Below are 288,358 nucleotides of genomic sequence, written 5' to 3' on the forward strand. Positions count from 1 at the left end.
GAGAAGGAGGAAGGTGGCTTATTCCGGCAATTTCGGGCACGGCGGCAAACGTCAACAGCGATTTTGTTCTTGGGATTCCCGTCAGAACTCCACAACCCCACTCTCGACTCACCCTGAAGCCCTCCGGTGCTCCCGGTGACCAGAATGCGGCCTTGGCCCTGAGCCTTCATGTCTGGCAGGAAAGCCTGGATGGTCTGGATGGTACCGAAGAGGTTGACCTCCAGTATCTGCCTCATTGAGTCCAAGGACTGCACCTCCAGCGGCCCCATCAAGCCCACTCCGGCATTACACACTGAGATCAGCGAGGATGAGCCCATTAACACGCGCACACACACAAAATGACACAAAGCGCACGAAACAAAATGACAACGCGCCGGCACGAGAGCATACCCAGAATGTCCACTCGCTTCTCCGCAACCCTGTCCCTCGCCTCCAGGATGGACTGCCGGACGGTCACGTCCATTTGGAGAATATCCAAGGTGTCCTTGTGCAGGCTTTTCACACACTCTAAAAGACGCTCCTTCTTGGCCAGGTTTCTCATCGTGGCATACACTAAACAGAAAGCATTTAGTGGTATGGTTTTTACTTTGACATGTTTTGCTTTTTAGACAGATCACATGCATGTTTCAGAACACTGGCAGCAGATTATGTGCTGTACAGAGTCTCCGTGGGCTTAAACGGTCTTTAACAGCAACAGTTCTTGACATAAGGACTGCAATAAAAGACAGAGATAGAAGTGCTTACCTTTGAATGTTTTGTTGGGGTCGGAGGCCAACCGGACAGCCAGGCTGAGACCGATTCCCGAGGAGCAGCCTGTGATCAGCACCACCTTCTTGTCCATGGAGCTGCCAACTGATCTGCTTCAGGAGAGAGCAGCCGGAGCACACAGGATAAGATGGAGGCATGTGAAAGCGCTTCTTCTCATTGTTTTCACATATTTCTTTATCACAAGGCCAGTTAACCCTAAACATGGTATCTGCCACCTGGAGTCCTCCATTCTTTTCACATGCCCTTGTTTGGATAGACACATGGGAAAGTGCCTTTGTGGGGGTGCTTGTGATAATACTTCCAGCGACATGAAGGCCTGAGGGGTGTCAAACATAAGGCCCCGTGGGCCGGATCCGGGCGCCAGGGGTTCCAGCTCGGCCCACCGGATAACTGTAAAAAAAAACATTAGCCTAACGAGGAATACTGTGACGGATAGGATTTCCAATCTTTCAGCAGATTTAGTTAGAAAGCATAAAGTAAAGCAATTTGTAGCATTTTCAGTTGCAATCGATGCGAGCGCTGACATTACAGATGTTGCTCAACTGGTCTTATTCATTCGTGGTGTTGATGAGATTTTGGCGGTCACCGAGGAGTTCCTTGAGTTGATACCTATGACAGACACCACTGCAGCCAATTACATCTTTAGCGCTCTCGTTGAAGCGCTGGACCGGGTGGGAGTGGACTGGACCCGCGCTGTCAGTGGGGCTACAGACGGTGATCCATCAATGATCGGGAGAAAATCAGGCGTTGTGAAAAAATTCAGGGAAAGTACAAGCTGCAAATGGGGGATAACGTTTTTGGACATTTCACTGTGTTTTTTACCACGAGGCACTGTGTTGTAAGTTGTTAAAGATGGATCACGTCATGAACGCGTCACAAACGCGCCACAAAGCGAGGGAATCTACAGAGGAGAGCCCGGGGGAATAAACAGTGGGCTGATGTCTGAATTTTTGGTCTTTATGTTTCTAGTTTATTGTAGAAAGACCTTAAAATAGGGTTTATCATCCAAAAACCTTCACCAATGATTTAAACATAGAGAAATATTGTCGTTATGCATGCGTTATTATGCTATGAATTTACTGATCTGGGCCACTTGAGATCAAAATGTGCAATATGTGGCCCCTAATGAGTTTGACACCCCTGGTGTATGTATAATAAATGTATTGGAGGTGTCGAACTTGCACCACGTATAAGCACCAGGCGGCAGCAGAGCATCACACAATGAGCATGAGAACAGCCAGAAAGGAGCTCAATGGGTTGGAGTTCAAGAGGTCGAGGAGGGAAATCGTTGAGTGCTGTTTAGATTTAGAGACCTTGCATCCTTTTTCCCAGGCGTGTGAAACAACTTGTTGTGATATGTCTCAGAGAGAGCTGTCGTTTGCTGATGCTTTCTTCAATTTGAGATGAAGTCATTTCATTTCCGACGTCATATTCTGAGCAAACGATGAAAGCTATGAATAAGCTGTGGAGCTATTTCCCTCTTACATACTGTTCCCAAGATTAGGAATTAACTTCCATGCTCAAAAATGTAAAATGGTGTTGACCTAGAGTGTTCCGAATCAGTCCCTGTTAGACATTTTATTCCAATAGGTACAGTACAGCTAGTTGCTCCTGTCAACTTCTCAGTTCAAGATTTGATTTAATCTAGACCAACAAAGCAGAAGGATCAATACACCAATTGATACACCTCATATGGATTTTTTAAATGACATATTTTACAGTTATTAATTCTTTAAGTAGTGGTCAGGCAGACCTTACGAACCTAAGGGTCAAGTGTGGATAAGCAAGCTGGTCTTTCTAATCCTTTTAGGAGGATTAGAATTCCAGAAGGAATATCATAGTATAATGTTAATGCTATGCAAATTACAGTGACTAACTGTAAAGATGTTTTAACTAAATATGTTTTGTGGTAGGTTTATTGAGCATTTTGTGTAATTTTGTGGTATAATTACAGGAAGAGGAAACAGTAATGTGTCAGAGGAAACGTGAGCCATTTCAGAACAAGACATTCTGACCAAAGCCAAGGACCAGAAGTGTCTTTTATTCAATATTAATCCAGCATGCAAGTTCTGAGCAGTAACTGGAAAATAAGTTTTGCGACAACAAGATGCCATTATATGCAGTTTTCAATAGGTGGCGCCAAATCCTCAGGGACAACGCATTCATCTTCCAGAGCTCGTGTTGAGTCTAGCAGAACCATGGACTGACTCCAACAATGCATCTGACCAAGCTGTCAAGAAAAACATGACATCGTGCTGGAGTTGGGTGCATTCTTTAGGAGAGGAAAAAAGTGCTATTTCTTCTATAGAGTGGAGATTACAAACATGAAATTTGACTTCCTTCTTCCTCTTTTGTGCCTAGTTGCCATGTTTCTGCATTTAAACTGGTTTCCGTCCCATGTGCATTCCCACGGCTCTGCTTCTATCCATTCCAAAGAACTTGCATATTTGTGCAACATTTCAGCAGCCTCATTTGAAAGAATTTCTCCTGCTGATGAGAGCAAACCAAGTAGGAATTTCCTGCCATTTTGCTGCGTTCCTCCTCTTGAGATGGCATCAGCTTGGCTGCTGTCCCAGAGTCTGTGGGACAGATAACAGCAGGGCCTTGAACCTCTCTCAAATATCTACGACTCCCAAGCATTGTTCAAACTCTTGGACCTCCTGACCTCAGACGTTTACTGAGTTTTAGCTGCATTATGGTATCTTGTGTGCACCCGTTCGTTATTTTCACTAAAAACTTGTTCAGGGTCATGCAACTTGTGCTTTTGCATGTGCGCAGGGAGTTTTTGTTACTGTTCTTGTCGAAGAAGTGATGAGGCACATTCACGTTGCTTTAACTGGGGTGGAGAAACTCATCTTCTTCACCTCCTCCATTAGTTGCCTCTGTATCCATCCCGGCTGTAAAGGATGGTGCAGCCTATGCTTCGTGGAGGGCAGCTTGCTGCTACATGTGGCCATCGTCTCGCTGTGGCCCGGTAATTACCAAGAGTAGATCGAAGGGAGGTGCACAGCGGTCTGGAAAAGCTTTTTAAAACAACTCCTGGACCAGATTGGCCCACATAACCCAAACGTAAACAGACTTCTGAAGATCTGACATCCCACATGTGCAGCTGTGTGTCATTTTTGGGAGAAAGGTAAAGTGCTTGTTGGAAGTTGTGCAAGCGTACAAGCGAATAAGGCATCTGCTCATGTGCTCACCCTGTGCGGGACCAGGTCGTGGGAGTCACATTGAGCCGTGCTATTCCCGCACAGACGCACGTAATGAGTGCATGGCTGAGGTGGGGCCGCCGAAGCAGATGTGCTCGACAGGATGTCCCGTGTGTGAGAGTGACGAGCAGAAGTGAAACAGCCGAAAACGTGTCGCGGTGGATGTGGTGAAGCTGAAATGGATCGCTGTACCTGTAATTAGGCCATTGTTTGCTGAGGGTGTTTAAGGCCGGGCGGAATAATGCCAATCTTTTCTCTCTCGCTGCCTCACTTTTCAGGTACAAGATGAAACAGTTAATTGGCCTTTTGAAGGTGATAATGTCAAACATGTTCCTTATCTAAAAAGAGGCCCGTCATTCTTGTTATCAGCCAACACAGTACCAGCCAAGGTTGGATCTACATCCGCCTGGTAAGAGAGAGGAGACAGGGTTCCCTTTTGTGAATACAGCCTCCTTTTGACTTTAGAATAGCATACATTATAGATTGCATTAATAAGAACATATAATAAAAATGTAATATACTTCACATGTGATAGCACAAACGTTCCTCTAGTAAACTCTACCTCACTGATTTAATTCTGTCGTTGCCAGGCGGTAAGTGTAATAAAATACAAACTGATTCAACAAATATTTCGCTTAACTTGCGACTAAGAGTGTGTGCAAAATAGTTATGTAGAAAATGTCAGCTAAAAGTACAAACAAATCAAACAGTTAAAATAGATACCTGAAGGTAAAACATAAACAGTTGCTTGCATTGATAAATAGCTCAAAGTAATGGTTGAAATTGTCGTCAAAAAGTTAAAATGTTAAAATGCTGCAGATAGCAATGAGGATATAGAAGACATTGGCTTGGTGTTTAATCTGGTGTCCTCATGCCATTGAGTTCGCACCACAGCGTTCACATTATCAACTTCCTTCCTCTCTACCTGTCGGAGAGGTTTTGTTTTGCTTTGTTAAAACCTCCGTTTAAGTTCTTTGTTCTTGACTTAATAGATTTTATTATTATGACTATCCGTCTGCATCTGATGAGCTCGAGTTACTGTGTCTGTGACCTTTTCTCGCCTCTCTTCTCAACACACATTAGATTAATTTAATATCCTTCTTTTCAAGTATAATACTTCATCAAACTCTGCAGCCTCTCGACTCTTTTTCGGTTTAACTGGTGTTTTGTCTGGAGACATGTTATTTTGGGGTCTCTCCAGACTTTCTTCTATTTCTCTATTGTATGTGTGCAGCTCTTTGCTGACTATGGTAAATGTCCAAAGTAAACTGTTTGAGTGAAGATATTCCTCTGTGTACGTTACAGCTGGATATAGCATTCTTATATCAGATGTTTCAGGGATATGTAGCTCTGCGAAACCTATCCAGCCTCCAGGACAGCGGAGTGAGAGATCCAAAGAATTCCCTCCTCTGAGAATTTCATTCAGGATGATAAAGACCTGAACCAAGCAGCTGTAACTTAAGGTACTTATACACCACCGCCCGGTGAGAGATGTGGCTCCGACGACGAATGGAAGCTTTACTTCAATAAAAGGCAAAGACAGAGCCTGAGAAATGCACCGAGTGTTTTTCACAAGGCAGCACAGAGGGAGTGGAATGGTAAAATCATCACGGCTGAAACCGGATCGGAGGTGTGGAAAGTATGACCACACGGACACAGGGGCAGAATCAACACACTTCAAATGTCTAATGTATAGAATAGAATTCTCTGAAACCACTTTAGTATAACAAGCAATAACCTGATCATTATTATTCCTACTTGATCATTTTAGAATTGTATTTACATGCAAGTTTTATTCTCACAGAGAGAGATGCAATCTGTCTGGATGTATTATTAATAACCAAGCTACAGGACCATCATTTATAGGGCTCCATGAAGACTGACAGAAAACAAAAACTGTATAGTCATCAATATCAATATCTCAAGTGCAAGAACATTACAATCTTGCTGTGGGCCAAACTTCCATCCCGGACCGAGGTCAAAGGTCGTGTCATGAGAGGGGATTAGAGCATCATGTTTCATACACGTGTATTTTCCCAGAGTTTGTTGATATATGGGATGCAGGGTTAACGGTTGCCTCCTGGACATGTAGCTCTACGTCAGCTCTAACCCTCAGGGCCACTGCCTGACCTGCCGGGTTTGCATTCCACAGGACCAGTTTGTGTACAAAACCCCAGCGCTCCAGGAAGTAGCGAGGATTGTGTCATGGGAAAAGGCCCCTCCGTCTTCTGTCAGCCGCTTCGAGGCATTCTTTCTCTGCGCCAGATCGGGGACATCCTGTTCCTGCTCTTTTCTCGGCCTTCGGGCACTCGATTCTGTCCGGAGCCGAGGCCTGACCTGTATTTATCCCAGAACGCTGGAGTCGTACCCACGGCTTAAGCCGGAGGTCAGCGCGGGACAGTTCCGGCAAACATGCATTCCCAATGCAGCTGCACCATTGTGGTGACTTTTGTTCGGCGCACGGGCACAAACGTATCTGAGAGACGTATCTGAGATGTGTATCGGAGGCAAGATCCAGCTGGTTTGAACAAAATACACGGAGAAAGTTCTGATTGTTAAAGTGCAGATCTCATCATCGGAGGTTGGCGGGGTCAAATCCTTGCTCTGGCTGAGAAAATAAAGTTGGAGACAGCAGACGACTCTGGTTCCACCGGGCCGCTGCAGGGGCTCAATGGTTTAATGTGAATGGACAGGGACGTGTTCTCACTCTAGACATTATCTAAAAATAAATATGAATATTGGGTGGCTGTATTATATATTCTTTTCTTGACTGTGAAATTGTCCAATCCCAAACATTCCAGTGTGTTATATATCTTTCCTGGCTCTGCGCCTCATTGCTCCAGGCGCAGCAGGATATGCCAGGCCCTCCACGCATCAGTGGCTCACCTGTGATGTGGTGAAATGAAGTGATGGGTGGTGTGTCGGGGCACGGCGAGTGACTCAGGCATGCTGGTATTTACCTGCTATCACGTAAAAACACTTCTCGGGAAGTAAATGCAGACATGTTTTACCACTCGCACAGCTCTCACGCCAAATACCCCCCTTCTTGTCTCTCCGTATCTCCACCATCACTCTCTCCTTTTTTGCCTGAATTGTTTCTAAATAACATCCTCCCATGCACCTTCTTGCCCTGGAACAGACACTGAAATCAGCGGCGCGCTCCACCCACCACCTGGTTACCAGGACACCGTCTGTTTACATCTGGGTCTGGGCACACTGTAACTAAGTGTGTAGACATAACATGAGGCATTGTGTGAGCATGCAGGACAGCAAGTGACAAGGCTTCCTCTACAGGCCTTCCCACAAACATACACATCACACTACACATTACGCATTTAAAAAAAGAAAAGAAAAACATTTTCATTTTTCAGTCCATCCTGTCTGTTTTTCTGAAGCTCTTTCCTGTGTGCTCACACAAACCCACTTCCCCTGGCTCTCAGACTAAAGTGCACTGCAGTCATGATATGCAGCTCTCAGACCTGAATAACAAAGTCTGGATCTAATATTTGTCTTCGCGCCGGCATTGTTGCTGTTTTCGTTTGTCACCTCTTTTATTATCTTGCAGGGAAGCTGCAGTGAAACCTGTCAATCGATGTCACCTCAGAAAAGAACAAGAACACGACACATTTCTCAAGTTGCATTGAACACTGCCTCTGCTTTCAGTTCCCAGGAGCGTGCAAACCCGGTGACATAACGTTTCACACCTGCGGCGTGCGAACCCGCCAGACGCCGTTCGCCGTCTCTCTCCCCAGTTTAGTCTCAACCCCGACAGTTGGGAGTTAATCCTTGTTATTACTTCAGCCCTTCTCTCACACGCCTGAATAGAAAGAAATGTCACTTGTCTTCATTTCTAACATACCTGATGGTTGTCATTGTTTAGTTTTTTTAACTACACTGTGTTGCGTTCTCATTGGTCGACACCTCGACGGTTTCTGTTTACGCTGCATAAGAAAAGAAAAAAGCGCTGCAGTGAAACAGAGATTGCCATGCCCTGCCAAAAAAACATAGGTAAAACTCCACCTTGAATGTTTTACATAAGTCACATAAGTGCTTTGAGTATCTGGGTAGCATGTGTGCTTGATTCCCATTGTAATTCCTGTTAATTTTAATTAGTCTGTAGTTAGAACAGCTTGTAAAAGAAAACTACGTTGCCAAAAGGCGAGATCTCTGACTGCATGCTTCCTCTACTTGTGCTGTACAACGTTTAAACAGAAACTCCTTTTCTCAGGAGCTGGATGATTGACATCTTGACTCCAACTCTGTAACTTTGATACAACTTCAAATTTCCATTTTGTGTTTGGTCCAGAAACTGAAATAACGTTATAAAATAATGTCATGCCACATGAAAGAGTAAGTGAATTATCATAAAAATATCAAATTAAAGAGAAGAGTAATATGCCTCTTAACATCTAAAACGCTACTTGGCTTCCTTCTCACCAGACAGAGTTTTTATTCCAAATAAACAGTGGATTATGTAAATGTGCTTTTTCTACACAACCTTCCTGAAACAAGCGGCAGACGCAGATAGAAAACATTCCAAGGGACCATCTGGGTCTTATCGCCTCTCAACATCATTTCCTTCACATAAAAGGACCAAGACCATGAGCCAAGTCCTTAAAGTGAGCTTGTGCTGGCTGTAAACGCCGCTACGTGCTAATTACACATCCTTCCCTATTTCGTCACGTCAGTGGCCCTTCATTGTATCGCTAATGTAGATCTATCTTCCTCTTCTTGTGCCAATAATCTGTCCATGCTCTGTTTCGACAGAGATAGAATGGGTGACATGCTGGCGAATTTCTCGGACACCCTTAGAATCTGTCCTGCATTTATGAGATGACGGGGCAAAGGTCGATAGAAAGCTCTGGTAAACGTGCAGCGCTGCATGATCCTCCGGGTAGCCGTCCTCCAGCAGCTTAGCAATTATTATATAAGAACGTTTTGGGCCTATAATTTGGGTTGAAGCAGACGCTCTGTGGTGGCAGCCGATAACATTCGAGGAAAGAAACCCAAACGCACGACTATTAGCTGCGGGTTACATAAGTTTTATTTCCGTGACTTCTCCGAACCAAGAACTCAAGTGGAATTCTGGGAGTGACGTGCGTGGCGATCTCCATGGCAGGCGTTAGGGGAATGCCGTGGCATCGCAGCCTCATATGGGCACTATACGGAGCCGATGGGAAAGTTTGACTCTCAATAGCATTCCAGCTCCTTTTGGTTTCTGCTCATCGAGCTGTGGGGAACTCACCTTCACATTCCTGCCTTGTTTACGGCTCATTTCAGAAAGGTGACAGGGTTAGTGTGTCTGAACACATGAGGCGTTCATGCCCTACACGCCCTTCCACTTAGAGTAAACTGAGACAGTCAAATAACACTTTTGTTTCTGGCTCGAAAGTGTCATTTGTCACTTTGAGGAGGACTGTACTGTGCAGTGTTTATAAGTTATAGCTAATGGCTTATCATCTTAATGCTTTCTTAGATAAGTAATCCATCGCAGAGGCTTGACAGTTTAACTCCTGGGTATGTGCTGCAGAGCCTCCACTGATGGAAGGAGTAGACGTGATGTAAATTGAAGTATGTAAAGGAAGTACTCGCCCTGCATAAGCAGCATTTTAATGCTGCAGCTGCTCCAGATGCAGATGTTTGCCCTACTTTAAATACAGTTTAGTGGTTCAATCCAGTGGATCCCAACCTAAAGGGGTCTGACCCCTCTAAAAGGTCACAATATACATTTGAGGTTATGTGATGAATAATGGAAAAGGAAAGACGAAAAACTGGTAGAGCTGCTAAAGACTCATAGACATCTGAAACAAAACCAGAGAGCCCAACCACAGAGCTTTTTGTTCAGGGTCGCAAGTCCCAAAGGTTAGAAATCACTGGTTTAATCTTGAACACTGTGTTGTTCAGAGATTATTATAGTTGTTATGTTAAATCTCACTTTGTAAAATATATAGTTACTACAGAGATGCAATACAAGTTTCAAAATAACCTCAAAGAGACACAAAATAGCTACAAATAAACACAAAAAGACCATAAAAAGATGGTTTTCCACATACAAAAACAACCCAAGACTTGACACTGTACCTTGTACTTCAGCTGATGGTGCCAGGATGTAATACTTGCACTGAACAACACTGTTTATTTCTGTCATAGAATCCTTTAAAGACGACAAAAAGATAAACTTAATTTGAAGACATGTGAAAATGTATTTTTCTGTTAATTTAAGCACATAATATCAACAAGGAAACACACCTCTGGGCCTCATCATTGAGAGCTTTGAATTGATTTAATTCACAAATTGGCTGTCTGAGTCTCACAGTCGACTCACATGACTGATCTGTCTCTGGGTTCTTTGATCAGTGCCTTGGATCCCGTACTGCAGTGGACATGTGCTGCTCTCCTCATTAACTTCACCATCCAGACAAAGGTGAACCGACATCAAAGGTGCTGAAAAACTCCTCCATGAGAGAGATGTCAGACTAGATTTGGGGTATTCTCCTTTGCATGGGAGTTTTTCTTGTTCCCCTTGTGTGATTGTAAAATCATTTCTGCACAACTGACTATTGTTGAGAAAATCATCAAATAATTTCGAAAAATGAACAAGAACCTTATTTAGACAGCATTTATTTTGATATAATGAAAGCATGTGACATGTCTGTAAGGCTTCTGTTCACACTACAGTTTTTTCATAAAAAAAAGGCCCGAAGGCTGGTCTTTATTTAAACAATGAAGAGATCTGTAGTCTCAAAATGATTCATCCGTCTTCATTGCTGGAGTCTGAGTCTTGTCTCGGGTTTAGCATCGATGTGGCAGCAGATTCCTCCGGCCTGGCTTTGCGTCAGCAGGGGGATTCCTCGAGATCCGGCATCTGGGTGCTGCATTCTTGCCGACCCTACACACATTGCCGTCGCAGCCCTCACGAGACGCGACAGAGCGGCTTCCTGTCCCCCAGCTGGAGTGAGGGGTGTGAGAAACATGCTCGCTGAGCTCAGGGTTGTGCGAATAATCCCATCCCACAGTGACGATGGTGCGCTCCTCAACAAACTCAACAGACGAGGACGTTGGACAAAAGAGCGATTCAGTCTCTGTTAACACAAGAAGCCCTGTCTATAATAAATACTACAATGAAGATAAAGATGTGTCGGCGTTTTGACCAAATACATGAGATCATAAACCCAACACGTATCACAAAAAAATATGAATCTCAGACAAACACTTGGAATTGATCAGGGAGAAGTTTAAACCTAACAGATGGTGGCAGCTCTTGACTTCAGTGTGGGGTTTCAGGGTTTAGAATTAGAGGAGGGCCAGTCCGGGGCGGTGTCCCATCAAAGCGGGGACACGCCCTCAGCGTGGCTATGGAGGGTGTTTTATTCCCATTCAGCCTGAGGAAAGAGCTGCAGGCCACTGGAAGCTGGACACCCTCCAGCTCTTTATCATTCAAAGATAAAGTCATTTTACTTCTCACACAGGTATCACAGGTTCAACCTCACAGGAGCAAACGGGAGCGAAACGCATTCCTTCCTGTGGAAAATTAGACCGTCGGAGTAAAGTAATGTTTGATTCATTGGCAGCTGGTCTGATTTGTGGATCAGCTGAAGAGCGGAGGGCTGTGATGAAGAGGGCCGTTTTAACAGAGAGGCCTGAAGGGACGCGTGAATAACTGTCTGTCAGCGTGAGCTATAAGTCATAGCCGTTGGGTCCTCGAGTGCCAAGCCAGTGGAAACACACACATACGAGTGCACACTTAAGTCTAGGTGTCTCCTTGGGAGGTCTCGTCAGGGTAAAAGCAAAAGAACTGAAGACAGTGGGAACAGAATGCAAAACGATGGGAGCGAATGAGCTGCCGGATCCTCGTATAAGTTCATCGTGGGGTGCTGGAGGTGGCCTCTTGATTTACGGAGGCCGAATAAGTATTTGTTTGTGTTAAAGGGAACAAAACACAGGATCACAGACGCAGGCTCCTGGGCCATCATTATTTCACCTCTCTGAGGCTTTGAAGGAAGTAGAAAATAAACAAGTCCAGTTCACCAAAGGAAATGTAGCTTTTATTGTTTGTATAACTCAAGTCCATTTTTTGTGTACTTTTTCCCTTCTGTGTTAAAGTTCTCTTTTGTCCATGGTAAATATATTTCGGAATAAGACATTTTTGGTTCTGCATGGTCCCCAGAGGATGATTCTTATATTTTGCGGACCCCCGGACCTTTTACCACCAGCGCCAGGACACAATTTCCCCATGACCAGCACTTTGGTCCAAGTCTCTATAGGTACATCAACATTTTATGGCTAGATTTTCAAGAAATATGTTCTTTATTCAGAGGGTTATTCCCAGTGATTTTGGTGACCAGCTCACATTTCCTCTCGTACCACTGAAACAGAATGCACTACTTGTACACAATACATTTCTTTATCAAATGGGCTGTGAAATGTACTCAACAAATTAATTGTTGGTGTGCTGTTCGTTCAGTCCAGCTCTGTTGTATTGTCAAATCTTATATTGCACCTATTATTTCTAGATAGTGAACCACCTTCAAGGAAGTTTTTTAAAGATCTCTAAACAGATAATATTCTGAGTGAAGGCCTTTGCACACCAGGGGCATGTCAAATAAATGACACGAAAATGCAAAATACTGGGCTACAAAGAACTCACATCAAAACTGTTCATCGCTGCAGCTATGCAAATTTGCAACACCCTTTTTACATATATTCATATTTTTTAAATCAGGATCCTATTGACCCAGAGCAGCTTCTGGCAGTCTGGAAACAAGGGGAAACAGCAGGATGCCAAATAGTCACCCATACTTCCTCATAATGACAATTATAAGTTTTATGTCCTCTACATCTTGGCCCTGAGCAGATGGCAGGCTGTGTCCAGCATTTGTGCTAAGCTAAGCTAACCGGCTTCTGGCTCTAGCGGACAGATGTAAGAGTGGAACAATCTTCTTATCTAACTCTCGGCCAGAAAAGCGTATTTTCCTAAAATGTCAAACTATTCTTTGAAGCACAAAGACAAAAGGCATTATTACGCGGTGCACCTGTTCACAGCATGAATAAAAGAGTGACCACGAAGTGTGACAGTTGCAGCAAAAAAGAGAAGGTTATCCCCTCTGTCTGACCTTTGACCCTCACCTCCCGTCACCTCATTCCTCATGCGAGTCACAAAGGGCCACACGGTGACAGAGCAAGCTGCCCGCTGATTCTGAACACAAAACACCAACGCAAACATACACAGGAACCGTCAAACGCCAATCACACACATGCAGAAGCACACTCTGCCATTAAACTCCGGCTCCAGAGTGAACTGGTACAATTAGCATCGATGAATACACAGTGGGATGTCTCATGCCAGCCTGTAGACCTTTCAGCTCATGAGAACTGTACTGCACCTTGTGTGCAGTTTGTGCCTCACAAAATCTTGACCGTTCCTGTATTTCTTTATGAGGCCTGTCCGGATATTTCACCTCATTTTAAGTTGAGACCTTCCCTTAAACCCAAAACCACAAAGCTCTCCCCGGTGGCCTTGTGGTGGGGCAGATAAAAGGCCAAGGCTCTTTAAAGATCCTCTTGGCTATGGTCTCAAGCGAACTCGTCCTCCCACGCACACATCATCCTCGAGGAAAGGCAAATCTTCATAGGATTTGACGTCATTAAGTGATTGTGGATTTTATATAGTTTCATATTAAATACCGTACTTATTTCTGAGCTCATGGCCGGTTGACGATAAAGCTGGCATGGGTTGATAACGCAGCTTGTTGCACTGTCACCACGGCGACGCAAACAAACCGAAGCGGCACGCTTCAGCAGGTAATCATTAGCAGTGAGCCGACCTTTGACCCCCGCCTCAGATGACATATGGTCACGTCTACCTGCTGTTGCTGGAGTCGCTGGGCTGTGTTACCCGGTGTGATGCAAATGCAGCGACCGCGCATTAACAGAAGGTGCAGGTTTAAGAGCTAAACAGTATTTTATTCAAGTAGCAGGAGCACAGCTTACTTATAATGTGTCAACATTTGGTTCCCCAGAGGTATCGTGTGTCTGTGTGGGTGAAGATTTCCTTTCATGAAACAAACCCACTTTTAAAAGATAATCAGGGAATTCCCTTGGCGAGAGCCCGCCACAACAAACAGCGTGAAATGAGAGTCAGGCATTCATCTTGTGTGTGCTTGTTTTTCTCTTTATTCTTCTTTTCAACTTGTAGAGCTTTCTTGACACGTTCTTTTCTCACTGGTGTATCTGTCTGCCGGACTAACGCGACCCCGTTTCTTAATTCTTACCATTCCACCTCCTCCTACCGCCCGCACTCAGCTGCCAATTAAAATATTTTTTTTTCCATTTCTCTCCTGAGTCAGACATTCCAAATGGATTTCTCTGCTTCCCCATTTCCTCTGTTTCATTCTCTCGTCCTCCTTCTACCCACTGGCATGTCGTCGTCTTCTGTTACCCTCCTTCCCATGTGTGCCATCAACAGTATATTCTTCCATCCCAGGCTAGTTTAGGTTTATCTGACCATCTCAGAAAGGAGCGAAAAGCAAACACCCCACATCATTTGTATCAGGGATTACTGGGAAATCATGTTTATTACCGTCAGGCCGCAATTGCTATGTTTTACAGCTTTATTTTCCCATGTCATTAAGCGCCAACTGAGACAACAACTAATTTGTTTTGGCAACCGACCCACACAGATAAGCTTTTGATGGATGGCCACGGGTGCAGGACACGTATTGGCCGGTACTTTTTCCATCTGTTCCAAGACGGTGTGTCAGCTTTTTTTTTAATTCCCCAAATTGCATTTAATCCCGTCTGATATGATCTGAATAATGCTGGTATTGTGTCACCATGAAGCACGTACAGTGAATTGAGCTGTGAAAGGCTTCATGTTGTCTGTTGTTGGGATTAATGAGACAATGATGTGGCTGTGATGGGGGATGGAGACCGGAGACGGAGGCAACAGCTGAGAAAGCCCTTTCAGTTTTCTAAGTTGGTCTGCCTGCCTGTGGTTAAGCCTGGCTGCATCTGTTAATGCCCACACCCCAATGGCATTTAGGGTGGTGCAGTATCTAAATCTGCATGCAGCTATTTTGACCAATCTAGACACGCTTTGATGAGTTACTCAGAGAGTTCTTGCACGTGGAGTCATCGAGACGAAGCTCAACGACGTGCCGCGTCTATTCTCTACTTTGTGGAGACAGATGAAAAGATGATCTCATACTTTTTTTTTATCCCGTGTGAACATACAGCGCCGCATGGCTGCAGCAGAACTCGCACAAGCCTTACTAAAATTCATTCAGATGCGTTGGACATGTTCATTTGGTTGTTGTTGTTTGTTTGTTTTTCGCCTGGAGAAAATAAGCACTTATTACCACAGTCACTCTGCCCTCACATGCAACGCGTGTAGCAGACGTGTGAATGCTCCGTTGTAGTTTGTGCATTCCTCTGGTCTGGGCTGCCAAAAAAAAGAGGCAGGATGTGGCAACGCGTCTCCTCGGCTGCCTCTACCTGAGAGCTGCAGCTTTCATCGCTTCTCACTTCCTGTGCTGCTGCTCTGCAGCAACACACACAGTGTGAGCTTGAAGAAAACAAATCAGTTGCTACAACCAGAGCCGGAAAAAGAAGAGAAAAAAACTGGTAAAAAAGAAAAGCCAATTTCATATTTGTGGGCAAAAGAAAAGATGTGCAAGTTCACACTCAATATTTCCACTGCAATCAGCATGGTTTGTGCTCCCAACTCGTGTTGCTTTCCCGTGCATTTATCTGGAACGCCGTGTCATTTTTTCCCCCGTTGGGTTTTCTGGTCAGGAGCGATGAACCAAAACCAGCCGTTCAAATTTGATTAACACCCAGACTGGCCGACCCCTCTCCCATTGCTGATCGTTGCACCCGTGGTGTAAAACGTGGCTGTTGGTTTTAGACGATTTGTTACACATCGTGCAGTCAGAGGTGTACATCATGCATGTATGTATGTATGTATGTTGACCTGGAGGGAGACGTTTGACAAATGAGGAGATGAAAAACATGTTCGCTCGCTCAATTTGTCATGATCTACTCTGAGGTTATGTATTCTTTGTTTCGTTTGAAATACTCCTTTCATTTCATCCTCCTTTGCTTCCTGTTCCTGTGTGTTTGCCGCTTGTGTGATTGTCCTGATGAGTTTCACCTGTTGCTCATCAGACCCCTGTCACCTGTCCCTCGTTATCACCCTCCTCTCCCAATCCCAATCCACACTCAGACTTTGAGACACGCTCCCACAAAGTCCATGAGGGTTTAGTTCTGTCCCACTGTCAAATCATCGAGTGTTTGAGGGCTCTCTGGCAGACATTTTGAGCCCTTTATGAACCCTTTCTATAAATCAGCATTATATGCAGACTTTGCCCAAGGGAATTACCCACAACTCATTGCAATATGCTGTTAAACACGGGGCAACCATGCATGGAGACATAAAAAAAAAGGGAAACAAAGAGGATGGCACATTGTACTCAGAAACATTAATGATTACAGGTGGGACACAAAAGCACATGAAATCAGAGGAATGCAAGCAGAGACTTTATTACACAAATGTATTCATCAACTTGTATTTTGTTATTGAAGCTGCTTTGACAAAAACAAGTAGGTAGATTATTTTAAATGACCTCATCTCGTGAGGAAAGAGCCTGGAAGACGGTCAAAAAGTATCAGTATCACAGCCTCTCACTCTCAACCACTGAACAGATGACGTCAGTAAGTCCCTGAGGGTTCAGGGTTTAAGGCCTTAGGGGGGACACTGGGATTGCACTCATGTGCTCCCTGTGTCTTTGGTCAGTTTGCATTGTTGCTGCTCGGCTACCTTCTTGCCATCTGGTCTCTCTTTCCTTAAGCTTCTTTTTTTCATATGACCCACAGTTGAGTTACTCGAGCTGAAATTACAATAGAAAAAAGACTAACACCACTTGTTTGATCTTATCTTTATTCAAACATCAAAAATAACCATCAACTAAACATCATGTGGGGACTGTTCTATCAGAAGCTCTGACTAAAGCCAACTTCACATAAAAAAAATACTGCGACAACTGAAATCCAAATTGAGGATTCCCAACGAGGCCACACACCGCTTTCCCTCTCCCGGCCTGTTTGCCAAGTGTTGTCTTCAGATTACAAACAAGGCAATGAGATCTCGAGCCCACTCTGATGTCTTATTTTTATCCCTCCTTCAGTGTTTTTCTCAGTTGCTAGAAGGATTAGGGAACTTATCCTTAAATACCGCTCGAGCGTCAGCCCTGCACGTCATCCTGAGGTGAATGACTTCCAGCTCCAGCGTTTTGGGAGCCCCCTGATCCATCAGGCCACAGAGGAGATGTTTGTCCTTTTTGTCTCCACCACATCAGTTGATGCGGCCGAAATGCCAGCAGCAGCGTAGAGGCGAGAGAAAGGGCTAAGACGTGGGTGGGTGTGTTTAGCATTTAAATCAACCGGAGCTATTGGGTTGTTTAGTTTTATGAGGTGCCAGACCTTTGCCGCTCCATTCAGGCTGCTTTACACTGAGGTCACCGCAAACAGATTAAAGATCACACCAGTGTGTGACCTGGGCTCGCCACCATTACGCCACTGCACCAATGATTTATGGAGATAATGAAAGCATGACATCATGTATTACATCGGCTGACTGTCAGCCTTCCCTAACCCCGTAAGTGGCAACATACACGCTATCTGCGCAAGCAAATTAGGGTCTGCCGGTGCAGAGACATGGATCTTTCTTTTTTTGCCAAAGCATCAGTTGCTTGTTAATTACAAATTGCACAACCAAAGAAGACAGGGAACACTTATCGACTGAGGTGAGATTACCAAGTAGCCCGCTGAGTCTGAACCCATTCATTACGTGGAATCCTCTTTCTGCATAAACAATCGTTTACAACTAAGAACCGTAAACAGAGAATTTAGACAGTTTGCAATCATGCTCTGTAAAGGGTTCAGCATTTTGCAATGGTGCAGATGTCGTCTTGTTAACAAGGCGAATTTCCTAAGAAAGGTTGATGGCTTTTTCCTTCTCACGAAGCGTTGCTCTGTTTGCTGAACGCTGCCTACCGTCAGCAGGCTCTCTTTCAGAGACGGGGCGAGAGAAACCTAGGAAAGGGACTCAAAAACATTTCATCGGGGAGCGCTGTTTCCCCTCAAAACATCACAGAACAGGGACACAACTCATCAGTCAGACGCTTGCTGGTGCCGGATGATGGCATGCTTCCTCAATCATACGTCCTCTATGCTCTAAGTGAGGGGTGGAAACAGGTCATTGTGGTCCTTCAAGCAGAAAGGAACAGTCTGGGATGTTATCAGAGTAGGACATCTTAACATAACTGCACGGGCCTCCAGGCAGACTCATAAAGGACCAGCAGCTCATTTAACAGCACACTGTCACAAAGTCAAGGAAGAAAAAACACTTACATAATGAGACCCCCACCCCTTCTCTTTCCCTCTCTCTCTCTCTCTCTCTCTTTACACACCCAAGGGCGACAAGGAAAGAAAGAAATCTTTGAAAATGTGGACAAAAGACTGTCTGTCTCTCGCACACATTTACCTCAGGGAGTCGTAAGAGAGCTTAATAGTGTACATTCACCCCGGTCTCTTCTTTATCACCGAGAGCATACGAACGTCTCTGCACTTCCTAATCATAAATACAAACTCAGCCGGACATTAACGCACACCCCTGCACCCTAGTTAAAGCCACCGAAACCCCTCTTTCACATCAATCAGATCCATATCTTGGACACTTTTTTGGACCGGACCCAGGGAGAGCCGTGTTTTCTGACCGAGTCATGACAAGACCTATTTGTTCCAGTGGCTCGGTGTGTTTGCGTTCCCCAGGTCACGGCTGAACTTCTCATATTTATGTTAGCCTAACTGCCGGCTGGCAGGCTAATTCGCTGGTATGTGTTTTCATTAGGTCTCTGGGGCCGAGTAGAGCTCCCTCACTAACGTGGCTCCTCTGAACTCTGACCCCGGCTTTAATGGGAAGGCTGGCAGAGGAAGAGGGTCAAGGCCTCGTAGTGGGCTCACTGAAACTTAAGGTAACAATTTGAGGAGGCGAAACAGGTTATGTAACCTTGTCGCTGGACACAAATGTGGGACACACCTGAGGAATGCCCCCCTCTCAATAGGTCTCTTTTACATCAGTTGCTGTTTGTGGCAACACAATTAGCTTTGGTATGGTAAGATTGGACAAATCCTGCTCTGTGTGCAAGATGATGGCTATGTAGGGCATGTGATACACTACTTGCAATGTGATCAGCATGGGCCATAAAAGCAGTACAGAGGGACCTGTCATCCCTACTTGTTCTTCACTCCTTCCCTTCCCTCGAGGCAGCACACACACTCATGTCACACACTCATGTCCTCATTTAGAAACATGAAGAGTACAGGTTGGTATGAGCCTCTCCCTCCTTCAGGAAAAGCATGTGGCCAAGATGGCAAGAGTGCTGAAACAATGAGTTGACCCTGGACAAAGCTTTTTAAATAGCCGATGGAAATTCAGGAAGTCATCTTATTGTGTTTATTCTAAATCATAATCAGCAATGAAAACAACTGAGAGCTGTCGACCTAGACGGCAACGGCTGATGTCCAGCATGAGTCTGGCAGTCTGGCTTATTTACCCACTGCCAACGGGTTACAACAATGCTTTCAAAGGAGGCGAAGGTCGCACGCTGACTGACATGGTCTCCTTCACGCCAGGCCTAATCTGAGGCAGAGACCCACAGCTTCCGCCAGCAGGTCCTTTCTCGGCCGGTGTGTTTGTGTGTGTGTGTGTTTGTGTGTGTGTGTGTGTGTGTGTGTGTGTGTGTGGGGCGCTCTGTTTCGCTCGGAGTCAGCCCCGGGCCTCGTCTCTCTAACAGCTTCACAGTTTCACAGCTTCAGCATCGGCAAGCCTCTGGAGCTTAGGTGACACATTTCTAATGGAGTCCAGGTCAGCGGCAACTCCGCGGGCCATAAATACCAATCCCTGCTCCTCACTCTTTATGTTCTCTGTCCTGCCTACAGAGTGACTTGTGATGGAGACTTTTCTGTTTCTGATGTGAATCGAATGTGAAATTTAATTAAAGAAAAAGGAACCACCCCTCTGAGTCACCTGCAGATGATCATCACCGTACTCTCCCTTCCTATCTGTATAAGTGCCACAAATGCTGATGAACTGTCTAATGAGATGTTTTGAATTTTTCTTTAATGAAGCGCATGTTCAATGAGCCGATCAACAACCCTCCCACAGGCTTTGCAGAGCGCTCCCATAGCCCCAGGGCAGCATCACACTCCTTCACAACAAGCAGGACTGAGTGTGAGAAAAAGTCTCACCTGTAGTGCAGCCAAGCCCAGATACAAGCGGCACGGAAACACAATGCCAACGATGACAAACATGTTTAAAATGTGTGCTCGTGTTTGTGTTTGATTATGAACAGGGTTTTCTTTTGCCTTTGCGTTCCTTTTAGGAGTACATTTTGGCTACAATAAGGAGTTAGAAGTAAAGACAGAAAAGGGGTTAATTTATATAAATTATTAATAGGACCTTGCAATAAACTGTGAACTACTTGTCTTCCTGTAAGGCTCACACATCTAAAGTGAGACATCATAACTATTATACTGCAGTGAACTATAAAGGGGATAAAGTAGTTTGACCTCCTTCATGTTGACATTAATGTTTGTGCGTGTGTTTCCGTGTGTGTCTGTGTGTGTCATGTTTAATGATTGCCATAATTGTATTAGTTTAAGTCAACATGAAAACCATTCGACTGAAACTAATGATAAAAGTCTTTGTTTATGTTTGTGTGCCTGCGCCGATAAGCTCCTGTCACTTGAACGCACCACTTGCCAGCTGACTTGCGCCTCCTCTTCAGCGCATTCATTGGCTCTCCACTGCGCCGCGTCATCGCGAGGGGGGCCGGCCCCGACGAGCAGTTTATTGTCAGGAATGTGTAGTAGCACTCAAACTAATTTACCGCACCGACTGTGCCGCACTCCCCGCAGGGCATCATCCTCTTGTTTTGGGGCACCGCGCGCACTGGATTATCTCTTTGACTGCTGTTGGCTCTACAAGCCACTTTTACCATGACAGTTCTTACTTGAAGGAACCCCGTTATTGTTGTGTCATATTTGGTGGATGAAGCTTGTTTCACATCAATTCAGCGCGACTTCAATGCCAGATTCAGCAAAGATGAGCAAGAAGGGAATGCTGACACAGATCCGCACGAGGATACGAGCGGACCCGTTCACAGCCAATTACGAGCTGGTGGGCAGAGAGCTGGGCAGGTGAGCGTGTTTGTTGTTCCCATCGTTCACTGATGAAACGCTGGTCCGCGTGCTGACTTTGCTCGTGCGCTCCTGGAATGTGCTACACTATCTTAATGCGCTTGTGCAAAGCTGGTAATCACATTAGATTTGCTCCCTGTACGGGTTAATGGGAAGTGTGTTAATTGGACATTTCCAATCCCGCATTCCATCCCGGGTAAAAAAAGCGCATGAAGCCGATACGCTTTGGCACGCGCAACGGTAATGCGTCCTGTGTGTAAAGTGTTCGTACTTTGTGATAATTTAGATTGAAATAATAAACGGGGCATAATGAGCAGATGCTGCAGCCCAACGAGTCCTGTTAGACGAGTTGAAGACACTGTTCTTTCATGTCAAGCAATCCTGCGCTATTGTTTAGATTAGAATCTCTGGGGAAACTCATTTGTCATACAGTCATACAGACGACAACAACAGACAACGTTCACAGTGCACGACAGACAAGCAACACGTTAACAAACAACACCAGACAATGCCAAATGAAATGTCTGTCGATGCCCACTTGTGTAATCTAGTATATAGTTTATAGTGTATGTGGTGGGTAAAATGTAAACTTCCTCAAATGCCTTGAGCTGAACTTCGGTATCAATTTGGAGTCATATCACAGTAGAGGTCGCAAGGGTAAAGTGGCAAGACCTACAGTACAACAAGGCCCGTTAAGGAATGGTGTCTGAAAACACAAGACATTGTATGCATTTTTAGTGTAAATCAGAACTTGTGTTTATAGACCTGCCCTTCTATAGCTTTTTTTTTTCTTCCCCCAACCTGAAATATACCATTTTCTCCTGTCTCTCTTCAGCCAAATGCATGATGTGTGTGGATCCCAGTAACAGTGCACATTCTAGCCGTATTTAAGTGGGGAATCCCCCAATGCCAGATAATAATGACTTTCCTCAGAAAGCATTATGAATTCTTGGGTTTGAATGCCGTTTGGGCCAATTCTGCATCTGTCTCCATAAGTCAAATTTTCACTGTAAGTTCGCTGCTCTGCAGAGTGATGGGACATCTAGATAAAGAATCAGTTGGTAGTAGCCAGTTTCCCTTGTCCGACACCCTGGGACATCCTGGGACAGCAGCCAGGACCTATGGGGGGGTTGACTTGAAGCTGCAGCCTCTAAACGCCCCCTCTTCCTCCTCTCACCCCTTCATCCTCCTCTTCCCATGAGTCCGACCCAACAACATCCTGGGATCAGGTCTCATAATCGCATTAAGTGCAGGAATGTATGCGGGCAGATCAGTCTGTACATTCGGAGGGTGTTGCCCATATTAGAGCAGCTCGTAGGTGACGCAGTTGAATTCCTTCTTTAGCAATAAGACTCATTTGGTCTGCATTTCCAAAACCTTTTCATCATCGCGCTCTGCATTGTGACTTGTGGTCCCCTGCAGAACAGTGTGCAAAACCTGTTGCGGCTAACTGCAAAGCAGAAAGAGGAAGTCATGTTGCGTGTCAGTCTGTCTGTGAAACCGGCAAACGAGAGCTGCAAGGGCTGTCGTTTCTCATCGCGCTTCAGACATGAGTCAATGGCCCGCTGAGGGAGACGAAACGCAGACTCCGCAGGAAACCAACTTCTCAATCAAACTATCACCATCTCCAGTGGCGGCGGGGAGTTAGTTAAATGTGGCCCAGTAAAGTTGATGATTGACGACAGACTGGTTTCCGACTTTTACCGAGGACAACCCTGCAAATGAGCTGTTTGAACGGCTGTGGAGGCAGACGGGGTGTTTGAGAACACAGCTAACTGTGTGAACAACAAAAAAGCAAGCTCGATGTGTAGGATAATACATGAAAGCACTGTGACGTTATGATTCAGTGACTCTGCCCAGTGACGTGGCGGAGTGTGAACGTCGCCGGCTGGAAGATGGCCGTGTTCAGTAACCTCTGACCTTTTGTCAGCCTTTTAAAAAAAGGCCTCCTGTTGCTCCTTTTCGTGGCCAGCGATCATTCCTTTTCACTCCATATGTAGTTCCCAGCCCACCGAGAGCTGCTCTGAACTTGGCTAATTAAGGATGAAAAGCCTCTGACGAGTTTTGCCTTTTCACTCCGAACAATGAGTCGTTGCCATTCTGCAAGACTGTGGTGGGGGGAGGAGGAACGGGCCTCACAGCAGCCAGGGCGGTAGCCAAAACCCAACCAGGCTCTGGCTAGAACAGTTGCTGTTTTTGGTCGGCAGCGGCACAGTAGGCTTGGAGTCCCGCTGTGTGGGAAAATGTCCGGCACCATGCTGACCTGGCCACTTCATTGAGATTCCCTTCACAGTCATCTTTTCCTCAGCCCCCGGCAGCGTATTTGTAACGTGCGGCCCACTTTTAACACTGAGATGTTCGTTGGACATAGTCGTTGAGGTTCCGGTGTCCATTTTAGCCTGCTGCCGAGGCTCCAGCCTGACTGTAGCAGCAGTGACCCCCTGCCTGGCCAACCCAGCACCGGTCTGGTGGGTGGTCCTGGGGGGGGGGGGGCTGCTGCTGTATCAGCCGACTGGTCAGCTTTTGTGCGATTGTCAAAGGAGTAGCAGGCTCTGGCCGAGGGTCTGGGCGGAGGTGTCAACACAATCCCATTTGTCCCTGCTGCTGTCAGCTGTGAAGAAAGGGAAGTGGACGAGGCCTCATTATCAGCCTGGGAGGGACGGCTGGCGATTGTGGTCGGCTTGACACGACGAGGCAATTCTGCACACATCGGACATCCTGCCCACACCCACGGCTGACCCCTTTATACCTCCGATGCATCCATCAATGTATATGCGTGTATATGTATACGTCCAGCAACCGAGCCGTTTGATCTCTTATGCTTTTGCTTGACCCGAGCCTTATCACGGCCCTGCCCGCTAGTCGGTGGCCTTATCTGCCTCCTGTCAGCCCCGCCTGAAGGCTGGAGGAAGAGGAGGAGAAACGTGAAAATCTCTAACGACGCATCCACAGCTGAGCATATCAGTGCTCCGTAGCACGATTTCAAATGATGCCTGCGGACCTTCTTATCTGTGTACTGGTCTTTTAACCTCGCCTACAGTGTTGCACTCGTGGCCGGCGGGCGGGCTTTTCCTCAATGTAATCTAGGTTCCACCTCACTGCAGTTTAACTGTCATGAGTATGTGCAGTAATTTTAGCCCTTCATGCGCTGCAGTTTCAATGACCTACATTTAATCCAGCGTTCCCGTTGGCTACTTGGGAAGGGATAAGAACAGAATCTCCAAACCAAATATATTTGAAAAGCCAGTAAAGTGGTTGCGATTATTCCGCCTCTCGACTGACTCTCTCGCTCTCTCTCCCCTCTTTCTTCTCCCAGGGGAAAGTTTGCGGTGGTAAAAAAGTGCATTGAGAAGGCAACGGGGAAGCAGTGCGCTGCCAAGTTCCTCCGAAAGCGACGGAAGGGCGAGGACTGCCGCCTGGACATCTTGAACGAGATCGCCGTGCTGGAGTCGGCCATGGCGAACCCCTATGTGGTGGCGCTGTACGAGGTCTACGAAACCAACGCCGAAATCATCCTCGTTCTGGAGTGGTAAGACATTATATGGTCAACACAAACATTCACTATGAAAAAAAAACATTTGAGCAGCTGTCACTCCAAAGTTTGTTCAAACTCTTGAGCGCCACCCATTTGAAGGGCCTTTTAAACTTTCCTCACTTAAAACAGGGGATAGAACCATGAAAGTATTTTAAAATCATCCTCCTTTCCCCATACAACATGCCTGAGCGATTTCCAAACTGGCTTCTCGAAAACTCCCAAATATATCTGTTCATTTCTACTGAACAGGCGTGACGAGAATGTCACTGCGTTGGTGTTTTCATATGAATTGTCAGCTTTTATCTCAATCTGTCTGCTCTGTGAGAAAGAAGAAAAAAAACCTCTCTCGCTTTGAGTTATGTGCTGGTTGCTGAGGGCACAGCTGCAAATCATTCTCACCTCAAAGAAAAGAAAAAACTGAAAACCCACACACACACACACGCACGTGTGTGAAATGCATAGCGCTTTTGTGACATGACTCTAGCCTTAAATGGAAATTCTCTCTCTCTCTCTCTCTCTCTCTCTCTCTCTCTCTCTCTCTCTCTCTCTCTCTCTCTCTCTCTCTCTCTCTGCGGTGAGTTGCTCGTCCTACCGTAGCCTCAGCATCTCGGTTTCTTGTTATGCAAAATGGCTGTCAGGAACCGTCGCTTTAAATACCAAATGTGGCAGAACTGCGCCGAAAAAAAGAAACTGAGCTCAAACTACCGAGCTACAAATGAGTCGGGTACAGCCCTCAGACGCACTGCTCGGCACTCTAGACTCAAAAAGCAGGTGAAGTTCAGTGACGGTTCAGTGATCCGGCAAGGTCATCCGGCTGTCTGGCTCTGGGCTGTTGTGGTCGGGTGTTAACTGACGTGATGCATATCCAGTAAGTGTTCTCTGGCCACTCTAATGACGGCCTCTAATTAGGATTTGGAGAGGCCACTTAGCATCTTAATTACCTCGCTCGCCTCATTACAGGGAGATAACGCAGGGCAATTACGCCTGCACCACGTCCTCATGACCCCGCTCCTGAACTGCTCGCCGCTCGGGCAGGAAGCCCTCCCCTCCCCTCCCCTCCCCGGTCCTCGGTAGTCATCCCAATCCCAGACATGGAATGCCTCCTCAGAACAAAGGTCTCTCTGTGGGGGGGGGGGATGTGTTTGACCTCTGACTGAAGTGTGAAAGGGGAAGTAGCACCACAGTTCACCCCTGCATGCCTGCAGTGAAAACACAGCAGGAGCTCAGTCGGCACCGGGCCACAGTTCCTCTCTTGCTTCCAAGTGAAGCTGCTCTCTTTGAGCATTTCAGATTAAGCAGCTCGCACATGCACAATATTTTAAAACTTAAAGACCGACGTTTTTTTTTTTAACGCCAGCTAATGCTTTTTTTTTTCTCTATATAAAAGCTGCAGTGACACTACAGCGAGACCATTGGCCTCAAAAAAGCTGCATCTTCAAACTGTCTAACCTCAACATGAGTTTCAAGAATTGCAAACCATTTTCCATTTTCTTGTGGCTACCAAAAGTAGCACACACCACCGCTCGAGTATATAGTGTTGTTTTGCACACACGCATACACGCGCACTCTTCTTGTAGCCGCAACCACATCCTTGGTATAATGTCAGAGAAATGGAAGCTAGAAGTTGAATTCTAATCATCTTGAGAGCTCCAGTGTGCGTCAGTACCAGAGAAAACCCCAGCATAATGACTAGTTTGAGAGATGGTCACTTTGATGAAAAAATGAAGGTGCATCACAATTTTTCTTTTTTGTGTGCACGGTAGCTTTTCTGGAGAATTCATCACTAGTGGCCGTGATCCATAAAGCACAGTCTTTTGTTTCCTGCTTTTAAAGGAAAGTGTACTGCACAAATGTCAGCCAAGAAGGGGTTTTGACTTAGTTCACTGTTTTGAAATGGAGAAAAGCTTCATATGTTCCCAGGTCGAGCCTTCAAATGGTTGTTCAGCTCCTCCGTGTGCAGGGCAGGCCGTCTCCCTCTATCTCCACTGAAGCAGTGTGTACATTACCTCTCTTGGAAGGAGAGCGGAGACAGTATTCAGACTTCAGGGGAAGTATCCGATCATTCCTAAGTGCTTGCCCAGAATGTGTGCAGTCTGTTGAATTACAACAAGATGGCCTTTATCGAGATTTTAAATCCTCTTGGGCGCTCTGTTGACAGCTTAACGAAGAATTAAAGAACTTTGTCATGTCAAGCAATTAATTGGTCGGACGGGTACGGCGATAGTTCAATGTTCAGGTTAAGTTGACAGATGCAAGTTCAAGTGCAATATAACACCAAGAGACAGGGTTGTTTTTACTTCCTCATTTCCTCTCCTAAATGAAAACACTTACCAGACTTGCTTGCATTTCATTTACATGTGTCTGTCTCCTCTGCTCTCATGTTTGCAGCAGGTCAAGTAATCTGTGCTGGGAGCAACAACAACAAAAAAAGAGAGAGATTATATGGACCAATGACGGATATCCTTAAAATCCCCCAAAACATGAGTGCTATTTTCACAGCTGAGGATATAGTAGTAGAGGGGCTGGTTATGTAACAGTCGTGCCCAGGGCCCGGTCACAAAAAATTTCCTCTGAAGATAAAAAGCATGTGTGCCATCTAAATCCCCCACACATGGTCCGAGTTGTTGAGGGTGCGCTGTCAGCTTCAGGCATTGATCTGACTGATGGAGCATCCAACGTAAGTCCAGCATGTCTCCACTTTACTTAACTTTGTTACACAAGCGCGGCAAGACCAGGCAGGACTATGCCTTCCACAGAAATCTGAGAAGTTACCATTGGGTTGTCTACACACACGCACACACCAAAAAAAAAAACTGTGATAACTATGCAGGCTGACACAGTATCTAGTTACCAGCTTGACACAACTCCTCTGCCAGCTTCTGTGGATAATTTATAGCTTTATAGCTCCTTTCCACTTTTTAAGAAAATGTTTTGTTCAGTTATCCAGTGTTTGCTTCTGTTTCCCCTGGTTTGATTTAGTGAGTTAACCTGAAGTTGTTCAGGCTGTGTAGGCTTATCTGCAGCAGCTGTAAGCTGATATGACCATTCTTATCTCCAGGAACATTCCTGCTAATGGAAAGTTACATGTAGGAACTGTGAAATTGATATTGATTCACGTTGGACTCTCATGCAATATGTGGATGGACTTGGATCCTCCAAGCCAAAGTACACTAATGAGGAGACGGGGTGTTGCGTAATTTTAAAGAAACTGGAAATGACTTTGGGTTTGTTTACAAAAATATACCAATGGGACGAGTTGGAATTTGCTATTTTGAGCTTGTGTGACTCAAACTGAGAGGAAGGGTGTGTATCTACAGTTTAAGGTGCAATTTATTATAACAAGATCAAGTGAAGAATCAAAAATGAAAGTAAGCCAAACTAAACTCTACTGGGGGGCTGCATATCTCCTTTTTCTTCCCATCCTCTCCTTGTTTAGTTTTCTCAGTTTTCCCTTCCTGTGCTTTCCTTCCAGCGCCGCCGGTGGCGAAATCTTTAACCAATGTGTCGCCGACAACGACGAGGCCTTCACGGAGAATGATGTGATCCGGCTGGCCAAGCAGATCCTGGCGGGAGTGGCCTTCCTGCATCGGAACAATGTGGTGCATCTGGATCTGAAAGTGAGTACGCTGAAATATCATCTGACAATATAGGGCAGTCTGTTCCCCTCGGGTGGCAGCCGGGCGGAGATGTGATTTCTGTTACGCAACCACAACTCGTCCACTGTGTCACGACCCCGTTCCCACGAGGAATCAGTCGGTAAAGGAACCTGACGGAGCTATCGTGTTTTCCTTTAAAGCCCCCTGGGGTACGAGGCAGCCGTCATTGAGGTTTTCTTTCTACATCGCATCTCGCAAATTAACCAAGTATCTGGTTTCTCAAAACATGTCATACAACTCCTTTTTCAAAGCCAGTTCTGACCCAGAATTTAAAAACAGTCGCACGTATACACTCCAGTACTCTCACAAACCATTGAGCCATGCCAGTGTCTGGCACTGGTATCCTACCTGTTCCTCATCTCATCTAATTGGCTTAGAGGATGATCTCAGAGGAGCAGACTGACGAGCCCCAAAAACCCCAAATCCTCTTGGAACCACTTGCCTCAACTGCGTTGACTCATTTGCACTGCCATGTAGTTAATGACCTCAGACGTCATTATGTAACGTACCTCTGTCTAAACTGGTGTGTGTGCGTCCTCCAGCCTCAGAACATCTTGCTGACCAGTGCCAGGCCTCTGGGGGACATTCGCATTGTGGACTTTGGCTTGTCCAGACGCATGGACAACATCACAGAGGTCAGGGAGATCCTGGGTACCCCCGAGTATGTTGGTGAGTCCTGCTCTCAGACCTTAAAATACCCAGCATCCCCTGTGTCTTTTTTTTTTTTTACGTGAGCGCCATTTATCAAGACTAATTGGGGCCATGTGTTTCTCTTGCAGCACCAGAGATCCTGAACTATGAACCCATTAGCACTGCGACAGACATGTGGTAAGTGTGCTACTGTAGTTAATGTGACTATTTCCACTCATTTACACCACTTTAGTCAGTTTTGCGTCTGAGAATAAAGACTTAAAGACGTTGACATCACCTCCCGAATGTGCAATAGACAAGTCAAGACCTTTGACCACAAGATCCTCTTTGCTTCCTTCTACATGGCAGATGGTTAATGACTGACCGCAGCACAGTGGGAAGACAGACAAATGAGTCCCAACCGATTCAGTCACCATCATTATGACAAACTGCCTCATAACTTCCTTCCTTTGCTTCCTCCCCATCTGCCAGGAGTATCGGGGTCCTGACCTACGTCATGCTGACGGGCGAGTCGCCCTTCCTGGGTGACGACAAGCAGGAGACATTCCTAAACATCTCCCAAGTCAACGTCGACTACTCGCAGGACACGTTCGAGGGGATCTCATCCCTGGCTGTTGACTTCATCACTGCCTTGTTGGTGAAAAACCCCAGGTGAGCCGCTTTACTGTGAACTTGAAGATATGATCAGACGATCTGATTATAGCTAAAACTCAAAAGTTTCCGTCAGCATCACTTTGAGCTGATCTAATCACCTAGGATGTGAGTCAGGTTCACACCGGCACGGAAGTACATCCGAATGCGTCAAAATTAGTGTATGTGGTAACAAGATTTGCGTCACTTGGTTTCCTTTTTTGCAGACAGTGGTTGTAAACTCACCTCATTTAAAAAAAAAAAAAGACTTTTTAGGCCACTGACATTGAGTCAACATGTTGATGAAAGAATAGTTAAACTCGGGTGATTTTTCAAGGGAAGCCTTGTCACCATACTTCTGAATAACTCAGCTCTCACCCTAATTCTGATTGAGGGCTGCGACACTGAGTCCGTTGTCGCCACAATTTGTTGATGAAAAGTAGCAGCAGCCTCTGTCTCGCATCCAGAGCCATAATCTCCAGTCGGTATCGTTTAATTGCAGTAGATTACTGGGTGGCGTTGGAAAAAGTAGAAGATTCCTCAGTGATTGAGTAACCGGTGGGAGATGGAGGGGGAAAAAACTTGAGCGCAAAAAGTGGTTTTCTTTGTGGTTTTCCAAGCCAAATGTTGAAAAGTAATATGGCCGACGTCTGCGAGAGAGCAGATTGAGTGAATCGGAACATCCAGGCGATCCGTCGGTTATGTAAACTCTTCGGGAATTTCCGACTCATCCGCAGTGTTATTGTGTTTGTGTGTACAGGAAGAGAGCCACGGCGGAAGAATGCCTCAACCACCCCTGGCTGAACTCGCTCGCCCATCCCCACTCCCACCCGCACCTCCACACCAGGTCGGCCTCCTCCGTGGACGAGCCGGAGACGAGCCAGTCGGAGTCGGAACCCGAGAGCCCGGCTCCCTCCCCCGAGCTGGACCCGATCGGGTCGTACCTGGCGTGCCCGGGCCAGGGCGGGCTGAAGACGGGCCGCGACGCCTTCTCCTTCAGCGAGCCGCCCTTCCCCACGCGGCCGGAGATAAAGCAGGAGCTGATCTGCTGAACGGCGTTTCGCAGGTGGAGAGAGAGAGAGAGAGAGAGAGAGAGAACGAGCGAAGTCCAACTTCGCCGGAGCGGACGCTGAAAACCAGTGAGCCTGCCGCAGCTTCTTGGTCTGTCTCAGGGCCGCGCTATATGGATGCTGTGCGCCTGTTACCGGCTGCTTCTACTGCTGTGATGTCTGTGAGCTGGGCTCTGTGTGTCGTCTTAATACCTCCGCATGTGTTTTGAATCGTACTCGCTTCTCCGTGCTGATTTATGATCGTACGGCATGAATGTGAGAGGAATAAAGATGCAGGAGGAAACGGGTGAGAGAAAAGACGCAGGACTGCACTGCTGCCTTTAAGGTGACGGGGCTCGGCTCAACACTGTGGCGAGTTCACCCCTGCACGCACACTGGTTTCTCTTTTTACCCAATTAGCCTCCTGAACTGGGTTCCAGCGAGGAGGCGGCCTTGGGAAATGACTTCACTCACTGTGTGCTCTCATCAAAACACGTTATGCTTCGACTGGCCCAGACATACCTTCTGGGATGAGTTTTGTTGAAGGATTTAAAGGGTTTTAACACATGGTTGTACTTAACTAAAGAATTAAAGCAACGGACTGCTCCACTGTTTTACATGTTTATTTATGTGTGTTTGTCATGCCACTTCACCCCCTTTTAAAAAAGACACAAAGCCACATCAATGTCTGAGTTTGGAAAGAGTAGCATTCTTTTTTTTTTCTTCTTTTTTTAAGGACAATCTGCAGCACTTTTTATTTTGTTATTGGATATGTTATAGTAAGAAACCAAAGGCTATTCAAGCACCGTCAGCTGTCACACAATGTACTGTACATATGAATCATTTTCCACAATCTACTGTTTTTGTCACATTACCTTCATTCACAAAGTGCCACTTCTTTTTTTTTCCACCTCACTTCTGTGTTAATATTACAGTTTTGCATTTGTATTGTTTTGTTGGCTATTGCACAAGTTGCACTTTTTTTTTCTTTTCTTACTTAACTGCAAGGTTGCCACAAGATTTCAAGCTCTTCATGTTGTTAAAACATCAGTCTTGGAAAGAGGATGCAGGGGTTGAAATTGTGACTGTGGTCAACTGAAGATTTGTATAAATATGTGACGTTTGCCTTCAAATGCTCGGGAGCAGAGAAATCGGAAAGGAATTTCTCAAAAGTACTGAAATGTATATTGTGGGTTAGTATTAAGATGAATCTGTAAAATAATTGATGTTTTTTTTTTTACATATGAATGTTAACATCATTATATCATTTCTGATTTTGTATGTAAACTTTTACTTATTCCTGTTTTCAGGCAGGTTTGCACTTGTCCTTGTGGACGCTATGTCAAAATGAACAAATGTACATGTGAATAACAATACAGGTGCATTTGGTATCAAACTCTGATGCTTGTGTGTGTGTGATTGTTTTCATTATTATTATAGCAAACATTACATTTACAACTAGCAGCATTACTTTATTTTCCAACCAGTTAACTTAGCTCAATATTTTCTGATTGAATTTAAGGGATCAATTACAGTAACATCCAAACTACAAAAGTGAAAAAATTATGATTTTAGATTTGGAAAACAACATCAACTTTGGCTTGAGGGATGACAGTCTACCATTTAGCCTAAAATATATTAACAACTGCTGGATGGATTGCCATGACATTTTCCTACCCAGAGGATGTCTCAGGATGTCTCATCTTTTCCTCTTGTCCTTCTAAATATCTTCAAAACGTCTGACACCCGCATCAAATCCACCAAACTAAGCAGTCAGCTGTGCCTCAGAACAGTTTCAAAGCTGCTAGCTAGCGTTGTTGTTGAGGTCATGCAGATATAAGAATCGTTGTGTTGCTGTTACCTTATGCCGTGTTCACACCAAAACAGTTGCGAATTTTCGCAACGCCACTTCGCCTATATCGCGCCGCAGGTGAAAAATTCGCTCTGTGTGGTTAATCCGTTTTTTCGCAACCATCGCTGGGGAAAGGGGGCGGGGCTTATCTCTGTGTCTTGAAAACATTTACTATTTCCTTCATCCACCAGGTAAATAACCACTAGTTCTGCTTTATACTTGTTGAGGAAGTCCCACACACGTCGGAACATCAACCACCCCCGTGTCTGGGTTCATAACATTATCCGTAGTCACACACAGCTCCGACTCCTCCAGGACGAGTGTCTGAATGAAGCCGCTTCCAGCGCTCCTTCAGCGGACCAGCAGTTTCATTCAGTAACGGCGGTGATGCCGGGCGGAGCTTCTCAACGCTGATTGGCTTTCGCAACTCCGCGTCATGCGAATAATTCGCTGGAGTTGAAATATTTGAACGCCAGCGAAAAAGCGGCGTTACGACGCCGTTTCGCTTCTATCGCGACGCCCGGCGAAAAATTCACTTTTCCGCAACCTAACGCGGCTGTGCATTGACTTAACATGCAATCTGGACGCGCGAATATTTCGCAACTGTTTTGGTGTGAACACGGCATTAGAATGAGCCGTTAATATCTTCACATGGACAGAATCCTCTTTACAGAGCTGGCTGCCATGTTTCTACAGCAGAAGGGACAAACTAAACACTGGCCATTCCCATTTTCAGTGTTTTTTACCATCCACTGTACTTCTCCTACACGCTGGGTACATGTGAGAAGTTTCAGTTGCAATCTGCAACGTCTCCACTAGATGCTGACGAATCCTACACATTGCACCTTTTAAATGGCCGACCGTCTGATTTGACAGGACGGCCCTGAACCCTCGAGGACTTATTGGGAACGCGCCATAAAGTCTGTGAGTGAGGACATTGGGATTGTTTAGTTCATTCTTGCTAACAAAAGGAATACAGCAAAATCCTTCCACGCTTTACGGATGGAAAATAGTGAATTAAAGAGATTAGGAATTGCCTTCCAATATGTTTTCATACAGAGTTTCATGCAAACTCAAAGGAATATTTTCAACAATATCTTTTTTTTTCATAAACCCAAATGATAAAGATATACATGTTAGATAACATTGTCCTCGTGCAGCCAATTCTGATTAGTTTTGCATTAGCAGGTCTACATTATCAGTGGATGTCTGATGGATTGCAGTATTCATGTGCAGTATGTACTTTAATTGTACTCTCTGGTATTTAACAATGCAAACAAACCTGAGTTTCCTTAGGTTCACAAGTTTGTTTTAATCTTTAAAAGTGTCTTCTTTAAACCTCCCATCCCACGTTGCAAATATGAAAGTAAGCATAAGTAATTTGACCAAATATCAATATCCCATGCTTGGATTGTTTCAGTTGAATAATTTCTAGAGGCTAGTACTAGTTATAACTTGGTATAACTCTAGTATTATTTTTATAATAATATATATAACTAGTATTTCATGATAAAAATCCAGAAATTAGAAAAATCGTGTGACCCTTCATATTTTGCATTATCTTTTTTGTAATCTTTTGTATCAACTCATCACATGTTGTCAGTGTTTCTGTCAGTGTTGATAGTTCACCTGCTTATCTTGTAAGAAAAAGCAGATCTCACACCAAAACACTTTACCCACGTGTGGACCAGATGACATGAAGCGCCTGCTTTTCCCCTCAGTGAGTCTATTTAGAGAAACAGAGCATCATAAAGAAAATAGTCCTTCTCTCAGCCCAGTCCTCCATAAATATCCAGCAGACCCTCTGAACAGGAAATGCCAGCATCCTGTGAAGAGGAACACAAGAGTAAAGCTTTCCACTGTAGTTAAGTCTCTTTCTCTCTCATGCGCGCACGCTAACGCTTGTTTACCCGGGTCAGGTTAAACAACATCCCTGCCCGCCAATATCCTGAATTCTTGCTTTAATGTGCTCTTTCTCTCTGAGCCAGGTCAGCTCTGCTGTGGCCAAAGAGGAGAAGGTTACTCTTGGACCGACTACTTCCCCTAAAGAAAGTCCCGCTGCCGCATGGAGCTGAGGAATGCCAAAAATGTTCACAACTGGCCTCCTTCCTTTTTCAGACCTCGTCCTTTATGCCTCTCTTCCCTTCTTATGGGGTTTGTTTTCTCAGAGGTAGGTGGTATTGTTCCCAGCAAACAAACACACACACACACACACACACACACACACACACACACACACACACACACACACACAAAGTTATTGAAGTGGTTGAAGTGCCTGTTTCTCAGAAGGACTCTCAGGTTCACTCGATGTGACTTTGATATTCAAGGTGACCATTAGAGGATGATTTGAGACAGATGTGCTGTAAAAGAGCACTTGGCTCCTACAGATCCAAATAAATACAAAGAGTAGTCAAAAAGCTGACTGTGACATCCAGATAACCTGCTGTCAACAATCTCCGAGGATTGAAGCTAAGAGGCCGCTTAATGGTTTCTGAGGGTTATCGGGCAACCGATCCTGCTTTTAAACAACCCAGTGAGGCACATGACTTTGTCAGATCCATTTGTCTCCCTTGAGTCTGTGTAACAACAGTCAAAACAGATAACATTTCCGTGCACTATAGGAAACCTGGATGTCTGAAGTCTGCTGTAAGATGTTTTTGCTGTAGGCACTCAGCAGGCGTTTCATCCCACAGGCCGGTCTGTCAGCGCCTCCGGCCATGACGCATTCATCCCCGGAGGTTTGTGAAAATCCAGAGCTGGGATTTCAAAATGTCAACCTCTTGGGAAGCTGGAAGGGCTACATTCAACACTGTATTGGTCAAAACCATCCGTTATATAACCAAAGATTGTTTGACAGCAGCGTGACATTTTCCCCTGTGGCTTTTCCCATCTATGTGCCACCGACAGCCGAGGAACACGCTACGGAAAACGGTACTGTGACTGGAATCCCACATTTGTTTATGGAAAGCACTTTTCTTCATCATACTCAAATATTTGTTTTGCTATATCTGACTGGACGAAGAGAACATGTCACTTTATGACAAATGGCAATCAGTCCGACCCTTTCATGACACCTGAACTGGAACCCATCTGTCTTTTTTCTAACTTGTTTAGAACATTTGATTAGATTAGATGCAGAGACACTGGCAGCCCATCCTCATTTCCTAGGGCCCGTCACGAGAACCTAAATGAAGTCTTCCCAGCTCCTCGTAGCGTTCCTCTCTCTCCATCCGCCTGACCTCCTGCTCTGCTCGTCTCTCTCTGCCTCCCCAGTCTTGTTTTTCTCTCTCCGTGTCTCTCTCAATCTCGCTACCCCTAGATCTCTCTCAGAAGGTTTGTCAGAAGTAGTTCCCCTCGCACCTTACACGATGGGGAAATTCCTTTACGCTCATGTTCCTGATTATACTGCGGAGAGAGAGTACACTGATGTCAGACAACTCAAAAAAGTGTGTGTGTGTGTGTGTGTGTAGTCTGAGCAAATGTTTCACTGTAGCCAGATCTCGATGGCACAATGTATCGCCAATAAAATCTTTTTCACTCCTGCTACATTCCAGCGTTGACCTTTAAGACCTTTAAGATCCGCATAAATCCCGCAATAAGTGCAAGAGCTTCGGCCTCTTGATGCTGATGGATATCAGCGGCTGGCTCGTAGAAATGGATCCTCACAGTTACCTGAGAGTCTGTCTCTAATTAGCACGGCGCTACGGCAATGGGACGACCAACCATGACGAATCAAAGGCCGTGGCTGAAAATGTGCGCTGACTCGATGTTGACCGGGACAAACAATGGAGATTTCTTTCTTTCACGTGTCCCAGCAAAGTGAAAAACAGAAAGAGAGGGGAGAGAATTTCCAGAAACACTGGAAACCGCTGGTAATATGTTTCTCATAGTAGTGCATTCATAGCAGCGAGGGAGGCAAATGCCTTTGGTTAAGCGCTGCTATTTATTCTGTCCCTGGAAACAACAAAAGCTTTCTCAACAAAGAGCAGCACGACCTGATGCTGCTGCTGCTGCCTGTTTTCCTCCGTCTGCGGCGGCTGCATGCTCCCTCGACGTGGGGGCCACTACTGGCACACACATCGCACTCAACAAGCCACACAATAGGCGCACTCAGCTCGGAGAGAACTTTTCAACCCGACCGACCGAAACAAGGGACGCTGCTAAGTTTATCCTAGAAAAGGTTCAATTTCAATGTGGGTAGGCTCATGGAAAGAAACAAAAACACTGCTGGTTCTGTTTGGATTTGCAGGACGCGGTGTACACGAATGCGCACTCGCGTACTTAAACTGTAGTTCAGAGGACCCACGGTGAACTCTGTCCGCTGACTGGTTACAAGCTTGGGAGGGAGTCCAGGTTTTGTCTTTGACTGACGGGGAACAGATTCTGGTGGTCTGGATCTTCTCGAGCGCTTGATTATCAACCCACAGCGCTCTGCTTGTTTACTATGGTACTGGATTAGGGAGTTATTTGGAGCATGCACGCACACACGCACACACGTGCACACACACGCACACACACACACACGCACATGCACACGCGCGCGCAGGTACCTCCATTCAGAATTTTTAGATGATACTCTTTCACACATGCCAGGTCGGCTTTCTTATAATATTTGTTAGTGTTCAGCAAAGAATACAAATGTTTTGTAACTCGTGACGTCTGCCACGTTTTCCCTGTCTGAACACAGAAGAGAGGGTCAAGACTTTAGATCAAGATCTTCACTTTGTAAAATCATGGAATCAAAAGAATTGTTTCCAGTTGCGAGCAAAGGGGAAACGGCATCCATCCATTCGAGCTGGGCAACATGGAGAAGCCGAGGGGAAACGTCACTCTGAAGTTTCTAAAAATCTAAAGCGTGTGGTTTCCTTGCAATTTGTCCAAAGATCGGAACTCGATCCTTTGGTGGCACTTTGGTGAGCTAAACAGACAATAAAATCTGCTGACAATAGTGGCACATGTACACACATACACATTTCAGTTCCCACCTCACCGGCGATGTGGGGTACCAGCCTCACTCAGATATACTCGCTGGCTGTGCAGACACGCGCTGGGTAGTTGCCTCTCAGGTCTTTGAGAAATAAACCTGGAATGGGCCCTCAGTCTGACGGGTGAAGTCCTGCAGCTGCTTTGGGGTCAGGGAGGACTGCACCGCCGTGTTGTGGTCCCTCGGGTGAGATGAAGAGTTGATTGACAGCATTATGCCTAAAAGAGGACTGGGCTTGTAGTTTGGCAAAGGGCAGATGTCTCGAGCGACAGAGGCCAGGTGCCTCAGCGGGCCGGTGCACGTTCCCCATCTCGGTGTGAACTTGTGAGTTGATGGAGATTTCACGAAGAACAATCTCTATGACAGAGATTCAACTAGACAGCAGCGCCTGTGTGTCTGACAGGCAGTCCCTGGACATCATTCCTAAAGTCAGTGTCATTGTGACGTTGAGTCTGTAATTCATTATTATTTAGCTGCGTCCTCCAATATGTCTGTCTTTCTCTTGATATGTTCCTCATTTTGCCAAAACATTTGACCAACTGGCTGAAAGTTGCAAAAAACAAACTTCCAACAGAAACGTATGAGAGATTAAAGCGTGCAAATAGTAATGGTATAATTCATGCATGTTTAAAATGTGTGCTTATACAAGAAGACAATGTCAGCCATACACATATATATGAGGTACAATAGTCTAGTATAGAGATGATCCACAATTTGATTACTTTAATTATTTCATTAAATCATTAAATGTATGTATTTTATGTATTGTATTACTTTGCCACAGCAGGTGATCTAGACAACAACACTGAGGTCTTTGATTGTTTGTCACAGTCTGAGTGCGGTGCCGTGTGCACAACTTCCCCATGTGATCAGATGGGAGAGAGCAGAGGTTCAGCAACTGTATGCACAACCTTGTTGTTTTAAAAAAACGCTGACCCAACAGTGACAGAGGGCAAGAGATCGAGCCAGGCAAACATCCTGACAGTTTACTTTTAGTGTGACCACATGAGCAAATGACTGGGAGGTGCATAACAGACTCATGAACAGGCAAAGCAGCAAGCCTGGCTCCAGAGCGCTCTTACAACAGAAATGTGAAAACAACCATTTGTGGTTTTACACTCAACTACATGTTGGCTAAACGATTTCTTGATGAAGAACAGCCTTTTTTTTTATCCGCCATGAATTATTGTGCAGCTTCTGTTTCTGTATTTTAGTGATTGACACCGCTGCTGGCTTGCATGGCTCAGCTCATACAGCCCTGATAAATGGATGGCTTATTGAAGGCTGAAGGGTCTTTTTTTTGTCTTCTTTTTCCAAGAGGGGGCAGCAAATGTGTGGACATTATCTGGTTTTAACCAAGTGGAATAAAGATGAAAGTGGTGACTGACTGCAAAAGGCTGTCTTGTAGTATTACCTATTTTGCAAATATACTGTTTAAGATACCTTCACCCCTGCAGGCTGCTTGTCACCAGGCTGGTGTTTATGCACCCATTTTAATTTAATTAACAATGGCCAAAATGTGTACTGGTTATACCAGTTTGTGTTGTGTTGTTGCAAGTTATACGTTGCATTTAGTGTTAAGCAACGGTATAACAACCTCTTTGTGTCTTATCAGCATGACAATTTACATTTGACTAAAAACAATAATTTCAATTTTGACAGGTAATTCTGCTGTTTTGAAAAAAGGTGTAGGGTATAATACAATAGTGATTCCCAAACTGTGGTCCAACTACCACTGGTGATACACAAAAGCCTTGTTACTAAAACACCTAACAAGTGCTTTACAATGGCCCTAAACTTAAAACCAAAATGTATTAATTACAAAAATCACAACGTAGACCTGAAACTGATGTGTAATTTTGGAAGTATTTGGTCATAAATCAAAGTAGGCCAAATTACATTTTTATTTAATGAAGGCGTTAGATGAAAAGTTATTTGAATCAAGTAAATGAAGAGAGGATATTTCTATTATAACAGATATGTGGAGGTGGTTGACAATTCTTCTGAGACAGGTAAACTGATGAGCCGGACAGTTCAGGTGCTGCTGTACTTTTGTATGGACGTGACCAGTTGATGAGAACAGCTATTATCATGACTGAGCGGTCCAAACACAGGGGTGAGAGGAGTGAATGGCAGGATGTATGAGAAATAAACTTCAGGCCCATGCATGGAAAAGCACAATCTTCCTCAATAAACGCACGCTAAAGCTCCAACACAACTCATAGTGTGATGGAACACAAATGTGTGTCCAATATTTCATGGCAATCCATTCAATATTTCACAGAAATCCTCATGGTGGTGCTAGAGGAAAAGCTGGCCGATCCCCAAAGTCAGTATAGGATTTATCCTCTGGGGACCATGAATATCTTTGAAACTTTTCATTAGAGCCCATCCAACAGCTGTTGAAATACTTCAGTCTGTCACCTGTCTTTTTAAGGATTCTTTTCTTAGTTTTTCTTTTGGCAGTGCTAGCTGCCACGTGTTGATTTGTCAGTATTATGAGCTCTGTCAGAGTGATGGAAGATTTTGGAACAAAGAGGAAAGTAAGCATGTCCTTTTCAGTGGAATTTGCCTCCATGAATATTTCTAGTTTTCTTGGTGCCTGGAAAAATTAATTAGTGAAAAGGTCAGCTGTCACATATTTTTATGGGATTGTCACTTGATTTTTTTTCCTCTCTCTCCTTGTTTTCCCTTTCTCCTTCTCTTTTTGTGTTGTGCAATGCTCTTCCACAGAGTTATGGAGATGTGTGCTTTTTTTGTGTGTGTGTGTGTGTGTGTGTGTGTGTGTGTGTGTGTGTGTGTGTGTGTGTGTGTGTGTGTGTGTGTGTGTGTGTACAACATTGTCATAGCTGTCAAATTGTTCATATTGTCTGAAGCTTCCTGATGTAATCGGCCAAATCGGAGTGTGAAAAAAAAAAGCCTGGAAACAATAGCCAGAGGTCAGACCGGTCGTGGAAAACTGTTGAACTGAACAATAGTTTAATCTGGAGATTTGGTAGTATAATCCCACGGGTGTAGAAAGGCCCTTTGCTTCCGCTCTCCCAGACTCACCTGGGCCGTCTATTAGCCGGATGGACCTGCTTGTCTGTCACGTCTGCTTGAACAACTTTACCTTCCGTGTCTGTCAGCAACAATAATTCCTGATGTGACGGCTCTTTATTTTCAAGAGGGTGAGAAATATCTTTGTGGACCGATTGTCTCAGTACTTTGAACACTGGAAATCAAACAAGCTGCACACCTTCCATATAGCCTCACCGCTAGGTTGGCTGGTCCACCACTTTGGTCCACCACAGACTAATATATTCCCAAAAACTAGTGAGATGAAAGTTGGCCCAGACATGCATGGTGCCCGGAGGATAATGGATAATGGCAATGAGGATCACTTGACTTTTCCTCTATCATCCGGACAATGTTTACATTTGTACATGTTTAGCGCTAATTAGCAAATGTTAGCATTCTAATAAAAAGCTAAAAGATGGAGAAAAATAGTTTTTGAACATTGGCATGTATGCACTGTCATTGTTAGCATGTTAGCATGCTGATGTTTGCATGTAGCTCAAGGCTGTGCCAAAGTACAGGTTTACAGGGCTGCTAGCATATCTTATACTATTAGTAGTCGTCTTGTGTGTGTGTGTGTGTGTGTGTGTGTGTGTGTGTGTGTGTGTGTGTGTGTGTGTGTGTGTGTGTGTGTGTGTGTATGTAACACACTGGGCTAACTGTGGAAAGCCATTTAAAACTGGACTAGGATGGGGAAAGTTGACCTTTCTTTGAAAAACTTTTCCATATTCTTGTGAATGCTTCCAGGTGATATATATTCATTCTTTGTGATTATTAACTCTTGAAGGAGGACTTTATGTCACACAATATTAATGATGTCTTCCATAACAGGAGTACTGTGGGACAAGATGCAAAAATGCCATCATCTGTTTGTCTGGAAGTCTAACACTTTTCATGAAAATATATGTGGGTAGAAAACAGAAGAGAAGAGAACATCAATCTTATGCACAGTGCCTTAGAAAGAGGGGGAAATCATTTTCATAAGTCCATTATCACACAGAGATGTGTGTGTCATGAGGCGAATCACGATTTCCTGCAGATTGATGAAACGCACGATAGTTTGTGTTCTTCAGACTTCAGAGACTCTAAAACCCACAGCATTGTTGGTTCACACACAATAAGGTGTGGGTTGTTCTTTGCAGTATTTCTGTCCATAAAAACATCACAGTGATATTTCTGAATAATATGCGGTTTCTAACGTGGTAACATCCCAAACCCATGTTGTTCAGTGCCGGGACCAAGAGGACACTGAGGCCTGTTGCACTAGAACAGCTGCAAAAGCATCTCTGTTTTCCCTAAGAAAAAAAATCTACTTTAACATTACGAGAAACACAACATTCTTTGGGACAGTTTTCTGCCAAACTAAAGTGCACTTAATGTTTGCCTTCGATAAAGGAGCAAAAATAATAAGGTCAGTCTCATTGGGGTCTAGGCTTTGAAACTGCAGAGTAAAAGTCCCAGGAAGAGTAAACACAACAGGATTTCTCGGGCTGTTATGAAAGCTTGCTCTCACCCCTGGTTATACATGACATGCTGAGAAATATCAAATTAAATGTGCTTGTCCCAAAAAAAAGAGTTAGATAAATAAAGAGCTATATTATTACTTTGGGCTGTATGTAGCTAATAGCCGCCGACCCCCTCAAACGAAATGCCGTATAGAGAACATGATGTTCCTCATCCCAGAGTGGCTCAAGGTTTTAATAGTGAGGTCTCCCAAAGTGCCTTTAGAGACGCTGATTTAGACCTCAAGAAAACATTCTCTCATATGTGACACTTTAGTTTGTTCATAGGGGAAATCACAAGGGTAGATAGAGTGCTGCTACTTTAAATATGAGACTAATATATTTACCACTGCATTTTTTTGTGCCATATTTTAGGTGATGGCTTTAGTTACTTTGCAGATTCAAAATACAGAATATAATAAACACATACATGATTATATATTAAAACAGGTTAAGATAATACTTATATAGATATTACTTTATACGCTGGGCCAAGCTACCCAGAATATAAAGCCATGACAAGTAGCTCCACCTTTATTAGCCACAACACTAGAGTGACCATTACTAATTATAATCCTATAATATATATATATATATGTATATATATATATATATATATATATATATATATATATATATATATATATATATATATATATATAAATATTGTATGTTAACTTTTGGTACTTTGACTGGGTGTTTATTTTGATGCAAGTTGTTTTGTACTTATACTTGTATTAGAGTATTTCTGCACTGTGGTATTGCACCTCTTACTGAGATCTGAGTACTTCTTTCACCACAACTAAATATAAATATGTAAAATATTTTTTAAGCTGAAAGCTGTGAAGTTTCCTGCTGCTTTAGACAAGACTGAGAAAGTCGAACCCTTTGAACATGGGTGGAGACACAAGTGGATACTTCTGTTTGCACTCATTAGAACAGGGTTGCCTGCAGACGGCTAGACTGAACCAATCCCGTCGATAGAACAATGATAAGCGACATGTTAAAAGGCCCATTGTGCACAAAATACATAACTATAAATCTTCTTACAAGTGCCCTTATGGGTCATTTCCTTTTCTCCTGCCAAATAAATGGCCAGGATCGTATTTCAGGGACAAAGTTCAGCAGGTAATCAAGATATATTCATCCGCCATGGACAATTGTAGGTGTTTTTATTACAACTTCTAACGTACACAGGGAAAAACACAACAATCAGTTCTCATGGGCCACTGCGATGCCAGAGCCTGCTCAATAGCGCCACCAAGAGGAGGGATGGCACATTTAAATCCTACTGTCCCTGAAGCAACCATGTAGGGAGACTGGGTACAATATTGAGGTACTACTTTTTTCGTCACTTCTTGTATCCATCTGCACACACACACACATATATACATATATATATATATATATATATATATATATATATATATATATATACATACATATATATATATATATATATATATATATATATATATATATATATATATACATACATACATATATATATATATATATATATATATATATATATTTATTCTGAAGTCATTTCCTGTGTAATTACTACTTTGCTCAAGCAAAGGCTTTGAATACCACTGTTGCAGATTGATCAGATAAAGGACATAAGGGTAAAAATAAAACCACAACTCAATCAAGCTCTTTCCAATTTATTGACACAGAGATGCACAATGAATGCAAGTGGGAAATGATTTCAGAGGATTGAGGTTTATTTCAACGTGCCTGTTCTATGCTGTTCTTACTCAAATCTAAGTGTGACGATTGCATTTAAAACGTTAATGTACAAGTGAAAATCAGCACACTGTTGCTACAGAACGTCCTCCTACAGACCCCCTTTCATTCTCTCTGCGAAAGATTTACAGAGAACACATCACCTAACACAAAGGGCATTTATGGCAATGTTAGCGCGCTGCGCAGGATTAAATATCAGTTCTTCTCCACCGTTAAAATACTGACTGACATCCTGATGTATGTTTAATTGTATTCCCTTTGGACCTTTATAGCTCAGTGTGTGAGTTGAGGAAAGAGAGAGAGCGACAACGTGGATCGGACCGACAGGAAAGCTGTAAACACTAAAGTGTCACTTTACTCTGAATAAGCGTCAATCAACATAATCAGTCAAGACACTTGCACAAAACACCACATTTATGATGGAAATGCAACACTGCCACAAAGGAAAGAAAGAAAGAAAAAAAAAGATTTTATAAAGGAAAGATTTGCATAAATAATATTAAACTACATAAAACACAGGTGAAAACAAAATTACTTCACGAAGACAAGACACATAACAGATTACAGACAGCGCTAGTTTTCTGAGGAATGAATGGTAATTTGTGAGTAGATAAATAAATGGCAGTCTGACAGATGATCTTGTGGAGTGTCACTCATGGAAACTGCATTTCACAAAAACACAAATCTCTATTCAACACCACGCAGATTCTCAAGAGATGAGTGACATCAATTAAAGAAGAGGAGTGGTCCCATCTCATTCCTCGAAACTTCCATCCAGGATGCTTTCGAAGGTAAAGGGGAGGAACTTGAAGCCCTGGCCCACGTAAAACTTGCTTTGGAACTCCACCCTGTAGAGAAGAAAGAAGAAATAAAAAAAGTCCAATCAAAGCAACACAATGACCAGGAAGCCTCTCATGCGATAACAAAGGCACATAATGGTGATGGCGGTCCGGTTGGGTGATTAAAATATTCTGACTGATGTTGTTCAGTCTATTAGCTTCGCTGCATTCAAAACTGCACCTTCTCGTCTCGTAAGGCCGTTCAGTGAAAGCTGAGTCACGCAGCATTCCTGTGCAAAGGGTAATTATAGAGAAGAGTGGCCGTAACACCGGCACGCTCTGGAAATGTGCGAGCGGATTATAAAGCCAGCGTGACATCCGGCAAAAGCCGAATAAAGATATTACTGAGGGGACAACAAAGGCGCATCTGTGCCCGAGCAAGGAGTCACAGGCGGTTTGGCTGCCACATACGCAGCAAGACATGTGAAGCATAACACGGGTCAGAGCCAGGCATGTTCCAAGCCACAGGCCGGGAAGGACAGCGGGACACGGGAAACAATTTGCAAACTTTGAATTGGGACACGCCTTTGTTGACTGGCGGTCACACTGCGGCACTGATGGGTACCGGTAGAGCACTAGAGGTTAAAACACCAAGCTAGTCTGGTTACAAGTCTGCATAGTTTTTGTAAATGTGTCTAAAGTAAACATGGGGGCATCCTGTATGGATACTCTGATGCTGGTGTTTAGTTTATCATTTCTGATATTTATATTTTCCGTGTAGTATGTCTGATAATGTTGGTCAACTAAGCAGGTTCTACTTCTTTGGCTGAACAAACTGAAGCAGTGGCCTCGCATCCGTTTCCGTTCACCTGCAGATGGCGCTCTCGAGCTGTAGTTTACGGTGCTCACGGTCATTAGGCATGAGTAAAGTCCTCTTAAAATACCAAATCCAGGACGCAGGAACTTGGTATCAGATCAATGCTCATTTGAACAAAATGAATAAAAAAAAAATTAAAAAAAAAAAAAAAAAAAAAAAAACTCAACTTACCAGTGCAGTCGCAGCGCATGCAAGAAGGCGGACAAGCCCTCCATTATGAGAAGAATGGCAACTGTGAGAACAGCGAAGAAGAAAAAGACGATGGCCACGACGAAGAAACCTGCGAAGCCGCCGGTCGAAAGGCCGATGTGCATCACCATGGTCCACAGCACTTCTGACAACTCTGTGGGACAGACAGCACAGATGTCTGTGATTGGGACAGCATGCCTTGCTGAACAAACGTGCATTTATATATTCAAACTTTGACACAGAAGGGAGGGAGGATGTGCCTTACGTGCATGAGCCAGACTGAGGGCCCACAGCCTCAGATAGGAGGCCGTGTTGGAGATGCAGCCCAGGCAGTACTCTATGGTGTGGATCGCCTGATGAACCGCCACATCCCCAAAGTTAAACTGCGGGATAGACAGGGAACGTTAAAACCAATCTCGAGAGAACGACATCTCAACAACAGGTCCTGAGGGCCACACAGGAGGAGTCTGCTTCATTGTGTGTGCGCGTGTGATCGTTCAGGTAAATGATAGGAAAGCCGTTAGTCACTGTCGATAAGCAAAGCCTCTTAAATTAGAAGAGACACCGTCGTCTTAAGACCCTCTGGACCCAAAGTGTCAGCTGCCCCTGCTGACCCCTCATGCATATCACCGGGACTAGAAGGAAACACTTTGGGGAATCCCTGCAACCCACGTTTCAACAAGTGACTCCTGGAACACACCGACTAAACACCTGCATACACGCAGCTAAGAGCAGCAGGCGATGGTCGACAGCATACGTGGACAACGAAGCGCAGGGCGGAAAGAGACAGAACTGCTAGACATGCACTTTGACGGGGAGGGGATAGGGTTGCAGGGTGGAAGTGCGGATGAGCTCCTGTCCTACCTCTTCCTCCTCGCGGGCCTTGGCAGCAGTTGACAAAAGGCAACGCTTGGTTATTGACAGCACACAAGATAGATTGGCGGACAGACAGACAGACATCAGTGCAACAGGAAAAAAAGTAACAGAAGAATTCGGTTACTCACTTAAAAAGAAAAAAAGAGGGTGAACTTTTCAGGATGACAACACATGTGCAGCTGGAGCATTTTAGAATGAAACCAGAGGGGTCCACAGAAACACAACACACAATTCAGCACAACTGTTTGCTGGTGGCGTTAAAACGCTTCAGGATTTACAACGTGCAACCTAACTAATCGGATTTTCACAAAAAGTGTACTTAGCCTGACTATTCTAAAAGCAACTGAACACAAAAGTGGCTGAAATAAAAGAAAATGATGTAATCTCTCAATAGCATTGCTTCATCCATAATTGATTTTGTTCATTGCCACATTGCAAGTGGAAACATGAGGCGTCGGTTTCCAACTGTGGCTTAGCGACTGAATTATTCAAAAGGTGTGAGGAGATCCGTAACCTGAGCACCACCGCCCCTCTCACCAAACTGCTGGGCTGCCGTTTCTCCAGTTTTGTGAGAAAGAGGAAGTAAATGCCATCAGGTGGAAGACAGTGTTACCTCAGACTCTTCCTCAGAGTTCTGTGACAGCTGGTCATGCTGGATGATTTCAGCCTCATCCTCAGTGGGCCCGTTGCCCACCCTGATCCCTCCAAAGTTAGAGGTACCCTGACACAGAAGACGGGGAGAGAAAACTAGACTTAAAAAAGGGATTAGAATTGAGGTGAAGGTGTTATTTCAGGTCAAACCACTGATCCCCTTACCAGGTTTTTCCGCCACAAATGCTGTCGGCGTAGAATCAGAGTTTTCACTATTAACATACAAGGAACACAAGCCAAGGCGATTACCACCAAGATTGATTGTACGGCCATCTACATGGAGAGGAGAGAAAGAAAAGCAGGACACGGGGACAATTGATTTCCCGTGGTTCATTTTCCGGACAAAAGGATGGATGGGTGCGACTAATAAGTGTGTCCGACCTGTCCTCTGTAGAGCGGTTGGTTAGTGGGGTCGTTGTACTTGAAGAGGAACATGTTAATAAAGGCAATGAGGAGACTGGGAGCGTCCTTGGATATGGCCGCGTCGTACGAGAGCCACTTGTAGAAGATCATAATGACGAGGTAGCCAAACAGACTAGCCATGAAGACGATCTCTGGGATGAATCCCAAGTAGATATTCAGCGGCTTCTTGAAATACCTGCGGACAACCACAAAGAATCACATGTTTTGCATAATTGCCAAAGGCGACAAAGAAATACACGAATTCTAAAGCATTAATGTTGGGACGAAAAGACTCACAGGTGGTTGAAGAGCCCGAGAGAGATTCCAAACAGCATGTGGATGACTCCGATGATGACGGACATCTTCATCTTGAAGGAGTTCAGGAACGTCAGCTTGTTGGTGGCAATGTTCCATATCTGACAGAGAATATGGTCAAAGATTGCGAGTGGCTTTCTCCTTTAAACAAAATCCATTGACGTTAAACAGGTCAATGTTAGTGCCCCCATTATTTGTTGTAGATGTTGGCAAAAGGCCATTATCGATGATTTACTTCCTAATGGATATATAATCATTTGCCAAGACATGGCTTGAAAGCATGTAATGAAACAACAACCAACAGATTACAAAAGAAAACTATTCACCGGGTCGATGCCGATGGGGTACGGCCCTTTGAACACTCCCTCTATAGTCGGGTCCAACTGCAAAACCTTGTTGCCTTGCAGTGTTGCAAACCTGACCAGGATGAGAGCACAGATCACTTTTGAGTCTTGGATTTCAGCGCACCAACAGCAGCCACTGGTTTACAGCTCCGAGTCAGCGATTTGCCAACGACACTTACGTCCAGTTGGCCCCCAGCTTAGCGTCGAACATGGGCCTGACGCTCCAGCCAGAGCCAAACACGTTGAGGGACTTGGAGAAGCAGTCGTTGTAAATGAGCCCAGTGTAGACGGAGAAGATTCCCATCAGCAGGATGATGTAGCGCCCCGCAAACACCATGCTGAACATCTGCCACAAAAACAATCAACGAGAGAGAGAGAAGTGGGTTTTCCAAAAATGAAAAAAGGCTGCATCCCTGCAATTATGAACACAAATCCACAGGAGCTCGGTACAGATGTGTGCGTGTGGGGCTGATGGGATGGTCATGGTGGGGTCCATACCTCATTGTCGTTCTTCTGGGCCATCAGCCTGCTCTCTCTCAACACAAGGTACAGGGCCGCACAGGTCATGAGCACCCCGTGGCCCACGTCACCAAACATGACCGCAAATAGGAAGGGGAAGGTGATGATGGTGTATGGCGCTGGAGACAAGGAGGTAGTCACATGAGGGGAGGGCAGTGCGGCAGGTGAAACAACACAACAAACAGCATGTGATGACGGGTGAGGAGGCATGCCTTTCAGTTATGTTTAATACCTCAGGCAGCTGGGTGAACAGGCTTTTAAATACAAAAGGTTCAACCGCCTGAACAGATGCATGACGACACTGGAATGTAATGACAGACAGAGGTCCAAGGTTTAGGGACGCACAGAGAAAGGTGTGACACACTCTTACCTGGGTTAATCTCACGGTAGCTGCCGATTCCATAGGCGTCCACGATGTTCTGGAAGCCTGAGGTGAATTTGTTGGTCTTGTTAAAGGTAGGTGGGGTCTGCTTAGTCTGCATCCGATTGAGGATGGAAGGCACAGTGGAGCCGCTCTTCTCCTAAAGCGCAGACCACATTAAGACCATATTAAAACACGCTCGTTTTACTTTCAAAGACCTGAACTACAAGAACATTGCAACCATCCAGGCACATCGTGGAGATATTGTACAAAATCCTATTTATCTTTTCAAGAATGGATGATGTGCAGAGAATGCTAGCTTTTTTGATACAGTACACCACGGCCTCATGTTTCAAGACGAGCAGAACAGACAGCCGAGAGGCAAGTTGAGTGTAGACACGTAGCCAGGCCTGACATGTGCACAACTAAAAAGACAAACTACCGTCTTTTCTTCATGCCACACATTCCCGATCCTTCTCAAAACCTGGTGCCTATATTACCTATGTGTCATGCTCGGCGTGGCTAATGTAGCCTCGAGCGGCGATGAGGAGCGTGCTACAGTTGGTGGTGAACTCCACAACCCCAGATTCTTATCATTTTCAGCACAATGCGTTGAGCATGACGGCCAATAGCGTAACTGCCCAGCAGAGAAAAGGACACGCTTGCAACCAAAAAACAAGTGCAGCATTTGACTTTTATCACTGCAGTCATTTGTTTTGTTGTTGGAACCGTTTTGCACGGCCTCATTCAACACCTCCTTGTCACCATGATTTGTTTATTGCAACGGGCATCACTTAAAGAGTTTTTTGAACCATTTACTTCTTGTTTTGCGGAATGAGGTAATGTAAGGTCTGAACTAACCCTCCTACATGGAGAATATTTTCCTTGAACATAGACTGCCCGGCGCTGTTACTTACCGTCCCCCTGCGCAGAGCAAACTGGATGGAGTCCATGTCAGAGACGGGACACCACACCTCAGCGATCAGACACTTCTGAGTGACGTCGATGTTGCAGAGGTTGAGGGTGTGGTAGATGGCCTTCATCTTCCTCACCTTGATGAACCACACTCTGACTGTCTTGGCGGCGGCTTGCAGGACCCTCTGCCTGTGATCCTCGGTCTGGTTCAGCACCTTCAGATGGAGACGAGAGTAGCGGTGATCATTTTGTTTGTCTGTTGCTCCTCATCTTGGCCATTTCAAAACAGATTTGAAATCTCATTGGGGCTTTTCTGGTTAATAACAAAATAAATCTCTGATAGATATTGCTAATTGTAGAAAGATTGACAATCTGTACAGTTCAGTTGGTGCCAAAAATGTCCACTGCGAGAGCCAGAAACACCTTTTCCTGCTATTTTGGTGAAGCCTGTGCTTTTCTATGAACTACAAGCGGATCAGAGGACATCAAATGGCATCAAAAGACATTCCTCATCTGTAAATCCATCCATACGAAGTCACAGCTGTGTGAATTATAATGTCAGTTGGAAAAGGGTGCTAAAATTAGCAGCGTTGAATCACATATTCCTTGTTATTCATAGACAAGGTTTACATGTACGGGTGTGATTAGTGAGCAGAAAGTCATATGTTAAAAGAGCAACAGGCTGTCTAATCCATTAGGTTTTCCCGAAAGAGATATAGGATATTCTCAAGTATGCGGCTGTATGACTCACATTTAAAGCAGAGTCCCATGATCAGCAAATAGCAGGACATCTAAGCTCTGCCCCACCTGCCTACAGGCACAGTCTTGCCTGCTGTCGACAGGCCTAATGGCCAACCCATAGCCGATTGCTGTCCGAATACCTACATATTCCTCATCATTCATGCCAGTCTGGCATTCAGCCCTCATGCTCACGTAGCGACCAGCAAAACAAAGCAAGTATCTGTTTCATGCAAGCAGTTTCTGGGTCAGTGATTCTACAGTAGCAGAGTACCTGACCCAACTGTCTGCAACAGGCAAGAGATTTACTTCTCACACACTGCAGCCCAGAGAGTTCAACAAATGTGATCTCTGGGATGTGCGTGTCATGATGTAAAACACCCATATCATCATCATCATCATCATCATCATCATCATCATCATCATCATCGCGTGACAAATATACAAGAGGGTTCAATTTGCAAAGCTAAAGGGAGTGGGGAGCCCATGGGGGTTTACCTTGCTCGAGATAACAAGTCACTGAGGATTCTAATTAACAATGCAGGCACGACAACAACAGTGTGTTGTATTCTGCCTGCTGGAGGACATTTCTCTGGGCTGAAGCAGACATTTCACCAGCATATAAGCAATGTAAAACATGTTTTGTCGTGAGAATGTGATGATTTCTAAAGCCATGCCTGTATTCAAAATAAGCAGATTTGCAGTACATAGTATCTGTCCAAAGTGACAAGAGAAGTTCTGGATGCCTTCCACTTTCTCTGGCATGATTTACATCAGTGGCTGGTGAACACACTTGTAGGCCCGCATCTTATTGTGTACATGAAGTCTGTGAGCCGTCACTTGTGCAACGCTAATGAAAATGTAAGTCTTATAAACTGGATTAAAACCAAGAAAAGAAGCCGCGTCTGTGTGTTAGATGCCTTGTGAAATTTCCTCAACTGACACTTTCCAGTGAATTTCTGATGAAATATTTTGCTGATGAGGCAGAAAAAAAAAAGATATTCATGAGTCATCCTTGTGCAGCTGTTTTTCCCTGCCATTGTTTTTACCATTTGCAGATCCTCAATACGTGCGTTCACCCCCGCTAGCATCTCTTTCCTCTCCTGGGGAGTTTCTGGACACGGGTACAAGGTCGCTCTGAACCTGAAGGCGGATGAAGAAGAAGCACCTTGAAGGATCTGCTGGCCAACAACACTTCCTAAAGATTGTACTGAATGTTAGCGAGTCACTTACCCCTCACAGATCTTCTTGACTCGATTCTTGAGCTGGTCTCCCTGGAAGAAGATGATGAAGACAGACTTGTGGACCTGGTCGCTCTGTGGAAACAACATGCCGTTAGGACTTAATAAAAACACTGAAACCGGCATCAACATCTGACCAACACGAGACATCGGTCCTCAGACAGTACTGACTGTAGCCGGGTCCTCCAGAGGATCTTCGATGTCTGCCTGCCTCAGGAACACATTTCCCCTGCAAACTCTCCACAGCATCCTCTCAAATGTGGGAATACGTTCCCTGCCAATGACTCCGGCCACAAATCTGTAACAGACATAAAACCTCTGTCACCGTTGTTGTTAGTTATCTGGGCTGGTGTGAATAAAACGTTGTGAGCAAGTACTTTTGCAAAAAGAAGCTAAAAGTGAATTACAGAAAAGTTTCTAACTGCTATGTCTCCCATTGTATAGCCTCAACAACAACAATTATGTCATATACCGTACACAGATCATTTCACTTTTTTTTTTAAACCTGGGCCATTGCTTCTGCTTGAACATCTGGAATGGGCCTTATGTGAATCATAAGCACCCTTAATCGCTTGCTCAACAAAATATAAAATGGAAGACTGAAAACCTGCCACAAATGTCTTTCAGTGAGAGAAGACTGTCTAGAACAGCGACATGTAGTTTTCCCCAGAACAGGAAACCGGTCGGCCATGCAGCGTGCGTCTATTCTTCGGCTCCGTCTTAAGAACAGCTGATCACAGTGACAGCACAGACTCAAATGTCTACACTTACAAACATTACATTTGTGAATGAGCACTGCGAGTAGATTTAAGTGCCCTATGTGGCCTGACTAAGCCGAGACGCCTGAGCTGGTGTGTGGGAGGTGATTAGCTTGTTGTTTTAATACACAGATGGCAGAAGAGCAGAGAATAGAAATCGTAATCCTTTTGAATGAGGGAAAACCACAAAAGCAGACTCACCCGAGTCGGAGAGCCATTCGGTTGGGCTCGTTGGGGTCCAACAGGGTGTTTCCCTCGTCCAGTAAACTGGGATCCTCCATCTGCACGAGAGTCAGTTAATCGTTAGCTCGTATCCCATTCCCATAAATACATACTGCTGGGAGAAAACGTCTCAGACAGTCTTTTTACATGAACGTTGAGATTTGGACAGGAGAACGACAAAAAGCCAGGGCCTGTGTTTGTGACTTTCTCCAGTTAATGAATAAACAAACATGTTGCTATATTTTTCTGCTCAATCATTCACCTCAATTAAAGCCCAAAACAAACTTGTCAAACATGACTTCCCGTTGTGTGTCAACAGTTTTGCATGTGAAGGCAATGAAGCGGAATTGATGCTGGGCAAAGGTGGGCAGGCGAGGCTTTACCTCCGCAAATGATTTATTATTTTTTTTTTTTTTTAAATCAGTGTCAAGCATTATACAACAGTGGAATCACAGCGTATTAACTAATGAGACCATGTGAGCCACTATAAACAATCACGAGTGAAACAGCTTAGGCCAGATAGAGCAGCAATAAATGCTCCTGTGTGTGTGTGTGTGTGTGTGTGTGTGTGTGTGTGTGTGTGTGTGTGTGTGTGTGTGTGTGTGTGTGTGTGTGTGTGTGTGTGTGTGTGTGTGTGTGTGTGTCAGAGCAGACAGCTTTTCAGCAAAATCTGAACTAGACCAATGCAAACCAGAAATGGCTGCCTTTAGTTGTGGTTTTCTATTAAATAGTACATTTTGCATCCAAAGATGTACTTGGAGGTTTTAACCATAGCGAGTAACAATTATAAAAGTCTAACTTCTCTTTACGGCCACCATAATGTTAGTAAAGTGAAAAAGACCTGAGCACATTGTTTTGCAAGTCAAGCTGACCTCATCAAAAAACTGTTGCGTGCGACGCAGGATGTGCTTGAGCTCGGTCAGCTCCAGGAAGTTCTTCTTTAGGGCTTCTTGGTTGGTGTTTATTTCCTTCAGCTCATTCTCAAGCTTCTCAAATGTGGCCTGTGTTGAGACATACAGAGAGGTCAGCAGAAGGTCGCAGAGGGAGTTCCCTGTTTATCTTGAGGAGAGAGAAAGAGAGAGCAGTCACCTCCAGGTCGATCATGTCCCTTGGGAAAGGGACTTCAGGGTTCTCTCCTGTGTCAACTATTGGGATGCTGGCCTTCTTTATTTCTTTCTCCACAAATCCTGCGAGAAAGCAGTAAAAAGGATAAAAAGAAGCGTTAACATTAAACTTGTGTTTAAGGCAGTACTTTGGCATGATATTTGTGAGCTCACTTACTCAGTTTGCGATCCATCTCCTCACATCGTCGCACTTCATTGACAAACTTCCGTTGGAACACATTCACGTCAGGATTTAGCTGCAAAATCACCCCACCCAAAAAAAAGCATAAGTGAGGGTCAAGCACCAGCACATCGATACAAAGACTTGACTTGAAAAAACAAAACAGTGCAAAACTAAGAACACACACACACACACACACACACACACACACACACACACACACATCAATTATTGAATGATGTGCTCAAATCCTGCATCCTTTGACGACCGTATCAATAATATAGTCTCTTTTTTTAAAGAGTGTAAAACTCCTTTTCTACATCATTTGAAAATGTTATCGTTTCCACTGGCGGAGGATGCATAAACCGATAAAATGATTAAGATGCCATTGTTGGTTCACAGGCCTCCTCTGTTACAGCCCGTCCCATACACCAGCACAAAGCCTCCTCTCGGGGCTCGTCAGCAATGGGCTCTCATGTGTGGAATAATGGGGTCAGCCGTGAGCACATGATGAACACGACGCTGTTGGCATGCACTTGCACAGCAATACTACTGATGACTTGGGCATGAAAATGGCAGACAGACGACGAGGCAAAAATCATGATTCAGAGGACAACAGTTGACTTACATCACGAAACTGCACCATCCCAATCTCTCCCAGTTCACTGACGCAGCAGTAGGCGGCTTCTGACTGGAGGAAGAGCTGAGCCAGCGTCATCTCTTCACTTCTGAAGAGTTCCCCCATGTTGCTGAAGGACGGGAGTGGTCCGCACCCTCAGAGTCGAACGGAACCTCTGGAAACTGAAGTCGACAAGGGACGATTAGTCACGCTCACAAGACCCGAGAAGTTCGACATTCAACACGTTTCTCTGCATGGCACGCTGGCGTCGAGAACCACTAATGACGGAGGCCTCTGTCGGTTGTGTGTTAGTTTAGCACAAGTGTGAGAAGCATGTGACAAAAAGAGAAAATAATAAATCGGCTTGCCCTCGTGCTCATCTCATGAGAGGTGAAGGAACGTTGTTCTCCCTGCACCATAGCAATTAAGGAGGGCTTTGAAGTGACATATCATTTGATAATCATTCCCATTGTGAATGCAAGTTGAAGATTAACAGTCAATCTAGTTAGGATGTTGTTTTCTGTAACATTTGTCTTTTAACACCTAAAAAAGGAGATTGATTGAACAGCAGAGCTCCACCCTGTCAAGCGACCACTCGGCTTATCTGTGGATTACAAGGCAGCATGTGACCAGTCGCTCTAGTAAGCCTCCGGACTCTCTCTGCCCCAACGCACAGCACACCAACTGGTTTAGAGTTCACACAGAGAACACCAGGAAATCTGAGATATAAAAACTAACAATCTGAAAACAAGTATCTGACCTTTTAACAATAATAAGTAGCTTCGTAGTTCCCCGACCAACGTCGCCGCAGCCTCGCCTGTCAAAGCCGACGTCAGGTAGCGATGTAGTTAATGGATAAACCGAATGAACGTGACGCTGTCCCGGAGAGCAGGGCGTCGATCCAACAACATATCGCATAGTACAGTAACGCAGCGTTAGCGTAGCCACACGATCACGTTAGTTACGTTAATTAGCGCGAGCGTGGATGTGATGTCACGTTAGCGACAACAAGTTGACGTGCTAGTCAGATTAGCGAGCGTTAGTTAAAGGAGCAACTTTATTGTTACGACACTCTGACATTACACAAAACAGAAGTAAGATTAATATCTACTTATTCTGACGTCATGTTGTTAGGTAACGTTACCTCACTTACGTTACAGTTAATAACCTCCTAACTAGTTTAGAGAGTGTGTGATGCGAAGGAGAGAGCTAACGCTAACTTAGCGCACCTGTTGCTCAGTATTAGACTGAGCGCACAATAATGACAAAAGTAATTCATCTGCCGTATAATTAAACAAAAGTGGCCTTACTGTTAAAGTGGAGCTCCAGGCTCTTTCCTTTCCGATTTCCTTACTGGTTTCCTCACTGGTTTCCTTCCTGGTTTCCTTCCTGGTTCCCTGTGCTGTTTGTTGTGGACTGGTGGTCGCTTCTTCACAGCTGACAGCTCCTCCTCTTCTTCTACTTCATCTTTGAGGTTTCACAGCCGTTGACACGCTACTGCCTCCTAGTGGTGATAGCAAGTATGGAGGATACTTTATGAATAGAAAATCATAATGTCCCTACACTTCTATAATAATCAGACCATAATTAAACATGAAAAGAAAAAGAAAAAAATAGTATTTAAAATTTGAATGATGAAATTGAAAATAGGAATATACATATGAAAAGAAACAAATGAGAAAAACAATTACTTAATAGTAATTAAATACGTAATTATTTAGGTACTTTATATATGTATATGTGTATGTACATTATTTTTTGCATTGCACTTTTTGCATTTGACATTTCAAATTCTGTCTTGGCATTATTTGCTATTTGGCTGCAGCTAGGGCGCAGAGGAAACTAATGGACAGCAGGGGGCGCTGGCTCTGCCATAGAGCCCGCGGAGCCATGGTTTGCCAGCAAGTGTAGAAACCATGAAAAACCTTTCGAGTTATCAGCAGCTGTTTTTCAAACGTAGTTGGGAAAATTTGGCAACATTAAGCATAATGCAGGCTGTCCTTTTCAGAATTATTTGTAATAACACTGGAGAATATAAACCACGCCTCACTCAAACAGCTCTAAGAAGTGGTTGTTGTGGTGGAAGCAGATGACAGTGAGTGTGTTGAAGATGCGTTCCTCATTGACTCGTGAATGTAGCAGGTTGCTAACGTATTAGATAAATAGTCACAGTGGGCAATTTCAATCGGCATGTTTAAATTGAAGATAATTTGTTATTTAACACAACAACTTTTCAAAAACTTGACAAACTAATGTTAGCAATAGAAATATGTGGTTCAACGCTTTTCTGGATAAGGCCTTCCCATCCTTGTGAAGCTGTTGTGAAGCCACTCTTGCAGCTCAGTATATTTAAACATGTTTAGATAAAGCTGTGTGTGTGTGTAAGGAGCCAAGCTCCATTACACCGTTCACTGAAACTGAATTGTATGTTAATTAGACCAGTAGAACAGCAACATTGACCATAGTTTCTCTTAGAGAAGTAAAACAATTCACTATATGTATTAATTCCATCTTAGTACGCGTGCTTTGGTTTTGTTTTGTTTTTGCTAATTTGCATGTGGCTGTATTGAAGCTTAACGGCTTTGTAATGAGTGCAGGAACCTGATTCATCCACCAGATGGAGACATAGATCGTGTTTTTACATGGAAAGCTGAAGACGGACCGGACGTTAGATGCTGGTGGAAGGTGGAAGTGCTCCTCTGATGCAGATGATAACAGACGACTGGAATTAACTCAGGCATGAGCCAGAGACTTTGATGTAGCCATTAGCAGTGTTGACATGCCCAGGAACACAAGTTGTAATCACCAAGTTAATTTTTTTTCTCATCTTCCGCTGCTAGTTCAGTGAGTTTTGGTTGTAACGTGATGGCACTTATATCGTTGCAATCTGTGGAGTCTCAGCTTTTATAGTTATTGTGACAAACACCACTTCGAGCACAAGCGCCTCTGTGCACGCTCGCAGCTAGTGAGCCATCTACGGAGGCCTGCGCCGCGGTGTCTCGCGCGGGTATAAACAAACCTTACGAGGTGGAGTCTGGTAGAGATGTGATTCCCTGAGCTTGGGGACAAATTGGGTGGAGCCCCGGCAGCAGGGGGAGCTGGGGGCGGGGGCCGGGTAGAAGAAGGGAAAACTTTTGACTGGGTGGTTACACAGGGAGCAGAGGCATTTGAGTCAGGGCACACATGCCTCAGCTGTGAGAGGCCCTACTTCCCTTTGGCTGGCTGGCATCCCAGAGCAGAGGCAGAGAGAGACTGAGAAGGCTGAGAGTGTGAGACTGAGGGTGAAGAGAAAGTTTAAACGTAAAGTATAGGAAGAGGAAAAGAAGTGGTTGAGAAAGTTGTCTGACAGAAACAAAAAAAAGAATCAGGGACTGAGTGCTGTGCAGCGTGGCTCCTGCGAGTTGTCTTTCATTCGTGTATTTTTAACTGTAGTGAGTGAGCAGGCAGTTTGTATTTAGAGCCGACAGCCATGGCAGATACAGGTGTCCAGAAGGAGCAGCCAGCCTTAGAAGAAGTGTCTTTTGATGATGACGAGGTCGCTCTGGTGGGTGCTGCCACGGAGCCGGCAGTAGATGACAACCACCCTGCTCAGGAGGTGGACCAGGTGCTGGTCACTGGCCCCGGAGGCAAGAGCGAAGCGCAGATGAACGGGGCCATGGTCCTCGCTCTGCTCGACAAGATCATCGGGGTGGTCGACCAGATCCAGCACACCCAGAATGGGCTCGAGGCCCGGCAGGAGGCCATGGAGAAGTCAGTGTCAACCATCCAAGGGGAGCTGACTAAGTTGTCTAAGAACCACGTCGGCACGGCCAACACGGTCAACAAGATGCTGGACAAGGTGCGCAAGGTCAGCGTCAACGTCAAGACGGTGCGCAGCAACCTGGAGAAGCAGGCGGGCCAGATCAAGAAGCTGGAGAGCAACGAGAACGAGCTGCTCAAGAGACGCAACTTCAAAGTCCTCATCTACCAGGTGAACACTGAGAACGGCATGGTGTGTGTGTGTGCGTGAGTGAGAGAGCTTGTTCTTTTACTATTTTCATCACAGGGTGGACTAAGTTATAGCAAACAATCTTTGTTTGAGAATGTCACGGCTTTGCGTTACATGTGGATGCCAAGCTCACACTCCCAGTGCATGTTAACAGGGGGTGTGTTGCATTCCCCACACCGCAAAGGAAAGTTGTGAGGGGACGGAGTGTGAAAATGCACCTGAAAATCTATCAAAACAACCTTCTCACACCATCTCACCAGAGAGAGAGAGAAAGAGTCACACTGTGGCTTGAGTTGACCTTCCGTAGTGGAAATGTTCTGTAGTTTCTCAGGATGGAGGATGCTGGCCAAAAGCTCTAGCTTCCGTGACGTAAATGTCTGAATCACTTTTTCCCTCAAACTTAAATGAGCTGTAATGTTTACGAAGAATCGGACACTATTTAGAAGCTTCAGAAGCGTTGTGTGGTTTGTGTTTACGCTCAGCGAGAGGCGGATTCCTTCTCTCACCTGTCAGGGAATTCTAGCTTCCATGGAAAAACAAAAAGGCAGATTATGAGCTCTCACTCCAGGACTTTATGATTACCCAAAGAAACTATAAAAAGACAAGTGGGTGTGAATGAAAAGGCCTATAAACACTGGCATGAAGGGCTACTTGAGAGTGAACTCATCTGAGTGCTGGCATGTAAGATGAAGATGTAGTTTTTATTACTAAGATTTCTCCGAAGTGGGACACTGACATGCGAGCACAAACCATCACTTTAATATCTGAATTTGGGACCATGAATGTCTTGAAAAAAATGAAGTAAAAAAAAAACAATATGAATGAAGGATACCATTGTATGCATTTGAGACAAGGTTGTTGTTTTTTGCCGTCACGGCTGTTAAACTGTGTAATTTGCACACTGGAAAAGGGGTGAATGCATTATTTAAAAGCATTAGTAGCAGCGTATCTGAGAGTTGCAAGCCTCCCGTGAGTAGAGCTTACTTCAGGATCCGTATTGGCAGGCCAACATTTTCACCTCCCCCTCCTGGGATGCCCACTATGGGAGCAGGTTACACTATTGGTATGCTGTAGAAATCCAATCATAGACACTAGTCCTTAATAAATTACACTGCAAAGCAGGTGCCTCCTGCTGTGAGTGACACTGCATTGGCTTCTGCAAGCCCCTTTAACTGCACGGCTGTGTGCAATTGTGGGTTTCAGTTCACTGTGCATAAAAGGTTTGCAGATGTGGAATTCGTAGAGCCAGCACTATTTTCGTAAAGCTCAGGCATTGACTGTTTTTATTCTCGAATACGTTTTGATTGTGTTTCAAATCGAGTCATTTCCTGTTGGCGTTATCGAAACCGTAATGCTCTTATCACTGTCTAAACTGGTCACAGTCGTGTCTCAGAGCTGCTGCAGGATCTGTAACTTCCATGTTGCAGTAGCTGCCGAGATCTATTTTTTGCCAAACGATGGCTGCACCGTGTCCAGTTTATATAACCGACATTGGCGGGTCAGATATTATTGGCAGCATTGCAAATCAACGCTGGCTCTCCGTCAGGTTTCACCGCTTTCCACTGTCTGTTTGTGTGTTAATGTGTAAGAATGGGCTTAGTGTCAGGCGTGGAGAGGTTAAACTCGAGGTCACGGGGAACGTCTGTGGCCGTAAAGTAAGCAAGCGCAGTGTCCTCACAAGTACCGCAATACCAAGGTGTGTGGGGCCCATTCCTCACCAATATTGCATTTCACTTGCAGTGTCAGTGTCAAGTGAAGCTAGCATGTGAGTGAGACAAGTGTATCACTTTCAGAGCATCACCTTTGCTGAGAGGAGCCGTTATACTCTTTGCTTTGTGAAACAGATACCAGCCTTAACTGTAACTGCAGTATTATTACGGGGTGTCTGTGGCTCAGTGGTAGAGCAGGGACTTCCTCCCATCAGAGGATCAGTGGTTCAAACCCCGGCTCTGCTAGTCAATGTGTCCTTGGGCAAGACACTTAACCCCAAGCTGCTCCTGTAGCCTCCGGTGTTTTAATGGGTATGAATGGGTGATAGATGACATGTAGCTTTGAGGTGTTTTGAGTAGTCAGAAGACTAGAAAAGTGCTCCACAAGTACAGTCCATTTACCATTATTCTGTCTCTGCACTCTGAGAATAGCCACATGCTTCAGGATGTTTAGCCTGGAAAGACTTTGACACTGATGCTTTATAATTAAACCGGCATTGATGATGGCACGCAGGATCCCCTGGCAACGGCAGGGTGTGGTCCTGGTGACCTTTATACCAAATGTACATTGCATATCAGCAGAAGTATTCTAATCGTTTACTTCAGTAAAAGTCTGAACTCAAATTCATGCATTCAGAATTTTACTACTTAACTGGTTATGAACTGTCATTTTATTACCGATGACTTTATATTAACTAGATAAGTAAACGAGACCATCAGCGAGAAGATGAGTTATTTGTTAATGGTTGTCAACGCCACGCTGCTGGAGGCCCTGCTGGAGCAGGAGGACCAGAACCCGGACTGAGCGGAGTCAGGCCATGCTGCAGTAAAATGAGACGTTTTCTGAAGGGATTCTGAGTACCAGAATCCCTACCACCTTTGTCCACAGGGACCGCCAAAATCAACACAAAATTAAAGTTTGTTGTAATAGCTTTAAGTAAAAGTAAAGAAATACTACCATCAAAATATACTTAAAACAACAAAAGTAAAAGTAGCCATTTTGCAGATTGGCCCATTTCAAGAGAGATAGATATAGATATATATAGAACGAACAGTATTGCGATTGGGAAGCGGCACATTTCCTTCCTCATTAGGCAGCTTCTTTGTGGCGTTTTAAAATAACAAACCCCTTATTGCAAGTGACCTTGCAGCAGCTGAGGGTCTTGCTACTGCACAAGGCATAAGCAGCCTGTCATCAGAGCTCTGTGGTTCACAGCTGGTCAGTGATCTAATGAGGCCCTCTTTCACCAACCCTGTTTCACTGCTCTGACTGTATTGCATCAAATATTGGTACCAATTATCTCTCCATTTCTACACAATTCCAAGTGGATTTCCTGTTCCACTCATATCGTCTGGCATTTTGACTTTGTTACTTCAGCCTCAGAGTGTAATATCCTGTTGTGCTTTAGCAATTTCCTTTTCGCATTAACTGTCAGGAAATGAACCTAGAAACAAGCTGTTCAGAGATAATATTGAGATTCTGTAGAAACGCTATTAAATAGTTTTTCACCACAATGACATATTCCAGCAATAATAAAGTTGTCCTTGTCCAAAAGCTGTTCGCCTGCATTACACACTTTATGAAAAATGACCAAAACAAGGAATGAATTATGGAAAAGTTGTAGTTAGTCATCATTTTCCAGTTTCTCAGCTGCTTGATGGTAGGAGAAACCAGACAGCTGCCGTAGTGGTAAAGCCCTGCCCCAATAGTTAAGCCTCCTGCTCATCCTCAGACCAAACACATCTATGTCCAGCAAATGTCTCTTGGCTTCAGCCAACTGTTTAAAAACCATGTGTCGCAGTATGGGAGACATGTCCTGCTGTGTGACAGTAGCCCCACCACACTCTACAAATATGACAACAGAGCATTCAATACTCTCCTAGTGTCACCGATCCATAGGGTGATGGTGACAGGCTGCATGCTGATTCTCTTCATGCAAACATGAAGCTCATTAAGGACAGAGCAGACGTGAGCTTGTTTTGCATTAGCGCTCATTTGAGATGGTTCTGTTAGAATACTCAAAGTGAACCAGTCCATAAGAGATGAAGCATGACCAGAGACAAACTTTTGTCATCAAGGAATTGAGTCAGTTCCACGTACGCTTCCGCGTTCTTCGCCGCATCCTCAGCCAGTGCGTTTTCTTCTGCGCCATCGGCGGGCTGATTTAAGATGATGTCCTTCAGTTTCTGCAACCGCAGATGTCCCAAAAACTTTGTCTCCCACAGTTTATAGTTATTTTCGTCCCCATTAAAAACAAGACCAACGTGAACTCGTATGTTCGCTCATGGTGCTGGCACTCCAATTCGTGAGATACACACAAAAGCAAATGTCTCTCAGTGACGACTCACGCCGGATATCTCTTCGCACAAACGTCTAACGCATCTGGGCCCATAACCTGTTAAACAGAGCTTGACTGCCAGATATACCGACTCAACACAAGTTCTGAGAAAGCACCCAAAAAAAAAAAAAAACTTGTTTTGCCCAGGTGCATCAGCTTATATAGACGACAGTCACATGACACTCGCACCTGAAATGCATTGGCAATAATTGGGCGCAAAATCAGTTGCTTCAATTAAATCACTGGAAACCAGTGCTATTGTTACGGGGTGGGGTACGGAAAAGGACCCAAACGCCAAAGCAACAGTTACAAAATAATATTTATTTACAAAAAACTAATGACGAGCCTCCAACAGGCCGAGAGGGGGAAAAAAAGGAGCAAGAAACAAAAACAGGAATCAAAAAACTCCGGAATCCGACGGGACAAACACAGTCTTGTCACACTCAAACACGCAGTACAATCCGACACTGGGCACAAGACAAACAGGGTTTAAATACACAAGGGAGGTGATTAGACACAGCAGGAAACAATTAGCAGACAAGGCAGACAATCAGACAATCAGAGAGGCAGGAAGTGCAGGGGAACAGAGGACACAAGAGGAAAGGACCTTCAAAATAAAACACACCACACCATAACAGCTATGCCGTCAGTGGAGTCAGCAAATTCATTTAAAAGTAAAAGAAGTAATATAAAAGTTGTGTAGCTTCGAGCCGCTAGCCTCAGGCAGAGATATCGAGCTACACCCCCAGACTTTTTTTCCCTTTTCAAAGTTGTAGTCTTCAGCCCCAACTGAAGCCAACTCAAGTACATTTGGGAGATTTCATGCCGCTCCCTCCGCTTGTTACAACGTATCTCACATATGCAGATTTTCCAAACCCTGGAAACAGACTTTGATGTGTAAAATTGACGGAGTTCCCCCTTAAATGTCATGATCTATGGATAACAACATGGTTTCCATGTGATGCAAGTCCTGTTATGTGATCTTTTTAGATCATTTGATGAGGGCGAATATGTGCTTTTATTAGATACTTGGCCTATCAGATCTGGGGGCAGGCCTGTGTGCTTCTTAATGCACATTATTATGCTTAAGTGGATTAAAACCAGTGTATGCAATGCGATATGTCCATCAAGAGTGTGAGACAGTACAGTTGTGCGTCTGGAATCAGGGTGTGTTTGGCTGCAGCTCAAAGACAGCGATAGCCATGTGGTCGCCTCTATCATGGAGATGTAAGACCTCTCAGTTACAGTGAGCTCAGCTTGCAGCCAACCCGGCCCACGCTGTGTAATATCTCTATTCCACTTACTCCAGACAAAGTGATCCAGCCAAGGCTTTTTTTGGCCCTTTCATATTTCTGAATATTTGTTTCCAGGCATAAATTGGATCTCATGACATAGAGGGTTGTTATGAAGCACTTGGCAACCCCTGGGAGGCCGGAGCAACAACTCGACCAAAAAGCACTTGACCAGCAGCTCTTAAGTTAGGGTTGTGATTCATCCCGCTGGCATCTCCGTGCCTCTCCTGCCAACATTCCCACTTGTTCCCCTCCCTCTTTCTCAGTTTCTCTCCCACTATCATCTTAGCCCGTCTACTCGATGTCTAATCCAGCACCAAGCTCATTCAGTAATTACGGCAGCACACTATGTCTCTCCTCTCTGTCCCTTTCTCCCGCTGCCCTCCTCTTCGCCGGGCGAGTGGAAAGATATCTGGCAGGCTCCACATTTCACTATTGCATGTCAGCTACCGAGTCGAGCCAGTTTAGAGTTCCAGTGCGCGGTGGCGTGTGAGCCCGGGTTCAGATTGAACACTAATGAGATACAGTAGAGTCTCCGCGTGACTTAGATCCTGAGGACACCTATCCTGAAGATCTTATCAAGAGAGCATTCTAGAATTTGTTCTCATAGTTCGACATTTTTGTAGAAACCACTTCCATGTCTGTGCGCTAAATATGAGGACGCAGCTTATTTGCACAAACACTAGAACTGGTGAGCCAGGCTCCGTCCAAAAGTACCAAAGTCTGCCTCTAACCTCTAATCAACACGTAATGTCCTGTTTGTCTCATCCGCACAAAAAGTGACTTGATGCCAGACTATTTATTTGCCAGTCGTCACGTAAGGAAGTCAATGCACCCATTTTATTCGAAATAACCCCCGTAACATAGCAAATGTATGTTTTTACACTCTTTTTGTTCAGATTAAACCAATAAGATATGGAGCGTTAAACTAAGCTCAGAGAGAAAATAGCATAGTTACCTAAATGTCCAAATATGTCTTTAAAGTCAAGCTTTTAATACCCCTGCTTATCTCTTATCTTCTTCTCAACCGCTTTGTTTTAGCAGCGACCAATAACATCTTACAGCCAGAGCTATGTTTCTCTTGGCATGTTTGGCCAAATGTTATCTCTCTCTCTCTCTCTCTCTCTCTCTCTCTCTCTCTCTCTCTCTCTCTCGCTCCTTTTATATTTTGTGAAGTTCAAAACCATCAAATGATGTCTTTGTTGTCCCTCATTAGAAATTAATGTGTTCTGAAAACAGGAGTCACCGGCCAGCATCCCCTGCTATTGTTCACCGTATCTGCTGTTTTCTCTGTTCACGTAAAGACGGATTTCCAAGCTGATTTGTCATTTTAAAGAATGTAAAGATTTATGTAGAGGCCGACCATTTGACTTATGACTCAGTGAGGACTAATGGTTGATGTGGCATAATTGGCCAGGTTTAATTTTATCTACTCACAAGTACATTTGCTCTCTGCTTCATCAGATCGCGTGTACAACACGCGTGTGTGTGTCAGTTATAAAGGAGGTGAATGTAGCCTTTCCTCTGACCCCATCATTAGGATATACTGTACAGTTGGTGCAGCAGAAAGAGGATCCCTGCTATTCCAACCCATGTCTACATGTTGTGGTTGAGTTATTTAGGGACACAAATGGATGATACAACCCAAAAACTATTTCAAAATCAATCCCAAGGCGCTCGTGTGTACACATTTGCATACTTCTACATGTGTGAAGCACCTTTCCAGTTTAAATCAGTCCAGATGTGTTTGTGAGCCCGTTTCTCCGTGTGCACAAGAGGACAGCGACCTATCTCAGGCCCCAGCTGCCTCTCTGTCTCACACAACATCCCCGTCCCAGGGCAGCAGACAGATTCCAGCAGCTGGGAGACCAATCAGGTCGCCCCTCCGCTTGAACAGTTGTAGGCAGCGGTCTTGGCCGCCTCACAGAAATGTGTCCTCATACCGTATCACAACTCGGTGGAAGCTGCTGATTTATTCCAAGATGTGTAGGCGCACCCTTCACCTACAAGGCCACAGCCAAAATAAAGCGTTGGCCAAATTGTCTGAGTTGGTTTATTAATAAAGGAAAGCGCTTCAGTATGTTGCTGTTTATTATAGATGAACCTGCAGCAATGCAATGGAAAGGTGTCGGGTCTCTTGTTCCATCAAGTTGATCTGAAGTTAGCAATCAGCAGCACCAGCTGATTGATTTATTGATTTATCAGTTAGAACATACTGTATATGTGTATGGTTGGGCCTAATTTAATTTCAGACACATATGTATGTGTGTGTTTGACCATGTATTTGCAGGCTTCATACTTTACTTTAAATACTTTATAATAACAGTTGCGTATTTGTGTTATTGTACCATTTATTGAATATATTTCCCACAATAAATAGCAGAACTCGTGGAGAATACCTAAAACAAATGAAACTACCTGCGAATCAAAGTACCGCTAGAGATGTCTTTTTAAAGTATTTCTTCATCGCAGTAATATAAAAAGTTGCTGTTGAAGCAGCATCCATAAATTCACTATTAATATACCTGCTATTGCTGTAACATAAGAGGTTGCGTGTGAAGGCTGGTGTGCTCAGGGTGGTGTATTTCCCACTGCTGCTGTGCAAGCGGCTCGCCGTTCTTGTCACTGGTATGTGAATTACAGGCCGTCACTGAGCGCGTGCCAGGTTTTGGGTACCCTTGGGATTAGATTTTGTATGCACGTGGATGTTTAGGATGATTCATCTATAAATAATGGAATCACAATACGATATCAGTTTGAAAGGCAAACTATGAAGGTGAAACATTGCAGTATTTCCTTGTTTCCTGAAAATACACTATTTTGTTTCACACATTCTTTCAGAGAAGGAAAGTGTTCAATGCAATATTTGATCAATTCTACATTCTAGTGAAACAACAGGGGCTCAGACAGCTCAGACAGCTCAGTGGCTCATGTTAGATTAAAAAACGGTGCACAGTACTGATCAACAAAGACTGAATCATTTTCTCCAATGTTATTCGGTATCACACTACCAACAGCTCAACAGGACAAAGCAGAGCATTGTGGGTGATTGGCTGGTTGCCTTCCCTCTCGCACCCCCAGGTGTTATTTTCCAGGAGGTATTTGTCATTATTCGTCATATTGGCCTCATGTAATTCAGCAGTTATAGTTTCCTATAGCTGGGCCCAGCACTGTATTCATGTTGGCAGCTTGTGCATGCCCTCATTTGATCCACACGTCACATTATCCTGGAAAGTGCAAAGTGTAGGACCGTATTTCTCTCAAAGGTGCTAAATACCAAATTCAGAGAAAAATAATTAAAAACCAAAACAAATTCATTTATATTCCCGAAACTGGCTCCAATCTCCAAAGCATGAAGAATGAAGGGAGAATTTGAGAGATGAAACATTTGGCTGACTAATCCTTTATTGTCGATGTGGATGGCGCTATTACAGAAAAAGGGATTCGTTATTTAATATATTCCAGCACTGTAGCAGTCAGTTTGCAGAGAGACGTTAATGGAAAGGTACATTTCCATCTTGGCATGCACTAACCCTGTTATTCCAGTGGTCTCAGAGTCGTGGACGTTGGAAGGCCGAGCTATGGAAAAGGGCTTCCCCCTGTGTGTGTAATCACAAATCACCATGGCAGAGAAACCAAGGAACTCCCTTCCTGTGGTCTGCACTGCAGCATGACATCGCCATGTTGGCTTCGTGGTATACAGAGAGCCCTCTCTTTTCCAAAAACAGAGTGGGATCGGTTGTTCATATTTCCATTACCCACAGGACTGCGTTGCTCTAAGAGGAATAAGAGCGCCTCATGAAACATTGCATTGTGCCCTCAGTCATAGGAGTCACCCCCAGAATGCCTGGGGTAGCAGGCAGCTGGACCAGTCCTCTGTGAATTGTATGAGCCTCATTTAGGAGAGTGCGGGAGGCATCAATATTAATGACCGGAGTACATTAGCGTCCTTATTTTAGCCGCAGAGCGCTCTTTAGGGATCAAAGCGTTGCGATTCAGGCCTCTGCAGGGCTCTCACACACAAACCACCACCTCTGTTTCAGGTCAATCTCTCGGTTTGGCCTTCTCCCATCCTGGAGGGGCAAACGGGTCAGTGGTATCACTCATTGTGAAAGCTGAGTGCACAGCTGCAAGGACTGGACACGCTCTGACAGCTGCTCCATGTGACTCACCGGAGAGGCCTTTCATCACACTCCCGCAAAAGGAATGGCGTGTGTGTGTTTATCTAGAAGAGAGCAGGTTGCTAAGAGTCTGTGTGCATGTAATCAGGATTGTGAATGTGAACAAAAGTCAATCTTGCTGCTTCACTCACAAGGAAATATTTGTAGAAAAAAAAAAAATATATATATATATATATATATATATACTCTTGATTTAAAAAACAGTAATGTATGCATTTTCCTTGTTTGGATTTCTTTGGATAAATGCTAATCATGTCACAAATCTCTATTGTATTAAATACAGAATATATTTGAGATTTTAGACTATGAAGTTATATTTTGAAATATAATGCATTATTACAAACATGTATAACACGTATTTTAAACGTAACTGAACCCCACACAGCCAATTTACAATTAATAGCATGGATGTTTGATTGCTTTTCTGTTTTTAAACTGGCAGTCCGGTTTGTGATAATCCTTCACAAATGACACAGCCTTTTGATTCTTGTATTAGTGCAGAAGGTGACAACATATTAAAATAACTAAGCAGGAATATGGGACCAGGTGGATTAGTGTCGGTCTTTTAACAGCACTAGAGACAAGAGTGATGGAGAAAAGTAGACGCCAGCAGCGTTAGTCAGAGCTGCTGTGGTCTTTGTGTCGGCTGATTGAAAACCCTGTTTGCTCTGTCGTCAATGGTAACAGTCTGTGGTTAAATTATCCCCCGAGCCCCGGTGTGAGTCAGACAGAGAACATTTTGCTGATGATATTTAAACAATGAAAAAGCGTTGCAGTTCTTACATGGACACCTTGAATACAAATATCTCATTTTAGGATAACATCATTTTCCCCACAGAATGAGAACATTGTGGTCTAATCTTTGCACCAAAGCAGGAGGCGCCGCTGACCACCCACAGGTCTTCTGGGCCCGTTTCAACATTTCTGTCTCACTTGTTTCTTTCTCCTCAATAGGTTATAGTCTGGGCTGTTTACCAAAATCCTTCCCCTCAGTCTAGTGGGACGTTTTAATTGCATCTTCTGTGTTGTGCCTCCTTCTGAGAGACGGATCAGACAGTTGATGGCTTGTCTGAGCAAATCAAACACTCACACACACATACACACACACACACACACACACACACACACACACACACACACACACACACAGAGAGAGAGAGAGAGAGTTCCCTTTCTAGCCAACTTTTCCATGAGGTATGATTCAAGCCACTCTTTGGAGGAAAGAGACATTACCAACAGACCTCCTTCTTATTGAGGAGAGCACACACACGCTCAGTCTCACCATCCCCCTACCTGTCAGTAAACACACACACACACACACACACGCACCACACACCACACACACACACCGACTTTTCCATTGCTGCTAAGAGGGAGGAGAGTGGAAGGTAGACACACTAATGGACCTACCATCCTCTTTCTCAAGCCGCTCCTTGTAATCAGGCAGGGAAACCCAAACAGGGTTTGCTGATGTTATCACAATTTCCACTGATACAGATACAGAGGCTGAGTCAAGCTTTAAGAATGTTAACAACAAAATGCTCCAACATGCAACGTCTCTGTTTATCCATATGGGTTCCCACAAGCCTTAGAAGTCTAATAAAAGATGTATTTTTTTTAACAAATGTCTAAACATCTAAAAATGTGACTAAAATATAACTAGTAGAGCTGGACCAGAGCTAGACCAATACATAGTCTGATATCAGCGTACTGCCGACACATCTATATCAGTGTGTATTAACAAAAAATCACAAGATTACATCTTGACAGGTTCATCAATGGAAAGTACAGCGTGTACTCAATGACGATCCGCCACAATATGCTTTATTATTTTGTTATCTGCTTTGTTTCCCATCGGTTTCAAGGTTCAATCCAGATAAAAAGCGGGCTATGTTTGTCAGTGATGGCCTTGATGAAGAGGCAGTGTAGCTTTAGTAATGTATGATGCTCATGCGGTCCTGGATCATGTTGCAGTTTCTCTGTTCTGTATGAGTTCAGCTGTTCAAAGGAGGCCTTTGTTTGATATCACAGAACTGTCAACTGGTAACACTTGAACTCAGTGGAGTGGGCGGACCCAGAGGTCTGGACCCAGAGGTCTGGACCCAAAGGTCTGGACCCAAAGGTCTGGACCCAGAGGTCTGGACCCAAAGGTCTGGACCCAGAGGTCTGGACCCAGAGGTCTGGACCCAGGCTAAGGATGCATTGCGCTGCTGTTTTTCCATTGGCTGTTGAAGCTTCCTGTTCAGGCGGCAGAACTTCTTATGAAAAGTGTTCACAGTTTGGCTTCATGGAAAAAAAGAAAGTGTGTCTGCCTTTCTCTGTGTGAGGGAGGGTGTGCACGTGTCATCATGAGTACTCATATTCATGCATATGTATTTATATGTGTATTTATACACAGAGGTTGTCTTACCTAAGGGCTATTTACTCCAGGAACACAAGAGATGCACATATATGCATATATGTATGCATATATTTTGGCTGGTAGGCTAAAACATATATATATATATATATATATATATATATATATATATATATATATATATATATATATATATAACCAACCCAACTTTCCACAGTGAACAACTTCTCCCAGGGACGTGTGAGGTCACCTGAACAGCTATTCAATGTTTTAGTACACATGTTTACTGTGTGTGGGTTTATCTTAACATCTTCAATAAGTTCTGGTCACGTTTCAGAACGTTGCATGTTTTTGTTATGTGCTCATGCATTGAGAAATGTCTCTCATTAATGTTATTATTAATGCAGCTCAGCCTCACTCTACTCTTTGTGCACGTCTGCAAAGCAGGTGCAGTTTATATTTTAGTTTAATTGTAGTCCACTCATGTTGGTATACTGCGGTCGAGATGTCAGCTGTTTTTCAGCTAAACTTCACCACCCACCAGAGACAACATGAGCAGGTGGTTGCCATGGTCACAGAGCGCCGTGTTTATCTGTTGCCGTGCAGGAGAGGAGATTGTTGTGTGTGTGTGTGTGTGTGTGTGTGTAGGGCGGGTTGTCGGTAGGACGCTGCAGTGGCCGGCAGCCAGAGAACGGTAGATTGAATCCAGAGAGAGGCAAAGGCCAGCCCAAAATAACCCCATACAGAGCAGGCCGAGCCCACACCATACACGGCACCAGATGAGCATGAAGGCAATGGCCATTTTATGATGGGATCATATGGCAATATTTAAACTGCCCAGGGAGATGTGACGACCACATGATCTGACAGGTGTTTGTCTTTCAGAGGTTGTACATTAATGTCAATTATAGATATTGAAAGTTACTATAGTGCATATAGAAAACCCATCGTATCAAGTTGTTTGTTCAGGTATGGCTTTTCAAACCTTTAGTCTACTTGAAAACACTCATACTGACAGTGACAAATCAAGACGTGTCCCGATATACCTCTCCACACGCCCCAGTATCTCTCAAACATGCCACCTCCTCGTGTGTTGCTCCCTGCTGTTTCTGCGAGAGATTCAGTCTAAATGTGGCAACAGGCTGACAATAACCACATTTTTTGACCTCATCTCACCACCGGGTCAGTATTGGACAAAACTGAGCGGGGGGCATATTTAATATTTCTCAAAATCAGCACGAACACGTCACAACACAAGAGATGCAGTGAGGTGGCACTGAGGGGAAGCCGGGTGAGATCTACAGGAGCCACTGACATGCTGTCAGGGGTTAGCATTGTGAGCATACTCTGCTGCTGCTTGTGTGGATATCTGCTCCCACACTGACGGTGTCCTGCAACGCAGCATGGAGATACTGTCTCTGCAGCACTGATTGATTGGCAGCTGTCAGCAGTTGCCCTCTGGACACTGCGTGGTAAAGTAGAAGGAAAGGAAGTGGAAGGGGACACCTGTGCAATTTGGATTTACAATTTGGGAAACAGTGCTATATTGTATGGCCCTACTTCTGGGTGTGAAACTGCTACACTGCTGTGCTGTGTACATTTTACGGCTAAACTGAAACTGTGCAAACCACCAAGTCTTTCCAGTGAAGCGAAAGCAGCATCATACATTATAGAACATACATAGATATAGGACATCTATCATGTATGGATGATCCATAACTTTTGTTTTAATATAAAATATATTTGCTGTTAAATTTGATGGAAAATTAAGCTGTTATGTCTCAACATTGAAAGTGTGTGAGTTTAGTATTTGTAGAGAAATGATAGCAGAGCAGCAGGAAATACTCCTGTGGTTATAGATGCAACAGCTTTAGTTTCAATATCACTGTGGAGTTGCAGATTATTTATTTCAATACGCATCGTTGTGTTGTTATATTTCAGGGATGTGGTGTGCAGTACATGGGACAACACCAGACTATGTTATTACATTAAAACTTAGAAGTATAAAATCACTGGATGCAGCATGTTGGCACTTGATTGTTGGCATATGATGGACGCCACTAGATGGCGCTCTACACAAGCTACAAGCAGCCAAATGTGTGCAGTGAATGTGAAGATGACTCATGAATCTGTGAAGCATCACTCTCATATTTACAATTTCATTTCTCACCCAAAGGCCATTAACTTCACTTTCTCAAGCTGATAATTTGATGTCAATGGAATATTAAATGAAATGCCATAATTTACATGAATCATACAATGCAATCAGTGTTGCACCATGTCTGACAATATTGTATTAAATGTCAAATTGAAAATCATTCAATTCACACACTGTGTTTTTCTTAATATAATGCTTCTGTGGCTAAATAGTCTTCTGTTTTTCTACTATTTTTCTCACCCAGGACAAAGAGAAGCCCAAGAAGACGTCCAAGGTAGCAGAGCCAGTAGTGGAAGGCCAAGCCGTGGAGGGCCTTGAGCAGATACCTGAGGGACAAGAGGGAGTCCCAGACCATCTCAATTCAGATGAGGAGGTGGAGATCGAGGAGATTATCGAGGAGTCTCGTACCAAGCGCCTCCAGCGCACCACCAAGCAGCAGGTGGACAACATAAAGAAAGCCTTCTCCAAAGAGCAAATGGAGAAGAACAAATTAAAGACGAAGGAGAACTTGGAGAAGACCCGGCAGAAAACCCGCGACAACCTGGAAAAGACGCGACAGAGAACCCGCGACAACCTGGAGAAAACCAAGCACAGCCTGGGGAAGAAGATGGGCAAACTCGGGACCCGCATGACCCCCAACACGGAGCGCAGGGCAAAGATGAAGAGCACCAAGGAGAAGGCGACAAAGTCCCTCACTCCCGACCACACCGTCTACGCTCGCTCCAAGACCAGCGTGTACCGCGTGCCGCCCTTCACCTTCTACGTGAAGAAGATCCGAGATGGCGAGGAGGAGGTGCTGCCGAACACGGAGATGGAGGAGGTGACCGAGGACGAGGGCCAGCCGGGCGGAGAGGAGAACGGGCTGGGGGTCGGCGTGGAGGTGGAAGAAGGGGAGCTGGTGAGGGTAGACAGCCCGGAGATGGAGGCTCTGTTGGAGGTGACTGAGGACTGTCAGCTGGTGAGGATGGAGGCCGACCACCTAAAGAAGGCCCAGAGCGAGTAGAGTCCCAGCTCTGCGGGGCCGGGAGGCCGAGATGAGACGGCAACGGAGTCGAGTCAGAAGGACACAATATTAGTCGTCGGGAACTTTCTAGACGTGATCACAATCCATGACGTCACATTTGTTTTCTGTTCTCTTTTTACTGAACCCAACATGGGATGACTTTCATATTTGCTTCTCTTTAGCGCACGAATAAGAAAAAGAAAAACAAAGCTAGCTTTTGAAACATGCTGCACGCTGTTATGTTAAGGCTGTTTGCCGTTTGTTGTTGGTTTGAAAAATTGAGAGGCTATAAGAATTTTAAAAAAAGGTATAAATAGTCTTTGCTATTGAGGATGTAATGTATAATCTAATATTTGCCATGTATGATATGCACATTAGTAGGTATGGTGACGGCAAATTGTTGGCTGGATGGTTTTAGAAATGTAATATGCTCGAGTGAAACAAAGAAAATTAACAAGTAAGTGGTCGGCCTATCGAAGAAATACATATAGGCATAAAGGTTATTTACTGCCAATCACTCAGCCATATGTATCAATATAATAATGTAAATGACTGAAAATAGAAGCGTACTGTCTGATAAATTATGTTGGGAACATCAAAACACTGACAAATTAAAAATATTTAAGCGCTCACAGATAGCATAGCAATAAACAGCTAACGCTAATGTTGTGAACAATCCTTTTAATTAAGATGTCATGTTTTACCTTTTTCATGACATGGCTGCAAGTCATATCCTTTATGTTCATGTTGTGTGCTTTGATTAAAAGATGAAGGATTGTGATACCTCTGCTCTATTCTGGATCACTCATTAACATATCAGCTATATTATAATGAAATACTCAAAGCTGATGTCGATGAGATTTAGAATGTAGCCTTTTGTATCTTTTACAATGCATGCATGACAAACATGCTTGATCCTAATTTACTGTATTGTTTTGATGTGTACTCGCCATGCTTTATTTGTTGCATCTGGACATCCTGTACTCGTCAACTTCCACAGAGAGAAGGAAAATCAACCCTGTCACCATGGTCACAGCTCATCATGGTACATTAGCACATCCCTATTCATTCTTCACAAGGTAATGGCAGACGGAAAAACGATGGTTTGAAGAGCAAGTCGAGAGTTTAATGGCTGACTACTACAACACGAGGAAATGCAAATGTCATCCTGAATGCATTCTTTGTAAGACAACAGAGTCACGTATTCGGAATGACTAGCCCTTTAATAAATGTCAGAACATCATACTGTATAGTCCCAAAACTTTGGAGAGGTGCCATCTTGTGTATAGAAGGAATGTCCACACTGATGAAAAGAGCTGTCTGACCATCGTTGTAAGCAAGAGAACAAGGCAATTGTGGAGAATTGGAGGAAGCTACAATAATTAGATTGTAATTATTCTAATCCTAAAGTAAACCGGCAATGCAGTGTTCAATAATTGCCACCTTTGGTCAGGAAAGCACAAATGGTTCAAGAAAAAGGATGTGGCTTTCATTTTTGTCCTCAGAGACTGTGTGTGTGCTTGATGTGGTGCAGGCACGCAGAAGTCCACAGTGGAGCATGGAGGACCATTAAAATAATCAATGGGCGGGGGAATGCAATTAAGGAGAGTGCTTTCTCAGAGCACAGGGCGGGATAGAGAACAGGGAGAAGAACAGAGAAAAGGCGTGTGTGTCGTAGTGAAGAGTATATGTGTATATCATGTAACCACACTTATATCTACAAGTTATGTCAGCATCCCATGCAAATTTCCAAGTGGTAAATAAAACAAATACAGGCCTGTAACATCACATAATTATAACAATATGATGTAGTAAATCATTATATTCTTTAGGTATTTTTTGATAAAAACATGTGCATTGTTTTGCACATTGAACATCATAACACTTGAAAGATATTGGTCCCTTTAAAAAAAAAGAAAGAAGTGTGTTTGCCATCATGTGTATTTTGCCTTGTCTGCTATAAGCTGAGGTAGTCTTTATACAGAGACATTGTCATTTACAAAGAATGTTGCAACACAGTGTGAGAAATAATGACTGGTGTTATTGATTCCTGAAGCTTGCCTTTTATTGTGTGTTTGAGGCCTCTTTTGCCACTTCAATATTAATAAAAGCTTACTGATAATATTTATATATTATATATATTGCCTATTATTTTATTTTCTCGAATTTTATAAACATCTTCTATACCTGAATGCACTGTCTGTGTGTTTCTGTGTGTGTTTTATTCTATTAGTCCACTTTAGACGGCTAAATCATACCCTGAATTAAGACCAGGAGAGGTCAATACCAATACAAACCAGTACTGGCGATATTAAACTCTTGATGACGTCAACACTGCCAGTAACTCAGATGACTTCCAGGCTGGCTGCTCTGTCGAACCACACGTCCTCCCTCCGCAGCAAATGCGCGCGCTGGCCTCCTCTATGGCCCATCCGCCGGGAGGGTTTGCTGACGGGAACAGCGCAGTTGCGACAGCAGTAAACATGGCGTTCTCAACCTACCTCACCATGAAGTCCCGCCTCTCCAACATTCTGATTGGCTACGATAAAATTACCGCCTCCTATTGGCTGGGAGCACTGCAGCAGCCGATGGGTTCGGCGAAAAGGTCCTTACGTGTGTTGGAGGAGTGTTTCCCGTGTTGGCGAGAAAACCCAGACACTTACGATCTTTTTCTGTGTGTTGTTTCTCGCTTTTGTGTGTTCAATTTTGACGAAAGTCGTCACTGACTGTTATTGTCAGTGTTTTTGAGTCGAAAGTGCGAGACTTTTTTTTTTACGGAGAAACTTTACAAAGGAGTAACAACGAGCTAAGTAAGCGACTTCTGCTTTTGGCATGTTTCTTATTACTGAGTTACTTATGAATGTGTTGTTACTGGCAGACCACATTCATGCATTGCTCGGCCTATTCGACACAACGCGGCTATACGTCACTGGCCTATGTTATGCGCTAACGTTATTAATGCCTGGAAGGCCATTATGTGTCCACGATGTTGGCGTTACATAAGTTATTAAAGTGGCTCGTGCGTGTTACCTGCTAATAACGCGTCTCGTTCCCGCGAGCTCTTCGCCTTATGGGTCTCTAGTGCATAGACTAGGTCTTGCCTGGTTGTCACATGTTGTTTTAATGTTGAATGTTTATGTTTATTGTTTATGTTTATTGTTGTGTGTTTGCCTTCACTTGGCACGCCCATCTCCCTGCAGGCCAACATGCCTTGCACCTTGCACTGGCATCCACTTCTTCCATTATTCACGTTCTGATGTTGAAGATGATCTGTACACATCTTCACAGAATCTTTATTTTGAGATGTATGTCAAGAGTTTGATTATTCATTTTTGGAATCTTTTGTTCTGCCAGTGCAGCTGTGGAGTCATAGTGACACAGTGTGTCAGAGAGGCTACTACCCTATTGGCTGTAATCAATGTTTTTAAAGTCAACGCATGCCTGTCATGAAATACTGCATTACTTTGCTTAGTCACATGACTTTGCACAATAGTAGTTTTGTTGTCACCTGTGTTCACAGAAGCCGTAAAATGGATGCTGTCATGGTTACTGATTCCTTTGTTTGTTCAAGGAAGTATTTCCTGGAATCACAGTGACATGATAATAAATAATCACATCATACTTTGCTTTGCAGGTAGTGCCACGTGTCTACTTAGCATTGGAAAGGGGACACCACACATCTGGCTGGCCTGGCACATTTCTGGCAAAGTCTACTCGCATACACGTGAGGCTGAAATTAAAAATACAGACGAACAGGTTAAAGATATGGTGTTAATTGTGTGGCATTTTGGTCAATATTTGTGGGGAAAAAATGTTCACAAAGGTCCCCAAGGTTCTCATTTATAATCTGTGTGTAACCCAAACAAAATGTCACCAATATGGACCCATTGAGACCGTACCGCTCAAATGAACTGTTTCTTCTCATTATTTGGTATATACTGGTTGTTAGCCAGTAGCCAGTGGCATTACCTCTATTCCAAACATTGTTTGAAATAGTTGTTTATAATATAAGAAACAGTATTGTGCCACATCTAAGACTTCATGGATAATCCTGCAGAGATCTCACAGAGGAACTCTACCATATGTAAGAGGAGTCAGGACCCTTTATTTAGGTGAAGAGTTTATTGGAAACTCTGTAGCCTGAGAGACCGTTTGTAATTTCAACCCAAATTCACCGACAATAGAAAGCAGGACATTCTAATTCAGGTGATGAAAAATGAAACTAATCATCTCACATTAGTCAATAATGTGAGTTGGCTCAGCTGCTCTTTGATGTGATCCTCTTTGTGGCTTCACATGTCAGAGAAACGTTGGTCATAAAAAACCTTTCACATTCAATGGACAATTTTGGTTCTGTCCCATACATGCTAAAAAAAGGCTTTACCCATATGATGTCGAGAATAATTGTCATAACTGAATTATTGTGGCTCCCCTGGTGCATTGACACGGTTGAGGTGAGATTTAGTTTTTGCTTCGTATTGCCCGAAAAAAACAATACACTGGATCATTGAACCTCACTATTGCCAGTTCATTAGATAAACCTGTAGAATAGTAGTTGTTGAGGCTGTAGTTAGTGGTTTTATACTGGGTTATACAATACTTTCTAACTATCTTTCCCCTCAAAATATTAAGCCTTCAGACTAATTACCATCGGGCACCATCAAGTACAGGGTGAGGAATGCAGAAACATGGACATATATTGAATGCTGGTTTCAACTTCACAGCCACTATCTTTCTATCAGCAAGAGCAATATCCTAGCTCCTGGAAACTGAAAGCAGAATCTAGTTTCTTACCGAGAACATGTCTTAGTCATCAGATAACGACGGCTAAATTAAACTTGTGTTTTTGGATCTTATTTCAGCCGTGTATTGTATACTAACCACAGATCAGATAGACTTTGGATGGAGCCCGAATGCAACAGTATTTAAAAAGGCTTAAACAAAGGCTGCAGTTGGTCATTTAAAATGGAGGCTAGAGGAGACAACTGTCAGTTGGATTGTGTCTGGTTATTGTTAGTGCAGTCTAGAGCCCTCCGGGGGAAAGTGTAGCCGGCTGTTGGTAAGATGTGAAGGCTAGTTTGGATCTGATGGATAATGGTTGTCTGCAAGCAAGCAGCTGTGTGTCAAAGAATATGTTTCTCTGGTTTCAAATCCATACAGTAGCTCATCAATAGCTAAGAAAATGCAGAGTGGTTTTCACTGTGTAGGGCAAAAGTAATGTATTCCTATCTGCGTAGGGAGTTGACAGATGTTCATGTTGGCCAATACTTCTTGGTGGAGGCAGAGTTTTCAACTGAACAGGAAGTGACAGTTCTAAATAGGAGGCCTCTCATATAATTTTTAGAGGAAACCAGACGTTTAGCTATTTCTCTGTCGTCAGAGTGAGAATAACTCTGATACTACATGTGACACTTCAATAAATACACACTTTGTTTAATTTATGTTGTTACCACCATGTTTTTTTGTGTAGGTTGTAGGAGGTGTATGTCAGGATGGCCCAGTGGAACCAGTTGCAGCAGCTGGAGACCAGGTATCTGGAGCAGCTCTACCACCTGTACAGTGACAGCTTCCCCATGGAGCTGCGGCAGTTCCTTGCCCCATGGATCGAGAGTCAGGACTGGTGAGACACAACTGAATCCCTGGGCTCTGTCATGAAAGCACGTTTTGTTTCTTATGTCTGCGAACAGAAGGTGGCATTGAATTACTTTTCAGTTGGCAGTCGGCCATTCGGCCTGATAGCTTTCCACGTAGAAAGCTATTGTGTTTTAGCATTATTTGTTACGCTCTTCCTCGTCATGCCTTTTTCTTCCGCATGCATGTTATGTATCACCGAGTAATTTAGCTTTTCTCTAAGATCTTTCTCTTTTTTTAAAGGCCAAATTTAAATGGTAGCACCTGAAATAAAATTGTAGCACCTGCAAAAGTGTTTTTCCTGTCCAATTTGTATTTAAACTATCATAAGAAAATAGATATAGCATATTTTCCCTTAGTAGTCCTCCCTCATGTGGGGTACAGGATATTTAGAGGACATTAAAAAAGCATTTGTGAAGGTGACGTGAGTTGTTGTTATATCGTTTACCGGCTCTTAGAAGGAACTAGAAATCCTGATTATGCTATCCTCTCCTTTATAAGGGCTTACGCTGCCAATAAGGAGTCACACGCCACACTGGTGTTCCACAACCTCCTGGGAGAAATAGACCAGCAGTATAGCCGTTTCCTGCAGGAGAACAACGTACTCTACCAGCATAACCTGCGCAGAATTAAGCAGCATCTGCAGAGCAAGTACTTGGAGAAGCCGATGGACATTGCTCGCATTGTTGCCCGCTGTCTGTGGGAGGAGCAACGGCTGCTGCAGACCGCCACCACTGCTGTACAGGTAGAGAAGAGCGACACTAACCTAGCATTCATATAACATCACAGAGCTACAGTCCGTGGATTTCAGCTGTGTTTGTTTTATGCTCTTGCAGGATGGACAGGCAGCACATCCCACAGGGACAGTAGTGACAGAGAAGCAGCAGATTCTGGAGCACAACCTCCAAGACATCAGGAAGCGGGTGCAGGTCAGTTCCCATCAAGGACTCGCTGATTAAGTATTTGAATGCAGTACAAAAGAACACCTCAACACAAAATTAGTCTGTGTCTTCTCAGAAATATATATAACCTATTTTTCTTTCTTTAGGATATGGAACAGAAGATGAAAATGCTTGAGAACTTGCAGGATGACTTTGACTTCAATTACAAGACATTGAAAAGCCAAGGAGGTATATTTTAATGAATACATATTTTCTCAGCTTTAACGGTGATATTGATTGACGTTTTAACTCGGTCTCAGATGAGCATTTATTAAAAATCTAACCTTTTTGGTATAGATTCAATGCATTGGATTTGTTTGCTGACCTGTGTCCACCTTCTTTGCAGAGTTGTCCCAGGACCTAAATGGGAATAGCCAAGCAGCTGCTACCAGACAGAAGATGGCTCAGCTCGAGCAGATGCTGAGCGCCCTGGACCAGCTGAGGAGGGTGGGTGTCTCTGCTTTACCATAAATATGAATTTGGTTTAAAGAAGAAGAAAAAAAAACACCACCTCTAATTTCATGGTGATGTGACTTCAGGGTCATACCCAGCTTGAGGTGGTCCGTTATCCCCAAGGAGTTATCTGCCGCCATGAAACTAGACGTCGTCCATGCTGCATTTTACATGCTAAGCCACCAGTTTGGACTTTATGTGAAATTTTATGGATTTGCTTAATGGAGCAAAACTGGAATAGGGTTCTTAGTGTGACACCGAGAATATCTTGAAAGAGGAGTTGTGTTTTAGAGACAGTGTGTTTTATGGGAAATAAAGCTACCAGTGATATTGAACATTATTAATATATTTGTTTATAACTCGTTATCCTTAATTAATGCTGTGTTTGTTTTTTTGTAGCAAATTGTGACAGAGATGGGAGGCTTGTTGACCGCCATGGATTATGTACAGAAGAACCTGACTGATGAGGAACTAGCAGACTGGAAGAGAAGGCAACAAATTGCTTGTATTGGAGGTCCACCTAACATCTGCCTGGACCGCCTCGAGACATGGTAACCATGCAAATTTTAAACTGATCGCCAGTCACGTTAATGATCAATTCATATTTAAAATGATATAAAAATGAAATGTTAGTGTTTATTGATGATAGCTTTATTTGAACTAGCTTATGTGGGTAATTATTGTATAACTCTGGTTAATTAGGTATTGGAATCATACATTAAATAAAATATATATTAATTATTTTAATCCAATTGAATAAACAAACTGCTATCCACATTGCTGCCTGTCCATCATCTTTCCTGCATTGTTAAATTTGTTTAAAAGTCTATTTCGATGAATGCCGGTCTATGGCCTACATTGAAATCCATGATTCAATTAAAAATGTATTTTGACAGACTCTGGACTCTGGTCTATGTTTGACAAGTCAGTTTGACAACTAGAGGCGTGTTTCATTGAGTAGTCTAACTTGAACCGGTCTGATTTCCTCACCAGGATCACATCCCTGGCTGAGTCTCAGCTCCAGATTCGTCAGCAGATCAAGAAGCTGGAGGAGCTTCAGCAGAAGGTGTCCTACAAAGGAGACCCCATCATCCAGCACCGGCCCGCCCTGGAGGAGAAGATTGTGGACTTGTTCAGAAACCTGATGAAGAGGTACTGCGTGCGACAAATATTTACTGTACATCTGTCCAGGCTATTTTCTATATTTATAGTTATTATTATCACATGAAGGCTGATTGCTGACCTAAAGGAACAATCTGTGTGGAGAGAGTTTGAGCTCCCGCTTACTAACGATACAGAGCTTTCAGTCGCATCTCGCGGTCTTCGCTTGATAAATGAGATGACATCCGAGCCATCTCCTTTCTCAGGAGTCAGGAAGACTGTGAGCTGCACCTAAAAGCTGCAAATCATTAGGAAAGGAACCTTAGACCTTGGATTCTCTTCACCATATGCTGGTGTGATGTTTGCTGGACCTTTATTCTCTGAAACATGATCCACTCTGTCTTCTAGTTCCTTTGTGGTTGAAAGACAGCCATGTATGCCCATGCATCCAGACAGACCTCTGGTCATAAAAACAGGAGTGCAGTTCACAAATAAAGTGAGGTAAGATGAAGGCTTGCAGAAACAACATTCACATTTTTATGCATTGTAGTCCTGTGGGGCTGAGAGTGCAACATTTGATATGTTAATCCTTTTCTCTCTCTCATTTCCCAGGTTACTGGTAAAGTTTCCTGAACTCAATTACCAGCTGAAAATTAAAGTTTGCATTGACAAGTGAGTTTTTTTTTAATCTGGAGGTTCTAACGTTTACATTAAGTCACTAAAACACAGATTTGACAGAAGACCGTATGAAAAACTGCTTCACTGATTTGAACTGTTTCTTTTTTAGGGAATCTGGGGATGTGGCTGCAATTCGAGGGTACGACTTTAAGACCACTTTTATATTCCAAGCCTGAGCATTTACTGGATGTTATTTTCAAAAAAAAGAGTCTCAATTCATGCCGTTCCTTCTTTTTCTTAGGTCACGGAAGTTCAACATCCTTGGTACAAACACAAAGGTTATGAACATGGAAGAATCCAACAATGGCAGCCTGTCAGCAGAGTTTAAACACTTGGTGAGTTATAGAGCGTACAGAGCAAAGTTATTTGATAAACACCTGCTGTGGAGCACTAACTTCCTGTTTATTACAGACCCTGAGAGAACAGAGGTGTGGTAATGGTGGCCGGACCAACAGCGACGTAAGTACTGTTTGTGACACTTGTAAAATAGAATCATCTGAAGAGGCAATCTTAAAGATTTCATGTCCGGTTGATTTGGTGACACCCTATTTACTGATACTAAAGGTGCCAGAATTCTGGGAGCAGCAAAACGCTGTCACTTTAATAAAGAACTCTGGCAATAATATACTTTTTTTCCCTTCCTTTTGTGAGGACATATTTTTTGTCTGCACACGGCAAAGTGAAAGTAGTTGGTTGCCTCACTGAGAAGCTGACGGTGTGCAGCTTGTATGCAACAGCTCACTGTGGCTGCTCCTTGTTCCATCTCTCCACGCAATATTTCAAACCCATCCGCTGTCAATAAATGACTAAAATGACCGTCTTATTTAGGGGATAGATGGTGACTCAACAGACATTTATTTGAATGAATTTCTTTGAGATTGCCTCTGTAGCAGTGTTGTTGACCTTTGATACACGTCAGCACATGCAGTATGTGTTTTCTACTGTGGAGGTTTGAACAATCTGTCTTCTCTAGGCCTCTCTGATTGTCACAGAGGAGCTCCATCTCATCACTTTTGAGACTGAAGTCTATCATCAAGGCCTGAAGATCGATCTGGAGGTCAGTATCAGTATCAGTCAGCATCTCTGTGAACTTGGAGACATTTCCGTATACACCAGAAGTCAACAAAACTCTAAACGCCTAACGTATACGACTACAACTGCATTGCTCTTTGACGTACAAAGTAAAGTCAGTAGAGAAATGAGTCATTCACAAAGTCTACCACCTTCAGAGAATGTCACCAGCTCTGCTTCTCAATGAGCTGTTACTCAAAGTCAAACCTCCTCCATCAACCCACATGTGTTGACCGGGTGAGAAAAGCTCCTCCTTCAGAGTGTAAGAGTAGTATAATTGAGAGGACCACCTGAAGAAGTAATAATAATAATAATAATAATAATAACGGTATGTTATATAGTACTGTGTAATATATCTGTTTCATTTGTGCACAGACTCATTCCCTGCCTGTGGTAGTCATTTCAAACATCTGCCAGATGCCCAACGCCTGGGCTTCCATCCTGTGGTACAACATGCTCACTAACCACCCAAAGGTGAGACAGCACCCTCTGGTGGAAAGGGGCTGAACTCTGCTGGGGGAGAAGGTTTACGCCTCACAGTTGTATATCTGTTCGTAGTGTAAATATATGCTTTAATCCACGTTGGCTGGGTGTCTCCGTACAGAATGTGAACTTCTTCACCAAGCCTCCAGTGGGGACGTGGGACCAGGTGGCCGAGGTTCTAAGCTGGCAATTCTCCTCCACCACCAAGCGAGGCCTGACCATTGAGCAGCTCACCACACTGGCTGAGAAATTACTAGGTGGGGTGTCATGCCTTAAAGTCTCCAAAAAGCATTCAACCCAACACTGTGTAATTTATTAATGTGTGATGCTATTCTGTTATTGTCCTTCCAGGGCCGTGTGTCAACTACTCTGGCTGTCAGATCACTTGGGCCAAGTTCTGTAAGGTACTGACCTTTAAAAACAACCTCATGGTTCAATCTGCCATCTGCCATTGTATTGCTTCAGTGTGAGTTATTTTTCTTCTTCCTTTCCAGGAAAACATGGCTGGTAAAGGCTTCTCCTTCTGGGTGTGGCTGGACAACATCATTGACCTGGTGAAGAAGTATATCCTGGCCCTGTGGAATGAAGGGTGAGAGGTCGTCCTTTGTTTACAAGTCCCTGGGATTGCCTGTTCCATATTGTAGGAAGTGTTTGCATTAGTCAACATTTTTAAAAATAGTATCTAATTGTATGACTTCCTGTGGCTTTTCTTGCAGGTATATCATGGGCTTCATCAGTAAAGAGAGGGAGAGGGCGTGTCTTAGTCCAAAACCTCCCGGCACCTTTCTGCTGCGCTTCAGTGAGAGCAGCAAGGAGGGCGGCATCACATTTACATGGGTAGAGAAAGACATAAGTGGTGAGTTTGTTATTTTATTTTTATTTTATGTTTACAGGATTTACTTTATTATCTGTTTTGGCACTGAGCATCCTTGTTTGTTTGTAGGGAAGACCCAGATGCAGTCAGTGGAGCCCTACACCAAGCAGCAGCTCAACAGCATGTCTTTCGCCGACATCATCATGGGATACAAGATCATGGACGCCACCAACATCCTGGTTTCACCTCTCGTGTACCTCTACCCTGACATCCCCAAAGATGAAGCTTTTGGGAAATACTGCAGGCCAGAAGCAGCGCCTGAGCCGGAGATGGGAGGAGACTCTTCGGGTAGTAAGTCGCTGTCTTGTTCTCTTTGCTTCCCTTAATGCAATACTTCACCCACAAATGGATCACTTGTATATCAATTACTCACCCTGTGCCTTGAATCTGGAAGAAAACACTGTTGTTTACATAACTCATCCAGTACAAGCCTCAAACTTTACTGAAACCACCTACAACTAAAACCCAATTATTTGAGTACACTCCCACAAGTGTTTTAAATTGTAATGTTTTAGTGAAAATGCATGTTTGGGAAGTACTGGATAAATGAGACTAGGATCATACTGCACAGTTTGTTTATGTGATAGTTTGTAAGCAGATGTTTTGATCAGATATAGCTTCTGTTAAACGTGGCCCAAATTCACTTCAATTCAACGTTACGTGCATTGAGTAATTGACATACAAATGGTTCCTTTAAGAGAAGCAACACATTACTCATCATGCATTTTTTTATTGTGCTCAGTATTTTTGTTGAAATGCTAACATGTTTTTCTCCCCAACAGCTATTCAGCCATACCTGAAGACAAAGTTCATCTGCGTTACGCCGTAAGTATCTGCCACTTCCCTCTTTTTTTTGAATCATTATTATTTATGGGAATATCTCGTGCCACCCGTGTCACTGATGTTCCAGATCATGATCGGAACTTCTTTTTTTTTTTTCTGTTTTTACTCTCTATGTGAGTCATCACTGTCATTGGAGGAACTATCACCCTGTTCTCAGGCCGAGTACATTAAGTTTAGACAGACTGCAGTTGCCTCCTGGTGTCAGGTCTTAACTGTGCGTTTCTGATGGGAATTCATTCCTCTGCTTAATAGTGATAGTGTGAGGGCTGTGCTTTTCGTTGGCCGTGGGTTTGAGGGCTGTGCTGGTGGGTTGTGAGGTCTGCTCAGTGAGATCCTGACCTGTCTCCGTAGGTGTCCCTCCCTGTTCATGGACTTGCCGGACAGTGATCTGCTTGGGAACGGATTCCCAGGGTAGGAGCTCGGGGGGGGCGGGGCCAGTGGCATGTAGGGAGGGCTCTGTGTGTGCTTGTCACTTTTGTTTGTGTGTTTGATGGGTGGGATTCACGGATTTCAGTGCAGTGTCCCCACCGACATAACTCCAGTTTATTGTTTTCAACTCACCGCCACTTGTCCTGTGTCCTAATACAAGAGCATCTCCCTGCCATTCATCAGCTTCTCACTCTGTTCGAGTCAAACTCTGTTTCCCGTTTGTGTCACAATTCCTCAACCAAATCCACTTGTACGAGTTCAACAGTCCAAAGTATTTTTTTATATGATTGCATGAGATGCATTGATCAGAAATCCAAGATAATAGTGGTATTATTGTAATAAGACAAAAGACACGTCAGTCTGAGTAATCACGTAAATAACAAATGCATGTACAAAGTAATGTGCTTAGCCTGAGTAATGGCATGTTTGAGCCACCAGTCTGCTAACCAATAACTGTTATGACATTATGACCGTCGCTGTTATTAACATCAGCTCAGTGTTAAACATGTTAGTGTGCTTAGCACTGCCTGAATTAGAAGCAGGAAACCGTGTGTAACATGCTCAACATGCTTCCTGGTATTTTGATATTTATATCTCAATATTTGTCAGTATTTGACCATTGACCCACCCCAATTTTCATCTACTCTCCTACTCTTTTGGGCAAATTGACATGGATGCTGAAATGATTGGTCGATGATGAGCCTGTTGGAGTAAACCTCAAGTTTGAACTAAATTGTGGCTGCATTTATAGTGTACGATCTATTGTTTTGATAATAGACAACAATTGAGTAGATGTATATCTTGCATTTATTCGTTATATTTAGCTTTACAACGTTTTAAAGCAATGTTCAAGTCGAGCCGCATCTTGCCTTACACATCAAAGAACGATCCCCGTCTCTTCCTCACAGCGAGGCGACAGCTTATTAGTATTAATTAAACACGGCTGTCAGATCGGTTCTCGGTATCTGCCGATACCCAAAGCCTGGGTATCGGTATCGGGACTGAAAACGTCTCATGGAGCAATGCAGCTGAATCAGAGCTCTTTGACTCGTCAGTGAGATGAGGACGAACACTGACATGCACAAGTCATCAGGTGGCTGTCAGCTAGTCACTTGTGGACAAAGATGTTATGCATTGAAAGTATTTGGGACTAACACAAACCATATGGCAGGAATCCACGTGCAAGTGTGTATGTGTGATTGTGTGTGTGTGAGAGAAAGGCCATCAGTGGGCATTTCAGTTTGTAATACACAATTTGTCCTCTTGTTTTTTGTTTGTTTTTCTCACAGCACCAACTCTGGAAACACCAGTGACCTGTTCCCCATGTCGCCGCGCACCCTCGACTCCCTGATGCACAACGAAGCTGAGGCTCATTCAGCACATTTGGGTGAGTCAGTTACACACATGGCGTACACACAAACACACACACACACACACATACTTGATTCATGGCTAATATTAATCGCTTGTACTTGTATTGCTTCTACAGAGTCTCTTACGTTGGACATGGATGTAGCGTCACCGATATGAAGAGATTTGTTAAGTTTCTTTATTTTCTTTGATGGGATTCGATATTGGGATTCGTGATGGAGGACGTTATGATGATTTTATTTTTCACCCTCTGTTCACATAATCGCCTGTACAGTTCCTGTGTAAAAAATGAATCCCTTTCACACTGAATGATTTGGAAAGACGTTGTTTTAAAAGAGCACTTCCCCTCGTTTAGGCTCCGACTGTTGATTGATAACGACCTCTTGTCTTTTAAGACCTGCTCCCATTCAGTACTTCCACGTCTGCATATATGTCTCAAGTACCTTTTTAATTATCTGGAATTATATTTTTGAGAACAAACTTTTTAAAAATGTTCATGATGTCACATGTTTTTTCTTTGAATAAGAAATATAACAAGAATAATTGTTGCATAAACTATGGCGCTTTGTAATTGTACAATCTTCATGCTTTTTTTTTGCATTTCTAACCCCAGTTAAAATCTTTGGTCACCGGTGTCCCACAATGCCTTGGTTTCATCTAAAATAGTTTCTGTTTCGTAATAGCGGCCACTCAAAATTGTTAAAACACTGTAGAGAGAGGAAAAGACAAGGAATTTAAGATTTCCCTGTACGATTTCTTTTCCCCCTTTTTATAGTGGGATCAAACCTGAAAAAGTGGTGTCCGGACAGTGACTTTATCACTGCCACTTAAATACTGTCATTCATGATCATGTCAATTGCACTTACGTTTTGAAATGAGCAGTTTTTAATACTTTTGTTGTGCATGAATTCACCTGTAAACCGTTCTTTGAACATTTTCACTTTCAGAGAAGACTTGTTAAGATAAGCGTCCATGCTTCAGAGAGATATGTCAGGACCGGAGTGAACACGCTGAGTTGTGTCGCACTTGATCTTTCACCGCTCGCAACGTTGAGCAAAACCCATCAAGCCACGTGTCGGTCCGTCGTGCCATGAAAGGGGCGAGAGGATTTCTGTAAAATACGCTGTAATTATTCTTTATTTGGCAATAAAAACAAGTATTCAAGTCATCTGTTTGGTGCTATTATTGTGTGGTCATTGAGTGTTTTTATTTATTTAGAAACATTTTATGTTTGAACACAAATTTAAACATTTCAACTGTGTGTTTATTGGAGGAAAAATGTGGACAGACACATTAATAACTTATAAAAGAGGCCGTTTAAAGCGACAGGCTTGGCGCCACTTTATGGTTCTGCTCCATTGGCGTGAGAAGGGCATATTAGGCGTCAACATGATGGAGGAAAGTGAAGCGTGTCACAGAAAGAAACCATGATCTGAAGACCTGAATCCATTGAACTGCTTTAGTTTTGTGGTGCTGATATTGCACTTGTTGGCTCACTGTCAAGCTTCCTTACAGACCGATGGAGCCTATTGTTAATGTTATTAGTGAGATGAAATGCCGCACTGAAGGGACTTTTAATACTCAGTCATCACATGTTTCAGACTTATGGATGTAATAATCTGCCCGGGGACCACAGATGAAAAGGAGCTAATTGAGGCTCATTCCACACTGAGGTGAAACATTAAACGTTGGTTTCTGTGCAGTGTCCCATGGTACTTCAATAAATAAAAGTTTCCAGATATAAAGCCAATATGTGTAAAGATTTATATACGAGGATATCTCTGATTCTGAGAACTGGACGAGAAGGGGCAAGCTAGAGTTTTTGAAGTCAGTTCTCACACCATGAACAGAGCAGACATGAGATCACTCTTCTGATCAAGCTGGAGGAAGTCTAAATCAGGTTGTATTGGCGTGAACTTCGTTCTGAAGGCAGAGGAAGGGCAGATAACGTGATGTTACAGGAACTGGCTGAGGATCAAAGAGCTCGTGATTGGAAATGTACTGAAATGCAGCAATGTGGATGGGAAAGTAGGCGATTAACCAAGAGGAAGACCGAGCAATAAAGCCATTCGCGATAAATAATGACGCAAGCAATAAACAGTTCATTTTTACGAGGCCCCTGTTGGTCCGCCTGCTGCAGAGGATAGAGCCCAGGTGTAATGTAGGACACGTTTATTATTTTATTTTATTTTTACAGCCAGAATATTGAGTTCACATGATCATCAGCAGGGCTCTTTTTTTTTAAAAGTTTTTAAGACAGGTAAGAGTGACAAATCCTCCTCCCCCACCATATTATTATTATTAGCTTTATTTTCATTGGTTGCTGGATTATATTTCACCCAGATACAACAGATACGTTTTTCTGATTGGCTATTCGTGTAGCCCATTTCTTTTTTTTATTGGCAGGGGATTCGGGGGAGACGTGCTTGATTCCTCCATGGTGAGGGCAGCGCGACCAGGTCATGTTTGTGCGCTGCGGCACATTAAATAGCCTAGAGTTTTTTTTCTGCGTGAGAAATACGATGTGTGGCGGGAGGGCGTGACTTAAGACCGAAATGCGTGACAGTCACGCTCAATGCGTGACACTTGAGAGCCCTGCATCAGGGACATTTTTATACTGAAACTGTGGAATTAGTGCATGTGAGGCTCCTTTCATGTGCAAAGAGCAAAACAACCGCACAATCAACAGCATGTTCTTTTTCATTTACTGGTATTTCTAAAATGAAAAATGAAAAAGAAACTAAAGACTTTCAAATGTGATGGCAAAGAGCGGTAAACTTAGGGGAAACAACAGATCTTCTGTGAAACCAACACCAGGAGGTGAAACACCAGGGGGAGGTATCATAGTGCTGCTTTGATTTGGAATAATCAAAGCAGGTGTCGTTCCTTTTTCTTTCTTTTTTTACAGTAAATGCTGGGATTCGAATGTTAGGCTACTATTTATAAATAAGATGTGACCGCATTGCACTTCCTTTTTCTTTGATCGTGGCGCTGATGTGACTGCCGGGATTCCCGTGAGAGCTTTGGAGAGTGACAGCTGAGAGAAGGCGGCGAGACTAACTCTCTCTCTCTCTCTCTCTCTCTCTCTCTCTCTCTCTCTCTCTCTCTCTCTCTCTCTCTCTCTCTCTCTCTCTTTCTCTCTCTCTCTCTCTCTCTCTCACAGGCTGGTCTGAGGAGCATGTGTGTGTGTGTGGAGATGTGCAGCTATTACTGTCAGACAGCTGCTGACTCAGCTGTCTGAGGAAGCAACTGTCACCCTTCAGTTCTGGCCCGCAGCCAATCAATCTGGTGGATTGATGAGGCGTCAACAGGCTGCAGTCTGGTGATTGGCTTGTGCGGTGGCGTGTGTGTGTGTGTGTGTGTGTGTGTGTGTGTGTGTGTGTGTGTGTGTGTCTGTGTGTGTGTGTGTGCGTGTGTGTGCGTGTGCGTGTGTATGTGTATGTGTGTGTGTGTGTGTGCGCGAGAGAGACTTCTAATATGATAACTTTTTAACATGGATGTGAGGAAATGAAGCCACAGTATTTCTGCAGCATGACAGGGGATTTTCAGACTAGTTACAGTCAGCCAAAATGTCAGCAAGGAATTTTTATACTGAGTTTATGTATTGAGTTTGTGGAGCAGTCCATGAGGATGAGTCCACCACTGCTGGTATCTCAAGTAATATGCCATGGCTACAACTTTGAGGCACTCATACTTATATGTATGTATATTAGCTGACAGATTACTTACTTTGTGTAACATTGTTATAAACATGATAAATACAGTCTATTCCGGTTTCAGCATCATTATGAATGTGCCTTTAGAATGAAATAAGAACAACTTTATTCTATTTGTATGTATTATTACATTTGATAATGTAATAACACATTATTCTATAAATTTCATCAATCAAACAATAAATTAATCAATCCCAGGTCCACATGGTGGCTGTTTACTTTACCTTCATATTTTGTTTTGTCTCAGGCAGCAATATGCTTTTGCACAATGTTCTCTAATTCATTTTGGCAGGTTTATCTTTGGTCCCTGCCACCTCTCTCTCTCTCTCTCTCTCTCTGTGTGCGTGTGAGAGAGAGAGATAATTAAGAGAAGTTTACGTGCAGCTACAAACGGTGGATAAACCCTATGAAACAAACTCAATTCCCTGATTCTGTGTGTTTTTTATTATAATATATTTTTTACAGAACCCTAAACGTATTGCAGTTCAACTAAAACCAGTTTTGTACCAGAAGGCGTCGCTATTCTCCAGACTGAGGCCGACAGATTTGGGTGTACTGTACAGTAGATTAGACTTAATCTAATCCACCGGTCTGCTCATAGCTGTGTGCAGCAGCTCACGGTTTTGATCACGGAGAGAAAAGTGAGTTCAAGTTTAGTGACCTGCGGCAATGACGGGAGCAACTGTCTCTCAACTCTTTTACCAGCAATGAATTAGTGCATGACTATATTATTATTGTTGTTGTTGGGATTTCACTTTATTCTTTATTTTTTAATGAATTTATCTATGAATGTTAGTAGTTGGTCATTTGTATTGTTTTGCACAAAATAGTCCTTAAACATACAAACATTGTGCATAATGTATTTGGGATAAGACAATGTGCACAGAAATAAAAATACAATAATAATAATCAGATAAACACATTATGAAATATAATACAGTAATACGCAGACAACAACACATCCTGAGGGATCTGCGTCTATTGTTGTTCGGCCTGTCCCTCGTCCTTCAGCCTGAAAATCAATCATCAGCGGGACAGAAACCAACAGAAACGGTTTGCCACTCAGAGACGTTCAAGAACCGCCGGAAGTGGGCGGTTTGACAGAGAGAGAGAGAGAGAGAGAGAGAGAGAGAGAGAGGGAGAGAGAGAGAGAGAGAGAGAAGTGTCAGGCTGAACTGTTGGAAACTACGCGGCTGACTGACGGACTGAGAGACTCCGGCTGAAGGTTGTTCACGTCGCCGCGTCCTCCTCCCGGTTCATGAGCACGGACAGCGCGTCTCCCCGCCGCTCCACAGAGGTGAGTGGGACACTTTCGCGTCTTTGGGTGGACGTGTGTCTTCCGAGGGGGCTCTAGCGTCCCCGTCTCGGTCCGCGGACCCCCTCCTCCCCCTCCCCGGGTTGCGAAACAATATTGTGACAGCGCTTTGTAAACAAACCGAGGGGCGGCGGGCAGCGCGCGCACATGAGCTCGAGCCCGTCCAGGTGGACGTAGGAGCATATTCCTCTTCTTCTTCTTCTTCTTCTACTTCTTCTTCTTCTTCTTCTTCTTCTTCTTCTTCTTCTTCTTCTTCTTCTACTTCTTCTTCTTCTTCTTCTTCTTCTTCTTCTTCTACTTCTTCTTCTTCTTGTTCTTCTTCTTCTTCTTCTTCTTCTTCTTCTTCTTCTTCTTCTTCTTCTTCTTCTACTTCTTCTTGTTTTATTAGCGCTGCTGAATCAACAGGCAGGTCCTCCGTTATGTTTCTACCAGGCGGGCTGACACCGCTACGTCGCCGCGGTGCATTGTGGACTGTTTTAAATAGCGCTGCAGGGACGGACTCACGTTTCTAGAATGGAGTAGTTTGTGTTTCTTTTAGGGGCGAGCATCCAACGGGACCTATGCGGACAAGTAAAACAAAAAGTTAGAGACGGCGTTGAGTGCTCTCGCCTCAACGCTGTCTCGTTAAACATAAAAATAAACGTGGATTAACAACTAAAGTGCACTCTCAGTCTCAAGTACGGTTTAAACCGGGTTAAACACGTGGTTATCCAACAACAACAACAACACAATAAAACAGTACAACTTTTGTTTAGGCAACAAAACTGGATTAATTAATTAAAAAAAGAATAAGAAAAAAACAACAACACCACGGTTTGGTTCTTTAACATGACTGCAAAATTAAACTAAAGAAAAACGCAACATAAGTATGTGGTCCGGTCAGGTTTGAGGCAACGAGACCACTGGCTTGTTGGCAACGTTGAAGGCAACACAACCAGTAAGGAAGGCCTGTGTGTCTCTGGTCCAGCCACCACCCAGCTCCCGTGTCCCTACGCGCACTTCCGCGGACTCATTTAAAAGTTATATGTCACACGACAAGACCTCTAATTCACATTTCTCCGTTTCGTTGTGTGTGTATGTGTGTGTGTGTGTGTGTGTGTGTGTGTGTGTGTGTGTGTGTGTGTGTGTGTGTGTGTGTGTGTGTTTTATGCGGCGGTGCTGCGCCGAGATGAAATAGGACCTAAAGATAACCTGCGGCAGCACACCCACAGGTTTAAATATATGTGTTTTTTACAGGCTCTGGCTGTAACAGCGCTCAGGAGCGTAATGGGCATGCTTCAGAAGTTTGACAGGCTGACGGAGAGCTTTTGTTCCGTCTCTCTGGTCCTGTCACTATGCTCAGCGCTCACTGAACACATTGCTGCTGCGTTCAGGCGCAGCTCAGACTTTCTGTAATTGAGAGTTTCCATTTGGTTGCAATTACTTCTCCTTCATATTTCAGACATAAATCTTGCACTCCATGACACTTGTGTGACTGATTTCTTCGTGCATATCTGGACTTTGGACTGACGTCATAAAAAAGAAGACTGCAACACAGTTACTCACAGTATTGGATACCGTAAACACACAGAGATTTACAAAAAGAAAGGTCACGATTATCACTCCTAGGGCCACTCACTCACACGCACACACACACACACACACACACACACACACACACACACACACACACACACACACACACACACACACACACACACACATAAACAAGTCGTTATACTGTAGTTATATTACACTCCATCAAAATGGCTTGAGAAGAATACTTTTTTTTCTTCTTTTTTTTCCTGGAGTGCTATATACTGCTGTGTTCATGTGCACATTGTCATGAAAGTTGAATCCTAAACGCGGTCTTTGCGATCCGGTCCAACGTAGCGGTCCCGACTGAGCGTGGCTGTGGAACAGAGGACGCCTTGTGGCGGTGCGTTGGCTTTCTGTTGACATGTGGTCTAGAAAAAAAGCCTGAAATGATGCTTCATGAAGGTAAACCCAAAGCTGGAAAGCTCGGCCCCTGAATCGATACCCTGGTGTTTGTGCATGCTGTTGCTTCCAAACTGAATGGAAACGTCTCTGATGCTTTCATATCTCTGTCTTTGTGTTTTTAAAATGTGTCCTGATATGCACCCCCTTTTCATTATGTTGCTTGCTGAATACTGAATCCTCTTGGACAAACCGGCAACATTTCTTTCAGAAACCATCCAGTCTAGCTGGCACTGGCTCGATCCCCTGTGGCTCCTGATTGAGAATTATGGGAGTGATAATGCCCTCTCTTCTGCCCACTGTGATAATGTCCCCCATGGAGGTTGCTGTGTGAAAACTTTGGATGAGCACAGCAATAGAAATGGTTAGTTTGGCCTCGGGGTGTGTGTGCGGAAATAAGTCAATTAATCGTAAACCAACGCCGATTTTAAATTCTCAATTTTGTCATTTTGAAATTGCTGCATTTTTTTCAGTTTTATATCTTTGGAAATGTAATGACTTATAAATCAATTTCAAGTAGGGCTGAACAGTTTAAAAAAAAGAAAAGGTAATTGGCTGATATTGCAACTGTGATATTGGTTGCAGTATTTGAGGGAATAGTAATTGTTATTCTTGCATTCTCATTTTTATTGATCAAACATATTAAAATGAATACAGTGTGATTTTTTTTTTGCGGGGATCTGTACCAAACAAAGATGTTTCCCCAAGTCTGTAGGATATGATGTGTAGGCCAGGGCATCTCAGCAGCACGACAATTTTGCATTTCAAATTGTATTTCCCTATTGCCTTTACAAGCATCGTGCCTGCTATTTAAGTACAGTAGGCCATGTTGCAATTTCCCCAATTTTTTCCTCAATGAATTGTCCTTCCCTAACTTCAAGACATGCATGAATCAAGACTCATCCTGTGTCACTTCTCATGTTGTCTTCCCTTTTGCTCTTTTCTGAACGTCCGCTTTCTCAATCCATCAAATATTTCGGTCCAGCTGTGACAGAATGTCAGCGGCGTTTACCATTTAACCACGTCGGCCTGCGTTGCCGCGCTGCACGGAAATGCAGCGTTTTCCCAGGTTAAAAAGCAGGGTGTTTTGGGGTTGGCATGGGAACACGGCATGCTGGGCAGGCACACTGTGTCCCTGACGGAAAGACCCAGATGCTGGAGGGGGAGGAGACACGGGAGCCCAGCGTTTTATTCCATGTGTCCCCTCTGCATGGCATGTGTCTGTGCGTGCTGCTCACTTTTTCACTGGAGGGTTCAGCTGATGCTGATGCCCACTGTGGAAAGGGGTGAGTCGATTGGGAAGCGACCGCACAGTGACATCAGCATTGACATCACGAGGAGCTGGAAGTGAGCCGATTAGAGCAGCGGTTTTGATCTGAGTCCAAGGTGTCAGAATCACTTATACCCTAACGAATGTGCTTAGCATGGGGCCTTTCCTCAGTCTGAGAGCGGAGGAGGAGAGGATGGACGGATGAAAGAATGGAAGATAACCGGAATCATTTCCTTTCGCTTGTGATCCATTCCTTTGGTGAAAAGAAAAAAATGATCATGAGAAAACCAAAAGATGAAAGACAAAACAGAGCGATGGGGGATAGTGAAAGAGAAAGGGAAACACAGTCAAAAGGGAAGTGATCAGGAAGCATGCAATGACATGCACCCTAACCTCCTCCCCCTTTCAGTTGGGCTAACGCTAATCCACTGGTCACGTGACCGTGAGCTCTTAGCCTGGTCTGGGCCAGGAGCGCTCTGATCCATCTGTCGAATAGCGTAGCTGATTGTTGGCATCCACAGCGTAAGCGCCTGTCCCATGACCACTGCCTGCAACAAACACACACGACTCAAATTTGATTTCCATCAGCGAGCGACCTCTGCAGGGTTTGATCAGCAGCTTCTCTCTTTATCGCTTGTCTTTCCTATGATCCCCTATCCTCCATCCATCCACCTCTCTCTCTGTCCTTGTCCAGCTTTCATTGGGTTCCTCTTTTCTGTGCAGTGAGTAAGAGGGAGGGTGACAGTCGACCCTTCCAGACACCGAGAAGCGTGATAAGGCCCCGGGTCATTATCTCAGTGACACGACAAGAACAGCTAGAAGCGCGCTCAAAGGCACGTTTGCGCCGAGCCATATGGAGACCGTCACAAATGGGGGGAAAAGAAAGCGTTCACGCTTGAATTCCCAGGGATTGTGTAAGGAGACGTCGGGGTCAACCCAGAATAGACTTAGAATGGATAAACGTGGTCTGGATTAATCAATTTCTCATTTTTAGACAATGTCTAAGCCCTAAACCCACAGCAGAAAAAATGCTTTTGCAACTCTGTGGCCTGGCCCATAAGGCTGGAAATACCACGCGGTCGTTCATGGCGAGCGTCTACATGCATGCATCTCGTTGCCTCAACAACTACATTCGGACACTGACTTTGCAATTTTAGCAAAGGATGGTACAAGTCGTCCGTGGTGTCTTCCGTCCTTTGGATTGACCCATGTTGTTTTTGTCACACCCAGTTGAGCAATGATACTCGGAGGTCAGCCAAAGCCAGCTGGTGAGCGACTGGCAAGTTGCCCTTTTTTTGACTTTGGATGCCTCAGAGCAGTTTGGGAAATCTGAGTGAGAGAACAGAAGTCGCTTTACTCTAAAACTACGACCAGTGTGCTCTCAGCAAGAATGCTCCTGCCAGAGCAGCTCAGTCACCAACAGAACACTGTTGTTAGTGTGTCTGTGCCGTGAAGAGCTGAAATATGAACGTCATGACAAATCTTCACGGTTTTGCTGCACATGTGTTCGGGTGAAATCGTTCCATTTAATGATAGTTTGATAACATTACATTTCATTTAGCTGACACTTTTATCCAAAGCGACTTACAATAAGTGCATTCAACCATGAGTACAAACTCAGAACAACAAGAATCAAGAAAGTATGATTTCTTCAAGAAAGTTAAACTACGAAGTGCTATTTAAGTGCTACTAAAGTGCTACTACGGTGCTACTTTCTTTATTCAAGGTATAGTCGAAAAAGTTGGTTGATAAAAGGATGGTTTACTGTAGAGAGTAAGGCATGGAGACAATTTAATATCAGCAGATTTTTTACAAATAATCATAAATAATGTGAAGACAATGAAAAAGTTGAAAAGGGCATTATTATGAGACAATATCTAGTATCATATTACATTATTGATTTTATATTAATATATTGCCCAGCCCTACTGTACAGAAACCTACTGTATAACAAAACATGTTTTCCATAAATTGGTTACTCAAAGAACCATTTGAAAAGGCTTCTTTATTTAAACTTTTTTTCTTTAGGTTATTCAAAGAACCAGAAATGGTGACTTAAAGAAAACATTTGTTAAGGTTCTTTGAGGCACCTTTATAGGTTCTTTGAAGAACTATTTAAATAAATGGTTCTTTAAAGAACCCTGGTTTGAAAGGTTCTTTGTGGAACCAGAAATGGTTCTTCTATGGCATCACTCTAAAGAACCATTTTCGGTTCCAGATGGAACCTTAATTTTTCTGTGTGTAGGGTATTAGATGTGTGAACTTATTGATCTCTGACTTTTTTCAAAATGAGACGTTAACGATTTAGATAACAAAGCTTGTTATCTCGGTTAACGACATAATTCATTTTCAAGATAAATATACATTTTTTTTTCATGATATCTGTTTAAGGCTTCCGTAGTTTAGTGCAGAACATGTGCAAGACATATTGTGAGTGAGTGTTCACGTCTAGTGTGAGTTACAAAGCAGGTATCAGTATGCAACAAGGTCAACACTGTTTAATAAGACAGTTATGTGGAATGCACAAATATAAGTGCCTGTTGACATAAGCACAAATCCTTTTTCGTATTTATGCTTCAGGTATAGTTATACCTCTCTCTGTGGCACCAAAGTTCTTTTATTAAAACTCTGTTTGCAAAGTGTGGGCAGTTTATTTTCTCTTTTCACACCCGCAGGATTCCCGCAGTGGGTCGTGACCTCATATAGCCAGACCTGCTGGCCTACTTCTGTATTTTATCACCTATAGAGTGACCAAGGAAGCCGTATTAAGCGCCCTGCCATCTGACGGTGTGTGTCAAATTTGAGAGGGGCGTCTACAGTAACACTGCCGCGATGAAAATACTCGCGTTTAAAGCGTCTTCTTGGACCATATTGTACATTAACAGCCATAAAGAAAGTTTCCCGAGTGCAGCTCCGGCTTAGTGACGGGAAAAGAACCGTCACAATAAGCTCTTGAATTGGATTAAGATTGTGATACTGTTAATTCAATTTTACTTGACGTAACACCACTGAAAACTCCTTTTACATTACCAAGTTTAGAGAGCGCTGCTATTTTAAGCAGAGGCATTACTGCCTATTATGAAGTCACACGAACATGATGTGCACAGTGCCAACTATGTAATTGGTTCTGCACTGTTATGAACCGCCGTGACCGTTCGCCTGTTGGATCTCGTGCGGACGGTGTCAGGTCCTTTAGAAGCCGGTGGTGGTATAAAGGCGCTTGTGTGAGGCGGTGTGTGTGTGTGTGTACTCCTCCTGGCCCTGTTTGGGTCATGTTCACACCCCGACACTTGTCCTTTTAATGAGACTGCCAATCTCGATGGAACCTGCGGGTCGAGATCACTGTTTCTGCTGGTGTCAAGGAAGCAGACGGGAAAGAGCCAACACTTTTTTTTTAACGCATTCTACAAAATATTATTACATATTCTAGCAATAATACACAACAAAGTTGTGTGTGTGTGTCAATTATAAAGCGTTATGATAACGTTTATGAGTCTTCATAAAATTGTTATGTTTATTGTTGTAAATCTTTATGACTTTTTACGAGCACTTACAACCATAAACATACAGTGGTAAAAGCAGATAATAGTGCATTAAAAGTATGTTTATAATGCATCATAGACACTGGTGTCCCCTCAAGAGCCAGAATGGACCTCCGATGCAGATACCCATATTGATTTTGGGAAATTCCCAGAAAGTCTGATAACGATACATCAGCACACAGAGCACATAATACGAACAAACAGCTCTAAACGAGATAAGTTAAAGTTCGTTATCAAAGAATGGTAACCACAGTATGTGCTTTTTACCCTTGAAAGATAAACTTGTTAGTTATGGTTGACACATTTAATTGTAAGCTATATGATTTTTAAGTTAATTTGACTTCATGAATTCAATTAAATGACCTTTTAACATGTATTTCCCCTTTCAGTACTGCATCTTCTTGTCGATTAGTGGCTGGCATATACTCATAAATCTATGTTGATAAGTGAAACTGGGCAGATAATATCAGCGGCGCTGATGTGACGTATCGGTCAGGTTGTAATTTCCTCAAATACAACCTTATTTCGTCTGTATTTCTCTGAGGCATTTGGACGATTGCTTGAGTGAGAGGCTCGAGAGGAAGACGATGATGATGATAATAATGCAGGCCTCATCATGGAAATTACAAACAACAAATCATCAGGTTTACAAAGTAATCATGACTCATAGGAATCTTTTTTTTTTGTTATTTCAACATGAGGAAAGACATGGTGAGGCTTTAACATACTGGATGTAGACCTAAATTCAGTGATCGCTTGTGCTGTTTTTGTCTGTTGCAGTGAAACTGTTTTGTCGCCGTGGGGTCTGCACACACACACACACACACACACACACACACACACACACACACACACACACACACACACACACACACACTTGTGTCTTAATTGAGCAGGATGAGAGGTTGCGCTGCTGCCACTCACATGTTCCAGCCTATTCCAGGTTTACAGATCGGGAGACCAACGGATAGCTTGTAGACAAATAAACACCTATATTTGCAGGGGAAAGGAGGCGGATAAAAGCAGGCTGAGATAAAAATAAAGGGAACCGTGGTGTCGGTAAATTAAATAGTGTCACCTCATGTATCTACAGAAGTAGCACATGGGAGGGACAACATAAACATTTCAGCTCAGTTGTTTGTGCTGCGGTTATTTGTGACCCTTGTTAGAATGTGTGTGTGTGTGTGTGTGAGTGTGTGACACGTCTGCATGTCAACTAGATTTAGGTCATGGATGCTCCCTTGTGTGTGGGGGAAGAGCTAACATCTGTGTAAGATTACTATAAGGAGCATTTGATAAAACAATGTTTATGATGACAGACAATGGGGGGGGGGGGGGGGGGGGGGACTAAATTATTGATGCTTGTGTGTGTCATTTGTATGTGGTTGTATTTTGGATTAAAATGTTCTGAAACAGAGTGGAAATAGAGCTGAATGGCTGTACATGGACACTGTCTGCTACAAGCTGATCCCTTATTCCTCTCTGCATTGTTATTATTAGTGTCTTTAACTTTTGCTGCATTTCCTTTTCCATTATCCCCCACATAATTTTGCAGCGATGATCTTTTACAAACCGACACCATAGGGTCGTAAACACTCTCTATCTGTCTCTTCCTTGCTTGTAGTGGCACTGGCGCAATATAACGCAAAGTCAGTGTTTGGATTTGTGGACTCGTTCTCTCTATTGATTCTGTGAGCTCATCGGTGCCGGCGGCGGCGTCTGGCTAACAAGGCTCTCCGATGAGCTGTGCACCGCGACTCCCGCAGCACAGGCACAACACTATCTTCATCTGCTTTCTGTAAAAATGGAATAAGTATCCGTTTAGCATATCATATGATGGATTGTAGATGGATCGCAGCCGTGCTGATGCCAGATGTTTAATTTGCCTGTTAATTTGCCTCTCTGGTGGAGGAAATTTGGGCTTTTGAAATGAGTTGTGAAAACCATAACAAGCTCTCATTGTATGGTCAAAAATATAGATTAAAGTACCTAACATCTTTGCTTATGGGGATATACAGTATGAAGCTGTGTGTGTTTATAATGCGTTTCTTGCTGCACATCTCATGGTTTCAACTGGTTTCTGGGTTTGCGTGTTGTCGCATGCTTATCATCACCATGGCTCATCAAACCTCATTAGACACATTTTCCATTCTCACTGCTATCCCGGCTCTTTGTTTGGCACCGAGCGAAGCCATGAGGCACCGTGTGTATATACCAGGTGGATTATAAATAGAGCACGGGAGTGTATGTATTGTTCTCTTTTCACTCACAGAAAAGAGTGCACTGTAAGATTTTTTTTCCCCCATGGTACTTAATTAAACATCACTGAAAAGGCTTCTTTTGAAATGCAAGATTTCAATTGCCCTTGATGTATGTGTTTCTTTATACAACCATCAATGCCCATCTCTTGGCTGCAGATGATTGAGTTCCCTCCCTTCCAATCTGTTTCTTTATTATATTCTGTTGCCTGCGTTCACCAATTTGAGTGCTCACTCAAATTTCGGGCTGAGCATTGGTGACCATGCGAGCATTCGGGAAGGATGCATCGAGGAGGTCGGCAAGTTGAGGAGCAAATTCGTGCCGGGGTTCCCCGGCTTTAAACTGCCGTAGCAAAGCAGAGGTTTCACATGAATGTGCCGTGATTCAGGGAATCATCTCATGCAGGGAAAGCTGGGGAATGAGGGTGAGAGAGGGGAGCGGGGGCTGTGTCACTCTGTGTCTCTTCAGTGTGCATGCTCAGCTTATCCAGATTATCCCTGTGCCACTACCATAATCACCCAGACACTACCATGCATACAGCACCATACGGCTGGTGCCTTTGTTTTTAATGTGGCAGAGATGAGAGCTCTGTCTTGTTTTTCTCTCCGTCCTCCTGACATAAGCAACTCCGCCTCACCCCACACTAGCAACGGCCACGCTGCAAAAGTGTGACATTTTGGATTTTTAGTTGATGAGGACACTGTGTCGGAAAAAGAAAACAAAGTAATGTGTGATCTTGAGTGAGTCTATTAAATGGGGACACCATGGCTATGTTGAGATATGTGATAATAAGTGATGGACTGTGAGCGTGGCCTCTGGGATTAGTATTTGAGATCTCACACTTTCACCTGAGACGCTGCCCTTAAAGCAGCAGGACTCACTGACTACCACCAAGACGCTGTTGAAACACGTCTGCACCGAGAGGAGATTGCACTGGCAATTCAAGGACAACCACAGTGGGGGCAGTGAGCATTTTGCAGTCCCGCGAGCCCGAACCCTTCGCTCAAACCTGTTCTCGTCTCATGCATAGCCGTGTGAAGCTGCAAGCAGCGCCTCCTTCTGCTCTCCCGTTGGTCAGGAGAGCTCGCAGCTTCAGCCATTGGTTCGCCGGAGGGCGTGCTCCCAAGAGCCTAGGCGCGAGGTTACGGTCAATATTTCAGTTAAGATCAAGATGAATAAAAGCAAGCTTTGTGAGCCCTGAGGATCCACTCAGTTTTCCCCCCACACCTTGGCACAATGAAGTTGGTTGAAGCAATGAAGTTGCAGTCCAGAAGCCTCTGTATTGCCTGAAAAGTGAATGAAAACTCAATCATGTGGTAACAGCAGCCTTGAGTGTCTGTGTTTTGATTGAAGAGGAAGTAACTGCTTGAGTGATGTTTACCGGCAAGCCAGTGAACGAGTCGTGGGCATGTTCTTCAGGCCTTGATTGTCTTTTTGAATCCTTTTTTTTTACTCTGAAGCCACTGGTGATCATTCTGGTCATGCCATATATTGTAGCTGGTTGTCTGTGTGTTTTGGAAATGAAATGGTTGGGACATCAGCTACATAGGTGGTCTCATTTCAGCTCTAATTGAACAAAATACGTAACGAGATATATATTTTTTACATAAATTGAACTTAATTCCCCTACTGAAAGCTAATGAAACAATACATTTTTGCAATTTTCCAGATATGCTTCCTTTTTAAAGTATTGGTTGGGCTCTCGGGGTGTCAGCACTCAGCTGTGGATCCCGTTTGGGGCTTGAACTGGAGGTGCTGGTGCTGTCGTCACTGTGAGCCACAGAGTTCTGTGCGGGGAAACGGTGGAGTTGACCTTTTAATAAAAGCACTGAGCTTGAAGGGAGGGGAGACACGGTAAGGAGAGCAACAGCGCAGAGAGAGAGAGGGGGGGTCCAGAGCTCTGGTGACTGGTGTGAGAAAATGCAGCTATCTGACCTCTGACACACGACAAGCCGGGAAGATCAAAGGGCGGAGCTCTCAAAAGCTGCCTGTATTGGTGTTTACAGGACCGCTGACGGAGGAGGCAGAGGAGAAGAACACCACGGGGAAAGGGGAGAACGGTAAAGACGGCTCCTTTTTAAATATAACGCAACAGTGGGGAACAAAACTAAAACTAGAACGGTGCAGATCTCTGGCGAGTGTGTATCTGCAGTATTGTGCAATTGAATGAAAATATACAACCCACAATTGGCTAAACCTCCGTCTTGTCACCAATAAGATGTCGTGAAACACACTTCATTCAAACTCACAAACTGGCGGTGATGAATGCGGGTTCATTAAGTTGTTGGGTCAGACAGAATGATGGCGATGCTCTTAACTGTGTCATCACTAGCGTAGTGGCCCCCACCAGCCGGAGGACGGTTCAGTGTACTGAGTGTAGGAGTCAGAACGCAGTCAATGGTAGTATAGAGCAAGCAATACAAGGGGTTTTGAGAAAGTGCGAGTCACCGCAACCACAAGAGGCTCTGGAGCATGCAGCCAGAACTCTCAGACCTCACGAATGCACGCCAGCCGCGGATCACATGAGCCTCCTGGCAAGGATAATACAAAAAAATATCCAATAAAATCTTTTTTTGAAGGTTGAATTCTTTTAATTTTATAACAGTATAACTGTCGCAGACCAGTTTCAAGAGGCTGAAGCAACGCACGCTTAACCCACATTTGCCTGACCACCCTCCCTACCTCTGCCACACACACACACGCACGCACGTGCACGCACACACACACACACGCACGCACGCACACCGTCTCCTTGATTCTTACAGCATGACGTGCATCGCAGTGCGAGCCTACAGGTCCCGAAGATTGAGGCTGCATGACGTTTAATAGAGTTAGAGCACTCAAACACAAATTCATTAGGTGTAACTTTGAATAGAGTTTCTCAAGCTAATTTAGTTAAAGGCTGACTTATCTAATCACATGTAAATGTCAAGTTATTGGCTCTGGTAAACTGATTTAGCAGCACACCCTTTAATCCAGCTGATGAAAAGCATTGATTTGGATGCGAGCTCATGCGGCGCGCGGACGTCTCCTCCCAACTCCTCTCGCAGCGGGGAGGCCAGGTCCACGCCGGCCAGGGGTTTGCAGCTGTACATCTGGCAGTTAGTCGTGTCGGAGTGGAGCAAGAAAGGATAGAAAGGGCCTTTTGAGATGAAGTATTGGAGATAATGATCAGGCAGGCAGTTGACCCCGTGATAAGCAATGAGTCACTGGAAATACAGGGAGAATCCAGCTATTGGACTCAGAGTTCATTCAGCAGCAACGCGTTGAGCAGCTGTGATAGCAAGACGCCGACACAACGCTGTTGATTTGATCCCTTCAGGAGCGTCTTGTTTTGGAAGGCGGGGCCTTGGACTCCAGCTTTTTAGCTTTGGCCTGTCTTTACAAATGTTTCCGGTCATAGACGTGTTAACCTGCACATATGCTGCACATAGTCATCCAGTCCATGCATTCATGCAATAGTTATTTATTTGCACTATTTATATTGTTTACAACTAACAGCAACAACAACTAACACTTGACTTGTGTAGGTGGTTATTGTTATTTTGTTATTGGTCTTTTGTGCTTTTTAAATGTATTTAAATATTATTTTTGTTTATGAACACAACAGTCCTGTCTTTACCTTTTATTGTTTAGCTTTTTTATCCTTGTTCTTAGCTTTTGAGATGAAAGCAAAAAAAAGAAAAACCTGCACACTCGGCTTAAACAAAATCTAATATGTTCACGTGATGAACATGTATGCAGTAAAGAGTCTCATCCCTGAATGTTCCTGCTTACTTTCAATCCTGGGCCAGTAATGGTAAAATATCTTTTTATGAGTTTGACCTCAGAGTTGAAACAGTAGCTTGAGAATCCGTTCTGCATTCTGTAGGTCCGCAAATCCACCTTCTGTAAGTCCGGGGGCTTTAAGGCGGGGCCTCCTCATGGGCCCTACAGCAGAAATATGTAAACACCCTCATCTGGGACCCCATCACAACTCCTCATTGACTGTCGCCAGAGTCCTGTCTGGGCATTTCCGGCCCCCAGTTGGACATGGAGGGCCCCTATGTTTATTCACTTGTCAGATGGCATTTAACGCACTGTTTGGGATGACAACAAGGCCGGTCTGAGAAGAAGGGGGTCAACGGACTGAGAGCAGGGAGGTCTGACAGGGAGGAAGACCGTTCTCAAAATGCATGAAACCGTGTACTCCATCATGTAATCCAGAAGAAAGGACACGTGACTTTGTTTTAGTATTTACAAAAGTTGTAGGTAAACAAACATAAATGGTCTAATCTACTAAAATGATTTAAATTAGTTGAGAATGAATCCAAAACTATGGCTACTTTAAAAAGTCAGAAACACTTTATAGCAACATTCCTTATCTCCTTTTTAAAAATAACTATTTTAGATTGAATACCAAATTAAAGATTCTGCTGTGATTGAAAATTTGTTTTTACAATAAATGTGTGTTGTTTAAATGAGTTTATTAGGTAGACTTTTGCATATTGTGCTCTGGTCTTTGAAAAGTGGTTCTGCACATTATGCACATTGAACACTGTAGACAATGCTACTATATATATATATAAATATAAATATAAATATAAATATATATATATATATATATATATATATATATATATATATATATATATATATATATATATATTCTGTATATATTCAACAACTATTAAGCTAAACATATTTCCCACGGATAATAATAAATTCATATATGGGCTATTTTCCATTGTTAGTTATCATCCAGATGAATAAAAGGGTAATATTGGGCATTATATCAGCCAACAAGTAGATTGTCTAACCATGGTTTTCACATGCCTCAGAGACATAAAGCAGAGCGTGCAGAAGCATCCAGTCATTGCATGCATGTTGAAATGACACAGCAGTTGGGGTTTAAAACCACGACGTTGCCGAAGGTCTGTGTCGGCAGATTAGCGCTCCCACCGCGTGTTCGGTTCAGAGGAGAACGGGGACGAGACCTTGTGACGATGATGCCAGATGACCTCAGCGGACACACGGGCCAGAGATCTCGTTCAACTGGATCCGTTGCATGTTCTTTGTTTCCAATTCATGCCGTATGTAGGTTAAGCTTCTTGTCAGGTGATTATTTTTCGGAAAGCGTTTTTTCTTTCTTACCAGTCCGCCTAAAGCCTCCTGTTGTCATCCCAGAGTGAGCTATCCAGATAGAGGAGCCTCCCTGTTGCTATTGTGTTATACTGTATGTCAAAAGTTGTTTGTCAACAGCTTGTTTTTATTAGTTTTTATGAGTTGGTGACGTGTGGGGAATGTTGCAACGTGGATTTCTTCAAAAACAAACTTTTAAGATGAAGTTAAGTGAGAGGTTGGGCAGAACAGTTTGTTTTTCTCGTTTTTTTAGTTTTTCTCGTTTGTCCCGTTTTCAAACTGCCAAAAGGACTGACGTGACCGTTGATTCAGGTGTCAGGAGATTTCGGGTGAAGAAGAGCTGCAACGGTTCATCCATCAGTCTGTTTTGATAATCGATAAATCGTTTGACAAAAACACCATTCTGTGTTCACTATTTTATTCCAGTGTTGGAAACGTTGAGAGGTTTCCGAGGCTGTTCCGACCATCGGGCATGCACTTCTGAAGCACGGTGGAAGCTTAGAGGGGTTGCAGGTCGGGCTTAGAACCAAAGTCTGTTTTCACAGGTGGACTGGTGCTGCGTCGGTGTGTCGTTACAGCAGAGACCACCGGCTCGCTGGTGGTCTCTGCTGTCCGGGTCTGCTCAGGGTCTTCTGGCTCTAAAAGTGCCTCCGCTCCAGCAAGCTGGCATTCCTGCCGCCACGGACTTGAGCTGCAGGCCATGTCCACATTTGACACTCCCTCTGGGGCTCCGAAAATATAATGTCACCCACTGGCTCTTTACTCATACGTGCAGACGAATAAATACACACCGAGACGTCTACTGTAAGTCCTCCGTACGTGCAGAAATGCAGAAATGTAAAATTCAACATCCAGAAGTAAGAAGCGGAGCTCAGTGGTGTTGTCAGTGTTGAGACAAGGCAGATAAGAAAGAAGGAACTGCTTTAAATACTGTAACGCATGATACTACAGCATAATATAGTATATATGATTCTGGTCTTACAGTGTCTGTGAGGTGTGCAGAGTGACCTTCAACGGTCTGTGTGACATTTGAGAATAATGACGGATAATTTCCTGCAGCTTTTTATGTCTGTAATTGGGGGAAAAACAGGAAGCAGAAAGTCAAACCGCTGAGGGACAGAGTCCTGTGAATTTTTATACTATTGGCAGCTACTTTTTAAAGCAAACCATTAAATTGGCAGCGATTCGTTCTTCATTCATGCTAATGACAAAGATCGAACATTAACATGTTGGGGATACTGTTATCTGCGACTTTGAACAAGTGCTTTTTTGCCGGATTAAAACATCTTCATGAGGCATTTCCAATAATAATATAAAACCCCTTTTTGTGGTGCATTCAAGGACACTCTTTTTTTAATATAAAAGGCTTTAAAACTCTGCAAATTGATATGATATCAGGTGACTACGATGGGTTTCTGGAAGACAGGAAATCATCACTGAGGATTTATAAAATGGTCAGCAGTATTTTATCTCGAAACTATCTTTAGTTCCTTGGGCAAAACACAAAATGAATACATCTGGGTGATGCATGCGACGCACAGCCGCCCTGATAGAAATCACCGCGGTGGATTGACTCGACTGCAGAGGGAGGCGACATCACAACGGAGCTCAGCTGTTAGCTCGTGTCACCAGTTTGTTGCTTTACGCACACAAGCAAACACAGTAAGCGGTTGCTGTTTCACCTCTGTGTGCTCTGCGTTTATTTCAGTACCTTAACAGATATATATTTATAGTGTACTGTACACAGAATGCAAAGCCATGCAGGTTACAAATAGGGCAGCCCCCTCTCAGTAGATTGGTTGACTAATCGGCCGTTTTGGTCTTCGTAGACTACGATTTCTTGAGTTGATTTGCCATTTTTTTATGTAACGTATCGATTTGTGGACTAATTATTATGAGGGTGAGTTGACTGCGAGTAGGAAAGCCCTGGTAAGAAGGTTCATACATTGCATATTAGACATGGAGGTGGATTGCAATGTTGCAGTTTCGTCAAAGGTTCTGCAGCCGGCTTTCATTCTCACAGATAAATATTGTTGTGCTTTGTGCCAGTTTATTTTGGCCACAGCACAGGTGATCTGCTTTGCACCAAACTGTCCAATATGAAGACTGCGCTGCACTTGAACCAACAACAGATCCAGTCTCGCACGTGAAATAACTTCAAAGCTGGAGCACGGTTTCCTTTTTCACATACAGGCTACCGCTGCCTTTCTCACCTCAAATACCTTGACTTGCTCGCAGGCGTTTTAGTCCAGATGGTTGGAGAGCGTGAGCCGGGCAAACAAAGCAGATCATTGGCTGCTCGAGCTCTGGGTGGAGTGGAAGGGGTTTAGGGCGGGGGTGTCTGAGGCTAGCAGGCCAGCTGAGCACAATGAGGTCACGCTGACGGGGAGGAGAGAGAACACCAATAAAGATCTGTAAGAGCCACTCAATCCCTCCTGATGAAGCACCGCGTGACACCACGTGGTGTGTGTGCATCTTGCTATGTTCAGCATCTACGTGCAACTCATTGAGGGATACTTGCTATTAAATGTCGCTATTCATATTATACAGTTTCAAGCAAAGGAGAACTGTTGAATGCAAGTGTAAAAAGTGATTTATTCCATAATATTCTCTGAACATTTGCAGTTATCTTTATGTTATCTCCATGTTATGTTTGTGCCCTTAGGGCTCTTAAACTGATGATCGCAATAAAGTTTAAAAGATATTGCAGCCTTTTCTGTACCAAGCCAGCTCCTTTAAATAGTCTGCCGCTCCACAAGGTTGCAAAAGGCCACCATTGCAACATGTCATCACTGATGAAGCAAGGCGGCCGTGTTACCAAAAAAAGGCTCGGCGAGCGCTACTTCTGCATTAAGTTGCACAAAGAGACTCTTCACCTGCTACATTCCGGGGAGTCGTATCCGAGGCAGCCATGCGCCGGTTTGCCTGTCGCTGCATGGCAATAATGTCACATTATTCCACGCTGGAGGCCGTCACCTGCAGTATATTATGACTCCTCGACTGATCCCATTTCTCACTGACTGCCACAGCTCCAGCCAGGCACACAGAAATAATAGATTGCTGGTGTTTTACGAGAGCGAAGCAGGGGACGTGCACGAAAGAGCAAACCCACAGTGGAGACAGCTGGCTATATATATACATGAAGTCTCTTCAGTCCAACTTTTCTTCATTCCCCAGACCCTTTCTGTAGTTGACATATTCTAGCTATACCTGTTTGTTGCTAAAGTTTACAAATGCACCTTTTGTGCTCACTGTGACGTACCTGTGAGGTAACAACACAAACAAATATACAGAAGAGCATACATTGCTGCACAAGACGCGCTACTAATTGACGAATAGCGGCATCGATTGTACAACTGCATCCCATTAGCAATGGTCGCTTGACTCTCCTCTGACAGCCAGAGTTTAGAAGGTTAATGGGCCATGAAGTGAGAGTTTGTCTGTGGTCTTCGGTCAGTGGGGAGAACATTCCTCTTAAAGTGGAAGGCGGTTTCAAACCAGTATTGGGCCACATGCACGCTCCAAAAAGAGGATCCAGGAATAATAAAAAACATAACTCAGTTCCATTATATTCACCATAATGTATTTGGTCTTGGCTCCTCAGTCACTTTTTGGCCAATTCACATTTGAAAAATATGAATATCCGAAATGTGATTTTCCTTTCCTGCTAAAAGGATTAATTAAGTCCTGACATTGTGTTTCTCACATGCAGTGACATGCAGATGCTGAGTCTCCTTTTTGTCTCGTCGTTTCCATTTATTGTTGCATAAAAGATTCAGTTCAGTGTTCCTCTCCTTGCCTTGTCTGTCTGCCCCCCCAGAGGGTTTTTAGCAATCACACCATAATAAAGTATAAGTCTCACATCCCCAGAGGGCACGACTGTGAGCTTGTGAGTAATAACTTTATTTTCTCTCAGGAACAGCCTGCTAGCTTCGGAAAGATGTATTTGTGCAGTCAGTGAGAATATGCTAACGTATATGTGTGTGTGTGTGTGTGTGTGTGTGTGTGTGTGTGTGTGTGTGTGTGTGTGTGTGTGTGTGTGTGTGTGTGTGTGTGTGTACGGTAAACTGTAATTACTGAATTGTTGCACATGGTCATGTTAGAGGCTTTCATACCGTGGGGAGAACAAGACCACAAAGACATGAATTTAATAAATCAAAAATGTAATAAATCAAGAATTTAATCAATCAAGAATTTAATAAATTTCATTTAAATTTCATTTAGTAGTTCAGAATTTACCCGAGAATCATCATCATTTTGAGTTTTCTGAACTATGCCTGTGTGCAGTCGACATGTTGTTGTTGTTGATATTTTCCGATTGTGCATCCTTATATCTCAGGAATGACTGGAGGGAACGTCCACTTGGACTCACAGATTAGTGGTCAAAGGTCACCGTGACCTCACACACATTTCTGTCTCAAGTCTCAAGTTGTAGCCATAGCTAACTAACTGAATCCATGTCAACATTGCACTTCCTGTTTGCATCCCCCAATAAAGATGGTGGACAGGGGGATGTTGGAGGTTGCATGCATCAGAATCCCTCCGAGCAAATAACCCAGACCACTTTCTGTAAAAGCTAACCTTTTAAACGTACTACACACACCATGTGTTTGTTCTGCGAGGTACACTGTAGGATCTCTGTAGTTCCACTGTTTGGCCACAATGTAAAATGATCTTTAAAGCCCGACTCAGTGCAGCTCTACTTCTTCATCCTCTGGACTGAGGGCAGGCCGGACGCTACAGCGACTCACTCTTATTTCAGTAGATCATTTCAGTAGATATCCCGTTAACACAATAGACATAACGTCATTTGAATGTTTAAATAAAAAACTCTGGCCAGATCATGCACAGTGCACCTTTTTACAGGAAGTACTCAGAGGTTGGCGAGTGTGTTGAGACTTACAGATGTCTGTCACAGTGTTGACAATCAACACAATAACCACCCCCGGCCATTGACCACCTGTGTGAAAGCCTTTTCACAGTCTATCTTCTCCTTTCATTCATGGTGGCTCATCATCGCAGCCAGAGCATCCTCCGCTGCAGCGCTGTGGGTACCGGACTACCGGGGGCATGTGTAGGCTTGTCTTTTCCTCGCTACACAATTACAGTCGGTCTGAATGAGTTTGTGTGTCTGGGAGCACAACACAAAAGGCCGAATCTCAGCTGTGGAGAACAAAAGGGCTTCTTGCTTCTGTTTCGTCCAAACTGACTGACGCTTGCCGTTCAGTCGGATGCATCGAGCAATCAGTGGTTATTTTTTACATCGATTACATTGATTTCTTCATATAAAAAAAGAGATTGTGTTCATTGTTGATGATGTTGAGATGTGTTTCACAAAATCAATCTTATTTATAATTAATTTATATTTTAGTCGCTTATGAATTTGGTTGCTACCAATATTAGTTTATCGCATTGGTATTCACACTTAATTAACAATAAGACAAAAAGCTCTAACAAATTATACTAATGCTGCAGGCAGATGTTCTATTGCCTTAAAAGACCCTTTTATGTGGTTCATTTTTGTTTAACCACACCACTAGCAGTGCAATTTAGTCCCCCATGTTATTTTCTAATTTATGTGTGTGTGTGTGTCTGTGTACACGTACAATTTTTCAAACTAGTCTCTGAAGAGACTTCTTCCAGCTTTACCCAGACTCCTAAACCTGTTGATTTGACTTCTTACATGCCATTTCTTTTTTTAATTAAAGGAACTTTGTTTATAAAATGTATAAAACATTTATCATCCTCAAATTCCGAAATCATTCAGCATCCTGATCGAACCTCCCGGAAAGTTCTGCATGGAACAATATCTGTTATCTGGTGGATTTGTCCTTTAGAGAATGACTGAATCACGTTTGTCACGCAGCTTCTTTTAAGAGCGGAGAGAGTCCAAAGCACCGTAACTCCGTTAGCTAACAACATGAGCACCAACGGGCCTCCGACTGCTTCTGACTGTCGGTGGACGTCAGCAGCACCGTCTATTGGTCCCGTCCACTTTGACCTTTATGCCGCTGACCGCTAAAAAATGAGCGCATCTTGCTAATGTGAAACTTGTGACAATGACGGCCACATTCCTCGTTTATAGCCTGTTGCGTGGACGAACAACAACGGAGCGCTAGCGCCGTGGCTGATGGGAAAAGCCTGCTTGATCAGAGACGTCTCGCAAACGACTCGCAATTTGATTTACCCATCAAGTTTAGTCTTGTGAGCCATAATTCATTAAAGTGTTATAATACACAAACCGTGTGTCACCACCTGCGCACTCCAACGCGCGCATGTGACCGCACTTACGCACACACACTTGACCGCGCTAATGAGCGAGCTCCCTCATGTTGACAGCGTGATGGGATGTGGGTGGGAGCGCAGCAACAGGACCTCGGGGCAGGTCGGATTGCACAAAGACCCTTTTATAGCGGTCTGTCCTTTGTGCTCCTGGTCATGTGCTCCTCTGTCACAACAAGTCTCCTGTGTCTTCTTCTTCTTTCATTCTTTGATTGTTGTTTTTTGTTTTTTTTGCCTTCAACTTGAATCCCCAGTCGCACTTGTTTGACCTTCAGTCGATGGTTGTCGCCAGTTTTATATACGTTTGATGCATTTTCTGATGAACGCACCAGCATGGGTTCAATGTCCACAGATTAGGAGGAGGTGCAGGTCAGTCACAAAACTCTCGATCAGGATTAGGATCAGGATCTCCCCGATCAGGGTTTTTGTGCCGCCGATACCAATTGCCAATCGTTGATGATCCATATTGGTTCATACAGATCCATTTTGTTGTTGTTTTGTTCTGAATAGCAGCTGGTATACAAGGCTCCACACCCTTTTCTTTTTTCACTACTGTTCCCAAAAAATCGATTCAACATTTTAATCAAGTGTAAACTAGACCTGGTTTATTGCCACGGATTTCCAGAATCAATTTAATTCGATTGGGGATAGTTACAGTTACAATACAATGTTCAATGCAACGTTTACACTACGAAATTAGTCCAAAGCAGTTGTGTGTGTGTACTGATATGTGTGTGTGAGTAGGTGTGAAGAGTTGGGATATATCTTCCAACTCTTCACACAAACACACACACAGTTTACGCTTATAAAACATTTTGTCACTCCCGCAGTGCTACTGTGTGAAAATGGCCACGGCTGGGTCTAAGTGCAATCCCCATGTTCACATATTACACTTGGACTTGTTGGTATAAAAGGAGCGTGATGTGTTGTAGCAGCGGGTGAGTTGAGATCTATTTTATATTGCTGTGAAAACATCTGTAATTTATTCAAATGTATTGAAATAAAGATAACACGTGAACATATCATGATACCGCTATAATTATACCTTCGCCCAATACACATTTTTACTTTATTTTTACTTGAAGATGTGACTTAGACAGCCTGATAGTTTGACCAGCCTCTAGATCTTTGTCTCTTATTTTTATATATATATATATATATATATATATATATATATATATATATATATCCATCCATCCATTATCAGCCGCTTATCCGGGGTCGGGTCGCGGTGGCAGCAGGCTCAGCAGGCCGACGCAGGCTTCCCTCTCACCCGCAACACTTTCCAGCTCATTCTGGGGGATCCAAAGGCGTTCCAAGGCCAACCGGAAGATATAATCCCTCCCGCGTGTTCTTGGTCTTCCCCGGGGTCTCCTCCCAGTTGGACGTGTCTGGAAAACCTCTAATGGGTGGCATCCAGGAGGCATCCTGACTAGCTGCCCGAACCACCTCAGCTGACTCCTTTCGACACGGAAGGAGCAGCGGCTCGACTCCAAGCTCCCTCCTGATGTCCGAGCTCCTTACCCTATCTCTAAGGCTGAGCCCGGCCACCCTACGCCTGTTTTACTGCAGCAGCTGCACCGATGCGCCTGTCGATCTCCCACTCCACCTTACCCTCACTCGTGAACAAGACCCCGAGATACTTGAACTCCTTCACTTGGGGTAGGCATTTTGTCCCCACCTGGAGGGAGCAATCCACCGGTTTCCGGCAGAGCACCATGGCCTCAGATTTGGAGGTGCTAACTCTCATCCCCGCCGCTTCACACTCGGCTGCAAAACGCCCCAGTGAATGCTGGAGGTCACAGTCTGAGGAGGCAAACAGGACCACATCATCCGCGAACAGCAGAGAGAAGCGATCCCGAGACTCCCGAACCGGATCTTCTCCGCCCCCTGGCTGCGTGAAGGTCACAAACAGGACCGGTGATAAAGGGCAGCCCTGGCGGAGGCCAACACCCACCGGGAACGTGTCTGACAGAGACCGGATGGCCCGTGCCAATGGGTCCGGCACCCCATACTCCTGCAGCACCCTCCCACTAAAACCCCCGAGGGACCCGGTCGAAAGCCATCTCCAAGTCTACAAAGCACATGTAGACTGGTTGGGCAAACTCCCAGGACCCCTCCAGTAGTCTTGCAAGGGTAAAGAGCTGGTCCACTGTTCCACGACCGGGACGGAATCCGCACTGCTCGTCTTGAATCTGAGGTTCGACAAGCGGTCGGAGCCTTTCCAGCACCCTGGCATAAGCTTTTCCCGGGAGGCTGAGCAGTGTGATACCACGATAGTTTGAGCACACTCTCTGGTCCCCCTTCTTGAAGATGGGAACCACCATCCCGGTCTGCCAGTCCATGGGCACTGTTCCCGACCCCCATGCGACACTGAAAAGGCGTGTCAGCCAAGACAGCCCAACAGTGTCCAGTGCTTTCAGCATCTCAGGGCGGATCTCATCCACCCCTGGCACCTTGCCACCAAGGAGCTTTTTGACTACCATAGCGACCTCTGCCAGGGATATGGGTGCAACCACCCCAAAGTCATGATTTTTCTGTGATTAACAGTGATTAATTGCATTATGCGCAAAATTCAATAATGAATGAAAAACTAGTGTATTGCACGCTTTTATTTTAAAGTAGTGTTACTGTGCAGAGGACTTTTTAGTCTGTAAAGCCTACTCCTTCTTTTGTCCATGTTCAATTTGTTGCTGTTCTAATTCAGCAGTACTTGCTGGACTGTGTTTGAAGGCCCACAACGTTTCTGCATGTGGCCAAGACATTGTCAAACGCACTGTTCTGCAGAGACACTGTGACAGAGCACTGGAGAGTGCGTTCCAACGGCAGATGTCTCACAGCAGCATCATATTTCTTGCACTATCCGTGCTAAGTGTGCTGACTTTATTGGAAACGTTCCACTGTTGTGCAACATGAATAAAACGCCTTCACTTGTGTAGTTCGCTCAGTTTCATACAACTTGTGTATTCTCCTCACGACGGTGCGTCTTGAGGGAGGCTTATATGCGCCGTCATTCGTTGCGATTCTAAGGACGCTGGTTGGCTGCTTCAATGCTGTGTAAGGCCTTCAAGGTACTTCAGGCTCGTAGTACTCCGGTGATAAGACAATTACAGTTTGCAGTGGTTACAATAGCTTTGCTTTCATCAACTATGCCGTCTAGTAGAGATTTAAAATGACCATTTAAATGTGCAGTATTGTTAAGCCCCTTCCAATGCTAAAAAAAACCCCATGATGTTATGTTAACGCATGATAAAATCATTGTGGGCGTTAATGTATTGCTACGTTAACGCATTATAAACGCGTTAATGCGCTCAGACCTCATATATATGTATATATAGTACCAGTCAAGTTTGGACACACCTGGTATGTTGATGTTTTTTCTTTCCTTCAATGATGACTATTTTAGAGACAAGAAGAGTATAATTTACATTTGTAATAGTTTTAGCCCCAAAGCAAGAAGAAGAATTACTTGAATAATACTTGTGTTTCATCAAAGACTCCACAGTGTTACATGTCAGCAGAGAATACTGTTGCAACTATATTTCCCTCCGAAGACCCTTTGTTTTTGAATTTGCATAAATGACCCGAGCTCATTCTTGAAACACAACGGTGCATTTGGGCTCTACATATTGTGGGCCCTTTGCAGTCGACTCAGTGGTGGGATTGAATAGTTTTACAATGTGATTTGTTTGTCCATATGCTATTCATTGATCATATTCCAATACTGCTAACCTTCTATTTCTATTGTGACGTTTTAAGAATAGCTGTTGATATTAACACACTTGTTAATATTCAATCTTTTTACAGGCATGTTTGTGCACTTGAAACCGGAACGTATTCCTTTTTAAATCTGCACATTTTGATGCTAAGCTTCCAGTTCATTTGACCAATGAATGGTGATTCCTTCTATTCTTATTCAACTGTTGCTCAGAGGATCTTTTTCTCTTTCTGCTCTTTCACTTGTCAGTCTGGTCTAACCGTTGTACAGCGTTTTATTCTGTATGTACAAAACACAACTTTTTTTACAAACACTCTCATAAAAAATAGCATATTTGTGAAGAGGACTTTCTACAACCGAAAAGCATGACAAATACAGAAGAAAATACAGAGCAGTCGTCCTGTAGTATCTGAGAGTGGAACGAGATTTAGTGGCGGACCGGTAGTGTGTGTTTGTATACATATATATATATATATGGACTTAATTTACACTCTGCAGTTCAACACTGAGATGTTACTTATAAACACTGGCCCGGGGTGATAATGCACAGCTTCTGTCACGAAGCCGCTGGGCTGTGGAAGAGAGGGGGGCAGAGCAGGGAGCAGACAAGGGAGCCGCTTGTTTATTTTAGGACTCATTTACTAGACAAATAGAGTTCTGTGATTATCAGCAAAGTTTTGCCCCGCTGCTGTCCCAACTCTCCTCGGAGGGTCAAATGTGTGTTTTGTTTAATCTTTTCCTTTCTCTGCAAACTGCTTTCCAAAATGCATCGTTCATACGAGGACAACACATTCTCAACGAGTTTTATTTGGCTTCCAGATAAACAAACAAGCGCCAGTAACATAATAAAGTCACTCATGCAGACTTTATCTTCATATTGATTTATTTATTTTTACCAACCAGATGATGCAGATGTAGCTGCTCTTTGTCTTGTTTAAAAACACATGTTTACTGTGTATGGCATGTAATTGCCAGTTTTATGTTTTATCATGTATGAATTGTTGCATTTGTACTGACACCACTACAGTTATTATTAGTAAACAGCTTACTGACACCCTCCACACATCAACTTATTTCACAAGTGAGTAGATACAGATATGTATCAGTTCATGGAAAAGTGTGGGGGGGAAAAGACCGATCGGGGTGAAATGTTGAATGGAGCGATGTGGCCGAGGACAGTAAACTCTGGAGGTCGGTGAACTTCTGCTGATGAAACCTGAGTAAACTGGATTATGAAGTAATACTCTTAAAATCATGCCACACTGGACTATTTATTTACCTCCGATTGCCGCTTTCTTGATATTTGATATTGGCATTTCCAGTCATGCAATTTTAGGACGAACGACAGTCATATAACGACAGCAGGTCGATCAATTGTGAAACGCCACACACTGTATCATTTTATCTCTTGACTGTCAACAGCAACTGGCCCAGACTAGAATAGACTCCCAGCAGGTCCAATAAGTTGTAGTGTCCCAAATAAAAACTAATAATAACTTATGTAACGACTAAATAATAGATACTATGCCAAATAACCCCACTGTGCCCCTCACCCTTTAGATATGTCCCACTGGCTTCACTTAATGTCAGTACAGTATGGAGTACAACTTGTACAGACTTGAGATCCACGTTTGTTAAAAGCCCCGATTCTTCCAGCGGAAGTGAAGAATCACAATCTACTGTCATGTGTAAGTGTGTTTGTGACAAATTAAACCCCGAACCATTACGTGAACATGAATCATGTGAGCTTGGTGGATCCTCGGAGGGGTTGCCGTGAGGCAGCTGATTCAAGTCTTTATTGGAGTTTCCCATCAATGCATCCATCAAGATGACGGCCTGAACTTTCAAATGACGCACAGTAAATACTTTGATAATGAGACAGCAAAAACGCATGTGATGGATTGTCTATTTCCAGTACTAAAGCATTCCTTCATTAATAGGATTTAAATCAAAGGATTTAAACCTTGCAGATTAATTTTTTGGGGGGATTATTCTGAAGGGCTTTTTTGCCTTTATAAGATACAGCCTGAGATAGACAGGAAAGAGAGATTGGACCACATGCAGCAAAAGACTCATTTTAGTACATGCAAATCAAATTGATTGGATAATTATTTATTTTTTAAGCTAGACTAAACTTGGTTTGTATCAGAAATGTAGGAGTAAAACAAGCTACTGTTTTTGATATGTTTGATCCTGCTTTTTAACAAATCGGTATTTCATAGTCTTCAAATATATGTAAATGTCGCATACCTGTTAACCATACAGTAAAAACACTTTGGCATACAATTAACTATGAATCATACAAAAGAAAAATCCATCAGCCCAAAAGGCTGCATTGGCAAATAGTCAGTAGGAATTCAAAAGACATGCAAAAGACCCCAGGGTGGTCCATTTTAACACCCACCGGCCGCCATGCATCATGGTATGCATCATGGTATGCATCATGGTATGCAGCATGGCGGCCTGTGTGTGCCCTTTCTGTTCCTGTGCTCACGGAGCTTTGGTGTAAAGGAGAGCGGTGAGGTGGCTTTGAATGGTGGGTGGCACTTCAGTTTCCTAACAGGAAGCGCTTACGCTGATGAATGGCACTTCTTCCTCAGAGGAAAGAGTGGGTGGCACGAGTTTGTGTTTCATTTTGCTTTGTTCACGTCGGAGCCGGCTAAACGAACATGCAGACATGTTTAAAAAAACACAGACAGCAACTCATCACACGCTGGGATTGTTGCGAGCTAATTGAATGAAACAAAGATGAGGATGATGAGGATTCAGGGCCACAAGAGGTGGTGGTGTTGCTGTCGCCTGGATGGAGTTGTAATGTAATGCAGATGAGAGACATATCGGGAGGAGGAGGATGTCTGCTACTTAGATTGTTTGGTCTCTCCTCACACTCACCCAGAACCTCTCCTTGTTTTGAAGCTCATGGTGTCCCAAATACTCTTTGGCAGAACAAACCGGCGAGGGCTTGGCTGAAAAAGCACATTTCTCTTTGTTGACTTCTCTTCACGTAGAGCGAGAGGGACTTTTCTTTATTTTCCATTGATTGGCTCATGGAAAAGCTTGAGGAAATATAATTTATTTCTATTTTCTATTCCATTCCCTGCTGGCACGGATGACATACAAACAATTGTTTGTTAGTTTTTTTGTGTGACTGGCCTGTAGAATCTGGGTAGAGCTGGAGCTAATTTGAGTTATGCTTGTTGTTATCAATTTAGGCGATGGAAATGTGTAATTTCATCACACTACTTTCCCATAAAAAGGACGATAAATTGTCATATTGAATTATGGTCCAGCCCCATGTAGAGTTAGTCATTTAAAACAATTCCCTCAATCTGAATTTGTCAGGTTTTCAGGGACAACAACGTCAGCGAGTTACCAACTCAAGGTGGAAGCTGAGTTTCTTAATGTGGTTGCACATCCTAAGAGGCTCAGCTCGTCACCACCAACGTGCACACATTGTTACAAGTATGCTGCATTTTTGAGGCTATAAATTACTTTTGTTGACTGATAACACAAGTCCTGAATTATTATTATAAAGTATTGAACTTATTGGTTGGTGTGAATTTTAGTGGCAGAATATACAAGTTGAATGAAATAGCATTCACCTTCATTTAAGCCCCTTTTTAACCATAGTTTTGCTAAGTATATAAATACTCAGAAGGAGTGAAAATAAAGCAGTCCTCTCTGGCTTTATGGAGAAGCCATTACAGCCGGGGTAGGAAAGGTTTTGATTTGTTTGTTTTTAGCAGTTGTGTAATGCTCGCTGGAACCCATCCTCCTGATTTCTCATCCAGCCATTCTCAACTCATAAATATGCCACGATTTCTGCACAGTGGGTGAAAAAGAAAACCGCTGTAGTCGTTCCTTACCTCCCGGCCTCTTTGCCAATGTTGTGTGAAGGGACCGAGGGAGAAGACAGATGTTCCTTTAACTTGATGTAGAGCTGCGCGTGTTGATTGGTGTCCGAGAGAGCAAAGAAAATCATGGCTCCCAAAAGAAAACAGAATGTATGTTTACGCTGTTCGACAGGTGAGGCTGAAATGAAAATGAAATATGAAACACTAACTTTGACAAGTTAAACTCTGTTGTTTTAAATTTCAAAGAGCTTTATGACCTCTCACAATTAATAATACTCCTACTGATAGAAGAACGGATGTTATCTCTCTGCCCAATATATATCAATATGCCCCACACACACACACACACACACACACATACATTAGAAAATAACATGGGGGACTAAATTGCACTGCCAGTGGTGTGGAAAACAAAAATGAACCTTAACATCTGCCTGCAGCAACAATTTGGTGAATTGTAATACAATACCAATCTTAATGTATTGTTTACTTTTGTATTTTGATGCCCTCAAAACATTTCCGTGCCGGCGGTAGAGCATAAGTTTATGGAGCGATGAGGAGAGGAAAATCTGCTGGCAGTAAATTCAAAATGGACAACGAAAAGCTTGCGTGAGTTGCAGAACGGCTTTGGCGATGGAGCCATGCGCTTTCTCCCTCTGTTGGAAAATAATGCCAATAAAGATAAAAGAGAGCAACAAACCATAATCTTTGAAGAGTGAGCCAATGTAAAAGTGTGTGTGTGTGTGTGTGTGTGTGTGTGTGTGTGTGTGTGTGTGTGTGTGTGTGTGTGTGCGTGCGTGCGTGTGTGTCTCTGTGTGCTCATAAACACAGGGAGTGAAAAACACCTTCCACGATGTGTTGTAATCAAATTATTAGACCTCAAACTAAGGTCTGAGAAAATACAGGGCTGTATTGTTTATTTGAGATAGAGTGAAGATGTGTGAGTTGACCAGCAGACACAATAGCCTACTGTGTCGCTCAAGTAGCATCACTGTTTCCAGAAAACGCCAACAGTGCTTCATAGTTTACTGTTATGGGAGGAGGGACACACTGGCCACAAAGCCCGACGATACACATCTGTGATAATCGCTCCTGTGATCCTCTCCAATGAGCATGAATCTGCACTTTTGGCTATTCGGTGGCATTCGTGTGTGTGTGTGTGTGTGTGTGTGTGTGTGTGTGTGTCTGGGTAATTTATAGATGTTTACTATCACTGCTGGCATCGACACACACGATTTATCGATCGCTGGTCAAAGGGGGATACTAAAACGTGGCGGCTCAGTGTGAGCAGAGCGTGCAGATCTGCTGAAGAGGTCGTAGGCCAGGCCATTACATTACCCATCATTCTCCACTGGAAGATCATTTTATTAGGTACTGAGAGGGTTAAATCCAATAAACTAGCTGGATGGCAGAGGAGCCTAGGAGCATCGAGCCAAGGTCGATGGATCCAGACAGAAATATACAGATACTTGCATATTTGTCTGGAGACTGGAGGCAGCATGTGGGCTCCTGCTGTCCTCCGTCTTCAGGGTTCAGCCAGGAATGAGCGCTGTCTGGATCTCGGTAAGCCCGTCTTCAGAGGCTCTGGCTTTGTGTGCTGCATGATGACAGAGCCATGGCCGTCTGTCAGACTGTAATTCAGAGCGTAATGCTGCTGCCATGAGATGTTCTAGCCTTATAATGAGTTATTTTCTCAGATTAATTCATGAGAAAGGGACAAAAGCAGCGCTGTGACTTGTCTCCAGCTGACTTCTCTTGGTTGTGTTCATCGGTGATATTTCACAATGTGATGACACAAATGTCCACTCTGGAAAAGCTCAGTTTCCGGGTGAGGAAAAATGCAGAGGGCTGAGAGAAAAGGATACGGTTTTAAATTGAACCTCCCTAATGTGGACACACTGTTTGACCTCTTTGACCTCCGACAAAAAAACTGTACAGCTGCTGTAGTTGCACACTCTTCTGCACTGTGAGGGGTTAGTAAAGACACTTAGTCATGTTTTTTCCAAATAAAGAAGAAGCTGCTCTGGCCATTCTGTCGGCTATGTGATGGTCAACCTCTTGTTTATTTTTGCTCCTGTAATCTTCAATGTTCATGAGCACAGCAAATTATTTGGTGAGAACTATGTTAATATAGCCGCCAGACTCAAATCAACAATAGCATTTTTTGTAGTTGGTAGTTACATAGGGTTTGGATAATATCTGCTCATGCAATCCAATTTTAAAATGCTTTCTGGCCACCGCTAACATCTCTGTGGCTGTTTGAGTTTTAATTGGAGTATCTCTGAGATCCCTATTCAGCATCATGAAGAGAGCCTTTTCGGCATTGGGAAGTTTCATAAATGACGCTATTTTGTTGTTGCACTACGGTGCAATAAAGATAAATCTGCGGACTTTCCCTTTCATCCTTTCAGCCCTCTCTCAACCTCTCATGCTTTTTTGTTAAAGCTCTAGTCCTTGTAAAAAAAAGATAGCTTCCTCAGAAGCACCCAAGGTTGACTCACTTCCTCCTTTTGCTTTCTCTCTCTTTCTCTCTCTCTCTCTTACTGTCTCTCCCTCTCTCTGTCTGTTTAAGGTTTGTGGTGCTCCTCGTTCGAATTTCCTGCTGTTACATGGTAACACGGAGCTGAAGGCAAGAGGTAAGCTGTATTTTCTTCTTTTTTTTGTTGATAAAGTCTGCAGTGAAGTTAGTGGTAAAATGTGTAACGGGACACCATTGTGCGTTTCTCGTAAAGAGAGGACAGCGGCGGAGAAAGAGACGTTTCAGTTCTCACAGCATATCTCGGGTTCATGCCCGGGCATTTGGATGTAGTCAGAGTGAAGCGGCGGCTGGGAAGCATCTCTGTCTCCTGTTGGATGCGCTGATGCTGGGCAAACAGCGTCCGCCTTAAAGAGCTGTTAAAGGGACAGACAGACCAGTAAACACCTGTTTGTCTCACTGTGTGTCTTTTTTTTTTAAAGCACCGCAAACACAGTTTAAAGCTTTAGCTCCCAGCATGCCATGCTGTTTGTGTAATACAGGGTGTCACAGAAAGTTTCACGCTCTTCCTGTTCGGTTCCTCCTCCAATCAGCTGATAGTGCTGATGCTCGCTGGCAGATAAAAAGCATGTGCGTGTTTCTCATTTAAAAAGCCTCCCACTGTCTTTTTAAACTGCACGTACGCACACACACACACACACACACACACACACACACACACACACACACACACACACACACACACACACACAATATGCACGTTTAAACCCGAACAAAGATAATGCAGCATTTATTGTTGTTTGTAACATATGCACCTAATCAACATGTAATGAGAGAACAGAGAGCATCTCCACCCACCTGTCCCTTACCACTTATATAAATATGATAACCATCAATTATTTCAATCAAAACATCACAAATCTCCGCTTTAAATCGATGATGTTCTGAAGTTATCATGCAAACCTTTTGTCTAAGAGTCTGAACCAAGTTGTTTGTCCGTTTTATTTGATAGAGGCCAGCAAAGTTTCTCTGTACTGTGGCTGTTGTGATTTCAGCTCAATTTTTATGGATTTATGGATCAAAGCTTTGGCTCCACAGAGAGGTGAGCCGCTCACACAGCTACTAACACTCCTCTAGAGCAGCAGCATGAATGTGCCTTCTTTCTGAAGTCTGTGCTCTGACGTCTCCGGTGAATAAGGACAAGCTGGAAGGTCAAAGGTCAGGACACATTCAATGCGATATGAGAGCAGGAGCATTATCATAGGCTTACAGGATTATTGTCTACCGTAAGGAGTGGAATTATCTTTCTGAGCTCCGCTCACCACGACTCACGTATAGTGAACCTGCGCTGACCTGAGCGCCGCTATGAGGAGCGATCAGAGGCTTCGACACGCATACACACACACACACACACACGCACACACACGCACGCGACTAGCCTGGTGATCAGATGAGATGACCGTGACAAGGTTTTTTAGTTTTTCATTCAAATCGATTGCTTATCCAGTCATGGCCTCATCAGATGAATGAAGGTCATTTGTGCATGTCATGAGATATATTTTTTTTGCTTGGAAGTTTTATTTTTAATGCGATGTGCAAAATTACTGTGAACTTCAATTTTGACTAGTTTTAACAGCTAAGGAAACCTAGCAACAGCATGGAGAGTGCATTGGGGATATTGGAAACTAAAGATAATATGTGGAGGTATATTTGTTTCAGTTCAGTGATACACTAATGATGCACACACTGTTAAGCAGAACCACCGACGCCACAAGAACTTACAAATACACACACACACACACACATACGTGCACCACAAACTTCCCGCATACTCATATCACTCAGTCTTTTACTGACAGTGACTGTGCCACTTTTGAGAAAGGTGAGTGGGTGTGTTGACTGGAAACAAGTAGCAGTGACCCAACTCAAAGTCCTCTAGGCCAAGACACGTTGACTCCCCCGAGGAGACTGTTTGAGTCCTAAACATGACACAGAACACAGGAAAGACACACGACCTCCTCAACCACAAAGGTTTGGAGCCTTAGGCGGGGAACCAGAAACATCTGTGAGCTGTAGGTTTGTTTCCCCAGAGCTCTGTGAGCTCAGGGAGTTTGGTTAATTTCCTTGTGGAGTTAGTCAATTATCTTAAAGGTTCTTTTTTTGTGTGTGACATTTCTACAAGCCACTGACAATTGCCTGTTTTTCTAATTGCCGCTCCATTGTCAAGCTTTTCCGTTATTGCTCTTAGGTTCATAATGATAAAGACGGCAAACCACTTGTAATTCGTATTTTTTTCAGACAATGGGTCTTTGATTTCACACAGAGGTGGACTGAACTAGTCTTTCTAGCTGGCAAGCGTTGATTCTGACGGCTGACATGTCAAATGTTGCTGGCAGATTATATCAGCCATAGCCCAGTGAATAATTAAGCTAGACCCAACTTCATGGTTTTTTTGTGTGTTTCCAGCTGACTCGTTTCAAAATGCGACATCAGACTTATTTCTTTGTAACTTAAACTTGTTTGTCTGTATTTTCAAACTGTGTATTCACTTGTAACATACTAACAAGAGAAGAGGGTGAGGTGTGAGGACTAACCAATGTGGTTCTGGTGCCATGCCATTGTTAACCAATTATTCGGAAACTGCCTAGAAAGATCACAAAAGGACCCCAGGAAGACGTCATGGCGTCAGCTGGTGGGGATCCTAATGAACTAAACTAAACAGATGCACATGAGTAATTATTGTGCAGAATGATGTCATCATACCTTTCCAGTCATAATATTTATTTTTCTACTATGGCAAGGCATGGCCCGCCCTACTCTGCCTATGATTGGCTTGTACTCGTTGCCTTCGTTGGTTAGGTTTAGGCAGGAGGGGTGATATTAGTTGGGTTCGGGTAGGAATATCAGATTCAGCCAATCAGAAGTCCGATGATGTCATTTTGCCTAATAATTAGCCATGTGCTTCTGTGTGTTGCATAGAGTGTGAGTTTTGGGAGCAATGGCTCTCTACAACAGTGGCTGTTTGTTTTTCGGGGTAACAGGCTGTCTGACGAATGGGCTTTCGGTCCAATTGGACATTTTTCAGATTATTGGGTTTTTGGAATAACGGGCTGTCAGAACAATGGGCCCATTGTTTGTAAGGTGTCTGTAAAGGTGCACAATCTTGGCTATAACATTGACTGGGGTTGCTGAAATCTAAACCTACCCCAATCTCATAAAAATCAGGACAGCCAACGTTGCCCTAAACTCGGATAACAGCCAAGTCTGGCCTCCCGGTTTACACCGCATATCCCACAAACTAATGTAGTCAGTTAACTGTGTCCTTCATGGCCTCATAATCGTTGCTTATTTTAGGCCACACAAACACTTTTAAACCATTCCTCATGCCTTTGCTTGATTTTTTTTTTTTAAAAAGATTAAACAAAAGACAAACTCATTAGATACCAAGTATCACTCCTACTACATCCCCATGCACATCATAATATGATCTGAGATGATTTATTTTTCACATCACCTTGTCTTTTTTTTAAACTGTGTTCCCTGCTGCTCTCTCATTGATGACAACCCCCCTTTTTTTTCGACTTCAGGGCGTTGAAGATGGCAGTGTGGATCCAGGCCCAGCAGCTCCAGGGAGATGCTCTGCACCAGATGCAGTCTCTGTACGGTCAGCATTTCCCCATTGAGGTGCGACATTATTTGTCCCAGTGGATAGAGGGCCAGCTCTGGTGAGTTGATCACATGTATGCTTGCACAAATGTTTGCGCTGAAAGAACATTATGAAAGAACATTATGACAGTTGCTCTTTGTTTACTATATGCAGCATCTTAGAGTTAATGTATTAGCCATGTGCGTTTGTTTATGCACATGTCCATTTGTCTTGTATGTGTCTTGTGTGCGGTGTGTGCGTGTGTGTGTGTGTGTGTGTGTGTGTGTGTGTGTGTGTGTGTGTGTGTGTGTGTGTGTTGTTAGGGATGCCATAGACCTAGAGAACCCACAGGAGGAGTTCAAGGCCAAACGGCTGCTGGACAGTCTGATCCAGGAGCTGCAGAATAAGGCCGAGCACCAGGTGGGAGAGGATGGCTTTCTACTGAAAATCAAACTGGGACACTACGCCAGCCAGCTCAAGGTAAGTCTTTTGGAAATATGCCTCACCAATCACAAGAACAGCGCTGCATACCCAGGAACATACGGCACCGTACCGGTTTACTTTCCTGTCCGATTGAGAGCCTTGGGGGTCAGAGGGTCAGGGGGTCAGGCAGAGCCAAAGTTTGAGAACTCACAAATACCAAAACAAGTACGTGTGTATTAACTCTGGCTTGTCAGATTTATCAATGATTTTCTTTGTCTTATAATTTACTTTTACTACAGCTAAAAAGCCTGGGAAACAAAAAACTCATAAACTCAGCATAAAGGGCCAATCACCCAATCAAATAGGACTAAAACAACACCTGAGGAATATTGAAATTATACTATCGTAAGACTCTCGCCTTTCAGAGGAGAAGAAGCTAAGCAAGTGACTGGAAGATCTATCTGTTTGCTTGTATCCTTGCACACAGTGGACAATATGTTTTTAAGAACAGGTTATATCTATCACGAGGAAAGCAAGAGGACAACCCAAGTGAGGGCCTTGGTAGCCAGCCAGCGCTGCTATTTATGATCGAGCTCCCTGCTCACAGATCCGTCCTTCTGTTTGTCCTCTCCCCTCCCTGAAACCAGGCAGAGAAACAGGCTAAAGGGGGCTGGCTGTGCAACATCAAACTGCATTCCCAAATTCCTACTTCTCTGTTTCCCCCTCGGCGATCGTGAGCGTACATGTACCGATGTGGCTGAGTGTAAAATACAAAATGTGTCCTGTCTGGGAATAACAATAATTTAGTGTGGTCTGTGTCCTCGTAAACTCAGCCTCATTTTGCGATTCAAACTTTTAATGCATTGTCACTCCCCGACTTGAAGCCGGAAACGACAAGAATATCACCGACTGACTCCCATCAGTGTCTTTAAGACAGAAAGTGAAACTGCTAATTTTTTACACAATTCATCAGAGGTATACAAAAAATAATTCTTGTGACACATGTACCAGCAGAGTGTGCGTGACAATGTGTGTGAATGCTAATGAATCATATATGAAGTGCTCCATGCCGAGATGGGCCTCATTAGGCTCGTCTAATGGATTTTAGTGTGTCTGCCGCGTCGCCTCCAGAACTTAGCAAGCTTCTAAATTAGTGAGTCCTGTGTGAGGCGGACGCTCCGCTCGTCAGGGGCTAATAGGCCTTAACACGGCACATGTGCTCCTTCTCTTTCAGAGCACGTATGACCGCTGTCCGCTGGAGCTGGTCCGATGCATCAAACACATCCTCTACACGGAGCAGAGGCTCGTCCGAGAAGCCACCAATGTGAGTCGGGTGCAGGTGAAATATACATATGGGAGCTGACATCTGCATGCACACTGCAGACAGCCCCACCTAAATGTAAACATGTTGCGACAAACACCTGTGGCTTGATCATGCATTATTCATCACACAGTCTGTACAAACCCTGCAAGCACAAACAAGCTCAACCACTTTATGGTGTCAGATTCAGAGGCTGGGTAATTGCGTAACTACTCTCGGTTTCCTCCATTTATCCCCCGCCAAGGTCTGCAGATTCCTTTGCATTATTATAAAAACAATACCTTCTCGATCATGCTGTGAAGTGGACTTTGTAAAAGTAAACTTTGTGTTGTTTCTCCACTGCAACACTGCGAATGGAGGGAAGTCAAAAATGGAAATCAAATATTTCACGTTTTATAAAAAGCACTGAGTTATAAAACCCGAAAGCCAGCAGTGCATAAAACATGTGACTCTCAGCAACTCCTGCAGTGAATTGATTTCCAGTCACAACAAGCCTTTTTTATTAGTGAAATGCATATTTGGACTGATTGAATCTCACCGTATTTTGGTCTGTGCCTTTAGGTACCATAGTGCTCTCGCTCATGCAGCCTGCCTGAGTACAATGAGCTTTCTTCTATTTGCAGTTTTCCCATCAGGCTTGTGGTCACTGAGGATTTTACTGTCACTTTTACTGTGCATCAAGCCCAGCTGGGTTTTTATATTCCTGCTCCATCCTCCACAAATATCCCAAGTCTCTCCGCTCACCAGCTATTTCCCCTAACAGCTATCATAAACAACCCAATGACAGACAACACACAGGACATGACACTTTACCAATCACCATTTCCACAGCCGCCATTTTCCCTCCGTCTCTCTCTGCGCCTGTCGCTCAATCACACTTTGTATTTGACAGTCGAGCTCTCCAGTGGGAGGGATGATGGACAGCATGTCTCAGAAATACCAACAGATCAACCAAGCTTTCGAGGAGCTTCGCCTGCTGACGCAGGACACGGAGAATGATCTGCGCAAGCTCCAGCACAACCAGGAGTACTTCATCATCCAGTACCAGGAGAGCCTCCGTATCCAGGGTGAGACGAGAGGGCCCGCTTCTCGTTATTTTTCTTTCATTCTAAATATAATACATGGAACATTTTTGGACTATAAGTTGGAGAAAACCTATTTACTATTTCACTATAAGTCTTGTGAACTCTGATTGTGAAGTCGCAGTGCTGGCTTTAGGTTTTTGAGAAGGTGTGAAATTGTCTAATAAAGATCATTCCACATCCTCACATACTGAAAGCTGTCTGAAACACTGTAGATCAGCAATGGAAAACAAACACCTGGAGCTTCCATAAGAGGCAACCTTTGCATTTCTGTTGCATCATTCACAAAACAGCACCGAGCCGTTATGACGTCTGTGTTATGCTAGAGGAGGTTCTCCTGAGTAAATCATTACCCCCTCTCTGGTGTGCATGCATGTATACTGTGTATGGGCAGGTTAAAGATTTTCACCTCTCCTCTCTTGTCCTCCCGTCCTCTCCCACTCAACTACCCTCCTCCTCCTCAGCTCAGCTGACCAGCCTGTCCACGCTGCCCCCTGCTGACCGACAGCTACGGGAGCCCGCCCTTCTCAACAAGAGAGCCACTGTGGAGGCATGGCTGACCAGAGAGGCCAACACACTACAGAAATACAGACTGGTAAGACGTGAACACGCACTCTCAAGGAAAACACACTGTGCATGAGTGCTCGTGTTTTTATCGCATGTCAAACCTCCTCTTTCTTCTGTTTATGCGCAGGACTTGGCAGAGAAGCACCAGAAAACATTGCAGCTGTTGAGGAAGCAGCAGACCATCATTCTGGATGACGAGCTGATCCAGTGGAAGAGACGGCAGCAGCTGGCAGGCAACGGGGGCCCGCCAGAGGGAGGCCTGGACATCCTGCAGTCCTGGTGAGCCTTCCTCCACCTCCCACCAAGATCACAGCCGCTAGGCTTCCTCTCAAAGCAAAGGGTCACAAGTTTACAAGCTTTCTATTGACTACCGCTGGGTTCATTTCCAAAGTTTGTTGCCTCTTAATAACATAGAGACATAGCAGACTAGTCTGACACGTGTATTTTTTAGACTGTTAATCCCTCATTTTTCGACTGGCTGTGTTTTCTTTGCCTTGTTGGGTGAATCCAGTCAAAGGTTTCATAGTTGTTTCAGTTTGTATTGCTAATGTCCTGCTCGAGGGAAATCTTCTGCTGTACAGGCATACATTCTTACGTGTGTGTGTTTTCGTGCGTGTGTGTCAGGTGTGAGAAGCTCGCAGAAACTATCTGGCAAAACAGGCAGCAGATTCGGAGGGCAGAGCACCTCAGACAACAGCTGCCCATCCCCGGACCCATTGAAGAGCTCCTCAACGAACTCAGCAGTACGATCACAGATATCATCTCAGCATTGGTCACCAGGTGTGTGTTGTCGTTTAGGCTTATCAAAACTTTTAAACTCATCCTAGAGCATGAATGTCTGTCAGTATAGTGTCAATACAAGTATAGCAGCTCCAGTGTATGTAGCTGGGCGTGTGTGTATGTACATTGAGGCGCCGCGGGGGGCCTTTATGCAAACAAGGCCTACTTGCACAACCTTAGTTGCTTTGGTCAACAAAGTAAGAGATATCATCTTTTACTCAAATTAAATGAATCTGGCCTTAAGTTTATGCACATCATGATTCACGCCGCATGAGTGACACTACTTTAAACTACAGTGTTGTAGTACTCAAGATCGGTCTTGGTCTCAACACCAGTCCCAAGACCCCTTTCTGAAGGTCTCATCTCAGACCACAACTGCAGGAATATATCGGTAAACTGCCTGTACATTGATTCTCAACGCAGCAACTCAGCATCACACAAATTTTTCGGCTGAGTTGGAAAATGTAAACTCGCGCGAATTCGGCCGCCATGCTTATGTCCACAAATTAATTTAGTTGATTTAATCAACAGATTAAAACTGAGTTTCTCAGAGAAAAGAAGAAGCTTGATAATCATGCAAAAGCACCACTTAAAATATTGTGTTTAACAGTTAAATTAGTTTCTTGGAAATAAGTTATTCTGCACGAAAAAGCATGAAGACAAACGAAATCTCTTAGTCGATTTAATCGGTCATTTTAATCGGTAAAGAAGTTGCAGCCCTTGAAACTGGACGATCTGTTTTCTGTGCAGCCAACGAAACTCATGTTCTTTTGATAAAGAAGTTCGTCAGGGATAATTTCTACTGCGAGATCGCAGATGTGCCCAGAGGCAAAGGATGGAAGTATCTACATAGAGCTGTAGAGACAAGAAAATACAATTTTCAAGAGATTGAAGGCAACCGTTTGCAGTTCATACTTTTTTGGACGTAAAGGCACATCTGCCAGGGTCTTTTAGCCCGCCAGCATCTCCGAACAGGAAGTCATCTGAAGAGTTTGACAGTATCCTCTCCCACGTTTCTTGTAGATTTTCCCTGCAGGGACCCATAGCACATTGAAAGGCCATGTCTGTGTCACAGCGATTTCTGATTGGCCACAAAACAAAGTGCTGCTGTTACGCACAGTACAGACACAGGTTATGTTTCCTCAACAACATCCTTTCTATATTCCCCTGAAGCCCCTGGAGGTTTCAGGCTGAGAATAGGAGAGTGTTGTTTTCACATCACCACTTCAGTCAGCTCCAGACCAGCGGGCTTGAAGGCTCATAACAACAGTATGTATTTGTTTCCAAGCTGGACCTGTGGGCTTAATGATCAGGCTGCTGGTGTGGTCTCACTTCTTGCTCTCGGTTTGTGTTAATGTGGATATCAGAAAACAGCTAGACAGAAAAGTACACCTTACTTCCATTACCTTAAATACCTTCCATTAGTTTCACTATGACAAGTGTTCTCAAATATGCAGGTCAGAAGAGAAATAGGGTAAATAATGTTCAGCAAAGCAAAAAGGGACATATTGCACTGAGCCACCTGATCAACAGGTTATTTTTCTGTCATTCATTCAGTCTAATTCCCTTTTTGTTTCCACAGCACCTTCATCATTGAGAAACAGCCGCCACAGGTGTTAAAAACCCAAACCAAGTTTGCCGCTACAGTGCGCCTCCTAGTGGGTGGGAAGTTGAACGTGCACATGAACCCTCCGCAGGTGAAAGCCACCATCATTAGTGAACAGCAAGCCAAGGCCCTGCTGAAGAACGAGAACACAAGGAAGTAAGTCCAGAGCCCCAATCGTATCACTGTGGATTTAAAAACGTAAAACCCTCGAAGCGATTACAAATAGGACGTTGGGTTCAGGCTTGAAGTAGCATCCAGTGGTGAGGTTGCAGATTGCATTCAACTGAATACCCCTCCGCTCACCTCTCTCTTTCCAAGCATGTCGGAGAACTACGGTGGGCTTTAAATAGAAAAATAGAGGCAGTGTTTGGTTTGTCCATTCTGGGCTCCTGTAGAAACATGACGGTGCAACATGGAGGACTCACTGAAGAGGGCCCCTTCCCTATGTCAATACGACTAAGACTTACTTTAATAATAAGACTTACTTTAATCTAAAGAAAACACATGGATTCTTAGCAAATCCGCCTAAATCCCACACACTGCTACTTAATACGGTTTATTTCTAACTAATATAATAATATATAAACTATTTTTTTAATCCGTGCTTTCACGCTGGAGCAGAAACACATCGTCCTGCTCTTCCCTCTTCTTTGCACGCACACATTTTAGTATTCAATAAGATAAGGATTCTTAGTTTTCTAACAGGGACCACTGGATCCCAGGATGAACTCTGGCCTAATGTGTGTCCATACCTCACCACAGAGACATGGCTGCAACGTGAACAATGCCACAGTGGAATCTATGGTGTGGATGCAGAATCCACATTTAGCCTGTTCTACATTCCTCCTGACAAACAGGAACCTTCCAAGACTGTAGGTCAGCCAGTGGTTATATAGATGAGCAATTCAACAGCTCAGCATCTGCTGTTTCTCATCCAAGCCAGTCGGTATGGCACCCAATCTGCAGCCCAGAGACATCTGCTTGCTGTGTTCTCAAGTAGAAAAGATGGAGGTCGTTAAATCATCCAATTACATGAGCACGAACATCATTCCTACAGCCTGCATGTGTTTCACTCGGCTCCTATCGTCCAAACGACAATCATTTAGTTTTAAACTGTTCTGGGAATAATATAATTCTCAGCACACGAGCCACAGCAGACGTTTCAGCTAACTGACTCAACTCTTGATTGTCTCTCTCCTTTAGTGATAGCAGTGGAGAAATTCTCAACAATAACTGCGTGATGGAGTACCACCAGACGACAGGCACTCTCAGCGCCCACTTCAGGAACATGGTGAGTGTTCCTCAAGTGAAGTAACTCCACTGAGTTGAACATCTTAAATAAATAAGGGTCTGTAGTAGAGTGCATCTCAGCCGGAAGCCAGAAGTACATTTGTATGGGGGTTTATTGCAAAAGTCGTTCTATGTTAACTATGCTTAACTGTAAATATATTTCATTTGGGTGAAAGAGCTTCACTTTATTATCATTAATGTAGTTCCATTAGTTTTTGGAATTCTAGAATAAATTGAGTATATTAAAATAACATTTCGAGCTGCACGGAAGCATCCATTTGTCTAGTGACTGTGCAGTGTGAGCATCACAGTACAGTGTGTACTGCACACAACTCAGCAATGCTTTGCAAGGTCAGTGTGCAGCAAACAACCCTCAGAGACGTCCGTGGATTACATACACGGACGTCTCAAAGTGAATTATGCATGCATGTGCTGTGCATGTGCTGTGTGCATTGTCAGCCTCACTGTACCGTGTACCCAGTATTGCTCATTCTTACACGAGTCGTCTCTTATTTAGTCTTTGAAGAGGATCAAGCGGTCGGACAGGCGAGGAGCGGAATCTGTCACGGAGGAGAAGTTCACCATTCTGTTCGAGTCGCAGTTTAGCGTTGGAGGCAACGAGCTTGTCTTTCAAGTGAAGGTAAGGGGGCGCAGACTGGTACAAGAAAAGACTGTCATAGCTTAGATACCCGCCATTGTTACTTCTGCAACCTGTTCATTCTCCAAAGCTTCACAAAACCTTGAACATTCGCTCCGACACATTGCACCTCATCTGTCTTCTTCACAGTGCTTTTATTGTGTTTATTAAAACACTTTTTCATTTCCCAATAGAAACACAGAAAGACTATGATGATGTTGCAGTATTTCTTGGGACAGAATTCTTAAACTGATGGTCTTCCCTCTTTCTTTGAACAGACGTTATCACTTCCTGTAGTGGTGATAGTTCACGGTAGCCAAGACAATAACGCCACAGCAACTGTGTTGTGGGACAACGCTTTTGCAGAGCCGGTGAGTGAATGTTTTTGATGTGTTCAAAATGACATTTAGAGATGATTAAACCTTCAAAAACACCGAAACTTAGAAGCTGTATGTATCAAATGTACCTTTTTTATTCATCACATTTTCAGCCGACTTTTTCCCAGTCAAAAACGCACCAAAACACGGTCAATAAAGGCCGCATGTCTTTGAACACATAGAAAATGTGTTCATCTCCACAAAATAATTAACAATTCTGCAAACCAAATTCAAATGTCAAACACTTGTAGATTCAAATTTGAAAAGTGCTCTGATTCATAGCCTCCGCACGGCTCTCAACGTGGTGACGCCTGAGCCGACTTCTCGCAGCTAACTGTGCGACAGCACTGACGGAGCTAACGGTGTTTACCTTGGGGGAAGTGGAGGGGGGCTGTTGGTCGGTATAGCGCCGTGCAGAGGGCGGCCATAACTAACCGCATGCTGGGCCAGCCTGTGTCATCAAAGCACAGAGAAGCTCGGCTTACAATTTCACATTTAGCACATTTAATCAATTGGGAGGAGATGCTGCAGGGACCCAGGATGGGCATTTGATCTGGTGTTCATATCAATATGAATGCATTATTGAGCTGGATCAATGAATGAAAAGATATAATCCTTTTATGCAATATAAAAATTCCACTACTATTTTGTTATGTGCTCACATTTGCACATTAATGCATTCTGCTGCTCGTGTGAATCCTCTGCTGTCTCCACGGCCTCTTCAGGGACGGGTGCCTTTCCTCGTGCCAGACAAGGTGCTTTGGCCTCAGCTGTGTGATGCCATCAACATGAAATACAAGGCTGAGGTGCAGAGTAACCGAGGCCTGTCGGAGGAGAACCTGGTCTTCCTGGCTCAAAAGGCCTTCAGCAGCTCCAGCAACAACCCTGAAGACTACCGCAACATGACCATGACTTGGTCCCAGTTTAACAGGGTCAGCGCTCTGCACTCTCTCCCTCTCCAGGACATGCTAATTCTCCGTTAGCTTTAGTTGCCGTTTTAGCTTGAATAGGGTTTTTAACATACTTGGAGAGGGTTTCCTCCTCTTTGCATTTTTAAAATGCCCCGCAGGCCAGTTTCAGTAAGCCATCTTAGCGGCATGCTAGCTCTCCATGGAGTCATTTACTTTTGGTTATTCATACACAGAAATATTTCATGCTCCATTTGCACTGCTCCTGCAGCCCTATTCTGTAGTCGAGAGAGAGAGAGAGAGAGAGAGAGAGAGAGAGAGAGAGAGAGAGAGAGAGAGAGAGTGTGCCTCATTGGTGGCTAGGTCCTCATCTTAATGGGCCTGTTTGTCCACACAGTGAAAGGCTGGAGGCCTCATGTTCTGGCTCAACGCAGCTGGCGATGGCAGAAAATGCACTCACATTCACCACACACCATCAGTCTCATTAGATTACAGGAACATCAAGTTTCCAGACCTGTGTATAAGCTGCACACATACACTCTTGCTCCGCTCTGTCCTCGCTTAACATGTACACAAACCACTGCACACTGAAATCGTAAACACGAGTGGGACGAGGACATGTTGTTCTCTATATTTATGGAATAAATGGACGGACATGAGGGAATGTGATTTTTTTTTTTTTTTAAAGATGAACATATCCTGTGTGCATATTAAAATGGATTTTCTCTTTTTTCCCCAATAAAAAAAACCTTTTGTTCACAGGAAAGCTTGCCAGGGAGGAACTTCACATTCTGGCAGTGGTTTGACGGCGTGATGGAACTCACAAAAAAGCATCTCAAACCACACTGGAATGACGGGTAAGGCAATTTAGTGTGTTTGTCAGTTCCAATCTTTCCAATGTGGCTGAATGGGAAAACAAAAGCATCTTCTGTGAAAGAAAATGATTTTATGTCCACATTTTTGCACTCTCTCAACTCGGGCAATAGTTCACATTCATGATTACATTAGAATATTAATCTCTCTCTCTCTCTCTCTCTCTCTCTCTCTCTCTCTCGCTCAGAGCCATTCTGGGCTTTGTGAACAAACAGCAGGCTCAGGACATGCTGATGTCCAAACCCAACGGTACTTTCCTTCTGCGCTTTAGTGACTCTGAGATCGGAGGAATTACAATTGCCTGGGTGGCGGAAAATCCCAACAAAGCAGGTACGACGAGTCGATGTATGTTTCTGTCGCATCACAGATGGTATCGGTAAACTCTTCTGATATTATGTCAAGGGGATTTAATCACAGCTGAGCCTTGTGGATGGACCAGCTGATAAGTAGCTGCAACTAATGCTGAATGCTTTGATCCTGGAGACAGAATGCAGGCCTCATGTGAACTCACTTTCCCTGGTTGTTGTTCCCCTGCGACATCGCTCAGCCGCCTTGGTGGTGTGAGCTCGGGCCTGCCGAACTCAAGGTTGCTTACCGTGAGATTTTATTGAGATTGATAAATAGACTGAAACTAAACCTTCAGACAGGCTCATATTAGGTAAGACCTTCTTGAAGCTCGGTGACCAATCAAACGACTTTTCACAGAGACGACCTTTTAAAAAATCAGCGTGAACCGGTGCAGGAAAGACAGATCAATGGCTTCTGTCACGCGTCACTGTTGTGATCACAACTCACAACTGCCTGTAATTGAATGGCCAATAAAAATAATTTATTGCAGGTTCAAAGCAGTTAGATTGGGATTTTGGATAACATAATTGCCTGGGATGTATTTTTTTTTGATTATTCAAGTTAAAAACAACACTAAATCTACTGAAATGAATATACTAATATTGCTGCTACTGTGTGTCTCCAGGTGAGAGGATGGTCTGGAACCTCATGCCCTACACAACCAAAGACTTCTCTATCCGCTCTCTGGCGGACCGCATCAGCGATCTCAATCACCTCCTGTTCCTCTACCCCGACAGACCCAAGGATGAGGTTTTCTCCAAATATTACACCCCGCCCCTGTGTAAGCAACCGCCTGTTTGCACAGGCTGCTGTTGCTTTCAAAATTGAACACCACAGCTTCAAAGCCTGTGCAGTGAACGAATGTATTGATCGCTGCCTGACGACTGCACTAAGCTGTCACTCTCTCTCTCTCTCTCTCTCTCTCTCTCTCTCTCTCTCCCTCTGTGCTCGTTTGTCTTAAAGCCAAAGCAGTGGACGGCTACGTGAAGCCGCAAATCAAACAAGTGGTGCCTGAGTAAGTATGTCGCTTCCTGTTTGCCTCTCCTCCCGTCCCTCTATTCCTGCTCGGTCTTCTTTCCCTGCCGTCCACCCACCGTTTTTTTCCCCTCTGTGCCAACATTTAGAGTTAATCACGAAATATTGAACCCTGAATTCAGATCAGCTATTAGTCAGCTGTTACAGTTGAAGGAGGCCAATTAAGGACGGCCCGGGTTCCTGAGCGAGCTTGTCTTCCGCTCATCATTAGAGTTAGGCTTGTTAGTTAGCGAGCCGCGCTCCCTGCCTGCCTGCGCGGTCGCTTCAACGTACGGCGAATGGCCGTAATGATGCAGCGAGGCCTGGAAAACACGCCGAGGGTTGCTTAGGCAACTGCTGAACATAGACTCATCGGCTTTAATCTTGTGTGTGCGTGTGCGTGTGTGTTTGTACAGGTTTACTACAGCCAATCCAGACCCAGCAAGCGGAAACCCAACCTATATGGATCACGGCGCCTCCCCAGCACCCGTCAGTCACCCTCACACCTACGGCATATTCCCACCTATGTGAGTCAACAAGTCCTTTGAACATTTGAGCTGCTCTGTCTCAGTGTGCATGTGTATTTTGTATAGAATAAAGAGTGTCTTGTTGCTCCTGCTGGGTCTTTTTTTTTTTTTCTTCTTTTTTTTCGGGGATGTGCTGCCAGCTTGTCTGAGTGTGGTTTGGCTCCACTCTGTGTCCTGTGGCAGGAGTGACTCTATGTTGGACGCGGACGGAGACTTCGACCTGGACGACACCATGGACGTGGCGAGGCATGTAGAGGAGCTCCTTCGGCGGCCTGTAGACAGCCAGTGGGGCGGCCAACAGTCCTGACCCTTGACCTTTTAACCCGTGACAACACCAAACAAACCCTGCTTCCCAACTTGCCCCACCCGCATTGACATTTCTCATGGTTTAATTCCATTCTTTTATCTATTTTTTTCAGATAGCTATAATGTGAAATGTTAATAATGGTTGTGATTTTTTTTTTCTTCTGTTCAGCATGAGAGCATGCATGTCGGTGACTTCTCCTCTTTTTATTTGTGTCCATAAGTGTTTGTAAAACAGTCTAGGTATAAATCAAAACCCGCAATGTTACATTATAGTGAAGAAGAAAAGGAAAGGTAATGTCCATTCACATCGTGCACGCATTTTCCACTGGATTTTCAAAAGATTCAAAAGAAAATATGCTCCTGTATGAAGTCATTTTAACATTCTTTGACATATTTTCTGCTTTGTAAATGGGTCATCAGTATTTTAAAAGTGGCGTTGCCCTTTGACAAAGAGAAGAACTTTCACGAAGAGTTTTACTTTAGCTCTTCATAACATAATCGGAGTCATTGCTCTGCAGTCATTTTTTTAATCCACATACACTAACCTAGAGGCCGAGAGACTCGCTTGGCTCTCTGCAACTGACAACACGTGCATCAGCACACGGTACACGCGCTGAAGTGTACGACGCATTTGTTCACCAGCTGAAACCCATGAGGGTTGGGTTCGTTCATGCCCCTCCCCCGCTCTCACAAGGCCGTGATCTGTGAGGACACAGAAATGCAAAATGTAAGCGTTTCCCCATCGCTGCCTGCCGATCCTCTCAGGTCCCTCTGCTCCCCTCGTCAATGCTACCTCGCATTATCCTACTGACGGCCTTCGTTACCATTACTTCCCACCACGCTCACACCGATCGACACGGCTGTTTGGTTCGGTCCTCGTGTTTTGTGTTACATTATGTGAAGAAGATCTCCTCTCTGTTGCCTGTTTGGCGCTTGAAAGCCAACTCACCTGATGAAGTCCAGAATATTCGGCTCCCTTCGGACTTTTCCGCCCATGCGTCCACTTGTACTGTGACATCACGACCGGGCGCCAGCAGCTGAAGTTGCAACGCACACAGTAGATTGATAGACGCGCAGGCTTTGGATGCTGACGCAGACTCGCCGGCCGCTGGGCCGCATTGCAGAGACTCAAGGATGTAGCGTCACGGCACCTTCTTTGTCTTGGCTTCTGTTTTTGGTCAAGATTAGTTTTTCAGTGTCTGGCCCCTTTTTGCGACACTTAAAAGATAACGAATCGACTAGAAAAGGTTGAGACTCTTTACCTCTCTTCTAGCACACACACACGCACACACTCACACACACACAATGCTGAATAGAAAACGTGTCAACGGCCTTGCACCTCAGGAATGAATCGCTTTGCTTCGCTTATGTACAAGCCAAATAGAAAATGATCAATGTCGACAGAATATATGAATTTATTTTCTCTATCATAATTCTATTTTATTATTGTTTCTCTGGCACTCCCCCTATTGAATGTAACCCCTTTGCATGAGCCTGTCGAGGATATTTGTACAAAAGCCTCCTCAGTCTGAGCAGAAGTTTCAAGACTTGTATCACCAGAAGTACCAGTTGAAAATGGACACCAACTGGAAATCAGAGATGAAGATGAATTTATGATGTGCTTTTGTGTTTGTCGGACAGACATTAATATTTAAGATATTCCTTCGTCATTTTCTCCTTCAAATGTTTCTTTTTTTGTACTTCCGCTAATTTTGAAATCCCAAGCTAGATGAGCTGTCTTGTGATATATCCTTCATTACCCGTCTCCTCGTCCTTTTCTCATCAAAGCTTTGTTCCACAGTAGACTGTTTCTTTTGTGTGTTTGTTGTTGTTTTTTATGATGATGATGATGATGATGATGATGATGTAGATGGCGCTGTGTGCTGTTCGATGTATGTACCATGTTTGTGGTTTGGGTTTAAGAGAAACAGCTGTTGAGTTGAAAAGAAGAAAATAAAGTTTTATAAATAATTTTAACTATTATGTAATTTATAGCAGCATTTAAACATTTTACATAATTTTAAGATTTTGATGTCACTACAAAATAAATGCTATTTTTTGGTTTGTTATGTGTGCAGTCAACACCATCAATTCAATCCCCGAGCAGAGGTCGTGTTGTGTGTCGCGAGGCCGTTCTTGAATGGGAACTAATATTTAGGTACAACTGGCAAAGAGTCGCTGCTGTGTTATTAAGGAGTGTCTCTACCGGTGTTTGACATGAGGAAGTCCTGCATTTTGTAGAGAATTCCTTCATCTCATTCCCTGAAGACACCCCCAATTAAACTTGACAGGAAATTGGTATGTTAATAGGTTTACCTCAAAGGAACATACTTCATCGCTTCATATTTTCTGAAGCATGCCATTATTGAGATTTCTCTCCAGCGCTGGCAGCCACTTGTTTCATACAATTTCTGGACAATATCAACTGCAGGTAGTTGGTTCTCAACCTTTTTTCAGTGAAATATTTAACAGCCAAGTATACCCGAGTCAGTGCAAAGCATTTTTGGATAAACAAAAATATGTAATACACAACGATGTGCCATCTGTGTCTAATATAGTATAGAATATATACAATTAAGTTTATGAACTTACACTTATATTTTATTGAATATGTATTAAATAACTATTTTTAAAGGATTTTTAAATGGATGCTAATTTTAAATATATTTAAAATAAATCTCTTGTAGACGATGATTGATCCACCAAAAAAAACATACAAAGTTAGTCTGTTTTGAATCTCTATACAGTGTATATACTGTATACATCACATGAATGCCTGTGAAGCTTTTGAATGCTAAGACTCTCCGCTGCTCATGCTGCACTCAACTGTGACCTGATGGTTGTGCCACGATGGTGTTAGAACTGTGTAAATGTTAACAGCGATGCGTCGTAAATGGTACATGAGCTAAACATTCAAAAATGTATTGTCCATTTAAATGTAGCAACTCAAAATCTCGGCATAGGAGATAGGGTACAGGAAGACAGATGGAGATTATAATACAGTTTGATTATTTACATGCTCTTTGCCACTTTATTGAATCCACTGTTCTATGACCCTCAACTCATTCTTGACTTGATCACAAATGCTCTGAATCAGCTCAATTCTGCCATCTGGTGGACAAAAGAAACGCACACAATATTTTCCCCGTGTGTGCATTTGAGCTGAAGCTTAAACATGAATTGCCTGCCCGGAGTCATGCCTGGGAAAGATGATAAGGAAATCTAATTTGCATGGAATTCAATAAAATGTGATCAATTATTGCTTGAGTGGTTTTCATGATCAGGTTATCATACCTTTAGTTGGCGACTCGCTGCTTCTGGAAGAGAAACAACACACATTGTAATGGTCGATCATGCATGGCTGATGTTTTTTAACTATTTATACATTGTGTACAGGCCGCCATGTCAAAGGCTTCAGGCCTGTGGTTGTAATCCAGAGGAACGGGCTCCGAGAGGTCAGGGGTTGTTGTTGCTCGGACACTAAACCTGCGTCCGCTGTCAGAGAGCATGAGCTCTGTGGTTTGCACCTCACGTGATAAGAGGCTTGTCTTTTCCTGCAGCACTAAACTAATTTACTTTGTAGAGTGGATTCATCAGTGTCTGTTTATATCAATATGGCATTACTTAAGTGTTAAAAAAGTACAGGGATGCCAGAGGAGAGTGTACAGGCAGGTTTAACAATGTAAGTAAAATCATTTAGAGTTAAGAGGAACGACAAATGGTTTGCACTTAAATATATACAAATACAATAATGAATGACAAACATATATTAATAATCTATAAGGATGTATATGTAAGGGAAAGATATTTCAACAATTATATATCATTTTAATTGGTAAAGCCATTAAAGAAAAGAGTGTTTGTGTTGTTCCTTTAGGTACACTTTCAGAATGAATATCACTTCTATTTATACATATGTCTACATGTTCCCATTCAAAGAAAACCATAACTCATTGGTCTCTGTGGAAACCTCGTGCCTGTGTTGAATGCTGATGCGTGTCGGTTGAGTGCGAAGTGCCACAGTTCATCCACCAGATGGAGACATGCATCACGTCACGTGAAGGCTGAGGAAAGGCCGATCGATGCCAGAGGCAGAGAGCAATAACATCTCCATGCCATGCAAATGATTACACATGATGGATGTAAAAAGAGAAGTAATGATGTTGCTCAGCTGCGCATGAAGCGAAACAGTTTGGCTTCTGAGTATAAATTAAGATCAAATCAATGTAAGTTCATTGATGAAAAAAAAATTTAAAAAGATACTTCGCATCCAAAAAGTGGAAAAAGACTCTTTGGGCCTAATGGTGTCACGTGATGGACCCATACATTCTAAATCCATGGTGATAACAATAATGATAGTGACTATGTCACTACTGATACTGGTTTCATACAAGTGTCTGTACATAATATTTTATGGTCAAATGGAACCTTTTACAATCTTCCACCAACCCGTAGAATAACTCTAGCAGACAAATTGACGTGGTCCACCGAGCATGACAAACCTGTCAAGTTAATATGCTGAAAACATGATCTCTCCACCTGAGCATTTAGTTCTTTATTCTTGCTCGTCTAAAGCTTGCCACCACCAGGTGTCAGTAATGGATCAGACAGAGACACGTACTGACCGGGCAGACGTGGATGTCCTTTGGTTTAGATCATGTGTTCAGATAGCATTTAAAGACGAGCTATAAATGTAGAATTAAATTGCAAAAAAACGCCATGAGAAGCCGCTGTGAGAAATAATTCATGCAAAGTTCTCGTTGCACTGATGATCGCATGGGCAGGCACAGGAAGTGTGGTGGCCGAGCTCAAGAAAACACACCCTCGGCTCCCCGGCTGTGAGCAGCACGACCTTCCTCTATAGACATCATCATTCATTCAAATGTACACGGCACACACTACATGTATCTGTGAGAAGTAGATCCGTGTTTGTGTGGTTTGTTATTATCCCAGTGCCCGAGCAAACATCCCCGTGTGGGCCCACTGTGTGTAGGTGTGGATTTACTGTGGGCAGCGAGGGCCGGGGCGAACCCACACTAATTCCATCTGGGCGCCCTGTGGATTGACCCATGTGGGAGCACCAGGACCATGAAATCTCTGACTGATTTGTGTTTCCCCTCTCAAGTGTTGGAGCTGAGGGATTGTGGGTCAGGCCTGGTCCCTCAGAGCTTTCTGCAGGCTGCTTTGGGGCTGGAGCGTCAGAGCTAGTGGCAAATATGTGAGGGTGAGGGAGCCTGGGGTCTCGCCCGGGGAGCATACTGAAGGCTCCCAAGGCTGTCCTGGGGCTGTAGAGTTATAGGGCGAGGGGTTAAGGGTCAGAGCTGGGCCTCCACGGATCAACAAGTGTCAGCACAAAGCACCAGGACCAAGAAGTGAGCGACTGGAGAGAGTAGAGAAGGTGTTGAAGCGCAACCTTTTCTAATGTCTTCCAAATTCAGTCTGATACAAAAACTATTCATCAGCCATTTCTGCTCTTTCTCTTTTTTCATTGTGTATGGTGTGAAGAGACCACACAATCTTTGGCTGATTAGCGGCTTTTAAAATTGATAGTGTTTGCAACAGTGTTTCTACTGGTAACCATTTATTTACCTCTGCCACAGAAGGTATCTCCCTTTTAAGATATAGGAAAAGGGAACCGTAACGGATGCTGTAGGAACTGTAAGTGTGAAATGAAGGTGTTAGGAAACAAGGTGACACATGGCTTTCTACAAAAACCGTATGTGGTAATAAATCCTGAACATTTGACCAGATGACCCTCACTTCTATTCCCCCTGTAGCCAGCTGGGATTAGGCGTCTTGATCAATAGCCAGCTGTCATCGATAAGATGACCTGGCTCCTGTTGATGGGCCCCAGAGGGAGGAGGGGGCCATTAGAGGACTGAAGGTGATAGAGATCCGTTGGTCTGAACCAACAGCTCCTGCAGCAGGAGGGAGCGGAGCCCAAACTGTACAGAGGCATGGCTGACATCCTGCCACAGGAAACTAAAGCAAACCTCAATGGAAAACAACACGGGTGTTCTTTAGACTGACATTTCTGATGCAGTCGGCTCTGTCTTTCACGTTTCTCTTTTTAGCCCGAGACAAACTAAAAACATGTTTTGCTTCATCTGCCAGTCGTGATCCGTGATGTTTTCACTACTTCACAGCGCACTGCACATACAGTATGTGTGGGTGGATCACTGGGAGGTCCCCTTTCAAAAGGTTGATTGTGGTCACATCTTGTGGACTCACGTGAACTACTATGACCCCACGCGGTTTAAATCCACGCGGAGCTGATGTTTAAGTTTGGAGACTCCATCAGACTTCTCACATTAAAGTGAGACAGCTGGGCCAGGCGGGGAGGCTTTTAAAAGCAGAACTTTTGCTAAATAATTTCTGAGAATACATAATACATGACCCTGGGAGATCACGAGGGAAAAGGGGTAGAGAGGGAGTGAGGAAAAGAAAGAGGCGAGAGATCTCTCCGGTCCCCTCTGCCTCGACATGTACTGCCTCGGTCCGTCCCTTCATCCCTTTTTCCCTCTCCCCTTCTGTCACATCATTCATTCACAGATTCCCTCACTTCTCCCTCCCACTGTCCTGTCTGTCCTTGAGAAGTAGCCAGGCTCCACCAGGACTCATATTTCCCTAAGTCGCTCTCCATCGTAGAACTGGATGTGATTAAGGAGGCCGTGTTTTGGCTGCAGATTAAGCCACTTATCGCCACCAAGGTCTGTGAGAAGATCCATGGAGCAACACCCTTGAATAAGACCCGCAACTTCCTTAGACTGTCTCGCCCTCTGACAAAACATCTGATGATTACAAGCCGTGGACAGTAATCCGCTGTGAGTCATGCGGGCGTTGCTATTGACCAGAAAGAATTCCCCTATTGTTGTTGCATTATATACAAATCTCAACAAGATCAAGTCTGTCTGTGATGCAACAACATCGCTGTGATTAGCTTTTAGTCATATTTGACAATTATGAACCGACGGCGAGCTCACGCTCTCTTGCTGCACTTCTTTGATACAAATTGGCCGTGATTTGATTCGCCTCCTCAGTGGGTTACAAATGAGGATGCATTATCCCAGCTTACTGCCCGCGTCTCGTCTGATGATGCGTGTGTTGGCCCTGATGTTGAATGTTACGCCATTGTTGTAGTTTATTTCGCCCGGGCCTCAGAGGCGTGAGCAGATGCTCAGTTGTGTGCGATGTGAAACAGGGGTGTCAAGGTCAGACTGCGTGCGATGATGTTGCACAACTGCAGTCTCTCCGAGCTACTCTGAGTTCAATCGTGAACGAGGGGTGCTAACGTGTCCTGTCTCCACTCTGTTGTTTGTCTTCAAATTGATTCCTTGGAAGAAGGGAGGCGGGGTGAAGGAAGAGCATCTCTGTATCTTTGATGAAGAGTGATACTGTGAAATTATAGAGGAGTGTCAACACAAGTGTTCCGCGTGAGCCGTTACTATTCCCCTTCGCACGTTTGCTGGGTGAAAACAGTGTTTGAGGCGTATTGTGAGCAGGGTTCACATCTTTGAAGCTGCAACAGCAGTTGAAAAAGGAAACATATAAAACATATCTGGTAAAGTCCTGCATTGTAGCACATTTCCTTGGAAACAAGGACACACTGTGTCATTGAAGTAACATACCTGAAGCCAGGCTCCTGACCAGTCAGTTGCATTTATGTAGCTCAGTATCACAAATCACAAACTGTACAGCAGAGGACACTCTGTGCTTAGACCCTCCAGTCAGAGAAAGAAGAACTCCCCCAGAAAACAAAGGAGGGATCCACATCTCTGACAATGCAATAGATGTGTCGTGTACAGAATAGACCAACGTTGCAAAGACAAAAGCAGAGACAATCTGGATGACACAATTATTAATTGATTGTTAACAAATATGAAGAATGGATCCAGGTCCATACCTGGAAAGAGGACAGAATACACAGACTCTATATAAGAGAAAGGAAACAAACACAGAGAGAGGGGGCGAGAGACAAGGACAACGTGCACACAAGGGAGAGAGAGAGGCACTCAGCGTGGACCCTTGTGTATCTGTGGGACAAGCAACAAACAGATGCAGTGGTTTTCAGAAAGTTAACAGAATTCTCTTCAGAGGGCAGTGGGCTTAATCTCCTCTATTGGCTCAGCCGGTATCATCCAGTTACAGAGCCGCCACACTGGCTCTGTAGAACCTGCAATTATGGACCTGATTGTTCTAGTCCAACCTGCTATAGCCAAGGAAAATAACAGCTGACTCTTACAACTTAATTTGTTTCATATGGCTGTTGTTCGCGGTTCAAGGGGAAAATAGAGGGGAGCAGCATATATATATATATATATCCTAACTATAAACAACACACCGTGAATTATTTCACAGTGTGTTGTTTATTGATACAACAGTCAACCTCTTCTCAAGACAATTAGCTTGTTTGAATGATGTCCTTATACGTCTTAACGTTGGGGGTCCTTGATGTTTAGAGACTGAAATGAATACTACACTAATTAACATATCTTTAAAAACTGTTTATTTATTTTTAATAAAAAAAATGATTATAATCATGTTTTAACCAATATTGTATGGCAATATAAATGTATGGTGGTTGGTTTTCTGTTTCCAAAAGGACAGAGTATCGTAAGTCTGCTCCCACTGAGATAAGTACAGCTCAGAAAGGGTTTCACTAATATACAAATAAAAATTAGATTTTCATATAAATGTATTATAGACTTTTTTTTAAATCCAGTTTTCAATCATTTTTAAATAGTGAGGCTCCCTAGCGCCCTCCTGGGTTTAATTGCACACGCGCGCGCACATGTGTGCCTGCGTTTCTTGGGTCTCATTGCGATTGTGCTCTCGCAGTCTTGAATTTGTCCCGCGGATGCGTGAGAGAGAGAGAGAGAGAGAGAGAGAGAGAGAGAGAGAGAGAGAGAGAGAGAGAGAGAGAGAGAGAGAGAGAAACGAAGCTCTGCAAAAGTGAGCAGGACTCGAGGCGACGCACCGCGCGCAGAGTCCACGCGAGCGGACATGGTGAGCGGAGCAGCTTTCAGAGGACAAGGACCCGAAAGTGTGAGCTGAAAACAGAAACGGACTGACAAAAACAACAACCTCTTAAGTTATCCCTCCCGTGTTTCTGAGGGGTACGCCGTCTCTGCTCCTGCTCCGACCGGGACGGCGGTCTTGAACCACCCGCCAACCGCGCGTGCGCCCCGATGATGGACCGCCGGTGAACCCGGAGAAAGAAAGACGAGCCCGCTCTGGACGTCCACAAGTCAACCCGCGCTTTGAGAAACATGGGCTGTGTTCGCGTCGAGGAGGGTCGGGCATTGCTGTAACGCCGGCGCATCATGGCAGGGGTCCACGCTTCAGACGTGCTGTCGGGACATTTTCTGGATCCCAGCATCGGCGTCCCCGCGCCGGCCCAGGGCGCGACCAACACAGCGGGGATCACCGGAGACGTCTCCGCGCTGACTCTCACCGGAGCCCGGGCGTACTTGGAGGTGTCGGCCGCTGCCCAGGGCTACGGAGACGAAGGAGTTTACGCCAACGGACGGCACAGGGAGCACGGCAGCCCGCGGATCGGTAGCCGCGATCCTTCCGCCGAGAGGAGTCAGGGAGCTGGAAACGCACCTTGTGGCATCATGAAGGTTGGTTGATTAAAAGCAATATTACGTTCTGCTCCTCAATGATTGTCAAGGTGACACAAGGGGGTTTGCTAAGTGGCTGTGACACATTTATAGCTTTTAGAACAACATCATAGAAGGTTGTGTACAGATGTGTGGGAAGCCTTCGGTTATCGAGGTCCAGACTCGGCCAGGGGTTCCACTGGGTACCCCAGAAACAAGGAAGTTCTGCATGAAGGGATTACCCGAGTTAGTCTGTAAACCACCACAGAGAACACAATAGACTCAATCAAGAATAACACATCTTACCCCAACACAGGGTTCTTACGGTCATGGAAAACCTGGAAAAGACCTTGAAAAAAATAAAATCCCAAAAGTTTTGGAAAAGTCATGGAAATGTGTTATATTTATATGTTCATGACGTTCATGTACGCTGAGGTTGAAATAGTTAATATGCTTTTAAAAGAAAGAAATAATATAAGCAGGCATTCATACAGGCGTCTATATAAATGTTTATTATTTTAATCAAACTATTGTCTCTCATTCATTTGTGTCATTTAAGGTATACTGTATGCTTTGTCATGCTCATTGTTAGTTTAAATACTAAATGTTCTCACTTTTTCATGTATACACCGAGATTTCACAAAATGTTTGGTCATGGAAATTTGGTTTAAAGTCATGGAAATCCATTGGTCAAAATATGTATGAACCCTGCCAACATCTCCAGTATTTGGGGTCCTGGGCTGCATGCTGTGTGTCCAACTCACAGAGGAAAGAAAAGCGTTGACATGAAGAAGCCTCAAGCCCTCACATATGTGCAGGTTGCATCTTTAATGTCAGTTCAAGCACCACCTAAAGGACCCTCATTATTCTTGAAACAGCTGTAGTTTCCTTGTTGTTGCTACAACACAGCTGCACGCACACACAGGACGGTACAGTAACACACCACCGTGTATTGGTGATGCTTTTATGTTCATATTTAGGTAACACTCCTAGTATTCTGCTGTGGTATCTGTGTTGGACTGTACAATAATAATGAAGTTTTTAGTGCAGTTGCAGTACACCCGGGGTTAATGTTTTAGCACTTGACAATGTAGAAGTAATAGCAGGTTTATGTGAAACAGATGGCGCACAGAATTTGGTGTGCTTTGGAACTTTGGTGTCATGTAAACCTGATTTGTGGGCCACTTCTCTTTATCGCTCCCTCAGTAATGGATGGTGTGATGTTAATATCTTTAATGGTAGCCCGACCCCTGTGGCTCCCATTACTGGAGGTTAATTAACCGGTCTTCCTCACACACCGACACAGACCGGTTTCCTCATGGGATTTATATAATACTACCCCATGTAGTATGTGTGTTTTTTGTGTGTGCACAAGACCGCATTGTGTTTACAGCACAGAGCCCATCATGGGGTCCTTGGTGGAGATTCGAGTATTGCGTAGGTGGGACACACTGGAGAGTTGCATTCTGTCATATCAGACCTCGTTTGCTTAGCAACTGACACAAAACACTGGCTAATTCTTCGTTGCCCCCATTACTGAATTCCCTTTTGGATGTCGGCAAACACAGTGCACCCTCTCACAGACAACATGTGAACGCAGACGCCGTCAAGGCTTGATTGTTGCCAAACACAATGAGCTTTAAACACATGTACAATTCCTCACTGTGTTCACCCTGAGCCTCGCCGCTTGTGTTTACAGTGAACACATTTGTTCTTCATAACAAAAAAAGTATCACGTGTCTCCAAAGCCTTGAACCCCGCACACACACACACACACACACACACACACACACACACCCACACAAAACAATGAGTCCACCTCGTGATCCTGCTGAGCTACGCCAGCGTAGTGTGATGAAGGACAGCAGATTCTCCTCATGTGTTGTCTCCTAAAATAACCACGGACAGCTCTTCAAATTAGCTCATCAGGGGCGTTGAACAAGAAAAAAAGACTCATTCAGTGTCGATGTGGAGTTTCCATTGCAGAACTGCAAGGAAACAATATGTGTGATATTTTTGGAATCGGCATATTGGAGGCGTTTGAGTGTCTTCAATGTTGGTGGACTCTTGTCACGAGTGTGACTCAAGATGCATTTAATGGCCGCTGTGATCCTTTGCACTCTCTCAGAGAAGTGCACTTACACTTCCAGAGCTCTTCTTCCTCTTGTGTGAAAGAATGAATTTCAGGCCGTTAAATTATGCACAGCTGCTGGAACTCTCTTCCGTTGTCTTTCAGCTGCACTTTAAACCATAAACGGTGTATAAGAAGCAGACTCATCCATTTGTTTGTGGGATGCCGTTTTGAAGCCTCGCGTTTGGCGATTTTGTAACCGCCATATTGGATTACGGCCGTCGCCATAACCAACGAACATAAATTATCATATTTGGAATGTGGAGGAGTGACGTGGAGACGTCTCTGGTAGCGGCAGCAACGTGTCAATCACAGTAAAGCATACTCCGCTTAATGGTCTATCTGACTATAAAATGGACCATAATTTACTAAATTAACATCATGTTGTATTTAAGAAGACTTTAAACTAGCGATTGAGATCATAAACTCATGTTTACAATGTTTACTGAGGTAATACATCAACAGAGAAGTAGATGTATTTTCTCATAGACTTCTATACAACCTGACTTTTTTTGCAACCACAGGAGTCGCCCCCTGATGGTCAGTAGAGAGAATGCAGGTTTTATGACACGTCCCCATCTTCAAACCGGAGGTTTGCCGCCTGGTTGAAACACTTCTTCAGATATCAAACTATTATCATTATTATTAAACTACTTCTTTTTGATATAATTTCAATGGATTTCAATGCACAGTTTTCCAAACACGTCCCCAGTCCAACGTCTTTTCGACTCGACTCAGCTGTTGTTTCAGTTACTCTTGCCATGTGTTGATCACATGACGGCCTCGTCAAACAGGTTTTGAGCATTCAACGTGCATATATCCAAGGTGAAACACTCTCCTCTCACAGAGCCTGAAATATGTCTTGAACCATTTGATTCGGTCTCATGTTCAGCAGGAGCACCTCCAGAAAGACGCACCGTCGGCACGAAACGATACGCGGTGGGAAAACTGGGTCAGCCGCGCTTCATGTATAGCTCGAGCCCAGCCGCCCGCACTTGAGCCGCACTTTTCTGCGTGTGTGTTTGAGTGGAGGTTTAAAAGGTGAAGGGGCCACGGGTCCATGGGAATAGGGACGCAAATGAGCAATTACCGCACTGCATTACCTCATTAACTTGACCCTCAGCAGGCGAATCTTAGAAGAGACGAGAGCTTGTGTGTCTGTCCCTGAAGCGGGCATGCAACTTTGTCCCCGTGCCATTTCCTCAGCGGGGTGACAGTGTCATGGTGGAGAGGCTGCAAAGTGGCTCGAGGGGGGTTTGTGATGCAGCCTTGTTATGTAACGCCGGACTGTGGACAGCTGCAAGGCCGGCTCCAGCCTGGCTGCTGGGTGGAGGCAACTGACAGCTAGCACAAGTGAGGAAGGAGCAGGATTTGATCAAGAATTTAAGAATGACGCATCTTCTTCTTATTGCATCTCTCCCAAGCGTTGCTGAATCTTTCCTTTCGTCTTTTTCCACCCTCTCCCTCATGCCTGCACTCTGTAGAGTCCTTAACCTTAGCAGCAGATTAAAGGTCAAACGTTTATTTTCAGAGCACTGCAAGAAAAAAGAAAAAAAAGAGTTTAAGGTTGGGTTAAAAGAAGGAAAGACATCAATGATGTAACACTGTTATCATGAATTCATCTCATATAATAGATATGAGCCATTATGACAGTGTGCTTAATAAGCGACAGTCCTGATTGGCTGATGAAGGGGTCAAACCTGTCGACTGAGATGAGTGCAAAAGGAAACACCCGAGAGGAGGAGGGGATAATTAATCAGTCTCAGAGATGACAGATTCAACTAAAATTGGTATCCTTAGTTTGGAGGGGAGACAGTACAAGCCGTGTTTTCGTTTCTCAAAGGACAAAACAGTTGCGTTAAAAACAGGAAACTTGAGGTGTAATTTTGTCACAGTTGCATCTCCAAACCTGCATCTGGTGAAGTGATGCACACCACGTAGAAACAGTACATGCAGGTGATATTAAATAACCGCGTGCACTTAAATGCTCCTTCCACCCTCAAAGTCACCCTCCTCCACTCATTGGCCATTTAAATCGACAGAGCGGTCCACTGCCGTGTTTGACCACCTCTGGCCTTGATTGCAGCTCCCACACGCCGTGACTCAACGGAGGTGCTGGTGTTAAAGATGACCGTGCAGACATAAGTGCCTTTCATAACTGCTCAAGGTTGATGGGAGGATGGTCCTTTTTTTATGGTGCTTTCGAGTTCATCCCACAGGGTTTCAGCGAGATTGGTACCCGGGATGGTCGCCTGGTCGTTTTATCTGAATGCTCCTAGAATCTGGAGGATTTCTTCACTGTGACAAGGTACATTATCGTATTGAAGATATGTGTCGCCTTTGGGGTTCATACTAGTGGAACCTTTGACGTGAAGCTGTACTGGGATCAAGGCATTGCTTTTGCAGGTATTAATAGAACCTGTGAAAAGAACCGGTCCCTGAACCCTGCACACATTTTTAACATTTCTGTTATTTTACACTTTTTCCACAAATTTTCAGTTAAAGCCTCTCGTCCAAATGTGTGGAAATAGATCTGTCGTAGCGCACGTATGTTCGTGACGTGTAGAGCAATGCAAATGCAAAAGGGTGGGCCCACTTCTTCTGCACAGCAGGACGTTTGCACTGGAATGCAGATTCCAACTCTCCGACGTCAGCTCCCCAATACCAGATCGCTCATTTTGTAACCAAATAAAGATGATGTATCCTCAATATACCCAAAAGTGTTTTAAACTCAGCCAAATTGTAAATTGAAAAAAACTTAGGAGCAGTGGTGTACTGAAAAGCGGCTGTGAAGCAACCCGGCGTTCAGTGTCTTGCTCAAGGACATGCGGACAGGAGGAGCTAGGAATCAAGCCGCCGACCTTTAAAGGACGACCGAGTCAATAAAGAACATATACTGTATTTGTCAATGATTGAATGCTGTATGCTCAGCAAGATCAGCTTCACAGATTGTTCAGTAGTTGCATTAAGTGACTGCCGATGTTCTGTATCTTGAAGCATCCGAAACAATTTGATTCGTATCAAAATGATTAGCAGGCAGGAATTGTCTTATAAGGACAGTAGTGCCAGCTGACCAAAACCCTGTGCACAATAGGCATTGATTTTTTTAAAATTTGTATTTGGCTACAGCATATTATATTTTCAGAGAGCCTCTCGGTGAAAGTAATTCACAGTGTCTCTCTTTGTGACATTTGAAGTGTTAACTTCCAACCTGTACGGACACGTCGCTGTAGGGGATCTGTCAGACTCCAGATGAATCCAACTGTCAGGCGGCCTCTGCTCCTGGCTGTTGTTTAGCTAATGTGAGATTTGGCTGATCCCCCGGAGGACTGAGGACACCTCAGTACGAGCCTGAACTTATCACACTGATTACATTTAGTGGGATCATCTGAGATGATGATGATGATGATCGTGATGATGATGAGAATTGGAATAGGAGCGTGTCCACGCCTCATTGCTCATTTCACAGGCTTTACGTAGAATTGTAGATTAAGAGCTCCCTTCAAAAAATTCATTCAAAGTAATGGAATATAGACAGCGATCCAGAAAGTTGGAATGAAATGCTCATCTCTTTTGAAGGTAATTTTTAAAGTGGTTCCCATGTGTCCTGCCGCAGCAACCCGAAGTGAACGCTCAGATATTTTTGGAAAACAGAGATCTGCGCCGCGTCGTAAAGGAGGAAGCAAAAGATGTGAAGTGGTGATTACAGACGTCTGGGGCTGCTGAGTCATCGCTTGCTCTCTTGGCTGCTTCTCTCAAAGCGGCAATCGGCAAAAATACAAACAGCTCAAATCGGCCTCTTTGTGTCTGAATACACAGCTTGGGATCAAGCAGGGAGCAAAACACAGTTTTATAAAGGTCACTCACCCACACAGAGATACTGAGCTCGAGAACATGCGTCGATCAAGAGTGAACTTAAACAAGGAGGAGCTGTTAATGTGGTTGTCTTTAGCTTGTTTCTTCAAGGTTATTCCACCACCTTGTAGTTTCCCTTGCCTCTCCAAAATATCACACACCATCACTTGAAGCTGATCCGATCATGACAGACAGAAGACTCTAGAAAGAGGGAAAAATCTAATCGAGACGTGATATGGAGGGTCTATATCTGAGTTTTGGAAGCTTAGTTTCAAGGCTTTTAAAGGATTTTACAACACCAATTGGTGTCAGACTTTGAAAACCCCTGGCATGGAGAAATGTGTCACCTCTTCAACTTCAATTAGGGTTGCGAAACCTTTATTTTACCGGACCCTTTATTTACCGTTGGCTACCGTTTCAAAGCACTAATGCTAATTGCACTAAAAACACTAGACCAGACTAACCGCTATAACACCCCTGATGAGGACTTGGTGAATTGAACTTCCCCTTCTTGAGAGACCACACACAACAATAGAGTTCTTTTTGTCCTGGTGGCCATCCGTCTCTTGTTTCGTGGGGGTGGGGTTATCCAAAGTTGCCTCCTAATCCTACCTCCTTCTTTAGTTCCTTAAGGGATAAGGACTTGAGCTGGAACCTTAATTACCCATGCGTCAAACAGGGCCCCAGACAAAGACCCCTCTCTCAAACAAAAACAACTGATTTGATTGGACACCGTGTTTCGGGGGGGGGGGGATGCCTTATCTTGATGATCCTTATGGGACATGTGCAACGGGGATGACGCAACATCGGGGGTTTGATATGTGTGGTCCTCGTGACAAGAGAGAGAAAGATCTCCGGGCAGGACATTGGTTTGACCAGGAGATGATGCCAGATGGGTCTCCTAGGATAGCGTTGTCAGTTCAAGCACATAAGTAAGGATGAGTCATATTCAGATTTGTCAGTCTGGATGTTCCCCTGGTTCATCTTGGTCTGATGGATGGATAGGACAGTATGTCTATGGGAGCTGCTGCACCTGGCTTTGCTCTGACACGTTTTTTACTGCCTGTAGAACATATGGCACAGCCTCTCAATCTCATTTGTTCCTCTTGTTCAAGTGCAGCAAGACGAGAAGAGAATGTAACAGTACACACAGACGAGCACTGTGTGACGGAGGCTGATGAAACAGTTTGCAACGATCAGTGCGCCAAAAATAACGGATGTTCATTTTTTAACTTTCCGTTTGAAAGCAAATTTAAATCTGTAATGACCCAAAGATCCGCTGTGGGATCGGGAAGCCATTGTTTAACATTCCAGGCTATTCGCGAGAGTCCAGTTGTATGCTTTGCTACTCTTTTTATCCTTTTCTTTTTTTTCTGTCACAACATGAAGCCCCCGCGCCTCATGTTGTGCATCTTGTTGTGTTGCAGACTTAAGTGTGAATCCCATGTTTCCCCGAGATAATCCCACTGATTAGGAAGGAAACACAGGAGATGGCTCTGTTTCTTCGAGTTTCCTTCCCCGTGCTACTTAATTAATACGAAGAGGAAACAGGTAAGACCAGCGGCGACTCCTCACCGACCTCGCTTTATTTACCCAGACAGTCAATCTGTTAGTGTCGGCCCGCCGGAGGGAGCGCACTGTCGTCACGTCTGCACCGTTTCATTCTTCTGTTCCTCCTCCGGTGCAGCTATCTCTGCGCCGGAGACGAGAACACGGAGAGAATAATTCGTAGAAGGAGCGGTGTGTGTGATGGATGAATTGGGAGGCGCGTGTGTGTAATGTGAGCCTTTCTGCACGTAGGTGGTCATTTTCACTCGCCCCGATATTGGAAGTGACAGCGGTGAATCCTAATGGTGGACGGACGTTGCAGCATTCTTGCACAGCTTCGTGTCATTGAAACGGAAGGAAATTCCCCACAGACAGTGAAGACTAAACCCTTCTGTCCTGCTTCCTGAGAGAGAAAACAATAAGATGAGGGGAAACTAATAATGTTAGATAAGACCAGAGAATTGCAGGAAAGGAGGGAAGTGATGCAACTTGACCTGATGACCTTGTGGGAGGATCTGCATTAAGGCATGCCAGAGTGGGTGAGATGAGAGGACATCACATCAGAGATTTGATTACGTGTTACCGTATACTGCAGCTATTTGACACATGAGTGTGTGTGTGTGTGTGTGTGTGTGTGTGTGTGTGTGTGTGTGTGTGTGTGTGTGTGTGTGTGTGTGTGTGTGTGTAGACACGCAGGCCATCATCAGTGTGTTCCAGGCTGGATCCCGGCCAACAAAAGTTCCCCTGCAGGAAAAATAAATCAAAATTATTGATCGCTAGCCACAGTTATCTCTCCTTTAACCGAGAGCACATACTGCTTCACTTTTTTTCGCCAGAGGTCAAATACAGCGGTTATGCAAGAGTGTAAGGTTGTGTGTGGAGGTTTGAACTTCCATAGGTTTGAGTAGAGACTTCTCTTGTTGAACGACTGAAAAAAAACAAAATACCTCTGGCTTCCTCCTGCTCTCTGGCTCCTACGTGTGCCTTCCTTTGGCAGTGTGTTGTTGCCGAGTTCTTGCGTCTGCTCCGCTTTGCTTTCATCTTTTCTTCATTGCATTCTGACCTCGCACCATGTCATGACCCAGCTAAGGACCTCAGCGTATTCATAGACTTTCATAATGATAGGCTAGATCTTCTCAAGGTGAACAACACAAAGTGCTTTCTGATCTGAGTTCCACAAAACAGCCTGCTGTGTTTTTTTTGTTTTGTGTTGTTCATAGGCATCATGGTGAGGTTATCTTGGGATCAGTTTGCAGCTTTCAGTCACGTATCTAGCAGTGGTGTCAAACCTCAATACTTATTTGGTGGTACTGACATGTGTAACGTAGGTCATCAAATACTGAAAGCAGACATTGAGTGTCTCTTTCGATTTATAGTCGAGTTTTCTTATTATTTCAAATTCAATATTTCCTTCAATAGACTTTATTCATTGTTTTGGTCTTGAATCCACAATTGTAGAGTGGGCCTTGATGCAAAGTGCACAAGGCATTATGCATCAAATAGAAAACAACTCACAGAAATCCTTCTTTAAACCTCATGTGATCAGGTTCCTTTATACAGTCGCAGTAGTGACACCGTTATGAAAATAAACTTTACCTTTAGTATTCAATAGCATCATCTGTCTTTCAGGCTTCATGGTGAGTTGTGATGCTCATGAACACCGTGTGTACGGAGACGCTTGTGGTATGGAGACGTCTTTTGATGATACCCACTGGTACACAGGCCGTGCCAGGGATTCACAGATGGTGTCATTTTTTTCTCTCTGCCCTGACACAGATGGCGTAAGACGAGGACATTTTGGGCTTCCTAGCCGCAGAAGCTGAGTGTGTGTGTGATCGGAAGGGACAACTTTAGTGTCTCGTTTGATTCGATGATTGACGCTTTTTGGAATTTTGTGTTGGTGGAAATCGACCTCAACGTGTTGGTCAGAATTCGCCTCGAAAAATAAAAGGAAACAGGATTCATTGAGGTTGAGCTCTTTGCGATTTGGTGTTTTGTTTCACCTTCTTTCTAATTTACCGGTTGTGGCGTGCCGCCCGCACAGTTAAAGAAATCTCTTGCGCCTTTTTATTGATGAGCCATCCTTAAACTGCAACACCTACACAAGCTCAAGAAGGGATGGAACCGAATCTACCTCAAATCTCTCACGTTAGACTTTCCTCTTCCACAGGAGGCATTTCTGTTTTTTTTTTGTAATTACTGTTCACCAAGTTATGCAGAGATGTTCCTGCCAGGTTTGTTTTATAGACGTAAAACTGGCTGCTTCTCGTGCTCTAGGGACACACACTGTGCCTTAGTGTCTCTCCGCAGGTTACACTGCAAGCATGGGCAAGTCGCTCACACATTCCACCGACGCAACTCGCATTTCCTTTGCGGCATCGGGTTGTTTTTCTGCGGCTTAAACAGATCATACATTATTTACAATATATTCGTCGGGGCTTCAGTCAATCACTTCTTTTCACATTCTACAAGTGTGTTTTCAGCTCAGCGAGGAGAGCTCTGTGTCTGTGTTTTCATCGGTTCTGTACACGGCATGTGCCGAGATGATTTATTTATGTTTGCCGCACTGTGTAATGGTAGTTACTGACAGAGGAGGCCTCGGCTCATCCCGGAGAATATAAGATATGCGAGCGGCGATTGGAGACCGAGGTGCATGCAGGGGTCTCATGCAATCCCTACTTCCTTTCTTCTCTGGCCCCCTGGTCCACCGGACCCCAGTGTTCTGCCTATCAGCTTGTAAATGTTTTCTCTGAGCTTTGCGGTTACTTTGGATTCGGGGATTCTATGTTTTTTTTTTTTACATTTGTCTTTAAAGAAATGTATCCAAACGTTACAGTCTGATATGATACTGCGCAGTGAGCTGGAGAGATGAGAGAGGGAGCAAAGCAAGAGGCCGCGACGGAGAGGAGGTCCGTTGATGTTGCGTGTGGAAATAAGAGGACATCTCTCTAAAAATACGGGGAAGATTTGCAGTGTGGTACATGTGTATCAAAGTAAAGCAAAAAAACAAGTGTGGGACTCAACCACAACCTGCCGCTGCAATCATAAGTGCAAGACAGTGTGACAGTCGACGCTGTCTGGATGCTAAACTGGAATGAATATTATTTCCACCACCTCCTATTTATTCCTGCTTCTCCGGCTGCTGCAGCTCCAGCTGGGCCTCTTAGCGAGGAGGAAACAGCGTTTTCCCCTCACAGCGAGAGGAAAAATGAGTCAGAGAAGGGTCGATACAAGTCACAGAGCAATGTCAAAAAATAGTGGTGAAAATGCTTTTAGAACAACAGTTGAATCCCTGTGGTTCACCCCATCCCCCTCATATTCATCATTCCACCAAAGAACACAACAACCTCTTCCATATTTGAGCCCTGACTGCACTGAACCTGGTAATAGTTGTAACATTCAATATTGTGACACCACTGATTTTGTGCATTTTTTTATGTTTTTATATTGTATTGCTTACCTGTATGTATAAATCTATCTATCTATCTATCTATCTATCTATCTATCTATCTATCTATCTATCTATCTATCTATCCATCCATCCATCCATCCACTGATCTAGATATCCATTCTGTAGTACAGCGAAGGAAAACAAACTGCTCCCATAAAGCAAATTAATCTAAACACTGAAATGCAATTTGTAGTTAATTGTCAAAAACATGCCAAATTAGCAGCACGTAACTGTAATAAGTTCCTCGTGCCAAGGCGTCCTCTTTACGAGGGCCCCGTGCACAATGTCAGATTCTAATTAGACTGAAGAGAGCGGGTCAGTCAGGGTAAGTGGGTACAAGCACTCAGCACAGGGTGACCTGTTTGTCAACAGCCTTACAACGTGTGTGAGAGGAGCACTCGTTATGGGCTTTTTTTCTTCTTATCGAAGCATGTGGTGTGTGTGTGTGTGTGTGTGTGTGTGTGTGTGTGTGTGTGTGTGTGTGTGTGTGGATGTACACACATGAGCAAAGTGGAACTTTGCATGATTGTGTGAAAAGGTCAGTCATCAGGCAACAGGGAAGTCTGTTTGCTAATCATGGAGAATTAAGGTCAATGTGTAGCTCTGATTGTCAGCGGGTTGGCGGGCAGCGAGAGGTGTGGGTGACACACAGCATGCGCCAGAAATAAACATAAGAATCTGAATCTAACTAATTAAGAGATCACCATTGATCCTGCCAACGGGAGCAGTCGTTTTTATAGCATTGCATCTGATGCATTTATAGCTGCTGTAGTCGGATAGGGTTATATAATGACAATAATCAACTTCATGCTCGTCATAGTTGGTTTCAGAGCGAGGTTCTCAATTTAGTTTTTTTAGCTATTTGAATGTAACCAAATCTTTTCAAACAAAGGTCATAGTTCTGTCTCCTGCTGCAAGATGATGCTGTTCACCACGGTTTACAGTAAACGGTTCTCAATCAAGTCTACCATTGATTATTCTGAAGGTTATTCCCTTTAGTGGACGAGAAGACTTTAAAATACCTTTCAAAGAACAAAAGTAAACAAAAGACATTAAGTATGGGGTATAGGAATAGTTCAACTTTTTGGGAAATGCCCTTCAAGAATTCCACTCAAGAATTCCAAGCTAAAAGCCTGCAGTTGGTTAGCTCAGCACAGCATACGGAGCTGGAAACACAAGGAAACCTGTTGCGGGCGCTGTGAAGGAATAACATGCAGATCAAAGGACAGACTTCTCTGTTGAATACTGCTCACCAATGGAGAGAAAGGAGGAGGAGGAGGAAGAGGAGGAGGAGGAGGAGGAGGAGGAGAAGGAGGAGAGTCTGGCAAAGACATGGAGGTAATAAAAGGCAGAAGGATGGGAGTGGAGAAAGGGCACTGCCTGTCCTCCAGCTAGAGGCCATTAGCACCTTTCGGTTGGCTGTAATCCTGAACAGCGAGGACTGCAGTCTTTTCCCGTCAGCCCAGCCACGAAGCTGGAGGCTGCGGAGGGAGACGGGGAGTGAGGCACAGATGAAGGGAGGGAGTGAAGGTGCGAAGCCATGCATTTTGGATGTGCACGCTTCAGTGAAGCCCCACGGCTCCTGTGTTCCCGTCCCCGTCTAACCTGAGTATAGTGCAGGCCTTGTCTCTCATGAGAGGTTCGGAAAGACAAAGGAGGCTTTCTCACCACTTGTTTCAAACAGAAACATGCGGTCTGTGTGTGGAGCGCTGGGCGGACCCCGTTTGCCTCCAGAGACTCTCACAAATGTGTTGGTTCTGTGAGGCGCCATTTTGAAATGAAGGGAAATAACTGGTTTGTCAGACAAAACTAAACCGTGTAAATGTGCTTCCAGCAGATTCTGATTATGTCTTATAGTTCCTCTGTTCTGAAGGACATGATCCATAGTTTGTGCATTTTGCCTTCTTTATTGAGCGATAACCGTCACTAAGTATTAGTTGCACAATGGGTTTTGTGTTGACGAAATAATCGGTGATTATTTTTCTCAATAATTTTTCCCCACCACAAGTTCCAAGATGAAGTTGCCTAATTGCTTCTTTTTTTTAGCCACTTTGAAAACAACTAAAATAGAAGAAATCTTCCCATTTAAGAAACTCAAAGTCGACAATATTTTACTTTTTTGCTTGGAAAAAACGACAGGAAACAATGATTTGATTATGATTTGATGATCAAAATAGTTGCTGATTATTTTCTTGTTATCAGTAAACCAATGAACTGTTTTTTTAAAATCAAACATATTCGACATCAAAGCTATAAAGCAATAACAGTTTTCTTTTTCTTCTTAGTATTTTGTAGTTTCATATCTGAAGGACTGATGAAGGGCCCGGGCGGCGGTTAACTGGCTGCTTATGCTTTTAGAAACCTTGTTTCTCTGCCAAATTTCACTTCCCTTTTTTCTCTAATTACATTTTCACAGTTTTATTCAAGTCACACGCTTTACGCTAATTGTTTACCCAACATGCAGAGTGAATATTCTCCACAACCAATTAGGATCCACATCAGCAGGAAACCCTTTATCTCAGCGGACACAGAGTAGAGCTACACCTCCGTTTATCGTCTCTCTCAATGCAAGGCAATCAAAGTGCACGGCAAATTAAGGAGTTCATTTTGTAGTTTCTCTACATGAAAATAAAGCTTTTACTCGTGGCCAGACAGGCAAGGAAGGCAAGGCAAACTCATCGAGTTAGGAATCAAGGAAAGGAGCAAAAAGCACGCAGGTATCCGGCTGGGCACATAAGAGGCTCTGGCTGAGAATGGATGGGAATGAGCCGGCGCGTACATACCGCTGCAAGGCTAATGGAGAAAAGAGAACGGGTGTGCTGGTGGGCGAGGGAGGGTCAGGTGACAGGGGGTTAGCTGCAGGTCAGGAGGGAGGGGCACATAGGAAACGTAGCGACTGGATCTAGTGAACGAGAAAACCCATGCAGACATGTAATTCATGTCAGTCATCTCTCTCACCTCAGTTAATTAGCATTCACACTGTATTCACAGACGCCTCATGCTGCGACTGATACATCTCCCTCAGGTCTCCCATATGTGTGTGTGTGTTTAAGTGTGGGGAACAGGTGTGCGTTTCCTCATTTGTTTACATCGCTTGTGGCAGTAAGGAGGATGCAGTGTGTGTGTGTGTGTGTGTGTGTGTGTGTGTGTGTGTGTGTGTGTGTGTGTGACAACTCACACGACAGCCCCTGTGGTGCAGCCTCTCTCCTACCTGCCACTTACAGTGCTGACTCCAGAGACCTAGACCCATATTGTGTGTGTGTGTGTTTGTGTCGCAGCCGCTGAGGGACGGGAGGAAAAGAGAGGAGATGAAAGGATGAGAAAAGGAGGTCTGGCGAGGGATGCAGGGAAGTCGTGAGGGAAAGAAAAGCAGTGGTGATTGGTTGAATTTCCACATTCTAGAAATGATGATATCAAAAGCTTGATAGAGGAGGGATGAGAGAGACAAATACAGGTACAACCGAAAATAGAAAGCGAATTGGCACCATTATGGAGAGGTCAAGGTGAAAGCTGGAAGGTGTCAGGGGTGTTTACAGTTTGGATAGCAGAGGACGAAAATAGGAAGGAGGACTTCAGGGTGGAGCAGGAGGGTTGACGGTCATCTAAATCTTGAGGCCGACCAGGTGCCATTAGATTAGCAGATAACTGCTCAGAGATCCGATTATCAATCAGCGATGTTAGGAGCACTGGAGTGGAACACAGGTGAAGGCCAAACTGCATATGCCACGGCGACTTCAGGCTACGAGCACAAGCGTACATATAACCACACACACACACACACACACACACACACACACACACACACACACACACACACACACACACGTGTACTGTTTGCTAATGTTGTTAAATGCTTTCCTGTCCGCCCAGGAGTTTGTCCTTGTAAGAGGATGTGCTACTCCTCCCCACTCTCCCGTCAGCCACTCCCTCCCATGTCCCAAGTCACTGCCAGACAAGATAGAGATAGAGGTGGGGAGGAGGGAGGATCACATTTCCCAGAGTCAACGCTGCATCGGTGATATAGGAACCTCGCGGCCAGCTATCAGTCTTGAGCATCTTCCAGCCTGGCTCACGCCAAGCACCTTCCCGATCTCCTCCCCCCACTTCAAGTATTGATTGCAGGCTGACGGGAGTTGTGATCGACAGCGTAGATGTGGCAGCGTGTTTGCCTGCCCGTATGTTTTGGCTGTCATGTATGTCGGGCCATTAGTGCGCTTGTCGTTTCAGGTCAATTGCTACATCCCTTATTGATGGAGCTCTTGACTGGATGAATTGAAAAAGAGGCCCGCACTGTGGAAATGTGTTATTGACGTGCTGTAAAGTAAAGAAGTATTCCTGCAGGGGCCCTAAAGGGCCACGCATGCCGACAGGGCCCCGGCTTTCAGCAATACGATTGTATTGTATGATGTATTTTTAAGAGCCAAATTATATACATATATTGTAAATCTTTCAAATAAACATACACAATAAGAACACAACTATATATATCTATATTTAGATATAAAGATCTCTCTCTCTCTCTCTCTTTCTCTCTCTCTCTCTCTCTCTCTCTCTCTCTATATATATATATATATATATATATAAATATATAAATATATATATATATATATATATATATATATATCAGTGCATCAATGTTTTGTTGTGACCCGAAGCTTTCAGACACAGTTCCTGCAGCAGAAGAAGAAGAAGAAGAAGAAGAAGAAGAAGAAGAAGAAGAAGAAGAAGAAGAAGAAGAAGAAGAAGAAGAAGAAGAAGAAGAAATAATTATAATCTGCAAAGGGCTTCCCGCGGCTTTCTCACATGGCACATTCTGCAGTTTACAATGATAACGGCAGCAGACTACAGTATCTTTGTAGTCATCTCTGTGTCCTTGATTTCAGACTGAGGGAGACAAAAGAGGGCTCTTCATTTCTAGCCCACAACTGTTGGTTTTGCAGCTGAAATTGCAACTTGTTGTGGTGCAGATTCGATTAACATCTTGCTAATTTAGCTCACATGAGGGACATGCGTTCGTTAAAAGTAGTTTGGGTTAGCCCCTGCACAGACCCCTGTTCGCTTGTTTATTCAAAGTTGATCCCACATTGAACGTGTCCACATTACAGTACTGCGTGTCCTTGGGTCCCCAGCAATCCATCAGCCACGTGTGAAGATGGGTTGCACGGCTCTGGAGATATGCGACGGGCATGCATAGACACACACAGACAGAGCCAGAGATTCCTTTCTTTACAGTGAGATTGCTGGCTGCGGTTGTTTCCAGCTGTCTCGTTTTAAAATGAGAATCTTGTAAAAAGGGTCTTGTGTAATAATGGTGTGAAAGCAGGTGGACAAATTGCGTATGCACAGGTCTGGATTTTATTTTTTATTTTTTACATAGCCTTGTCTGCTCTCTGAGAGTGCACATCAAGCGATATAGCACATATCAATGAGAAATCTCTCATAAACTCGCTCACGGCAGGAGACGTACATTTTCACGCCTCTCGTCAAGCAGCCATTGTGTGTCAAGGTTCTCATCAAACTCCCCCGAAAATGTTCCTTGACAGAAGACTGGCAGCGCCACCTGACTGGCTTAACCAGTGATTTCCCACTTTAGTCATCCATCAAAATAAATTCTGCACCAAGCCAGCTGTGGTTGTATTATCACTGAGGTGGGGAAAAACCAGTCGGTAACGTTACCCGTGAGCCTCGCCGAGCCACAGCCGGTCATGTGAGCAAGAACAACTCCTCCATGCTCTTCATGACCTTTGAGCAGGCCCTTCCATTAAATATAGCATTATGGTGTCAGGTAGAGCAAACTAAGGTGATCATGCCTACATAACATGGAGTCATCCATGACTAAATGTAACTTTTCACATTGGTTTCGTGATGTGAGAGCTTGTTTTTTATTTCATGCAGGTCTAGTTCCAGCTTTGTCTGGTTTAGGAGCATGACAGAAAGTGAAAGAGGATGTGCCGCTGGAAATTGTTTTCTCTTCACTTAAAAAAAGCAGAAGCTGAAAGCTGAACAATCAGCCGGAAAAAAGTGGCGAGTCGGCTGTATTTGCGTGTGCATGTTTGTGTGTGCGAGAGAGAGAGAGAGAGAGAGAGAGAGAGAGAAAGGGCAGACAGACATCTGTGAGGTAATGCCTCATAAGGTTTTTTGTGTGTGTCTGGCTTTGTTTTGGAAGGACGTTGTGAGGGGGTGGAGGGCGGGGTCTGCTGGGGAAGAGACAACCGAAACAGCTGGAGCTGGGTCCAAAAATGACAAACAGGGACCCAAAAGGCAAAGGAGGTGAAAAATGTGCGTGCTCCTCTGAAGCTGGTGATGGATATTGTTTCACCAACTGATATTGTGCAGGCTCGGGTGAATCTCGCATCATGCTGACTCAGCACTCGAAGGGAAAGAAACACACACAGAGTGTTAGAGAGTCTATAAGTGCACTAATGCCCTTGCTGCTGTTGAACTCCTCTAAAGACAGCTTTCCATCACCACTTCCACCTACCGTCCTCCGTGATCCAACGCAATGTGAAAGAACAGAGTGCGTGCAAACTGCAATAAATCCTGACAGATTGATGAGAACATCCCTTCTGGAGTGAGGCAAAAAAAAGTGTGATTTCATATTTTTTTCTCCCCCGTTTGGCCTATGTCTTTGCTTCTCTGCATCCGGTCTATGCCCCCTATTGCTGTTTGCAGTAGTCTGTCCTTTGACACCGTCAGGATGATCCACGGTGCCGGATAACGCACAAACAGACCCCCACTGCGTCACTCCTTCTCTCACACTTTCCATCAACCGGTGTATTGATCCCCCCCCTCTGCATTTGCACACTTTGGACAGAGTTAAAACAGGATGACTCATTTCGCCGTGTCCATTGTTTTCCTCGTGCACCGGTGGTATACACTTAGATTGGTGTCCTTGAGACCTCCTCTGCTCAGCTCAGGGACTGAATGTACTCCTCCCCCCCACCCTAGGCTTCTGGCTGTCTCATAACACATCTTTTTTTCCCCTGGTTGATTCTCATCATCCACCGCTATGTCCCCATAGAATACTTTTCATTTCCATGTTGAATCAGGGGATGCATATAAACTATAAACATAATCCTCATGGAGAATGTGGAGCCAATATTAAATGCTGAATGAAGCGACCTGAAGAGATTGTATTCACAATGATACTTTAACCGTAGGGTGAAATGAAGGTTACATATTTAAATATATATTTGAACATGGGTTCAAAGAGATATACGATTAAGTACAAAGAGTTCATCAAAGGTTGAGGCAGGGAATGCTTCTTTCTTTTTTATGTTTCAACATTTCCCAACGTTCCTTTTTCTGTTGGCTCGTGAGTCGCTGACCTTCTTTGAGTGTAAATTAACACATGAAAGGCATTGCTGAGTTGCTACGCAACCAGGTCACTCTATTAACCTCTTTTGTACATTTCTCTCCACATGTCAAATTAATGAATATTGGAAGCAATGCCGGATGAACACAAGCAAATTGCGGTATGGTCAGTCTAATAGCACATGATCAGAGCATTTATTTCACATGATAGAATTGAACCGCAACTCTAAAGGGACCTTAAGTCTGGCCACAGTATGCATGTCGGACATGAGATATGATAAATAACAGTCGGACCAAAGGTACCGTAGAAATATATTTGTACAGTAACAAGGTATCACAAAAGTAGAGTCCAGGTTTCAGATTAATTCATTAGTCAGGAAGAAACAAAATATCATCAATGAAAGATCAACCTTTATATTTACTGGTGAGTTTGCAGGTTTTTCCTTCAACGTCACTGAGTAGGAGTAGTTTGACATTTTGGGAAATAAACATGTTTTGTTTTTTGTTTTTTTTTAGATGAGAAACTACATACCGGTCTCATAATCTCCATAAACACATATCTGTATACAAAAGCAGAATCTGTATGCAACAGGTAAAACCTTTGGTATCGGTACCGTCCTGGTTTCCATTTGTATTCTGTTTGAAGTCTTATCGGCCAATCACGTTGAGCGAAACACGCAATCTCAGAACCCGTCGGCTGTCTGGTCGTAGACATTTGTCCTTGTGTGACATCAGTGTTTTTAGTTATTCTCAGCAGATTATTTAGATTGAGGATTGTTCGGCAGCAAAGTACATTACAGGTTCTTCCTTCCTCGGCTTCAGCCGAGGAGCAACTTGATTGCCTCGACATTTGTCACTTATCTTCAGCAGCATTGATTTTGTGGTGACTGCTTGCTGCGCTGAATATAATATATAGCAGATTGTATTTTCACTTTGCAGAGCCATTACTAATGTTATTACTCATGAATGTTAAAAGTTACACCAGTAAAACAAAACATCTGCCGTGAGGAAAGTGTTAGGACTTCTACATTTAGCTTAATTTAGGCTAACAGCCCATCCTTGTTGTGATGCCTCTGACAGAAACAGGTGAAAAAAAGGTATTGACTCCAGTTTGACAACATTTTGGGAAGATATGGGTAGGCATGCAGGCTTCTTAGTCTGCATAAATACATGTTAGCGTTTAATCTAGTTGTATAAATGTCAATAGGCTGAGCTTCTTCAAGAATGAAACAACACAACACTTTATCTCCAAAGGCTTCTCTGTTCTGGTGACAGAGGAAAGCAGAGCAGGCTACTTTAGCGCTCTATTAACGTCATTATTTAATCTTGAAAATGTACTTCTGTACAAAGTACAGTTTCAAAAAGGTTCACGACAGATTCCCATGTATCTTGTATTAGCCCTTGTGATGCCTGCATCTGGGCTTTGATGGGTTGAGCAGGATGGAGGGATTTCCCAAATCGAGGTTCCTCTCTGTTTACCTGACCGTGTAATTTGAGAAGGACCGGAACCGCAGCAGCTGCCGCCAGAGGAAATGCACCCGTACACAGCAGATTCGATTAAGTTTCCCTTTCTTGCAAAAAAGTGGCTTTAAAATGCTCTCATTTGACATTTCACTTTGCATTTAGATGTAAATCATTCAAGAACTCTGCCTGCCGAAGAAACGTGTTGCTATGTGGAACGAAGCTTGTTCATTCATCACCTCATGAGTTCTGCTGCTCCGCTTCTGAACTCCATTAGCCGGGAAAATCATATCAGAATCAACCCATGAATTATCATTTAATTAACAATATCTAAAAACAAATAAAAATAGTATCTAGTTTTTGTCTTGTTTCCCTTTTCTGCTCATCATTTCACTGTTATCTGTCAAAGACAGGTTTGTGATTAACATAAAAACTCTGCCTAGTTTCCTTGAAAAAAGGTCACCGCTGATGAATTTCAATTACTCGTACACCAGAAATTGTCAGTTGATCGTAATCTCGGTTCGAACTGTAGTGTTTTTTAAGCTTAGTTTGTCACATGTGGACTTGCACATCTATGTAAAATGAGTTGTTTATGTGTAGATTACAATGCATGAAATATGATAATTAATAAGGGATATTATTATGAGGGATTTGTAATTGAATGCATAAGAAGGTCACTTAATTACTGTATAATGATGTCCATGTGTACATTGCAATGCTTAAAATAGATTATTGTTTATCAGGTCACAGAGCCACTAGTATGCTGAGGGTCACATGGTAATTTACACACAGACAATGGTTGAGGGTTTTACAAAGGAGCATTTGGTCTTAAGGAACAAAGAGAATGGACCACATGTGGTTCGTCCTGTGGTTTATGACACGAGATAAGGAACTGGTGGGGGATTTGAGTTGCATGTCAGCCAGCCGAGAAGAAAGGTTTCTGTGGAAGGATGACTAAAAGCTGTAGTTTCATCAGTTGTAACATATAGAACTGAATAAGAATTCCTGCTAGGTCAAATATTGCGTTAGCAAACACAGGAGGGCGGAGTGAGGACTTCAGGTACCGGAAAACATGAATGTTATGGAGCCATCTTCAAAACCTGTGCCAAGAGAGACTCCGCCCCTGTAGGACTTTTAGCCAATCGCATGCCGTAGAACTGACCAATGAGTGGCCTTAAGCTCTGTGAATGAGACCTATAACTAACACGTGAGCAAGAAGAGCGGCCCTTTTAAATCCCCACGTGACTGGACAAGACCTGCGTTGAAGGAGGGGCCCCGATCGGGTTTGCATAAGCTGTTCTGTCATCATTCTTTTATTAAATAATTATTAGTATAACTCTTTTTGGACTCCGGACCTTATTCCCCACACCACCTCCCAGGATCTGAACATATAATTTACAGAACGTACAGTCAACTGCATTTTGATTGACAACACTGCGCACTGCGTCGCTCATGAGAACACAATGTGTGTGTGAGGGACGGCATTCAGATGACGCTGATGTGCTCAGGAAATGTGAAATCAATGGAAGTGTTTTGTGAGCAGCTACTCTCTGGCAGAGAAACTATATGAAACGTATTTATATATGTATGTACGTGGTGTTCCCTTCGTCGAGCAAAACTTTGTCCCAGAAGAAGCGACGAGCGACACATTATGTTTGCCCGCTGATGACAATCCTATAGGATTATGCAGTGGGATGTTTTTTTTTTTTTTTACATTTCCTTTATGTTTGATTTGATTATCTGCTGAGAATTTGCATTATGTTGTGTGTGCATGTATGCATGTGTGTGTGTGTGTGTGTGTGTGTGTGTGTGTGTGTGTGTGTGTGTGTGTGTGTGTGTGTGTGAGACCTCTTGTCCTTCAGGTGCCCTCACAATGCAAACAGAGATCTAAAGGGAAGTTATTAACATGTATGCATAGAACATAACTGGAGATAAAAGCCCTCACATGCCTCTTCCCAACATCCACTGCAACCTTGTGGTAAAACGTTCAGTGTTCTCATTATCACCTCGCTGCAGTCTTACACTACTGTTCAATCCCTCCTGCACACGGAGCCTGTACAGTGGAGCAGTGCAGAGCTGCTGCTGCTGCTGTGGTCCTTAATGAGTGTAGTAAATCAGTCAGGATGCTCACAGATGCTGCATGTTAAATCACAATAGGCTCTTTGTACAGGAAGTGACAAAGGGGCTTCCACTTGGTGATTGAACAACTTCTGGGGAACATCGCAGGCGGAGGAAAGTCACAAAGACGCCACACAAATGATGCTCATGTTTAGCTGTGGTGAGGACTGGGAGTCCTGCAGATGAGTCTGTTTAGACCTGGAAAAGAGATGCCCAAAGGAGGGAGGGAGGGGTCTGTGCGAACAGCAGATGGATGAGGAGAGGAGGGCCCTGTAGGATCCCAACAGCATGTGACTGTTCGGTGGACCGGCCTCAAATGCTGCGTTCACTAAACTAGAGAATTCAATTCAGTTTATTTTGTATAGCCCAACATCACAAATACAAGTTTGCCTCGGAGGGCTTTACAATCTGTACACATGACAACCCTGTCCCGGGACCTCACATCGGATCAGGAAAAACTCCCCCAATAAAGATAGTAAAAACCCTTTCACAGGGAAAAAAGGGGAAGAAACCTGAGGGAGAGCAACAGAGGAGGATCCCTCTCCCCGGATGGACAGAAGCAATAGATGTTATGTGGCCAGAATGAATAACGTAGTTTATCCAGAAGGAGAGAAAGAAGAGGTGAAGAGGAGGAGAGGAGGAGCGAAAGAGGAAGAGAAGGAAAGGAGGAGCTCAGTGTATCCTAAGATGTCCCCCAACAGTCTAGGCCTATAGCAGCATATCTAGGGGCCGGACCAGGGCAAACCTGAGCCAGCCATAACTATACGCTTGTTTAAAGAGGGTGGGGGGGATTCTGACGGAATCAGGCTGAATCACGGGATGGGTGTCCTCGTGAATCGCGAGGGGAGTTGTCTGACTCTCCCTCTCCTGACGGAGTCAGCTCTAAGTATAAGCGCTATCAAAGAGGAAAGTCTTAAGTCTACTCTTAAATGAGGTGACTGTGCCTGCCCCCCGAACTGAAAGTGGATGCTGATTCCACAGAAGAGGAGCCCGATAACTGAAAGCTCTAGCCCCCAACCTACTTTTTAACACTCTGGGAACCACAAGTAACCCTGCATTCAGTGAGCGTAATGCTCTCGTGAAGAAGATCTTTCATGTCACAGAGAAACAGAATCGGCTACAAAACCATCTGCCCCTTAAGAGTGATGTTTTTTAAGCGCACATAGAAGACTTCTTCACTACTTGAGCTGGATGTGTAACTGCAGGGGGGCAGTGTTTATCCCCCCCTCCCACCCAACCATCCCAAAGCCTTCAACAGTTGTTCTGACCCTGGTTCTTCCTCCATGCCCTTGTAACACCCACACACTCCAGCCTGGTATGTCAAAGCAGCCACTCCGCAGTGGGATTTGTATTTTCCCCTTTTGAAGGGCATTGAGTACCACACTCTGCACTTTCCTCCTCTCTCTCTCTCTCTCTCTCTCTCTCTCTCTCTCTCTCTCTCTCTCTCTCTCTCTCTCTCCATAATTAAGCAAATGTCCAACAAAAGCCTGTTTTGTCCTTGGAGAGATATGAGTAATGCTGTGACTTTGGGCATAGTGTGTACCATTGAAATAAGGCCACCGTTGATGTGCGCTGATTCAGGATTTAATGTACCATCTCTAAAGAATGATAAAAGTCCCATTTTGTGGGAAGTGTGATTTTCATATCTTTTTTATTACAAAACAGGTCTTGTGATATAGAAATACTGTGGAAGCCTCTATACACTCAATCCCTGGAGAAATACACAGCCTGTACTCAGAATCTGTGCCTTTATACAATCCATCAGTACGGACTGTCTCCGGTATTTCTGAATTGCAAATATACTGCGTTAAGTAATATCTTTTATGTAGTAATCCTAAATAGATTCAGTGTTATGGCCTATAAGGCAATTCCAATGAGTCACTTCCTGTTTTGCTGTTGGGTTTGTTCTTTTTGGTTGAAGAGCCTGGGTAATTGTACTTCAGGGGTTGTTTAAGTTGGTGAAGTACGTTTTGTTTTGAAAGGTTAATGCCGTCAGCAGAACCCCAGTTGGACTTGTGGCAATTGTCTTTTATTCTCATCGCAAAGGTAACATTATAGACACAATGATAATGTGCCTGTAGTTTGCAATTTGTGATTGTAAGCTCTACCTCAGGGTGCAGAAACACAAATCTCTTTTCTCCAACTGGATTACTTTACCTGATTTTTTTTTTTGTATTTGCTTTACTGAAAGGAAAATTGTGTAAAGGCATGTGATGTAAGCTGGCAACAAGTGACGTTAATATATGATGACTGATTGCAGGACTTTTAACACAAATGTTGTTTAGAGAATGGGAGAAGGGAGCAGTGAAGCTGGGAAGTGTTCACCACCTCGGTCTCGGCGGTGTGTCTTCCGGGCACCATGTCTTCAAGAACCAGGCCCGGCTCCCCGCAGAGAGGGGTAATGACAGGGGCTGTGGGTCCTGGATGCTCCTCCCTTTGACACTGATGTGGTTCTGCTGCCAGAACCACTGCTCCTGTAAGCAGCTGCTTGAGAGCTGACAGGGTTTTTTGTGCTCTACAGGGAGCTGTAAAGGCGACCACATGAAGAGATAGCACAGCAGAGGACCAAAATAACTTAACTTCACTCACTTATCAAACTCATTTTGGTGCTTCCTCCATTTGATACGCCGTCTCTCTGAAGCTCCGTGGGAGTGTGTGTGCAGTTGGGATCAAAGTCGATCTACATAGGCTATTGCAGTCGCGCTAAGACGGTCTGTTTAAGGCTGCATTACAGAATTCATACAAACACAAAGAGGTTACACATCCTCTCAAAGTGAATTTGACTCCATTTTGGCCAGCAAAAAGACCAATGACAAAAGGACACACTCTTCCAGTGTATCCTTTTTTTGTATAATGTAGTATAAAGTTCCACATCACCTCAATACGGGGACAGCATGAGAAATGACGCCGGTCGTGGTGACACTATCCTCTCCATCACTCTCACATGACCTTCAGCAACAAGAGCATGTCCTTGCCAGAAGGGATAAGTTCAGTTTAATGTGGCGGCCAGGGCTTTTTTAGTGAAACTGGGTCAGCTTGCATCGAGGCCTGGATATCAGCGTGGCTTTCTTACGCATCCTCGTCACATTCACCTCCCCTCCTGCTGTTCAGTTCTCTCCCAGGGAATCCTAACTCCCCCTCTTCCCAGTGGAAGAGTGAGGTCAGACCTAAAAATAGGAACCGTTGTTCTCCCTGCCCTTCCCTTGCATGTCAACCGCATGCTTCCTTCCTGAGGAGTCACCCAGTATGCACCCATGTCTGTATCTTCCACCTCTTGTATCAATCCATCACACCCCAGTCCGTTCATGATGGCCGTGAGTTTCCTCTTGTAAGTCAAACACAAAGATCTCCTTCACCCCGAGCTCTTCTGCAAAGTCAGCTCATTGAACCTCCACCCTCCCTCCACTGTGCATTTACTCAATCACACCCACTTCCTCCCATGTCCTACTTTCGTCTCCACTACTGGGAGAAAACCTGTTGTTCATCGAGATCCCCTCCCAGCTCGTACCAGTTATTACCAGTCTGCCTTAACCAGTGGTGGAACCAGTATCTTTTACTCAAGCAAATGTAGCAATTACACATCACAGTGATACATTATTATAATCACATGACTCATTGTGCAGAATGTCCCTGGGCAGCGTTAACTGTATTATTTTATAATACAACATTGGATTATTATTACTGATGTGGTTATGTGTAAGCAGTATTCTAGTGTGGTGGGTTGAGGTGGAGCTACTATTAATTATTTAATATTGTTGGATATCGTGTTTTAAGAGTAAATGCACTCAGTTACCTTCCTTCAACTGGTTTGATAACATTTTAGAGTTGAAGCACAGTCCAAGTATTCTTAACCAATTTAGTGCAAAGCAGAATGATTATCTAATAGAGAACCACAGGGAAGGAGCTGCAGAAGAAGGCTCATCCTCCTGCAGATCAAAGAGAAGCGGGGTGCAAATACCAAACCGGAGTTGTTTTTCCCCCACTGGAACCGTCCGTGAGCCGGTTTGCCAGCCTCTTGACGAGACAGAAGGAGCCCAGCCAAGGATCAGGCTCACGGGGATTATTTATAGAGTTGAGTGGGCTTCAGGGACGCAGGCGTCGAATGTGTCAGAGAGAAAATGCATCATTGATCAAAGCTTGCTCAGAGATGTAGTCTTATTTTTGCCAAACACTGAGCAGAGACGGGGGTTTTTAAGAAAACAATAGCCTTTACCAAAGAATCCATGTGTGCTGTGCTATAGTAAGCTCGCCTGCTCCTCTGCCCACACGGAGTCCTCTGCACCCACACAGGTGACTGGACTTCACTGAACACTTGCCAATTTTAGCCTCCCTCATCTCTTTCTCTCCACCAGCATCTAAATAGCTTCTCAGCTCTGGAGGTTTAAAATGCACTAGTGGTGGGCGTTCGGAGAGTGAGTGTACTGCACCTGGAGGCAGGTGTGTGGGTTTTACAATGATGCAGCAGTGTGTGTGTGTGTGTGTGGGGGTGTGTGTGTGTGTGTGTGTGTGTGTGTGTGTGTGTGTGTACATGAGGAGGTGTAGATGGGAAAACAGAACTTCTTTTAGAATTTCGTCAGAAGAATTGGAGGCGTCAATTACAGATCTCGTTTTTTTTTTCTTTGTGAATCTCTCTTTGATGTGTACCTCAAAAGTGATGAAGACAAACACAAAACTGCTATCAAGGACAGCCTGTGGTAGTGGTTGTCGTCTGTGTGTGTGTGTGTGTGTATATATATATATTTTTATAAATATATATATAAGTTTGTGCGGCGATCCATGAACAGCACAATGCACATCTGTCAGCGGACAGTGCAGGATGCTTCTCCCCTTTATCTCCCCCACTCTTTGGTCCCGCTCAGGGAGTAGATGAGAGGGGAGTGGAGCGAGATGAGACGTGGGGAGGCTGGAGGAGGAGGCTGGAGGAGGAGGAGGGTGGAGGAGGGGGGAGGAGTGGAGCAGAGGTGTCCTGTACTGCAGCAGCAGCAGCCGCACAGCTCTCTGGTGGCAGGCGGGGGCACTTCTCTCTCCTAGCCATTCGCTGCATTGCAGACGGCAGTCAAGGTTATGCCTGTGCGGCCGCCTTGTCAGACTGGAGTATTGAGGATGCCCGGGCACGGAGAGCGAGAGACAACGATTGAGCTCCAGGAAACTTGTGGCCCCGTTGTCTTGTAATGGTTTTATTTATAGCCATGGAACCTTCATGTTCAGGCTTGCAAATCCAATATCGACGCCTTCAATAGCACTTGATGTTCGTGGGGCTTTAAAAAAACAAACACATTTTGCATCTTTTTACTGCACAGATAACATCTCTTATTTTCCTCTTTCTTGCATAGTTGACTTTAATCTTTTGGCAGGCTGTCATTTCATACGAGCATTGTGTCTGAGGTGGAGGGTAAATGCTGCGTAGATGTGTGGCACATGGACTGGCAGGGTGACATTTGTTGTTAATCAGCCTCCTGCTCATCTTCAGCTCCCACTGTCTGGCTGTGATAAACATGTCATTCTCAGCCACGCCGCAACACTGAGGACCGCAGGCTGTATATAGTCCCGAGCAAAGTTTCATTGGAAGTGGATCAGAGGAAGGCCACATCTGGTAGCGTTGCACACAAGAGGCGCTGCAACATTCTCACTTCCTGTTCAAAGTGAGCTGTAGTCTTACGAAGACACAGAGAAGAAACAGAGGAGAATCTGCACATTGTTCACATCCTGTGTGTGTGTGTGTGTGTGTGTGTGTGTGTGTGTGTGTGTGTGTGTGTGTGTGTGTGTGTGTGTGTGTGTGCAAATGCACCCATAAGAGTTCCTCTGGCTTCCCCTTTTGTTCTGCCCAAAGCTCAGGCAGACGTTTCAATGTGAGCGGGTTCAAAACAGCTGCCTCTGTCTGTCTGTCAGATGTTGTTTAGCAAGTGATAGATCATTTCCCACAGGTTAGAAACATTTAGCAAGTCTGACCTAGTCTGGATATATATATATATATACATATATACTGATGACGAGAGCTCCTGTGTTAACTACTGTCCTGTCCTCGCTCATCATCGGGTGTTGGGCAAACACTTTAATGTCACACTCCACACACTCCACATCTTTGGCGAACATGACCAAAGACCCGGTGGGGAAATGAGAAAAACACTGTGGTAATGAGAGGAATGCTTTGAGATCAGACAACACAGTTTAATCAAAGCAATGCACACCACGAGGGAGTATTAAACATAGTTATATCTGATAGGAGTCGATGAGTGCCTCCAGTAGCTGTGAGAGACTTGGCACACAGCTAGACTGTTGTCAGCTAAAAATCCTGCATCTCTAATTTTTCGACTCTTGTGATTGTATTTGTGTTGGAGGGATACAGAGTTGTGAGTTGCACGGTGGTGTGGTGGCTAGCACTGTTACCTCACCCGGGTTCGATCCCCGATCGAACCCTAACCTGGACTCCCTCACCCAAAGATGAGAGCATACCTTCCTTTTTTATGCCTTTATTTTAAGTATGCATTATAAGGTTTTTTTCTTCTCATGGCCGATACAATGAGGTAACTGATACTTTTGCATGTTTGTGTTTAAAAAAGATTATGCACTAAGATGTAGTGAGCAAAGATGATTCTTCTTCTTCTATCACTCTGCTATTATCGTCCAACATTGGCTCAACTTGTTACCCTGGATTAAATCAAAAAGTTTTAATAGTTTTTATGCACAGGAAGTAACTAATGCATGGCTCAAAACTAAAAAAGATTAATGTATTCCTATACAGAAGCTAGTGAATACTCACCAGACCTCTCTTGGCACTTTTCTTCCTTCTGTATTCAAAGATTAAAGCTATTTCAAAATATTCAAATTTCTTTTCATAACTGTCACTCTCACCCAGAGTGCAGCTTTAAGTATAGCGAAAACCTTTTGATGCTTTAAGAGTTAAAGATTTTCATCTAACACCACTAGTGTGCCATTTTATGAGCAGTTGTATCCAAAGTTCCTCACCGTGCCATGGGTGCATGAATTTGTAGGTGTATGGGTGGCTCCGGTGAGAATTGAACCCTGTAATCTCGGCAGATTCTGTTCCGGGACACTCTTGTTAGCTGAATGGAGGCACAAAGCTTGTAGAGAGTTTGCATAGTCAATGGAGGAGGTTTTGAGATATAAATCAGTAATATGAGCTGATACAACAACCTTCAAACAGGAGGGTACATTCAGCCGGAGATTTGAAAGGGAATCCTGGGACAAAAAGCCCCTTCCTGTGCCCAACCCCCCCAGGGATTATTTTGTTATTATTGAACACAGCTTCTACAGAATTACCGACATGACCTGACAGACACACAATCGCTTAAAAGGACTGGGAGCTGAGATTAACTGCGGACACCTTGCCTACAGAAGAGGATGACCACAGACTGACAAGACAGGAAGTTGATGTGACTTGACCCTATAAAAGAAATGAGTCTCTCTCTTCTCTGTCTCTCTCTCTCTCTGTCTCTCTCTCTCTCTCTCTCTGTGTCTGCCTCTCTTCTTCGTGCTTAGCAACAAGCATGCCCACATGAACACGCTCAAGCTCACCTGAACTGAGCTTATGAAATAGGCTGTGTGGGAAATAATTGGCCCCATTGGGGATGACAGGCGATGGAAAGCATGAGCAAAGCAGCTGGGGAGAACGAGTTTGGCGTGATGGAGGAGCCACAAGAGAGCTTCAACATTGGTGTGCGTTCAAATGTGCGATGAACTCGAAAGGTGCACTATGATTTAGGACAAATCCTGTAGACGTGTCATGCTAAATGTATTGAGTGGTCTCATGACAAATGCTGTTTGACTGTGTTATCAGCCGGACTGCAGCTTTTTTTCTGTGGTTCCACAGCTCGATAGCTTTGACTTCCACTCTCTCTGTGGGCCGGTAATTAGTGAGATTCTTGGTGCTCTTTGGCTTGTTCAGAGGTTCTTTTTGGGGAATTATTACACTTATTATCCGAGCACGGAAAGAACCTGGGCTTTAAATTCAAGGTAACAGTGTGCATAATGGACCACGTGGATGAAAATGTGTATCTGGGACCAATGCAAGGGATTCTCACATCTCCTCTCAGACATTCGATTATCTGGCCTATTCACACATTATGTTCGTGTTCTGCGAAAATTGCACAAAGATGGTGCGATGAGTTGCATGATGTGCGGCTGAGGGTACCGCTGTGAGAATTAAAGCAGTCGCCCACATGAGATTACAGTGACAAACGGTGACAGGCCCCACTTCGCTCTCCCCCTGACTCTCTTTCCCTCATCTGTCTCTCTTTATTCTCTCCATCCCTCCCTCGCCTCTCCTATTTCCAAAATCTGTATTTAATTCAGAGTCGCTTTATGAGCATGACAGAAAACAATGACGTGTATGCCGGGGCAAAATATTCTGCATCCCTCTTCTTCTCTCTCTTTTCCCTTAATGAGAATTTAGTTTTCCAATTTGATTTAATTTGCTTTATTGGCATTGAGGTTGCACAGCATCGCAAAAACATCTCAACAAATTAAGTTAGCATTAAGCTCATTAAAGTTTCTCTCAATTTATGTCAATTGCTCCTTCTATCTCTCTTTCTTGCACACACAATCTTAGCTCACATCCTCTTCCGCTCTCTCTCTATCCTTCTCCCTCTATGGATGACTCTTTCCTCTCAGATTTAGGGAGTAGAGTCTGTTAGAGGCTGAATTATGTCGGCCCTGAGCTGTGGCAGGATTCAGATGTCAGTTTGTGTAACCATCTTGGATGTTGAAAGTGTGGTGCCTTGGGGTAGTGGTGGGCAGCCCAGACTTGAGGGAGAGGGGGGGTCGGGGGGTGATGATGGTGATGACCTCCCACCTTCCTCATCTAAGCACACTGGGCTTTACTGAGCCATGAAATCATTCCAGCCAAAAGGCCAAACTCTTCTCCTGCATGGAACGGTGTTGGGTTTGTTCCAAAAAAATTGAAAATGCACATAATTTTCACTTGTAAATTTAGTTTGTGCTGTAATTCATTCCTCATTCATCACTTGTTGCATTGTCTCTTTTGCTGCATGAAAATTGTTGGAAAGCCAAAATGTTTGAGCTAAGCATCCCAGCATCAAGGAATTATTACATTGGAAAACATTGGAGACATTTTTGCTTCATTTTTCATACAGACAGGCAACACTTACGAGATTGACAGCTACTTTAATCTGATAATTACGGGAGAAAATATTTTTTCCTTGACTGTAATATCAAGAATTGGAAAAGTAATTAGTTACACAAATGAACACTGGGCTCCTTGACGGTAACGCCTTACCATCAAAACACAGTGAGCGAGTGTGTTTGTGGTGTCTCTGTGTATGTTTGATTTCTTAGTGTTTGACTGGTTTATCTCTGCATGTGATGTGTAATGTGGCATAGCTGTGACTATTTGTCTGTCAGGGTGTTCTATATGTGTATAGACATTGATCCTATGATCCCCCGGCACACATGCAGCCAAACACAACAGACATACTGTGACTCACATCTTGGAGCGCACGTCATCAAGAGGGCTCTGCTTTGCATCCTCTGTCTCCATTCTCTATTACCCACGCTCTCCTTTTGCCTTATTCACTGATTCACATTGCACACACACACGACATACTAGCTCTGTGGGCGAGAGGAACTGAGCCATGTCTGACTGCTTTCCGTAGACCCCTTTTTGGAGATGAGATAGGATATGATAGGAGCCGGACTAGCGAGTGGCAGGCAGCCAGCCCAGCCGTGACGACGAGGTGGGATGGTTTGAGGTTTGGTGGGATGGGGAGGAAGTGGGCCAGTGGGTAGGGGAAGAGGCAGTATGTCTAGGGTCTCACAGGAAGACCTTTAGTGGATAAATCAATCCTCCATGTGTTCTAAAACAAGCAGCTCAGTAGGATATTGTATTTTTCAGTCTGAGCAGGAGAACTGAGGAGTTAGTTGTTCCTGTGCTTTCTGACACAACAAGAGACCAGGCAGCAGAGGAAGCGCTTGGGGGTATTTGTTGGGGTGCTTGTGTTGTACACACACACACACACACACACACACACACACACACACACACACACACACACACACACACACACACACACACACACACACACACACACACACACATACATACCCTCCAGGGATGAAGCAGGCATTAGTTTGGATAGTGCTGCATTCCAGGACACACAGCAGGCTGGGGACTACAGGGGAGCCAACCATATGTTTATTGGTTTTAGATGATGGCATGCTGTAAACATAACATTGGGAAGATAATGATTCTAGAATTATACAAAGACAGGATTTTTTTGGAAATATCTTGTCGATTGTGCCCTACTGTTTTATTTTAAAGTGTTATTATTTTGGTATACCCCACTCAGTGGGACACTGCCATGTAACAGGCAACCTGAGAGCTCATGTTGCATTAATTGCCTCCCTGGTCCGTAACCTATTTTTAAATAACGGAGTACAACCTTATTTTTAAAATTACAGTGGGCCTCCTGCTAACGACAGCTTATAACCGACTAGGATGTAGCACATCCATTTATAGTCTCTCAAACTTTGAGATGCTCACAAGATGCCGAGCATCAGGGTGAGACAAAAGTGACTGGAGGTAAAGCGAGTGTGACAGACCACTGCCCTTCAGTTGATGTTGGAGGGCTCGTCTCACAGCCGGCCCCACGCCCAGCCATCAGGGAGTGTTTGACCCAGCCCGGGGCGACCGGCGTCACCGCAGAAGAGGGGATGGGGGAGGTGTGGAGGCCTACCGAAATACCCACACATCACTGCAGCAACAGGCAACCAAGCCCGAAGCACTTGAACACACACACACACACACACACACACACACACACACACACACACACACACACACACACACACACACACACACACACACACATCTTTACCAGGAAAGACCTCAGGGGCTGTGAATGGTGAGAAAGTGCAACAGAAGTGCATCTAATCAAGGGGAAAAAAGATGGCTGCATGTAGGAAAATACAGAGGCAGAACTACAAGAGTTGTTAGAAGGTAATTCAAAAGTAATTTACATATAGATCACCAGCCATATGATTTAGCATTTAAAAAAATTCCCTAAATATAATGCATCGTCATTTGCGTGTAAAATGACCCTTGACAGAGACATTTTGCCTACTTGGTTTTGATTGAGAGGCTGGAGCCGAGCAGTATGTCATCCTACGTCGCTGTCCAGCCAATTGTAACGGCATGTTAATGAGACACAAGATTACCCGTGCACTCTTTGACCTTCTGTGGCGACAGCACTTCCCTAAAGAAGGCCTGGAAACAATCAAGAATGAACAGATCTCCCCCTCTTTCCACTTGCTCAGTCTGCTTTCTGTCTCACAGAGCTCTCTTCACACATCCCCAATTCCCCAGTCAATGTAGTAGTCCATGTGACTGATTTTTGCAAACCAGATGAGCGATCAACTGTGTTTTGGAACTGCTTTAAAAAGACTAGAGTTGTTAACTTGTAGTTTTCTTTCTCGTGAGGCGAAAAAAGCTGGCTAGTGAAATAAAACAGCATGACATTTAGGTTGAAATGTGATCTCTTGATTACGGCCTACAGATTTATCTTCCTCGACCAGCCCTATGATGTGTTGAGCGGATGATTTATTGGAAGAATCAAGAGCATGACAAAATGAGACAAAGATAGGATTAGCATCAATGTGGTGGTCTGTCTGCCTCTCATGATAATTGGTTGACAAGTTCTTTACACTCCAAGGTTACCCTCTAGGAAAGAGTTGGAATTTTATTATCCTACAGCTGAACCAACAATTCCCTTCCTTACCTTCACAGTCTTGGCAATGGCACATGCAATACCATGTGCTGGGCGTCTTGGCATAGGCTCTCACAACAATACCATGCAAATACTTTATTGAGAGAGAGAGAAACATTAATGCCTGAATAAATGTATTTTAAAATAATAATAAACCTTAAGACCTGGGTGGTCCCAGCATCATCGGCACCATCTGGTGTCAGACCAGCGGTGCCACTGACTAGATTGTCCAAAAGGTATTCGCATCCACATTAAATAATGATTCAGGAATCTCTTTTACAGATTACAGATTTGTAAAATATGATATTGAGTACTTAAGCGTAGGGTAAAGAGCTGGAGGTCGTAAAACAAGAGCGATGATCATGTCATATCTTCGGCTTTGCATCAAGTGGTGCTCATTAATCGCTATGAGGTGCCGGGTGTCATCTGGCTCGGACCCTCAGGTGGAAGATTGATGGTCCTGAGGGGATTTCACTGCGACTAGAGTTGAACCATGCTCAAGGGAGATCCATCAGTCACTGTCCTGCAGGGAAGACACACCCACTCCTCGGTAGCTCTGGGGTTCTCTGCACTTTCTAGCTTGTCTTTCTTCAAACTAAAAGCAAACAATCGCCATGTAACAAGGAGAAAAACTATGATTGGGTGACCCAAAGTTCTTTTGAAAGAAAAGGGATCCTCCTTTTGAGTTTCAATCAGGACAGTCTCAAAGGCTTTGTTCCTAGAATTTTTAATATGTAACAGTAATTTGTGGATTGGTTTAGTTTTGTATTTTGATGTACTGTACTGTTATATCTATTTGGTATGCATTATTCAACAAGCCTATTTTCCAAGCCCTTAACCAGGCCATCTGCATTCGGGCTGTCTAGCTAACCACAGCCTTGTGTCGAAATAGGGCAATGCTGTCTGTCTGCTTTCTGCCAGCTAGACTCACAACCTAAAAGCTGCAACGGTTCAGCCATGCCTTGGCAGGTGGTGTGTGGTGCATCTGTTTTAGTTCTTTCACAAGTTTGGCTTTTGCCTTTATTGTCAAGCTTCCAAAGACATTTCACATTTCAATGTCGATGGAATTGGCTGGCAAGCAATGTATTTATGAGAGGTTGCCCACAGGATGAATAATTAACCACATTACATTTGCAGTTATAATGTAACTTGAAACGGGTTTGAAAGCCCTTACATCTGTTTGAGAGATGAAACCATTCTGACTTGAGCCAAGCCGAAATGTTTTTTTGTGCAGTTTTGTACCCTATCATTACAGCAAGCAGCCCTGTTTTAAAAAGAAAATGACCTCATGACTTACAGTATATTACGATTTGTCTCAAGGGAAAACCCCAGAAGTTACTCTGCCTTCACATGAAGTTATGCAATTTAAAAGATGAGCTCAATAATCATACAAAGAGATGTGTATTTTAAATTAGCATATAATTATCAATTGGCTATTGGTCATTAATGTATTATAACAAGTACTGTTTTTTTCCATTGGGATGTCAAATGTCAAAGAAGACCCCTCATCATGCCCATCCTCCACTGTGTCTCATCTCCATAAAGCATGTTAGCTCAGTGCTGGGAAGAAAAAAAATAACTGAGAACTGGGTGTTTAATGGCAACCCATTAATATAATCTATCATATTTATGCATTCAGCAGCTCAATACAATTGACTTATTCCCATAAGTCAATTGTATTGAGCTGCTGAACGCATTAATGTATATTATGTCCCTGAACATTTTAGCATCATAACTTCTTGTGTTTAGATTTAGGAATTTTATTTTAGGATTAAATGTGTATATATCTACCTAGGTGTAGAGACTAGCTAGCTCAGTCTCCTTTCTCCTCTTCTATATATTATAATCTCACTGTAGTGTTCACTACAGTTCAGATACATGATACAAAGATGCAGATCAATGTGTAACCAATACATCCTTCTCTACCCCAACCCAACCCTCTCCACCCCTTTTCTTTTCCCAGGATTGTTCCAAACAGAGGCAGGTGAGGAAGAAAACGGTTTCCTTCAGCTCAATGCCAAGTGACCGCAAGATCAATAGCACAGCTGCTTGCATGGCCTTCATGATGGAGGGTTGTGAGATGAAGAAGGTGCGCTCCAACTCACGCATGTACAATCGTTACTTCCTGCTCGATCCAGACATGCACTGGCTCCGTTGGGAGCCATCCAAGAAAGATTCAGAGAAGGCGAAACTGGAGATCAAGAGCATTAAGGAGGTCCGTTTGGGAAAGAAAACCCCAGTTCTGCGCAGCAATGGACTCTCAGATCAGTTCCCTGATGAATGCGCCTTCTCAATCATCTATGGGGATAACTATGAGTCCTTAGATTTGGTAGCCAGTACAGCAGATGTTGTCAGCACCTGGGTGATGGGCTTGAGGTATCTGGTGTCTTATGGCCGGCATACCGTGGACATGGTGGAACCCTGCCAACCGAGTCTTCGAACATCTTGGATTGGCTCAGTGTTTGAGCTTGCAAATATGGAAAAAGACGGACACATAGACCTGTTCAGGGCCACCCAGATAATCAAGGGGCTCAACCCTGGAATGAAAGAGTCAAGGATAGAGCTGAAGTTCAAGGAACTCCAAAAAGCTAAAGACCAATACGGTGAGGCAATTAACATGGACACCTTTGTGGAGGCCTACTGTGAGCTCTGCACCCGCCCAGAGATCTTCTTCCTACTGGTACAGTTCTCCAGTAACAAGGAGTATCTGGACAGTAAAGATCTGATGCTCTTTGTGGATGTGGAGCAAGGTGTGGAAAGTGTAACAGAGGACATGTGCAGGGATATTGTTCAGAAATTTGAGCCATCCGCTGAAGGTAGGGAGAGGGCCTACCTCACCATTGATGGCTTTACACACTACCTCCTCTCCTCCGAATGCCACATCTTTGACCCCCAGCACAAACGTGTGTGCCAGGATATGACCCAGCCTCTGTCCCACTACTACATCAACTCGTCCCATAATGCCTCTCTTCTGGAAGATCATTTTTGGGGTTCGTCAGACATCAGCAGCTACATCCGAGCTCTAAGAATGGGCTGTCGCAGCATTGAGGTCATTGTATGGGACGGCCCTGATAATGAACCAGTGGTGTATGTGGGTAGTTCTGTAGCTTCACATCTTGCGTTTTCTAAAGTCCTGGATATCATAAACCAGTATGCTTTTGAGAGCTCTGAGTATCCCCTGATTCTCTGCTTAGTGACCCACTGCTGCACCCCCCAGCAAAGGGTCATGGCACAGCATATGAAGAAGATTTTTGGAGACAAGCTGTTCAATGAACCCCCCAACAAGGAGGACAACTACCTACCCTCCCCTGAGAAACTCAAAGGTAAAATCCTCATTAAGGGCAAGAGACTTCCGCCCAACTGTACGGATGCTGAGGGTGATGTGACAGATGAGGAAGAGGGTCTGGAAATGTCTCGAAGAGTGGGAGCTGATGAGAAGGACCAGCTGAATGGCTTAGGTTACAGAAGACTCAGACTGTGCAGGGAGCTCTCTGATCTTGTATCTCTCTGCAAGTCAGTCCAGTTTCGGGACTTTGAGATCACAAAGAAAGACCAAAAATACTGGGAGATTTGCTCCTTCAATGAAGTAGATGCAAATAGGTTTGCCAATGAGTTCCCAGAGGAATTTGTCTGTTATAACAAGCGCTTTCTCTCTAGGGTATATCCCACACCTATGAGAATTGATGCCAGCAACATGAATCCCCAGGATTTCTGGAAGTGTGGCTGCCAGATTGTGGCTATGAACTACCAGACACCAGGCCTTATGATGGATCTCAACCTGGGCTGGTTCAGGCAGAATGGCAACTGCGGGTATGTTATGCGGCCAGCCATCATGAGGGAGGAGGTGTCCTACTTCAGTGCCAATGCTCGGGACTCGCTGCCAGGGGTGTCGGCTCAGCTTCTTCACATCAAGATCATTAGTGGGCAGAATCTACCAAAGCCTCGTGGCTCTGCAGCTAAGGGTGATGTGGTGGAGCCCTACATATATGTGGAGATCCACGGCATCCCAGCTGACTGTGCTGAGCAAAGAACCAAGACGGTGTCCCAGAATGGTGACAACCCAATTTTTGATGAGAGTTTTGAATTCCAGATCAATTTACCAGAACTTGCAGTCCTGCGCTTTGTGGTGCTGGATGACGATTACATTGGAGATGAGTTCATTGGCCAGTACACCATCCCATTTGAGTGCCTACAGCCAGGCTATAGACATGTCCCGCTACAATCTCTGACTGGAGAGTTCCTACCCAACACCACTCTGTTTGTCCACGTAGCCATCACCAACAGACGGGGAGGAGGAAAGGCACACAAGAGGGGTCTTTCTGTCATGAAGGGTAGGAAGGCCCGAGAGTACACAACCACCAAGACCACAGGGATCAAAGTAGTGGACGAGCTCTTCAGAGCTTCTACCCAGCCCCTGAGGGAGGCTACCGACCTCAGAGAAAATGTGCAGGTAAGAAACTACATACTTAAGGTATTTATGGAACATAATCACAAAACCATTATCAATATTATGTGTGACACTATGGCTTGTGTAGAAAAAGGGTTGAAGTGTGTATGATGGTGATCACTTAGATATAATACAATAGATGCAAAAACAAAAAAGGTTTCTTAGAGCTACACTGTTTTAAGACTCAGTTCTTGATCTAGGTAGATTTGCTACAAGGCATAATAATGGCTTAGTTATGGCACTATTGCAGATCTGCTCTTGGGGAAATATGTGACAATATGTTTTAAAGGAAAAGCATCTTCAATTGCTTCGACTTTGCTGGAGACACTCCCAACTCTATTTCAAACATATCCAAGTTGCTGCACATACAAGTCAATAAGTCAGTTTTTAGTATCATTGGCAGGATCATCAAAATAATTCATGTTTATGCTCTGCAGACCCTGAATATGCTTAGAAATTAATATGGTATTCTGAACATTATATGTTATGTTACAGGATATTCACTAACTTTTATAATTATCTGCATATTAAGTGAAGATATGATAGGACAGACAAGTATTTTCCACCTAAATAAGCAGGTTCAAACTGGTGTAAGACTTTCTGGTTGGATCCATTTAATTTGCAGTTGTGGGTAGAGGCCTGTCACTAATTATGTTCTATTGATGTTGTAGAACAGGACGGTAATAAATTGACATTGCTGTCCCATTATGAGGTTTATGACTAGTGTGATCATTAATGAGGAACAAGCTGCTGGGCTTGGTGCAATTCTGTAAAACTCTTCTAGATGATCAAATGAAGATTAGTAACATGATGCATATCTGGCTGATGACCAGTAGCAGAAGCCTTCCAGTCTATCTGCCAGTTTGTTTGTAATGACTGAAGGGTGTAATATGAAATGTGTTTATTTTGAGGGCCAACAACAATAAAATGCTGGACACGTTTAACTGTTGTCACGACTATTACAATGTGTAATAGTTGATTTGACAATCAAATAACCAAACAAGATTATTTTAATAAAATACAGAAGGGAGCAAAACAAACCCAACCTGTCTCACTAAACAAACCCAACCTGTCTCACTTTAAAGATATAGTGGTTTAGGCAAATCTGACCACTGATTGTTGATTGATGTTTCTGTATAAGGAGACATCTCGTTAGACGGGCTTGCGTGTATTCCTCCAGAAGCTAATGTAGCACACAACTTTTTATTTATCAGGTCATAAATACCAGGGTCGGTCCATCTGTCTTCAGTAAGCAGTAACCTCAGTCTAATGGCACAGCAAACAAAAGACCCGACCAAACTAAATAAGCAGAGATGTGATTAGAGATCCTGTGGCATGCTGTCATACATTTTTCAGTTGTGGAAGTAGGCAATCATCTGAAAGAGGACGTTATTTTCCACTCCAAGACTCTAATACAGAGAGTTTGGTTTCTGTTTCGGAGGGAAAATTGATCCTGTAATTTTAGAGGCAGTAACAATTGAGCCGGAACGAGATAATAATTTCAGGAAGGTAATTTTAGGAAAAACATTTGAAATAGAATCCTTACCAAAGTGTTTTCTCACGAGGTAAAATATTATAATATTTTATATCCAAGTGTTGCTTGTTTGAATAATCTGCATCCGTGACACGTCCTTTGTTTTCTCCCAGGTGTGAGTCAGCATGGTAACATGTAATGAATAAGACATTACTTTGGCTCACTGTGTAGACAGACCCTAATACAGGCTTTTCAAACATGTATTCACTTTTGTAAAACTACAATCAAATAATGTATAGTACATGTTTAATATTTGATCAAAGGCATGTTACATTTCATAACTGGCACTGACTCTGTCCTGTAGCTCTGAATTATCGGTCATAACATATGGCTTTGGAAAGGAATCTGAAGGCATATAAAAAAAATGTCAGTTCATGATTGGATGTGAACCGGTGTCTTTTAACCTGATCAAACGTTTGAAATGTAAATTTTTGTTTTTTAAATGCGGAGATAGAAGTTGATGAAATGAATGAGGGGAAATTGAGAGGAAGGCTTGAAAGAGGATACATGAAGAACAAGGCATTTGCCTTTTAAATGTAAAACAAATGGACAGTTGTAAAAGCTTTGCCGAGGCCAGCTGTGTGGAGCCCGATGCTTTTAATCTGAAGGGATCTGGAGGGCCGACGTGGGGCCAACGACCCACAAGGCAACAACCAGGCCAGTTTTGGAAGTATCCCCACCTCTGACTTGAAGCCAAGATTATACGTTACCCTAAGAAAGAAATACCTTTGGAACTCACAACCGTGGCCATGAAAACACACACACACACACACACACACACACACACACACACACACACACACACACAGTCAAAAGTTTTATGTCACCTCAGCTCTTTTAAGACTCCTTTCATCCCATAACAGCTAAGCTTCCCGGTGGTCTGCTTTGAATAATGACCAAAAGTGTGTTTGACAATTAAAATGACTGAGAAGATTCATGAACATTGACCAGTGGGCAGATAGGTTTTCTATGTGGATCTATGCAGAAAATCAATTATTTCCGTGGGTGACTTGAATTAAGTCTTTTCCGTCGTGCTGCTGCCCATAAACCTTAAGTGTTGGTGGAGGTGGAGGAGAGCTGCCAGCCTGGAGCTTCTTTTTATTTGCTGAACAGTGTGTGTGTGTGTGTGTGTGTGTGTGTGTGTGTGCGTGCGTGCGTGCGTGTGTGTGTGTGTGTGTGTGTGTGTGTGTGTGTGTGCGTGTGTGTGTGTGTGTGCGTGCGTGCGTGTGTGTGTGTGTGTGTGTGTGTGTGTGTGTGTGTGTGCAATCAGTGGCACAATGACTACCACTCAATTCTGTGGAGTGGAGACACACCTTAAATCAGAGAGAGAGAGGGAGAGGGAGAGAGAGATTGAGAGAGAGAGAGAGAGAGAGAAAGAGAGACAGAGAGAGAGAGAGAGACAGAGAGAGAGAGAAAGAGAGACAGAGAGAGAGAGAGAGAGAGAGAGAGAGAGAGAGAGAGAGAGAGGGGGGTGCAAACAGAAACAACAGCAGTGTTGTAACCGGACATAGAAGCTCTCGTTTGGGGAATGTTAGAAGGGGAGTAAATTGGGGGAAGGGAGTAATTAAAAAACAAGCCTCTCATTAGTGTATTTTTTGCACCATGGCTTGGAAACAGTATAGCTTTTATTGCGCAACAATTATCGAGGAAAACATTCACGCACGTGGTCCCGTGCAGACATGCGTGGAATAGTGCAAAGCATAATGAATGCTCATAACTCTGACTCTGACCACACTGAAACATAAACACATGCAGTCACACACATGCGTGTAGTTCTCACACACCCCAGGTTTATTTAATCTAGCACCCCAGAGCTGTCCCGCTTTCACCATTGTGCTTCTTCCCATGGCTGTGCTCAATGGCCCAAGAGGTGTTAACTGAGGCCGAGGCACAGCATACAGATTTCAACTGCGTCCCCTGGGTGCCCTCTCCGTCCACAGAAAGGCCCCACAGTGACAGCACATCCTCTGGGGTGGGGATGGGTGGGAGGGGGGGTTCCTGGAGGTCTAGCTCAGGGAGACAGCTGGTTCCCACACTGCAGTGTGCCGAGTGTGTCGACGGACTCCCAAGTACCAACACTGGCGCTCTTATTCTCTCTCACGCTCACCTGCCTTGTGTTTTTCAACGATTCTCAGAATTTTTTTAATCTTTATTTTACAAGGACTACTACCCATTGAGATTCAGAATCTCTTTTATATTTGTCGAGGGAGTTCTGGCCAAGACGGAAGCATGACAAGTTTCACATAAAAGAAAAAGATCATCATTTTTCATCACCCCTCACTCTTTGCAGTCGGAGATTCGGTTCTGTGAGACTGCTCTTTTGAACTCCTTCTCTTTCAATGTCCCTTTCTCATCTCTCAGCTCGCTCTGTCACACTCGCCCTTTTGGCCGTGTTAAAACCAAGTTAACGAACGGGGTGCCGTGTGAAAAACAGTGGGCCTGGTTTGGTTGCTCGGATTCCCATGCTGGCAGAAGAATGATATGCTGTTAGATGCAGTTGCCCGACTGCTGGTGCTGCAAAGCCTTTGAACCCAGACGTGCGGAAACTCTGGTTTCTGTGGACTGGAGAGCAGGCTGGCTGCTCACATTGTTTTGCATAGGCTCTATTGTGAGAGTTGTGCAGGTTGAGCAAATTATCCAATTGGACAAAAAAACAAATGACAATGTTTTCAACCAATTTCATGGCTGTTTAGAAATCTTACTAGACGCTTAATCAAAAAACTAATTATGTTTTGTGTTTGGAGATCACTAAAGGTGTACGAGCCGAGGTCTTCTGAATGGTTTGACACGTGATATCAGCTCACAGTGCTCGCATATTTTGTCATTTTCCTTCGTGACGCATTCCATTTTTTGGTAGATGCATCCCAAGGACACATGTGGAGAGGAGGAGCTTGAGGATCAAATCATTAACTTTGTGATTGATGGCAGAACTAACTAACTGGTAGCTAACTGAGCTACAGCTGCCCCTGATAAAAAACAAGATTTGCCGTCAGTGCTCGATTAAATAAACAGAACATGTTTAGATGGATTTCTTTAATTATCAAGCAGCAGAGAGCTAAAATAGTCAGTGGTCCATGTAGAAAACAGGAGGATACGGAGAAGAATGCTTTGGTAATTACTACATTTTTTATATAGATATTTGTAGTGGGAGAAGAAAGATAAACACAGAAGATATGTGAAGAAAAGAGGAGGAGGAATGTAGAAAGAGAAGGACGAGTGACTGCATGTCCGTTTCCTTCACGCTGGTCAGAAGTTTGGCTCCTGAGCCTCCGGGCTGCTGAATAAGTGGACTGACGTTATGGGAACCTGATAGTTTTACGAACACCAAGACAAACACTCTGCTATCTTATCTCGTTTCTGGCCTGAGGGGAGTGTCACAATCCCCCTCATTAAATATCTCCACTCAAGGTCATATGCATAAAGTCATTGCAATATTTGGCATTCCATCGGGATTACGATCACCTCGTTTGCCAAGCACAATAACTCTACATGAATTTGTCTCCGTTGCTTTGTTTACTTTGGTGCTGTGGGGACAGCTACGAGGTTCATCACACAAGCACACACAGAATATGTATGTCTTATTTATGTATCTAGTTATGCTGGTGACGTTAACACTTACTTTTAATTAATGCTGCTTCCCAGAGCAACTGGGAATGAGTGAACAGTGATGCAGCACACAGAGTTGATTTTTTTTCACTTATGCCTTTTCATGGGTTCACACCCAAATCCTTCATTGTTTTCTCCCCCCAGAATGCCTTGGTGTCCTTCAAGGAGCTCTGTGGCCTGACCCCGGCAGCCAACATGAAGCAGTGTATTCTGACTGTTTCCACCTGGCTGATGAACAGCGAGCGGGCGCTGAGGGTGACCGTGGACCTGAGCGAGACTTACCCCACCATGGAGGCTCAGGGTCCTGTGCCGGAGCTGCTGCGCAAAGTGTTCACTGCCTATGACATGGTAAGAACAGTGGACAACAGAAATGCTTATACGGAACGACTTAGTATGGTGCTACACATTCAAATCAGAAATGATTGTAAAAATAAATAAATATTAAGTTGCGAATTTAGTACGTGCGCATATTTAGCTCCTACATTGTTCATGTGAGACAATAACCCTCTTTTTACAGTGTGTAACCTCTGTTTAAATATGTACGTCAGTATCCTCACAGCTGGATGTGTTTTACAAGGCCTCTAAACAGATAAAACCACCTATTTAGCCAGTCAGGTTGTCAAGATACTCTTTGTATAATTTCACGTGTCCCTCTCCATCCCTTCTCCTCTCTTACAAGAACACTGCATTTTTCACCACTTGACATTGGCACGGCCCAAGAGGGGTGGTTGGAAGACTGTCTGTAATTAGTTATCACCCGCTGCTTCCTCTTCCCTCCTGCGAGGCCTGGTGGGGAGCTGGTGAAGTGGGTCATGAGCGAGGAACAAGGCTGTTGCGTCCACGCTGCTCAGGTCGCCCGCGCTCACCTACAGCAGCGCACTGACATCAGGAGCGACGCGCCGAGCGGCTCCAAATAGAATCTGCTTGCACTTTTATGAGGCCTCGCACCACGCGGGAGGTTTGAGCCCCGTCAGCAGCTCTCACGCTCCAGTCCATAAAAAATAACTTCCAGGGGACAAGCAGAACAGCGGAACCATAATCCATATTTCAGAGTTCAGAGAACTTTTATTCCCAGGCCTAACAATAAAACATTTTGTCATCAATTAATAATGACATGTCACTTTCTGAACCATTTAGGGGTTCTATAGCTTTACCCCATAGGATAACCTTTTCGGTAAGGTTCCAAGTCCTACCTAGAACCCAACCATATGTGAAAGGTTTAACCCAGAACCCTGTAGAGAAGTGGAAATTAGTCCGATTTAAAATACAGAAATTATAATGTTATAAATAACAGGCTCACAATGCATTTTGTTTTATTCATGCAGGAGGCCCTTAAGAGTTTTATGCATATTTTGATGATCATTAGTGATCATGAATCGCAATTACTTTGGCAAGGATAATCGTCACATGAAATGTTCATATCGTCCCATGCCTGCTCATGATGCTCCTAAAGGGCTGTGGCTGATCACTTGAAAAACACTTTTTTTTTACGGAAGTAAATGGTTCTGGGAAAAACCTTTAGGCCTTCAGGAAGAACCCTTTTGAAACCCTTATCTCTAAGATTGCAACAGTGGTTAGCAGTGTTCACGTGTGATTATTGCCTGAGGAGCTAATATAATGTTGCACGTACGCATATTAAACTATGATCTGGTCAACTGAGGGCTTGAGTTTACTACTCAGAGGTTGGCCTGTTGCCACACTCCATGCTGAAAAACAGAGGTGTGTGTGTGTGTGTGTGTGTGTGTGTGTGTGTGTGTGTGTGTGTGTGTGTGTGTGTGTGTGTGTGTGTGTGTGTGTGTTGTGTGTGTGTGTGTGTGTGTGTGTGTGTGTGTGTGTGTGTGTGTAATTGCATGGGACTTCATGGCTGCCAAAACCCGGCCATTAACTGTAGGATATCAGTGTACGATGCATGTCCACAGTCACCCTCATGTGGGCGGCTGCCAGCCAGCTTTGTAACCCTCCGCTGAACAAAAGCATCATACACACCCACAACTGTACGCTTATTCATTGACTACACTCACCATTAAGAGAGAAATGACCCAAGATGTTTGAGCACAACACAGGCATTGTGTACTAATATTCATTCTGTGTCCATACTGTTACTGATTGTATGTTTTTATTATTTTTCTGCCTGTGCGCCGCCGTATTGTGTTCATGCGTTGTCTGTCCGGTTCATTCTCGTATCTCATTACCGCCTGGAAAATTTGGTTTAACTATTTGGATTCAAGGTTGAACTGAAAACTGAATACTTTTGTGGTCGAAGGTCATTCTTGCCTCACAAAACATGTTTTTGGCAATAACTCAAGAATTGAGTGCAAATTCTGACCATTCCACAAAAATGTCAAATAGGATGAAATGATTTTACATTTTTCGACAGATACGGATGTAAACTGGCAAAGGCATACAACCACTCGGTGGTAATTATAGTTTGTGGGTAAATGGCCAATTGTGAACAATGCAACATTGTGTTGATCCATTTGGAGTGCAGAAGAAATTGTGACTCACTTTGTTGTGTAGCAACTCTTGACAGTCAAGCAGAAATTAATACACAACAGTAGATTCCGAGGTGCTACTTTCAAGACCAGAATGCAGTGCAGCTTCACGACACGTTGCATTCAGGACGCTGTTGGAAAGATTTGCTCTCTGTCTTACTTTCGCTACAATTCTCACCTACACACACATCTCACACTACTCACAGACTTATGGGGGTTTCCACAGATTTTCCTTTAGTTTCTTGTCTTAAAACCATCCCCTGAATGAAGGGACTGTCCAAAATGAGCTCATTTTATAAAAACAGTTTGCACTCATGCCAATTCTCATAAGAATAGCAAAACAAGGAGAGGCATGAACATGCACTCACAGTCTGAGAGTCCACTTCCTGTCTCCCTGCTGACAAGGAGTGTGAAACTTCATTAGCTCACTCCTCGCTGCTGCAGGGCTGGTCCAGCTGCTCCTCCTCCGCCTGTGGGATGATGTTTATGGCGCATCTGAACAACGCTAGTTGCAAAAGTAGAGGTGATAATAGGCAGTTCCATCTCTGTCACTCTTGGTATCATATTCATAGACAGAATCAACTATGTTGACATGCATTGCAGAAGGAATTTGAATCGGAGTAGCTCTAAATGTATCTTTCTTTTGATGGACTTAGCAATTAATCAACTAATGAATGAAGTTACTCTCCATGAGGTGGTTTTAGAGTATACATTCATATAAGCCACTGTATTAGGTAAGCGGCTACAGCAGAGGGTTGTTTGGAAAGCAAATCTTTAAGCCCTCTTGCTTTTTGCAAGCTTTTATTCACAGTTAAACACGGCTGTAATACCAAACAGACTGCTTATAGCTTAGATTTTCACATTAATCGTATCTAGCTTACGGAAAAGACTTAATTCACACCAAGTGTGTTTCTCTTTTTAGGCTTTTTAGGTTTGTTCCCATATGATGCTGAGATGTGATGCAAATGAAGTGCATGTCTTCTTTGTCTTATAGATGATCCAAACCAGCAGAACACTGATCGAGTCGGCCGACGTCGTCCACTCCAAGCTCACACAAGCACAACGGGCAGGTACGCTGCATTATGGGAGGAGTTTGCCATTCCAGTTCATCCTCTCCCTCTTCTACACTGCAGAGCATGTTGCGCACAACTGGATGTGTAATCCAAGCTGTTAATGGACACAAATGAAATGACCTCTCTGTGCATGTTTCTTTAAATTGAATAAGAAAAATACGACACAGAGCAACACTACGTCCATTTGAGGAGATGAATGTTTTCAGTCCAGATGAATCGTGCATCTGCAGCCTCCAAATGCATTGTGTGTTGTGTCCTCCCGCCTAATAACACGAGCGTAGTGTATCCGGCTGCTACAGCATCTCCGTCAACATCAACAGCAGTGGCCGCTGTCGATAGAACAGGCCATCATCAGTGAGTCAGCACCGAGTAGTTATCATGTCAGTGGGCAGGTGAAAACAATCAGCCGGCCGCACAAACAAAAGGCTCCAGCAGAAAGAGGACAGAGCACAAAAACATCAGTTGCGAGCAGGAGAGCGTTAGCGATGTCAGGTTAGAGGGACTGCAAAACAGATGGAATTGAAGCGTTTCGGCAGTGCACCGTTTTTTGAAAAGGGTGCTCAATGTAAGAGGTCTGACCTTTTTAGGAGTGAGGACTAAATTCAGCCGAATAAGAGTGAGCAGAGAATCTGCTTCAAATAAAGAAATCCCGTGGCTTGTCTTCTCCATTCAACACTAATTGTTCCTCATTTGCTTTGCTTCTCTGCTACGCAGCAGTGCCTCTGCTGAAGAGCTCCTCAAATGGGAGCACGTAGTTTGAATGCTGACGTCTTAATTTCGCATGTTTATACCTCCCATTCTTTCTGTAGGCGACGGAAGACGTAGCTGAGACTAATGTGAAACCTCCTGATTCGGGCTTATTATAGTTTCGTAATTGCTGGTGTCAACCATGTGTTGTTTGTGTGTTGTTGTGTACGACGAACACACAGTAGAAAGGGAATGCTAACTCACTTGCTAATGCCAACCCAATATCCTGAGGCTGATAAGCCAATTTAAGCCCGCTATGCCCAGCATTACTCCCTGGTGTCACACAGAGGCAGCCGTATGCTTCACTCACCCCCACCACAACATGCCAAGATGATATTCGTGTTGTGCAATTACCCAGGGATGTAGGTTGAACGCCGGGGCTTCAATCGCAGAGTTGTCCCCCCAGCTCTGAAGGTTCTCCAGCCCAGAGCTGGAAGCATCTTCAAAGACGATGACTGCAGAGTTAAGCAGATCTTAAACCCCACACAGCCACAGCCACTCTCACAGCAGTCGTGCGGTAGCTGGATACAGGAGGCTGATGCTCAGCTTACTGCTGTGGTTTTTGGTGGGAAAAAAATGACACATTTTCAGGAGCCACTGTAAGAAAAGCAGCCTTGTTTTGTGCCTCGCGAAGCATGATTGTTTAAAGTAATTCATTTTTCGAAAGGTCCGCAAAAGCCCAGGGGTTGAAGCATTTTCTCAAAGAGCATGTATAATCCTGACAATCCAATTGGAGTGAAAACATGGCAATTGCTAAATTTTGAGTTACAAGGTTGTTTAATGTAAGTGCAGCATCAAGTGATACAATGAGGCAGGGGGCTGGAGCGACAGCCCTGAGGGGCCTCAGCTGCATGCCGAACAGCTCTGAATAACTCTTTCCCCATCGCTCCCAGGCACACACGCCTCCCACCAAACCGCCGGCAATCTTAAATGTACATAACTGCCATTTCTGTTCATCCGTGTTTACGGACATTCGTTGTAGTTGCTGTAGTTTTCATGCGTGAAGCTGAAAGATGAACGTAATAATGTAGCAGCTCTTTTCAGACATACTGTGGTTTTCCAACAGGCTGCCAGAGAAACAGATGCCCCTGCACGGTTTCCCAGAATCCAATTACTGAGCGTCTTATGTGTTAAAAAAATACATAAAAATACATAATGTAACCTATTGCCACAAATCAAACTTGGGAAATAACAATTCTAAACTTTTAATGAAATTCAAACCGTGTTGCCCTACGGAAATGTAAAGTAAGGTCGTTCAGAATACAGAGATGAATGAATCTGACTGCAGTACATATTGTACATTCATAATTACAGAAGCAAATATAAATGTGTGTCAGCAATGAACTGAATATCAATTAAGTGGATTTCAAGATAAGAAAAATGCGTGATGGGGAAATCATGACGCTTCATACTGTCTCCAAAAGGCCACATTTTTAGATCTGCTTTAATAATCTCCCTGCTCGTTAATAAAGTAATTACTTTCCGATATTAATGCAGTCACTTCTGTCCCGCTCCTCCTCTGAGCGTGCTCTTTATCCCCTCCATCTGCTTCCTGTCTCATCAGGTCCCTCTCGTCTGTGTATCGGATGCTGCTTTTTGGTGGCAAATATGCAGAATTCTTACATAATGGGGCATCGAGTTTGAAGTCTGGTTCTAACTGTATGATTTAGTGCAAATGGTAAATTAAATAGATCTGTAGCCATATTATTACAGGAACATTAGCCGAGAGATTGTGCACTGTATTAACTGCTTTAAAGTGTGCTTGAACGTGCTGAATATGTGACAAATTGAGAGGGTTGAGCTGCTTCACTCTATTCTTACGATCGGTGGATCTAATGAAATGCTTTACAGACTCACCTGTCTCTGAGCGTGAAGGCAACAACAAAAACCCATTCTCCCTCTTTCTGTCATCTTTGTCTTGTTTAGCATGTGTCGCAGTTCATTATAAGCATTTTATATGAGAGAGAGAGAGAGAGAGAGAGAGAGAGAGAGAGAGAGAGAGAGAGAGAGAGCAGAAGAACCACGGAGGACATTTGGATGCACCAACAAAATGCTTCATCTGCATTGTAATGGCTGCCAGAGCATGAATTTACCTCTTTTGATAGACTGACAAGCACTGAATGCACCCTTCAGAAGCCATCTCATAAGCCATATGATTATGTAGAGACTGAGCATGGCAATGGCAACAGCTTGAAAACAGAGAATCGGAGAGTGGGAATGGGGCATTTGCATGGAATTGATGGTTTTGTCCCTTTGATCGATCCGGAAGCCAAAGGCATAATTTTGGTGTAACGGCTGTGTGCGAAGTGGAAAAACAGGACAGGCTGTGAGCATAGGGGAGAGTGTGTGTGTGTGTGTGTGTGTGTGTGTGTGTGTGTGTGTGTGTGTGTGTGTGTGTGTGTGTGTGTGTTTGTGTGCGTGCGTGCGTGTGTGTGTGTGTGTGTGTGTGTGTGTGTGTGTGTGTGTGTGTGTGTGTGCTGTACCTAAAAATAATTAGAGGCTTTTGATTGGACCTGACACGTTTGCCCCCAGCCATTAAAAGTGTGCTCTGCTCATCAACAAATCACTTCTGCGACAAAGCCACAGTCCACAATGCCGGCTGCGGCCTGAAGCGAGCGACCTGGACTAACCTCTTACCTTCTAAATTGCCTTTTTTTATTTTTTTATTAAAGCAACGGGGAATGAGTGTTCCCCACTCATACAGTAGGCGATGAGAAACGGCGATGCGGGGACAGTTTTGGGTTACTATGGCTCTTACTTCGCTCCCTCCTCTCCTCTTTCCTTCCTGTGTTCAGTTTATGCCCAGTCATTATTGCAGATAATCAGTTTAATTTGGGCCGTGAAACTGACGTGTTGATGAGGATGGAGAGGCGCTGGATGATCCCCCCCGGGTACTATTGATGGCTCGCCATCTCACACACCCCGCTAATGGGGTACCAGATAGACAGCTGGGACGCACACTCTGGCACCTTCACTGTGTGTGTACACTGGTTTATGTGTCGTCTGCACGCACGTCTAATCTGTTTGTTATGGAGAGAACAACTCACACCCCTTCGCCTATAGCCTTTGCACCACAGCTTCCAGAAGGATTTTCTCACGAATTTCAGCAGACTCTCTGACAAATTTCCAACTAAAGAAGGTCACGATTGATAAGAGCACCGCAATCCTTTTATTTGTAATGATGGATATAGCTCACGTACCGGATTCTCTGCCCATGTGATTTGATCAGTTTGGATGACTAGCACAGCTCCAGTCTGCAGTCCGAGAGCACAGCACTCTGAGAGGAGAGACAGACAGGCCGAGCGTATGCAGCCTTGCAGCAAGAGCACACAGGGAGCAAGATGCCTGAATATTTCATATCGCTTTTGAATTTGATTTCATCACAATTCGATCGGTTAAATTTAGAGTACCTTTATAGGAGTCGCCGATAAAGCGATATATATACCAATGAATATCGCCCTGCATCCCGCCATGAACAGGTGCAAACTCACAGTATGAGTTTGGAAGCTGCTGCCGTCCTGCAAGCCCGACTGTGCATATTTATTGACGCCCCCTTTCCACGCAAAGACTATTTTCTCTCTCTGAGAACTGCAATTTTGTTGGTATAGTTTGACTCCATGGAAATTCAAGGGATAAAGACATCTATTTCCCTTCATCATCCCTAGCTTTGTACTGTCATTGTTTTCCTTTCTCTATTTGCAATGATAGTATTCTGACAGGCCTCTGCAGTGTGTATGACTTGATAAAATAATGAAACCCTGATCTGACTGTATTTATCTCCTACTAACCTCCTTTTCCATCTTTGTTTTCATCATTCTGTTTGATTTTATTATCTCTGCCTGTAGCTGTCTCCTGTCCTGTGTGTGTGTATGTGGAGCATAAGAGCTGCTGCTGCAGTACCCATTACAAAGGCAAAAAAAACCATTCGGTTCTATGCAGACTGGAAGCCACTACCGAGCTGTGTGTTTTTGTGTATGTGTCTACCCAGAGAAGACACGTTGTTGTCCCCTCGGTCCTCCTGTCTGTCGAAGCCCCGATCTCTCTCTCTCTCTCTCTCTCTCTCTCTCTCTCTCTCTCTCTCTCTCTCTCTCTCTCTCTCTCTCTCTCTCTCTCTCTCTTTCTCTTTCCAGGAGAGAAGCAAAGCATAAGATCCCGTCTCGTCAGAGTGTGCCATGGGGCCACATTTTGTTTATTATTGTTACTTTAAGTGACAGTAAGGAACATCCACTGTGTGGCTGCTGGGGCAAGGAAAAGCGTAATAATTGGGATATTAAATGCTTGAAGAGGCTGTGTTGCGACGAGCCGCCTCCAGCTAATTTCATCTCTTATTCGGCTCCCTGTCTGCTTTTCTCACCAAGTCCTGCGATCTCCTTGACTCAGCTCTTCACCAGCAGCAGCCCATTAACTACACCAGATTAGAAGATCAAATCAGCCCTAAACCCTGTTAACACAACTTTCAAGCTCTGAAAGAGATATTCTGCAAGGGCTCTACATCACCAATTATATGGAAATGAAAGATCAACAGGGGTTCAAGGTTGAGTCTGATGTGCACTGAAGGCCAGAGATCATGTTTTCTGTTTCTACTTCTTGACGTCTTTTAAGTGTGATGCAGATTATTTTGGACAATGCTGTTGTATATGTGTCAAACATATCATTATGTCAAGTTGCTGGAATGACATTTGCATACGTTTGGTGTGGTAAAAAACACAAATACTTGTTTATCGAGGCTTACAGTTGAGATGATGTGAGTAACGTGAGTTGTAACCTAAAAGAAGAGGAGTTTGGTAAAATAGAGATTTGTTGCACCTTTACATGACGCTGACCTTGGTGTTTTGAATCAGATGAGGAGGGTTGTATATATGTGTGTACATGTCCACACATGTTTGGAGCATGGGTTGGTAGAGGTAACTAAAACTGAAACGAAATATTGTTAGTAAACTGAAACTAAATGAAAGAATATCCTTTGAGAAAAGCTAAACTGAAACGATATTGCATGGTTAAAAAATGTATACAAATGTTTTTTTGCTATAACATACTATATAATATAGCATGACGAAAAAAAAGCGAGATTGCATTAATTCCTGTCAACTTTAGTGACATTGAACCGCAGAAAAAGCAAAGAGATGGCGCTGTGCCTCAATTGTTTCAAATTGGACACCTGGCCCGAACAAAAAGAAATCTGTAAAATCTAAAACTTAACTATAATAAAATTGAAAAGTAAAAACAATTTTTGGCCATGATGCATTAATCAGGATGCTTTTCTAGTGCATATTGTACCGGAACATTTATTAGTAAAACCAATTCAACCAGGAGAGACTTGTGTGTTTGACAACAACAATGTGATTAAAGGAAACTATGCAGAATCTGATTGGTTAATTTAAAGTGCACTCCCCCAATCAGCTGATGGAGTAATGCAGGGAGAATTAGAGACTGAGATTATGAATGAACAGGAGAGTAGACAGTTTCTTCCTGACTGAACTTCCGCTTGAGCTTCATTTAATGTTGTTGTTCTATATTTTATGTTTATCTTTTCCCTTGGTAAAAGGATGTCTGAAGTTATTTTCATGGAACAAGTCAGAGTCTGCCACTGGGCTGAGCTGAGGTAAACCTCCTGCCCTTCAACGAAAAAACAATTTAGGTCAAGACTTCTCTTGCCAGCAGTCGAGGTGTCAGATCTGCCTACGAGTCACTAAGGGAGCAGAGAACTAAAGAATGAATGACTTGGGGTGATGGGCTTTTTTATTTTTTATTATTATAGCATATTATGTGTCTTCAATGTCTTATCCGTGAATCAAAGCCGGAGTGGCAGAAGGCCATTGGCTGAGACACAGCTCTGGGAGGAGTTTGCTCCTAAAGCCCAGAGGATTAGTAATGGTCTGCGTGGGCTGAATGAAGCCGGACCTGCTGATAGACTAATTAAAGGTTAGGCTGCGCTGCGCTACCTCAATTTTACCCCTATTAGGAATGCAGCGCTTTGTATGGCGGACTGCTATTGTAGCCATTCATGTGCTGACTTTTGTTCCGCAGGTGTTGTGTTGTACATGCTGCAATACAGTGAACAACAATACATGAACAAAAGAACAAGCAAAAAAGGATACTTTGATGTTTGTATCTTCTAAATCTGGAGAATGGCCACTCTTGTTGGAGGTATGCGCTCTCTATATAACTCCTACACTTAAATAGTGTTGTGCTCTGGTTACCTCCTCATGATACACAGTAGAAGTGCAAACAGGTACACACATATTTGTACACATGCATATCGATGCACCCCTTCGCATAAGTATACGTAGAGATATGCATGTTTATATTAGGTACACAGACGTGCACACACGTCATACGTGCACATGCACACTTAAACGTACATATTAGGCATGGGGAAAACAATATAAATGAACTAGAGATAATACATATCGGGAAGACGACCTAACGGCCGATCCCTGCCAGGCCGAACCGGCTGGTGGTCGTAGGGTTTTTATTTTTCAGCATTGGGCCAGTCAGACTTGGCCTCTCCAATAATTTCAACAATTGAGAATTTGAAATGATCCTCCTTTTTGTAGACGGCTCAGTCGTTTCGATTGTGCTCCAGCTCTCCTCGGCATGTCGGTCCATCTCATTTTGCAAAACATCCTTCAGTGTCTTGAAGGTCTTCAGCATCATCAGATTCTCTTCATACCACAAAAACTGTGGCAAAAAAAAAACGTGTTCGGCTGGCGCACTCCGGTCAGTCGCATAAGAGGCCTCTCCATCTCAGAGTCCCAGGCTGAATTTCAGTCCCAGTATGTCCCTGCGGACAAACATGATACAAAAATCTCAATGGGACGAGACAAATTCAGCCAAATTCTATAATAATATAATAATAATAATAATGTACACTTTTATTTTATATTATTATCCACATGTCATGTGTGTGTGTGTGTGTGTGTCTGTGTGCAGGCCTGGACTTCCATGAGGACCTGCATCGCATCGGAGTAAAGGAAGGTCTGAAAGGACGCAAACTCCAGAAGGCCATGGAGAGCTACGCGTGGAACATCACTGTCCTCAAGGTGAGATGGATTGAGCACAACAAATACCTTATAATGGTACTTTATATATATATATATATATATATATATATGTATATCTCCAGTTTGAGTCAAGTACTGGTTAATACCTTTGATTGATGTCAACATGTGAGATTATTTTGGAGGCTATAATAAGCTGGATAAGCAATCCCAGATTCTGTTGCTGAGATTAAACTACATGGTGTCTTAAGAAAGCCCTCTGGGATAATTGTATTTGCCTCCTCTCTAATCCTTTCTAATCTCTTAATTAATTGCTCTTGATTCCAAACACTGTTTTATTTATTTGCTCATGCAACTATCTTGACAAGACGTGATAGGATTGTTTACACTTGTGTGTAGAAACACACACGCACACACACACAAACACGCACACACACGCACACACCGCACTAGTGTTCCTCATAAGCGTACATTGGCTCCCTCGGACATGCCCTGAAGATGATGCTCAGCAAAATGAATTCATGGCACGGGGAGATAAGGTTGCCCAACGCCCTCGTCTCATGGCTTCTATATGAGGCTGTGAGGATAAAACACCACATGCTGCTCAGACGGTGCTACGCACAGAGGGCCTGTTTTGCTATGAAAAGGACAGAGCGGCCAGGATATTTTTATCTCATCTCATCACCCTGAAATCATTTAGTATTGAGTGAAGAAGCTCCCTTGGCTGAGCTTTTTGCTTGAGTGTCAGGTCAGGTCGATGCTTGATTGCGTGATTCTTCTTCGCCTTTTCATGTCTGCCTTCTCAGATCGGAAGATAGCAATGATTAGGGTTGTAACTAACTATTAGTTTGATTAAATATCAATTGTTTATCAATTAACTGATTCTTAGTTTTGTTTATAAAACGGCAGAAAATAGTGAAGAATTACAAGTACTCAGAAATAAATGTGACAGCTTTATATCGTTTGTTTTGACTGACTAACAATCTTTATAGATTTAATTTACGAAAGTATACAATGGTTATTAATGAAAGCAGCAAAACCTCAAATTTAGGACACTTGAAACAACAAGGGTGATAAATAACCTCAATGATCAATTCATTATCAAAACTGTTCCTGCTATACTTTGACCGACTAAGCATTTCAGTGTGAGTGAAGGTAATGGATACAGCAGTAATAAACCCGGGCTCAATGTGTTTGTGTTCTTGTTTTTTGTTTTTTCGCGCTCTAATACAGCAGCCACATGTGCAACAGCTAGATTAATCTTAATCAAGCTTCATGGCACATGGAATTTGGAAACTCGTGTGCTTAAATAGCATAACAGGTTGACACCCAAACATAATCCCTTTGTCACCCGCACACCCTCCATCAACCCTAAAACCCTCTCATCCCTGCCTCGTCTCTCCGAACACACACTTCTCTCTGTCGTCCTTCCCTAGTCCTCTCATTTCTTTCATGAGCCTCATTCTCAATGTGAAGGCATCTTGGCGTGCACACATACTCCTCCTCCTCCTCTTCCTTCTCCCATTCTTCAGTTGTAAGCTGCGTCTCATACTGAACATTTGGTAAGAGCCTGGTGCATGTTTTCCAAGGCTGGCAGCCATTCGAGTTATTTCACCTGTCATCCTCTCCAGATGCTCAGCAGCAGTGGTTGGTATGATAATCTTGGTAATGCAATGCAAATATACCATAGATATGTCACATGGAACCACAACAGAGTGAGAGAGAGAGGGGAGACGCTGCGACCAATGTATCACCAATAGCAGTGATGACATAATTCCAGCCAAACAATGTCATCTAAAACCACACAATGAAGATGTGATGACACATCTCACCATAGCAACAGAAAGGACCACCAAAGGACAATGTTAAGGATCTCTCAACATCAAATAGCCGATTCGTGACCAGCGACGGACGGTGCATTTGTCATCTGTTGAGCAACCTCATCCTCGTAAACATTGCACATGCAATCCCAAAGTTAGTTTTACATAATTGCTGAATGCCCTTAAAATAGGGTTGAGCGTAGCAATGGTTACTTAGCCGGGAGTTTCACTCACTCAAGTCTTTAAATGGACTTGCTGTCCAGACAATTTCTTCTCTTAAAAGAAGACATGGAAAGCAGAACAGTGCCACATTTTCTTTTTTAACCACGTAGTCATTGAATTATTGAGATAGGATTAAGTCCTCTGGTCAATGTGGTTCCAAACGTTTTAGTTTTAGTTTTTGCTCCAGGGTTAAAGTGCTAAATCGTACTGTAGTTAAATAATCCACACCAGTCATCGCTACTCGTGAGCTCTGGAGCTACATGCAGCACGCCAAGCAGCATCAGGCACAAAGACACATTTAAAAACAAAGCAGAATGTTTCTAGAGAGGAGATTTCATTTAGAATATGATGAAAAATGTCACTAATTTTATGAAGTTGACAACGTAGAGTTCGCCACTAAATGTGTCTGAATTAGAGAAAAGTCTCTAACTTCTTCTGTACGACAACGCCCCCTGCTGGGGCCGAGCCCCACGGGCCCCTTGTGCTGTGAGAGGAAGAGTCGTGCTCTCTCTGTTTCTCAAACTGGCTCATCCACATGACTTTGGTTGTCAGATCAGAGCGTTTTTCTACCAGGGAGAACACCCTGTCACTCGTCGTACCTCGCTGCCGCAAGAAAAGCAAAGACAGAGAGACATAAAGAGGCATATTGGAGTTACTTTTTTTTTAAGATAAGCATGCTCCAAAAACATGTGGATTCTGGTTGCCTACCAAATCACTCACCATTGTAGTTTCTAATGTAATTAACTATTGTTTGAGGTATTGTATTACATAACTAATCAAGCCTCTGTTAAAGTCTTCCATCAAAACTCTGGCCCTCTTTTGTCTTGCCAGCACTCGTTTTATGTAGCTCGAGATTTATTTTGTTCTCTAGATGACAGTTCAAGTGAACTTACAGAGTCCATAGATGACAGCTCAAGTGGAGATGCTCTCAATCCTGCTCGTGCTCCGCTGTCACAGCACTCTCTAGCTAGGTCAACAACCCTATGATAATATCATCATAATAATAGTAATACATTGTATTTGTATAGCACTTTAAAAGGTACTCAAAGGCACTTTACATGGTAAGAACAGAAACAATGAAAGCAATAACACTATAAAAAAGCCAGAGAGATGATATAATAACAAACAAAAAAAAGCACATACATAACTAGCATCACAGGTTGAAAGCAGATTTAAATAGGTGAGTATTAAGTGCAGTTTTGAGAGTGGCGAGTGACGGAGAATGTCGGAGGTGCTGGAGGAGAGAGTTCCCAAGGGAGGGGCCGGCATTAGAGAATAAACAGTAAAGGCTGGTTATTGAGTGTCCAATTTCTAGCAAGGGGATGGACTGATGTTGATAAACAAGTATGAGATTAGGAGAGAATGTAATGAGGATATAGTGGTGGGATTTGGTGGCTGCCCTTTTTCGGCCATAGCCCCCCGTGAATAGCTTCAGGCCAGCTGGTGAATGTACCCGAATACGAGTGCCGTCGTGATTTAGCTCTGGCAGCACAGAGCAGTCTTCTCGCTGTCTTATTTTATGCCTGGTGAGTCATGACTTACATAATTCCCGAATTTTTTCTTTTCCTCCATTTTTTTCTTTTTTCAAACATATGACTTATTCATGCCCGGGTTTTGCGTGCGGCAGTGGCTCAGGTAAAAGGACACTTGCAGCGTATTAACATCACCTGGGAGCGAAGCGTTGGGTATCATGAGCAGGGCAGCACCCTTACTCATCCCTTTGACATTTTACAGTACACTCTAGACTGGTGCAGAAGGGGTCATTCTGTGCATCTTCAAAGGGATGTTAAGTTAATGAGCTGTCACATCGAGTCAGACGCGTCCAGACCGAAGTTCAGCGGGAGGGAGGCAGAGAGGGAAAATAGACAGATTCACCGATGAGAACTGCTTTCAACTTGTTTGTGAACAGATGTTGGAGGGAAGGTGGAGTAAAGAAAGCGTCGGACCGGACACTGAAAGACACAGGGGCGTGCAAGACTGCAAGGCCTGAGGGGAAGAAATACTCTAGATGTGGAGAGAGTTCTTAAAAAAGCACGTGGTCAGATTTCCTATCTTTTTCTTGGCCAGTTCTAATACTATAAGCACCTCTAACTCACAGCCTGTGGAAGAGGCTCCACCACATTTCCACATGGCAGAGATGACTAACTTAAGGTGGCAGGCAGCCCTGGCAGTGGCCCCGGATTGACTTGACAGTGCTTGCAGGATGCCTGCCCTGACCACTTCCTCCACATATGGCAGGGATTTGTCTCTGGGGTGCTCCCAGATCTTTAAAGAGCAGCAATGTAGTATCGCATTATCCCCTTATGCCAACACTATTCACCATCTCAGAGAAACAGTGTGACTGGCTGGCAACCAGCTGATGGTTTTATACTGCCCCCCTTTGCATGTTTTATGTCAGTGCACTAAGGAAACAGGATTCCTATACAACCCTTTATCTAATTGTCCTCCCTTATTTAATGTCATTTAAATTCCATTATAACTGCTTATCGTATTTAGGGTCGTGGGCCGCTGGAGCCGATCCCAGCTGACATTGGGCAGAGCAGGGTTTACCCGGCTACAGGTCATCAGTTCGCAGGGCACATATATATTCTCCTATTTTTGTCACCAAGTGTTGTTAACAAAGTGGCCTCCCTCTCTCTCTCTCTCTCTCTCTCTCTCTCTCTCTCTCAGGGCCAGGCAGACCTGCTGAAGCACGCTAAGAGCGAGGCCCTGGACACTCTGCGTCAGATCCACTGTGCCGCTCAGTCCTGTGGTCTCAGTAAGAACGGAGCAGCTTCCCCTCAGCACCATTCTCACCCCCAGCCGCAGCCGGTCCAGATGCAGCAACAGCCTCAGGCCAAGACCCACCCACAGCCTCCGCCACTGCACCCGTCCCAAACCCAGCCCCAACCACAGACAGCACCTCAGGCTTATCCCCACCCGCTTCACCAGCAGCATCCCCAGCTACCAGCTCTCCCTCTGGTTCAAACTGTTTCAAAACCCCCGGCCTACACTCAACCCCCAGCCCTGACCCCGCTCCAGTTTCAGTTCCAGAGCCAGCAGCAGAGGGCGGCAGGGCCTCTGGGCGCCATCACCGAGAAAGGGATGGTCAGCGACGATCCTGCCGGATCCTGCTGACCCACAGCCTGTGCCCACAGAGAATCCTACCCAAAGAGAGACGGAGAGAGCGAGTTAGAGATACAGAAGCAGAAGGCCAGTAACGCAAGGGAGTTGGAGGAATTGGCTGAGAGGATTAAAGAAATGATGATGTTGAGGAAGACCCGCCGCGTTAGAAGTGAGACACAAGTCTGAGACGAGGTTTGAGTTGACCAGAGGGCTGGAGGAGAAAAGAGAGAGAGACCTAACACTTTAATCACACACTTCTAAACGAGATGGAAAACTGGAAAGCCAATGTTCACTTTTCTCCGTCGTGCATTTTAAAGATAATCTTCCATCTGAGCCAGGAAGTGTAGGTCTCTTCTGTCTTCTCTCTTGTGAAAAAACAAAAGGGTACAGCTGGTAACAAACCTCTGGTGTGTGTCTCGGCATAGGGAAAGCGTGACGCAGTTGGATCCGTTAGATATCCCTGTCTCTCTCTGGGAAGTGCTAGTTACACGCCCCTCCATTACGTACTCTAGCTCTGTGGGTACAGGCTTTACCTCACCTTGGCATTTTCTGCCACAAATTTGCCTTTTCATTTCCAGAAAATCCTCAGCATGTCTTTGACTTTTAATTTTGTCCTGCTCGCACTCTTCCATCTTCGACGTAAAGCTTAGCGCAAACCCTCACTCCTTTTGACGAAGAGGCTGCCGTCTTCATCTTGAGTGCACAACGTAGAGCGGCTTGACTAGGCTGAGCTCTAATTCAGCACAAACCAGGAAGCTTTCGAGCCAAAATAGAAAAACGAACTAGCAGCTGTTGATGTGGTCAGTCACATTGATGCTCTTCTTCTTGCAACGCTTGCCGGTGCCGACCTCCATCGAGCCTCGCACATCTCCAGTGTCATTCCACAGGATTTAAGTTCTTCGGCGTTCATGGACTCTCCCCACGGGGTCTCCTTGTCTCCCCCCCAGGGGCTGTGTGTGTGTGTGTGACGTTACGTGAATCGGTGTTTTGGTCCCCAGGGTGGAGCTGGCCCAGGTCAGTTAGTGGTGGAGCTCACCAACCAGTCACAACTGGAAATATTTGACCCTGCCTGTTGAGAGGTCAAAGGTCAACAGGAACATGGTACTGCTGTCAATAAAAACACAAATTAAAGTGAATATAGATGTAAAGTGTATGTAAAATGTACGAAGGGAACATATATTGATATAATAATTCTTCAGACACAGATTAATGATTGGTATTATAGTAATTGTTGTTAGTTCTATTGATATTCTGATTCCTTTTTTTAGCATTACTTCCACATATACAGTGATTTGACACCTGTTGAACTGTGGTGCAGATCAGGACAACCAGTGCATGTGGGACTGGGACGATTACTGGTAAGCGCCACAACACGAGGGTCAAACAATAACCCATGTGTTTCACTGCAAAGTGAGTGTGGATTCTGTAAGAGCTCCTTTAAGTGGCCCATTAAACTGGCTTCATTGTTTATCCTGTCTCCTCTTGTTCATTTATCCGTCATGACTTTCAAATAGGGATACGTGAAAATGTAATTTACAAGGATGAACTGACCTGTTTTTCGGCCTCTGCTCCAAAATTGCATACCCAAACTAAAAAGGGTGCATTTCTGCAACCACTAGGGCTATTTGAATAATTGGGGCATTATAACAAAAGGTTACACATGTGAGATGTTGTCCAGATGTGCAAATATCAGTCTGTGTGTTACTGGTTAAGAGTAAATGAAGATGACACACAGCAAAAAAGGAAAATGTTTCAGGTCCGCCTAGACAAAAAGCACTTTCAGGATGATTATTTCTTTGGAATGATGCAGCTGTAAGGTCCTACTCTAACCCAAATCATAGCACACTATGTGAACATTCTCTCTGCAAAGATTGACTGTGATAAAGTGAAGCAGAACAAAGTTAGAGAGGGTTTAGTACAAAATTCAGGCGAGGTCTCATTTGGGGCCCATTTGGGCTATTTGAATGCTATTTGATGTACCAAACCATATATTTCACCTGTATGTTGTTTATGGTGTTCAATACATCCAAATACAGCAGTTTTGGGCTTTTATTTTTAAGAATTAATAAAACAACCTATGATTTACAGTTTTATACAACAATCGCTCAGTTTCCCCCCTAGGGGGGGATTGGTTTCTGTGTTATTTGACATGGATTTCAGCAATGTATCAATCAGGGCCTGGACTGATATTTTACTGAAAAGGATTTCTGAGAAGTGACTGAGAGTGCGTATTCAAACTGACATCAGTAATGCTTTAGAGCATTTTGAAAGCAGCTTTCACAGTAAATCTACAGCAATCAATAATGCTTTTGGAAGGCTTTATTGATCGCTGTTGATGCACTTTGATGCACTCTTGATTCTCTTGATCTAAAATTCTTCTCTTATCAATAAACGAGAAGGACGCCATCTATTTCCTCACAAATGGGTTTGTCTATAGCAATGCTTCCTGTTGTCCATAAGATGGCAACAGATATTAAGTAAATGAGGACGTGAGAATGAAAACAATCTAAAAGTCAATAATTGCTTTCTTGTGATTGTGTTATCCTATTATGGTTACTTATGAGTGTTCTACAGTCCATAAAGCATCATTTGGGAGCAGCGTCGTGTGCTCTTTTCCAATTGAAATAATCCTCCTTGATGTTTTTAGCTTTGGGCTCACAGATTCATCAACCCATACATAAACCCTGTTCCTCCTACGAGTAATACCTCCGTGAAGGAACAAGCCAAAACTGATTGATGTGTGAGTATGGCGCCTATTGTACGAGAGAATAAAGCCCATTGAACCTAATTAGCATGCCTTTTGAATTAGCGTTCCATTAGCACTAAGGAAGGGCGTCTGGGCTTTTTCCATATTTCAATTTTAGAACTCGTTGGACACATTAGCTAATTGACTTCCGGCCCTCACCCGTCATCTTAATTGTATGTTTTCATAAACCTTTGGCATGCGGCAACAAAGAAATACCTGTAGATCATCAAAGGTCCAGAGTAGAGCCTTGGAGATGATCTGCCACAGGATACTAATGAATGGCAGCGAGCGCGACACCAACCATTCAAATGAGCAAAGAGCAGAATTAGTGGTATCGGGTCATTTCTGTGGTTGGACAAATGACGTCCATCGGGGTGGGCCTCAGGAAACAATATAAAAGACACTATCTTTCCCCCGGGGAGATCAGAAGATCAGATGACTCCCCTTCACACAAGCCAGAAGATGCCGTGGTTCCCCACCAACTTCCAGAAAGCTGCTGGGATGGACACGTCTAACAAGGTAAAGCAGCCTCTTCCTTTTTATGTAAAGATTAGTGAGCGATTTGTCGGCCATTATACATTCATGGTATTTCAAGTTGCTATACGGTTGGCTTCTTGGAGCTTTTAGTCTTTCTACATTTGTGTTCATATCCTCACCAAGACCGAAGCAGCTGACTTACTTTTTTTTATTTTTAAATTTGCCGTATTTAATTTTTATAAAATTATTAAGTTGTTGAATTTGTTCAAAATACTTAAAATTGGGCATTTTATTTTCATCATGTCACTGGTATCTTGTGAAGTTACAAGTTCACAAGGTGATTAGGCATTTAGTTATGTGATCAGTGTTATAGTTTCACTTAGTTCATTATAATTCATATTTTCTATGTATTGTTTGTGCTTTGTATCATATCTAAGGACATGTTTTGTATTTTAAATGAGCCGAGGCTACATGTTCTTCTTTGTTCTTGTGTGTCTGTTTCTATAACACTAGACTTCTCTAAGATTTAGGCAAATTGCTAAGGCACGACTATGCCCATATAATTAATAGGGTTGTACAGTATTGATGATCTGAACTTAACAAGAAAAACAACATTACGTTAGATTGGTATGATTTAATTTATGTAATATCACTTTGACTAAAGATGTTTTAGCATGCATATGTGGAATAAATGTCAGTATGATATTATTGGAGGTTCACTGATTCATATCCTTTATGCAGAGATGAATAATTGTGCACAGTTCTGGTTTTATTTTGCATATAAAATAAAAAATATCAGCATCATCTTATTGGAGATTTGGTGATTCACATTCAGTATACATATAGTTGTCTATGTCTATCCATCCAATAATATCTAACCAGCAACATTAAGATCATGGTGGAATAAACACTTTATAAGGAATGATGAAGAATTCTTAAATCATTCTTTCTGTGACTTTTTACGTCTGCAGATCACGTTCTTGCATAAGTTTATTTGGTATAACATATAATATGTATAACATGTATTTGTAACGCATCTCTTTCTCCCAGCAGAAGGTCCTGGTGCTGGTTCTGATGCTGCTGCTGTCTCAACTGGCCTGCGACGCTCACGGCGTGTCTGAATGCTGCAGACAACCAGCTCGCTCCTGTCGCCTCTCTGCGTTTCTGTGTCGCTCCGGCAGCCAGACCTTTGCTGCCGGAGCGTTCCCAGGAGACGCCGCCGCCGGCATCCTCACCCTGGGCAAACGAAATGAAGACGAGCATAACTTGCAGAGCCGACTCCACCAGCTCCTTCAAGGCTCCCGGAGTCAAGCAGCAGGGATCCTGACGATGGGGAAGAGGATCGCAGAGAGGGCCGGAGAGCAGTACATGGACTGGATGGCTCAGTCAGGGTCAACCATCACATTGCCACTACCTGATTCAAGCTAAATCCCTCATGGTATCAGTAGCCTATGAGACTCTGTTCAAATCCAGGTACGAAACTCCACCTATTTGGTGAGTGTCATGACACTAAATCTGTATGTAAGTAAAGATTTTGTGATTTTCTTTGAACTGTGCCTTTTTGCTGTGCACTGGGCTGTCAGATAACTTTTGGAAGATGTGTAATATTGTACATATATGGAAAGAAGGCTGCGGGGTGTAATAAAAAAATATAAAGCTGACAACATGTCTTTAAAAAAAGTGCTTCAATTCAGTCTAAAAGTCAAATGCAGGCATGATTCTATCATGTGTCGCATTAAACCAGAAAATAATAATGTTGTGTCGGGAAAATCTGATGTTGTGTTGTGTAGATATTTAAAAAAGACTGTAATCCAAACAAAACAAACAAAACACGGTTAGATTATTTCAATTATTCAAACAACATGAGAGAGCGTGCAATTAATGTATTCTTTTTGCTGAAGGCAAAGGTGTCTGATTGTTTTGAGAGACCAGGGGAGTATATATTCTTGTCACATATTTATATTGAATTTCATTATTGTAAGATTTACTGAAAAAAAAAGATGTTGTTACATCAAAATGGTTCCTCCCCCCGATCCACTCCAATCATGTTTGTCCAACCCTTCGCTCTGAATCAAAGCCCAGCATCTCTGCTCAATCTTGTATTTTGATTTCGTACAGCGTCCCAGTACAGTGTGGGAATAAAGGGGAACACAAGAGGGTGCTGATATGATAAAAGCGTGACAGGCGTACTGATACAGATGATATCCAATAGGATGCCTTATGCATGCTTTGTAAAGATAAAAGATGAATTGTTTTACCATCAATTCTGTTTGCTCTGATCTATGAGTGGTGCTCTGTGGCACAAATCTATCAGCACAGCTGTGTACTCATTTACACTCGCTGAATGATTTTTTTTGTTCAAGCCTTACATGCATGAGCCTGGAGGGGTTCAACACGTTGCTCTTTTTAATGCAAGAATGCTGCAATATGAATATCACCATTCATACTGTAGGTATTCCTATAATAGCATGTTTACCACACGCCCTCTCTCCATGAAACTCTTCCTCTATTTAGTTTTTATCCAATCTATAAAAGCAAAGTGTGTACTACTATTCATTTCACATGTGAAACATTACACCTCTGTCTTAACTCTGGCTTTAAATTTGATAATATTGGATATAATCAGATCTCTTTTTACCTTTTGCTTTGCACTGAGATCCAAAGTTCTGCCCCTCTGGAGCCTCAGCTTGGGCTCAGTGGGTTTTTCTTAGAAAGGAGCTTTATGGGGCTGAAAGACCATTTCTACTCCACCTTTTTGACGGAGGAGAAGCGATCGAGAAGCTGTTGAGGAAATGTTCTCGAACTGAGTAATCTGTGCAGACTGAGCTGATGTTATTGCTTTCCCAACTACTTCATTGTGACTCTTATAGCTCCGCTATATCACACATTTAGGCCACAATAGGGACAGATCACAGGAGGAGTGCTGCTCAGCAACACGTTCCTGCATATAGTTTGCTTCAAGATGTTGGTTTTAAAAAATCTCACATAAACGACTCTTGTATGGATCAGAATGACATTTCATGGCTAAGTGCAGAAATTGTAATAACATATGCGTTAATGAAATGTCAGGTCTTAGTGGGTGTGTGATTGTGTGACTGTGTGATTGTGCACAACAGCGTTACACTTGAAAGCTAGGACAGCGCTAATTGGCTCGGATGCAAGACAAAGAACAGGTGCTGTTGTTATTTAGAAATGCAATCAGTGAGAGTGTCTGTGTGTGTGTGTGTGTGTGTGTGTGTGTGTGTGTGTGTGTGTGTGTGTGTGTGTGTGTGTGTGTGTGAGTGTGTGTGTGGGTGTATACTCTGTGTGTTACAGCGACTGTGTGTGTGTGGGGTGGTGTTTGTTTGTGTACAGTACAGGTAGTGAAGAAAATGTAGATATGGTGATACTAGCAGCATGCTGCTGACAGACATCCTGCTTGGCAGCAGATGGATTGTTGTGTCATTGAGCCAGACAGTGAATCATCATCGAGTGCTGCTTTTCTGTCAACCTGACCTCTGATCACCACATGTCCATAGAATATATATAGACACTCCTTCTGTACCACAGATTAATGATTTTGAAGCGAGCAGCCGGAGCAACGGAAACGTTTCTCGTAAGTGATAATAACTTCTCCGGGGAGCGATAAGTACATGTAGGAGGACACAAGTTTTGCATGGGAACGGGAGAGAATACGAGAGAACTAACACATTCACTGTGTGTGTAAAGGGGGATGGTTCAGGCTTTTGTACGAGAGACAGAGGGCGGGGGAGAGAAAGAGAGAGAGAGAGATAGGGAGAGAGAGAGAGAGGCAGGGGACTCAGAGATGTCAGGAACATGGTGAGTGGAGTTAGACTGACTAAAGAGAAGCTGAGGCTTCACTGTGATACTGGAGTGGTGCTGAGAGCCAAGGGATGCACAACTAACAAACCTGAACGCTCCTGACTCAAGACCGAGAGAGAAACACTTCCTCGCTCTTTTCCGCAGAAGTCAGTAGTTTCACCTTGACAACATTCAGAACCGAAACATCTTGCACATTAGGGAAGAGTCAGAAGCGAGCCCAAGGAGAGGCGGCGTGGTTTTCTTTCAGGTCCTCCTTGAGGGAATGTTGACGAGCTACTGGAAACCGCTGTCTGAGAGTCTGCAGCCTTCTCCTAATCGAGAACAAGATGCCTGTGATGAAGGGCCTCCTTGCTCCTCAGAACACCTTCTTGGACACCATTGCAAAGCACTTTGATGGCACTCGTAAGTACATTTTGTAGAAAAGATCTCACTAATACTCTACAGTTGTCCCTGCAAAACCTCATGTAAATATGAATTACTTTATGACTGCACCAATGGGCATATTTGTCATTTGTGGTACACGCAAGACATTCAGTAGATCCGTTGTGTACATCTTTGTTCTTTTGGGCTGTGTGTATCACCACTATTCACGTCAATACTGCAGTCAATGTGTTTCAAACTTTTTTTTCATATGATCAAATTAAAATTGTGATGCCAGCAAATAGATTCCTCTCAGTTTTGACGCTCCACCTCTACCAGTTAGGCTTTTAGGAGTTTTGCCTTCGGCATTTTTGTAACCTAGTTTAGGATTGGGACTGGCCCTGAAAAACGCTGCAGTCGACAAATGTGTCCAACGGTAGTGAGATCCAATTATGAGTCTGTAAGTGGTGACAGGAAAGCAGGGCTGGAAATGGAGACGGACAGTGCCATCCAGAAAGATGTATTGGAGCTGAAGAGCCACTTGTTGAGCCGCAGAGAGGCTTATTAGGATGTTTCATAATCCACACATTTTTCAGGAAGGACTTTTCTTGAAGAGAAAAAAAGAAATGTTAAATGAATCCGTCAACAGCATTATTAAAGGCTGTAGAGCTTTTGCTCATCATGTGATATGACCAAATAAATAATATCCTCGTAATGTCTTCAAGTTCTCTGTTATTTTTCAACATTAAACTTTCAAACATTTAAGGCTATATTTTCGATTGGTATCTTGTGATCCTGGTATTGGCTTTGCACATCCTTTTTGTGACTGTTGTGCCATGCGTCGGGTACATGTCGTCAGGGTAGCAGGTTAGGCACAGCAAAAATGGAGGGTCCACACAAATGAGGGAAAGAGAAAATAGATCAGGTCCAGATCTGTTTCAGCACAGTGTCGCTTGTTTAATTGTACAGAAATTATTAAAACAATTACACTAAATGCTATAACTGAAAACTTAATTAAACATTACAAACTACCACAATACATTTTAGAACTGAAGAAGCAAAACTTTTACAAAAATGTACTTACATTTTTTGCTTTTGCTTTTCTTATTTTATTTTTTAACATTGTTTTTGCAGTTATTGTGTTAAAATATTCAAGATGATGCATCAAAAACTTGACATGACGGGAGTTTTAATACCTCCACAAATGTAAAATTTGACTATACCTGCGAATTGCTCTTGTGTTGCCACTCAGACAGCAATATTAGTTCCTTATTTGGAAAAGCCCAGCTCCTTGTTTTATAGTGTTTATTCCACACAACATGTTTGTTCATATCTCAACAATTAGACAGTGGTTGTTTATTTTCCTGCTTCGACAGTAAAGATTCATTCATTTTGACCCTCGTTTTGTAGTTTTATGTGTGTTTCTGTCCTGCCCTCCCAGTTTAAGTCTGTTAGTCATCGACAGGCACTTCTCAGCTCTTTCCAGAACACGATGAAAGGTGTGACAGAGCGTGTTCGGGTCAGACTGTTCATGTCCTTTACGACTTCACAAATTCAGTGCGATGACACTATCTCTGTCACACACTCAAAAACCATCCATCCCTTCTTCACATTGTCTCGCCCCGGCTTTCACACACACACACACACACACACACACACACACACACACACACACACACACACACACACACACACACACACACACACATATACCTGCATTTACGCACATTAGCGCTGCAGAGACTTTCTCAGTACCTCTGTTTCAGATGTGCAAAGGGGGCGGATTGACCAAGTAGCTGAGTGGGAGGTGAAAGGGCCAACTGACAAAACATGGCTTCAAAGCAGAGCACTATTAAATCTGAAGAACTGCCTTGAATCTGTCTCAGTTTAAATGAAAGTCTTTCTGTCTGATGATAACGCTTTGGAGACAAGGGGCCAACTATTTCAACTCGTATATCTCCGTGCTGAAGAAATAATGAAAATATTCTCAGTGTGAATGTGAATTGAGACTGGGTTCAGGGAAATGGAGGTGGTGTTCACGTGGCCCTGATATTTACAGGGAGATTAATTAAAAGGAATTATGCCGCCGCTAAGAGCCAATTGAATACCATTTGGCCTTGCTCAGTCAACCTCTTTGAAAGCAGAAAAAAATACTTAATATATAGCAGTTTAAATGGACACTTGTGATAATGTATCTTACAAGTTTCAATAATATAATAGTACAATACCAACCATAAGAAGCTGTATAGCTTTTTTTTCTTCTTCCCTCCTAGTCTCTTCTGCTAATCGCCTGAAGTAGGTGTTGTAATGACATACTTCTCCTCCCTATAAGTGCCGTCCTGGATAATTAGCAGTAAGAATCCTTGTGTTTGAGTGAATGCACTTCAGCTGTAAAGAAGTTAATGTATTAGATTAATGCCAAGTGGAGGTGAAGATCTAGCAATGAAATACAATTTATTTTGTGTTATAAGGTTTCACAACATGCACTGATGATCTAAACAAGAGAAAAATGGGTAGCACTTTATAATAAGTACACACTTTTTAGCATTAGTAAAGCATGAATAAACAATGAATTCATCATTTATAAAGCATTATTCCAACATGAATACTCATTAGTAACTCATTCATAAACACAGTTATAAATGTTTCATTCTTGATTAATAGTCTATGGTTTCATACTTTATAAATGTTGAATTCCCCATTTGTAAATGAAGCATTCATGACTTATAGATGATTAATAAGATCATTTGTAAAGTGTTAGTAAATGATAACAAAAAATGCTGCAATTCATGATGAAATCAAGTTACTACTCATTAATTCAGTTGTTAGATCAATAATATGTAGATATGTACCAACAAACTATGGAACACTCGTGCCACTGACGGGCATGGCCCTCTAGCACCATCATATTAATGTTCTTTATCACTTTGTGTTGTGTCTATTTCCGTTTTCTGTTGAGAAGATAACTGAGAATTAACTTACAGAACATACTTAACTAACCAGTAGTAACTACTGAATTAACCATGACATTTTATAATGCTTTGTAAGGCATAAATAGTCTACACTTTAGTAGTAACTACCTGATTTCATCATGAATTGCAGCATTTTTATCATTTACTAACACTTTCCAAATTATCTTATTAATCATCTAAAAGTCATGAATACTTCATTTACAAATGGGGAATTCATCATTTAAAAAGTATGAAACCATAACTTATTAATCAAGAATGAAACATGTATAACTGTGTTTATGAATGAGTTACTAATGAGTATCCATGTTGGAATAATGCTTTATTAATGATGAATTCATTGTTTATTCATGCTTTACTAATGCTAAAAAGTGTGTACTTATTATAAAGTGCTACCGAAAAATGTAAGTTTCACAGATAAACTATTATTTTTCCATTCAGCCTGACAACTGGCTGTAAGGGATCCGACTAAGATGCAGCTTTGCTTGGGAAGATTACAGTTGAGACAGAAATCTATTGATAATGAGGTAATTGAAAGAGTTTTATATCATTATTATTTTTATATCTTAGTAAATCCTCACTCGTTCTTGTTGTATAAGCACTTCAGCAATTATCCGTTAAATATGTTGAGTATGAATCAGAACGAGGCCAATGTTTCAGATCTTTTTTTGGCTCCATCTGTGTTTCGGAGGGCACCGTCTCGGTAACCCCGTCGATGCAAATTGCAGCATTGCCATATGTTTTATTTTTCTCCAGACAGGTTGCTATGGCAACATGAGCTTGGAAAGATCCTAATTTATTTATTTATTTCTTGTGAGATGTCCACGCACCACTAAATGCATGTCTTTAAACACTTAACACCTCCTCAATTATATTTGGTTTTACAAATTATTATCTGTATTTGTTTAGTTTCCTAACTTTAGGGAGCACTGGAAATATGATTCTCTTTAAAAGTGGCTGAGGTGGCCTACAGGTGTTCAGTCTTGTCTCTGCAGCTATATCATAACTATAATGTTTTGCAGCATAGTCCAACAAAGATGTTTGAATTTGAATCAGCTTGCATTCAGAGAACAACTGAACAAATAAATGAAGGAAGACACCATTCAGTGGACTCGCTCCATCTGTCTCAATACTGAAGTGATATTCAGGGTTATATGCAGACGAGTGGAAGCAGACATGCATTAGTCAATGAATGGTTGCGAGATTTTGCTTTTTTTCTCGTACAATGAACCTTGCAGAGCATTACCCCATATAATGTATTTCTTCAAATCATTCTGTAGTTTATAAAGAGTGTATTCAATTAGCTGGGCTACTTTATTCCCAAAGTCTGAATCATTTTCTTAGCAGATAATAGCTCGTCAAGTAGGAGATTACTCATACACCGTTCCCCAAAAAGCTATCTTTTATCTCTTGTCCATGGACAGAGACTCAATGTTTGTACCTTCATAGTTCTTATAAAACATTAACTATGGCATCGTGCTTGACCTTCTGATTTCTATCCACCTGTCACAGCCCTCCTAATAGATTAATGTGAAGAAACTATTTGGTATGGACCTGTTCTGTGAGACATACAGCATCTTGCAGAGTAAATTCAGTGACTTGTGCGTTTCATTATAGTTTTCTTCAGCTTCACCACCTACTCCCTGCTCTAAAAGGACTTCAATGTTCCAACAGTTAGCAACAATATGTTTTCAGACAAGGCTTTCATTTTCAAGTATCTCTCTGAACTGTAGACTGCATTGTCTGAATTGAAAAGCTTGTCTTCTCAACCATTATTGCTCAGGCATAAAAGCATCTCTTCGACACACAAGTATTCTCTCTCTTGTGATGTACTGTTATGTAATAACTGAATATTTAAATTGTAGTTGAAATGTGCTTCTCAGCAGAGTTAGAACGTTTCTAATGTTCAATTTCAGTTTTACCGGTTTTAGAGAGGTGTTGATTCAACTTTATGGCCATTTTGGAGGATGGGGCTGAAGCGTTACGGTTATTTAGCCCGTGCTCATCGATATAAATGGACAAAATGATTAAAACAACCAATACAATTCAACAGCACCACAAACTGTAGTTGAGCCAACGCACTAAAACAGTGTGGGAGTGAATCGCTGAATGAACAAGACACTGTCAGGATGCTGCCGGCGTTCGGCTTCATTTGGAGTTTTTCGGGTCACGTCCAACTGGCCGGAGACCTCAGAGTCGCCCCAGATCGAGCTGCAGAAATGAGCTAATATATCTGGAAAACGTTGAGGGACATATCTCGCTTCACCTGCTGCCACCGTGACAAGGCCCCAGATAAGCGTCAGAAAATAGATGGATGGATCTTTTAAAAGATAGTGTGTTTACATGTCTGTGTGTGTGTGTGTGTGTGTGTGTGTTTTTGTAAAATACATTGCACAACCAGTTGCTGGATGAAAACACGCTCTGCATGCTAATTAGGGTCCAAAGCCTCACTGAGGCACTCGTCCCCATGGATCCAGCTGGAGCCCTGCATATACAGACTGAATACACACCACTAGCTTACTTCAAAGCTCTCTCTGATATACACTCCACTCTATCGGGGCTCTGAGCTGAAGGCAGACAGGATGACTCAGAAAAAGAAAGAAAAAAAAGTTGTTTTTTCGCTGGTGCAACAACAAACAGGACAAATCTGGAGAGCAGTATGGGGAGGAAGTTATGAACGAGAATGTTGTGCAGTTAGAAAAGTACAACATATTGACTGTTGCTCAGTCTTTAAAAAAATGTTTTATTCATCAAGGTCACACAGTATCGTTACCTCCAACCTTTATTTCCCCTCGCAGACAGTAACTTCCTACTGGGAAATGCTCAGGGTCGCCACGGCTACCCCATTGTGTACTGCTCTGATGGATTTTGCGAGCTGACCGGCTTCGTACGGACTGAAGTGATGCAAAAAACTTGCACATGCAGCTTCCTCCACGGAGCCGAGACCAACGAGAGTGTTATCCAGCAGGCGGACAAGGCTCTGGAGGGCCAGCAGGAGTACCAGGGAGAAGTCTGCTTCTATCGCAAGAATGGTGAGGATGCTTATGCAGAGGTTCATGCACAAGTTGAGCTGACATGTTTTAATATTGTTTTTACAACAGACCTAAAATGTATTTGTACAACGTTGAGTATTTGTGATAACGTCCTGAATTTAACTCATTGCCTGAGCTGAGGTGATTGTTATTCCATTGTATACAATATAAATCTATTATTGTAGAGTGGTCTTGCGATATTGTTGGTTAATCTCAGTGTGATAAACCTATTTTATATCCTCAGGAAATCCATTTTGGTGCCTCCTGAATATTGTGCCAATTAAAAATGAGAAAGGTGAGGTGGTGCTGTTCCTCTTGTCCTTTAAAGACGTGAGTGAATCGTATGGGAAAAGCCCTCTCATCAGCCCAGCAGAGGGTGAGGCCTGGTTCTTTTAACTTCATTTCATCTTCAAAATATCATGCTGTCACCTTCATTTATACAATTTAAATACAAAGTGGGACACGGCATTGGCATTCATTCTGTGAATGTCTGGATTTTGTGTGTCAGAGGCCGCTCACCAGAGCAGGAAAACCAATCGTTCGCACTTCTCCCAAGCTCGAGAGAGGGGCAGGACTATCGTGCACCACCTGACCAACCTGTTCACCAAGCGGGGCAACAGGAAACTGACCGATGTGAGTGCAAACCCCTGGATCATTAAGATCATCTCTCACACACACACACACACACACACACACACACACACACACACACACACACACACACACACACACACACACTATATAAATGCATTGTGAGTCTCAATATTTCATCATTCGTTATGAGTGATGTTTGGCTATTTTCCTTTAGAATACAAGCATGTGCTCTCTTTAAACCACCTTTAAACCAACCAAGTCTATTCAAAATTTTGTGGAGATGATGAAGGAGATGGATGATGATGATAGGCAGGAGTGCTTCATGCTGAGCTAATTAATGCCAGCGCTGCCTGACCAGGCGCTGAAGAAAAGGCACATCATTATTTGTATTGTTTCCTTTCCAAGTTTGGTTTCATTGATCCAAAAAATTCATTGCACATCAGGGTTGAAGATGGATGCAAATATAAGACAAGATTTGAAGAAATTGAAGTTACTTCCTCTCCAACTGTGTCGACTCTCTGCACCAGGAGGAAAAATCTCAGGATTGTTGTTGTTGTTGTTGTTGTTGTTGTTTATGTCACCTGTCTTTCAGAGTGTGTTTCCGAAGCCGTCTCTGCCCGAATACAAGGTGGCAGCTGTGAAGAAGTCCCGTTTCATCCTGCTTCACTACAGCATCTCCAAGGCCTTGTGGGACTGGCTGATTCTCCTGGCGACCTTCTACGTGGCGGTCGCCGTGCCTTACGACATCTGCTTCGTCAGCCACGACCAGGGCGGAGACTACCACTCGCTCGTCAGCCGCAGCACCATGGGCAGCGACATCGTGGTGGAGATGCTCTTCATCCTCGGTACGATGTATTCATTTCATTAAAACGTTCTTGTTCTCGTTTGTTTGCGGTCATGGCGATCAACTCTTTCTCCAGATAGGAGGCGAAGTCTATATTTAGTGTATAATTAGCAGCTTGTAGCAAACTATTTTAAATAGCGTCACACCAGCTGACCTTTCTGTTGTGGAGAATCACAAAGAGACCACAATGTTCAGTTTGGATTATTAAGAGCAACCATATTTCTCAGTGCAGCTGCAGTGGTTTCCCTGGCGATGGCGAACACATACGACTCCGGCGCCTACCTTTCCTCGCCCACTCACGCCGTCTCTGTTGCCCCAGGTTACGAATCATAATTAGATTTCTCTCACTTCATTCCACTTTTCCTCCAAACGAAGTGTGATAGCACATCTGTCATGATACTCTGTGACTTGCAATCTCTCAACAAGTTTGTCTGGGAACAAAATTAGCTCACCTGGTGTCACATGCTGTTGTTCAGTTTTTACTTTTAGTGAAAGTAAATGTATTATTTATTCGTATTGAATTATAATCAATCAACTTTTAAATACACTTGCCACTTTCACATTACACTTGTCTAAAGTACTGTTATCTGTTTGTCTGTGCACTTTATTTGAATTTTATATTATATTATATTGTAAATTGTAAATGTCATGCTCCTATTTCTTTTTGCACTGTGTTTATTGTGTATTGTTTAATATTGTGCACTACCTGCCAAGACAAATTCCTTACGTGAAAACATAAATGGTTCTGATTTTGATTTTGAACTTGCATTATGTTCTATGTGCCTTAGCTTTAGTCCCAAACTGTCAATCTGAGACCAAAATGAATTCACGTTTTTTAAGTTGTATTTATGTGTTTGTGAAACATTTCCTTTGCTTCTCTCCTTTTCAGATATCATCTTGAATTTCCGCACCACGTACGTGAGTCAGTCAGGTCAGGTGGTGTACGACGCCCGCTCCATCTACCTCCATTACTGCACCACTTGGTTCTTTGTGGATCTGATCGCAGCGCTGCCCTTTGATCTTCTCTACGCGTTCAACATCACAGTGGTAAGATCGCTTTCCATATCTCGAAGTACAGTATGCCCCAAGGTTTTATACTTCCCTGTCTCTTTAAGTGCACTAACTTCAGGACAATGGCCACCAATGTTTTAGGAGTGTCGTCCCCTCAGAGCACTAGACTGGAGATGATTATCCCTCACCATTCAACCACTTCACTGAGCATTGTCGTTTGTCTGCTCGCCTCTGTTTCATCCGGCAGATAAACACTAGTACTTCTCATGCATTAGTTTTACTTTGCTGCGGGCCTCAGCTGACTCACAAAGACATCTCTCTATCGGACTTCTGCATTTTAGAAAGATACACTTTTAATCTTCTTAATGTATTTTAATCTTCCATTTTATTTGATTTATATCCTTTCAAAATCCTGTTTATGTGTGTCTTTGTATGTTGTCCTTGTGTTTCTTCCATATCATTTCTTCATGCCTTTCTGTCTCATGTAAAGGTTTTATACAAGTAAACTTGCCTTGCCTCTAACTACAGCCTGGGTTTTGTTGAAATTGACTCTGGATAACAACTTTCCTGCTCATTGTAGCATTAAATTCAGAGCAAGTGTTTGACAAAAGGGACTACTGAATAAAGGTTAGAGGTGAAAAGAGGATAGGTCACAGGTTATACTTGCAAATATATAATGGAACAAAGGGCGGACAAAAGTGTAGAAACGTGTAGAAATAAGTATTAATGGGAATAAATTGCAAGCTTTTAAGTAGATGTCCTATCTGTGCTGATGGTAAATGTAGTCCACTCAGGAAATACATGATCCTGTGTGTGCTATATTGACCTGCTGTGCCTATGAACCAGGACGCATTGTGCGCAAGTGTTCTTTCATGCATAGTGACAAACACATTGTTCATTTTTTCACGGTTCTCGTCAGTGACTAAACTGCCCGCGCTGATATTAGAGGGTCCCTGCCATCTACGGTATATCCTTCCCACTGCAGCTGCAACCTCCAGCAGCCTCTCTGTCCTCTGCACACACACATTTAAGGATGGCATTTTTGCATTTGGAAACATAATATAGTTTGCAATACAAGCGAAGAGAGCAAGGAAGTTTTCTCTTGTGGGACTTCTGGTTGCAAAAATCCAAGATAGGGAAGGCCAAAATGGCAAAAATGTGAGGCTTTAAAAATGTAGTCCTCAAACCAAAAGGTGATGTCATGGTGACTTTGTAAACGTTGTGTATCTATGCTGCTAAAGCTGATGTAGCACTGTGTAGTTCTTACTTGCTTCCAACGACGTCACTGTCATGGAAACAGAAAGAAGACCTTTTTCCCACCATATCCCAAACTCTGATTTAAAGAAGTGATACAACAGAGGAAAGTGATACAAAATGATCCAGCTTGCATGTTTTGCTCTCTCCTCTCTCTTCCCTCAGACCTCGCTGGTGCACTTGTTGAAGACCGTTCGTCTGCTGCGTCTGCTGCGCCTGTTACAGAAACTGGATCGCTACTCCCAGTACAGCGCTGTGGTCCTGACCCTGCTCATGTCTGTGTTTGCTCTGCTGGCTCACTGGATGGCTTGTGTCTGGTACGTCATCGGACGCAAGGAGATAGAAAGCAGTGACCCCGTTACCTGGGACATAGGTGAGCACATTGTGGGGGTGTGACAGGTCCGACACCACTAAATCAAGAGCATCATATTCTTCCTTGCTCATTAAGATCTGCTGAGCACATCTCTAGTCATGCTTGAATGCCCGAAGGCCTCAGCATCATTTCAACCTCTTGTCTCCTCTCAGCACGGAGGAAGTTTATGTCACAGACTAATTCTATTATATCACCAGTAATGTGTTATATCATTTTATTATATCACCCATTGTACCTACTCAAAGGAGAAAGGATCCTCCATTGAAGCGATTAATCTTACACAACCATCATCTGACCTCTTCCACCAGGCTGGCTTCAGGAGCTGGGAAAGCGTCTGGACACCCCATACATCAACCGCACCATGGGTGGCCCCTCCATCCCCAGCGCCTACATCGCCTCTCTCTACTTCACCCTCAGTAGCCTCACCAGCGTCGGCTTTGGCAACGTGTGTGCCAATACGGATGCCGAGAAAGTCTTCTCCATCTGCATTATGCTCATGGGCGGTGAGTTTTCTTGTGATCACAGAAAATGAAAGAATTAGGAATGAATGCTGTGAGAATATCACAATGTTGCGTATACCGCCTCCAGCCCTGATGCACGCGGTGGTCTTCGGCAACGTGACGGCCATCATCCAGCGCATGTACTCACGGCGCTCTCTCTACCACACCCGAATGAAGGATCTCAAGGACTTCATCCGTGTGCATCGGCTGCCTCAGCTGCTGAAGCAGAGGATGTTGGAGTACTTTCAGGCCACCTGGTCTGTTAACAATGGCATCAACGCCAATGAGGTGGGTGAAGAATCACAAGTAAGCAACCGTTTGCCTGTGATATCTTCAAATATTTTAGCCCCTAATAAATACGATTTTTTTCTGTGAAAGTTACTGTGAGGAACTGTTATGATACAGTCTCATAATACTGTAACATCGATATGATCTACATAAGTAAACGAGACCATCAGTGAGAGGATCAGCTTTTTCTACAATGTCATTCTTAATGATTGTCATCGGTGCCACCGGGTGAAATCAGTCGAAAGTTCAACAGATATTCCCTCAGCGCAGACAGACAAAGATCTGTCTTCCTTGTCGCGACCTCCACTACTGCTTTTGTCCACAGGGACCGCCAAAATCCACACGAAATAAGAGAAAAATCCACACGAATTCCTAGTAGCTTTAAAGTGCGTAAACTCAGCAGTATGTGAGCTGTTGAATGTGTGGGTTGCAGAAACGTCTTTTTCATGAAGAGAAATTACATTTTGTTTGGGTGCTGGATTCTAGATTTAGAAACGTCATCCTTAACATGTGGGTCACCCTCAAATTCTCTGGTGTCTCATTCCATTTCCTTAATATACAACATTTTGTTGCAAATAGAACTTCAGTAACGATGCCAGAACCGATCGAGGAGCAGTTCCCTGTAATTATAGGAATCGTGGTTGAAATAGAGAGAATACTCATTAACACCCTCACAGCCACCATCTGTACATAATTAATTCACTGTTGAAGGTAACAGACAGAGCCACTGAGAACATGCTGGCTTCAATACTTCGTGTCTGTTTTTACTGAGCAGCTTGGCACGTCATGTGAGTGGCATCAGGTAGTGTAATAGGCTATACGTGCTATCTAATACAGAATACTTGAACAGATCTGAGGACCCTAGCTGCTGCTGTCTTAGAGCACCACGGGCCACGGAGGTATGACTTTTCCAAGACCTTACTCGCGCCATCACAACTCAGCTATCGCCTCATCCAACCGACACAAAGTCAAACCTGTTTAGTTTTTTTCTCCCTGTGAATGTTATTCCCTCAGCCCTCGTGGGCCCTGTACCGTCGTCGTGCCCCTGTGATGGCTGTTATCTTGCTGACGTGCTGCTTTCGCTATAGTGGCCAGTGTAGACAAGACGTTAGTGTGTTTGAGTCAGCTAGTGACACATTTAATGGAGTAATTTGATTCAGCGTTAAAATAAAGGGTTTCCCCAATAGAGCTACAGAGCCTTATATTGTTTCAAAACACAACCAAATAAAACACATTTTTAAAAGATACTACACAGTGTGTTGCTTTTACGAGTTTCTGAAGTGCTGATTTTCATTCTTTTCATGAAAGTGTGTGATAGTTTTGCGTAAAAGCCTGCATTGTAGGGAAGCACATCAATATATAAAGAGAAGAGGTGACGGTATTTTGTAAGTCCTGAAGAAATAGTCTAGTAGTAGATGGATTCCAGAAATGTCCTGTTCTCTTTCTTAGCTGCTGCATGACTTCCCAGATGAACTGCGGGCTGACATCGCCATGCACCTGAACAAAGACATCCTGCAGCTGCCCGTGTTCGAGCAAGCCAGCAGAGGGTGTCTGCGCTCCCTCTCGCTGCACATCAAGACCTCTTTCTGTGCTCCTGGGGAATACCTCATACGCCACGGAGATGCACTACAAGCCAACTACTTTGTCTGCTCGGGCTCCCTGGAGGTTCTGAAAGATGGCGTGGTCCTGGCCATCCTGGGTCAGTGCGCCCCTAGTGTCAAACATGTCCTCTCTTATTTCCTCTGCACCTTTCAGATTGTTTCAATTGACAATCCCTACAGGCAAAGGTGACCTTATTGGAGCTGATCTCCCGGAACGTGACCAAGTGATCAAGACCAATGCCGACGTGAAGGCGCTGACCTACTGCGACTTGCAGTACATCAGTGTTCGGGCTTTGAGGGAGGTCCTCGGGCTGTACCCGGAGTACGGCAGCCGCTTCAGCTCTGACATCCATCACAACCTCACCTACAACCTGAGAGAGGGCAGTGAATCTGACGTAAGGCCTTTGCTATCACATTTAAAGAGCAGGGAACACGACAGAGACAGACAGAAACTCCAGTGATTAATTCCTCTGCTCCTGCTCATTAACAACAACATACTTTGCCACCAAATATAGAATGTGTGTGTAATACCTTGTTCATTTTGACTTGGATATCTCCAGGGAGGAACAAAGTTTCCATGGTCTTCCAGGCTGCCTCAGGTATGTGTGCCTCACTGAGGTAATTACTTCAGCCTTCATCTGCTTGATAAATCTGGAAATCCGTTACAGATACATACGGACAATCTGTGTTGATGATGTGTACATCATACATACATGAATGTGCACACTAACTGAATGTATATACATAGCTGGGATAAAGATGGATGCTGTTCAGTATAGTGATGGAAACAGCTCATGGACTACATGGATGAGACCAATTAATCAAGAGGTATAAGCTTTAAGCTAAAATGAATTGTACATGTTAAGGATTCTGCAAGAGGAGCCTAAAATAAGCCTTTATGACACTGTAAGAATACATAAGACAACACTTTTAAATTAATAAGAGGCAATGAAGGCTTTGTTACATTTGTCAATCTAAGTTTGTGTGCACACAATGTATTTTTTGCCTCCAAAAGACAGAAACTTAAACTTGCATGCTGACAAAAAGTTCACTAAAGTTCACTGACAATGCAAATATTTTGTCTATGCATATATGTGTAATTTTACCATATTTGAAACCAGAAATTAAATTGGCCTCATGATGGGATTTCTTACATTAACGGGGATGCTACTGTTTAATCCCACTGATATGATGGGTATATTATTAAAGCAAATAAACAAACAAAAGCACAATGTTAAAGACTCTTGCAGCTTCAATTCATTACCACAAATCAGAGAAAACGTCTAATTCCCATCCATCGTCTCCTCAGGGTCGTGCTGCTATGGACCATAAACTACATTATATCGTTGAGGCGGATGAAGATGCCGCACGTGGAGAAGACATGAGACACTCCCAGCAGAGGAGAGTGCCTCTGTTACAAGGAATAGGCAGCCCTGTTCATCAGCCCTGCCTCAGCACCCTGTTAGGAGACGAGCTCCGCCACATCAACGCGCTCCACATCTGTCGGTCACCTGTTCAGGGCTGTCGAGGCCACGCCCCTCAGACGTTCCCCAATCAGGAGCTCTCACCTTCTCCTTTGTCCAGTCTCACCAGTGACCCAGACTTCACCCACCGGCCTGCCAATCTACTCATGCCATCCTTGTCTTGTGTTAGTCCATTGGACCTTAGCCCCAGGTATCCAGTTCATCCTGCTTCACCCAAACATGACTCGATCATCAGTTTGCACCTGCTCACAGTGAAGTAACGCTGATTTGTGTCTCTGCTAGGGTCGTGGATGGAATTGAGGACAATGGTCACACATTTCAATTTAATGTAGAGCAGAGCGAGACGAAGACAAATGTAACAGGTAAAGTCTCTCAGGCTGCACAGTGGGTGAAATATGAAATATATGGGATTGGGGCAGCAAACATATTAATTAAAAACACTTCAGGATCAAATCTTTTACTTTACATTTTGTATGATCAAATGCATATCGAGAAATGTCAGATGTGAACACTTTGTGACACTTTGTCTATATTCAAGCAGCGACTATAATCCTACTCATTTGGGGTTATAATATGACATGTATTATATAATGCTTATAGAGGGCTATCACACATCAGCTGTATTGTACTAATCTTTTTTTCATCCCTTTTCAGACCGGTTCCAGGTGAGTGCTCACCTGCTTCTGGAGACAGAGGAAGTGAGACAGAACATCAGCAAACTGAACAAAGAGGTATAGAAGAATATGAGACTCAACGCATTGATATGAAAATGGGAGATACAAATTATATCAAAGCATTCATTTTTGGTATACAAAATAGTGTTAGGTATACTATAAGATGTTTTAACTGCTACAAACAAATGTACTGACTGTTTTTTGTCGCTTAGGAGTTACATAAAATGCTTAATAGACATATCCCAACAGTCAACTTTGATTTTTTTCGTCACAGGTGAGCAATTTAAACCAAGAACTATCCAACCTGGCCAAGGAGCTCCACGACATAATGCATTTCCTACAATCTCATATGACCATGCTCCATACCCCTCCCGTCCCCTCACACTCCTATGGCGTAAATATGATTCCTAGTCCTAGTGTGTCTACTTCCAGCAACTGGCAGCCCAATGTCCCTTTAAATATTGCCACGGGTCTGCACCTCCATCATGAAGCAATCAGCCATCCTGCCAGAAATGTGTGGGGCTGCAGTGGGATGCCCAACCAGGGCAGAAGTCCCACCTTGCTGCACTCTTCAAGCCCTGCATCGTCCTGTTTACACCTGTGCTGCTCTGACCGAGAAGGGGCCGCAGCCCATAGGTTACAGAGCCAGTGTGGCCCCTTTCAAACCTCAAGAACAACTCCAAACTCTCCCTACATGACCCACTCGCATGCTCGGGGAGGTGCATCCCTCCTGGGCCTCGGTTCTGCCTTCAGCAGCTTCCCAGGGATTTGTCAAGCCCCACATGTGCCGTACAATGCCTCTATTCCCACCCTGAGCAACTCGCACCCTCTGTGTTCCCCGGTAAATTCTGGCTGCTCTCATCCATCTCTGACTGTTCAAAACAACTCTGATCCCACACATAATCAGACCAGCTCCCAGACACCCATCCATTCCTCCATCACCTACTCTGGCCAGCCGCAGTATCACACCACCTTCAGCCCCCTCACCCCTTCAGCAGTCCACACTTCAACACGCATGGGACACCACCAGAGCCAACAGGGCTCTATCAATGCCTCCAGGCCAAATGACCCCGTAGGATCCAGCCCTATCCACACACAGGACCGTGCATGTTCACTGCTGAGCCAGGTGACAGATCAAGACTGTAGAGCTTCTCTGTATCAAGAGAGGACAGACAGTCTTGAATCTCAGGATACGGGCAGCAGCACTCCCACTGTCGAAGTTCAATCACCTCACTTGGATGTGGAGGGAATGCAAAGCCCAAACTGAAGACTTCAGTATCTTGTTGCAAAACGATAAAGGTATAATGCATAGCGGGCCGGTCATTATTGTGAATTAAACCAAGACAGGCTGAGCAGGTCAAGCGAATCACCCGCTCACTGTATATTAACCTGCTCATTACACAGAAATCAATCCTTTGAAACAACATATTGATTTAAAAGAAATAACAGACCATCTAGTCCAGTAACTTATTAGAATCAAGTAGGCTATTTAACAAAGCTGTGTAATAATGTTTGATAATGATGACCTAATTGTAGCTTCACAGTCTGTTAAGTCACTATCCATAGCTGAAGGAAGTAACATATTGGTGATGGGGCCTATGACCCATGGAAGTATTGCAATTTTCATATATTTGCAGTTCATTAAAAACGGTGCCTGTGGCAACATTCCTGGGGAAAAAATCTGTATTGCAGTTTTTCTCCACACCCACAAAAAAATGCACTCAATTCGGAAAACTTGAAGCTTATTTATCAGCAAAGACTAAACTCTAAGCACAATTTCATAGTTTTCACTCAAATAGAATATTTAAATCACCTAAGACTGAAATCTGCGACTTTAAAGACTTCCATTGAGTAATGCTCCCTACCCAAATGCCCAAAACAACTGCTGAAACTTTACTGCCACAACAGAATAAAGCATTTTGTAAATTATTTTGTATTCCTGTTTTATATATGACAAGGCATGCACTGCTCTCTCTTTCTCCCTTTAACATTCAACACAGGATTATTTGGATATTTATGAAAGCAAGTTATCATGTACACAAGAATTAGCACAAGAGAGATTTCCTGCAGACATTTACACTGCTGGTTGAGTCCATGAGTCCGCTTTGCTCGCTTGTCACCGTGGTTGCCCATCTCCCGAAGAGGGAGAGAAGCCAAAAACAAGCTGGAGACAAGCGTACTCAGGGCTCTCAAGTTTTTAAGACAGGTAAGAGTGACATATGCTCCTCCTCCTCCCCCTCCCCCCCCGGGCGCGCCTCCGGGGGGGGGGAGGGGTGGCGGCGGCCTTATCTTCATTACATTTCACCCAGATACAACAGATACGTTTTTCTGATTGGCTATTCGTGTAGCCCATTTCTTTTTTTTGATTGGCTGATGAGTGGCACCTCGCGGCAGAGCTCCAGAGGATTCGGGGGAGACGTGCTTGATTCCTCCATGGTGAGGGCAGCGCGACCAGGTCATGTTTGTGCGCTGCGGCACATTAAATAGCCTATAGTTTTTTTTTCTGCGTGAGAAATACGATGTGTGGCGGGAGGGCGTGAGTTAAGACCGAAATGCGTGACACTTGAGAGCCCTGGTACTGTAGGCTTGCAGTGATGAAAGAAGGTACAGTACTGCTGAATTGTGAATCAAGACAATGTGATGTGTGGTCATATGTGATAGACAGTTTCGTTGTAATTTCAATCGTTTATTTAATTGCTAGCTTGCAAAAGTCGGTAGCATACAGTAGCTAGCTCGCTATACAGCTTGCTTGTCCTTGCTAGCCTTGAAGTTGCCACTGTTAGCTTAGCTAACCAACGTCTTACAACGTCTTACAACGTCTTTAGTACAGTATGGTGGACTGACAGAAAATGTTATAGCAGTTTTTTCTGAGTTTTTATTTTCCTTACGTATGTAACCTATCTGTTAAGCTATTCCGAAATCAGATTTTATACCACTATACCACTAACTTAACCGTTTTCTCACAAAAAGTTTTTTTCTGGCTGTTTTTAAAGGTACTCCGTCATGTAGCCTACAGTAAACTCAGTAACAGTAAAAAGTGTGCGTTCTTTTGTCCACCTTATCTTTCGCTAGCTAGTTAGTCTAGCTTTGGTATAAATTATTTTGTATGTGATAACCTAATACATACAAACATACAATATATTACATTTCTAATTACCTTAGTGTCACTGATTAGGAGCTCAAAGCAGAACGTTATCATTTGTTTTCCATCTAAAATTAACCTTCACAATTACGGGCTTCCCATTACTAATTATTATCCCTCATCGTTATTACTGAATGCTGGCTTTTAACTGCAAATACAGAGATGATATAATCTTTATGTCAGTTGCACGTCCTAAAATGATTGAATTTTCACCTCTACATTCAGATGCCAGATTTAGAGTCCACGCACTCGGTGGTTTTTAATGTACATTGACGTGTACATTAATGTCTAGCGCGGTAGTCTCATGGTTAGTGCATGGGTCTGTCACACCGAAGTCCCGGGTTCAAATCCGGCGCTGGTACGCTTGAGTCGCGTTGTAGGCTTCCCCTTAGACTAGCGTCCCCAGGGACTAAAGGAAGCCTCCCCTCAAGCGGCCGCCCAAACGTCTGACGTAGGAAGAGCAATCTTCCGAATGACTGTATGAGACCTTGGGTCTTCTGTGAGAAGACCACTAATCCAGGCATCGCGTTAGACATTTTTTTTTTTATTTATAAATATGAATATATATATATATATATATATATATATATATATATATATATATATATATATATATATATATATTTAAAAAAAAAATCTAAATGAAATCTAAATGTGCATGCGCAAATAGACTGAATTTGCACCTCTGCATTTATAAAGCAATATAATGGTGGCAATGTTTTTCAGGCTTTTCCCCTCAAGCTTATTTTAGCTTTTAATTCCCTCAACATGTCCTACCAGGAATACACAGAATCAAAAGGTCAATCAGAAAGGTTTAATACAATTGTGATCAATTTTCTTTTTGTGTTTGGCTGTCTAAGCGAGCCAAACAACCCAAACTATCTATTTTTCCTCAACACGTTTCAACAGTGTCAACTTTTGAGTTGTTTACTTGTTTTATTATGAGCAAAAGGGAATACGATTTTGATCAACATTTACATCTATTTTGTTGTCAGTTTTCACAAACCAGTGATATTTTATGCTCATTTTGACACTATCACTGAGATAAAAATGAACTAGTTCAGTGGCAAATATACCATTTAATGGGGAAAAAATATGAACAAAAACACACATTTCAAGTACATCTTGATTATCGAATGATAAACATTGTATGATGGGCTGAAATGGAAGGAACCCAATGCAAACTAGGATTGCAATGTACAGAGAAAAACACTATAGGACTAGATCCAGGTTAGCATTAGAGGCAGATAAAGAAAATACACAAAAATAGCTAGCTTAGTGTTAACATAGCCCACTACAGTATTCCCTTTCATTTGTCTCAAGTAAACGAAATGTAAGCAGGTAACAATCGTTAACAACTACAGATAGCCACATTCTGTAACTACCTGCACTTACATTGCCTCTGTGCATCATTTACTTTGAGCTAAACTCCTTGGTATAATCCTACAGTCGTTGAGAGAGACGTTACTGCAGAGTGAGAAATAAAAAATACGTTGTTTTTTTTAAAGGCAAATTATTTGGGGGGGCTGAAGAACAACACGACTGGTGTCACTGATAAGCTCACTTCAATAGCTGTAAGGATTAATTTAAAGAGATATATTTCTCTGTGTGATTCAATGCAGGTCGATATTAGAAACACAGCTGTCTCTTTTAATTGTTTTTACTGAAAATATTAGCGTACGTCTGACGCTACGTGGAGTCAACGCTGCCCTGAGACTACAGCGAGTGTTCACTGCACTCTAGTGGTCACAGTGGAGAACTGCAATACTAAATCATTGTAAATATCTATAAGTGCAACTCATTGGTTGAGTGATTTCTACAATGACAACATGGACACTCGTACTGCTGGTCGCTGCATTAGTAGAGACTTTTTAATAACAGTTTTAACTTTTCCTTTGTGGTGTCGTCATCACATCTGGGCTGCACAGCGCCTCTCTGCTCTTCCATGGACTGCAGCTGCACCGATGCTCTCTGCGGTCCGGTGCTAATTGGATGACTTAAATGAGTTAAAAGCAAGAAAACGTCTCAATCGCAGCGGAGACAAACGGAATACGTCTCCTGTATTTTGCAGTCTACAGTGCGGTCCAAGCAGTGGATCGGGGCGGTGCCTCTTGGCCTGGTGATGGGAGGAGACCCGCCGCCATGTCCTGATGGTGAGGAAGAGGAGAAGAGCTTGACTGCCAGACCGAAGTGGCCCCATCGCATACAGGCACAGAGAGCCATTGCAGGTACAATGATGATGTGTGTGTAGAGAAGCCCGTATCGAATTATATTCTAGTACCACTTTCAGGATTGAGACAGCCAAGGAAATACATTACAAGGTTATAATTGTAGTTACATAACACATACAGTACGAGCAGTTAGCACGTTTCAACATATTCATCGACATGGTTCCCTTCTGGGTTTATTTTTACATGTTGTGGCGCATCACATGGAGAGACTGTATACAAAAAATAAAATAATGTATAAGATATACTATGTTCAAGTGAGATAAAGCTGCTTTAATAACAAAGTTAATGTTGATGTTTAGTTTGTATAATGTTTAATGTATCTTGTTTAATATTTAGCATGTTAGCTGCAATATTCATACGTTTTAGTTTGGCGTGTTAGCTGCAATATGAATTTCTGTATTTTGCTTCAGACTGAATGCTGCTGTAATTTTCTTTTTGTCTCCCCATTTCCCTTCCAGAGTCTGTAGTCGGTGGGACTCCATCAAACGTCGTGCCTGCTAGTATCGCCGCTCCATCAGGAATCATGGTTGTCCCTGAAGAGGCCACGCTGTTAATGGAGGGTGTCGCGAAGGGAGGATACCCTGTAGACATCGGCCAATCAACTGTCGACTTGACAAGCCTTGGCCAGTCAGATTTAGGATGTGCCAACGCTTTAATCGAATCTGGACTAGAGCCTGGTGCTGTTGCACAGTTCGAAGTGGGGTATACAGTTCTGGAAACACAGGAGTCCTACAGTGAAGAACAGGACTTTTCTTCGAGCATCACCGAGGTAATCCGGCCGATGGAGATGGCAGAGTTGGTGGACATCTTGCCTACTCTCAGTCTTATTGAGGAGGAGGCCCCCAGTGTCCACACCGTCAGTACTGGATATGCTGGAGAGCTTTGGACTGGGGATCGGCGAAAGCAACACCTTCTTTGACTTTGAGAATTCAGCCGGTGGTTTGTCACAGCCCAGTAGTGTTACAGAGACTCACTGTGAAAGCACAGACATGTCTGCCTCCCAGGCCACAGTGGATGGCACAGGGAATGGCACAGGCGGTGACGTGCCTGTTTTGAGCTGGGATTTCAATCCAGGGGATACAGAACCGCTGCAGGTTCCACACAAGGGAGCGAGCTTTCCATCGAGAAGCCAGGTGGAGTGGGACACACCAGCTGACACTTCATCCTGATATCAACTCAAGCGCCAGCCTTTCTTCGACCTCGTATCAATTAAAAAACAAATCAGTGGGCTGCAGCACCGTTCATTTACGGACAGAGAATCTTAGTTCGAAATGGCATTTTTAATATGTGTCCAACTGGCCGGTTAACATTAACTGTCGCGGAGAAAAATTCAAGTGACATCTATATTTGACTTCATCTTTCACACGATTTATGATATTTACACATTTCTGGCACTGTGGTTTGTCTTTTCTAATGTCCATCAGATCTTATTGTGTGGAAAAACTAAGCTAAAGTAGTAAACTCCATCCCTCACTACAGCATGAAGCAGCATTGCTGTTTGATGGAGCTCATAAATAAACTCATCGCATACAATTCAGTACAATGGAAGTGCCGTCTATAACAAGCTGTTATGCTGAATATGTCGTTAAATTGTTTCTTTTTGGTTTACCTGTGTGCACTTTTGGCATTACGAAACAGTAGCAAGATTTATAGTTCTGTAGATTTTACATGAACTGCTAGTTTGCCAGTTCGGATATCTAGATCGATACCTAGTGAGAGAAAACATGCAATTCAGACAAGGAAGGGAAGCCGGAGCCAAAATGCGGGTGCTGCAAGAATACTCAAGATGTCAACTTTCAGTTGTGAGAAGGACGTAGAAGAGGATTTCTTCTTACATTTCGTCAGATTTTATTTTTTACACAAATGGTCCTTCACTACAAAGGCGTATTCACAGGTTTTCAAAAGTACTCATTCATTTCTGTTATTTGCCTTCTATGTAGCATAGCATGCACATTGTTTTCTGGCTCTCAGTTAGTCAGGGAAAATGCAAAACATTCAAATTCACACATTCATGTCAGATCTTTTTTTTTTTTTGCCTTGGAGGAGATTTGGCCTTACAATGTTTGCATTTTTATTTATTGTATCTTTACCTCCTCCTGCATGGCATCCAGTCAACCAGAGATTGAGCTACAGCCAAGGAAACATGCAGACTGAACAAATGTGTTGGAAAGATTGGGAATAGAAGAATAGAGCAGGAGAGCTCAGTGCCTTTTAAACTAAAGTCCATAAATTGCTTCTTTTTTTTTAATTAGGAGGCATTATCTTTGGTAGGAATGAGATAAATACACAAAGAATGTCCATATAGGTGTTAGACTGTTAAGTGGGCTGAAACAGCCCAAACTGTTGTTAAAAATCCTATTAAACAATGCCTGTGATCACATACTGCTTCAGCATTCCATGTTTAATTTCCTAAACTTCTTCTATTTCCTGCGTAATCACCACGTTTCAAAGCCCTGCTGCACTTCAACAGGTGTTCTCACTTGTCCTGCCTAATTAGCGCGCTTCTTCCTGTGGGCGTGTCCATAATGTGATTGACGTCAAATCAAACACCAGTTGCGCTCGTTCAGACCTTTACATGATAAGGCAATACGATATATTACATTTCTAATTACCTTAGTGTCACTGATTAGGAGCTCAAAGCAGAACGTTATCATTTGTTTTCCATCTAAAATTAACCTTCACAATTGCGGGCTTCCCATTACTAATTATTATCCCTCATCGTTATTACTGAATGCTGGCTTTCAACTGCAAATACAGGGATGACATAATCTTTATGTCAGTTGCACGTCCTAAAATGATTGAATTTTCACCTCTACATTCAGATGCCAGATTTAGAGTCCACGCACTCGGTGGTTTTTAATGTACATTGACATGTACATTAATGTCTAGCGCGGTAGTCTCATGGTTAGTGCATGGGTCTGTCACACCGAAGTCCCGGGTTCAAATCCGGCGCTGGTACGCTTGAGTCGCGTTGTAGGCTTCCCCTTAGACTAGCGTCCCCAGGGACTAAAGGAAGCCTCCCCTCAAGCGGCCGCCCAAACGTCTGACGTAGGAAGAGCAATCTTCCGAATGACTGTATGAGACCTTGGGTCTTCTGTGAGAAGACCACTAATCCAGGCATCGCGTTAGACATTTTTTTGTTCATTTATAAATATGAATATATATATATATATATATATATATATATATATATATATATATATATATATATATATATATATTTAAAAAAAAAATCTAAATGAAATCTAAATGTGCATGCGCAAATAGACTGAATTTGCACCTCTGCATTTATAAAGCAATATAATGGTGGCAATGTTTTTCAGGCTTTTCCCCTCAAGCTTATTTTAGCTTTTAATTCCCTCAACATGTCCTACCAGGAATACACAGAATCAAAAGGTCAATCAGAAAGGTTTAATACAATTGTGATCAATTTTCTTTTTGTGTTTGGCTGTCTAAGCGAGCCAAACAACCCAAACTATCTATTTTTCCTCAACACGTTTCAACAGTGTCAACTTTTGAGTTGTTTACTTGTTTTATTATGAGCAAAAGGGAATACGATTTTGATCAACATTTACATCTATTTTGTTGTCAGTTTTCACAAACCAGTGATATTTTATGCTCATTTTGACACTATCACTGAGATAAAAATGAACTAGTTCAGTGGCAAATATACCATTTAATGGGGAAAAAATATGAACAAAAACACACATTTCAAGTACATCTTGATTATCGAATGATAAACATTGTATGATGGGCTGAAATGGAAGGAACCCAATGCAAACTAGGATTGCAATGTACAGAGAAAAACACTATAGGACTAGATCCAGGTTAGCATTAGAGGCAGATAAAGAAAATACACAAAAATAGCTAGCTTAGTGTTAACATAGCCCACTACAGTATTCCCTTTCATTTGTCTCAAGTAAACGAAATGTAAGCAGGTAACAATCGTTAACAACTACAGATAGCCACATTCTGTAACTACCTGCACTTACATTGCCTCTGTGCATCATTTACTTTGAGCTAAACTCCTTGGTATAATCCTACAGTCGTTGAGAGAGACGTTACTGCAGAGTGAGAAATAAAAAATACGTTGTTTTTTTTAAAGGCAAATTATTTGGGGGGGCTGAAGAACAACACGACTGGTGTCACTGATAAGCTCACTTCAATAGCTGTAAGGATTAATTTAAAGAGATATATTTCTCTGTGTGATTCAATGCAGGTCGATATTAGAAACACAGCTGTCTCTTTTAATTGTTTTTACTGAAAATATTAGCGTACGTCTGACGCTACGTGGAGTCAACGCTGCCCTGAGACTACAGCGAGTGTTCACTGCACTCTAGTGGTCACAGTGGAGAACTGCAATACTAAATCATTGTAAATATCTATAAGTGCAACTCATTGGTTGAGTGATTTCTACAATGACAACATGGACACTCGTACTGCTGGTCGCTGCATTAGTAGAGACTTTTTAATAACAGTTTTAACTTTTCCTTTGTGGTGTCGTCATCACATCTGGGCTGCACAGCGCCTCTCTGCTCTTCCATGGACTGCAGCTGCACCGATGCTCTCTGCGGTCCGGTGCTAATTGGATGACTTAAATGAGTTAAAAGCAAGAAAACGTCTCAATCGCAGCGGAGACAAACGGAATACGTCTCCTGTATTTTGCAGTCTACAGTGCGGTCCAAGCAGTGGATCGGGGCGGTGCCTCTTGGCCTGGTGATGGGAGGAGACCCGCCGCCATGTCCTGATGGTGAGGAAGAGGAGAAGAGCTTGACTGCCAGACCGAAGTGGCCCCATCGCATACAGGCACAGAGAGCCATTGCAGGTACAATGATGATGTGTGTGTAGAGAAGCCCGTATCGAATTATATTCTAGTACCACTTTCAGGATTGAGACAGCCAAGGAAATACATTACAAGGTTATAATTGTAGTTACATAACACATACAGTACGAGCAGTTAGCACGTTTCAACATATTCATCGACATGGTTCCCTTCTGGGTTTATTTTTACATGTTGTGGCGCATCACATGGAGAGACTGTATACAAAAAATAAAATAATGTATAAGATATACTATGTTCAAGTGAGATAAAGCTGCTTTAATAACAAAGTTAATGTTGATGTTTAGTTTGTATAATGTTTAATGTATCTTGTTTAATATTTAGCATGTTAGCTGCAATATTCATACGTTTTAGTTTGGCGTGTTAGCTGCAATATGAATTTCTGTATTTTGCTTCAGACTGAATGCTGCTGTAATTTTCTTTTTGTCTCCCCATTTCCCTTCCAGAGTCTGTAGTCGGTGGGACTCCATCAAACGTCGTGCCTGCTAGTATCGCCGCTCCATCAGGAATCATGGTTGTCCCTGAAGAGGCCACGCTGTTAATGGAGGGTGTCGCGAAGGGAGGATACCCTGTAGACATCGGCCAATCAACTGTCGACTTGACAAGCCTTGGCCAGTCAGATTTAGGATGTGCCAACGCTTTAATCGAATCTGGACTAGAGCCTGGTGCTGTTGCACAGTTCGAAGTGGGGTATACAGTTCTGGAAACACAGGAGTCCTACAGTGAAGAACAGGACTTTTCTTCGAGCATCACCGAGGTAATCCGGCCGATGGAGATGGCAGAGTTGGTGGACATCTTGCCTACTCTCAGTCTTATTGAGGAGGAGGCCCCCAGTGTCCACACCGTCAGTACTGGATATGCTGGAGAGCTTTGGACTGGGGATCGGCGAAAGCAACACCTTCTTTGACTTTGAGAATTCAGCCGGTGGTTTGTCACAGCCCAGTAGTGTTACAGAGACTCACTGTGAAAGCACAGACATGTCTGCCTCCCAGGCCACAGTGGATGGCACAGGGAATGGCACAGGCGGTGACGTGCCTGTTTTGAGCTGGGATTTCAATCCAGGGGATACAGAACCGCTGCAGGTTCCACACAAGGGAGCGAGCTTTCCATCGAGAAGCCAGGTGGAGTGGGACACACCAGCTGACACTTCATCCTGATATCAACTCAAGCGCCAGCCTTTCTTCGACCTCGTATCAATTAAAAAACAAATCAGTGGGCTGCAGCACCGTTCATTTACGGACAGAGAATCTTAGTTCGAAATGGCATTTTTAATATGTGTCCAACTGGCCGGTTAACATTAACTGTCGCGGAGAAAAATTCAAGTGACATCTATATTTGACTTCATCTTTCACACGATTTATGATATTTACACATTTCTGGCACTGTGGTTTGTCTTTTCTAATGTCCATCAGATCTTATTGTGTGGAAAAACTAAGCTAAAGTAGTAAACTCCATCCCTCACTACAGCATGAAGCAGCATTGCTGTTTGATGGAGCTCATAAATAAACTCATCGCATACAATTCAGTACAATGGAAGTGCCGTCTATAACAAGCTGTTATGCTGAATATGTCGTTAAATTGTTTCTTTTTGGTTTACCTGTGTGCACTTTTGGCATTACGAAACAGTAGCAAGATTTATAGTTCTGTAGATTTTACATGAACTGCTAGTTTGCCAGTTCGGATATCTAGATCGATACCTAGTGAGAGAAAACATGCAATTCAGACAAGGAAGGGAAGCCGGAGCCAAAATGCGGGTGCTGCAAGAATACTCAAGATGTCAACTTTCAGTTGTGAGAAGGACGTAGAAGAGGATTTCTTCTTACATTTCGTCAGATTTTATTTTTTACACAAATGGTCCTTCACTACAAAGGCGTATTCACAGGTTTTCAAAAGTACTCATTCATTTCTGTTATTTGCCTTCTATGTAGCATAGCATGCACATTGTTTTCTGGCTCTCAGTTAGTCAGGGAAAATGCAAAACATTCAAATTCACACATTCATGTCAGATCTTTTTTTTTTTTTGCCTTGGAGGAGATTTGGCCTTACAATGTTTGCATTTTTATTTATTGTATCTTTACCTCCTCCTGCATGGCATCCAGTCAACCAGAGATTGAGCTACAGCCAAGGAAACATGCAGACTGAACAAATGTGTTGGAAAGATTGGGAATAGAAGAATAGAGCAGGAGAGCTCAGTGCCTTTTAAACTAAAGTCCATAAATTGCTTCTTTTTTTTTAATTAGGAGGCATTATCTTTGGTAGGAATGAGATAAATACACAAAGAATGTCCATATAGGTGTTAGACTGTTAAGTGGGCTGAAACAGCCCAAACTGTTGTTAAAAATCCTATTAAACAATGCCTGTGATCACATACTGCTTCAGCATTCCATGTTTAATTTCCTAAACTTCTTCTATTTCCTGCGTAATCACCACGTTTCAAAGCCCTGCTGCACTTCAACAGGTGTTCTCACTTGTCCTGCCTAATTAGCGCGCTTCTTCCTGTGGGCGTGTCCATAATGTGATTGACGTCAAATCAAACACCAGTTGCGCTCGTTCAGACCTTTACATGATAAGGCAATACGATATATTACATTTCTAATTACCTTAGTGTCACTGATTAGGAGCTCAAAGCAGAACGTTATCATTTGTTTTCCATCTAAAATTAACCTTCACAATTGCGGGCTTCCCATTACTAATTATTATCCCTCATCGTTATTACTGAATGCTGGCTTTCAACTGCAAATACAGGGATGACATAATCTTTATGTCAGTTGCACGTCCTAAAATGATTGAATTTTCACCTCTACATTCAGATGCCAGATTTAGAGTCCACGCACTCGGTGGTTTTTAATGTACATTGACATGTACATTAATGTCTAGCGCGGTAGTCTCATGGTTAGTGCATGGGTCTGTCACACCGAAGTCCCGGGTTCAAATCCGGCGCTGGTACGCTTGAGTCGCGTTGTAGGCTTCCCCTTAGACTAGCGTCCCCAGGGACTAAAGGAAGCCTCCCCTCAAGCGGCCGCCCAAACGTCTGACGTAGGAAGAGCAATCTTCCGAATGACTGTATGAGACCTTGGGTCTTCTGTGAGAAGACCACTAATCCAGGCATCGCGTTAGATATTTTTTTTGTTCATTTATAAATATGAATATATATATATATATTTAAAAAAAAAATCTAAATGAAATCTAAATGTGCATGCGCAAATAGACTGAATTTGCACCTCTGCATTTATAAAGCAATATAATGGTGGCAATGTTTTTCAGGCTTTTCCCCTCAAGCTTATTTTAGCTTTTAATTCCCTCAACATGTCCTACCAGGAATACACAGAATCAAAAGGTCAATCAGAAAGGTTTAATACAATTGTGATCAATTTTCTTTTTGTGTTTGGCTGTCTAAGCGAGCCAAACAACCCAAACTATCTATTTTTCCTCAACACGTTTCTTGCAACTCTGTCCCAAATCCAATGGATGGAGAATGGACCTGACAGTGTCAGCTTTTGAGTTGTTTACTTGTTTTATTATGAGCAAAAGGGAATACGATTTTGATCAACATTTACATCTATTTTGTTGTCAGTTTTCACAAACCAGTGATATTTTATGCTCAATTTGACACTATCACTGAGATAAAAATGAACTAGTTCAGTGGCAAATATACCATTTAATGGGGAAAAAATATGAACAAAAACACACATTTCAAGTACATCTTGCTTATCGAATGATACATATTGTATTGTAACGGACTGAGGGAAATGTTGTGTTATAAATGTTATGTTCAGGATGTAAGTGAACGTCTCATGAGCTGGTAGCTGTGAAGCGTGTCTGTGATTGGAGAGCGAGGATGTTGTGGTGTGGTGTTGTGTTACGAGCCGTTCGGAGCAGAGTCTATGACCCGTAGCAGACGTGAAGCTGGTTGAGAGGCTTTCACGGGGTTTTGCTGTTGTTTTGGCGTAGGCTACGGCCAACAGTAGCCTGTTATATGTTCCCTGAATAAACACCCTATAAGCCATCCACGTCTCGTAGCTTTCCTGACCCAGGGTCGCTACATTTGGTGTCAGAAGTAAAACTTTCACTATCATCAACATCGCCACGCGAGTTAGCAGCAGAGAAGCTAAGTGGCTAACGCTCGTCAACGGTGAGAAACATGACGTCGGGGAGTCGTCTCAAGATTAAACGGGAAGGAGAAAGTGACGAACGAGAATGCGATCTTTTTATAAATATATTTTCTTTAATGTATTTCTTCATACGTGGTTGTGATGCAGCGCTCACTTATCCAATCACGATCGCTGCAATGGAGATGAAATGTGGCTTGAAGATCTCCAGCAATATGTTTGTGAATGTGTGACGAATCTGGTGACCAGACAGAAAACCGCTGCAGCTGTGAAGTGAAGACATCGCACGCACGCGTAGGGAAACCAGTTGGGGTGTAACACCGGGGCTTGGCAGACGACGGAGCACCGAGAGCGGGTAAAAGAAATGACCGCGAGGATGGCTGCGGAGGCTGGCTTTGGCCACTCGGGCCGCGCCAGCTTGTTAGTATGTAGTATGTGTTTTATTCAGTCAATCATTAAAATACAATTCAGTCAATCATTTCAATACAATAAATAAAGTCAAAACAGAAAGACTGAAAAGGTATAGGTAGAAGCATAATGCTTAAATATTCCTATCGTATCTTATCAATTAAATTAAATAAGATAATTAATTTGATATAAAGAACATAAATAATATACATGTGTATACATTTCATTCACACTTGTAACCCTAAAAAAAATAGTTTAAAAACAATCCTTTTGAAAACCAAAAATGAGTTGACTGTTCCTACACTCCTGTTAGCGTTGTTCCATAATTGAACTCCTACAATAGAAATACATCTTCTTTTCATCCCTTTTTTACCTTTTTGTACAGTAAACTTACAAACATCTCTTAAATCATATTCATACTCATGTATTGAAAACAACCTTTGTACACAGTCTGGCAGTGACTTTGCTTTAGCTCTGTACATTGTTTGCATTATTTTATAATATACCAAATCATTAAATTTCATAACATGAGATCTGACAAACAATGGATTTGTGTGCTCATAGTAGCTAGCATTATTCATGATACGTTGCTCGTTTTTGTAACAAGACTATTGAATTTATAGATGTTTTATAGGTTGACCTCCACACAATAAGATATATATGGAAATATACGTCAGCAATACATTGTATGCAAGGCCTTACATCTCTACATTTATACAGTATTGCTATTGACTTTGACACTTTATCATTTATACATTCAATATGATGCAGTACGGGTGTGCAGCGCCACTCAGTGGTGGCAGGTGGTTACTACAACAGGCAGACATTTCATCCCGCACAGCAATATGATACTCATCTAGTTGTTCACCTTGAAACTGAAAAATAAGTCTGACATACAGAAAAGAGTACAACTGTACAGTTGATGGATAAAAATCAAACTATTTTGCATTGTATATTTGCATTAGAGGGTTATATATGTTTTCTATATTTTTAATTCAGCCTTTATACAAAGAAAAAACACTCGCACGACCAGAGTCCCACTATGGCCATTGCCACACTGAGATACATTTTATTTTAATAGAGTATGCATTATTGTGATAAAAAAAAATGTAATCATTAATTTAATGAAGAAACACTCATGGATGTTACATGCATATTTCTTATAGTACTCCTTCCATGGGAGTAACGGTATCAACATATGGGAGGGGACAATATATCTCAGTCACCTAAATATATATGTGATTTCAGTGAACCAGAAGTCGAGCAAGATAAGTTTGTGTCCCACTTAATGTTTCAAATCTTGACCTCATCATTCCTTAGGGAAGAACATATATTATAATTCTACATATGTTTGTACAAGTTATTGACGATTAACAGTTGACTTCTACTTTTAGGATGTTTAGGGCATAAGAAGACGCTCAAACAAGCTAAAACCCCTTTTAGTAAAACCCCTTCGCAGTGCGTCATTCATTTGTGGTCAGCCTCACCAATGACAAGAGCTAATCTTAATTGCTGCTTTATATACTTATATTACAATTTGATGAATTAATTTATACTTTGTATTAATCACCTAAATCTGCAATGAAACCAGTAACTCGTGTTGGCAAATACATGTAGTGGAGTAAAAGTAGCATAACATGGAAATGCTAAAATTGTAGTAAAGTACATACTTGAATAAACGTACTTTGTTACATTCCACCAATAATCATATTAAACTTGACAGTATTGTAGCTCTGTCGCTTTAAAAGGCTGCTTGCAGTGTTCAGGTTGTATCCTAAACATAAATCAGATAACTTATTTAAGTTGAACTTAAGTATTCACGACATACTGATGACTTGGTGCTTATATGTGTCAATTAGAAGTGGAAAAGGCCCTGTGGTGCAGAAAGTGGCGTCTCGTGCAGCTAACAGCTGCTGTAATTGGTCAAACAGCCGCTGACAAAAAAGTGGGACGTTCCCGGAAAAATCGCTAACCGGAAGGGAAGGCCAGAGCCAGAAGAAGAAGACAGCCGCCGCCGATGAGACCGACGAAAGAAGAACACAGTATTGTAAGTCAAACAACTTGAATTGATTGAAGACCGAGCTACTGAGCAACACGCGGGACTTTGTGTCTGTCGACGAGCTGTTGACGGTATATAGACGCGCGCTGTCACATTTTGGTCTACCGATCAAGTCCGGGTTCAGTGGAAATGTCCACCAGACAGGAGGCTCGAGAGAGGGAGGCTCCGAGTTTCTAGCCCCGCGAGCACCTCGCAACACGTCCAGAAAGCCCTCGCGCACACCTGGCCGAGCAGAATATGAGCCGTGTGTGTCCGCCTGCAGCAGCGGACACGACACCGAGTCCCCGAGTTCGTCAAACAGCTGACGACGTGTGGCCGAGAAAAGGAAAGTTGACCAATGACGTTATCGCTGCTAACCTAGCTAACGCCGCCAGAAGTCAAGTTGTCATCTCCACACTTTAGCTCGTCTTGTGTTTTGTCTGTCGACAGCTGACGTCACCGAGCTCGTGCTAACGTTAAGCACACTCGCGCTTTGTTATCAATGTGTCGCTATTCGACGTGAGTTTAAGTCGACAAGCTGCTTAACAACGAGTAACGTTAACGGTCAGCGTTGTGCTGCCCAAAGTTATTGATGACGGTCACTTTATTCTGACCGTTAGCTCACGTGCACTAACGTTGTGTATGTATAACCTCGCCGGAGTTAGCTGCGTGACAGTGATTGTCCTCAAACGGCGAGCCTCTCTGCTACACACCTGTCTGCTAAAACTGGTCGCAGACAGACAGAATAAATATGTTTTAACTTCCTAACTTATGTTATTTGTAACCATACGTGACAACATTGGTAGCATGCACCAGCTTTAGTCAAGTAGCTCATAGTTAGTTACTCATAGTTAGCTCATGACTGTTGTGACCCTGAAGTCACAGATTACTGTCAAGCAACTGGTTTCCATCAAGTAACTAGTTAGATGTAAGAGGTAAAACTAAAACGTTTGACAGTTTTAACTGAAATGCTCTTCTGGTTGTAATGTCAGATTATCATGTTTTTCTTTTAGCGTACATCAATTCACAAGTTTGCCTTGAAGCTTTAACTTGCGGACTGATCTTAGGCAGTTGGGTTTATAGGGTTCACAGTTTCTCACACTCGGTTCACTAAATGGCAGCATGGTTGTACTTTCACACATTATGTAAAGATGTCATCATTACTGCTGACCACATTTGTCCTGCCAGTTAACGTTGTTGCTATTATTATATTGTGTGTCTTCTTGCAATTTAAATGCATTTTCACATGTTTGTATCATCATGGCTCTTTTTTTTATGGCTGAATAAGGGGAAGAGAGCATGAACCTTTGAGACGGAGAAGGAAGGGAATTACTGTTACTCACTTGAGCTTGTGAGATTTATGACGTATGGACTTTGTCCTTCTAAATGGTGACACATCGTGACAAACCAGCCCTGAAAGCAGCGCTGTGACTTTGTCTCCCATCAGCATACATCATATTTGGGTTTTGGTTTATGCAAGGACACCTCTTTTTCTTTTACTCAGGCTATGTTTCAGCATTGTCTTAAATTGTAGGACAACTAGAGCCGAGTAATGTGTTTTATTGTCTTGTTTATTGTTAATGTGTATTTAGGCCCCAGGAAGGAGCACATTTCGAAGCAATCGTTTTCATGATTCACGAAAAACTACTTTGAAAGGAGACACTGTCTATTTTAGATAACTAGAAGAACTTGAAATGCTATTTCTTGGAATGCATTAACAGGTGCAGATGGGATTTTATTTGAATTTCAACTAGTATTCACTTTGATTTTAATGCATGAAGGAAGAATTTGTAAGAGAAGGTCTTGCAAATGCCATGTTTAGAAAGACTCAGCTTATATTATAATTAATTTCATATAGTGAGCAATTATTTAACTTGGTATCATAATAATCAACTGCTGTTTTAATTTGTCTGTTTTTTCAGTTGGTAAACTTTTGATTAGTGCCATCAGATTTTGCAAGGAGGTGCAGGTTTTGACTGGGCCTATAGATGATTATATTCCTCTGTTTGACTGCAGAGCGTTTTAAACATAACTCATGAGAAAAGGAAGTGCCTGATATTTCCTATCGGCCTGGCTAGCAGCTCGTGATGAGTATCATGTTTGCTTTTCCTGTGTTATGTCCCCAGTTTCCCTGTCACTGTTTCCAAAGCCATTCTTTATTAGAAACCTGAACTGTTGAATGGCTTACCTTGGATCGTGAGCATTTCCTGTTTTATTCGAGCTCTCAAGGATTGTTCTGCATTTGTGTCTTTTGTTGATGTCTTGTAGCAAACTGTTACACGTGAAAGGCACAATAGACACAAGGAGGATGGTGCAGCCCCTCGTATCAGACACCACCAGTTCTTCTAGGACCCCACCCTTCACATGAAGTGAGCAGCACAAGTCCCTGCCTGTGTTCTTGAAACTGGTATAGCGATGCCAGCTGCAAAGGTTGTTTGACTAATGCTTTAATGGAATGTGTGACGAAGTTCAGATTTTCTTATGACATGTTGCCACACTTTTCACTAAACTTACTCTAAAACGATATATGCCAGAGCGTATGATTTCATAACGAAGGGGCAATTGTTATCGGAATATTGTTTCATTTTTTTGGTGTAGTGGTTTTGTATTTGAATACCTCTGCCATGAATTAGTTGCATGTATTGATAAATGTATTCAATTTGCGCACACATTATCATATTTAGGTGTTCAATGCACAGCAACCCCTGCTAAGTGCTTGGATATAATGCTGGCAGCAGAGCATGCAGGAGGCCACGATGAATATTTCACAGGCTCTCCCTCTAGTCTCGCTCCTGCCTTTTCTCCTCCCCCTTTCGGTGACCCATGCGCCACTGTCTCTCTGTGACCCACTTCCCCGTGGAGGTCTTCAGAGCCCATTAGGGATGCCATCAAAGTATCGCTGGCAGGCTGCTTAAGATGTGTGCTGGTCTGCCTCGGCGCAACAAAAAAAGCCTCTGATTGCTAGACAGACACGTCTTCCTTTTTAAATGGGATGCTCATTATTGATGTTACTGTTTTGGCACTTAACAGTCACTACATCATCAGTCAGTCGGTAGCAGACCGTGTGTGTATTTTGCTATTAATAGTATTCTACAGTGTCTGTTGGAGGCAAAACCAAATCTGCAGCCCAAGGCACTTAATCTGTTTTGCATCCTAGTATTTGCTCTTCATGTCTTTGAAACCTTCTTTCTCTGCATTCCTTCTGTGAATGGCTGCAGCACAGAGTTTCTTTGCTGGCCAAAAACTCACATGAAACTGTGCTGTATCACAAAAGCTTTTCCTAAGGATTGTTGTTGGTTCAGCTCTATACGGCGCACCTGTCTTATACAAACCTTTCCACTGAGCCAGCAAAAAAGTGTACTATGTAAAATTGTCAATGCGCTAATGAAGGCTTACTTTTTTGTAAAAAACATGCATGCGTGACTTGAATTCCAGCTGACTGTTTACTAATGTCAACCTGCTGCACATCTTCAGTCCATTAAAAAAAAGTTATGCTAGTCTCTAGACGTTTGCTAGTCAGGGTATTTTCTAGGTCCGTTCCCACAAACCCAGTCTGTCCATCCATCCGCTCGTCTTTGCTTTCTCTAATGAGGAATGTGAACAGGTGAAAGCTCATCTCTGCTCCTTGCAATCAAATGAGTACAGCCCTTATGTCCGTTTGACCCAGTGAACAGAGTGCCTTTATCCCGTTTCTGCTGCCGCTGTGAAGCATTCAAGCCTTGTGATAGTGTGTCTGCTAGTTAGTCCAGTGAGACCTTAAGCGCACTGCTGCTGATGTCTGATGCAGTTGAATAGGTTCAAATCTATACCAAAAGTAAACCTGTGGTAACATACTGAAGTTGGACACTAATTATTTAGCCGTAACGCATGTAGAGCCAACTTAATTTTGCGTTTAAGTAAAAGGCAAACATTGGAAAAGAACTGGTCTGTTTTTATATTCCAGAAGGCTTTGTGATTTCTAAAATGAAGCTAAAGCTGCAAAACACAATGGTAGATGTAGACCTGCACATATTCATATTCAGCATGTTTAGTTGATGAAGAACACCAATTCTGAATACCTTATGGGCAGAGCCTGGATCTCCTGTCACATGCTGAAGCTTAAGTCTGGCTCAGCAACGAGCTGAGGAATGAGGAAAAAGCCGAGCACAACCAAACTCCAATTATTCAAGTATTAAATTAACTGTAAATTAAACTGTCAGCAGTGACGTTTTTACTTCATGTTATCTCCCTTCTAATTTGTAACTAGTCTAACCTCCGTGTCTTCAGTGTGCGTTGTTTTTTCATTAAGTTGTTCCAGTGACGCAGCTGAAGCTATCCCAAATTTTAATGTGCTCAGCAGTAAAATGTCTTCTGCAATCTTCACTTCCTGATTTGAGCTGAGTTGTATTTCCTGTCCTTTGACCAAGCAGAAGCTGTCTGGCCTCATGTGCACCACCCAACTGAAAAAAGATTAGGCAAGGTTTCAGATATGCAAAGCAGGCTGAAGTCAAGATAATGGATCGCTGGCTAGTTTACCGTCTTTGTCTGCTCATGTGTGTGGATAATTTGGGCCAAATTAGTCTGGATGAAATATGAAATACTTCAGCGCAAACATCTGTGTTCCAGGTTAATTTTAGCTCTGATGAATACCACCTGGTCCTTTTCGAAAGAAAACATGGTCACTGGAAGTTGCAGTGTGGAAAACATTTAATTTTTGACTTCCTGAACTTAATGTTAATATTTCTTTATCTTATTTTGGCATTGCTACGTGGAAGCAGCCACAAAGATCTTCTACAACGCTACAACACTACAACGGCTTCAAACTGTGGCCCGATATCTGCTCATAGATGACTCACAGGAACACATGTGTTGAGCTTATGTTTGGTCCAGACTTAATACTACTATGATTTATACATATGTTTGTTTTTCATTTCTTCCATTTTAGTTTTTACATTTGTTTTGAATGTACACCTACTTCTGTAGATTTGCACAATCAATTCTCCAGATCCACAGCATTATATTTGTATATTATAAGTGTTCGCATTGTTATGTTCTGCTCAAACAAAAGTACCCAGCAGTTTTCCAGCCCTTGTTTATATTAAACAAGGTTCAATGATAAACTCATTATCTGGAGGGCCCGCCCAGTGGCATGTTTCTGTGTCAACAACTTGAAGTCTAAGTTGTCTGTTATATTTTTGCTGAAACAAAAGTTGTAGTACAGATATATTTTGCAGATACACTGTAGTTAACATGACTCTTCAGTCAGCTGCCAGCTAGAATAAAGGCATTCATCTTGTTTTGTTTTTATTAAACGACACCTATACTGATGATGAACTACCACAATATTCTACTATGGTAGTTGTTTTAATGGAAAGCCTGATTTCTGTTTGAAAAGAAGCTTCACATTCTCAACAATGTGTTTTGTTTTCCAGCTCCCACTGGTGAGGTCTCCTCGTCCTCTGGCTCATCTACCTGCCTGAACTCAACTCGCCCCCTCCTCCCCAACCCCTGCACCGAGCCCCGGCCTAAAGTCAACCAGACTTCCTCCCTCTTCTCCCGGCTTCTTCTTCTCTCTCCCGACTTTCCACACCGCGCTATGGCAGGGCGAGGCGGACCAGCACGGACCAACGGCACTGCGGCGAGCAACAAGATCTGCCAGTTCAAGCTCGTGCTGTTGGGGGAATCAGCGGTGGGAAAGTCCAGCTTGGTGCTGCGCTTCGTCAAAGGCCAGTTCCACGAGTACCAGGAGAGCACCATCGGAGGTGAGGACTTGTGTGTTTGAGTCGCGTAACTGTCTCTGCTCTCCGTTCTGCTTTAATGCCACCGCGTCTGAATGTCTTTGTATGTGTATACACTCAATGAAGTGCTTGAAACTTATATTACAGAATGTATCACTTGTGAATTGTCACACCTAAACAATGACAGCAGAATTATAAGATTGTTTCAAACATTGGGAAGAAAACATTGTCATGAACGGATCGTGTAGCTTTAGAGAACCTCCATTTTCTTATGTGGTACTCGCTCTAAATCATTTTCAACATGTCAGTTGAAAACCTGTCTCTGCCAGTCCTGAGGAACTGATTACTTGCTTGTCGGTTGTCAGAGCTTTGTGCAGGGGAAGAGTGGTAGAACCAGTTCTTTGCACCTGACTATGAGCCACACGTGTATATTGATTTTGCAGAGACAAAGTTCATTTTTCTAAATATTTGTGAACAACAAAGAGCTGAGAAAGGACAGAAAATGACAAGATTGTCCTCTGCTGATACTCTGCAGTGCTTAGGCAGCAGAGGAGTGAGGTTACTTGAAACAGGAAGGAATTGAGCCAACAATGGGGATTTCCTGGACCTCCTGCAGACAAGTGGAGCTTGTGAAAGAGTATTGTTGAATATAAAGCAAGAATATTATGTCTGTAGCGTTGAGATTTTGAAGTGGTGGTCACATTATGGTGACTACGGCTGGAAAATTAACAGTGACAGGTTTCCACTGGATCTGCTGACTTCTGAGAATGGGATTGTTCATTATTTAGTTCAGACATGCGTCAATGTTCTGAGCTGACTCAGATTATAATTTTTATGTATGATCTGCCGATTCCAATTTTCTTCTGAAGAACTGTAATTGGCAACATACACAAAACATGAATGTTTATAAAAATCGGAGAAAATATCATTCTATACTATGTACACAGACCTAATTATAGAGGTGTGTGTCCGGCTGTCTGTAGGTCTGTCTCTTTGTAGGTGTTTGTGTCTGTCTGTCTGTAGGGGTGTGTGTGAATGAATGATAGTGTTATGAAGTTGGTTTTCCAGATGTTCCTCCATCCCTTGTTTTGGACTTGCAGTTGTTAAAAAGTGCACGGTTTATGTCTTCTTCGCCTGCGTTAAAGAACGTCCACACCGTGTGCGTGTGATAGATGTTACCTTCTGTGCCGCTTTGTGTGGGACGTGTGTGTATTTGACCGGCAAAATATCTGAAATATGGAACTGATCAGCCGGTCGCCAGTTATGGCCGATCAGCTGTAAACCGGTGGTTTAGATTAGCAGCCGATCAGTCACCACATCTCTCGTTAACGTTACGCACGTCTTCACCACAGACCTGGTCTTCTCCATCGAGGGTCTGAATGTTTCAGCTTATTGCCGTAAAGGTCAACATGCTGAGTTTTTAATAAGGGTTAGACCACGTTTACTCATATTCTTACATAAAATAAGGAGATCCAGAAAGCTTTATTTTAATATTGACTTAAAATGGAAAAACATGTGTAGCCAACAACCCTAACAAACAAATAAACTTAAATTTATTGATCACTAACTTGTTTGACAATCAATTAAGGTAATTGCTTTTAGCTCAGGTCCCTAATAGATGGTTTCAGCCCTCACGTTTTCTTTCATTATCGATTAGTCTGCCGATTACGGAGCAAAAGACGACGTCTTTTAGTTTCTTGTTTTGTATGTATAACAACTATCCTACACTATTTATAGATGTAAAACAGAGAAAAGCAGCAGATGGCAAAAGAGTTGGGTTTTTTTTGTTTACAAAAAAAAAAATACCCAAGGTGATGAATTGGTTAATTATTTGACTGTTTGTTTTCAGCTCTACAAGTATACTTTAGCTGGTATACTGTGAGATTAACTATCCGGCATAATTATATGAAGACGGTAATATATTCACGAGCACTTAAACGAAATAGAAATGACAACAAAAAAATGTAAGCGTTGAACTGACGTTTCTTTTCCACGTTTCCAAAATCTTCTGAGTAATGTGACTGAAGGATGTGTGGACCGGATGCTCGACGCTTACACTCACCAAAGATTCACCGAGTCAGCATGTTTTCTCTACTATGAACCTTGTGGTCAGCAGAACGCTGGTCAAAGATTACAAAGCTTTAAAGTCTGCAAGCCGGTGCGCAGTTTCCTCCGTCATGTGACAGCCGGCTGAGTAAGCGAGTTGTGCCTCCTAGTTATGTGCCACAGTATGTTTTTACTTTCCAAATGATATATATTATTGTACAGTCTGTTCTGAATGGGTTAATTTGTTTCCTGCCCATCTGTATGTGGTTGCTATAACGCCATACCTCCCCAAACTCAATTTAAATGTCCTTTCTTTGTCCAGTGAGTGAATGTTCCTCCTTGTTCCATCCGGGTCTTGATCCCGGCTGAATGAAGTACTCGGGTCCGGTCTCGTGACCACTTTTTCTTTTTTTTCATGTCCTGCTCTCGTCTTGGTGCCGGGTCTTTTTGTGTGCATGCATTTACGCAGGAGAGCTTACAAAGGGATGTGTGCTAGTGTTGGATATTAATGAGCTGGGCAAAAGCAAACATGCTTTCACAAGCCATCGCAAATACTTTAACTTCCCATTAACGCTATATAATCATGTTTTATTATACACTTAGCATGATTATACCAGTAGAAACCTGTAACGGTCCTCAATCATTAGTGCTGTGCGTTGCATCGTGTGGCGTAATAAAAACAAATCTATCTTGTTTATAGATGGATTACTTCTCTTCTTAACGCTTTAATCAATATATTAGCAGTGGAAAGACTGCTTGCTCTGGACTCGACCTTGACTAGACTTAGAAATTCAACTTCCGTCCTGCAAATAACAATTCTGTGATTTCTCTGCTCTGATGTTCCTTCTAATGCATGTCATTTTGTTTCCCAGCTGCCTTCCTCACTCAGACGGTATGTTTGGATGATACAACAGTCAAGTTTGAGATCTGGGACACTGCAGGACAGGAACGGTATCACAGCTTGGCCCCCATGTACTACAGGGGAGCCCAGGCCGCCATCGTGGTCTACGACATCACCAACACAGTAAGTCACATGACGGGACATCAGCCGGCCGTTTGTCATCTGTTGGCTGAACCCTCGTTCTCCCAGTTTGGGTTGATGATTGCCTAAGTCAAGAGATGGCTCCGGACCTTTGGTCTTTTTAACTCGCACATACAACTTGCATCACGGATGTGTAAAAGCACATTGTCTCATGTTTCTGCATGTTTTTGTTTTTTTAAAGGATACATTCACACGTGCTAAGAACTGGGTGAAGGAGCTCCAGCGACAAGCCAGCCCAAATATTGTTATTGCTCTGGCAGGAAACAAAGCTGACCTGGCCAACAAGAGAGCCATAGATTTCCAGGTAAAGAAGATATTTTAACTGTCTGATATTGAAGTCTGCAAGTCTGTCATGACATTCTTTAATGCAATGAAGCCGTCAATGTGTCCGTTTCTTCTGTCTTTAGGAAGCACAGGCGTATGCAGATGACAACAGCTTGCTCTTCATGGAGACTTCAGCCAAGACGGCGATGAACGTCAATGAGATTTTTATGGCTATCGGTAAGTTCTCCTCACATTGTTCTGTTCTGTCAACACACAATAGATGATAGTCGGTGTCAATTTATCTGCCAATCATTTAAACATTTTGGGAATATAATTTCCTAGAGCTCAAGACATAATCTTCAAATTCCTTATTTTATGTGACCATCAGTCCCAATCCCCCAAAATTCGCTTGTAATGCAAGACGAGTAAAAACGGCAAATTCTCACATTTCCGATGTGAACCGGAGAATGAAATAAAAACATCTTTAAACGTCCTCATGAAGGAACCTTTCACTGCTTTTGAGACTTAATACTTTTGATTTAATACTGACGCCTCCATGTGACCTACATAAGTAAACGAGCCCATCGGAGAGAATATTGGCTGTTTCTATAGAGTTATTCTTCATGTTTGCTTATCTTAGAATTTGCTGCTTTTTCTTGTCGAGCATTGCAGTATATTTAATATATTTTTGTTTTTGACTGTGGGTCAAATAAAAACATAACATTCAATGACGTCACCTCGGACTTTAGAAAAATAGTTTCATTATTTCCTGATGTTTTATTGACAAAACTACCGAGAAAATAATTGCCAGAATAATCAACAATGAAAACGGTCAAATGTTGCCGTAGTGCGGTAATTAACTTGTTGTGCTCCAATCCCCAAAACAGCCAAGAAGCTTCCTAAGAACGAGGCTCAAGGCGGAGCGGGCGCCGCCGGACGGACCAGAGGCGGCGTGGACCTGCAGGAGGCGGCGCCGCAGGGCCGAAGCAGCCAGTGCTGCGGTGGCGGGAACTAACCGACCCGACGAGTCGGCTGATCCAACCAACCCTCGGCGCCGATCAACCAGACCAGATATTAGCCAGCTGTCAAACAATGTCCCATTGGTCAAACCTCACCACGGTCGGACCAATCACCCAACGAGCAACACGGCACCAATTAACTGTTTGGCAAACGAGTCCTCTGGCCAGTAAACTGCCGTTGAACCAACCAACAGACCAAGAAATCCACCCACAGGCTTATTTACAGAATCCTATTCGAACCCCAGGACTCGCCAGTCCATGACCTCTCTATTGATGATGGACACTTGACGTCACCTTAGAGGGAAACAAAATCGTCCCATTCATGGATGAAGAAAAAAAGAAAAAAAAGATCAGTCATTACCGATGGCACTTAATAGGGCCGCCTTGCTCATCGTTTTTTTCTGTATTCGTGTAGAGGGGGGGAAAGCAAGCAACAGGAAGTGCTGTACGGCTCATTGTCCTTTCTCCTCTGCCCCGGCTTCCTCATGCACCATCAATTTATCAAGTATTTCCATCATGGTCGCCTCGACTCTGTTAAAACTCCAGGTGCATGCAGCAGTCCTTCGCTTTTCTGTCTTGTTCCTGGTCAGCTTCCTGGAAAAGATGGAGAGAAAGAGAGAAGGTTCGTAACAGGAGAACGGGAATGAACAGATCTTTCCTTCTTGATAGATTGAAATATGACATTGTTATTGTTATCACTATTATTATTATTACTTCAACTTCTTTTGACACAGTCCGCTCACTATGATTTTAAAGCCTTTAAGGTTTTACAATCGCCCATCTATGTTATCAAACCATATACAGTAAATAGGACTTTAATAACATTGTCACCCATAAGTAATTTTAGCATTAATGTAATGTTTTTGAAGCCTCATTGTACAATGACAAATTCATAAAACGAGATTTGTTTTTCTTGACCAAAATCACAGCTGTGTGTTGACAACGTTGCTGTATTTGTATCAGACTTTTCAAGTTTATAATCAATCAGTAGTTATTGTCAAACAATATCTTCCCAATCTCTACATGATGTTTTTGTCAACCTTAATTATTTTGTGATGGATTCTTTTTTTTTTTTTTTACGTCTTAATTTGTTTTTCTTCTGAAGATCTATGGTATTAAATGCACTGGTTCTGTCTCATCATCTTTGTGACTTGAGATGTTATCGTCAGCTTCCTTTTTCTTTTTCTCTCCGTTTTTACTCTTCATATCGGGACGGATTGCTTTCAACTGTAATGTCATCGTGTTACGGCATCGACGACGAGCACAACAGTACCTGCACAGCAGCCACTGCTGCTAGGTGGGGGTTCATGGGAGGGTGGTGTCGTGGGTAGATGATGATGAAGAAGAAGAAGAAGAAGAAGAAGCAAAAATGTAATTTTACCAATAAACAAGGGGACGGTATCTTTTCTGTATGCCTGTTTAATAATTTTTTTATGTTCAAATATTGATGATTGATTATTTTATTTTTTTAACTAGTGACGCTACAAGTGTAATGTCTGCCTAACCTTTATTTAAACCATCGTAGCTCTGCGATCAAAAAATATAAAAGGCCAATTGTGAAAGAAATTCTTAATCTAAAATCGATATAATTAGAAGTGAATCATTTGTATGTCATTAGTATTTGTAAATATATCTGACTTGTGAAAACACGAGCCGTAATCGCGTGTTACATCGCGTGATGTACAGACACTTCCAGCTTCTTTTACAAAATAAATAGAATACAGAGCGGTATTCCTAATATTTTGTCGTCTGAGGGAGCAATGCAATCGTTGTTGCCGTAAGGCTGTGTGTTGCCATATTTTACATGGAGTAGAGCGTCAACTAAATTATTTATACTATTATTGCCGATATTCTGTACTAACCCCCCTTATTGATGCATTTAAAAATATTGATAAAGATTATTAATATTCTTGCTGAGACAGGTAACCTCTAAATGGATACACAGGATGCTTTAAAACATTATTTGTTAGTTTGTTACCTTATCATAAAAACATACAACTGAACGTGATAGTTTGGCAATATATATGCAATGACGCCAACTCATTCATGACATCGACCACTGGAGGGCAGTGAACGCTCATGATTTTAAATAGACTGTGATCTAGCGGCGACCTTTAAAATGGCCAGAGATGTAGTGAAGCACGTTGACCACTGGAGGGCGCTGAACACATGGAAATAACCACAAACACTAGTTACATTAGTATAAAGTCGGACATAAAAAGGATACTATAACTTCCGGTGAAGACATTCAGAATAATACATTCAAGTCAGTCAGAGGCGTAAATAATAGCAGTGATTACTGTAATATTGTGGTATATGAATGTTTACTCCCGAAGTACGTGTAACGAGGCCTCCTTCGGAGTGGGCACGTAATTTAGTGATGTTGGAGCGACACAGCCTGATGATATATACTTTGAAAGGTTGATACTGAATCGAAAAGTCTGCTTCCAGCGTAAAAATAAGTGTTTCCATTATGTATGTATGTATGTTTTAAACGCCTCTGTTTAAATGACAAGATCTCAAAAAGGATTTCCCATTTCTAAAACATTGCTGCGGTTCTCTTAAATCTCATTTTGAGGGCTGCGCGTGAACGCAGCATATGAGGTAAACGGGAGCAGAGGACGAGTCTAGCTGCGTGGACATGTCGGACCCGGCGGCGCAGGCCTTACAACCCCGGCTCCTCCAAGCCCAGACTGCTGGGTCAGCTGGGTCCAGCACTGCCGCAACAGGCTCCGGGTCAGGGAGTAGCGACCCGGCAAGACCGGGACTTAGCCAGCAACAGCGTGCGAGCCAGAAGAAAGCCCAAGTCCGAGCTTTCCCACGGGCGAAAAAGCTCGAGAAACTTGGCGTATTCTCCGCATGCAAGGTAGCTAGCTGAGCTAGCCAAAGTTCACCACAACAAAGCACTCCTCTGGCAGCCTCAGCCTTCACGTGTGAGGGGTAGCAAACCGTAGCACAGTCCTGGGCCCGCTAACAAAAACACAAACCAGAGTCATGACTTAACGTAATTGTTAACTTTTGTAGCTAGCTAGCTAGCTCGGCAGACATCCTCTGTTATGTTATTCACACTAACGTTAGTTAAGCGGCATTGCGTTATCAGCCGAACTGTGTAGTCATTCATTGACGTGCAACAATACCAGCAAGTCACTGTGTGAGCCGTTGTGTTTCGTGTTGCTTCTTTCCAGGCGAGTGACACATGCAAGTGCAATGGATGGAAAAACCCAAATCCCCCATCAGCCACACGTCTGGACCTGCAGCAGCAAGCGGCCAGCCTGAGCGAGCCGTGCCGCAGCTGTGGACATGCTCTGGGTACTAACTCACCTTTATAGCAAATGCATTTACATCCCAGGGGCGTCTTGTCATCCAATGTGTATTGACTTTGTATACGTTTGATCTCTCCTTTTAATTGTGTGTGTTTGATGTTTTGCTTGCAGCTGACCATGTGTCCCACCTGGAGAATGTGTCTGAGGATGAGATTAACAGGCTGCTGGGGATGGTGGTGGATGTGGAGAACCTTTTCATGTCGGTGCACAAAGAGGAGGACACTGACACCAAACAGGTGTACTTCTACCTTTTCAAGGTAAGCAAAGTGTATCTCCCATCTGTGTAACAGGGGAAAGGAACCTACTTATGACCATAAGTCTGTGCATCATTTTTCTTGCCCTCGTGTCTTCAATCAGACAGTTCTTATCCTCCCTCCTTAGCTGCTGAGGAAATGCATTCTGCAGATGAGCCAGCCGGTCGTAGAGGGATCCCTTGGAAGTCCACCCTTTGAAAAGCCCAACATTGAGCAGGTAAACATGATGCTAGAAGATTCTCCAGGTCGTTTCTTAAGAGTAGCTGATGAAACAACAGGATCATGCTGCCTTTTTCTAGCAACAGGCATGCTTGCCATATGTTTATTGTGCTTTTTGTTCTTGTTATGCATCCTATAGTTTGTAATATGACAATAGGTGATGGCCCGTGTGCACAACATTCATCTTACAATGTCTTTATTTTCCTCTTCCTTCAATTTCTTTATCTTTTTGTTTCCTTTTCCTCCAAAGGGGGTTTTGAATTTTGTCCAGTACAAGTTCAGTCACCTGGCACCAAAGGAAAGGCAGACCATGTTTGAGCTGTCAAAGATGTTCCTCCTTTGCCTAAATTACTGGAAGCTGGAGACGCCAACGCAGTATCGCCAGCGCACCCAGAAAGATGATGGGACCGCATACAAAGTGGACTACACTAGGTGTGTTGTTGTTGTTGTTGTTGTCATTAAAGAACGCATGTACATGCTATGTTTAATATGTCTGTGTATATGATGATATCTGTCTGTAAAAATAACCGTATTTTCCCTTATGGCTCCTAGGTGGCTGTGCTACTGCCACGTCCCCCAGAGTAACGACAGCCTCCCGCGCTATGAAACCACTCACGTATTCGGACGCAGCTTGCTCAAGTCCATCTTCACTGTGACTAGACGCCAGCTCCTGGAGAAGTTCAGAGTGGAGAAGGACAAGCTGCTACCAGAGAAACGCACACTCATCCTCACACACTTTCCCAAGTAAGCTGACTTTGTAAATAAATAAATAAACAAACTGAAAAGGTTTTTGAAAAATTATGGACATTAGCTTCACAACTACCAGTATAATAAGTAGGCATATATGTGGTTAACTTAAGATAGACTGAGAAAAATCTCTTTTTATGGCTCTGTCTTTATCGGTTGCATGTCTTCATTTAAAAGAGCTTTATACACACAGCCTTATCAGAGCTGAATACTCAATAATTGTAGTGGTATACGTTCAACCTTTTGTGGAAGAAACCAAAACTCTGTGAAAAATGACTATTTCACTTTTTTTTTAAATAAAAGATAATACGATATTATGGTTGTTGAACTGCGATGGCTTGGTTTATAGCAAAATGTTGTAAACAAGCTAAGTGTACCTCGGACATGTTATCCAACCCGAGGCTCTTTGCTGCATGTTGTCTCCTCTCTTTCACCCCTTCCGGTCTATCTTCAGCTGTACTAGCCAACAACAGCAAAATAGCTCAACAACCTATCTTAAAAAAAGAGAGAGAGAGTTGTGTTTTCCAGTCGGTATCCTCAAAGCTTTGGAGAAGTCTCCCATTAAACCTGACACCTTTGAACTCTGGGCTCTTTGATTAGCTTTGATTTATTTGACTTTGTGACTGGTGTCTGTGAAAGATGCTATATAAATAAATGTTGCTTACTTGCATGCTTTATTTATTATTATTGCAAAGACTTAATTTGTCAATTAAAAATTCTAAAATTGACAAAACTGCAGTAGAATTACAAGAAGGACATCAAAAATGTGTTATTTGTATGAGCATGTGTTTTTATTGACTATATATTATTTGAGAGGTTTAATTCAGGCTTTAAAGAACCAATCAGTGTGCACAAATTGTTTGTCTGTTTTCACAATACAATTTATGAAGGTCTAATAACAACCATAATAACAATATATAGAGATTTAGTTTTTTTTGTATGTAATACTATAGCTACCTTCTTGTTGATATTTGAAATAACCTTTTACTCTGAATGTCATCAGGTTCTTGTCCATGCTTGAGGAGGAAATATATGGGGAGAGTTCACCAATCTGGGAGGCGGACTTCACCATGCCTGCCGCCGACGGCACACAGCTGGGACTTCAGACAGGTGAGGCAGGTGTACAATAGTCATTAGTCAGTTAACTATGCCATTTTTATTGGGGTGAGACCAGACAATTCTATATAAATAAACCGTTCTCTCCTCAAATCATCATTCAGGTCACTTGATCGCGGTCCTGTAAACCTACTGCTACTCTCACGCAGGAATTAACTTTGACTAATAATAACAGATGTTTTACTGATCCCAGAGAAGATTACAACATGCAGAAAAAAAACAGGGTAAACGATGAGGAAACATATTAGAGAAAAATACAATGACAGAATCACAGAATTTACGTACAACAAGCTTTTTACAATACTATCAGACGTACACATCATTAGTGCATTGTGCAACTATACATGTGTGCAGAAACAATGTGCCTAGTAGTGTTACTCCAAAAGCCTAATTGAAGTGGCATTGTAACTTGTTAAGAGTCACACAAAATGGGTATTTATAGTTGATGGATTTTATATGATACTTACCAGGTATGAAAATAAATAACCTATTAAAAAAATACATGAAAGCATCACATCTGGCTTTTGCTGTTGTCACAGTTCCTGTTGTATGGCTTGTAGTTCTGAACCTGTACATTGGCGCCTCTCCGACAGTGATCAGTCCTGCTGCGGTGTCCGGCTCCCCCGCGCTGCCCAAGGGTCTGAGCAGCATCTCCTCTCTGGGCAGCATGGACGCTGGAGCAGCAGAGCCCACCACAGGTCCGTCAGCTCTGCTTCTTTGATTCTCCACCACCTCTCTAGCCACGGTGGTACCTCACCGTACCGAATGTCTCATGCAGTTCCAAGATTACATGCAGTATTGTGTACTACGCTTGTGAGTACACACGTTAGGGGTCAATGATGGTAATAAACCCTCAAAAACAACACAGAGGGGTTTTACCCTGCGTACTGGTGTGGCTAACAAAACCCTTTGAATCATTGTTCGCTGTCCACTCTCATTGTTGTGATCCGAGCAATGTCGCTGTATGTTCAGGAGAGAAGCGCAAACTTCCGGAGGCGTTGACCCTGGAGGATGCCAAGCGGATCCGCGTGATGGGAGACATTCCTATGGAGCTGGTGAATGAAGTCATGATGACAATCACTGACCCCGCTGCTATGCTCGGACCAGAGGTCAGTCGTTCCATCTCGGATGATTTGTTGAAAATGAAGGCCAAAGGTCTTATTTAATACAAATATTGACTGTAGTACTCACTTTGTGTTTTATATTGCTAGACTAATCTTCTGACTCCAAACGCTGCCCGTGACGAGACTGCCAGGCTGGAGGAGAGGCGGGGAATCATAGAGTTCCACGTCATTGGAAACTCACTCTCCCAGAAGTCCAACAAGAAGATCCTGATGTGGCTGGTTGGCCTGCAGAATGTCTTCTCCCATCAATTACCTCGCATGCCCAAAGAGTACATCACACGGCTGGTGTTCGACCCGTAAGTAGATGTTTTCTTTCCATTGTCACCATCACATATCTGCACACTGCTCTGATTACTCCAACTCTCACAGGAAGCACAAGACCCTAGCGCTTATCAAAGATGGCCGCGTCATCGGAGGCATCTGTTTTAGGATGTTTCCCACTCAGGGCTTCACGGAGATCGTCTTCTGTGCCGTCACATCCAATGAGCAAGTTAAGGTAAACAATGACCATTTATTTATTGAGTTATGGTGGACTAAATAGATTAAAACGGTGCCCGTCAACATTATTTCATCTGTTGTAGTTTTAGAGTCCTATTGCTTCAGGTATACAAATTAAATGAGTTCAATTAAAAAAACTCTTAGTTGGGATCATTTCGGAGTGCTCCTAGTGTTACGATAACATCATTTGTGAATTTGGCAACAAATAATATTCAGAGATGCCTTTTTAAAAACATTCTCAAAAGCAGCCACAGTGCACCTGATGACAACACCAACTTTTCCTTTTGTCCTTTTTGTTAATTATTAGTCATGACTTCTGCTTTAATACACAGTGCACAGTTTATATTTTATGAAACACCTCTTCTGCTTTGAAATGAGTAAATACTATAAACTTAAGCTTTTCTTAAACCTTTGAGTTTTGATTTTTCTTTCCTAAAAAAATGATCACATACACACAATACTGTATTCCATCGTATCCTTTTATTCTGAAAAGATCAGAATAGTATGGAGATGCCTTTTGTAAGAAAACACATTTTTGACTGTCTTTTCTCTGGTCTTTTTAATTGAAGGGCTACGGCACCCACCTGATGAACCACCTAAAGGAGTACCACATCAAACACAACATCCTCTATTTCCTCACTTACGCTGACGAGTACGCCATTGGCTACTTCAAGAAGCAGGTACTGCAGGCTGACCTGTGCATTAGCTCTGCTCCTGTCCTCTCCCTCAAACATGTCTTTTCAGTAATTTGTTCTTTCCTCGCAGGGATTTTCCAAAGATATCAAAGTGCCGAAGAGTCGATACCTGGGATACATCAAAGACTACGAGGGAGCGACCCTCATGGAGTGTGAGCTGAACCCGAGGATCCCCTACACGGAGCTCTCTCATATCATTAAAAGACAGAAGGAGGTTTGTGAGACGACGAGATCTTCTCATTAAAGCCAAAACGTGTATGTGATGTTAAACGTGTTTTTAACATCACATATGTCTTAAATGTTATAACAGATTATTAAGAAGCTGATAGAGAGGAAACAGACCCAGATCAGGAAGGTTTACCCAGGTCTCACCTGCTTCAAAGAGGGCGTACGACAGATCCCGGTGGAGAGCATTCCAGGCATAAGTGAGTGTTTGGTTCGGTTAAAATGAAATAAAACCAATGATCTGTATTATCCTATTACTTAAATTTTGTTTTTCTTCCAGGAGAGACGGGGTGGAAACCCAGTAACAAGGACAAAGGGTAAACATGAAGCATATATTAATCAAAGCAGTGTGTTGTTGTCGGCCTCAGGTCTACCTGACAAAGTGTCTGTTCAAAATATAACAAAAAGCTAAATTCATCACCCTATCTAGTTTAATTATAAACCGGGGATTTTCAGATGTTAAAATCCAGAAAGCCTTTTGCTTATCAATAACAAAAAGTTAGGTCAATATTTTTACTCTCTTACCTTTCCACGTTATTTACAGGAAAGAGGTGAAGGACCCTGACATGTTATACAACATGTTAAAGAACCTCCTGGCACAAATAAAGGTACGGGTCAACTGTTTACACCAGACAGGAACACACACACACACACACACGGGAGTAACAAGAACAGAGACTAACCAGGGCTTTATCGCTTCAGACTCATCCTGATGCCTGGCCCTTCATGGAACCAGTGAAGAAATCGGAGGCTCCGGATTACTACGAGATCATCCGCTTTCCCATCGGTGAGCGAGCATCACTTTTATTACACGGCATCTTTTCTTCTCTGATTACATTTAGTTAAAGGTGCTCAATCCGAAATTCAGAGCATATTTATTACCTTCACACGGCTAACGGCACCAGTGCTGATGGAGCATAGCGAGTGGGCCACAACTGATCACGTGTACACACACACACACACACACACACACTGTCTATTTTAATGCTCTGAATCCTGTATATACTGTAGAGTATTTAATGTCACACTGTAGGGAGCGTGGAACAAACAACAAGGCCAGTATTCTCTTTGGCCGTAGCTTCTGGCCGTTTATTTTCATCCCAACCAAGATCATAACAACATTCCCTTCCTGGTGCCCTTTAACCTCCCGTGTCACCAGGGTTACGCCCCTTCTCTTAAAGGGGCCCTATGTATTCGATAGCCTAGATCCCCTGCTCTTTATTAAATTATGAATTTACATTTATTGTCTCCTTACAATTTCTGCCCACAGACCTGAAGACCATGACAGAGAGACTTAAGAATAGATATTATGTGACCAAGAAGCTTTTCATTGCCGATCTGCAGAGAATCATCACCAACTGTCGCGAGTACAACCCTCCAGATAGCGAGTACTGCAAGAGTGCCAACACCTTGGAGAAGTTCTTCTACTTCAAATTAAAAGATGGAGGCCTGATCGAGAAATGAAACCCACAGATTTATCTACAATATTCACTCACCCAGATGACGAGGAAGACATCGCAAGTTATTGTCATATCTGAGTTAATAAAAGGGTATGTACATGACTGTACCAACAGGTAATATCAGATCAAGTTGAGCATCACAAAGTGTCAAACTGGCATTACTTTTGAATTAGCTTCTGTCATTTTACCTTTTCCAGTACTCTCAGTGGGTTAAGACTCTGCATATACATGTTTCATTAAGTGTACCAAAGTTATAGGTCCAAGTTATAACAATGCCACACTTTCCACCATTATTTATAGTATGATTGATTTGGTTTTGTCGCATGTAAATGACATTTGTTCATTCCAATTTGCTTAAAACTCAAGCAGAGGTTATATGTAGTGTAGAGTTCTTTCACAGAAAACTGGACCTCGGGACCTAAAGCCATGTTGCCTTTCGTTACTGACAGACACTTGAACATCCCAGCCATCTTCACGGGTGTAAAGACAAACGTTCTTTGAGGGGTGAAGTCCTTAAAACACTTAAAACACGCTACTTTGACTTTTGAGTAGTCTTGAAACGATTTGATCCGTTGGTTGGTGAATAATTAATCTCACACAGTTGTAAGTTGTTAATGAAGTGCAAAATACCGAACATTTAATGGTTATAGCTCTAGTGTACATTAAATATTTTTTGACTGTTGGTCTGAAAAGAGCAAATTATTTATCACTTAGCAACATTATCTTCAACATTTTCTTCTTCTGAAGAAAATGGATTGATAACCGGAAAAAAACCTTTGTTGCATCTCTCCTCTTGAGTAGTTTGAGACACTGCTAATGATGGACTGGGCATCAAATGTTGATAAAACAAAACCATTTCCCCAATCGTTGCCTTCAGGAAAACACAGTTTTCATTTGGACGACAACATTGTGGATGCGTAATTTATACAGTTAATATGATACACACTGTTTACACACAATTTTCCACTGGCAGGGTTTTATTTCTGAACAGTTTAGGATGAGGTCACACATTAGTTTAGCTCTTTTGTGCTTGCAGGTGTTCTTGATTGTTTCGTTCCGTTGTTCTGTAGTACAGTCACCTCCGCACACACATGCTAAGTGTATTTAGTGTACAGCCACACTGTTTGTGGTGGTTTACTGGGTTGTTTATGTTATGGCAGTCCTCATAGTTCTGGGCTTTTGGAAAGAAGATAACTGGTTTATTTTTCCCACTATACACAAGCTGTAAAGCTAGGTGGACAGTTCACAATTTGAATTCATGAAAAAATAAAACCACAAACTTTTAGCCATTGTTATTGCAGGTTATGTTTATTTTTTTTTATTTACAGTGAGATTTTAAATGTTTGGTCGGCGGTCAGTGCTTCCTGAGTCACATTCACTTCTTTTAAAGGAGGTAACTGTCCAATGCTGGTTGAGCCTGCTTGTTGAATGTTTCATTGACTTGTGTATATGTGTGTGCGAGTGTTTATTTTGTACTTGAATCATGACTAGCTTTGAACTACTAAAGTGATGTCAGAGTCGCATTATTCAGGGTTGTCTATTCCGTACTTTCCCCTCAATCTACTTATGCTGCATTTCAGATTTTCTTAAAGTCAGTCCGAGTGAAGTTTCCACCTGTTTAAGGATGGCTACTGTCTCTAGTAGCCATTTACTGTAACTGTAAAACTGTTCATGACAATAAAGTTCTTTTTTTTAATAGATATATAAACAAAGGTTGTGAACTTCAGTCACTCGACAGCTGAAGTCGGAACTGAATCAAGATTTTGAGGATATCCGACATGACAAAATAAAAGACCTGCAAGAAAACATTTCTCTTTGTGACCTCATGATACTGCCACAATATCATAGATGATGGATGTCACAGTAGTATAACTAAAGAAGACTTGCAGTAGATCTAATTTCATGTCTAATTATAGTACAACAGTTGTCTTAATGTTGCCAGAGGCAGCCGTGTCCCAATTTCTCAGCAATGCCTGGGGTGAATTTCTTCAAATTTACCAGACACATCCACTTGCACTTGAAGAATAATTTATTATTTGATGTTCAAAGGTCACTGACCTCACAAAAAAAATATTTTGGGTTTAACTATAGAATTTATTTGCAATTACAATTAAACAGGATAAAATCATTAAATTTTGGACAGTCATGTAAATATAAACTTGACTGTTTGGCAGAGGCATACCTCTGCGAGGCAGTCATTCTAGTTTTAAGTAAGTAAAGTATTCCAGATTAATGCTCGCATCACCCTACATATCTTAAAGGCTGAGCCCAGCCTCCCTACAAAGGAAGCCCATTTTGTGCGTTTGTACCCCCAATCTCATTCTTTGGGTCACTACCCAACGCTCATGCCGATAAGTGAGGATCGTCTCGTAGATGGTAAATCAAGACTTGCCACCACCAGCCTTCCTTAACCGCAACGGTCAGGGACAACGCCTGCATCAGTGCTGACGCCGCTTAGAAACGCCTGTCCATCCACTCCATTTTACCCTCACTTGTGAACAACAACCCGAGATACTTGAGCTTCCTTGTTTGGGGCAGTGATTCACTTCCAACGCTGATGGTGCAATTCAGCATTTTCTGGCAAAGAACCATGACCTCAGACTTAGAGGTGCTGACTTTCGTACCCTCCACTTCACACTTTGTGTGTGCTGAACGTTACAGTTCGCCTTGAGCTCCCGTCTATCAAAATCACAAACAGAACAACCCTGGCGAAGGCCGACACCCACTGGAAACACGTTTGACTTGTGCTGAGTACAGACCCAGCTCTCACTTTGGTTATTCGAGGATTGGATGGATTGTAGCAACGACCGTTGTATCCTGTATTCCCGCAGTACTTCCACAGGTATGGAGCTTTATTCAAAAGCATGTTCTTTTAATTTAATAACATGACACACTGCTGTCCTTCAAAACCTGTCCTCACGCTCAATTAGTCCCGGCTTCCGCTTGGATTTGCTCTACTTCTTCTCAAACTGTACAATTGCACTCACATTTTGTTGCTTGCACTGATTTCTGCTCTTAGATTTCTTCTCTGCGTTTGGATTTTTTGTGTTTTTCTAAGTGAAGGTCCAGGTCCCGTGGTGTATAAAGCTATTGATCGTCACTAGTATTCAGAGGAGAAAACAGAGAAGATGTTTCACGAGCAAACAGAAGCAACTTTAGGAATTAGGAGAAGTGCTGATGCTGGAAAGCAGGAAATATGTGCAAGCAACACTATATCTGAGTTTGGGCAAAAGCAGAGCAGCACCCTGAAAAAGCACAAACAACAGTCAGACTTCCTCTCCAGGTCAGGCTCCACAAGGGGGGCAAGGTTTCAGAAAACACCCAACTGTATGCCACATATAAAGATAGATAGATATATACTTTATTCATCACCAGGGGGACATTTATTTGTAGCAGCAGCAAGCAAAGTTACAGAGTAAACATACAAATATTAAGTATGAAAAATACTCAATATACAATACAATAAAATAGCAGAGAAGAACATTTAATTTTATAAAACTAAATAAAGAAAATGCTAAGTATATACAGTGAAATAGAATAGGTCTTAAAATTAATATATGGATCATAAAGTGTTTGTGAGAGGCTTACTAATTAGCAGTGCTGTTCAAGCCGCCGCTGTCACAGTGAATTCCAGATGTTGTTGCTCCAGAGCCTCCCTCAGTAAGTTATTCTGTGGACACGTTACACAGGTTTTAGTTTTGTTTCTCTCTATCACACATCTGATCCCGGATATAGAGCGACTTAGTGAAGGTTGAGTGCTGTCTGCATCATGAATCACTTGAACAGGCAAATGATGCTTAATGTTGTATATGTGCAATACATTTAATTAAGAAGAAATGTATCGTTTTGAATAAAGTATATATATATATATATATATATATATATATATATATATATATATATATATATATATATATATATATATCATACTTTTTCCTAATCACCCCATGAGATTTATTTCCCCCATACTGCTATACACAGGTAGAGATAATTCATCCACTGTGCTTATTTTCTACTTTTGCATTGATCCTGTGAATCTCCTTCTGACTAGTTTGTTATAAAGGTGCAGAGGTAGTCAAGCCCAGAATGTGTTGTAAGCGTAGCATGTATTTACCTTGCTAATATAGGGATGGTAATGTTAAAACATATTATTTATTGCTATTTATAAATATAGAATTTCTGAATTTGTATACAGGTTATTGATATTATTTATGTGCATCTGGTTGCTCCAGAAGCCATTTACAACAGTGATTCTACATTACTTGCAAAACAATGACTTGCAACTGAAATCGAAAAGGTTTGACATAAGTTACAGTTAAAGCAATTATTTCCTGCTTCAACACGAGCAACAACAGTAAGTTTCGGTTTCCTGATAGAAAGAAGAACAAGTAGGGCCCATTTAAGGAGTATGCACACAAGCTCAGGACGTTTCCAACACCCTACAAACACACTCAGCTGTAAGCCACTTATTGAATAAACATATAGATAAGATACACTCTAAATATAGGTTGTTGTTTTTAAAGGGTTGTGATATAACTATTTACTGTCTGTGTAGTGCAGCTTTCTCTGTCCCTGCATAGAGAAGTGTCTGTTGTTCCTCCAGAGCCTCCCTCAGTCGCGCCATTCATCTGAGTTCAGGGTTTTTACTTTCGTTTTCCCGTCAACACGTCACACAGCTGGTCCACAGACTATAAAACCCTCCACTGACACTGTGTGATGGTAGTGGACGAGGAGAGACTGGACACGCCACACAGCTGAGCGGTGAGTTAATAAAGGCTGACTTTTCAACAGCTTAAAGATTCACGATACAATGGTTCAACATGCATTGTTTTCTCTCAGCAACTCTCCGACTTTGTGGCGTCCATGATCACATCTTTGATGTACTGGTATACGCGTGTGTCCTCTTTTTTTCTAACAATAGTATACTACTTCTGATTGGGTTGTCAGCAGGATGGCAGAATTACAATTGCGTGCCTACCAGAAGGAAGTGTCCGAAAGGGCACTTCAGGGAGAAAACATCATCATCTGGCTGCCGACGGGAGGCGGAAAGACCCGCGCGGCCGTGTATGTGGCCAAGAGACACCTGGAGACGACGCCACAAGCCAAGGTGGTGGTGCTGGTAAACAAGGTACACAATGACCACAGCAGACAGGACGGAATCATTTTCATCATAATAAAAAGACTTCCAGTGTGGACAAAATATAATGCGATTTTTTCTTCTTCTTCTATTTTGATGTATTCTATATTGTAGGTTCACCTTGTCGACCAACATTACGACAACGAGTTCAAGCCTCACCTGGGCCGTGACTACAAGCTGATGCCAGTCAGTGGGGGGAGCAAGGAGAAGGACTTCTTTGGGCCAGTGTTGAAGAAATCCGACATGGTCATCTGCACAGCAGAGATCTTGTACAATGCTATGACTAGCGTGGAGGAGATCAAACATGTTGAGCTCTCAGGTCAGTAACATTGAGCTTTAACCAGCAAGGCCGAGCTCCTCCTTGTGGCACTGGCAAGTCTGTGGCAGGCGTCGGTCAGGTGTCAGGATTGTGGCACCTCTCTGACTACTTGCCCCCTAGTGGTGGCACCTCTCTGACTACTGGCCCCTAGTGGTGGCACCTCTCTGACTATTGGCCCCCTAGTGGTGGCACCTCTCTGACTACTGGCCCCCTAGTGGTGGCACCTCTCTGACTACTGGCCCCCTAGTGGTGGCACCTCTCTGACTACTGGCCCCCTAGTGGTGGCACCTCTCTGACTACTGGTCCCCTAGTGGTGGCACTTGTCTGACTACTGGTCCCCTAGTGGTGGCACCTCTCTGACTACTGGCCCCCTAGTGGTGGCACCTCTCTGACTACTGGCCCCCTAGTGGTGGCACCTCTCTGACTACTGGCCCCCTAGTGGTGGCACCTGTCTGAATATTGGCCCCCTAGTGGTGGCACCTCTCTGAATACTGGCCCCCTAGTGGTGGCACCTGTCTGACTACTGGCCCCCTAGTGGTGGCACCTGTCTGACTATTGGCCCCCTAGTGGTGGCACCTCTCTGACTACTGGCCCCCTAGTGGTGGCACCTCTCTGACTACTGGCCCCCTAGTGGTGGCACCTCTCTGACTACTGGCCCCCTAGTGGTGGCACCTCTCTGACTACTGCTCCCCTAGTGGTGGCACCTCTCTGACTACTGGCCCCCTAGTGGTGGCACCTCTCTGACTACTGCTCCCCTAGTGGTGGCACCTGTCTGACTATTGGCCCCCTAGTGGTGGCACCTCTCTGACTACTGGTCCCCTATTGGTGGCACCTGTCTGACTACTGGTCCCCTAGTGGTGGCACCTGTCTGACTATTGGCCCCCTAGTGGTGGCACCTCTCTGACTACTGGTCCCCTAGTGGTGGCACCTGTCTGACTACTGGTCCCCTAGTGGTGGCACCTCTCTGACTACTGGCCCCCTAGTGGTGGCACCTCTCTGACTACTGGCCCCCTAGTGGTGGCACCTCTCTGACTACTGGCCCCCTAGTGGTGGCACCTCTCTGACTACTGGCCCCCTAGTGGTGGCACCTCTCTGACTACTGCTCCCCTAGTGGTGGCACCTCTCTGACTACTGGCCCCCTAGTGGTGGCACCTCTCTGACTACTGCCCCCCTAGTGGTGGCACCTCTCACTACTGGTGGCAAGTTTCTGACTAGTCGTGGCACTCCTGTGACAACTACTGGCACTGGCAGCTCGTGGCACCTACCAACACCTAACTAAATATAAGGAGAGGACAAGTGGAGATAATATTAGACTTATATTTAAAAACGTTTTGATGAATAGTTTTAAATTATATTAAAAAGGATGATTTACCTTCATTATTTTAGCCGATTGTTGTAAATTACTATAAAAAGTAATTATTTGGGAAAAGTATATTTTGTTCCTTTTTGTTTCAAAACCAACAAGTCGTAACAACAATGGGTGTTCCCAGGAAATGTGGCTCCACCCACTCAGCTTGGCAGCTTCTTCTTTTTATTATTTTTATTTTGTATTCTTTATTCAACAATTGCACAACATGTCAAAAAGAGGTGGCAAAGTACATTTAAACTAACAGGCCAGGGGTGCTGAACGAGTGACGTTCTCTTGCCACTGTCCTGGCACTTGACTGACGCCTCCACAGACTTGCCACAGACTTGCCACAGACTTGCCGCTGTCCTGCCACCTAGCTGACGCCTGCCACACAGAGACACTTGCTGTCTCTCGCTTTAACGTCTATGACTCTAATGTCGAGATGACAAGCTAAATTGATTGGTTTTCTGATTGATCCATAAATAGAACTTGTACCCATGTTTCCATACAGATATCACTCTACTGATAATCGATGAGTGTCACGGCACCAACAAGGACTCAGTCTACAACAAGGTGATGGCGTGCTACATGGAGAAAAAGTTGAAAAAAGATCTACCATTGCCACAGATCTTGGGTCTCACGGCCTCACCGGGATCAGGGGGCGCAAAGAACCTGCAAAAGGCGGTTGATCATGTACTGGAGGTCAGGGTTTACCTATTCATCTTTGTTTTTTACTGACAGTGTCACTAATAAGAGGGAGTCTGTCTGATCTCCCACAAGTCTCTTCATCATTTCATCTTTCTCTCCTCAGATTTGTGCCAACCTGGACTCAGCCATAGTTTCAACTAAAAACTATGTCACCGAGCTGAAGCAGAAAGTACCCAAACCCATCAAGAAGTTTGACATTGTGGAGAAAAGGCTAAAGGTAAACTACATTTGTTCTTTGCTCTTTAAAACAACTAGTATTTCCAATTAAAAACATACGCTGGGATAGACAGTAATCCACTCTGATATAATAAACCGACCTGCACGCACCAAGATAAATTATTTTGATCTGCATTGGCTCATATTTTAACAAACAACAACTTTAAAACAATGTGACAGAACATAACATTGGTTCTTCTAGGATCCATTCGGGGATCGACTTAAGCGCATGATGCAGTTGATCCATGAGTACATGACGGTTCCTCCAGACTTCAATCTGAGAGAGTGTGGCACACAAGAGTATGAGGCAGATGTGGTGACACTAGAGAAGCGAGGTAAGAACCTTTTGCATTTTTTTGGCAATTGAGGCAAATTAAATGTAAATCAAATGTGTGGAGGAAGCAATGCTTCTGTTGATGCTGGTACTTCATTTGTGTATATTTAATTCAGGAGTGAGAGAGGACAACAGACTGCTAGCACAATGTGCTCTCCACCTCAGACAGTACAACGACGCCCTGCTCATCAATGACACCCTGCGAATGATGGATGCTTATCGCTCCCTGGATGAGTTCTACATCAAGTTCATCACAGCAATTGATGGAACAGACTTCTTCCTGGTGGGACTTTTCCAGGGTAAGAATCTAAAAATGATAGTTACATATTTATGTTAAGCTCGCAATTTTGTTCATACAAGCAATCATGTATATCACTGTCCTTATACACAGAGAACCAGGTGGAGCTGGAGAAACTGGCGAGAGATTCTCGCTATGAGAACCCAAAGATGGGCAAACTTGAGCGCACTCTGCTAGAACAGTTTGGGCCATGCGTGACATCAAAGGGAATCCTCTTCAGTAAAACACGTAAAAGCACCCATTGCCTGAATGACTGGGTTCTGAACAATACAGCCTTGCAGGAAGCTGGCATCAAGGCAGCCATCCTCACCGGGGCCGGCAATGGTAGCACTTACATGACGCAGGTGTGTTCATACACAATTCATGAGTGTTAAGTCATTCCGATTCAGTCATGACTCCTGTATAGATGCATTTCTGTTTAGCATGACTCAGTCCTCAAATGCTTTCCTCGCAGAGCGAGCAGGCGGGCACGATCGTCAATTTCCGAAAGGGTACCATCAACCTCCTGATCTCCACCAGTGTGGGTGAAGAAGGCCTTGACATCCCTGAATGCAACCTGGTGGTACGCTATGGACTGCTTACAAATGAGATTGCCCAGCAGCAGGCTAGCGGACGTGCCAGAGCGAGAGACAGCCAGTATTCAGTGGTCGCAGAGAAAGGGGGACGGGAAGTGAAGCGGGAGCTCCTCAATGAACATCTGGAAGAGCTGACTAGGCTGGCCATCGCTAAGGTTCAGGATATGAGTGTCCAAGAGTTTCGCACAAAGGTGAGTCTGTGCTACTCTGGACATCTTCATCCTTTACTCTCACTGCTTAGTGTTTCTGCCATCACCTTTTGTTCGTCTGTGTCTCCAGATTTCTGAGCTACAAAAAGAGGCAGATATTTGCAGAAAAGCTGCAGAGAGACGCAAAATACAGAAGCGGAGTCGCCACACTGCTGCTAGCATTCAGCTCTTGTGCCGAAACTGTTTAAAGCCAGTGGCCTCTGGCAGTGATATTAAACTTCTTGACAATGTGCACTATGTCAATGTCAATCCTGACTTTAAGTGAGTTGAACTCTTTGTGGTGTCAGAGTACATGCAAAACCATATGCAGGCTGAAGCCTTGACAAAAGGTATGGACTGCTCTAATCATGGCTTATCTTTTCTCTCAGGAAACACTACGAAGTCGGTGGGGAAGTGATGCTAGAAAAGAGTTTTGAGGACTGGGAGCCTGGACGTACGATCAATTGTAGCAAGTGCAAGGAGGTACAGTGGGTCCAATTAAAGTTAATTTAAAACTCAGAAAAAGACTGTCCTGCTCAAGGCAGCGCTGATGTGGGTGGGGTGTCAGTTTTATTCTTCTTTATATTCACAGAAGTGGGGATTTGAGATGAAGTACAAGAAGGTTGCGCTGCTGCCCAATCTAGGCATTACCAAGTTGGCCCTGGAAACCCCTGATGGCAGGACAACTGTGAAGAAGTGGAAGGATGTCTCTTTCACTGTCGAGGACTTCAGCTTACAAGAGTACTGCCGAGACAACCCTGACCTCTTGGATTGAAACTCCAGCAAGAGAGCGCCGTGTGGGTTTCCCCTACTTCACATGTAAATGTTTATCTTCTATTGCGGTTTGATTGCCTGTGCTCATTTGGAGAGAGCGCCATTGTACACAAACACAGGCTTTTCAATTGAAAATTCCCTCCTCACGTGCTTGCATTGATTTGTGCTGCCGGGCCAGTGAGGCAGCAGTGTGCTGAAACCCGCTACGCATCGATCATGCTTAGAATTAGCATGACGGCTTTGTTTATGCCCACGGTCCTAACTCCCTTTGCATGTTTTTGTACGTATTTCCTCCGCTTCATGCCAAGTCAAGCACAAAAAACAAGCACAGAATGAGCTCTGCTGTAACATGAATCTTAACCATCATGCACTCTTGACATGTCATCACGGAGAGGAACTCTCGTTTAGCTATTTTAAGATATTTTTAATGAGTAACTTACTTATCACATTAGATGCAATATGTGTGTGTGTGTGTATGTGTGTGTGTGTGTGGTATGTGGATATTGTGTGTGTACTGATGATCTCAAATAATGCATGTACTTTATTCAAGTGTTTTACAGGATATGAACACTTGTTTTATTTTTGTTGATGTGTATTATTTTCTTACAACAAATTATGGACAATGAAATAAACATTCCTCTTAAAATGCCAAACAGATCTTTTACATTATTTTTGTATTTATTCACCACTAGGTGTCAGTGTGGACTAGCCAATCATGACAATTGTTCTACTTTAGATTTGCTGTAAATATGTGGTTGAGGAAGATACACATGTAACTCTCAGACTAACAACTTTGCTGATGTATCCTTGAGCAAGGCATGTTTTCCCTAAAGCGCTTCAATAGAGCAGTTCATTGTTTGCTAGTAAAAGATGGTTGGTTACAGCCTCCAGATATGTGTGACATCTGAAAAAGAAAATAAATGTACTTGTCAGGAAAGTATTTTCACACATTAATTCTGCTACAAACTGGTATATTTTAATGTGGCTGTGTCTTTATGCGTGTTTGGATAGTTTGATGTGAAAAGAAGCCTTAAACCACGTCTGCGAGAGCTTTTCTTTGAGTGAGTGAAATATTTTGACTGCCGCAGCTCACTATGCTACTTCTGCATCACTGGATCAATACAGGCTTATGTATTCCAGCTTGGACCATTCAACACCATCTGCACAGTCCACATAGAGGAACAGTTATATCAGACTTGAAAATGATCATTTCACACACAGGGTATATTTTACTGCAAACCTTGAATCCTCAGCTTGATTTAAGCAATCCCCAAAAGACAGATTTAGCCAGCTAATCGCGTAAAACAGTCTCTGAGGCTATTTACAGTTAAGGGGAACACTCGCCAGCTAGTGTTCACCACACACTAGTCGGCAAGCTCCCTCTCCAGGTCAGGCTCCACAAGGGGTCCAAGGTTTCAGGAAACATCCAACTGTAAGCCACATATAAAGCTAAACAATTGATTGAATATTACATATGGCTAGATTACAAAGGGTTTGTAAAAGCCTTACTTATTAGCAGTGCTGTTCAAGCCCCGCTGTCACTGCAGGGAAGTCCAGCTGTTGTTGCTCCAGAGCCTCCCTCATAGGATTGTGTGGACACATCACACAGGTTGTAGTTTTGTTTCTCTATCACACATCTGATCATGGATATAGAGCGATTTGGTGAATGCTGCATGATGAATCACTTGAACAGGCAAATTATGGTTAATATTGTATATGTGCAATACATTTAAGAAGAAAATAACCCCAGTTGTATGTGTTTTGTTTTGAATAAAGTATATGTATCATACTTTTTCCTAATTCCTATTTATATTTATTTCACCCATACTTCTATATACAGATTCATCAGATAGATCTCAGTTTGCATATGTAAACGATGAAGCCTTGATGACCACTGCCGTTCGTCATGGAGTTCCTCAAGGTTCTGTGGTTGGACCAATTTTATTCACCTTATATATGCTTCCTTTAGGCAATATTATCAGAAAACACTCCATAAACTTTCACTGCTATGCCGATGATACTCAACTATATCTGTCGATCAAGCCAGATGAAATCCACCAGGTCGCTAAACTTCAAGCGTGTCTTAAAGATATAAAAACCTGGATGACCTGCAACTTCCTGCTGCCGAACTCGGACAAGACTGAAGTTATTTTACTTGGCCCAGAACACCTCAGAAATAAATTATCTGATGATGTGGTTTCTCTGGATGGCATTGCTCTGGCATCCACCACCACCGTAAGAAATCTCAGAGTTATTTTAACCAGGACCTGTCCTTTGGCTCTCACGTGAAACACATCTCAAGGACTGCCTTTTTTCACCTACGGAACGTTTAAAAAATCCGGCATGTCTTGTCTCAAAGCGATTCAGAAACGTTGATCCACGCATTTGTTACTTCAAGACTGGATTACTGTAACTCCTTATTATCAGGCTGCTTCGGTAAGTCTCTTGGATCTCTCCAGTTGATCCAGAATGCTGCAGCTCGTGTACTAACGAGGACGCGGAAGTGAGAGCACATTACTCCTGTATTAGCTGTTCTCCACTGGCTTCCTGTAAGATCAAGAATCACATTTAAAATCATTCTCCTTACCTGCAAAGCCTTAACTGGTGATGCACCATCATATCTTAAGGAGCTTATAGTGCCATATTACCCCACTAGAGAGCTACGCTCACAGAATGCGGGGCTACTTGTGGTTCCCAGAGTCTTAAAACGTAGGTTGTGGGCTAGATCTTTCAGTTATCAAGCTCCTCTTCTGTGGAACCAGCTTCCACTTTCAGTCCGGGGGGCAGGCACGGTCACCTAATTTAAAATTTGACTTTAGTATTTCCTCTTTGATAGCGCTTATAGTTAGGGCTGGCTCAGGTTTGCCATGGGTCCAGGCCCTAGATATGCTGCTATAGACCTAGACTGCTGGGGGACATCTTAGGATACACTGAGCTCCTCTCTCCTATTCTTTCTGTCCTCTCTCCTCTTCTCCTCTTCTTTCTCTCCTTCTGGATAAATTATTGTCTCTTCAATGCACATTACTAACTCTTTCCGGGAGCCTCTGTGCTTCCTCGTATCAAGTTTCCACGGACTGTGGCTGTCTGGAACCGGTCCTGCCTCCTGCCATGGCGGCCCTGCTGATGCCCTGCCTCATACCTCCTTCTGCTGACATGGATCGTCGTTATCTGGATCGTGGTCCATGCCTACTACTCATTATATAAATAATTTCTGTCATATTCATTGAATGTACTGTAACTCTGTTACGTTAACTTGACATATATTGCTTCTGTCCATCCGGGGAGAGGGATCCTCCTCTTTTGCTCTCCCTCAGGTTTCTTCCCTTTTTTCCCTGTGAACGTTTTTTTTACTATCTTTATTTGGCGGAGTTTTTCCTGATCCGATGTGAGGTCCCAGGACAGGGATGTTATGTGTACAGATTGTAAAGCCCAAATTTGTATTTGTGATTTTGGGCTATACACAATAAACTGAATTGAATTTGAGGCTAAGCTAATTCATCCACTATGGCATTGTGCTTATTTTCTATTTCTACTTTTGCATTGATCCTGTGAATCTCCTTCTGACTAGTTTGTTATAAAGGTGCAGAGGTAGTCAAGCCCAGAATGTGTTGTAAGCGTAGCATGTATTTACCTTGCTAAAATAGGGATGGTAATATTATAACATATTATTTATTATTATTTATGAATATAGAATTTCTGAATTTGTATACACGTTATTGATATTATTTCTGTCCATCTGGTTGCTCCAAAAGACATTTACAATATAGTATTGTACATTACTTTGTCACTCTGAAAAGGTTATGTACAAATGTACACAGCTTTCTTCATATGTACTTTACCTGCAAAACAATGACTTGCAACTGAAATCAAAACGTTTTTGAAATGGCTACGGGCAGAACAGATCCAATTACATAAGTTACAGTTAAAGTCATCATGCCCTGTTTCAACACAACAGTAAGTTTCGGTTTCCTGATAGAAGGAAGAACAAGTATGGCCCATTTAAGGAGTATGCACACAAGCTCAGGACGTTTCCAACACCCTACAAACACACTCAGCTGTAAGCCACTGATTTAATACATAAATAGATAAGATATACTCTAAATATGAGTGATTTTTAAAGGGTTGTGATGTAACTATTTACTGTCTGTGTAGTGCAGCTTTCTCTGTCCCTGCATAGAGAAGTGTCTGTTGCTCCTCCAGAGCCTCCCTCAGTCGCGCCATTCATCTGAGTTCAGGGTTTTTACTTTCGTTTTCCCGTCAACACGTCACACAGCTGGTCCACAGACTTTAAAACCCTCCACTGACACTGTGTGATGGTAGTGGACGAGGAGAGACTGGACACGCCACACAGCTGAGCGGTGAGTTAATAAAGGCTGACTTTTCAACAGCTTAAAGATTCACGATACAATGGTTCAACATGCATTGTTTTCTCTCAGCAACTCTCCGACTTTGTGGCGTCCATGATCACATCTTTGATGTACTGGTATACGCTTGTGTCCTCTTTTTTTCTAACAATAGTATACTACTTCTGATTGGGTTGTCAGCAGGATGGCAGAATTACAATTGCGTGCCTACCAGAAGGAAGTGTCCGAAAGGGCACTTCAGGGAGAAAACATCATCATCTGGCTGCCGACGGGAGGCGGAAAGACCCGCGCGGCCGTGTATGTGGCCAAGAGACACCTGGAGACGACGCCACAGGCCAAGGTGTTGGTGCTGGTAAACAAGGTACACAATGACCACAGCAGACAGGACGGAATCATTTTCATCATAATAAAACGACTTCCAGTGTGGACAAAATTTTTTTTTTTTTTCTTCTTCTTCTATTTTGATGTATTCTATATTGTAGGTTCACCTTGTCGACCAACATTATGACAACGAGTTCAAGCCTCACCTGGGCCGTGACTACAAGCTGATGCCAGTCAGTGGGGGGAGTAAGGAGAAGGACTTCTTTGGGCCAGTGTTGAAGAAATTCGACATGGTCATCTGCACAGCAGAGATCTTGTACAATGCTATGACTAGCATGGAGGAGATCAAACATGTTGAGCTCTCAGGTCAGTAACAGTGAGCTTTAACGTTCATGACTCTAATGTCGAGATGACTAGCTGATTTGATTGGTTTTCTGATTGATTCATAAATAGAACTTGTACCCATGCTTCCATACAGATATCACTCTACTGATAGTCGATGAGTGTCACGACACCAACAAGGACTCAGTCTACAACAAGGTGATGGCGTGCTACATGGAGAAAAAGTTGAAAAAAGATCTACCATTGCCACAGATCTTGGGTCTCACGGCCTCACCGGGATCAGGGGGCGCAAAGAATCTGCAAAAGGCGGTTGATCATGTACTGGAGGTCAGGGTTTACCTATTCATCTTTGTTTTTTACTGACAGTGTCACTAATAAGAGGGAGTCTGTCTGATCTCCCACAAGTCTCTTCATCATTTCATCTTTCTCTCCTCAGATTTGTGCCAACCTGGACTCAGCCATAGTTTCAACTAAAAAACATGTCACCGAGCTGAAGCAGAAAGTACCCAAACCCATCAAGAAGTTTGCCATTGTGGAGAAAAGGCTAGAGGTAAACTACATGTGTTCTTTGCTCTTTAAAACAACTCGTGTTTCCAATTAAAAACATACGCTGGGATAGACAGTAATCCACCCTAATATAGTAAACCGACTTGGACGCACCAAGATAAATGACTTTTATCTGCATTGGCTCATATTTTAACAAACAACAACTTCAAAACAACGTGAAAGAGGTTATAATCACAGGACATAACATTGGTTCTTCTAGGATCCATTCGGGGATCGACTTAAGCGCATGATGCAGTTGATCCATGAGTACATGACGGTTCCTCCAGACTTCAATCTGAGAGAGTGTGGCACACAAGAGTATGAGGCAGATGTGGTGACACTAGAGAAGCGAGGTAAGAACCCATTGGATTTCTTTACAAGGAGAACGCAATTGAGGCAAATTAAATGTAAATCAAATGTGTGGAGGAAACAATGCTTCTGTTGATGCTGGTACTTCATTTGTGTATATTTAATTCAGGAGTGAGAGAGGACAACAGACTGCTAGCACAATGTGCTCTCCACCTCAGACAGTACAACGACGCACTGCTCATCAATGACACCCTGCGAATGATGGATGCTTATCGCTCCCTGCATGAGTTCTACATCAAGTTCATCACAGCAATTGATGGAACAGACTTCTTCCTGGTGGGACTTTTCCAGGGTAAGAATCCAAAAATGATAGTTACATATTTATGTTAAGCTCACAATTTTGTTCATACAAGCAATCATGTATATCACTGTCCTTATACACAGAGAACCAGGTGGAGCTGGAGAAACTGGCGAGAGATTCTCGCTATGAGAACCCAAAGATGGGCAAACTTGAGCGCACTCTGCTAGAACAGTTTGGGCCATGCGTGACATCAAAGGGAATCCTCTTCAGTAAAACACGTAAAAGCACCCATTGCCTGAATGACTGGGTTCTGAACAATACAGCCTTGCAGGAAGCTGGCATCAAGGCAGCCATCCTCACCGGGGCCGGCAATGGTAGCACTTACATGACGCAGGTGTGTTCATACACAATTCATGCGTGTTAAGTCATTCCGATTCAGTCATGACTCCTGTATAGATGCATTTCTGTTTAGCATGACTCAGTCCTCAAATGCTTTCCTCGCAGAGCGAGCAGGCGGGCACGATCGTCAATTTCCGAAAGGGTACCATCAACCTCCTGATCTCCACCAGTGTGGGTGAAGAAGGCCTTGACATCCCTGAATGCAACCTGGTGGTACGCTATGGACTGCTTACAAATGAGATTGCCCAGCAGCAGGCTAGCGGACGTGCCAGAAAGAGAGGCAGCGAGTATTTAGTGGTCACCGAAGAAGGGGGACGGGAAGTGAAGCGGGAGCTCCTCAATGAACATCTGGAAGATCTGACTAGGCTGGCCATCGCTAAGGTTCAGGATATGAGTGTCCAAGAGTTTCGCACTAAGGTGAGGCTGTGGTGCTCTGGACATCTTCATCCTTTACGCTCACTGCTTAGTGTTTCTGCCATCACCTTTTGTTCGTCTTTGTCTCCAGATTTCTGAGCTACAAACGCAGGCAGATATTTGCAGAAAAGCTGCGGAGAGACGCAAAATACAGACGCGGAGTCGCCACACTGCTGCTAGCATTCAGCTCTTGTGCCGAAACTGTTTAAAGCCAGTGGCCTCTGGCAGTGATATTAAACTTCTTGACAATATGCACTATGTCAATGTCAATCCTGACTTTAAGTGAGTTGAACTCTTTGTGGTATCAGAGTACATGCAAAACCATATGCAGGCTGAAGCCTTGACAAAAGGTATGGACTGCTCTAATCATGGCTTATCTTTTCTCTCAGGAAACACTACAAAGTCGGTGTGGAAGTGACGCTCAAAAAGAGTTTTGAGGACTGGGAGCCTGGACGTACGATCAATTGTAGCAAGTGCAAGGAGGTACAGTGGGTCCAATTAAAGTTAATTTAAAACTCAGAAAAAGACTGTCCTGCTCAAGGCAGTTTTATTCTTCTTTATATTCACAGAAGTGGGGATTTGAGATGAAGTACAAGAAGGTTGCGCTGCTGCCCAATCTAGGCATTACCAAGTTGGCCCTGGAAACCCCTGATGGCAGGACAACTGTGAAGAAGTGGAAGGATGTCTCTTTCACTGTCGAGGACTTCAGCTTACAAGAGTACTGCCGAGACAACCCTGACCTCTTGGATTGAAACTCCAGCAAGAGAGCGCCGTGTGGGTTTCCCCTACTTCACATGTAAATGTTTATCTTCTATTGCGGTTTGATTGCCTGTGCTCATTTGGAGAGAGCGCCATTGTACACAAACACAGGCTTTTCAATTGAAAATTCCCTCCTCACGTGCTTGCATTGATTTGTGCTGCCGGGCCAGTGAGGCAGCAGTGTGCTGAAACCCGCTACGCATCGATCATGCTTAGAATTAGCATGACGGCTTTGTTTATGCCCACGGTCCTAACTCCCTTTGCATGTTTTTGTACGTATTTCCTCCGCTTCATGCCAAGTCAAGCACAAAAAACAAGCACAGAATGAGCTCTGCTGTAACATGAATCTTAACCATCATGCACTCTTGACATGTCATCACGGAGAGGAACTCTCGTTTAGCTATTTTAAGATATTTTTAATGAGTAACTTACTTATCACATTAGATGCAATATGTGTGTGTGTGTGTATGTGTGTGTGTGTGTGTGTGTGTGTGTGTGTGTGTGTGTGTGTGTGTGGTATGTGGATATTGTGTGTGTACTGATGATCTCAAATAATGTATGTACTTATTCAAGTGTTTTACAGGATATAAACACTTGTTTTAATTTTGTTGCTGTATTCTATTTTATAACAACAGATTATGGACGATGAAATAAACATTCCACTTAAAATGCCAAGCAGATCTTTTCAATTATTTTTGCATATATTCACCACTAGGTGTCAGTGTGGACTAGCCAATCACAACACCTTTTCTACTTTAGATTTGCTGTAAATATGTGGTTGAGGAAGATAAACATGTAACTCTCTTCTCACACTCATAACACTTTGCTGATGTAGGCACGTTTTCCCTAAAGTGCTTCAATAGAGCAGTTCATTGTTTACTTGAAAAAGATGGTTGGTTACAGCCTGAGGATATGTGTGTGTGACATCTGCAAAAGAACATATAAAGTACTTACTTGACAGGAAAGGGAGTTTTTCACGCATTAATTCTGCTACAAACTGTGGTATATTTGGATGTGGCTGTGTCTTTATGCGTGTTTGGATAGTTTGATGTGAAAAGAAACCTTAAACCACGTCAGCGAGAGCTTTTCTTTGTAGAGTGAGTGAAATATTTTGACTGCCGCAGCTCACTATGCTACTTCTGCATCAATGGATCAATACAGGCTTATGTATTCCAGCTTGGACCATTCAACACCATCTGCACAGTCCACATGGAGGAACAGTTATATCGACTTGTAAATGACTTGTAAATGATAATTTCACACACAGGGTATATTTTACTGCAAACCTTGAATCCTCAGCTTGATTTAAGCAATCCCCAAAAGACAGATTTAGCTAATCGCGTAAAACAGTCTCTGCTGAAGCTATTTACAGCTTAATTTTGCTGCTGTTTTTACGTACATGAATCAAGCTTGATATACAGCAGCACAGCTTTGGCTGTAATGAGCGGTTTCCAAAACAAACCCAGATTATGAAACTTCAAAAAAACTGGCGAGGAAGCCATTCATTTCAGGCTGGCAGCTGTATTGGCTTGATTCACGGTTGACCCACACAACACATCTTGATGTGTGTCTCTGGGCAAGACATGATTAGGTCAACCTCACTGTGTCACATGGGCCGTAATCCTCTCAAATCTGGCAGACAGCTGAAGTCAGTGGTGCTACCATGGATGTAATCACGCTAAAAAACGGCTCTGTTCCGGTGTCATTCCTGATTCTGATTCACGCAGGCGGAGTGGAGCCGTACAGTGTGTGATTTACTCTGATCAGGCTCAGGCTCTATAATCAACGCTGATTACTTCCTTTTACTTCCCAGCTCAACACCCCATGCATCTTAATTGTAATTAGCTCTCTTCTGAAATTAAAGCTGCTTGGAGTAGTTGAGCAAAGGATGACGACCTGGTGTGTTGTGTAGGTGTGTGTGTGAATTTAAGTGATGCCAATCACATTTATAGCGGGCCTCTTGTCTTAGGTATCCAGCCCACATACGACTATCTGTCTCCTGTATACGGCCCATTTAATGAGCACTGCAGTTTCTAAACTCCTTGGGTTGGTGAGGGGAAGCACGTCTTAAAGCTGAGAGACTGACATCATGTAAGATCTTACTAATCTATGGACACAATATCTAAAATGTCCAATATATGAGACAACAACTTTCTAAATCATGACATGACTTTGTCCAATTTATATATCATTAAAAATGTGAAAGCAAGATGGAGCTTTTCTGCATGTTTCTGGGGATCCCCGTTCTTTTGGGGCATGTTTAAACCAAATTAAAGCTACGGGAAAATCAACTGTAATCGTGTTGGTGCTGAAACTGTTAATTAATTATTTTTACTATGTTCTGACATTTTATTAACCCAATTGTTATTTATTAACTGAGAAAATAATTAGCAGATTAATTGACATGAAACAAATGTTTTCCTTTTTTTTCAGGTAAATTCGGTTGTTTGTTATTAATTGTTTCATTACAGAGATGACATTAATCCTACGTGTGATTGACAAACACTACCTATTTGTAATGGAGGCTGGGTGATCTGAGGACCTGTGTTGAACAATGAGTTCGCTAACGTTTTACTTTCCTAAATCACATTGATTCCTAAATCAATGTGTCTTCTGACCGCGTTGTTCTATTCATGGCGTTGAATCAGGGTGACGCATGAGCAGCTGGTCTGCGGCCACAGGTGTGTTGATGGCAGTCCGTCATCTGCTCTCGCCTGTAGTGGGTCTGTTATGATTGGACACTGGTAATACATTATTATCATCTGACTTATTGGCTCACATGTTAATAGAAACCTCGTCCAGCATTATGTTAGTATGCTAAGCGATCACATATGTTCCCAGGGTCCTATGCTCCTGATTTAAACTAATAATCAGTACTGATAACTCGTAATTGTTACATTGTATAAGATTGCTAAAAGCTATCCTCACTAGTAGTTTTAATTATGTATTATAAGCTGCTGAGAGACAGTCTTTAGAAGTTTGGACGGGTGATCATTTCTTCTCTGATTTTTGATGTGGCTGTGAAACTATCTCCTTCAAATTGTACTCAAGTTTCTCGCCCCAATTTTATAAAATTGGAGAAAAAAAAAAGACATTTCAGCACATCATGATATTGATGTAATTGACCTTTACCCAATATATATACTAATATTGTACTGTTTGGAGCTTGAACGCACCATAATCATAATATAACTCAATCCGACCTTGGGACCCTGTGCAGTTGGCAGGAGAGCCGGTTACTGCGATTACTCTCAATGTGGATGCATTACATACAATAGGTCGACGTGTCTGATTAAGTTATTGAAACCAAATGTGACAATGCTGCAGGACTGTGCTGTCAGCTGGCTGCTACCAGCTAACGTTAACCAGCTCTCCTCTTGCCGAGTTCATTGGTTTTGTTGGTCACAATGTAGCATTATTAGGGATTAGCGACTAGAAATATTAATGTCGATCTACCGACTGCATATTTTCACTGAATGACGGTCCCTCATAAAGATCACATTTACAACTGCATGAGTCTTTCCACTTGACCAAACAGAGTCTACTTGTCCCGGGCAAGTCTGAAAAATGAAAGCGGGCAAGCTTTCATTTCGAGCTCTGGCATTTGCATACCTTATTGTCAACAGTTTCATGCCGGAACGAGCAGAAAAAGTGTTTAGATGCCTTACGTTGTTGAACTGGTTCCTACATGAAACCGCTCACAACAAAGCCTGTGGCTTATCTTGATTAACCGGGTCCTGATGTCAGGAAAGAGACATTGTT

General features: G+C 43.3%; 12 protein-coding genes across 12 annotated transcripts in view; 10 read left to right on the forward strand and 2 right to left on the reverse strand.

Annotated features, from left to right (window-relative positions):
* Window positions 1-841, reverse strand: part of hsd17b1 (hydroxysteroid (17-beta) dehydrogenase 1) — a gene marked incomplete at both ends in the record, with an annotated part of 1,856 nt that extends 1,015 nt beyond the window's left edge. The window contains 3 exons of the mRNA XM_079233864.1: window positions 113-292; window positions 391-552; window positions 745-841. Coding sequence (XP_079089990.1) covers window positions 113-292; window positions 391-552; window positions 745-841 — 439 coding nt within the window. The remainder of the gene's footprint in view (window positions 1-112; window positions 293-390; window positions 553-744) is intronic.
* A 20,276-nt stretch (window positions 842-21,117) lies between these two features.
* stk17al (serine/threonine kinase 17a like) lies at window positions 21,118-32,156 on the forward strand. Its single transcript, XM_079233242.1, has 7 exons — window positions 21,118-21,233; window positions 24,550-24,762; window positions 28,241-28,385; window positions 28,967-29,093; window positions 29,204-29,252; window positions 29,547-29,726; window positions 30,466-32,156. The coding sequence occupies exons 1-7, from the start codon at window positions 21,121-21,123 to the stop codon at window positions 30,755-30,757; spliced, it is 1,119 nt and encodes a 372-aa protein (XP_079089368.1). The 5' UTR covers window positions 21,118-21,120; the 3' UTR covers window positions 30,758-32,156.
* Window positions 32,157-43,813: 11,657 nt separating this feature from the next.
* On the reverse strand, window positions 43,814-56,352 carry atp6v0a1a (ATPase H+ transporting V0 subunit a1a). The gene is made up of 22 exons (XM_079233741.1): window positions 56,302-56,352; window positions 55,001-55,173; window positions 54,370-54,448; window positions 54,178-54,275; window positions 53,961-54,089; window positions 53,068-53,147; window positions 52,280-52,406; window positions 52,101-52,183; window positions 51,917-52,010; window positions 50,132-50,344; window positions 49,224-49,374; window positions 48,833-48,972; window positions 48,514-48,680; window positions 48,317-48,407; window positions 47,973-48,091; window positions 47,655-47,871; window positions 47,439-47,546; window positions 47,236-47,343; window positions 46,611-46,628; window positions 46,012-46,129; window positions 45,729-45,900; window positions 43,814-44,749 (listed from the first exon to the last, which is right to left on the reverse strand). The coding sequence occupies exons 2-22, from the start codon at window positions 55,115-55,117 to the stop codon at window positions 44,656-44,658; spliced, it is 2,523 nt and encodes an 840-aa protein (XP_079089867.1). The 5' UTR covers window positions 55,118-55,173; window positions 56,302-56,352; the 3' UTR covers window positions 43,814-44,655.
* A 1,812-nt stretch (window positions 56,353-58,164) lies between these two features.
* Window positions 58,165-76,212, forward strand: cavin1a (caveolae associated protein 1a). The gene is made up of 2 exons (XM_079233466.1): window positions 58,165-58,961; window positions 73,262-76,212. Exons 1-2 carry the CDS (start codon window positions 58,461-58,463, stop codon window positions 74,018-74,020), a joined length of 1,260 nt encoding a protein of 419 aa, XP_079089592.1. The 5' UTR covers window positions 58,165-58,460; the 3' UTR covers window positions 74,021-76,212.
* Window positions 76,213-77,664: 1,452 nt separating this feature from the next.
* stat3 (signal transducer and activator of transcription 3 (acute-phase response factor)) lies at window positions 77,665-89,063 on the forward strand. Its single transcript, XM_079232515.1, has 24 exons — window positions 77,665-77,744; window positions 79,491-79,640; window positions 80,153-80,396; window positions 80,488-80,580; window positions 80,700-80,781; window positions 80,939-81,039; window positions 81,445-81,596; window positions 82,039-82,197; window positions 82,555-82,647; window positions 82,759-82,818; window positions 82,934-82,963; window positions 83,066-83,159; window positions 83,236-83,283; window positions 83,798-83,881; window positions 84,271-84,369; window positions 84,500-84,635; window positions 84,730-84,782; window positions 84,873-84,967; window positions 85,095-85,234; window positions 85,322-85,543; window positions 86,035-86,077; window positions 86,447-86,506; window positions 87,814-87,911; window positions 88,014-89,063. Exons 2-24 carry the CDS (start codon window positions 79,513-79,515, stop codon window positions 88,052-88,054), a joined length of 2,355 nt encoding a protein of 784 aa, XP_079088641.1. The 5' UTR covers window positions 77,665-77,744; window positions 79,491-79,512; the 3' UTR covers window positions 88,055-89,063.
* Window positions 89,064-127,022: 37,959 nt separating this feature from the next.
* stat5a (signal transducer and activator of transcription 5a) lies at window positions 127,023-141,199 on the forward strand (the record flags this gene model as incomplete). The annotated part of the gene is made up of 18 exons (XM_079233373.1): window positions 127,023-127,150; window positions 127,395-127,551; window positions 128,729-128,818; window positions 129,708-129,882; window positions 130,362-130,492; window positions 130,592-130,743; window positions 131,089-131,244; window positions 132,827-133,006; window positions 134,054-134,141; window positions 134,658-134,780; window positions 135,056-135,148; window positions 135,880-136,086; window positions 136,825-136,919; window positions 137,123-137,265; window positions 137,909-138,064; window positions 138,247-138,298; window positions 138,714-138,824; window positions 139,008-141,199. 18 exons carry the CDS (start codon window positions 127,023-127,025, stop codon window positions 139,129-139,131), a joined length of 2,361 nt encoding a protein of 786 aa, XP_079089499.1. The 3' UTR covers window positions 139,132-141,199.
* A 7,254-nt stretch (window positions 141,200-148,453) lies between these two features.
* On the forward strand, window positions 148,454-209,137 carry LOC306749249 (inactive phospholipase C-like protein 2; the record flags this gene model as incomplete). Its single annotated transcript, XM_079232514.1, has 6 exons — window positions 148,454-148,753; window positions 184,315-186,801; window positions 192,083-192,286; window positions 195,425-195,500; window positions 203,184-203,293; window positions 207,964-209,137. The coding sequence occupies 6 exons, from the start codon at window positions 148,454-148,456 to the stop codon at window positions 208,408-208,410; spliced, it is 3,624 nt and encodes a 1,207-aa protein (XP_079088640.1). The 3' UTR covers window positions 208,411-209,137.
* A 2,442-nt stretch (window positions 209,138-211,579) lies between these two features.
* Window positions 211,580-213,049, forward strand: hcrt (hypocretin (orexin) neuropeptide precursor; the record flags this gene model as incomplete). The annotated part of the gene is made up of 2 exons (XM_079232674.1): window positions 211,580-211,663; window positions 212,675-213,049. The coding sequence occupies 2 exons, from the start codon at window positions 211,580-211,582 to the stop codon at window positions 213,047-213,049; spliced, it is 459 nt and encodes a 152-aa protein (XP_079088800.1).
* A 2,720-nt stretch (window positions 213,050-215,769) lies between these two features.
* Window positions 215,770-231,694, forward strand: kcnh4a (potassium voltage-gated channel, subfamily H (eag-related), member 4a; the record flags this gene model as incomplete). Its single annotated transcript, XM_079233576.1, has 16 exons — window positions 215,770-215,845; window positions 221,571-221,804; window positions 222,049-222,180; window positions 222,313-222,437; window positions 222,991-223,243; window positions 224,132-224,289; window positions 225,673-225,880; window positions 226,189-226,383; window positions 226,469-226,668; window positions 228,118-228,367; window positions 228,450-228,664; window positions 228,830-228,868; window positions 229,579-229,943; window positions 230,036-230,115; window positions 230,408-230,484; window positions 230,702-231,694. 16 exons carry the CDS (start codon window positions 215,770-215,772, stop codon window positions 231,692-231,694), a joined length of 3,600 nt encoding a protein of 1,199 aa, XP_079089702.1.
* A 15,455-nt stretch (window positions 231,695-247,149) lies between these two features.
* Window positions 247,150-258,438, forward strand: rab5c (RAB5C, member RAS oncogene family). Its single transcript, XM_079233810.1, has 6 exons — window positions 247,150-247,204; window positions 252,607-252,936; window positions 255,831-255,982; window positions 256,182-256,304; window positions 256,408-256,501; window positions 257,152-258,438. Exons 2-6 carry the CDS (start codon window positions 252,771-252,773, stop codon window positions 257,277-257,279), a joined length of 663 nt encoding a protein of 220 aa, XP_079089936.1. The 5' UTR covers window positions 247,150-247,204; window positions 252,607-252,770; the 3' UTR covers window positions 257,280-258,438.
* Window positions 258,439-259,924: 1,486 nt separating this feature from the next.
* Window positions 259,925-267,341, forward strand: kat2a (K(lysine) acetyltransferase 2A; the record flags this gene model as incomplete). Its single annotated transcript, XM_079233696.1, has 18 exons — window positions 259,925-260,149; window positions 260,469-260,592; window positions 260,718-260,863; window positions 260,988-261,077; window positions 261,330-261,511; window positions 261,632-261,823; window positions 262,830-262,936; window positions 263,536-263,640; window positions 263,915-264,051; window positions 264,154-264,362; window positions 264,436-264,562; window positions 265,134-265,244; window positions 265,330-265,473; window positions 265,570-265,684; window positions 265,765-265,801; window positions 266,029-266,092; window positions 266,187-266,271; window positions 266,755-267,341. 18 exons carry the CDS (start codon window positions 259,925-259,927, stop codon window positions 266,946-266,948), a joined length of 2,394 nt encoding a protein of 797 aa, XP_079089822.1. The 3' UTR covers window positions 266,949-267,341.
* A 4,245-nt stretch (window positions 267,342-271,586) lies between these two features.
* dhx58 (DEXH (Asp-Glu-X-His) box polypeptide 58) lies at window positions 271,587-285,205 on the forward strand. The gene is made up of 23 exons (XM_079233578.1): window positions 271,587-271,705; window positions 271,892-272,072; window positions 272,196-272,400; window positions 274,260-274,450; window positions 274,560-274,673; window positions 274,875-275,007; window positions 275,123-275,305; window positions 275,398-275,648; window positions 275,759-276,070; window positions 276,159-276,349; window positions 276,457-276,550; window positions 276,660-276,839; window positions 281,360-281,566; window positions 281,688-281,892; window positions 282,005-282,195; window positions 282,305-282,418; window positions 282,635-282,767; window positions 282,893-283,075; window positions 283,168-283,418; window positions 283,529-283,840; window positions 283,929-284,119; window positions 284,227-284,320; window positions 284,407-285,205. The coding sequence occupies exons 2-23, from the start codon at window positions 271,896-271,898 to the stop codon at window positions 284,587-284,589; spliced, it is 4,095 nt and encodes a 1,364-aa protein (XP_079089704.1). The 5' UTR covers window positions 271,587-271,705; window positions 271,892-271,895; the 3' UTR covers window positions 284,590-285,205.
* Window positions 285,206-288,358: the final 3,153 nt, after the last annotated feature.

The sequence above is a fragment of the Taurulus bubalis genome (genome assembly GCF_910589615.1).
Source record: "Taurulus bubalis genome assembly, chromosome: 17".
NCBI classification, from domain to species: domain Eukaryota; kingdom Metazoa; phylum Chordata; class Actinopteri; order Perciformes; family Cottidae; genus Taurulus; species Taurulus bubalis.

Coding starts and splice junctions, on each gene's coding strand:
- atp6v0a1a (XM_079233741.1), bottom strand. CDS start 55,117: ATGGGGGAACTCTTCAGAAGTGAAGAGATGACGCTGGCTCAGCTCTTC. Junction 54,449..55,000: donor GGATGGTGCAGTTTCGTGAT/GTAAGTCAACTG, acceptor GTGATTTTGCAG/CTAAATCCTGACGTGAATGT. Junction 44,750..45,728: donor CATGCGCTGCGACTGCACTG/GTAAGTTGAGTT, acceptor TCTTCTCTACAG/GGTGGAGTTCCAAAGCAAGT.
- stk17al (XM_079233242.1), top strand. CDS start 21,121: ATGCCAGATTCAGCAAAGATGAGCAAGAAGGGAATGCTGACACAGATC. Junction 24,763..28,240: donor ATCATCCTCGTTCTGGAGTG/GTAAGACATTAT, acceptor CTTTCCTTCCAG/CGCCGCCGGTGGCGAAATCT. Junction 29,094..29,203: donor GGGTACCCCCGAGTATGTTG/GTGAGTCCTGCT, acceptor TTTCTCTTGCAG/CACCAGAGATCCTGAACTAT.
- dhx58 (XM_079233578.1), top strand. CDS start 271,896: ATGGCAGAATTACAATTGCGTGCCTACCAGAAGGAAGTGTCCGAAAGG. Junction 276,071..276,158: donor TCCAAGAGTTTCGCACAAAG/GTGAGTCTGTGC, acceptor CTGTGTCTCCAG/ATTTCTGAGCTACAAAAAGA. Junction 284,120..284,226: donor AATGTCAATCCTGACTTTAA/GTGAGTTGAACT, acceptor CTTTTCTCTCAG/GAAACACTACAAAGTCGGTG.
- stat3 (XM_079232515.1), top strand. CDS start 79,513: ATGGCCCAGTGGAACCAGTTGCAGCAGCTGGAGACCAGGTATCTGGAG. Junction 81,597..82,038: donor CTGGACCGCCTCGAGACATG/GTAACCATGCAA, acceptor TTTCCTCACCAG/GATCACATCCCTGGCTGAGT. Junction 85,544..86,034: donor GGGAGGAGACTCTTCGGGTA/GTAAGTCGCTGT, acceptor TCTCCCCAACAG/CTATTCAGCCATACCTGAAG.
- cavin1a (XM_079233466.1), top strand. CDS start 58,461: ATGGCAGATACAGGTGTCCAGAAGGAGCAGCCAGCCTTAGAAGAAGTG. Junction 58,962..73,261: donor TCAAAGTCCTCATCTACCAG/GTGAACACTGAG, acceptor TTTCTCACCCAG/GACAAAGAGAAGCCCAAGAA.
- rab5c (XM_079233810.1), top strand. CDS start 252,771: ATGGCAGGGCGAGGCGGACCAGCACGGACCAACGGCACTGCGGCGAGC. Junction 255,983..256,181: donor TCTACGACATCACCAACACA/GTAAGTCACATG, acceptor GTTTTTTTAAAG/GATACATTCACACGTGCTAA. Junction 256,305..256,407: donor AGAGAGCCATAGATTTCCAG/GTAAAGAAGATA, acceptor TTCTGTCTTTAG/GAAGCACAGGCGTATGCAGA.